This window comes from Poeciliopsis prolifica, unplaced genomic scaffold (assembly GCF_027474105.1).
Source record: "Poeciliopsis prolifica strain line A6 unplaced genomic scaffold, Auburn_PproV2 SCAFFOLD015, whole genome shotgun sequence".
NCBI lineage: Eukaryota > Metazoa > Chordata > Actinopteri > Cyprinodontiformes > Poeciliidae > Poeciliopsis > Poeciliopsis prolifica.
Genome location: NW_026562390.1, coordinates 2,326,814 through 2,561,146, shown reverse-complemented (window position 1 = coordinate 2,561,146; position 234,333 = coordinate 2,326,814). Strand labels below are relative to the sequence as shown.

Below are 234,333 nucleotides of genomic sequence, written 5' to 3'. Positions count from 1 at the left end.
CATAGAAATCAGAAGTGGCTTAACAAGAGGTCAAGTTCTCACAAACCTCAGGTCTCTGGCCAATTCCAACAGATCCAACCATGTCTTACTGTACCAGCACTGTGCGGCGTTAGGGAAGGATGTCTTAGCAGTCCACAAATCAACCCTCAAGTTCTCAGAATGACTTGGGAAATCCTGTTTAGTACAATCTCTGCAAATCTCTGTGCCCATAAACTGATGTAAATTAGCTTTATAAGACTTGAGCGTCATTGAATGCTCCAGGAGGCCTCCAGCAGGTGCAGGGACGACACGTCAACTTCTTGCAGACTTTTTTTTTTGGGGGTTGTTTTTTTTTTTTTCCTCAACACACAGTCCCACACAAGAGGAAATGTCATCGTTCTGTCAGACTCTGAGCTCCTCACAGTCCCCTCTCTGCCTCACATTTCATGCTAATTTCTGCCAGGCTGACACACCCCCACGCTCAGAAATCCCTCTGCTCGTTGCATCGCTTATTTCTTTCCAACACCTCGTATCTACCTGTACTGAAACAACAGTATTGACCTTATTTTCAGTAATGCACAAATACCTCTGTTTCCATTCACTCATGTAGGATTTAGAGTATACGGGAAGAGCGCTTGTTTGTTGTGGCAGAGCCATCGTTTGTTTGTTTGTTTGTTTGTTTGTTACTTGGCACTTAACCTCATGACAGTGTAATTGGGTTTCTAGATGGAGAGTGGATGTTGATGTGATCGACCTCTGCGGTGGAGTTTGACACTCTCCCGCTCAAGAACGCCTCAGTACTTTTCCTCCTGAAAAGAACACACACTCATTCACTCTGTGCACTTCTCTGGACAACCAAGTGACATTTAAGTTGAACTGAAATGTTAAAGGTCTTTATGTGTAAGCGTGTTTTGTGTCCGCGTTCTTTCGTTGTTTTTCGCCCTTTCTTGCTTTTCTCTAAATGCTGCAGCTGCTGCGAAACTATGCATAGTGTTCATTTCCAAAGACTGTCTACAGAGCGGCTTAACGAGAGTAAACGTGTGGGAGGTGGGGGTCTCTATTATTCAGAAATTGATACTCACTTTAATCTGTTTTAATCACCTTCAGATAAACTAAGTTGGTAGCGGAAACCATTAGCTGAAAAGATGAGCTTTAGCCATTAGCGGCTCAGCATCTTAGTGGAAATCATCAGATAGCGGTGCGTTCCGTTTGTGCTTGGAAGTCAAATTTTCCAAGTTCCAAGTTGGAAGAAATTAGCTAAACATTTTTATTTTTCACTTTAAAAAGTTTTTTTGTGTCAATAATATTGAATCACTTGTAACAACGTACAATGTTTGGCTTCACTGCTTGAATGCATGACACAGAGAGGAATTATTTTGGGGTTTTATTGGAGCTCGATTGGTCCTGTAGAGGGCAAAATCCCTACTACAGCGATTAAATTAGAAATTATATCACAATTATTTGTATCTAATAAGTTGTGGATTTTATGGAGCAAAGCAGAAATTGACTGGCTAAACTAGGAATTACAAAAACTTTGGCTTTTATATTTTATTTCTATTTGAAATGTGAAATTTCTGAGTTTTTTATAGAAAAAACTCAAGAAACTTACTAATCCCAACCCAAAAATTCAATACGGTTGTCGTCAAATCATCTGAAATGTTAGGTGATGTGTTAGCTAAAAGCCTGTCCTGTTTTTACTCTGAATTCAGTTTCCAAGTTAGAAGTTGAAAAGCTTTAAGTTGGGTAAATAGGCCTGATTTAATTCTTTCATCCAGGAAAATTTCACCTTTCAAGGTAAATGGAACGCACCATAAATCCACCAGAAATTACAAACTAAAAAGCACCAAACAAATTCACACGACTCCTGACTGTGTGAAAATGGTAAATCAGAACAAACCTAAACAATGACTGTTTTTTTTATCAACTGTTGGGCTGAGATTTCAAAAGCAACAAGAGCAAACAAGTCCTGGATTCTTGACAGCAATCGCTTTTCACCTCATGGATGCTATTTATAGCATTTTGCAACGCACAAAATAATAGAAATCGTCATTTCGTAGCAGAATAAAATTTTAACTAAATCTATTTCAAAACTTTCAAACAGTTCTAACGATAGTATGTTAACTAAATGATGTTTTCATGAAAACTAAATTCAATTCTAGTTTGTTAAAAATCAAATAGCTTCTCAGTTTGGACCTTCCCCACTGCATAAGGGCCCCATATACATTTTTTGCGTCGCTTCTGCTCGTATCAAGTGGACTTTGGTTTTGGGGACTATAGCTGGGCACCATATGTGGCTCACAGCTGGCGCTGACATGAATTCTTTGAAAATCGGTCTGAATTGATTATCACATCTTGTCCCTACACCAAGCCTATGCAGGCATTTGACATGGGGTTGTTATGTAACCCAGTGACAATCCTATTCGGGGCCCATTTTCCAGCTCATTACTTACTCACGTGGGCCCCATATGTAGAAGCTGGCTGGAACAGCTCACCAATATTCCCTGTTCTCTCTTTCCTACCCAGAACTTATAATGTGAAAAGTAAAATATAGAAGAAATGAGTGCAAAAGGAAAAAAAAAAACAGAACTCTATGAGCTGAACACTGTCGGATATTGACCGCTTTCTCTTATGTTTTACTAGTTTTCCTTCTCATATAATTACATATTTAAGCACTATGAAATTTTCATACTTTTCCAGTAGCCCCATAGAGGCTCCACAGAGAATTGATACATAAATCACCAACGGTAGAATGTGCTTAAATCAGTTTTTTTTTTTGTTTTGTTTTTTTTTTCCTCACTATTTCGGGTTGGATGTTGTTCCATCTTGTGAAATGGTTTCCAGTTATTCCTTCTGTTGAAAAGCCAGCTCGGAAATGTCAGATGTGATGGAAATGAAATGTGCTGGATGGATTTACCTCGAGCTGAGGTGAAGAAGTGTGGTGATTTTTGTGTGCCGTGAGAGCTCCCTCTGGTGCAAGAGAAGCAGCGCTGCAACATTACTTGAAAATTGTTCTCTAGAAGTATTTAAATGGACAAACAGAAGGCACTTTGTCACAACTTTCTAATTGTCACAGATGCTCTGCGCCAGAGCAGACAAGTAGCAATGAGAAAGTAGCAATAACTTCAGTTTAACCCATCAGCGTGATGTTTATTGCTAAAATGAACTTAAGCACGGTGGTTTGTGTTTTTTGCAACCTATCCAGGTGACAGTATTACCTGCCAGCTTGGGCTCAGTTTACAGTATTTATATTCTGGGAAAACATGTTTGTTTTCCTGATGCAGAATATGCTCTGTGTTTTGTAGACTTTTCTGATTTGAATCAAGAAAAGCTCATTTCAAACAGTCAAAGATTTGTTTCCCAAATATTCAAAAAAAAAGTATATATATATATATATATATATATATATATATATATATATATATGAACATCCTCTTCATTTATGGCTGGCTTGTCGAAGATTGGAAACAGTCGTGTAAAAGCCATATAAAGTGTGTGTGACATGCAAAAGTTCACGCCCCCTGCAGGAAATTGATAGATGTGGGAAAAGATGAGGAAATAATTGTCCACATAGAATGAAAACCTAAACGGATGCTTTATAACATAAAGCTATATTTTGTTAATATGTATATTTGTATATATTTATAAATATATATCAGCAGATCTGCTCATTGAATATTCCAAAAGTGAAAATGGAAAAAAAAAAAAAAAGAAAAAAAAATCTGAATTTTCCTAAGCTGTGGGAGTTTAAAGGTGTTTTTATGATCACAAATACAGGTGGGGAGGGTTGGATTGTAACTTTTATTAAAAATGAAATAAAATAAAAACACAATAATCCACCAGCAGAAGCGCAGCAGCTCTGAACTCAAAAGAAACCAGCTAGAGCCGTTTTCTGTGACCTCGAAAAATCAGGAGAGGCAAAAATTAAAAAAAAAACTTTAAAAAAATTAAACTCTCCTAAATGTATATGTTGCTTAGCAAATGTATGTTGAAAACGTGTAATCAGGAAAAGCTGAGCTTGTGACACAATCACTGCTTTGTTTGTTGCATAAACGGTTAAATGTTCTAGTTTATAAAAAAAAGAAGAAAAAACTCACTTGGGAAAAAGATCTATTTTTGTACAAAGGTAATTTTATCCCCTGCTTATTTACTCTGTTCTTTTCCTTCTCTGTGGCTGTTTTGTGGAAAAGCTTCCTCAGCTTCAGATTGAAAGTGTAATTTTTTTGTGGGTAGTGGGAGGGAAGGATTGTCCGCTTTGGCACTTTGGTAACTGTGTCGCCTTTTATTTTGCCATGTTCAACCTGTCACTGCAAGATGGGAACATCTCTGATGATTATATTTTTATTTTTCTGTTTTTAAGAAGACAAAATGTTTTTTTTTTTTTTTTTGTCATCTGTTTGTGGATTGTTCTGATGTTCTCTCATGGAAAGAAACATAAAGTTATTAAAAAAACAAACTTTAAACTGATGAAAGTGGATTGTCCGTCCATCTGTTCTTATATGAGATGAAATGACAGCTGTAACGGGTTCTGGAAGAAAATCCAGACATCTTTCATTCATAAATATATAGATATTTAGTTATTTAATAAATTTGGCTATTTTGACTGATGGCAAAGTAATGTTTTCATTATTTTGTGGCCTACACAGTTTTAATTTTGACCACAAATGGTAATTGTTGATAGAAAATATTTACTTTCAGAGTAATGAAAAATTGAGTGGAAAGAAAAATTTGATCCAGCTTTAGGTCCAATGTGAAGTTTGAGTGGGTCTTTTTTGGCCCGGGTCACAATCAATGAGTTTGCTACTTTTGTCATTTTGATTCAAAATAATGTTTTACTTCCTACTGTGTTTTATTTCACACAATTATTTCATGCAGTTGTCATTTTGAAATGATTTCATCCATAATGATGAAATGTCAATAATAGACAATGTCAACATCCATTATGTGTGTGGGTATGGGGGGGATGTGAAAGAGCACGTCCAAGCAAGCTAACATTACTGTCTGTATTTTATTATGCTGTATGTGTCACGTATGTGTGTGCATTTATTTATTCATCCATCCATCCATCTATCCAGGGTCAGGTTGTTGGGGTAGCAGTCTAAGTAGGGAGGCGCAGATTCCCTCTCCGTAGCCACTTGTTCCGGGTGAATCCCAAGGCGTTCCGGGTGAATCCCAAGACGTTCCGGGTGAATCCCAAGGCGTTCCGGGTGAATCCCAAGACGTTCCGGGTGAATCCCAAGCCGTTCCGGGTGAATCCCAAGACGTTCCGGGTGAATCCCAAGGCGTTCCGGGTGAATCCCAAGACGTTCCGGGTGAATCCCAAGACGTAGCGGGGGAATCCCAAGACGTTCCGGGTGAATCCCAAGGCGTTCCGGGTGAATCCCAAGGCATTCCGGGTGAATCCCAAGGCATTCCGGGTGAATCCCAAGGCGTTCCGGAGGAATCCCGAGGCGTTCCGGGGGAATCCCGAGACGTTCCGGGGGAATCCCAAGACGTTCCGGGGGAATCCCAAGGCGTTCCGGGTGAATCCCGAGACGTTCCGGGGGAATCCCAAGACGTTCCAGGGGAATCCCAAGGCGTTCCGGAGGAATCCCAAGGCGTTCCGGAGAAATCCCAAGGCATTCCCAGGCCAGCTGAGAAACATAGTTGACCCACTCAAAGAATGGGGTAGTGATATTAGGCAGCATATTTCTTAAAATGAGTAAAAGGTTACTAAAAAATTTGAATTGCACGATAGGAGTGACATTGTTTGAGGAATACCTGAAATATGAAGCTATGAAAACTTTTCATTACAAAAAGTTGACCTCACCGGGTCAAAAACGACCCACTTACACATCAGAGGGTTAAGATCCATACAAATACACACAGAAAACTTTACAAAGTTAACTAATGCACATTTAGGTACCACAACAACTTACACATCATGAAACATACAAAACTTTTATTGGGCTGCAGATTATATCTGAGAGCTGCAAACAAGTATTCCACTGAAATCCAGATTAACTACAGAACTTGGATGTTGCTTGTTGTTTTCACACAGGTGTGTACAAGTAGAGCATAAGCAACCAAGAAGAAAAAAAATACAAAAAATCAGTACATATGTACAAATAGAACACAAGAACTGTGACTGGCTGCTGGTACAATTATGCTAAAAAATAAAATATTAAAACAAGTTTTAAAATTAACTTTCCACACCAAGTCAAACTCAGTTTCTGAGGCATTTTTGGACAAAAACAAAAAAACAAACAAAAGTGGCACAAAGCTCTGACGTTTAGGGAAAGTAAGAACGCAATATTGATACGGCTTTTTTTTTTTTTCCTTTCATTTCATCAAGACTGAAGGTTAATGTAAATAAGCCCGCTTCATTTAAATGGTACTTTACAGTCGCACAGGAACTCGAGGAACAACAAGCCTGGAAACAATTACGTTTATTGTACAGTAGCTGTTAGAAAGCAGAGAGGCAGAGTGAAAAATACTGAAACCCCTGAAGGTTCAACACGATTTACTTGTTTTCTTTAAGGAGACGAATAAACGTGACGCACGTCAGATGTGAGGAAGATCTGCACTGCGAAGCTGATGTGTGGTTGATGGGTTTGCTACTCCTTACTGAACTTCATGTACAGTTCTCTGCATCCATCCGGCGCTCCATAAAAAAAAAAAAAAAAAAAGGTCCTCTTGTCTTGCAACACAATGTAGAAAAAAAACAACGTATATTTATATAGAAAGGTGAATAGGCCAAAAATATCCCAAAAACAAAAACTGAATTAGCAGTCGCTTTTCCATAGCTTGATGGTTTTGTCGTTTTCTAAAGCAGCAGATGCGATGATGTTCTCTGTCGGGTGGCAGGCGGTCGAAATGACGACGTCTGAGCAGAGCAAGGAAAAAAATAATTTTTTTAAAGGCATGAGGTGCAAGTAATCTAGCGATACGGAGGTGGAAGCATCATGCTTTGGGCATATTTTTCCACTTGGGATTAAAATGTTTTCCTGACTGATCAAAAACATTCATTTTAATGTTAAGTCACGTTTTTCCATTTACAAAGATTTTTCGAAAGACTTCGATCTCAGCAGGGAATCAAATAGACAACTGGTGTGCTGTACCTGTGTGGCCCTGCAGTTTCTGCACAATCTCCTTCGTCTGCAGGTTCCAGATGTAAACCATGTTGTCCTCGGAGCCGGACACGATCCACTGCAGGACAGCGGCCAGAGAGTCACGTTTGGCCGCATGCGGCACCGTTCAAACTGAGACGAAACGAGACGGGGACTTACCTTCCCTCCGGTGACGGAGAAATTAGCAAAAATGCAGTACTTCTCGTTCTTATGGCCTGTGTACGTCTTCAAGCACTGGAATTGTACGAAACATTCAGAAGACGATTAGAACTGCAACAACAGGCGGCTTCACTTGTTTCAAATGGTTGAAAAAGGAAGAGCTGATTCTATTAAGCAGACTGGGTGGAAACACTTGAAAGACTCAGGAAAAAAAACAATCATTTTTTAAAAAAAGATGTTTTCTCACCTTTCCTTTGCTGTAGTCCCACAGCTTCAGCGTGCTGCAAAGACAAACCACGAACACAAACTGTAAAACAAACGCCACAGTCCAGCTACACGTGGCGTTGTGCTGCCCTCTGCAGGTGAGCATCACACACAACCCGCGCGTGATCAGCGTCTCTGAACAACTTCGCTCTGTAAATGTGCAGCACTCACTTATCCAGAGTAGCAGCCAGGATGTACTTCCCATTGGGAGAAAACTTCACAAATGACACAGGAGGGTTGTCATCGTCTGTTAGAAGCAGGAGCAACGTTGGCAAACAAATCTGAACCTGTTAGGATTTCTGTCTGTATTTTTGATTCTCATTTCATCTCTGTGATGTTTATGGTTCTCATTAGGGAGCAGCTGCAGGTGGATGTGTCTGTTATTATAATACTGACGATACCAGAAAGGATTTTAAGGTCTACTGTTGAATAATTCACATAACAGAATAACATTTTATATTTTGGCGCATCAAGAAATCATTGAAAAATTTATTTATTTCAGTAACCAAATGTATAATTTGCAGAAAATTATACATTTGTTTACATGTGACTCTTCACCAAAACTCTTGAAAGAGTTTGGCTTCACACTACATTTGTTGCTTGTGTACCTTTGCCTTCCCTCACTTTTTCCTTCCACCAAACTTTCTAAAGTCAAAACTCATCACCAAGTACAAGAATCACTTTTGGAATCCAGTCATCAAATGAATTCTTAGCGATGTAAAGTTCTATTGGTTTGCATCTTTAGTTTTTAGTGACTGATCTTACCAATGAGAGTTTTTAAACACTGCCCCGACGCCGTGTCCCAGATTCGGCTGAAATGTAAACAAAACTGTTAGTTAACAAGATGAACACAAATAAAATAAAATAAAAACAGAATCTCAGAGTGGAGCGTTTTACCAGAGTCCGTCGTAGCTACTGGACACGATCAGAGAGCCGTCTCTGTTGAAGTGAACCTGCAGATTTAAGCAGATTTCACGTCTTCCTGTTTCAGTCCAACGGGATGAATAAGAAGAAACAGAATCCAACTCACAGCAGAGACGGGATCGGAGTGAGCTGGCAGTGTTTTCAAACACTTCCCGGTCTTCACGTCCCATATCCTCACACTCTCGTCGAACTAGACGGCAAAAAGGAAAGAAAAACAAAAACACACACACACACCAGATGAGTGTTTCAGTCACAGTCACTAAAGCTTTGCTGCTAGTGGGAGAGAGCTCTGGCTGCAGTCCAACATCTGCTCCGTGTTTCTGATGGAGTGTTGTTGCCAGGAGCTGCGAGCGCACTCACCGATCCCGACACGATGAGGTTGGACTGCGGGTTGAAGTTGCAGCAGAACACGTAGTTGCTGTGGCCCTTCAGGGTTTTTAAGCACTTTCCCTGGATTCAGAAGAAAATGTTCAGTCTCACATCTGCTAATCGCAGCGCCGAGGGTTCGACGCTTCCTCTCGACCGACTGAGCAACCTTACCGAGTTGACGTCCCAGATTTTCAGGGTTTTGTCGTCGGACGCCGACACCAGCAGGTTGGAGTCCGAGGACCACGCCACGTCAGAGATGCCCTGCGGGTTCAGAACCAAAAGTCACAAACGAGTTTTAAAGACAAACCTGCTCAGACAGAAAGTCCGGTTCCACTCACCAGCTTGTGTCCGGATATGGTTTTCTCAAACTTTCCATCGTACGCGCCCCAGATTTTTATGAGTTTATCAGCAGCTGCAGCAGACACAGAGACTCAGTCAGGACTTTTTGGAAAACAACCTTAAAACTAATGCTGGCGAATCTGCTGAGAGTAGCAAGATAAGTCTGCAAATCACAGATGGCTATTTTTATAACAGAGGACTGAAAATCTTTTGTCGGCAACGTTGACCTAAAAGGAACTTATTTCAATGTGTTTCATGTAATAAATTTGTGCTGCAGGTCATGAAAAAAATATAATCAACTGACTTGTACTGAATCCGTTTTCTCGGACTGCTTGTCTAGTTATTCAATATCATCGCTACAATAGCGGAAAAAAGAAACTGATATCATGACAAGATCTGAAGCTCAAAAAACTTTGCAAATTATTGAAGTTTTCCTGTTAAGATCACAAAGTTGACGTCTGAATTATGCTCCTACGCTGCTATGGAGTGTGTTCAGTCTCACATCTGCTAATCGCAGTTTTATACAAATTAACATTTCAATACTTTACTGGCATCAGTATCACATTAGGATCAGGCTCAGACTAGAATCACGATGATGTGTAATGGACTCACATGAGCTGGCGAGCCATTCTCCGCTCGGGCTGAACTTGACGGACGACACGGCCTTAGTGTGTCCTGCTAATGTGAATTTCAGGCTGTAGTTTGGCTTCGCAGGCGCAGACTGTGAACAGGAGCAGCAGAAAAGATTAGCGCGGCCGCAGTGGTCGGGCAGTCTGCTGGGACGAGACAAACAGGAAGCGGGATTGATGGTTTTTGATTCGTCGGACCTTGCTTTGGCTGGCAGACGCTGATGGAACCACTGGGGGCTTAGTGTCAGTCTCTGGTTTCTTGTCTTCTGTTGCCATGGTGAGGACACTAACATTGATTGCACGCTAACCTGAAGTAGAGAACAAACAGGTAAGTGATTTGCTATCATTAATAAGTCTTTGAAAAGGAAATGATAATCTTTGATTTTCAGTATTTATATTCCTGATTGGACTAAAAGGCTTTTTACCTCAGAAATTTAACAAACTTTCATTGCACTCTAATGTCCTGAACAGTAAATATGCTTAGACAATGTAATGTTCTTTAAAAATACTTCATAAAACTCAGAAGATTAAGAAGAAGTCAATAAAGTATCAAAACACGCAGTCCTCCGGATCCCATCATTTAGGTTCCTCTCATCCCTCTGGCTGGTCCAGATGGATGTTGGTTCCGGTTCTGCTTGGAGTTTTTTTTTTTTTTTTTTTTTTTACTGTTATCAGGAGGTAATTTCTCCCCACTGTCGCGTGACGCTTGCTCAAGATGGGACGGCCAAGATTTGATGCCATCAGTTGGACCACTTCTTGTTGAGCAGACAAATTCAATCATCTTAAGTTGAATTCTTCACACATGTGCGACAACTGTCTGCAGATGTATTCAAATTAGACATTCTTGCTTGATGAAAAGTGATTTGCTCCAGGTACTGTGAGCTGGAACTATATGACATAATATTCTGATGTTGAATATTGTTATGCTGCGATAGACTGGGGACCTGTCCAGGGTGTACCCCGCCTCTTTCCCCAAAACGTTCGCTGGAGGGAGGCACCAGCACCCCTCCCAACCACACTACGGACAAGGGTGTACAGAAAATGGACGGATGGAATATTGTGATGATAGCTCACATTTAACTCTCCCTGGCCTTTCTGAAATCACTCAAATCTGTAGTAAATCATGGTCATAAAGGACAGTGAAAGTCCATTTTAATGCCCAAATATATCATTGAAAAGCAGAGTTCCAACAGATGTATTCTCATGCAATAACAATGTAGTATTCTACTTGAACTTGACAGAGGCGTTTTTCCTCAGAGTAGTGTGAAACTCATTTAGATGGAAAAGAAAAAGAGCAGAAGAAAAATTTGGACTTAAATTCCACTTATATCGTAAGTACAACAGTCCACTATAATACCCTAAATGCACGGTTTCTTAAACATTAATTTGAGACCTGAAACTCTTTTCACTTTTTATGTATTAGACTGATCTCTTTAGAGAGTATGATATTGTACTATAATTAATTAGACTTTTAGGTTTAATAAAGGACTTTTAAAGTCCTTAGTTAAAGCTACATAGTTTTCTATGTAAATTGGGGAGCATATTAACTGATTTTCTTGTCTTCACTCAGGTGTTTACATTTATTCTGCATTCAAAACACCGCGACTGTTTAATATCTAGACAACAACCGTGACTGTTTATGTTTAAATTAACTTTCAAATTACATCATTTGTTCGAACATAGAGATTTCATCTGAAATAGTCGACATTCCTAAAGAAAGGGAATTAAACTACCGGCCTTCTGACAACGAACATGCAGACTACTGATTTTAAAAGATGCGCTCACTAAACGGCTTGCTAGCACAACGATTAGCTACTTTTACGCACAGCTTCAAAGTTTTACCAGCGTCGCTACATCTCTAACCTTTAAACGTCTTTGCCGTATTCAGTATTTGTCATAACGAAATTTAATTGGGAAGTAATGTGGCTGTTTACTGTTGCCAACTGCTTAATAAATGCCTGTAATAGCTCAACCGTTACGCTACACAGTTAGCTACCGCAGCTAGCTTCAGTCAACTAACGTTAAAATGTTCATATTTTGAGAAAGGAATAGGTATAAACACCTTTAACAATCATCTTGTTGAATTTAAGGCTACTATTAAACACGAGGTGATTTATGCATGTTCGCTGGAATAAAGTAAAATGTGGAAAAGTAACATTAAACAAAGAGCAAGACGGGATCTCTTCGTTGCGTTTCGGTGGCACTCAACGCTGAAAACAGATAGTATTCCAAAGGCGGCTACATATAATGTGAACCGGGTTACTAAAACAAGTTAACCGACGAAAAAACACAATTTTTTTACAAAAAGCGAGTAGTGGCCTTATCGTGCTGCGCTGTTGACAAGCAGCAGCCAAGAAGGGGGGCCATCTTCCATTCAAACAATGAGATTTTGCTTATATGCTAATACTCACGAGGATTGATGCTGCTGCACAGTCAGGTATTATTTCATCGGAAAGTAGGAAAAAGGGGAGGAAAAGCCGTACAGTGAAGGAAAAGGCCCTGCTGATCGGCTAAGCCAAGCAGCTCCTTCTTAATGTTTGCGTTGAGCTGGGAAGACCTGCGAGGAGAAGGAGAAGCGGGGAATGTGGTCTGCTAAGATTCTGCGCAAGCGCGTTACGAGGGTTAAGGTACGGGACCTCACAAGGATCAAAAGTCTGCCTGAGCGCAGTTATTTAACGCTGTATTAGTAAACTTGTGTTATTCTCCGTTATTTGGTTTCAGGATAGAAATGTATTTTGAAACTATTACATAAGTGGGTTTTGGTTCAGTAATTGTGTAACAAAAGAAAATAAAAAAAGGTCTGTAATACTTTTATTGTTACAGATTTATACTTAGAACTTCTTTGTTGCAGGCAGAAAAAAAACAAGTTCCAATATTGTTAGTTAGAAGTCCCAAGTTCAATTTCATAATTTAATATTATAAATTTATTCATTAACTTCTGTACAAATTGTTAAAGCAAAAATATGTTCGTCTCGTCTTTTTTAATGTCTTATTTTGATGTTTAAATACTTAATAATATGGGTGTTTCACACTTTGTTACAGTTTTGTGTCCATCTACAATATTTGAATCTAACCAGAGACAATGTTCTGTTTATGTTGCGCCTGATCAACAAAACAAAAATTCTTCATTATGCATATGACAATAACGCAAAAAAGGTTTTAGAAGAACGTGGAGACAGATGGTCTCAGATTGTGCACAGTCTCTCTGTTGCAGCACCAGCACAAGATTCCAACCCCCACTGCCAAACACATCCAAGATACAGAAGAAAAGCAAAAACTGAGAGAAAACAGGATTAATTTATTGATCCAATTGACACCCACACCTCGTAACATCTCACATAGTCTGTAGATTCACCTCCTCGACACATCACACCCTCTGCCATCTTGGCTAAATGGATATCACAAAGGATGAAGTCCTGACAAGATGGCGCTCTGGGAAGGTAAGTGTTGTCAACACCTTGCAGTGACACAACACATGTCCTGATTCACAATAGCAAATAGAGTCCACAGGCACTCTAAGTCTTTGCCACAAAACAACATAAAATTGGTAGTTTGCGTTTCTTTCTCCCATTCCAAAAATGGTCGGAAATTATAATTGAAGAGTCAAGTGGGATAAAGGATTATTTGTGCAAGATGGTTCTATTGGAATATGTGCAATTTTAAAATGTGAATAGCCTGCATGTGCAGCATGACAAATGGATACTCAAGTAGTCACTGTGCACAAATGGTTTATGTATTACCCACAATGTTTATGTTTGTTTTGTATACTTTTTTTTTTTCTTGTAGACCAACATCAACAGGAAGTAATCTCTCAGGCGAGCCTAGGATTCATGTACTTGGATTTCTGGAGCTATCTATCTTCAGATGGCTCGCTCTCCATTCGGTGTTTCGACGACCCGCAATGGGAAGCCGACCCCGCGCTTGAGAACCGCTGCTCTGGAACCTCCGGTTCAACAGGTGGCGGTGTGAAGAGAAACGCCCCTCCCTACCTCCATTCCTGCTCCAGCCATGTCAGCTGCTGATCAGTTAGTTTTCAGTTGGGACCCCACTTCTGCGCTCTGAAGTCAGTCTAACTCGGCTCTGATTTCATTTCCCCTCAGTTACAACTTTCTTGAGTCAGAAAAAAAAAGTATTCAGAAGATCACTTCAGCTCCCTCTAAAGAGAAAAAAGAGTTCATAAACCCTTCAGCTTTTGTTCAACCGTTATTTTTCTGGTCAGTTGTTGTGAAGGATACTTTTGCTTCGTTAAATGACAACACGAAGGTTCAGCGTGAGGACTTCCTAAACTAGAAGTCGGCCACGACAAAACCAAGAAAGGCTACTCCAGGTTGGCTTCATGTATGTGAAACGGATTTATACCGATAAATATTGAGCTTTTGGGGGGGGGGGTTGTCGCTTAAATCCGCTAGTTAGTAGCACTTTATGAAACCAGCTAGCCAAGTTGAGCTAGCGAGTGTTGCTGTAACGTCACTATGTTACCACTATTGTGTTTTCTTTATGGGGGGGGAAAAACGCTTAAAAATGCCCAACAGTTACCAGTATTCAGTAAAAGATACTTTGTATTATTTCGACAACATCCAGTGCTGTTCGTTGCTGTGAACGAGTTTACCGTTTCAGTGACTGTTGGTTGAACTCTTCTTTGAACTTGCTCGATAAAACCAAAGTACTTGGACTGAGATTTATTTCAAAAATCCCAGTGACAGTCATTCAAAATGTGTTTCTTTTTGTGACGTCCAGCATTTTCGGTGTTTTTTATGCTATTGTTGAAACGACACATTCCTTCACAAAATAGCATCCCATAAAAATGAACATTTTAAAACGGATTTTCCCATGATGGCCCAAATTGTCAGGTTTAGAGCACTTTCTGGGTTCAAAATAATTTGCTTCAATAAAAAAAAGAGAATAATATATTCCTAAAGGGTTTTTTTCCTGCTTAATGAGACCTGGTGTTTTAATGATAGCACAAATCTGTTCTATTAAAACACTAAAATTTAATTTCCCAATTTGTTCCTTGTTTTTGTATGATTATGTCAGCCAATTTATTGAGCTAATTCCATTAAATGAAAGTTAGTCTTAGAATATACAGATTTGTTAGACAGACTGAAGTATTTATTTCAGTTAATTTAGGTTATGATGGCATAAAGCTATTGTACAAACACATATAAGGTGAACAAAAAGGGCAGAGGCAAGCTTAACAAAACCTCTACAATTTCCTAGCAGACAATTGTGATGTCTCAATAAACCACAGCATTGTTAGAAGTGCACCGTTTCAACTGTTTGCTCTTTGATAAACAGGTAGTGTGGCATGAAAACTATGCATGAAGCAGGCTGGCGTTCCCTTGGACTCTCAACTGAGCTGAAAGGCACACGCTATCCGGCTAAAACGAGATAACGGCGAACCCCGTTTCACCCGCATCATGTCCTCCGACGCTGAGCCTGATCCCAAAATGCTTGAGAATCCTCCTCCTCCAGAGGTGACCAATCCCAACAAGGCTGGCCGACGGACCAACCAGCTGCAGTACATGGAGAAAGTGGTGGTGAAAGCTCTGTGGCGGCACCAGTTCGCTTGGCCGTTCTACCAGCCTGTTGATGCAGTCAGTCTCGGCCTACCAGTGAGTAATCTGTTTTGGGTTTTTTTTTTTTTAGCTCACATTGTTGCCAGATAAAAACTGCCCTGCATTGTCAGTCATGCCTGGACAGGCTGTCTCTTGCATCCAAACTCGCCTCTATTTTAACAGGACTATCATAAGATCATAACATCTCCCATGGACTTGGGCACCATCAAGAAACGCCTGGAGAACAACTACTACTGGAGTTCAAGCGAATGCCTGCAAGACTTCAACACCATGTTTACCAACTGTTACATATATAACAAGGTTAGGAGCTTCTTGGTTTAAAGAAGGTAAAGTCCTGGATATGTAAGTCCTAACAGATTTTTCTCAATCCTCCTGTGCAGCCTACCGATGACATCGTGCTGATGGCTCTTGCCTTGGAGAAGATTTTCTTGCAAAAGGTTTCCCAGATGCCTCAGAAAGAGGAGGAGATTGTTTCTCATACGGGCAAAGGGAGGGGCAAAAGAAGCATCCCTTCAGGTAATGTCGTCGCTTCTGCAAACGGCTGAGGCGAGGTGAGGCATATTGCGCATTGCAAAACAATTTGTACTCAAATTCTGTCACATTATAATCATAAATCATTGTCTACTTGCACTGCATATGTGTTGGTCTGTATTGTGGTTTGACACAATCGAAAAATTTCAACAGATGTGATTACCCTCTGCTGCTCCTTTCAGAAAAAAGGATGAGGCCTGAAAGCGTGCGCCGAGCCACCACTCCTACCAAGAGCAACTATGAAGCAAGGGACGTTCCAAACCCAAACACAGAACATGGAGGACTGAGGGAACAGCTGAAGTACTGCAGCAACATCCTGAAGGAGATGCTGTCGAAAAAGCATTCCGCCTACGCCTGGCCGTTCTACATGCCTGTAGACGCTAAAGCTCTGGGGATTCACGATTACCACAACATCATCAAATGCCCAATGGATCTCAGCACTGTGAAAGTAGAGCTACTTTTTTTTTTTCTTTATCTTTTTGTGGATTGAAGTGTAATCTTGGCATCACTTAAAAGATTTCTGTTCACCTGCAGAAAAAGATGGATGGAGGAGAGTACCAGGACGCTCAGCAGTTTGCTGCAGATATCCGCTTAATTTTTTCCAACTGCTACAAGTACAACCCCTCCCATCACACTGTGGTCGGCATGGCCAGAAAGCTTCAGGTGTGTTGCGAATTATAATACTGTATTATTTTTTTTAGTAATTCTTTCCATTTCATGCTTGCTTATGGATGCTTGAAGGGAGTGTTCGAACAGAGGTTTGCTAAGATGCCAGATGAGCAAGTGGGGGTCACTGCTCCCAGCTGCACCATCGGTAGTTTGGACAGATCTGAGTCGACAGTGGGGGACTCCGCCCGGTTTGCTGAGGCACAAAAACAGGTGGGTTTCATCTGAAAGAAAAAAGTGATTATTTTTCATAAAATCAAAGATGTCGCAATAGATGCTCACCTGACAAATCTATGAGATTTACAGTAGATCTGAGAGATGACGCGGTTTTATTGTCCGATAAGCCGATTCTGCGTTGTTTTGTGGCTGCATTTTGTATTGTTTTATTTACAATGTGAAGGAATTTAGAATGCCAAAACGTTTGAAACAGAAAGTTGCCCAGAGTGCCCTCCACTCAACATATTCATGAAAACCCACCTTGACAATGGACTTTGCGGAGTCATCTATGTATTTATTTATTTATTATTGACATAAAATGTGTTCTTTTCCATTTTGCAGAGTAGTTTAAAGAAATAGGCCCATAAACAAGGGTGATTACTAATTCTACTTGTTTAAAAGACATTTTATCAGTATGTTTTCTAGTGTGTTACTAAAATACACTTAAATCAATGGTTAGATGTTTTGTTACAATTTTATTTCATTGCAATAAAATATATATTTCTTAAGGCACATGTTCTCCGGGGGTGCTAATGAACGGAAGCTGCTATTTGTAACATAAATATTGAGTTGTGAACTGTGTTGCCTTTCCTTGCAGATGTGCCCAGAGCCATTTTCACACATGCACTTAAATGTTCTAGAGATGTTCCTGATTGGTGAAAAGTGTGTCAACGAATTTCCACAACGTCCGGTTTGGACGCCTGGAAGACACTTTTCGTTTGAGTTAAATGTCTGGAATATCAGCGGGTGAGATGGCAGATGTCGCAGAGTGTTTTTACTGCAAGTTAACCATCGTGCTTGCAGATCAAAATGGCTGCTTCAGTCTCCTTTCTGCTCTCCTGATTTGTTGATCTCTGCTTGGATTTTGCCAGGAAGGAGATGTAGTGAAAACATCTGTAACCTAATGTGTAGTGAGAGATTTCCCCAGTGTATTTTTGCGTTGTGTTCTGCCATTCCACCACATTTCTGGAGTCTTCCTAACAGAAAATGTCTAAATCAAAACCTGCTAGAACATTCTCTAGAACCCTGGTGTTCATGTGTGAAACGGCTGCATTTCTTTGTTCACTATCCAGTTTTCAACTTCTTTGGCTTCTTGGTGCTTTTAATTGTTTTGGAGCTTTATTAGAAAGGCTTCACCACATATACATAATGTTCTGGTGTTTTTTCTGCCTAGCAAAAGACAGTTGACGAACAGCATGCAGCCGTTTCTCAAACCCCAAAACTGCGGAAGGAGAATGACCAAAAAGAACATGGCGGGGATCTAGCTAAAAGTGCTTCAAACCGTATAGTTAGGTATGATTATTGGCTTACTCCTGTGTCTATACATTAAATACAAGTTTACTCATACTTTCTCTAATTTCAGGAATCCATTGAAAGACAACAATGATTGGGATTTGAGAGGGAAAACTTTGCTGGCTACGCAAGAGGAAAGACGGGATTCAGACGATAAAGCCTTGCCGATGACGTATGAGGAAAAACATCAGCTGAGTCTCGACATCAATCGCCTTCCTGGGATGAAGCTGGCCCGAGTGGTCGAAATCCTTCAAGCGTCGGAGCCTACCATGTGCACCACGAACCTGGATGAGATTGAGATCGACTTTGAGTTACTAAAGCCGTCCACTCTGCGGGAACTCGAGCGATATGTCAGATCCTGCCTGTTCAAGAAATTCAAAAAATATCAAAGTAAGTAAAGCATATCGGCACAAAGCTATTCTTGAATAATTAGATAGTAAGATTTTGATAGTGCTTTGCTTCCTTTACGTTCTACAGGGAAGGCCAGCAAAAGTGCCTCTCAGTCTGTCAGCACAAGCAGCAGTTTGTCAGATTCTGCCTCCACAAACTCCAGTTCAGAAGACACTGACTCATAATCTTTCTTGTTCTCTATTTATATCTCGCTCTGAGGACCAAAAGTTGTTACATGTTAAATGTTTTTATTTTTTTGATCTGTTTCTGTATATATTTTAATAGTTGAAAATAAACCTTTCTACCTTTTTTATTCAGTGTTTTTTATACTGTATAACGTCTTAAAAGTTTTCAAGAATCGTTTTATGGTGTTCTTTTTAACATTTATTCAATAAACTTTGCCATTGCACTATTAGGTTTTTTTGACAGCTTTTCACTTAGGATCATAAAATATTGGTATAATTTAAGCCTGTTGCTGAAATTAAAGATGCATTTGTCCTGATTTCTAACATTGCATAGGCAGGAGTTTTTCTGTTCACCTATGGAGTTACTCAGGGCTCTATATTCTTTCCCTTGTTTGATGTGATGTACAGGTGCAAAAGCAGCACAGATAATGTTTAGAGTGGCCATAACAAATTCCTTGTACTTATTTTTTGTAATATGTGTTTTTAGTAAATTATTATTGCTGTCCCAAAGGTCAGAGAGCCAAGGAAAAGTCACCATGTCTACCAGAACTGAAACACTTGACCCACTGTACAGTTGTATCCTGACACCAACACTGCTCTGAACCCGATGAACAAAGGTGCCATCTTATTTTGTGAAATAGTTTTAAATGAACTGAAGCCTCAAAAAATGAAAAGCAGAAGAAAACTTTCACATAATTTCTTTAAAAACGATGAATGAGGATTTTTGTTGTTGTCGATGGTTCCACGATTTCTTTTTTGAAGTAGCCAGGGACAGCAGCTGTGGTTAGAGTAATATTCATCAGGCAGAGAAAGACAGAGACATCTGTTGGACCAAAGGAGGACTTCAGTCAGAGATAAGAAAATTCACATTAATCATTTTAAAAAGGGTATTGAGCTAGAGTAGTGTTCGGTTTCTTTTTTGACCATTTTCTATAGTTTTTCAAAGTATTTTTATGAATAGATTGATTAAAAAGTTTGGAAAACTGATTAGTTATACAGTACATGGGTTTGTTCCATAATCATTAAAATAAAGGACTGAATGGATGAGAAACAGTTGTAACAAAAACAAGAAACCCTAACATTTATTTCCTTTCATACCTTATTACTAAGATATATTACCTTAGTAAATGTGTCAGGTGCACATTATTTTTAAAAAACGTGGTATTTTGAAGCTAGATTTGTCTATTTAAACCCTAAACAACATGATGCCCCAGTGGATTATATCGTAGGCTGCCCCAGTCATTGTTGACTCATGGTTGCTAAAAACTTTACAAGACCGACTAATTTTAGTGACAGCGGGTGTAAAATATTGAATAAAGTGTCGTGCTACATCACTGACTTTATTTTCACTCTTACATTTATTTACCTTTATTCCACGCAAAATTACAAGTGGATCGTCCATATTGTCTCCAAGTGCAACCTAAGTTTTACAATGATCCGATCGCTCTCCGCGGTTCTGAACTGGTTTGAATTTGCGTTCGGGCAAGTCCAATCTCCAGGTGTTAGATGTCTATGTTGCTGGGACATCCTGCACAATGAGGATGACCCAAAACACAAGAGTCTGAGACCCAAACACAAGAGTAAATCTGAGAATTGAGAGTCTGGGAGAGTCCAACCCAGACATTGATCTCTTTGAGTAAATTCAATTCAGTAGGTTGTTTCCCAGAGTATGAAAACAGGCTTGACTTCAAAATGTGTGTCTTAATACAGGAGTTTCCCTTTTTGAATTGGAATACTGAAATAAATGACATTTTCAGTGATTTGCTAAGTTCCATTTATTCGATCTGTGCTGCATGAACATAACAACAGGCAGCTGATGCCTGCAGAATCTAATAACACCATCTTTTTCCACCGTCTGTGAATGGTTAGACTGTGACAAAAAGCTGCACTGAATTACACATTAGCCGTGCTTCCAACAGGCCTGCCAACTGCTCTGCACAAACTGGCACAGTCCAGTCCTAACAGCTGGTCCTGCCACCAGCTTCTGCTCCACTGGATCGCAGCATGTGGGTACTCTGAAGCACTCCATATCTGCAGTTGGGGGAGTTTTAGAGAAGAAATATGGCATTGGGGCGCTGGCTGAGAAAAGACTAAGCAGTTCAGGAGTCTGCCAGGAGGGGGCTATCATGGATCAGCTTAGAGGTCTCTTCACTTTGTGAGATTTTAAATAAGCAGGAGTTTGGTTGCGACTACGTATCCAATGCTTTTCTTACATTTTTGTTTGCATAAAATATTAAATCTAGCTTTAATTCAAACTTTAGTTTTATGGGGAAAAGCCTGCTGTCCTTCTGAGCGCATGCTGCAGGATGATTCACTCTCTGTGACCCTCATTCCCATCATGCCATGTGGAAAATGCCATCCTGCAGCGCACAACAGCCTCAGGTCATGATCGATCGGTTCCACACCTCTAATGACAACAGGTCATTTCTCCCATTGCTGGCCCCGCTGCCACGCGTCCAACTCCCCGTATGATGCACAAGATTGACCGCTTTGATTAGCTGGTGTCTGCTTTTCTTTTGACACCCCCATTAAAACCAGCAGGAAGCAAATGAAAACACAGTTACTGTCAATGTTGCTCTGGAGCGAGATCCACTGAGTGAAATCCAGATGAACACACTTCAGTTTGGTGCTCAGTTCATACTAATGTGGCATCTTAATTGAAAATTAGCTGATACTGTTCTCTGAGAAGCCAGAGCCTCTTCTGCTTAATATGCTCAATTTGTATGAGGCTTTATGGTGCTTATTAATCTGTTCTAAAGCCATTACTTATGGTTGGAGAAGTTCTGCTGAACTGGTTGATTTTTAAAGACTTGTGTCTCATGCACAGAGCATGCTCAGTTCAGAAAGCTGCAAAGGAAGCAAAGAAGCAAACAATGACATTGACCCTGCAGCTCTGGACTGAATCTGGAACACTGTTTATCATACCTTATCTCTGCCAGGCATGAGTACATTCATTCATTCCATCTTTTTTTATTTTGTAATAAAATTTATTTATTTGTTGTAGATCATTCCATCTTCATTTCTTACTTATTTTATATTTATACTTGTAATGTACCGCTACTTGTTTGTTGGCTTGTTTATGCTATGCGTTATTTGTTTTATGCTTTCATTCATTCGTTTAATTAAGTGTTTTTCCACCCCCCCTTCATTCTTTGATTCTTTGGATCTGTTCTTCGGTTCTTTCTACTTATGACTCCTTTAGTCCTTCACTGCATGCCACTTGTTAGGGTCCATCACTCACTCCGGACCACTTCCTCCAGTGTCAGGGTAATAAAACCCCTAATCATGCAGCCCTGGAGAAAGGATGAAACCAAACAAGCCTTAAATGGCTACCCTCCTTGTATTTTCCTGAAATAATTTGGCCTCGGTGCGTCTGTCTTGAGAAGATTCAGATTGTTTACTTTTAATAGAAACTGTTGAGAGCAGCATATTGCCATAATTGCTTTAGAACCACAGTCTGGTGGTGCTGAAAGCCACAAGATTCCTTGGGAATAGCTGCAAGTTGATTCTCTGTCTCTTCCACTGACACTGATTCCCTGTCAGCATAGCAACACAGTGAACAAGCCGCCTGCATGGAAACTTAAAAGCCATGTTTTAGGCTCACAGGACGAGAAAAAGCCCTTAAAGGTTAAGTGATCTCATGACTCCGTGGCCACACTCAAAGAGTATTTATATATCACAGATTTCACTGTGCAAAGGCCATCCTTTTATGCAACTCCCTCGTCTTCGTGAGAATAGCACTGCATATTGAAGCTCTCAGAGTTAAATGTCTTGCTGTGATATAATGAGGTGCATTAAAACACAGCCTCGGCTCTCATTAGCAGTCATTCTCTGTTCTGATATCAGGGCCTCTTAAATGTCAGGGCGGTTGGAAGTTCAGGGAAGCCTTCGCTAAGAGGTTGTAACATCAGGGGAACCACAAAGACGAAAATTTTCCGAAGCTTTCATTTCACATTTAGCTCCTAGCAAGTTTTCCTGCCTCCTCGACTTCACAGTTTGTCAGGCTAGACGAATGTATCTTCATAAAATTTTATCTGCCAGACCAACACAAAGAAGAGCTTAATTAGGAAGTGGAAGAAAAAAATGATTAAATTTAATTCAACTTCAAAAGTACTTTATTCGTCCCAAATAGAAATGACATGTAGCTCATATTAACTCGAAATTCTTCAAAAAGTTATTGTGGATGGTGATGGCTGTGGACAGGAAGGATCTGCTTTTTACTTCCATTTCCCAAAGTTTGTGTCACTCAATCACATAAACTATCAAATAGATAAATATTTGTGGTTGACCAAATGTGGAAAAAAATAAAATAAAATAAATTTATAAAAAATGAGGGGACATGAATCATCTAAAACAGATATGCTTGGTCATATATGTGGAGGAAAGCCAGCTTTGTTTTGAGCCGGAAGATAAATTAGCTGAAAATGTTCCATCCCAGTGGGAATCCTGGAGCTGGGGAGGCGCAGTGATGAGTGAGCAGAGAGCATAATGAGACATGACAAAAGCCATTTAACCATGAACAGGTGGCATACTGATGTTAGTGGCAATTAAGTGTTTAATTGACCATTTGTGATTGTTTGATTTACAAAAATGACATTTCGGCAGAAATGGAAAAAAAACCCGACCTGAACGATCCGAGGACGAGTGAGATATTTGGAAAGAACAGCAATAGTACAAAGCTGTTGACTCTGCTGAATCGCAGCAGGCGTTTGGCCGTGTCCGTAATAGATTTTAGAGAGAATAAAGAAGAGGGCATGGATTTTTCTCTCTTTTTTTCCCCCTGTAAAGTATGGCAGACACAAACAACATATTGACCTGCTTGCTGAAAACCAAAGTGGGGAAACTTAAGCTTGCATGAGTTGATATTTGGAACACTTTAGAGGCAGCAGGTGTAAGTTTTAAATACCAGCAGCACTGGCATTCAATCGCCTCCTCAACTAAAACCCAATAAGTCTTCTTGTTTTGGCTGCATCATCACTGCAGAGGTAAAAAAGTCTAGCTCTTTAAACATTTCGTGCTGCACTCTGTGCTGTAATATCTTTGTGTTTAAAAACAGCAATGATGGAAACCTGGGTGGATTTTTCTCAGATTTAGCCCAAGGTAGAAATTGGCTTTCATCAGCTTGAAATATCTGAGTGATCAGTTGTCTGCTATCAAATACTCAGTTCAGATTAAGAATTTCACAAAGCACTTTATAAATAAATTATATAAACTGGACAGTTTGGCAAATTTACTGAAAGGACAACATGGCGATGGCCAGGCAGGCTAACATGAGGCTGACCGCAAAACTAGACCAACAAGGACTAGTTTTGTTCTACATGTGACAACAGTCTCCTCTACTTTCCATGTGTCTAGGATTGTGAAATAAGTACCTGCTAGAAACCTGGAGATGAAGAGGGATTTTATTTTTCAGAATGATAGCGAGTCCAAACGTGCTCCTCACATCCGAAGTCATTGTAGAAAGATGACACAAGTGAAGAACAAATAAAGTTTTGCCATGGCTGAGCCAGAGTCCAGAAATAAATTCAATTGAAAATCTGTTCGGGTTACATGACAGGGAAATATTACCAAGAAGAGATGGAGCGTTACTAGACTGCAACCGAAGGAGAATGAATGCTAAGATTGAATCAAAAGGTGCTTTAGGAAAGTAGTGGTTGAAAGGTGGCATGATTCTGTAAGGTTATTGCTTTTTATTTATTTTTTCTTCAAACTGATTTTCGGCTGTCATGGACACAGACCCCATAACGCCGCTTTTTACTGCAAGGAGATTTTTAACATAAAATGGAAATAACTTGACATGCATGTAAAGAATACCACCTGTCGGAACGAATTGATAGTTAAATATAAAATACTTTTATTTGAAAGAAAACATTCACGCTGGGTTAAAATGTCAAAGAACCGTGTGGGAGGAAGTACTATGAAGGTGGAACATGAGGGTGGGGACTTCTCTTTTTATGAAACTGAAGTTTTGTGGTATATGGATGAAAATAAAAACACTTCCAAAACCTTCACATGTTTGTTAGAAAGGTGGAAATAAAGATACATTTTTCCAGCATCTGAGTCCAAGCATACACCCAAATCAATAAAAATTGGCTTCATGAAAGGAAAATTGCAGTTTTGGAATAACATAACTGAGTGCAGTGATAACTAACTAACTAACAGTACAGGAAGGATGACCTCCCAATATAATTGAGTAAAAGTCTTTAAAGACAAGGTGCCCATGCGGTTAGACTCCTACCCAAGCAATAAAAGCTGAAGTTAAACCAAAAGCTTTACAAATAAGGAGTTGTACATGCATACTTTGCAGCTGGACCATTGCTTTTATTTCTCCATTTTGCAAACGTTTGTTTTTTTTCTGTTAAATAAATGTTTTGTAAATAATTAATTGAGTCTGCACTTACATAATGTTTCACTCCCATTTATTTATAATCAGTGTAGGAGGAAGACAAAACAAAATCTTAATTGAACGCCTGCAGTTTGCACATTATCCATCAGGGGGCGATAGACAACTCTCACTTTCCGAGTTCCAAAACACTGAAACTCCCTTGTCTCTCTCTCTGGTTTTCTTTTTTTTTTTTGTATGGAGTATGGATCCACTTTGGGAAAGTCGGGACACGCTGTCCGTGTTGTAAGTTTGCAGGAGACACCACCGGGAAGCCGTGAGCTCGTTTTTTATCTCCCGAGTCCGGAACGAATCTGAAACGGGAGGGCAGCGGGTCAAACGTGAGCAGTGGGTTGTAGTTGGGACCGCAGAAACATCTCGGTGCCAAAAGAAACCAGTGAGGGAGAGAAGCGCGGAAGAGAATAGCGGCTGTAAATCTTCACCGCGGTGTTTTGGGCGCGTGCGCTTTTGGATTCGGCACAAAGTATCAGAAACGTGACGTTTAACGGAGGTTGAATGTAAACACGAGCTCCTCTGTTTTCTTTTTTTTTGTTCCCGCTGGACATGTTTCCGCTCCCTGTGAGCGACGTGTAGGCTGTGGACTGAGCTCCTGTTCTCCGCCTGCTCTCTGTCTTCACTTCTCTGCGTAATTTGATTTTTGTGCTAAAAAAAAAAATAATAATAATAAGTTTGCGTTTCAGCACGCCTAGTTGTGACGAAACGTAAAAATGCAAATGCGGTAAGTGACACCGGGCTTTGTTTAGTGTTAAACGAGACTTCAGTTTGGATCATCTGACGAACCGCTGCATCCAGCTGTTCGCTTTTTGTTTGGGAACTGGATTTTCTGAAATAAACTTTTTTTTTTTTCTGGGCTTTGAGAATGAAGAGAAGAAAATTCTCCTGAATTTTTTTTTTTTTTTTTTTTTTGTCTCTTTAAGCCTTCATGCCGGGACCACAGGAGAGCTGACATGCAGTGATACAAGCTCAGCGTCTTGCTGCCTGTTAACCTAAACTTGTGACATCACGTCGTTACAGAAGTAACAGTGAATGATCAAGAGACCCAGAGCGCAAAGGAAGCCGACCAGAGTGCCTGCTCGTGCGCCGAGAAACGCGGCTCTTCGCCGGCTGTGAAGCGGTTCCAGGGCTCGGTCAGTTTTAGCCAGGAGAGTCTCCGGAGCAGAGATGGAGGAGTGGAGACAATGCGGGCGGTGGTTGATAGACTGCAAGGTCCTGCCCCCGAACCACCGGGTCGTGTGGCCCTCGGCGGTCGTGTTCGACTTGGCACAGGCGCTGCGGGACGGGGTGCTCCTGTGCCAGATGTTGCATAACCTCTCCCCCGGATCGGTTGATCTGAAGGAGATCAATTTCAGGCCCCAGATGTCACAGGTAAGTCTGTGCACAACAAACTTCAAAGAGATGATGAAGGGATTTGGTTTACGCCCCAGACTCTGTTCTTGATTGCGCACACATTTTGCACTGCTCTATATAGGAGTAAATCTACGTAAATTAGAATATCGCCTGAAACTTAATAAAAGTGAAAGTAATTTCTCATGCACATAGTGATAAGTTTCAATTAATTTTTGTTACATTTGCTGATTAATGCAGATAATATAGCAATAAACCTAACACAAATGTTAGATCATGGCCATGTCCTGGTATTCATAATTATTTGATTGAATGCTGAGTTGGCAGTCGCCCAGCAGGCTGTCAGAGACACCATTCATGAAAGGCCGTTAATAAGGAAGCTTGCTATTGAGAGTGCAGTATCAATCTCCATGTCATAAAGTTTAGTGGAAGGAAAAAGGATGCACAAGCGACAATGATAAATGGAGCTTTATTGGAGCTTTTTCGCTCAGTTGTTCCTTCTACTAAGCTGTTCATCAGTGTTTTTGGACACAGCACTGTGCAAACACCGAGCTTCTTTAGCCATAGTCTTTTAAGGGTTTGACACACTTCTCTGGGTTTGTGTATGCAAGCCACTTGGAGTTTGTGATGCATGCCCATAGCATAATAACAATATGTATGTATGGGTGTGTATGTGTGTGTGTTTAATTGTTCTTCCATAATATTGGTTTATTTTCATTAGTTTAAGCAGCTTTAATTATCAAGCTGAAAAGCAATAAGTGCTTAAAGTAAATAAGCTTTTTGCTGATATCCCATTAGATAATTTTGATTCTCACCTGGCCAGATATCCTTCGAGGTGTTCTGTAATTTGCTTTGTATGCCTTCAACACGATTCCTCCAGAGCTTCCTGCCAGAGCAAGCCCACATCTCGGTTGTTGCAGAACTGTGTTCTGTGATAATGCAATGTGCATGCAGCAATACGGAATTTGCACGATTAAGTTCAGTTTTGTTCTGGATGAAAGAAACAATTAATCACCTCTGCAGGTGTGGGGCATGCTTTGTGTTTGCAGCAGCAGTTTTATCACAAACGCAATCATGTACATGCAAACCTCCAGCAAGGCCTGAGCGTTTCATTGCCATTCACCTGTCTGCCAGAAATGATGCCTCGTCAGCGAAATGATCATGCAGTTTTGCTGCGACTTCAGCATCTTCTCATCTGCTTCGAAGGATGTTAACTCAACTTTATCAACCAAGCCAGTTGTGCAAGTTGGAAAAGATATGTTGCATGAAAAAAGAGGAAGTTGCAGATTTTATTTGTTTAATCATTTACACTGAGATATGGAAGTTGTTGCAGCTTTGGCACCCTATCTAGGCTGTTATGAGGAATAGAGACAGAATACATTATTTTGCAAGCATTTTAAGGACATTTAGAATTTATATAAAGAAAATGAATATAACAGCTCCTATTCTGTTATATATATTCTGTCTAATATATGCTATATATATTAGTATACCAATGCAGAATTGTTTTTTGATTTTGACTTAATTTCCATTTTGTTTGTAATAAAGCTGAGAAACTGTAGCATAGTTTTACTGATTTTTTTTTTTTCTGAATAAGATGTCAAAATGTTGCTTCATAATTTGCCTACTTCAGCAGTAAATGTTAACAGTTAGGAATATAAGTATCTTTTTTTTTTTTTTGTCTAACTGTGGGAACATTCAGGTGACCAACAGAAAGTTGCAAGTAAACAGAAAAAAAATAACAGTAAGAAATTATTTTTATATGAGCAAACTTACAACAAAGAAGAAACAATACTGCTTACTTCAAAATCGCAATGTTACAATATCTGTGCATTTAAAGCAGCATCAGATTACCAGAAATCTTAAAAAAAAAAAAAGAAGATTGCACTGCTAGCAGCAAAGATGTAAACACTTATTGAGTTTGAGTTTATTGGGAGATGTGAGGGTTATAAAGTGTATATGCTCATGGGAGGAACGATATGCTATAATGCTACTTTCTCCACCTCGATCTGTCACTGAAAAACCTCTCAGGTTTAGCAGCAACTTTATGGATGGGAAGGCAGACATTTTTCAAGACAGTATGTTCTTAATCTCTATTTCTGCACAGGACAATTCTTTTTAACTCTAATTCGTTTTAATTCTTTTCAATTGGGTGAAAATCAGAAAATTCTGCAAATTAAAGCTTTTTCATACCATATATGTGCCACATGCATGAAAGATATTTGGATGAAGATGTAAAGCTTTTCATGGATGACTGTGTACCCATGGAGTGACCTTTCCACAATAGGCAAACATGTTCCTGCAAAGAAGAAATTGGGAAGAATAGCCACCCTGATGTATAATTAGACCAACGTGGTTTTATGATTACATTGACGTACCTCCGTTTGTCTAGAGCTTCCCATTCACTTAATCTTGTTTATGCCTCCAACATCAATATGAGGAAGCATTTGGTTCCTCAGGAAGTTAACACGACCGCAGCAGCAGAGTGAAAACTGCTCTGTGGAAAATGTTTCATTCGGCTTTCATTCACTCCCCAACCTGATGTGAATGCCAGTAGGTCTCTGTTGCTGAATGTTGAGTCATCTTTGTGAGGGTTGGCTGGAATTCTGAATAAAAGTTGCCAGTTTGGAGAAAATAGTTTGGATTACTCCCGTTCTTATGCCGTTTCGACTGCAGAGGGAATCGAAACGGCCATCATTCGAGAGCAGCATGTATTTGACGGCGTGCTTGTCAAATATTCTCAGCACACCTTCGCTGACCTGCTTCTGTCACAGTAATGTGTGAATATGTGTCACTTGTCTGTCTGCTTTGCACCAGGGTTCACCGCTCTCCCCTTTGCATAATAAAAAGAAAATCAAAATTTGTATTTCTGGTCATTAAGGTTTAGTATAATGAATGTTCAAGAACTTTTAACAGTTTGATACTTTGATTTATACAATTGAAACTTCAAGAATCCAAAAAACAAATTGAATGTCTCGTATCTTTTGTGACTTCAAACGAGAATACACTCTGAATCTCGGGCTATAAGATGGAAAAGCGGCAATTTTCTGCTTGTGCTATGAGGCACCTGTGCTTCTGCCTGTGCTTTGAGGCAAACTGTAGCCCTCACTTATCAGGGCTACAGCTATGGACGTCCGTGATTACAAGGCGAAGGAGAGGTCTGGATGGCATCCGTTGATCCACCCACTAATTGCCCTCCTGGTCCTTCTGAGAAAATCTGCAGCGAGGGTGGAAGAGGTGTCCTTAGTGACAAATTGGGTTAAACAAAACCCTGGCAGGAGAACGGTAGTTTGTGATTTATGATCAGGAAAAGGTCAAAGAGTGTGTGTGTTCTGATACTTGGAAACACACAACCTGAGTGGCTTAACCAAATGAGAAGGATGTGAAGCAGAGGAGACATTTATCTTGCTTATAGCTTCTTCTGTGAAAGTTTTGTCAGGCTTGTAGCTTCCCATAGTTGATTTAACTTTGGGGAATATGCAAACAAGTGTTTAAAGGAAAAAGATGAACTAAGTGGCAATTTTTAACATGAAGACAGGGACGATGTTGGCAAACCGCCTCCCAGTTAAGAGATTTAAAAGCACAGTCTACCTGTAATTCTTCAAAGGCTTCTTCTCTACGGATGGATTCAGTTTTATGGCTCTTATGGACATGCTGGTTTAATATTAGGCACAGAAATTAAACATTAACAAACTGAAATGATTTCCTTTAACTTTTCCTACTTCTTGTTAGTCATTGACATTAATAATGCTGACAGGTGCCTGTAGTTGGCAGGAATGCTTAATTTTGTCATGAATTTTAGAAGACATTTGTAAAAGACCCACTTTCTATCTGTGGTTTGTTAAAAATGACAGAGCAGGTATACAAACACAATCTGGCTCCCAGTGCAAATCTAGCATCTGTAGAAGCACAACAACAAGCATTACCAGCCATCTAATTAATTCTATTAAAATCTATATTCTGAGGAACTGCAGAGTTACTTATCAAAGTGTGTGTAGGGAGTAGGAGGAGATTAAGATATTTTTATGTTTTTATCTGTGCAGACAGGAGTTTAGCTGACCCTCATTTATATAGCCCAATAAATCCTTCATTGTGTTCTCATCGTTTATTCATCTTCACCTCAAGGTTGTAAACAGAAACCTAATGAGCACTGGTGTTTGCAGACTCTCAGCAGCTCAAATTGTATGAGCTGATAGTGCAGCGCTCGCCTCAAGCTGTGTCTGGGAGACGAGAGAGGGCTTTGCTCTCTGTAGCCTTTTTTGTGTTTTGCTGTATTTTCTTTCCACCTCTCATTCTTTGATATTTTTTTCCCTTCCCCGACCCTGTCAGTGAGGTTACTGTGAATGCCTTTGGGATGACTAAAGCAGATATGCATGTAGTACCATGCTTTTGTTTCCAGTGTGCTTGTTATGTTTGAAATTGCATGTGTGAGTGAGAAACGCTTCAGTACCTGTGTTGTGGCTGTATGCCAAGCCAATCGAGCTCTCTTGAATCCTCCCAGATCTCCGCGGGGCTCCAGATCCCACACAGCGCCTGCTGCTTCCAATCACTGCAATCGAGGTTCTTTCTTTTTTTTGTCCTGCTCCCACCTGACAGATTAGCTGATGACAGCAAGTAGCAAGAACTGATTTGAAATCGACCATTACACACTTGCCTGGCAAACCAGGCTCTTCAAAAGAAATTCTTATCATTATAGCAAATAAGATTACATTTTTTTTTAGGCAGAAAATCAAATTTTAGATTGTTAAAAAAATAACCCAGAGCTCTTTTATAAAACCTCAGCCTTTTCAGACCACGTTCTCCACCTTGTCAGTCAGTCATGTTGCATGACGTCCTTTACAGTTATGGCTCTGCATCAGAAGAGGAAAATCTTTAGCTTTTGATTCAGTTCTGAAATACAATTTTGAAACAAGATATAATATTTCCATTGTGCGTCTGCTAAATAAACAATCTGCTGCAAGTTTGCTACCAAAGCAGATTGTCTGGCTTAGTAAGCAGTTAGCATTTTTTGTTGGCTGCCAATGGCAGGAAATACGTAAGGCTATAGATATTAGCAGTACTGCTATGACAGTTTCTACTTTTTGCATGAATCCATGTTAAAGTATATTTTGTGTTCAAACTATTAAAATGGATGTAGGTTATTTGTTGTTTGGTTGATGAAGAATAAAAATAATGGCTGCCTTCCTCGGCTAACAAAACAAAGAAAACTCACTGCTGTTTGACCCTCACAAAGTTGTGAAAGTGGTTGTTTTTCGTCTCACCTGCCATAATATTGGACAGTTTTTTTTGTAGATAATTAAAGCTGCTCTCTTTATCCTTGTTTTTCTTTTGATAAGACTCATTTATTGTCTTGTCTGGATTCTGTTTGAGGTTACGAGCGGATGCACACCACACTGTGGCTTTTAATGGCCGTCACTCAGTGAGATGAGCTCAAAATCCCAGAGAGCGACACTAAAATCTTAGACTAAGTCCATTTCATCCTCTCCTAATCAGTCCTTTGATCGCAGCGTACTCTGAATATTCTCTCTAGGTTGAATTTATAACCCTAAAAACCCCATTTGATCTCCGGGCTAGAAGTGAGATCAGAAAGAAGTATATCAAGAGAATAAATCCAGCTTGTTCTCACATTTCAGTTTGCGACTAGAGAAAGTCAGAGGATGGCAGTGGCTAAATTGCCCAGCCACCCCCCAGCCTCCCCTAGGGGTAATTTAATCTCAGCGTTGGGTCTACTGTTGACCCGTGACCCCAGTGCTCACCGGAAGCAGGTAATACTGTTAATGGAGCTCATTAGAGATCCGCACTGGTTTGAACAGCTGGGATAGTGCAGCTGAAAGCTAATGGGATTGACAATAAGGGAATGAGTCCCAGCACAGGGTCGTCTAACCTTTTTATGAAGTGATTCCGCTCTTAAGGTCACAAGATTCTTTTAAAGAGAGTTTTTGCTGCTGTTTTCTGTGGCTTCAGTGACTCTTTCCATCCTTAGCTAGCCATTTATTCAGGAGAAACGGAAAAAAATGTAAGTTTCGCATTTAAAAAAAACCATGCAATCAAGCTTTTAATTTCTTAATGTCAGAGTTTGTGATTCAGATTGTAAGACGAGCCTCAGTTTGACACCAACAGAAGCTACAGGAATTTATTATTCAGCCATAAATCATTGACGTATGTGGCTTTAGGGCTTTCACCACATGTTTGAGCACTGTGCTGCAACTTTCTTTGAACCTCTCTTAACTTTTTCCCTTTTGCAAAGGAAAATCCAACTGATGAAACAGTAAAATTACAAAACAAAGAGCACAAATGCTACATTTTCTGCATGCCTGTGACTGTTTCTGATATGCTTTATAATATCATGGAATAAATTGTCTTTAATTGCTTCTGTATTTAACCAGGAATTCTGGCCAAAGAAGACATGATAATAGTTTCTGAATAACAAGGGAATGTAGTGATGCTTGCAGCACCTGATAGGCAGTTTGAAGCTTGTCAACAACCTGCCTTGAGAGAGCCAACTGAGTGAAGGAGGATGTCATGTGCATAAAGGCACCTTCCTTTTAAATTGGTCAGATAATGAGACCTACATTTTATTATGTCTATAATGTCACTATTTTAATGCTCTGCTACAAGTTGCCTTTATATGGTGATAGGATGTAATGCCAGGAACATAAATCAGATGTAGAACAGTGGTTGTAAAATTGCTGATTATTTCTGCAACCATTAAGCATAGCGTGTCATTATTGAGTCTAGGAAGGACCACATCAACCATTGACTTGCTGCAGAAGTTAGTGTTCAGTTTCACTTATTTAGGGCGAACGACTATCATCAGGATGTGGCTTTGATATATATGAACTTGTGTCCACATGACCTAAAAAAAATACACACTAGTGTAGAAACAAGAGGAAACCACTAAACAGAGGAGGGCTTTAGATGCCTGCATCCAACTGCTTCTTTTTAAGTTAGTGCAATTTTATTTAATCTAGATGAGACTCATCCTCTTAAAGTTAATCTGCGTGTCAGGCGTACAAATCAGAGATTTGAATAGTGTTAATATAGCTAAAGGAATGCCTGGAGGGACATGCTGAAAAGTGTACATCTGTATTTGTGACACGACGCTGCGACTACTGTTCAAACTATAAACTGCTGGTAATTTTGTGTACAAGACCCCTTTTGTTGTTGCAACAATGACCATGGATGTGGTATAGCATGGAGTTTAAGCCTGGATCCTCAGATGGTTATGGAAGAGGATCAGCTTTGTGTCAGGATTTATTTAAAACGTCTTAGTAGTTTAAAGATTTCATAATGTCATACAGTCAATCATTTGAAGCCTGGCTCATCTGAAGAAAAAAAAAAAACAGACCAAAACACCACACACCCTCTACCGTGTTTAATAATTAGCATGACATAATTGGCATTTGTGTATTTTATAAGGTAAAGTATAAGCTTTTGTTTTACTGGTATAGATATTGATTTATTATTATTTTATATAAATTGCCATTGAAAGATGGACACAAATTAAAGGTAAAAGTTCTCAAAACATTTGTGGCGTGAGATTTTGCAACAATACAAGACAACTCTGCTTAACATGGTGCTAACACATGAACAGCTCTCCATAATAATATGCTTTTATTAGATGTACAAACAAAATTACCCCTTGCTTCTCATTATCCGTCTGTGTAATATTTTTTTTATGTGCCATGCGATGCACTCCTTGTGATCTCTGAGCTGTGAGAGAAAAATATTTCTTTTTAGATTAAGATGTTTGTGGAGCAGGGAGTGTTGCGTCTCTTTTCTTTATCACTTTCATTATTAAGATAGCATCTGGTGGTATACCATAGTCTCTGATAAGAATAAATCAATACGACGCTGTAAAAGTTCCCATTCTGCAGGAAGAATGCAGAACAGCATTAGCTGGGACTCAAATGGCAAAACGGTTAAGTAGCTGTTGTCAGTATACATGAAGTGCAAATGGATTCTCACACTTACAGTTTTGCAGCTTTGTGAAAGATGAAACTGGAAGTAAATTTTGAATTATTGGATCAAAATATTTCAATGTTCAATTTCAATTAAAATTTAACAATGTTCAATTAAAATTTTAATTTTAAAATTCTTTTAGCTGACAAAATTGGACAATATTTTAGTTATAAAACTCAGTTTCTGTCGGATGACAACTAATACACCAGAAAACGAAATCATTTTGTAAAAGGACAAATGGGAGAGCTGGTAAATGGGTTCCATGTTATCATTAATTTTCTGCCTTTGCAGAAGACCGAAAACCTATCCATGAAAGTGAATTGAGCACTGGTTTTATCCTGGAAATGTGGTGTTTAATTTTTCTAAAAATTGCAAATTAGGTCTAATATGTTACCTTGCAAAAGTTTTCTTTTTGTCAAACCTCAATGTGTTGAACAAAACTGAACAGAGTTATCATTACTATAATTATTATTATGAAGTCCAGCTTCCTGCTGGACTTGAACTCTGTGTGTTGGAACAATTTACCACTTTCTAGTAACTATTTTAAGTTGTTTTGTAAAATCAAAAGGATTTTCAGTTGAGTGTGCATGTATATTTTTCATCTCTAATAAAAAATAAGGATCTCTTTATCTGCCCAGCAGTTTAAATAATCCTGTCAGACTTTGAGATTATACTCGGTTGTCCAGACACCAATGAAATAATGGCTGAAAGTCCCCACGGAGTAGAAAGAATTAAGAGTGTAGAAACTTTGACGATGGTATCTGGGAACATAAAGCAGTTTTTTTTCTGCTAACTAGGTTCAAACATTGCAGACTGTGCATGAGTCAGCCAGTCTGTTCTGAAAACCAGAACCACATATTTGATCAATCACATTTAAAAACTGCTCCACTTTGTGCTTGTGGTACATTAATGTCCATCTTTCTTCTGTTTGCATTCCTCAGGGACGGCTTATTGTCTTAGATGTGAGTGCTTATGTGTTTTACATGGGGAACTCCAAGCTGACTTAATCCTTTGATTGAGAGGGATAATTCAAGTGATGTCATGTTGAGGCAGATTAAAGCTAAAACTCAAACTTCAGTGTCTTTTATTGGAATGACCAACAGTGGGTCTCTGGTGTTGGTGTGGGTTAGGGACCACAACCATCTGAGTATAGCTGAAACCTGCCAATATTTAGACTAAAAATTCATATAACTGCCTTTTTTTAATACCTTAAAATGCTTTAATATGCATTTTAAGCTAATATCTACAATCTTCCTTATCTCTGCTTTTTGAGGTACAGCCAATCAACACCAAGAAAAATAAATGGCGGTGCTTTGGGAACGCTAGTCAACAGTATGTGAACAGTATGTGAAGTAGCATTGCACCTTCCAAAGCTGCATGTTCTTTCAAATGCTTCTAGTTTTCATCAACTAGATGAATCAATGAATACTGAAGCTTGGTGGGGGTTTACTGTAAACACAACGTGAATAAAATCTAAAATGGCAATATATGAAATACCTTGGGACAAATAAGACTTCAGGCTTTTATTTTTCTTGCTTTTCTTCCATAAAAGTCAGCTTTGTGTAATTTGTGGACTACCTCTGACTTCTCTGTTGTGGTTCTTGAACTTTGTGATGATTTTTAGACTTCACTGATTTTCTTTATCAAACCTCAAAGACATTCAAAGAACATCTGTATTTGTATAGAGATTAACCTCCACACAGGTAGACTCTTCTCTACCTATTAGATGTCTTTTGAAGGCAACTAGTTGCATAATAGTTTATTTATGGGTATCCTTTTAACATGATGCCGATAAATAAACTATTATTTATGTTTCATACAGACACAAAACTTTTCAGATTTGGTATCATTTCTTGTTTTCCAATACTCTTCAGTTATTTAGCTCATCAAATCAAAATTATTTTCTTAAATGTATTCCGTTACCTTATGAAACTGTGGGGAACTTGCCAGTTAGAGGGGAAACTGACCCTCCGTGGCAACATGCAGCCAGCTTCGAGGATCACTGAGCCTTATGGACACCGTCTGATTTATAAAGTGGTTCCATCTGCATAGTGGTTGTTGAGGGGGTTCATTTGCATGGCCATGCAGCGGAATGGCGCCTGAATGTTTCCGGTGCCAGCCACGCTTCGCTGGGCACCGTCACTCCGTGGAGAAATGGGAGAGAAGAGGCCACAGTGCTTCCCCCTGTCAGAGCGAGACAGATGGCTGAATCTTTCTCCTGTAGTTCTTCTCAATCATAGGAAATCAAAACGGTTTGAAGTGTGTCGTGTGATTTTTACAGCAGTCCATTTCTGCCTGGCCTTGGCTGCCTTTCTGCTTTTATTGACCGCCGTCTTGAACAGCATTTACCCTGTGATATGGGGACTTTGCTCGTCTGGTTTGTGGCGCTGTTGTTGTTGTGGCAGACTGCTTGTGGATGTTTCCTGCTGACCGAGAGCAGATAACGATCTGGGCTGGGGGAGAGTCACAGCATCCAAATCATAACCCCCTTTTCTTCTTCTCCATACTCAGAAACACGGAGAAAGATAAACAGTTTCATATTTTTTTCTATCGCTTCTCCAAACGGAAGCAGATAACACGCTCATCATTGCCTGGTGCCTCCTAAGAATAGCTGTGTTTATTAAGGACTGCGGCACTAGATGTTTTTTTTTTCCCCAAGGCTTTTGCCACTGAACTGCCACAAGAAGCACCAATATCCCATTACTGACATGTATTGATCATATCACATAATTAGCTGTGGGATTGGAAGGGCACAAGGGTAGGGTTGCAATGTTACACTCAGTCCAGTAAAGGGCTGGTGCTTATTGATCTCCCTTGTTAATCATGCAAACAAAGTGGAACAGCGTTGTGGGTTAGAGGGAGCGGAAGAGCTTATTTCCTCACGCTCCATCTGTGGGACGCTGCTTTGTGACTTTTAATTTAAACTTCTCCCAGTTGCCGTTTTGATGCTTTCTGTTTAGTCCTCTAAGCATTGTTCTTTGAAAAAAGTACAATTAACCCTAAAATGTATCAGCATTTTGTTGTACACAAGCAAATTCATCATTTTTGCACGTCCTGAATTATCTGTCACTTTTATGACTTCAGTTTGTGCTAAAAATTTTCACCATACTGTTCTGACAGTTTATTGAGCTTCCCTCAGATCTATGTGGATGTATGTTAGGTTAAGGTTTGTCGACTATTCACAAAATAGATAAACGTGGCTGTTTAGGAACAACAGACATTCGCCCATTCACACTTCATTAATAGCAGCTTTTTTTGTGGAATGTAAAATATAGAGCAAATGTAAAATATTTGAAAGGTCTTTGCAAAGTAGCTAATCCATGAGGACCATTCATTTCCCTTGGCACTGATTGACCGAACGCTTAAATGCGGAAATAAGGATGACTTTTGCTGCAGTAGCCTTAACCGGTGATGAGATATTAAATCAGATAACAAAATCTAGATTATTTTTTTGGTGGGGGGGTTCGTTTTGAACTGATCTGAACTAAAGCTTGTCTCACCATCTGAATCCCATTCTGGCCTAACATGAGCATATGTTACCAATTCAGATATAATGCTATAATTTCATTTTTTTTCTCACCTTTACTTTGCTGTTAATTTAGGAAAACACGTAAAATTCATGTTTTGTTTTTTTTCCTTTGACTAATCAGACTCTTTCAACACTAATAAACTGCTCAGCATGAATATCTGGCTGGGAGTTTTGTTATTAGATTTAATCCATTTTCCCAGATAGTAAATTAGTTTGAGTGATTATAGGCTTAAAGAAGCAAACCCCATAATGCAATGCAGGGATAAAACGCCTCTCCACCACCTCCAACTTCTGAATCATCCTCAAGGACTCGCACAACACAGGGAAGCTAGTGTGGGCTTTAGAAACGTGATTTTAAAAAAAAAGAAAATCCTATGATGGACAACTGCTGGAACCTGTCGAGAATAAACCCACCTCATCAGACAGCAAGATACTTTTTTGTAATTAATGTATCATTTTTGCATACTAATGAGCTAATTGTCAGTAATGGAAGCCAGGGAAAAATTTAATAGAGATGACTCAGATCTGATTTCGATAATGCGACAAAAATAACAAAGCAAACCCCTTCACAATGACACCATCTGCAAAATGTCACACTATATCTTCAGTTCAAATCATTTTAGAAATGATAAACTTCAGAATAATCATTTAAAGACGCAGAGCCTCTAAACCTGTGTCCATACTGCTGAAACTACGGATAACTCTGATTTGAGAAAAGCTCCTGCTGTTAAATGTTTTTTTTTTATGTTCTATAAGTACATGTCGGAAAAAAATAATTAAAAAAACAGCAAAAAAAAGTGACAATCTTCCCATAATAAGCTTTACTGCTCTGAAAAGTCATTAATAATTCATGAACGAAGGCATAACCATCTGTGTGCTGAGAGACTGAGAGGAGTTGCACTAAACAGCTCAATAAAATAACAGTTTCCTTTTTTAGCCAATTGAAACCGAGAACATCTTACGGCATTTTAAAGCTGTTTTAAACTATTTTTATTAGCCATTAGCACATCTCTAACTGCAACACCTACCATCTAAATTTTTAGTTGGATAAATATCACATCTTATCTTTTTGAGACATAGCTTTTGCAGAACAAATGCAACATTTGTGAAGTCGCAGTCCCTCCAAAATAAATGAGCTGATTGACTGGAGGACCAAAGAATTGTGAATTATTCTTGGGTACAATACAGGAAAGAAGATGTGAAATCCACATCTTAAACATAGAGACTATTTATTATTTCAGATAAAGATATTTCTTGGTGTTGTTAGATGCCAGAAAAGTCTAAATTCCCACTGAAAATTGGTAAAATGGCTTGAACCATGTGAAATATGCAGAAACTGTGTGGTTTAGGATTTTCTTTGGACTTCAAGATCCTCAAACCTTAATAAGCACTGAAAGCTGTGCTGCTTTAACCACTTATCATCACATTCCTCAGTTTAGTCATTTGATTTAGTGCATGAGGCAGAGGAAAGGGAGGCTTTTTTTTTCCTCTCCCCAGATGATATTGACGATTGCTTCGGTTTTCTTTGACGTTGGCACGCTGTCCAGTCCTCTCCTGATTGATGACTTTTCTAAAAACCAATCTCTCATAAGTGGCAGTTGAAAGAAAGGCAGGTGAGCGTCCTCAATCCCATCTGAAGACGTGAAGAAAAAGTGGGGTGGAGGGGAAAGAAGCCAGCTTGGTGTTAGCATAATGAAAGCAACAGAGTGTGAAGGCAGGAAAGCTAAACAATTTAGAATTAATGGCAAAGGCTCGGGGGGGAGAAACAAACTGAGAGAGAAAACAGAAAGAGAATTTGATTGAGGAGACGCTTTTAGTGGCGTTCTCTTGTGAAATTGAGCATGTCCCTCGTAGTGACGCACACAGCTCATCTGGTTCTCAGCAACTTATCCTCCATTACCAGACAAAGATGTGCCAAGACCGGGACGACAAGCTGCATTTACAGACACCATGTCGGCCCTGGGATCCACTTATCCACTGCCTTAATGTTTATTTGTTTCAGCTTTGGACCCATTAGGTAACAGAAGCCTTTACGTGGGAATTTTAAAAAAATGCACTGTTGATATATTTTGTAGTTACTATGTGATGCACCTGTTCCGGGGCTTGCCACTGATTTTGCCCAATGAACTTTGTGGATTGATTTCATGTTTTTTCGAGTTAAAGGAAAATTTTTGCTCTGGAAACTTTCCAACATACCAGCATTGAACTCAGTGGAGAAAATAGCTAAGCAATACGGAGCGTTCTGGGGTAATTTTAACATCATTATTTGGAATTTATTGGAATAAATCAAAATTCTTGAAAGAAATTCAAAATTCTTGAAAGAAATTCATCACAATAAATGCTAAACAACATGGTAAATGCCTACTATTACTGGAAACAGGTGGACAGGTTTATTTCCTGGAAGCAGAGCAAGAACACAGCTTGAGCTGGAGTCAAATTGTTTAGATCAAAACCAACAGTTGTGCTTGAATGGCCCAGTCAAAGTCCAGCCCACTATTTTACAGAGACTCTGTGTCAAGACTTTCTTCACTGATTATGCAACAGTGTAGAAGAATTGGCAGGATAGAAAATGTCCAAAGCAGCAACTGCATTTGCAGTCAAAAGTGGTTCCATAAGATATTTACACAGGGGCTAACTGCAAATGCATGCCACACTTTTCAGATTTATATTATTAAAGCGTGCTTCTTTGTGAGCATGTCCCTCGCAAGAGTGGTTGAGAATTACTCCACAATAAGCTGAGAGAGACTGTCAGAAATCATACAAAAAGCAATTATTTCAATTAATTGCTGCTAAAGATAGTTCTAGCAATTATTGTGATATAATTAAGGGATATGATTATTTCTCCTGACGGCTGTACTGGTTGTTCTTTTTACTCCTCATCAGAATTATCCTCTGCCCAACTTAAAAAATGTGAACTGTCTCTTTAGGTGATGTTAATCTTATCATGAAGCTGGAATGAGATTAGATAAAACTCTTCTTTGTTCATGTCCTGGTAGTTGTTTGTACAGTAATCAGTTCACGGAAATGTAATCACTGACTTGAGCTCAGACAGGAAAGAGAATTTCGGTGTGAATAATGGCAGCATTCAGTGTTTAAGCCTCACAAGTACATTTTAAGATCCTAAAATAATCCTTAGTAATAATAGGGAAAACGATGGATTAAGAAATAGGGGATAGTGTCAATTAAAAAAAAAACCTCTTTTGTGAACACGAGCCTAATCTAACCTGAAGTATAAACCCAAACTCATCATCCATAACAATCGTGGATTACATGTTGCAAATTTCAGGTGTCATCAGGACGTTTTGGGACAAATGTGAGATGCCGTGGTGTGACTTGACAGCAAAAGTGAAAATAATCAATAGGAGTTGCTCAAGCTGCTCTGACAGAGTGGTTGAGATGCCTCAGCAGACGAAGGTAGCTGGTGATTTAAATTCTTACCCTGAGGGCAAAAATAGCACAAGCACTGAGATTTTTTTCCCCCCTACCAAACAATAGCGACTCTGCTTGTGAAATGCAGTTTGGCTTACACTCACTTTGACTGTTTATCCAAGTTTTCCCTCACCATTTCTAAGGCCATGCACCGCTTCCCACTTCCTGCTCAGCTTAAAGCCCTCCACGGATTAAACAGACAGAGAGAGGGAGGTAGAGTAAGTGGAGGAGTTGTGTAATTCCTTTCCTTTCTCCCCCCCCCACTTAGCCAGACAACAAGAAACATCTGGCCAGAGAACAGAAGGCGCAGAGCGCACCCCTCCCCTCTTTAGATGAGTCCAACAATGCTTGGCTCTAGGACTGAACACTTGGAGCCGGGACGCCCCACTGTTCTCCTACCAAACCCTCTCAGAGCGCCGCATTCTTATCGTTTCTCGGCTGATTTCAGAGAAGAATGCCGAGGGGCGGGTTTCTATTGTGAAATGCTCACTGTGATGTTCAAAGTGTGTAATTTTCTCGCTCTGAAATAAAGAGGTGTTATTTTCCTTTCCAATTTTTCATTACGACACCTTGTTGCTTCCTTTCCAGAAGTTTAACTTTGTGTATCTTCAAGGCTTTCACTCTGCAACGGTGTTTTATGACCAATTTTCACCTCATAAGTGCTGCTTCACATCTATTTTTGAACATGGATCACATTTTCTTTCCATTTCTGGTAAATTGTGCTTCTGATAAGTTCAGAGTCAATGTAAACTACTTTCTCACATTCTCCTATTTTACAAAGAGACTTATGTCACACAGACGTGTTTTTCTTTTCTTTCTTTTTTTCTTCCTTGCTGATCACACGTGAGCAAGCAGCGCCAGGTGCTGCAGCCAAAATTAGAGTTGCAAGATGAACCAGGCTGACTTCTGCTTTTACACAACTTTTATATTTGCCTTTTTATTCAACTGTGTCTGTTTCGGTTTTCTCTCATCTTTGGTCCTGTATTCTCAGCTCAGGCCGGCCCATCTGTCACATAAACACAACGTGGTTGGTTGCACAGGACGCATTTCCCCAAATTCATGCAAATTTCTCACCAGAGCTGCAGTTTTAGGGGCACATGGTGGTAAATTGGTCCTTACTGTGGTTGTTGAGGGTGAAACTAACATTAAACAAATGTTTTTTTTTCACTTATTGTAATTTCACCACAATTTTATCACAATTTCCTTAATTCATTCTGGGCAAACAACATTCCCAGTCCGACTATAATGTGAATTGTGCTGTTTTGTTAACTTTTGTATTGGAATTAGATTAAATATAAAGTTTGAGACTTAAACCTCTTCTCAGCGAGATCATTTTATGCACGGCCAAAAAACCTTGTGTTCTACTTTTGTATTAACAATCAGATACATTTTATAGTTACATGCAGTCCTAACACATATTTTACAATGCAATAAACTAGTTTATCATCTCTTCTAAGTGAAGAAGGAACTGAGTTACGAGAAAAGAGTTAGATGACCTTGGAGTAAAGTCCATGTTATATATCTATCACTTCCTGATTAGTTTATGTAATTCTTGTCCATAGTGCAATAAGACAAGGAAGCCAGTTGCTAACTATAAAGTGAGGAGTTAGGTCATCATCTCTGCTTGCTTTAATGTTTAAAAGCTTTCTTTAGTTTAGAATCCATCACTTTTAAACCACCAAGAGTCTGGTTTGTGACATACGAAAATCTGTTTTGAATGAACTAAAAAAGATAAGTCACTTTGGCAAAGTATTGAGTAAAATCCAGTATATCCACACTCGCTGGCACAACGTACTCAATTATTAACAAATTTAATTCAGTGCAGTCACACAAATATTCTCTGTGGATAATATTCTCTTCTGTGGGAAGGATCCCAAAGTGAAATCGGATCCTTCACGTGTTTCAGTACATATTGATCAGCTCAATGACTGTGTCTTCTGGTACGTGAGGGTTTTTTTTTCCTCCACTCTCCTGGCTAACCGTTAGCTGAGGGCTAAACGCAGGTTGAGTTTGTCCTGCTGCCTCTCCGCTTGCGGCGGTGCTCCTTCATGCCTCTGCATCCCTCATTCCTCCAACTGTCTGACCTTGACAGTTGAATATAGGTGGGGAGTTGGGGATGACATTTTGCCTGACCGCAGCCCTGGGATAGGTTTCTGAGATGATGAACTGCTCTGCTTGGTGACATTCATCTTTCCCATGTGTGCAGCTCCTCTCCTTCATTCACCTCCACCCACACCTCCTTTCTCTGAGTTGCCATTGTTCCAGCTGGGTGGGGGAGAAATGAAAACACTAGTTAAGGTTATTTTGAAATCTTAAGTTTATTTTTTTCCCCATACTGATATGAAAGTTTCTAAAAAAATAAATAAATAAATAAATAAAAACTATTCTAATATGCATTTTCATTGAGAAAGGTAAGTCAACTATTGCTGTTTTTGTAGGATTAAAAAGAGAAAATTTAGCAGACAACCTTTTACTTTGGTAGTAGTTGTGGATTTTGTTGTGGAATGTAACTCCAAATATTTCAAGAAAAATTAGCACATTTGTACAATGGAGTATTACGGCCACACTAAGAAAATCCAAAATATTTTAATTACAATATGTCATATTACTAGAATAAAGTTGTACGAGAGCAAGTCAAAATAACATGAGAATTAAGTTGCAGTATTACGAGTCTAAAGTCATAATAATAGAACTTTATATTGGTAGTAATATGACTCTATTCTTGACATATTATGACTTTATTCTCAAAAAGTTATTTTTCTTAGCGTGGCCCTAATACTCCGTTGTATATTTGTGGATTATCTTTTAGGGTATATATGAGTTATTCAAAAGAAAATTTAGTTTGGGAAGCTCAAGTCCACACAACAAGTTGCCGTTTGCATAGCAGCCAATCCAAGAGCAGAATTTATTTTCCTTGGTGCCGATTGGCTGGGCCCCCCAAGATGGAAATAAGGAAGACCGTAGATGTTAGTTTTTGCAGAAATGCTCCACTTTATTAAGGTATACGGCAGCTTTCAGTGTCTTTCAGAGTTAGTCTCAAATATTTGCAGATTTTAGCAATTTGCAGATAGCTTCTGCAAATTCTGAGGATCCACTGTGCCCCAAAAACCTTAATGAGTCAATGCGATGTGGGCCAAAACTCCTCAAAATTTATAAGAGATTACAAAAACCTCACCAAAAATCTGTTTAAAGGTTTGATTCTACGACCCTCAGAATTATGGGATATACTTAGTTTTTCTAATGTCTTTATATCTTCTAACCTATAAAGTAAACTGGAAGTGCTGTGGTGTGTTCGGTCCAGATTAATGTGAGCCATTAGAAGGACCCAGTTTGTTTGAGCACGCTGCTGTTCGCAGGCAGTAAACAGACATATTGCTCGTCTAAGGTTTTTAATTGTGTTTAAATGCCAGGAGGAGTGATGGTACTATTGGGACACCATTACAGGGCTCGCTGGAGTAAATGAACTTACATTTAACTAGGCAGCTGAAAGGTACTGGTGACTGGCAGAACTGATGGGAATACAGTTTTGGTATCATCAAGCAAACCTCTCAATACAACTTGATTGATAGCTGCTAAGGGCTTTGGTTTGTCAGCAACAGTCTCGTTGGGTTGACGATGTTGAAAAAGCTTAACTGCTGTCCTGAGGTATGCCGTTTTCTGCGGTTGATGTCGGCGGAGCTCGCCGTGCGTGTAGCTCCTAATAATAATAAGGCTCATTAGATGATTGTCATTTAATTATAGCACTTAGTACATCAGACCATATCAGTGCTGTGGAGCGTATGAAGCTAATTTACACAAAGGTCTGTTAGTTTACATTTCTGAGACGTTTCAGTCATGTAAATAATGATATTATCAACTGGAAATCCTGTGTGTTTATGGGTTATATAACCATGCTTTGTCGCTTCCTGCAGTCTTAATGTCGTTAAAGGCGGCAAAGTCTTTGGTTTGTTAGGACTTTGGTTCTTTGTTGTTGTCCATGCATGTGGTTTACTTGATGGATACCGCTGTTGTGTCTCATATTCCCTCAGCTGGTCTAACTGTTTAGTCTGAAATCGAATGTGTCAACAAAAAAGATGAAATATCATGACAACTTTCATGTTTTTCCTTTTATTTTAGCTTCAAGTTTCTTTTTCTTGCATCAAGCATCTCAAAGACCTCAGACATTTCCTGAATAAACTGGAATAAAAAGTGATACGAGGTTGTTTTGACTTAAATATCTATGACTGAAATTACTGGGAGTTGTGTTTGACAGTGAACTTTCTCCATAAAACTAGACAGCAGTGTGCAAGGCCTGCTTTTCGCTTCCATTAATTAGAATATGGCTTGCCTCCCATCTGCAGTCAGTTGAAAAGAGACAGGATGCTGAAATATTTAGCTTGAGTACTTGTACATTACCCCTAGTTAAGGACATGTGAGAGAATATTTTACATTTCCAAGTCTCCCCTGTTTTTGAATTAGGACATTCATAAGTTAGCAAATGGATGGAGAGGAAAATAGATGAATCCACAGCAAAGATATTAAGATGACCATCAAAATTTTGTTAAATCTGTCCTTTGGTTTGTTCTGCCACAGCTGCTTTCAAACCTTGAAAATATGTTTTTATTTAATGACAGAAGGCGAGTTGTGTTCAGTGCCGAAAAAAAAAAATCACTTCAGCACTTTTTTGTTACTGACGCACATGAATCAAATATAAAAAAATCGTGATTTATTCTCTGCTCCACCTTGAGCAGAAACAAGCATTGAAACATGAAAACATGATGTAACCTTAAGGCACTTACTTCTAATTAAAATCCCACTCTGAGGCTCAGTTACAAAACAAGATTCTGCTCAGACGTTTGTCCTCAGAAGCTCCATCAAACCAGAATGAAACGAGAGATTTCCATTTTCTGCTTTTAATGATGAGTTGGTTGCGCCTCAGGACAAACAGGATCCTGTTAATGAGAAAAGAACAATGGGATGTCTTTGTAAACTACATAATGTGATGAGAAAACAGGATTCCCCACCATTTGTTTTACTTTTAACGATGCATTTGATTAATTGGCTATTTAGTGGTAATGCAGTTGTAGGAGCACGTTTTATTGCAGAGCTCCAGGGCAAAGGAGATTAAAAGTTTTACAAACTAAAGGAATTATCACAACACTTTGTTTCAAATAAAGGTGAATCTCAACACAGTGTTATTTCATTTCATAAAGTAAAACCTGTGTTACATAAAATGATTGCACACAAATCGATCGAGTTCAAGTGTTTATTTTGGTAATTTTGGTTATTATGACTTCAAAGTAATAAAAATCCCCAAACTTGTTTCTCATATAATCATCACAATATGTAAGAAATGTGAAAAATAGAATATTTAATGCAGAATTGTTATGATTACTGCTCATTGGTGAGGGTAAACCACAAAGCTGACAGTTCAGCATGCTATATATATCAAAGCATATTAATGTACATTTGAGTGGAAGTAATAAAATACTCCTACCACAACAAATTAGGGTAAATATTGCATGGTCCATGACTTCACTTTTCTCTAATCCACTATTCTGTTTTGCTTCATTTATTCATTTATTGTTCTGATCTTGTAATGTCATAGTTTTAGGACTAACTGATTTGAAGTTTTGGATTTTCATCAGCTGAAAGCCATAATCATCAAAATGAGCAAAAACTTATGATGGAAAGTTAAGTGGAAGGAAAAAGCATATATGCAGCAGTGATGGCCATAGCTCTGAGAAAACTGAGGAGCAAAGAGCCTTCAAGCTGATGAGCTTTATGGTGATATCGATTTCCTTTCCCAGCAGAAATTAGCTTTTGCTCACAGTCGGCACATGGTATCTACATCTGGTTTAATGAGCATGACGTCAACGTGCCTGATTAGTCGAGTGATTTTTTTATACAGTGGTTTATGGGAACAGAGCTCAAACCAAGCGTCGAGGTCATGTGCTATAAAGAACTTGGCACTGAGTGGACAACCAGCTTTTGAGCAGTGACCAGTTTTGCCTTGCCAGTGTAGGCAACAAATTGCCATGACAATTTGTTTTTTGTGTTCAAAAATGTTTTTATTGGTTCTTTGTAACATTCCTATGAGCTGATTTTTGGATTCAATTTGTTGTAACCCACAGTTGTCACAAATGAAGTTATGAAATCACTAAAATAAGTTAGTTTTCATCAGAAATTGTCTAAAATATGAGATGCATCTGTATGTGTGCCTGAACAGTTGATTTGGGTGGAATGTGCTAGAGCGCTGTCACCTACGTGACTTAACTCCTTAGTGCAGCATCTGCTCTTTAAATTATTCACTAGTTTGAGATCATTAGGTCTGTTTCTAGGTCTAGTTTCCACAGCAGCAAAATAAACTGTCCTCACAACTGTTACTGAGGTGTAATGAGTTATTAAAACTCATTACACCTCTGGTTTCTGATTAAGCCATTAAACGATTTCTATTGGCAGAGAAAAAGGGCGACTTATACTTTTATTGTAAGTAAAGGATAAAAGGTGTGTTTTAAACCATGGCATGTAAAGTACTTATATCTAAAAGTGGGTCACTAGTGTTTCCACTCTGTCACATATCTTCTGCTGCTTAACCTCAGAGGGTAAGGATAAGCACAGAACATGTGCCCCAACCCAACCAATCACTGATTACCAGAATGTACTGTTAGCCAATGGGATGCGGGGACAGATTACCCTTTGACTTCCCAATGGAAAAAAAATGGGTTTGGTTCTTAACAGTGAGGGATTTTGATGTGGGGATAGTGACATGAAAGAGCGAGTACAGTCATGGGAAACGGAAAGGATACAGTTTCAGTTCAGTTTTATGGTTTCCACATCAGGTTATAATAAAACAGTGTTCTTAAATTATTTTTAATATGCCCCAATGTAAACAAGAACACAATGCTGACTCCAAAATAGTTGTCTATAAAAAAAAAAAAAACAAGGAGGAAATGTATCAGCCTGGTACAGATAATCAAATAATCATCAGCAATTGTGATCACTGATTCGGAGAATAGAGGTGTGTTCACACAGCACCAGGTTGAAAAGACACCCACAATGACCTTAAAGAAGCAATTGTTACAGCCCATAAATCTGTAAGGGTTATAAAGCCAAACATCGTGAAGTGAGGCTACAGTTATTCCCCATCCCTTCAATCACAAGTGGAATATTCTGAAGAAGTGCACAGTATTCCTAGAAGTGAATATCCCAGGCAATTCACCGGAAAATCAAGAGTTGCGTCAAGAAAATTAGATCTCCATCTCAGACTCTGACGGCTCAGTTAGCATGTTAAAGTTAAGGACAGGGTTTCCAAGAGGAGCCTCTCCTCTCTCAGAAGAAACATGACTGCATGACTTAGATTTGCAAAATTAAATCTGAATGAACCACAAGAGCAGAACAGAACTCTTCCTCAGCCATATTGGAGCAAAAAACTGCCTACCAGTTGCCACACTTGGTGGTGGAGGGAGAATAATGATAAGGGCTTGTTTTACAGCCAAAAGTCCTAGACATGTGAGTCCACAACTTTTCTGTATACCTAAGTATTCTAGATACCAATATTAAGACCAAACATGAACAAAAACAGAAGTAAATCAACAGCAGAATGTGTGAAAAAGAAAAAGAATCAAGATCTTGCATTTGTCTAATTAAAGTCCACACTTCAAATGGCTGTGGTAGGAGAGCTTTCCAAATTAATAGCAGTCTGGTTTCTTTTTGCCTCGTTATCTCACTTTAAACCTCAGTGTTGAACTAAGAATCTGTCTGTAATAGAAAAAAAATTGATAGTGAAACTGTGAACAGAAGGTTTGAGGAGGAGGGGAATTTTCTTCCAAGTTGAACATAAGATTCCTTCATGTTGCACACTTTCTGTGGAAAAGTAAAGACTGGACGGGGGGTGCCCACTACTTCCTTGTTCTCCTTCGCTGTAGTTTGTTGGCCGTTTGGCGTTTTGCATTTCTATATGATCTTCTTCCTGGGTGGAGCGCTTCTGTGAAAGATCCGACTGTTAATTTGCTCCATATTAAAGCCATCTGTTGGCGTGCGCTTCCTCCTCGGGACATCCCTCTAACGTGCCTCCCGCTCGCCGGGCGTTGTAACTACAATTACATTAGACTGACACATGAAGAGGGGAGGACGAGGTTTAACAGATCAGAGAGTGGGACTGGGGGGGGAGAAGCTGTGCTTGTGTCTGCTCAGCCATGCATGTGGAGAACGCCACGCACATGCAAATCCATTTACATGTGCCATCTGGAAAACTTGACTCAAGTTAACAAGTTCAGTCAGTCTTCATTATCCATTTCTAAAATCTCTTTGACTTACTCCAAACGTTCTTTAATATAGATGTATAAAGATTATGCTGAGTTATGCTTTCAGGCTACACTTTGGGTGCGCTACCAGACTTTGATGGATAGTTACCAGGCTTATGGCGGCCGTGGTGATTGGTTGTTTCTGGTGAGAAGCAGAAAACCTGATCACGTCATTGTTGAACAGGGAATTGATCAGGAGGCCCGTGTAGGCGGATCCGGCTGCAGGTTTAATGAATAATTTACATGTGGATGATGAGTCAGCACTCGTTGCTGCGTTTGGCCTTTTGGAAATAACTGCGCTGTAACATCTAATGGGGGGTCGGGCTTTTGTTTGACGGGTGGACCACAGAAAGGGAGCGTTTGCCGATTTCCATACTGCGTGCGAGAGTTTTAATGGCAGGTGTGCTTTCCTGCTTTCTTAGAAACTTCTGCATTGTTTATTTTCCAAACGTCAGGAAATGAAGTGAAAAAGTTTCTAACACAAAGCAGCTTCATGTGCAAAAAATAAATCACCAGTTTACAGCAGCAACAAGAACATGAGAGTCTGTCCTGTTTAAAATGCTCACAGCTGGAAATCAATATCAACTTCACTATTGCGCCTCATGAAATAAATAATTATTTTTCATAGATCCTTAAAAACATTTCAATTTTTTTCCAATTACAGATGCAGTTCCTTGCAAAAATATTAATACCAGATGAACCTTTTCACATTGTTTTTGGATGACAAAACTATGTCATCTTATTAAAATAAAATTTAAAATGACACATCAACACTAAGTAGTTCATCCTGATTAACTTTAGAATGGCTATAGCAGCGAGAAATGCATTCTAAAAAGAAAAGCAAAAATCCCACAAAGGTATTCAAAAGTGAAAGCTTCTGATTTCTTTTAAATATATTCTCCAAAAAAAGATGTTTAGGAATATGGATCCTACTTTCCTCAACCGCCAACGAGAAAACGAGAGAGACATCCTGTTTGAGATCCTAAAGCTTTGGAAGCATCTCTCTTAAGAGAGATGGTCTCTCCTCTCAAAGGAGGAGAGACCAAACAATTAAATCAATAGAAAACATAAAGACTAGCATATTTAGATTCACCTTTAACAACTTTAGTTCAATCTAAACCCTTTGTCTTGGTCTGTCATTAACAAAATGTCAATAAAATACATGATATTGTGTGATTCTAAGATTCCTTTTCCATGCAGAGGGGAATGTTGACAGGAAACGACTCCTCTTTTGTATGAAGAAGCTCTGTGAATGACATAGTTTTGCGCAGCATGTTCCCGTCAGCAGCAGAGTGATCTGATTTAATGCTGAGGGGGCTGTTAGTCCCTCCTTGTCAGCTCTGGTCTCCGTGCTACAAGCCGGAGCCTCTAATGGATATGTAGGGAAATGAGGGTAATGTAATGCAGAGATGAAGAGCGGTGGGACGGGGGGTGAAGGGCCATTTCCCGTTTTTGTGAGAGTGCAGAGGTTGACGTGCCGGACCGCAGGCCTGCAATCTGGGAGGAAACTTCTGACCCCACAGAAAGCGGAAGCAGTGATGTAATTGTTACACTAAGATGAGATAAAAGCTGCTGTTGAACATGAACTTGATGTTTCATTTGGTTAATTACAGCTGGTGCTACAAAATAGTTAAGTTACATACATTTTTTTTTTACGATTTGTACTCATATTCACAATATAAATGTTTCTTCCCACCCTAATTTTGCACACCAGCTAAAATGAAGATAAAAAAAACAAGAGGCAAATGGTCATGTTATTTTTTTCGATGTTCTTTTCCCATTTCTTACTTTATACCAACCACTTGACCATCATACCTGCTAAGTGTAAGATGCAATTTAAAGTTACTCAATAAATAATATGCAATTACATTAATTTGCAGCAATCAAATTTGTTGCACTTCTGCCGTCAGTTGGTTTATGAGAATTTATCATTTTTGAAATGACTCGCCTGCTTTATATAATGCTAGTTTGAAATTATTTGAACTGGTGAAGGGTTGGTCTTTTTTTCATGGTTGATGTTCTTTGTTCTTCTGTTTCACTTGTCTAATGTTTCCTGTAGACATAATCACAACATTAACTTAATCTGTTTACATTATTTGATTTTCTGATTGGACAATAGCTTATAAATCCATAAAGAATAATAGATGCCTTGTTTCAAGCTATTTTTTTAAATGCTTGAACAGATGTATTTTGATTTCAGCAAATCTAATATAAATGAATAATAATCATAAGCTCCAGCTGTGATTATGTTGTGTTTTAATATTTATCTCCATCTTGTCAGCTAATATTTAAGGGAGAAGACTTCCCCCTTGTGCTATGTTTGTCCTTTGACCTCATATTTCAGTATTATTGTACTTGCTTGCTCCAGGAGTGTTCACATCTGTTTTATGAGAGTTGATTGTTGCAGCAGTACAGCTTAGTTTTTTTTTTTTTTTTGACCCTCCTTTTCCAGAGAGTTGCATAAGATTATTGGTTGGCTGTTGCATGTTTGAGCGCTGCAGGCGGACCGTTCTAATGCTCCCGCTGCCCGGGCGCGGAGGAAGTCGGGACGGAGCGCCGTTTATTTATAGGACAGGGAGGTCTTTCCCTTCTCTGCGCAACTCTCAGTCAACCACAAAGCCAGCAGAAGCGTCCAGAATGATTTCATGTCTGTGCCTGTGACTCATTTTTACAGATTTATATAGCAGAGTTTTGCCTGTAAAAAAGCTTGCCTGGCGTTCTTGTTGTGGGAAATCCCTGAAATCCCGCAAGGAATGCTATTTGTGTTTTCTGATTCTATTACCAGCTGCTTCCACTGGATTTAGGTGGTTATTCAGTGTATAATACTTACCTGAGTTCTAGCATTTTAACCTTTGATGCAATTTATGCTTAAGAGAATTTCTATTATTGAGATTTTTTTGGGTTGACTTTGATGTCATGAAGTTCATGGCTCTTTTATATATGAAAGTTCCTGAACTATTTTCTTGCTTAAAGGAACTTAGAGTAACACAGCAAACACCTCACCTGTTGATGCACCCTGCTGGTCAGTTGGTTGAAAGAAAACGTCTAAGACCAATTCAGCGTTGCTCCCCTGGCATCACTTAGGTACGTATCCAAATTGCATCTATAAAAGCATGCACACCCTGAAAAATGCAAGATTATGATGCAATCATTTCAAAAATTTTCACTCTGACAGGTTTATTTTTCATCACAAAAACTCTCCCAAAATCCTGTAAACTTTCTTAATATCCTTTTGCAGTTGTGATTCACATATAAATATATCAACATTATCCAAGGTTATCCCACTGTGAGAATCTCATACTGTCCCATTCCTATTTAAATGAATGCTGTCTCACATGCAGCAACATTTTCTGATTTTATTGTCTTTAACCATTATTGCAGGTCTTTGTCCTCTGGTCCTCTGAACTAAATCAAGTGGAAACAGTTTGACCCACATGGTCCTGCATGAAAATTTACTGTGCCCTAGTGCTTTGCGTTACTGCCCCACTTAATTGCATATAGGCACACATACACACACACACACAACACACACACTGTTTAATGCACAGACGCACTGGTCCAGATGCTCTGTTTGCTCTGTTGCCAAAGGGCAAATAACTGATGTTATTTACATTGCAATTAGCATAAGAAAATGGCACCGATAGAAAGATGGATTCTTGTAGATTTTACAGGGATTAATCAAAAAGCCACAGAACGAGTTGAAAGCTAAGAAACGTCTCTCTTTTTATGTCCAGTTATCTCAGTTTCTCAATCTTCCCTGTGCTTTGCTTTTGTGTGTTCTTCCTGGGCGGGGCATTTGCAGCTGAGTCACGCCTCGGCTCTCTGGCCCTCCTCCAGCAGATTGAGAAGCTCCTTTATCACAAATCTCCACTGCTCCTCTGAGACCCCATCATCCTTATATCTGCTGCCTCAGATGGCTTCTTGCGGTACACACGACTTAAAGCTCCAAACAGCCTGGCAGCTGTAAATGCGTGAGGTTATCACTCTTAAGTCTTACTGGTCATTTGCATTATGTGTGTGGAGGGGGTGCGGATGAAGTGATTGCTGGTAGTGAGATGTTAGTTTGGTTGTTCTGCATGAATAGGTCCAAGGAAAAGGGATGAAGAGGAAGAGGAGGGGAACAGGGAGAGGCCAAACCGTTGTCATGGATCAAAGATTGTCAGTGTGATGATCAGGAAGAGGTTAAAGGAAATGGGAACATGAAAATTCCCAGAGCAGCCTTTGCCTTGCCTGAGGCTTAAGGCAATTTGTATATAACTGTTTGCATATGTGTGATGAATACAGTTTCTTCAAACTGTTCTTATATACGTTGCTATAAATGGCTTATTTTAAAACCACATTAGTTTACAATGCTTTGGACACCATCCTCATTTTTTGTTTTGCTATGGTAAACAACCTCATTTTTTCTCACGATTATATTTTTTGTAGAACACTGACTGAAAACTATTTTTTGTAGAACACTGACTGAAAACTGATGTGTGATGTTGATCCTCCACCCTGTTGAGATCCTCACTGATTCTGGTTACATTGATCAGAGTTGAACAAGACATCTATTTTTTGCCAAAAGGGCTAACAACTCTCTGAAGAAATTAAGACCTATCAGAATAACTTGTATAAAGTGATTTACCCGTCTCTGAGAATAGTCTGGGAATGATTGCACTGGTCAATGTTATCATTGCTAGCATAATTCAATTTCCTAAGCTAACTATCCCTTGTATATGGATCTATTCTAAGAATATCTGAAATCCACAAATAATCGAGACTCCTCCTAAAAACACTTACTTTCTAATTGACTATTTTAATAGTTTGAACACCAACTGTACCTTTAAAATGCAGTTTTAAAGGTACAGTCATAGAAATCATTTTAGCTGTACTCTAGATTCAAACATTCACAGTCTTCCTTCTCTCTTCTCTTGGAGTACAGTCAAACAGCGCAAAGAAAAATGGATGGGCGGGTTTGCAGACTCCAGCCAATAGCCTGTCAAGTAGCATTATGTCCAGGTATCTGTTTCCCAAGCTGCATTTTCTTTCAAATATTGCAAATGTGCCCTGAGAAAGAAAAAAAATGGAGTTTTAGGTGTAACTTTTTACAGCATGCATAAAGTTAGAACGAAAACTTTCCAAACTGCATCAAAAGTCTGGAATTGTTGACACTTTCTAACATTAAAATTTATCGCACTATTAACTTCAAACCTTTTAATGGCTAACATGTATGTACTTTAACATGTATCATTACAGCAGAGACTGAAAGGATTTGCAACAGTAAGAGAACTTGATAAATCCCAGAAACAACAGTTTAAAATGATAGTTAAATACATATGATTCATGCTCTGTAAGAAAGGTCTCCTTTCTGCATTTCTCAACCTTTGCTGTCATGTGCATACACATTCCCTTTTTGCAGACACTGTTGGGACTGCCTTGCTGTCATTCTCACAAGAAGCTCCAAGGAACACTTGTTACCAGAGTCTGAGTTCCTTGTCAAAGGAGCATACATCGCGTCCCTCCTTCATGTTACCTTTCCCTGCAAGTGACGCATTTCACAGCAGCAGAGGACGAAGTGTTGTGCTAATCTTGCCTGAGGCGCTGAATATTTTTTTTTATGTGATTGCTATTTTCAAATTCCTAACCCTCTCAGTTCCCTTGTAACAAAAGAAGAAGTGGCTTTTGTGTTTGACCAGAACAGTCCATAACGATGCATGAAGCTCCAGTTAGAATTTCTTGCAAAAGTTCACTCTAACCCAAGACATTTTGATAAATATCTTTGAATGGAGAGCTGTTGGTCACAGGGTTGCTTTGTGTTTTTGTGAACCACATGCCAAGATGTTTCAGAATACCAACCTCTGCTTTTAGTTTACTCTAACTATTTAAAAGCAAGAGACTATATCCCCACTTACATAAATCCCTCATCTCTAGACCTGTTCACATATTTCAACCACAAGTAAAACCACTTCACAAATGTACGGCTGATCTGCCGCAATCACCTTGTGAATATGTTATCCTGCTTCCCAGGAGGGAGATGTCACAAAACAGCTGTGTGGATGTGTGCAGTAATGAACCTTACAGTTTTATTCTGTAATTTATCGTTTTTCTTTTAAATATATTTTTAAAAAGTATATTGGATTTAAGAGATTAAAATGTGTTTATATTTTCAATGTTTCATGTTTATTGCTTGGCCAAGTCCTTTAATGGTTCCTTATTGATTCATAATATAGTATATATTTATAAGGTTTATAAATGTTGCCACTAAAAAATGGTCAATAATTCCCATTTAAAGAGTCGTTTGGATACTGGTTGGTTTTCTTTGCATCTTCTTGTTTCTTTTTCAGAAAATTTTCATGGGATCATTCTTAAATATCTTATCCATGTTAAATTAACACATTGTCCTGCATTACTTGTTTCCTGCTAACATCTGTTTATGCTAAACTTTGACACTTTTCTCACTTTGAATCTATTGTTGCTTCAATATTTGCAAGCTGCTCTGTCCTCAGAGACAAGAAACATTTTTACTGTTCTACCATAATTAATGGCTCTACTTAGTTCTACTTAGATTTTATCTGTCTTTGAAGCAGCAGCTCTAGAGTCTTGTGTCTGAAAAACATCCGTCTCTTCTGAGTTAGAGCATCTTTAAATAATCCCTGGTTGAGTATTTATGAGACATTGGTCATGATGTTGGGGACAGACTTTTAACTTGCCCGACTTGTTCTACGTACTTTTCTGTGATGAGCATAGAAACATTTTTTAAATAGATTTTGCTTCATTTAAATGATCTCTGTTTGAATGAGTTTTACAAATGCAAGCAATCTGCTGAAAATGTGAAATTCTTTTTTTCATGATGCACACATGCTAACATGAGAACCATACAAGAGGCATATAAAATATAAACACTATGTTGTAGATATCAAGGTTATGATCTCTGGAACTGTCTGAAATTTGGTCTTTTCCACATCTGCATAAGAAAAAGAAAATAGAGGATGATCATTTATCTGTTTACTTACATTTATTTGTCTTTACTAGTTGTAAAAGTCTATCTGTCCACCCATCAGTCAAGCATGATAAATAAAAGAATCAACTTCAACCTTGAATGGGATGTACAAGATTTCTACATGTTTCTATTATTTTTATTCCAACATGTGGCTGAAGCGGTCCAAGCTGGTGCCAGTGAGAGATGCAGAGACACACAGAAAGAAGGAAGTCATGGCAGTGCACACAGCAATTTAAATTTTAATTGCCTAGATTTATCTTCCCCATACAGTGTGACGGGGTGATAAGTGAGGCTGATAGCACAGAGAGCCTGTTTGTTAAAGCCTGGCAACACATCCAGATATCTGGGCAGGAGTCACAACAAGAGCCGAATGGATTTAGTGCAGCATTTCTTTGGCCTTCGACAAACACTCATATACACTATACAACTCACACGGCTCAGCTGAGGCTTAAGTGCTGGGTCACTCCCAAAGCTGAGCAAATTGCTCGATCTCAGCCTGTCTGTGGCACTTCATCACCTGTACTCAGGAACACTGTAGATTGCTTTAACAGTCAGCTCTTACAGCAAACAGCAGAGTGCCAAGGTAAGCTTTTCCTCCGGTTACTCAGTCAAAGGTTAAACAAAGTTTTTGTGATTGGCAGCAAATAAAGCTACTCTACGTCAATGCAGGTTAAGTGTTTAAAATCCTTATGAAAGTACTTATCAAGATCCCAAAGTATGCCAACTATCCTTGCCCATGTAAAGCTCCTATTCTGGTATCCTTCCATTCTTTGCAGCCTTATTTACATAAAGTGTATATCGTTGCCAAGCTCTTCAATTGGCACTGACTTTATCTTGTTCTGAATATCTTTGTGTCATGCTTTATGACAGGATGTTTGTGCAATCAGAGATTGTAGCTCTGTGCTCAGTTTGAGATTTGCAAATCCAACTTGTTCCATTACAAGCAAAACTTAAAAGCTCACAGGAATAAAAGCCAGGAAATGTCACTCCACTTGGCCATCTTGCTTTCTTAAAGTATTGGCTGTGTACTGATCTGCAAACTCATTGGTTTGTTCAGGTGTCAACCGATCAAAACCAAAGATTGTATTTGCAGAAAATGTTAAGCATGGGTTACAAACTGATGGGGAATCTGTATTACATAAATGTTTTTCTACTAATATTTCAGCTACATAGCTGTAACATTTCTCAGTTCTGATACTTTCTGTTCAAGATACACTGGAAGAACCACCTAAAGCGTGAACGTAATTACTTCAACATCACAACTTGGTTTTGCTTAGCCCAGCGGCTGCATATAATTTTGATATATATGTCTAAACATAAAGGCTTTTTAATCCTGTGAGATTCAAATTCGCTCTAACTGTTCAGTAATGTGGCTGAACGTGTTTATGCCCTTTTCCACTAGAACTTCGAAAGAGTGCCTCATTTTCTAGTAGTTTAAAAGCTGCATTGCTAACTCAATGTGTTCTTTCACTCCAGACTGATGGAGTTGGACATGTTGGATTTTTTCAAGGTTACAAAGTGTAATTGTGTTTGAAAGTAGGCTTCTTCCATTTATCCTGAAATATAAACTGTTGTCTGTTGTGACTCAGATGTCCTGAGAAGTCCTGCCCTTTGCCCCCTTTTTTACGCTCCGTAGAAACTAGTAAGGCATGAAGAAGCAGAGTAGAGACAGGTAGGTGAAGACAATGTTATTAGAGATGACAAAGGCAAAAGGAAATTCCCAGAATGGGACACTGCTGTCATCTCAATGGGAACACTGTTTGTGCTGTGTCTGAATCAACTTTATTGGCCAAGGAGTTTTGTAAAAAAGAGAAATATTCTATTTATTCAGTTTGTTCTGAAATTTGACATAACATTGTTAATTAGCAGTATCAAAGAGTCCCAAAACTCAGGAAGGTAATGTCAAATCACTGTTGACCTGTTTACTTTCACTTGGAAAAATAAGAAAGAGGTCTAAATTTTTGTTTCTGCACAACCCTCTTCAGCATCTGAGTGAGGTTAAGCTCAGGACTTTGACTGAGCTTTGATTTGTTGTTGTGGGCTCAACTTTCACTCTAGAATGCTTTGACATGCAGAGGAGTTGACTGTCGATTCAGTAACTGCAAAGTGTTCAAACCCTGACACTAGAAAACAAGCGGCCTCGCATTTGATTATGAAAGACTTCATCATAGAGAGGAGATCTTGATCAAAGAGCAAAGTTCTGAGGTTTTGTTTCTTCACAACAAACCCACGTCATCATCCCTCCTCCACTATGCTTTACAGTTAATTTGTTGCTAATGAGCTGATGTGCATTATTAGCGAACAACTTTACTTGGCAATTGTTTGTACAACGTATATTGTTCCAGACGTCTTGGTCTTCATGCAGGAAAACTTGATGAGGTGTTCTCCATCAGCCCTTTCAAAGATATAGACATAGATATAGATATTCAGCCTTTTTCAAATGATTCTGCTGGAAACTTAAACATTTATTATGTAAACTGAGGCCTTTAGAGTCTCAGATGGAGTTTGGTTATTTTTGTTTGTTTCAAGGGGGTCTGATGTTGATGAACGTGGTGCTTCCTTAAATGTTTCCCACTTGAATATATTAGGTCTTAATAAAATCAACAATGAACAAGAGCAATCGTTTCTGCTGATGTCTTTCTAACTCATATTTGGATGCCCCATAACCCCAAACTGTCAGCACACCAGCTTCTTATTATCAAAACATTCAAACCTGGTTATTAGTTCAAGTGCATTTGATTAGCAAAACTATGGAAGCAGATTTATCTGAAAGAGCTCCTGACTCCTTCATCGCTAACTTGAGTTTTGCTCTCCATATTCCTCAGACTGGAACTGATTTATTCAGCATCAATATTAACATCCCCCAAAATTTTTAAAGTTTTGCAAGTGCATATTAGCTCACCCGGCTTACTTAGCAACAGCTAATAATTCAGTGATTCTTCCCCAAATCCCTCAAGGATGGTTAATATTCTCATGCCAAAAAAAGTAGAGCATCTTTCCATGAAGTATTGAGAACAAGAGGTCCCTGGCATGTCACACAGTGCAAATATGATCAGTTAGATCCTGTCTTTCTCCCCTGCCTCTTTCAATCTGCTCATCTTTCATTGCACCCGTCCTACATGCATCACTTAATTTTCCATGCCTTTCAGTCAGCTTCAAAATAAAGACGCTCAACCTCCATCTGTGGATTTTTTTTAAATTTTTTTTTACGCCCTCTGCTTTCCCTCCTTCTGTTAGCGCGCTATTCCCAGCTGCCACTGAGACTTGTTTTTTAGCCACACTTGCATCAACAAATGCAATGAAAGCGTAATTGAATAATTTTCTTAAGGGATGCGAAGGCATAATGTGTAATTTCGCTGTGCCACCATGCTGTTTTATAATATGCTCTCACTCGGTCGCCCCGGAGTTTCATCTCCAGCTTCTCCGTGTGAGACAGCCCAAGTGGGCGATGGTGAGGGATGTGAACGATTGCATATTCTATTTTTCTTCATATCCCTACACTAATTTTCATCCCCTCCTGCCTTCTACCCAACAATTAAAACCTTGCAAATGTACTTAATTAACTGCAATAAAACACACTTAAGATCTGTTACTGGAAGTGTAATGAACCCCGTCGACGCTCAAAAAAAACTTGAGTTTAATAAAAAAGCTTTACTCCTCCGTTTGCCCCGGGGGAATCTGCAAAAAAGGTTCGCCCGAGGTGGAAACAGACAAAGTGAGAATGGTTAGGTTTTATTTAGACGATAGCAGCATGAGCTTGTCTTTTGATTGAGGGCTCATCAAGTAGTTAATGTTGTGACTCCCGGTGACTGATGGCCTTCGAAAGATAGTGGAACACTGAGTGGAATAATGACTCGCTGCTGCTGCAGAGAAACCCTATTATCAGACTGTCATTAGATGTATAGGGCTCATCTATAATTAGCATCATGACAAGAATTCAAAGATCTAGCTCCAAACGCTGGTCTATGCATGCTTGTTGCTTACTTGCTTTATTTTTTATCTTGATTTGCAATGACTAAGAGATTAGCAAGAGTTACACAGTAGTTAAAAACAGGTGCATTTGTATAAAGTGAAAGAAATAGTATGTCAGAAGGTTAGTACTATGAAAATAATGATTTTTTTAAATAGAATTGTTCTTCAGCCTCCATATTCTTGGAAAAAACTACTCACTTCACAGTCATGTGGTCATTATTATACCTTTTCAGAGGTGCATAAGATTAGTTTCACAGCTAATTATCAGCCAACGTTAAGGAAATCAGACCGGCTGATCGATCAGTGCATCACCAGTTCAAAATGCTGCATGTCACTGCAGAGTTTACTGGAAGGAGAAAGTGTGATTGAAATGAGACTCTTGCTCCTTTAATGCAGTATTATGGGGCCTTTTTGCTGCCTCCATGCGTTTCGCAGGGGTTTGAAGTCCGCTTGCATCTGTAGCACCTTTGATTTGCAAAGTATGTTAGTCTCAGTCCAGTCTTATCTGACTTATAGGCTTGCAGGTCGAGCGACCAATGTAATGCCAAATGTCACAAACAGCTTGAGTTAAAAGCAGAAACAACACTCAGTGACTTGAGACTACAAGAAAGAGGAGAAATACTACTTTGTTCGCTCAACAACAAGATTGCTCCGTCTTCTTTGCCCGTCATTGTTGTTTTGAAAAGAACGACATGGAGAGTCTCCCAGTGCAGCTTTATCGGTAGTCCTGACATCAGTGCAGGACGCCTGTCACCCCTCACTGCTATCTTTCTTTAAGAAATTCCCAGCTGTGTGGAATATCGTGGCTCTGGACTTGTTGTATGAATGACCAGACGGAGTTTATATGTTCAGGTTTCTCAAGAATAATAGAAGAAATCTAAATATCAATAGCATAAATATATTTAAAAGCTGTATATTTTTTTCATTTATCCAGTTAAATAGATTAATGTTTCAATGCTTATAGACAAATTAGCAAGGGAAAGATGACACAATGCATCATATGTGTTAACCTGATTATTTGTTTGATGTTTTTTTTTTTGTTGTTGTTCAGCAGCATCGGCTTTCCAGGATGCCTGTTTGTGTGTAATCACCAAATCTGTTGCCTTGACTTAATCCTACTACTTTTCTTCCCAAACAACACATTACAACAGCTTAAATCACTCCAAGAGTTGGTGCTTACGCGTGTCTTAAGACAATAGGATGCTCTCATACAGTAGTTTATTATTTGGCTTCCTGCAGTGTGATGGATACACGGACAGTAGTTTGTCTCTAATTATCATTAGCCTCCCGGAGAGGAAAAACCTGTTTTAATTGCAACTCTTATTTCTGCAGCGCCTTGATCAGCAAATGACTCTCCTCCTGCTGTTATGCTGAATGGTTGTCTTTTATAGAAGTCCAAAAACGATTCCGGCAGTGATACTATGAGATTCTCCATGTGTGCTTTGTATCATTTGAACAACTTTGGAACAGGAAATCTGCAGCTTTATCATGTTGTGTCGTTAAAAGTTGAGTTTAAATCAAAGGTGCCTGACGAAAAATGCTGAAATTTAAGTGGATCATTGGAATTATGTACTTTTTTATATGTATTTAACCAGCAAATTGTAATAAAACAAGACTTATATTCTTATTTTATTAGCAGGAAGCTGGGGCTTCCTGCCTGCTGTGATTCACCGTAGCATCTTTGGTTAAACTGTCACTGTGAATGTGGGTGTTGCTCCTGCTGCCGCTGAGATTGCTATTACAGCATAAAAAACATTTGTTGATGTTGTTTTTCTCTATATAGGACGCTAAAATTGAGAGTCTGACCAGACACAATGTTGTGGTCGTAAATCACCGTTGTGCTGGATTAGCTTAACGTGTTTTGATGTTTAAAGTCATCAGGTGTTTGAGTGTATTTTTATAGACCATATTAATTTTTGTGCCTTTCTCTGAAGCGCAGAAATGCAGTCATGTGGTCATTGAACGCTTCCTTCCATAAGTCGTCATACTAACACAAAATTACATGAAAATGACAGCTCTCTCAACATGTGACGTGACGTAGTGTTGTCATGTTGGCAGACTTCTGGAAAAAGTGAAGAGGAAGGACTAGAAGAGATTGAAAGTATAATTTTCTTCTTGTAATATATAATTTGTCAGGAAATGTAGATGCAAGAAGTGTAAACAGCAGCAAGGAAAGAAAAGATGACAAAAAAGCACAAACTAAAAGTCATGAGTATCATAAATTAATTGTCCCTTATTTGTATGCGTCTTATTTTTAAACATAGTAACAATTATGACTAAAAGCTGACATATTACATATGTGAGATTGATTGTGTAGTTTTGCAAAGCCACTTCCTTATCAAGAGTGGAACAAAGGTGGAGCTGGTTTTAATATTTAATATTGTGACATTTCCAGGCAAACAATGTAATGTTGATGGAGGGATTCCACAGCTCAAACCTGGGGGTCATTATTATTCTATATTTTGTCAAAAATGATTGCCATTGATCTGTTTAATTTTTCTTTTGCATCAAATAAACAGCCAAAGCCTTTATTAAGGGTTTGCAGATGCAAACACTGGTGGGGAAAAAAAACATGCCTTCTCATGGAATATTCTTTTTAAATCGTCTTCTTTTGGTATCTGTGGTCTTTTTATGGAGGCATGTCGGCTACATCTGATTAATGGTTGGTTTGTGCTGCCTTACTCTAAAGAGAATCAAAGAGATTTAAGAGAAAAGATTCGCTTTGGATTCACCTGCTGCTCTTTTGGGGCGCTGTTTTTAAATCTTCTATTGCATGAATTCCCGGCAGGACTGTGGTGTTTTGTGTTGCATAGTAAATCTTCTGACCTGTACTCTTTGTTTGGTACTCAGTGTGCACACATGCCTGGCCTCTGAACACAGCAATGTTTGTCTGTAGAGAAGAGGGGGGTCTTTTTGCTGCATTCTACCTCTGGTTTTGCTCCATTTATTTTAACTGAGAGCTATAAACCCAAGCTATGTATTCACCACAGCAGGCAAGTTCACCTGAGTATACAAGTGGGTGGCTGTTATATCGACCGATCTATTGAGTCATTAAATGGTGAAGCTGGCTTCGGGGCCTTGTCTGAGCTGGGTGTGTATTTGGAGGGAATAAAAAGTTAGTAATTGTAGCATTTAGACTGAGATGTTATCTGGGGTTTATTTGACTAGGTGTAATTTCTCTTAGTCAGTGTGATAACGTCTCTGATAAGACGCAATGGATCGTTTGTCTTCTCCGTTATCGAGGTAACATCTGACCATGCGCACATGCTAAGCTAACATACAATGCCGTGTTCGTGCACACAAACGCACGCATGCTGCCGAACAGACAATGCAAAACGTGCATGAACATTTCCATGCATACAAAATAGAGGTGGAGATGCACAGTAATAACTAGCTAGATAATTGATGATAATTGTTCAGACATTTGACTAGTATAATGATTTAATAGGGAAATAATGGTGCAATTATGGCCACATCTGTTTTATTTTATATGCTAGTTTTAATAGTTTTGTTTTTTGCCTTGCTGTAACTTTCCAAAATAAACCCTAGTTTTCAGTTGTTGCCTTGTACAAGTAACATACCATGTTGTTCTGCAATAAATTTTCATCAAGGCAGTAAAATAGTATTTTCCTCTTTACCCTATAAAAATCTCAACTGCCAGTTTTAACAGATCAAACATACAATAATATGCATCAATATGTGCATTAGAAACTGTTTTGATGTAACCGTTTACGGTCTCTAATATCTCCCCTCTCGGGGGTTCAGCCAAGGAAAATGAATGCCGCTCCTGGATTGGCTGCGTTGCAGAGGGCAGCCAATGGTGTGTGCCTCATAGAAAAATCTACAAATCAAAAAAAAAGAACAAAAAATAAATAGTGTGTCTTCATAACACACTGGTATCTCATCTCATTAACGTGAACCATTAATCGTTAATAGTCTTGTGAGTTTGATTTAACCATACATCCTTACACACCAATATTTGGGATCCTCACCTAACTGTCCTGGAATGAAGTGCCCTGTTTGCCCTGGAAGTGAATCTGTCCTGCAGAAAAAAGCAATTATTTATTTAATCATGCTACTCTCTCAGACGAATGTTCGCTCAAGATTGATGCCAAATATCAGTTGACTTCTCCAGCATGCGGATATTAGCCGCACGGTATTGGTGGTGATGTGTCTTATGCATTCTGATCAAATATTCCATTACTCTGTCAGCTCTGCTGTACGTAATAGAGTTGGCCAGATCCATGTTCAAACAGCATTAAGCTCTCAACTCTCCCACTCCAGCTACTCTATCCAAATAATGACCTCGCTGTCGGTGTGCTTACCACACCTCTGCTGTTTGGCTGACACCTTGTGTGTACTCTGGCCTGATGGGAATGATTGTTGCATCCAGGCTTATTGGCACTCCTGCACCATCTATCTACTGTTTTTTGTTGTTGTTTTTTGTACGTATATATTTGTTGCTGGACTGTTGAGGAGATATTGTGGGATTTGGAAGGAGAATGCTGTTTCTTGCTGAGATTTTGCTGTGGAAGTGGAGACTAATGCTTGTAGCGATGATTTATTGATTTCTGTGAATTCTGCAGGCAGTCCCTACTTGAAGGGTGAGAGGTGAAAGTCATTTCTAGCATGATTTTGTTTGTCTTTTGTTTGTCCAGGATGGAGCTCAGGATCATCTTCAGTTTTACAGTTTCAGTGAAAATGTATTGAAATGTGGGATATGAATAGTAACAACAGTTGGGTTCATAAAAATATTGCTGTTTTTGCATTACATCTTTAAATTTTAAGCATTATAATTCATCCATTCTCTTTGAAACTGTGGTCACATTGCCTTAGGTTTAGCAGACACTGAAAGTTGATGGTTGTCTGACCAACAGTTGACATAATCAACAAAATATTAAAACTGGTAACTTATCAAAAGCAACTAACTGGAAACCAATACAGCCCATCACTAATCTGTCTAATCTGCTGTGGGTATAGATGCACGTTTATTCAGGTACCATCTGTTTATTGCTTCCCAACCACACAGTCAGACAGAGATTTAATAGAGGAGAGGTCACAGCAAGTGAAGTGGATTAGCGCTTGCTTACCAACATCTCATGGCGTCAACCAGGACATGTAAACAAACAACAGTTTTTGTTTCTAACCCAGATAATGAGCCTTTTGCATGTCATTTGGCTGCTACAGTATCTTCAGTCAGAGGCTTCTTCAGATTAAATGCAAGACTGACTGCTGCTGGAGATGCTTCTACCCACAGCATCTCCTTCCACGACTCTTGGTATGATACGAGTTACGATAACATTGAATGTCCCTTTGGGAATTCAAACATTTAGTTGAATTGTATAGGCTATAATGGAACATTTCTGTACAGAAATTATGTAGAGTAATCAAGTCATAATCAGCAAATGGTAGACAAATAAAGAAATGACCATATGTATGGAATTTGGAGTTAACATGTTCTCATTTACTCCCCGGTTTTCTTCTTTCTAATGATGATAGCTGAAGTACTGGCATGGAGCGAGTGGTGAAATCAACATGTTCAGATTTAATCGTTGGTTTCACGAGGGGAGTCGACCCGTCTTGGTTTTTCCAGGACAGAGACGCAATGATTCCACATCATCCCCTCCACCCTGCTCCTCTGCCCTTGGGTCCTGTTGCATGCGTTTGTGTCCTCCTGGTACAGGCATGTCGTCTCTTAGCCAAGTCTAAGTGTAAAAAACAACAGCTAAAACCAACCAACTTGTCAAAAAAAACACACCTCAAGGACTTTTGTCATGATGGCTGATCACATGATTAATGATTGTCCTTGAAGAGCGCCTGTTTGTGCTATGATTTACCAAACTCACTGCGCATCTGCCTAACCCACCATGGGCATGCATGTTAATTAATTTCGGGTATCTTTGATTGCAATTGAGATGATTGCTTCACCTTGCTCCCCTTACAGGAACAGCTTCATCAACTCAGTGTGGAACCGTTTACTGCTGGGAATATAGGGGTTTTAAATCAGATGTACTCTTGCTTAGATTCATTTCTTGAGCTTTAGTAAATATTTTGGATCGATTGACACACCTCTCGTCCCTTAAGTCCCTTGCTATACAGAGTGTCAGTTGGTGTCATTTTTGTTTGCTCCGTATTGTCAACCTGAGATGAAAACACACATCCAATAACCGCAAACTCTGAAAAATCATGTCAGAAATGTTAAGGGTCAAATCCACTTTGAAATAACTACTCTCGAGTCACCGTTCGCTCGTCTTCCTCGTCCATGAAACGCTCTCCACTCTGTAATGTAGCAGCTTAGGAAATATGTCTCCCCTCCCCTTCCCAACTCTCCCTTTTTTGCCATCTGCTTTGAAATGAAGGCACATGTTGGAAAGTAGGCTAAATCCAGAGTGACAGCTTTTTCTCCCTCCTATGTGAAAGCAGTTGCTGTAGGCGGTGTCCAATAACTTGGGAAATGAGTGAAAGGAGTGAGCCGGTTTATCAAGACACTACAGCCTCGCGGTTTCTTAAACCTGTACCTTTAGTACTCACTCACAGCATTGCATTCTGGTTTCCAATCTACAGTTTCATACAGATTCACTTTATTGTCATTTCACTCGTTGGCTACTCTATTAGGAGCATCGTGCAAGGACAACATGAACCCCTTACTTTTGTGTGGCAACAAGATTACATTGTCACTGTAGGTTTCTTTATTATCCTGCTGAAAGTATCTGCTGGGTCATAGTAGTGATAAAAAGAAGGACATGGTCAGCAAGAATATTGAGGCTGCTACAAAAGTCAGTAGTAAGGGACTCTGGGTTTATAAAGAAAACACCCCCATCCACAACATCAGCATCAGCATCAGCCTGAATAGTTGGTACAAGTCAGAATGGATACATTTCATGTTGTTTATGCTGGATATTAAAGCTGAGCATCTCAGTGTCTTCTGCTTTAGTCCAAAGACTTCAGCGCTCCACTCTGCTTTCAGAGTTGGTATGACCCACATCTCTTGGCTGACCCTGTTGCCAGAGTCATCCAAAATCCAGTCTCTTCTGACCTATGACCTGAACAACACTTCTTCTGACCTATGACCTGAACAACACTTTGATCCATACAACTGCTACCAGCTGGATAGTTACTTTTTTCTGATTCTTCCATATGAACCACATTTTGATGTGCTCTTACTGATGCTTTTTGGTGCTACCAAACATGCTGACTCAAACATGCTATTGGTCTGTGATTATGTGAACTTGCCCTGGGTATTGTTGAGTTAATAACAATGGTTAGAATAAAAATTAGATGTGCAAATTGTTTTTATTCTTCTGTGCTGTACCTAGAAAAATCTACAAACTCAATCTGTGTTGATGACATGACTTGTTAGTTTTGATCCTGCAATTCAGACTTATAGATAAACCCCTTAGTCTCAGCTTGTGCCTTGAAGATAGGAAACATTTCCTTGAACTTTACCAATGCTGAGCTGAGGTTTGTTTTCTTTCTATACTTCTTTTCTTCTAGATAGATAAATGTTAGCATGCAACTAATACATCATATTAACATTTATCTAAAACATAGGAAACATTGTTGGTTTTATACAGGATTTCAGTCACTTCATGTTTTAAGGCAATTCCTGAAAATTCCCCCATTTAAAAATTAAGGATACTGTTGCAAGAAAAACTTTATTGTGCTAAAATTGTGACCTAATGTCACTAAAGGCATTAAGAGTAATGCACATTTCTCTAAATGTTAACCTGAATTTGTTGATTTTTACATATTTTTAGCATCTATTAAATGTTTGATTGTCTTTTGTATAAAAGAGTCTCTGTTGATGTCGATATTAAATGCATGCATGGAATAAACTTGTTTTTCCGCTCATCTGTTTGGCATGAAAATGAAGCAAACTCTTATTCTTTTGTGAGTTCACTTACACAGCTGCCATTTTGTGGCTTTTAGACATTGTAGGTTGTCTTAAACCTCCAATTATGGACCAGCCACAATGTACATCTGAGAGGCGTAAGCAGTTACATATGGGCACTCGCTCTCTCTTTCTCAGACACACTTGCACACAAAATACACACGTGGTGTTTCCACGCTGCAGGCTCAGGGCTGTGATCTTTCCAAAGGTTTTCCTCCCGCGGCCCGTGTGCCAGACTGTCTGGAGAGCCACGGAGGGGTTGGCGTCTCCTTGCCTGCCGAATGAAAAAGCCAGCAACGTTTGCTTTCCGTGGCACAGCAGACAGCTTTCCCTCATGGCCCCCACTCCCAGCTCCCGCCTCCCATTCCTCTTGAAGAGGATTATCGGCAGAAACTGGACGTTTGATCCCGACCGGCTCTCTACCATGGCTATATCCTGACAAGGCTCTTTGAATCTCTTTCTTTCCCAAACTTCTCACTTGCAGCTGCTTTTAAAAAAGATAACAGCTAAGCCTTTTTTCCCCTCCCTCCTGTCTACTGTTTTATGTCTCAGATGTAGCTCTCGTCTACCTGGAAGCTGGCAGTACAGCTGGGTCACTGATATGCTTGGATTTAATTGAATTTCAACCAGGATGGTGCAGAAACGATCATAGAGACAGGTGTGGGTAATTTATGACTATTTCCTCTGATAATGCAGAAGGAGTAGATAATTAGCTGTCTTGAAGATGAGAGGGGCTCTTGCATAAAAACATCCCGATTGCATGCTTGCCTGTGTGAAGGTTTCTTGTTTTTTTTTTTAATTATTCTGCTCACTTTCCGGTCTGATGATGTGTTTTTGTTTTAACAGTGATTAATTGCGAGGGACAGTGCCAAAGAGCCTTCTAAAGTAATTTGCACTGCAAGTATAAACAGGAAGTGTGTTTCCAAATGCAAAATGCTGTTGACTGTTGCAGCGGTTTGCAAGGGGAGCCAAGATAAAACTGCTCTGGTGATGCAATGTGACAGAGGACAGCACTGAATGACCTTAAGCTGTCTAAGCTAAAGTGTAAACAAAGGTGCTTCATTTAAGCCAAAAATCTGATGTGCTCTTTTCTAACGCAAAGCAATGCATAATTTTTAAAGTAAAAAGCCTGCACATGTACTTAGTAGTCACATAATAAGCAAATAGACTCTCGCTCTGTGTAATTTAATCGGTGTATGAAATCAGCTGTGCTACAAGGGCCTCAGGAGTCGCTTTGAGAGCAGTAGTGACAAAGGACGGATCACAGCAGACAGGTCGGGGAACGTTGTGGAGAGGTTTGAAGCAGAAAGAGTACAGTACAAATTCAGACCGACCTAGACGTCTAAACCGACAAGTCTGACAAGGAAACCTTTCATTCGAGAAGAGGGAAAGTGGTAACTGTGGAGGGGATGCAGAGATTATGGATTGGGCATTAAACTTGAACACACAATCCTCATACTTTAAGGATGCTGTTTAAGGATGCCAACACAAACACTACATGACATAAAAACCAAATAACAGACATTGAGCTTTGTGGTTGTAATGTGACATAATTTGGGAAAGTTTGAGGTCTTGGAGCAATTTAGCAGGGAATCGTAAATGCACCGTGAAAGCTGCATGACAGGAGACTTACTTTCTCCTGCCTGGACAGAACTGCTTCACAGCTTGCTCCCATGCACACGTCCTAACCCACATGAACCCCACCACACCCCATGTCGCGGAACATTGTCTGAGGGCCCATGTTACAGACTCAGACATACAGCCTTCAGATGTGCAGCAAGCAGACATTGAGTGCGGGCATTACTCTGACCGCCAGCTGTGAGATAATCAGTCAACCCATCTAAGAAAAGGCTTCCCTAAAGCTCTACAGCCGCTTTGGCCAAGTGTGGTCTCAAGAACTGATCTCTGTTTAAAACCCCCAGCAATAAGACGATGGATTCACACAATGGGGCGTATTTAATAGACTCCTCTGACAAAAGGAAATTTAAAAGACTATTTGTGAAATAGTTTATGCATAGTTCTTTTTAAATCACTGGTACTCCAGATAAGCAATTGTAAAAAGTCTCAAAATAAACCCACTGACACAGTGGCTCTTGCCTTTCCACAGTTCACTGTTTGCAGATTTTTCTGTAGAGTGTAGCTCTAAATTTGCCTATTCCCAGATTTTTTAGAGCATGTCCAAAATATTCAAAAGAAAATGCATCTTGGGAATCTGAACTAGCTTTGCTCCTTGAAATGCTGTTTACAAACCACTCAGTCCAAGAGGATTGTTTATTTTCCCTTGTACTGATGAGCAGAGATAAGGAAGACTATGAATGTTTGTTTGTTTTTATGGCATTGCTAAGTTTTCACTGTATCTATGAATTCATATTAAGGTCCATTTCCTGTTTTTCAACTGTTATATGTGTGTTTAGATAAAATCAGGCGGCTGTGGTCCTTAACGCCAATGAATACAGAGGCTTTTCACTTATCATTTTTACATATTATAAAAAAAAAAAATCAAAAATAAATTGTATATATTTTTTAAGAGTTTCTGGCAGTAGTGGCTTTTTGTTGCCAAATGTCTTGAAGATTTCAGTCGACCCCGAACATCCTTGGCCGCTTCCTCCTCTGCAAGCAGCACCACACATTTCCTCAGTTTGAATGTTTAACTGTATGTTTTTCCCATTGAATAAAAGCATTTAAATGGAAGTTTAAATCACTTTTCAGCATAATTTAATGTTGCTGCAATAAGAGATGTTATGTTTCTATTTTATGTGACTATTGGGAGTACCTATATGTGTGCAAGGTGCTGTCCTTGATATTTAAAAAAAAATAAAGATGACAATGTTTTTATGTTGTCATTCATAAAAACAGAAGAACTGCTGTCTTCTTATGTAAGAAGAACTGTGTAAATATCTCTGAAAGGTTGAAAGTCTGATTGGAATCATAAATCATCTCATTATAGATCATTTTCCAACTATTCACTCCTCTTGAACACGGTTATGTATGCAATGAAAAATAGAAGGACACATTATTTTGCCTCTTTACCTTCCACTAATGTGCCTTTGCATGACATGAGAGATAATTAACACACAATATATTGTTAAGTAAGCAATCTGTCAGTGTCAGAGAAAGGTGCAGCATTGGCCCAAACTCAGTATAATAGCAGCAGTAAGCTGAAACACACCCCACCCTCTTTGCTTCATTCTAGGTTTATTGAGTACTTATACCAGACGTACAAAAAGGTACATAATACAACACTTGTACTACATAACTACTTGTACTTGGTTATTTCACAAAATACCAAGTATATATATATACCCGGTTTTTCACGTTTTGACAGATCAAAAAGAAGAATAATTTTATTCTGTTGCAATTTTGTGTGCTAGACAAACGCAGAGCTTGTGAAATAAAATGGAGTAATTCATACAAAATTGTGACGTGCATTTGCATTAACTCTCTGGAAGGTGATAGGATGAGGTGAGAACATGGCCGTTGTTGGAAGAAAGCCATCAAAAGCCCAATTTATTGTCCTGGAGGGAAAACCAGCAAACATGCAACGACTAGAACAGACATTATTGGCAGTAAACAATCATCCTGAAAACACTCACCCCAAACGACAGGTCGTGGTGGGTTTATTTCGTTTTTGCATACGACAAGGATGTCACTATATCCTTGTTTACTTAAAGAAAAACTGCACTTAACTCATTAATCTAAATTCACATGGTTCATTCATTTGAAGTTGTTGTTGCGTATCTTCAGCGTCTTTTTCTCAGGCAGGAATCAATCCGTCCACTCTATCTACGAGTCAATTGCTTTAGCTTCACATGGTATTTCCTCTGGTCGAGTGGAAAAGCTCACTTCTCAGTGAAACCAACAGGAATGCAAACCTGTCCGATCACTGAATCTGTGAAGCGACTGATTGGTGGACTGTGTTGTGCTGCAGAGCTGCGAGTGGATTGAGCCCGTGTTTATCCGAGCCGTGTGATGATTAAAGCGGGCTGAGCTCAGCCTGGAGTCAGATGGGTAATTAAGAGGCTGGTCTCCGGTGTTAACAGCATTAGTCACCTTGGAGATAATCGACAGCACAAAGCTGCATCCCGCCATGTAGCCGATAGCCTCCTCAAATAATCCTGCACAAACAGGATGTTAGGCATTTCTTTGTACGTTAACTCATTACGATTCCTATATAAATTAGAACAGCAGCAGCAACAAAAATGTAATTCAAAAAGAGAATATAGAATCATCAAACACAGTGACATATTGTTGACATGTTTTACTTTCATAGTATTCATGAATATGGCTTGGAGCCAATGTGAAAACAAAATTTGTATTCCATAAATGGCAGCTGAGTGAAAAGCTTATCCATGTATGGTACAGCATGTGCACTTTGGAATGGTGTTTGCTGCTTGTAGAAATATATTTCTTCCTTCCACTAAACTTTTAATATGTTTCCCTATGTATAGGCCTCCTTCAGCAACTACTTTTTATGACTTTCTTATCTTATAATGGGTATCTTTTAATGGATTGGACAGGCCATCATGTTGTTATTAACATCTTTGTTATACTTTTGTTGGTAAATTATTCTAGTAATTATTGGATTGTCATTAATTGTGGGCCATAATCCCTAAAATCAAAAGAATGAAGTGCTTGAAATAAATCCCTCTGCATATAAATAAATCTATAACGTTCACTTTCTGGAACAAATTCCTGAAATCAATCAACTTCTAGCGATTTATTGGAAGCCTCCTAATGCGATGACGAAACGGCCTCTGCTCTGTGGAGATAAGACGTTTTGCACAATATTAATGCTCCCATTACTTTGCACCTGTTGACAGAAACTCATAACCAGCGTGCAATAAAAATGTGTCTTGCTTTGATCTCGTGTCTTAGCTCAGTATAATGTTATTAGAAGCTTTGCAAGAAATCCAGCGTTTTCAGACGCGGATCGGCTGAGTTGAACGTTATTTAGAGCTGAAGAGTTGCAGCGGTGCTCTGCACAGTTGGGGATCTCTTCATCTAAATAAAATTTAAGTTATACCTATAGTGGTGAACGTATAGTTGGTGAGGTAAAAGTGATTGTTTACGCGTCCTCCGGGGGTCTAAATCACGGCTTTGAGTTGTGAGGGAAACTCGCCAGAGAAAAAGATGGATGCCGACTTTCTTCTCGCCCATCCCGTTCATAAATTACCAGGCCATTGATCCATGGTTGTCTGGGATTCTCGGCGGACCTCCTCCTCGCATTCATCACACCCCGCGTCTGCAGCTAAGCCTGAGTGGAAATGTCTCCAACACATCCTCCCCTTCCTGAGAAAGCGGCAGCATGGCCTGTTGCTTAGATACAGCAGTATTTTTTTTATTTATTTTTATTTTTATGAAGAGTAGATAAAACCTAAAGGACTGCATTATGCGGCAAGATGTTTCAGCATCTTGTTGTCATTGTTTCTGCTGTTGGCAGTCTGAGTTTCGTTTTTTAACAGCAGCTGTGCGGAGCGTTTTCCCTGTTTGCAGGCTGCTTTTGAGACAATGCAGGGAAATAAATCATTGTCGGGTAAGCAGGATATCCAGGCTGTTGATAATATTTGTTATGAACTACTGTGAAATCCAGCTGCAGACGGAAATCAAGCTGGTCATGCAAAGGTGAATCCCAAAACATGTTGCACGCAGTTTTAATAAATTTTTGAAGCCTTGCTGAAAAAACTGACATTCAATTACTTGAATAGAGTACAAAGAACATGAAAGCATGCATTACAGGTCAGAAAAAAAATAAAATTTGAATAATGAAGTCTTATTTTCCTGTACATACACCATGTCCCCTTTTATTTTATCTTAAAGATGAATGAAATAAAACCTGTCTGACAACATGAAGTGGGCCCAAAAATGTAAAATGTTTGCACCACTGAAGGAGGTCTGTGCTTGGAGTTGTTCATCATGCACTGAAAAGAAATCAGAAAAATAACTTTTTTTGTTCATTAGGTGAAAATAACATCATGTGATGATGGGTTATCATCACTCTGTTTCTTATAAGCAGTATTTAACAGAATCTGGGCTGTTTGTGATAAAACTACAACACAAAGTAGCATCTAGAACTCATGTTTATCAGAGCTGTCCTACAAATTTAAGTACAAATTTTTCCGAAGTGGGAAAGGTGACCCACCTGTGCCATGGAGCTGAAAACAGATGAAACGGGTTGTTAATGGGTGTGTGCCAAAATAGCAGTCAGTCAGTCATTTTCTGTTTGAGCTCCAAACAGAAAATGATCAGCTCTGCTAATGTTTCTGTATCAAAACAGATTCATTCAGTTACTCCAACCTTGGGATGGGTCATTTTTGCATCTTTTATCCTTATTTTGGGAATCTTGTCTACAATTCTGACATATCCTCTTTCTTATTGCGTGTCTGTTTTGCTATGGTGTGCAAAAGCTCTGCTGTGAAGGGCTTCACATGTCCTGTGTGCGTTCAAATGTCGAGCTTGCTACTGATGGCAGCAAATGCAAACAGTGCCTGCTCCTGCTGGGCTCCTCTGATCTCAGCGCTGCTCCACATCAGCGCTCCTGGTTTTACGACTAGCCACTGTATAAAAGGTAAAGGTGGCCTGGGTTTAATTACGCAGCTGTTCTCTACAGTCACGCTGGATTTTTCCTGACAGAGTCAGAATTATCCTCTTTTGTAATGGAGATTAACCCGACTAACAGCCTCACTTAGCCTGTTTAGCTTCCATATTTTAACACCAGGCCGTCTCTAACGAAGCGGCTCTGCCTCGACAGCTGGGGGTTCTCCCAGATACAAAACTGTGGTCAATCCTTTCCTACTTACTGGCTTCTGGGGGTAACAAGATGAGATTAACGCATTTGAATGAAATTTTAATGTAATGCATAATTCATGCAGTGTCCGATCTCTAATTTGAAGGCACACGCCCCTTTTCCTCAGCATTCCAAGTATCAGAGCTTCCCAGATGAGAGCTAGAAGCCTATCAGGGTCCTCCGGGTGTCTCCTGGCAAATCCTGTCCAAACATTTGCAACGCTGGGCCCGCTTTCATTTCTTAAGTGTAATTGTTTTAGTTAATGCAGGACGCAATGTTCTGTCCTGTTGGTTACGAAACCTTTATTTTTAGTGACACAGTGACCGTCAGTTGAACTGCAGTCAACATGGAGTTGCAGATGCTCAAGCATTGATTTGCTCTCCAGGTCACAAAATAGTAATAATTTTTGAAAAGTAACACACAATTTCCCGGCAACAGCGCTCATACCGCTTACGTTTTCTCACCTTTTGAATCATTGTTGCCAGCAGTTGCTGTGCAAAGCAAAAGACAAAGTCTACAAAGTTATTCCTTAGTCTCTTCACACAGATGAAAAGCAACAGATTACACAGATTCTCCTCCGTCAAGCCTCATAAACTGCAGCAGGGCAAACCCAGAGGAGACATTGGCTGGTTTAAAATATTTATCAGGGCTCACATTGATTTTAAATAAGGGGAATTTAGAGATCACAGGTGGGGGAAGTAGACTCTCGTGAAGATCATCCTCTTCGATTTATTTGACATATTTCAAACTGATCGGAAGCAGCGCAGCAAATGGGTGGAGATTAGATCTGAGTCCACTGATTCTGTCAGTGGTTGAACCTGTTTATTGGAGGATAAAGATGTAAGAAAAATACTTAACATCTCAGATTATTATACCGTTTATTTATCAGTTTATTTATGTCCGGCTCTTCTTGTAGGACGGATATGTAGTACACAGAAAAATCTGGTGTTTTTTCAAATAAGGAGATTTGAGTCATTTAAAATGGCAAAGTGAATATCTTATAAAAATCTTGAAGTTTTGACTGGTTTGTGTCCTAATGGTCATATGTTGAACTTTATTTGGTCTAAACCTGACTGTTATTGCGTGAGAAAATACTAAATGTTTGTATTTTAATTAATTAGCCGGTCACTTTATACAAAATAAAAGCTGGTAAAGAACTGAATAACTTCAGCGACACTGAACACTTATACAGAGCAAATTAGCGTATGTGAAAGTGGAACCTGACAGGAAGAACATAGAATAATTTAAAAATTACACTGTGATTATATTGGTATAAAGTTTGGTTGATCAGTTCCCATTTTACTTTAGCTTTAGAGAAGGTGTAAAGATTTTTAAAGCAGCTTTAAGTGTAAAAATCTGTTCATTTTGAGAATGAAGAATGATCTTGTCTCCTGGTTTGCATTGATCTGGTGTGGAGTGCTTTGGGATTGTTCCTGTTGTGGAAGCAATAAAAACACCTGTTACCATTATATCTATATTAATAACACAGTGTCAAGCACATGCACATATTTTAATAGGCTTTATAAGCATAACTATTTCTACTAGGAGAATGTGAATAATATGGAAAAAAAATCCTTAGTTGTAGCATAATTTATTGATTACCTTTTCACAGACTAACTATTGTGATTGAGGCAATTCTTTTACTGAGGTTAAAACTAGAAAAAATAGAAATAGTTTCACTATCTAAAGGTCATATGAGTTTATCTTGTGTTTTTTCGCTCTGGAAAAACAAATGTGCAAGATTTCAAAATTCAATGTTGCCAGACCAGCTGTAAAAAAATCACTCTTTTCCTTTCACTCGATGTTGATTCAGTGGCTAATTATTGGTCGCTTGGTAAATGAAGTTGGCCAAAAAGATGCTGTCATTGTCGCTGGTAACATCATGTCTGGTTACAGATAGTAATATAGTGTTAGCTTACCGCGTTGAGATTAGAGGACTTTAGACATTTCAACAATAAAGCAGACCGCTGTCATTCCTTTAGCTCTTGTTTTGATGTTCTCCAAAGACAAAGAGTCTGAAGTTTATGAAATCCGTTGTCACCTCCACCTGGCACCAGAAGGTTTCTTGCTGGATTGCGAATCCCCTGCAGCTTTTTAAAGTGAGTGTGTGCACTTACAGTCATAAATAAGTTTTCCAGGCTCCTCCTGTGGTCATCTAGGTACATTTTTTGAGTGCTCCATCACCTGCTGAGAGCTTTGGAGCTGATAAACGGGGCGTACGATGATTCACTGCCCCTATTACTTTGTCTGCTGAGGGGATTTTGTTGTGAATCAAATTTAGTCTTCCTCACAGTTCTCAGACAAACATCAGTCTCTTTCATTGACTTTAATTCTCTGACAGGCTGTCTGGGTATCTGATCCTCTCTCTGACTCACCTCAGTTTAACCCGAGTTCTTTCTTTTTTTCTTCCTCCTCTTTTTGTTCTTTCTGTGTCTGCTAGAGGAACGAGTCAGATATGGGCAACAACAGTGTTCTTTTCTTGCAGTGATGTGATAAAACATGTTATTAGATTACCACTAATTGCTCATCTCCCAAAGGTGATGAAAATAGGAATATGAGGGGAGCCTGAACAGATTGCATGATTTTGTTTTTGCAGCCTTATCTGTGATTTTCTGCTTACAGTTTTTTGCTTCTTTTTTTTGGCTTCCACCCCCATTATCCCAAACGGAGCAGCTTTGGTGGAACAAGCTTGTTCCCTTAGACTTTTCACACGTCTCATTTCTGTAATTTGCTGTTGTGCGACATTTTGGTGGAAATTGTAATTTGTAGTTCCTCATGAATGAGCATGTAGGAGTGTGTGCAGATGAAGGGCCACCCCCTCAGAGAAATAATGCATTGTTCTATGTGCGATGTAGCGTGATGATACGGTAGAAGGGCATGTCAGGGTATTTTTTTTATGAGTCTTTGTTGCCTGACTGTTTGCTCTTTGCTGTTCCTCTCCCACCTGCTCTCCTCCGCCTGTATGTCTCTGACAAGTCTGCCGTTTTCAGGAGCTGTTTACTCTTCAGTGAGAAGTCAAACTGTTTCTTTGCTGTCGCACACAAGCTTTTAAAAGCGTGGTGACAAACTGGAGTGAGGCTCTCATGGCTCTCCTTTTAAGTTTCTTTTTCTGGTTAAACTTCCTTTCCTTCCAAGCATCCGATTTTCTATTTTCTGATCTTTGAATGCCCAATTCCTTTAATGTTGACTTTGTGCTCTTGGTACTTAGCACGGCTTTCTGTCGATGGCTTCACCAGGGATGTTCTCCTCATTGCTTACCCTTAACTTAGTGCCTCAGACAAATGACTTTAAAATTTCTTTCTAGAAAATTCTACTGAAGAATTTGTGGACAACTCAAAGACTACATGGTGGGCTCGTCGTGTGGCTGAAAACAAGCCCAAATTACTACCCCTCCACCACCATGCTTGACAGTGGCATGTGTTTGTGGTGTTTTGCAGTAATTACAACATTCTCGCTCATCTGGCCAAAGTACATTGATCCTGTAGTCCTGTGGTTTGTTGTTTGCAACTTTACAAACCTAAACCATGTTGCAATTTTTGTTGAGAAATGAGGCGTCCTCCTCCACACTAGAAATATATTTTTTTTTTTTCTCTGTAGAGTTTTGAATCATTTTTCTGAACATTGCATGCCTGACCTTGCTTGATTTTATTGGGGAAGATTCTCCTCTGTGGTAAATGTTTTCCACTTGTCAGTGATCTTTCTGGGTTTATAAATGCCCTTATAACCCTTTCCAGATTGATGCGTGGTGATAATTGCTTCTTTAGTGTCAGTGACTGGTTTGTTTTAAACATTTGATTCTGGAATATTTTTTGATGCAAAGAAGTTGCTGATCTTGTCAGTGAATCCCAAATTTGTGCATCTTGTGTAAGATACTGGTGAAAATACCATTTTGATCTTAATTTCCCCAAGCTTCCCAATTTTCTTCTCGTTGCCATTTAACAAACTTTAATATTTGACATGCTGGCTGAGGCTTGACGATTCTGACATGGAGCTACTGCATTTTTTTTACAATTTCTCTCGACATTGTACAGTCTGGGGTTAGAGGGAATTTGCAGGTAGGCTCATTCCTAGGAAAATTAACAACTCAATTAACTTAAAATGGTTTGCAATTGGCTTAAAAACCCCTCCCAGGTTGATGTGGAGCAGCAACTGTTTTTTTTATAAGGTTATTGATGTTGTCTTTCCTTATAGACCGATTGGCTTTCACGTAAGTGTGTTGATGGAGACGGTTATTGGGTTAAATAACAAACCTGTTGAGTCAGTGGGATAAGAAAGTCTTATTTTGAGGCTGAGTTACATTTGTTTCTTCTTAGGCAGGAAAAACTTATTTCAGGGCATTTTACAACCTAAAAGTACCTCAAAGCACCAGTAAACATAATGTTATTTGCTGTTTTTCCAAAAGTAATTTTCCATCTAAAACAGGGAAAATTAAATGTCTGTCATAAAACTGACAGGCAGAAAAACTAACTCTGAAAAATAGACCTGCTCTTTTCTAAACTAGGAATAAAATAAAAGCAATTCATCATCTGAAATCTGCCATATTTGAAACAAAACCTTCCTTTGTTAAATGCTCATATTAATTGCAGTCTTATGAAATATGATGTTGTACCAGATTGATTATGCTGAAGGCAGCCTCAGCCTGAGGAGATGATCATATATAGTTCACTCCCAGGTGTGAACTATATATGCCCTTGGCGCACTACATAAAAATGCCTCTCTTTTTTTAAATATTATTTATTTGCTGCTTGAATCGTAGTATATTCATTCTAACTCCACCTGTGCTTTGGAATTGCCAAACATACATTAGAATGTCAGACACATCTTTCCTGTCCTGCTCCGTATCTGAACCTTTCTCTCTCTTCGTCGCTCGCCTGCAGACCACTCCAGCAAATGTTACCTTTTCATATCAAGGCTGGAAAAATAAGCTCTTTTTTTTTTTCCTCCTCCCACCGCAGCACAAGTGGATCTGCAGGCATGATAACCTCTGCCGCTGAACTGCAAATGTCACTTTGGCGAGGCGACCAATCGCAGTTCTTTTTCCTAGTCTGTGTGGCTCTCTTATGGGGTTCGCACCCGTGACACTGAGACTGAGCCGGCGTGCTCGTATGAATGAGAATGAATCGGCGAACCTCTCAGGTGTGGCCTAGAGAGGCTAACGGAAATATCATGAAATACCAGGCAAACCAGGAATAACTATAGCAGCAATGGGATGGATGTTGCTTTTTGAAAGCTAATTAGAACATCGGTCTGAAGTGGATATTACCTCACAAAGTCAGCTGCAGGAAAAGAAACACTTTGTCTCCTCAGATGTCTTCAGAGTTCGGTGGAGAGAAGTTTTTACAAGGAGTGGTTTGAGATTCTGATGTTCTGATAACCTTGAGCTAAAAGTAGATAGTAGTGAATATCACATCTGATTTATTGCATGTAGAAAAACAAACCTAAATCGCTAAAACCTTTACTACATTCCACCTCAAAAAGTCACATTGCAGGTCTTTGCTGCAGGCAGGATGCTTGTCATATAATTTAACGGCGATTCTGATTTTGATGCAGGAGTTAGTCGAAAGAAATGAGAGTTTAAAAGTCATTAGTATGACTTCTGGTTGCTAATAGCGTAGTAGGTGGGGTTTTCTCTGGACTCCAGGCTCTTTGATGATCAAATATAACAACTTAACGCAACAAGAACTTTACACTTAAAGAATTACAAAAAAAAATACAGGATTTTTTTTTTTTTTTATCAGTAGAAATTACCAGATTGAAAGAATACTTTAGTAATTCCAGAGGGAAACTAAATATTATTATAACTCATATTATCCAAAGATTTTCTGTACATGCAAAGGAAGGACCTCCTGTAGCAGTCTTTATTGCAGCGTACCTGAGGAAGCCTCTGATAGAAGACGCTCTGTTGTTTCATACCCCTCTTATGAAGGAGATGATCAGGGTTGCGACCAATATAAGGTTTTTATTAGGTTTTTACTTGGTTCTTATAATATAAATCGGCTCCAGTTACTCACTGGGAGATTTACTATAAGAAAAAGAAGAGGACTCGACTTGTCCTTTTCCATCCTTGAAGATGTGTGGGTTTTTTTTGTGAGTACATTTTTTTCTGAATTGCTGTTAAACAAGCTTTTATGAAAGACATAAAACAACAATATAAATAGTTAGAATTTAGCATCTTATCTGCAATTAGCATAATTGGTACGTCAAGCATTAAACAAAAGTGTGTGTTCCAGAGATGGCGGACTTTTAACTTTAAGTTTTAAAGGTCACCATATGTAGCCGGTGAGGGAAAGATTTGCAGTCTAAAACTGTACCTCCATCCTCTGGTGCCATCGTTGCTGCCCTGATTGCTGTCTAACATCAGCCCTGCTTCAGATGGGCTGATGTTGGAGGGCGGCTGGTCTTACGCAACAGCCATTACAAAGAAATATGTGGTCAAGGCCTTCAGCAGATACGAGGCAATCAGGCATTTCGCTCCATATAGACTCTTTGCCTCGAATCTTGTGTGAGTGGCCGTCTGCTCCCTGCTCTTCAGCTCATATCGCACACCACACACAGAACTGAAAGAGCAAATCAGGGCAGTGTGTGAATTTACATGCTAGGTAATGCATTCTTCACATACAGAAAGATCAGAGAGCAGGTTTGATTATAAATTATGCTACAACGCCGCCGTAATCGGTCTGTGCTCTTGCCTTCACGGTTAGGCTGACTGATGGAATATTTTAAGCAGCGAGAGCATCGATATTTAGACCAGAGAAGCGTCAATTCCTGCAACCCCTACAAAGATTGTCTGCCTCGACACATGCTTCACACGTGCTTTGGTTTTGTTGCCAGCGATGAAAAGGAATATTTTGTGCTACACTGAATTCATTCTGTCTGTTAAATTGACCAGGTCAGCTCATCAGTTTGCCAAACATTATCATTTTCTCCCTCTGTCTGTGTAGTTTCAGGTGTTTGTATTGCCTCAGCAGAATTAGTCCTGCAAACCTGAAAACTGATGTGAGGCACCCTCTAAAAATGTGTCAAAAACTTTTAGATAAATAATATTATTGCAGCTTCATAATCTTAAATATGTCAACATTCATTTAATTAGTTAAAAAACACAGAACTACTTGTATTTAATAAACTGCCTAGAATAATTTTTGACATGCATCTTTGGCCAATGTTTATCTTGGATCTGTGATTGATTATTCTGTCATTTTCTGGTTTTAAACACCAATAAGAACTTTGATTTCAGTCTCTTGCAACCTAATATGAAAACAGGTAGAAATGTCTCATTATTTCCCAGTAAGCCAAAAATAAGGTAGATTTTTCTTACTTACTCTACTCTCAGTGTGCTTTATTCTTTTCTCTTCCTTAATACCTAACGATGTTTTAATGATTGATAAGACTCCCCTTCAGTGGAGCTGGAGGTTGTTTCTGCTGTTGATTGACAGGTTGTTCCTTAGCTTTTAGTTAGAGGTCTCATTCCATCTAAAGGACATATATCTCAGGACGTTTTGTCTGTTGATAAGACATCAGACGACATGATCCTCTGTCACTGTGAGGATTAGGTACAGTTTTAAAGTTCCTAAGCCCCTGAGAGGAGCAGGTCAACTACAAAGCCACTTCATTTGAAAAACTAAACCCAACAGCCTGTGGCATTCTTGGCCAATCCTGGCTGGATTGGCCAATAATATTTAGAGCATGTTGCTAAATATTCTTCAAGATGAATCATGCTGGTGCAGCGCAGGCATGAAATATTTAATCTTTTCATTGTACCGTTAATTATCTGATGGAGATGCTTTAACGCCGACACTTACGTCATTTTTTTCTTTTTTCTTTCTGTAGTTCCTGTGCCTGAAGAATATCCGGACATTCCTAAAAGTGTGCCACGACAAGTTCGGCTTGAGGAACAGTGAACTTTTTGACCCGTTTGATCTTTTTGATGTCAGAGACTTCGGCAAGGTAAGTTTAAAAAAAAAAAAAAGAAGATGGAAAGAAAAACTCTTCCTGGTTGATGTTTTCCAGAAAGTCATGTGATACAAGCTGGCTGCTTGTAACCTTAAGAGCAATTTATGACAATGAGATTTCCAGTTAAAAAAATCTATTTCGATAAGTAATAGAAGCTTACGGTTCTTGTTGCATTTTGGACTTATGTGTCGGACATATGTGTGCATAGAAAGGTGCAGGGATTTGTGAGTTCATCTAAAGTGCAGATCAGCATCCCTTTGTGCTTTGCATGAGTTTAAAGGTAAATCCGTCTGTTACATTAACCCCCGGTGTGGCGCTGAGAGCTTGGATGAGCATTTAATGTAACACCTAAAGGTCAGCAATCTTATTCCATGTCACTGGATGGCTGTTGCTGAGACCTATACTCATAAAAATGAGGGGAAAAAATGAGACTATGCAAAGTCATTTCAAGGCTTTTTAAGTTATGTAATCCTGAAGTTTCAAATAAAAAGCAAACAAAAGATGCATTAAAAATATCTTGTTTATACTTCACCTCCTATTGATTATAGTGAAAACAATTTTTCTCAAATAAAGTTAAGTTGTTCTACTTTTTTTTGTCTTACATTATTAATTTGTGTCTTTTAAATTAAAACATAAGATGGAGAAAGATCAGAACGACCCTGACCCCTAACTCCTAACCCTAATCCTACAAAATCCATTGACAGACTTACAATTGAGCTTAAAACCCTGGCAGATTTAGACGAAAATGTGTTTTTATTCAGTCAAGAAGGTGGTTTCTGAAAGAAAAGAAGACGGAGAAAGTGGGGAAAAAACATCTAAAAATAAGAAACATTTCTCAATGTAGGTAATTAAATATGCTTTACCAAAGTATTAGTTGTTTTACATCATAAAGTTGAATTATAGAGGATATATGTCACATTAAAGATGGAAAGAGTTTTGTTTACACTTGGCTTTGCAGTTTTGTTCCCAGCTGCATTCATGCAAACATATTACTGAGTAATCCTGATGGTTGGTGGGTGCTTAATTATCATTGACCTGCATGCTGCTTGGAAAATGTGCACATTTACCTCTCAGCAGGGGAGAAGTAGGGCTCTGTCTTCCTTAAACTATTAGCATTCAGAGATTTTTGTTCTGAAACACAATGTGATTACTGCGCTAGTTATACATTACCATGTAAGGAAAATGAGACGAGCACCGTGACTTTCTACAGTGATCCAGAATATTCCAGGGACAGATTCAAATAAAGGATTGTTTTACATCTTATCAACTTTATTGGGAGTTTTTATGGGACAATAAAATTGACTTTTGCACTTAATTAAATGTGTGATCATGTTGCAACTGCCATATCAGTGATGGCTGATATGAACTCTTCTGATGGTCAAATAGCTTCTCAATACTCTGCTGCAAATAAATTCATTAATGTTTTTGAATGAATGAATGGATTGCTTGATGTAAGGGCTTCAGCTAAAGACAGAGTGTTTCTAATCCCTTTCCAAGTTGTGTGTAGCTCCACACAGAAGTCTGGTTTAAGAGGTGAGAGCCTCTCTCTGAGCTTGTAAGCTGTTAGCAACGGCATGATGTCATTAAATTCATGATGACAGCTGATGCAGCTGGGAACGTTAATAATGCGCCGCTTCCTCTGAATGAGCATGTGTTTCTGTTAAAACAAGGAGGGTAAAGTATGAATACACTGTTAGCTTCTGTTATTTGTGGAAAGGCTTCTGCTCATTTATCAAACATATCTGTTGTAATCCAAACTTATCAACTCTCTGGAGCGTGCACTGAGACGAATAAGGAGCAGAAAAACGATGAGGGAGAAGAAAAAGGAGACGAGGACTCACTTGGCAGTTTGTAGATAAACCACAAGACAACGTCTGACAGTCAATGAGCTCGCAGTGAATGGTATTAAAATCCAACAGCAGTCAGAATCAATCACGCAGGCCCTCCATATGTCAATTTAGAAATTGCTTTAGTATGGTCTAAGCAGTGGCGGGCTTGTCTCACCATTGATTTTCCATTAAGGGCAGACATCACATTATAATATATTGAACAGAGCAGATCCCTGTGATGTAGCATACATTTAAATGATCAGAATTTCTCAGAAACAGATAATAAAGTTAGGTCTTTCTTTCTTGCACATTCTCAGGTTTCAGCATGTTTTTTTCCCTCTGTGGATAAAAACATGAACAAGAAATAAAGAATACACTGTACATAGTCATCAATAGGTGAAGAAACAGTCAGAAAACCTAATGAAAAATTTTCTTCTTGTGTCAATTTAAATTTAATCATAACAGGTCCGTTGAGATTTTATATTTCGTTTTAGGCAGCTATCGATTAAGCTTTTATCAGATTGTCATTGACAACAGTGATAGTTAATCCAATCCTTCTGAGAATCTTCCTTGTGTGTTTCTCCCTGTGTTGTTGTAAATGGAGCAGATGTGAGATTCCCACAACCTTTAACAGCGTCATGGCATTCTTAACAAAACTTTATAAAGTCTGTGTAGCACGCCCTATTAATTCTCTGTCACTGTTCTGGTTTCAATTAAAAAAATTAGCACTTGCACAATATTTATGCTATAAACAGATTTGTGGTTTAGCATAGTCCTACAAAGACTGGTCTTATGCATTGGTTAAAGTAAAGTGTGCTTGAGACGTAGCAAAATAAAGCAGCCGTGAGGGTAAAAGTAACCAAAGAAGTGGCTGATAAGGCGACTTTTTTCTTTACTCGTTCTATAAACATTAATCGGCTCTGTATTCACCTTTCACTCCTTTACACCGACGCAGAAGTCAGCCCTCCTGGCCTCCAGTTTCTCTAATGATGCCTTTTCCCAGGTCACCAGGAAAGGGAGACCAAACCTGTCAAGGCGTGGTGCTGATAAAAAGTAATTGCGCCTTCAAGCCCTCCCTTTTGCCTTCCCATTGGGCTAGTACTAAACCAGATGGAGCACGTAACCTGCTCAATGTCCTCTACTAATTTTTATTTTCATTACTTTGCATTAGCATGAACTCAAGCTCCCTTGTTAGCACTCTTTGCAGATGTAGAATGTACAGTTTCGTGCCTGTTTCACCACTCGTCTCTTCTCTCACCTTAACCCATCCCCCATCATTAGAAATTCATTATGACATCATTAAACCAATGAAATATAGCTTATTACTGAGGCCCCAGAGAAGGCTTTTATTTAAACACCTCCTCTCTCTCTCCTCCAAACCCAGCCGCCTCGTTTCCTGTCTTCCAACCTATTTTAATTACCCACCAAAGGAACATTGCTGTCATTTAAATGAACATGGCAATCAGTTTATTTGGCTGTTGCCATGATTAGCATAATTAGCCTGCACCTGTTAACCATCTATCAACAGTTTGGTAATTTTCCGTCTGTGAGTGGCGAAGGAAGGAAGCTCTCTGACAGATTTGCAGTCTTCATTAAAGAAAGTTGCATCGTTTGTTTGAAACGAATGTCTCACCAGAACACCCTCAGCGAAGCGACTGAGTCGTGAAGTGTCCGAGCCGTCAAGGTGATGCTCACTGACTCCGTGGTGCAGCGTCAAGGTGAATTGATTTTACTTGTGCGCTGCGATGGAATGGAAATCAGTCCTTCAACATGAAAACTGACGCTCTGTGGCTGATTCTATTACTAAGGATTTAGCTTCATACAAAGCACGAAGAGGAAAAATATATTGTTTATATCTGTCTATCTCCACCCTTCTTAAATCTGATACCTCTGCACAAAATCTAATGCAACAAATTGCCTTTAAAAGTCACCAAATTAGTAAACATGTAAAATACCCAGTATGGTTTAAGACTAATCCAACCATGTCCCCATAGTAAAACTGAGTCGCGGTACCTCCATGACCATCCACTTAAACCAACAGTCTGGGCAAGTAGAGCATCAAGAGCAGCATTGGATAGAATAGAAATAGCCTTTATTGTCCCTCAGTGGGAAATTCAGGTGTACCAGCTGCAAAACGACTGGCGAGCTGAGGCACGCAGGTTCACACCAAGGTGACAGTCTAGAAACAGAAAGAGACAGTACGATCTTGGCAGATTTACAGTTTAAGAAAAAAAAGTTTTTCTCAGATAAAGCAATGTGCCACAGAGAGGAATATTTCAACAAACTTCAGGTTTGTGGTTGTAATGACAAAAAAAAGAATGCTCGGCCAGAACACAGGAGTTTCAGTTCAGGATTTGCACAAATAAAGACGGATTTTCTACAAAATGTTGGATTAATCGTCTCCCGATACGTTGTAAATTGAAAGTATTTGCATAAAATTCCCAAAGAGGAACTATTTGTACTGTTCCACTAATTTGACATCATTCTGTGGTCCAATACTCAAAACACGCCACCAAACAGCCAGTGTGTTATAACACAAAGCTCCGTTGAAACAACAATACCAACCCCCAGATTTAATTTGTACCAAGCGCTCCCATTTCTGCTGCTTTTCTCTTTCTCTCCATTTCCCCATCCATCTCCTCCCGTTCCTCACTGTCCTCCACTTCCCGCTCATTCATCTCGCGCCTCTCTCACCGCGAGAGAGTGTTGTGATAAGACGGAGCTAGCGGGCAGGCGAGCCACTATTGTGTCGAGGCGACGTGATTGCCATTGGACGTCGGTGTTTGATTACCCTCTCTGGCTGCCCCAAAACCCGTGCACGCTGAACTCTGCTCCTTTTCATTTCCTTTTCTGCACTCTGTGGCTGAAAATAGCCGACTCTTTAGTCTCCACGCCCAGTGCTCAAACATCTGGAGCGTGCCTGCATGTTTTAGCCTCTGTTGCTCCCCCTCGGCATGGCCTTGTGGTTCTTTTTTTATTATTATTATTATTATTTCACTGTTAAGCACTTCAAATTTCAGAGCATTGAACTTGTTTCATCTTCAAGAATTGTTGCATGCCACAGAAAGGCCATAGCAGACAAGTTCTTAGAACAAGATTATTTTTCTATAAATATTAAAAATATTGTCCTTTTATTTATCCCAAAAGATAAGACATGTTTGGTGTCTGGTTTTAGCCTGACTTTCATTTTGATAAATATTTGTGTGTTTTGTTTGTCAGGCCAACAGAATCACTTCTGAAGCATTTGAGAACCTACACATAAAATAATGTATCAAAAATCTAGGCTTTTATTTGTAAAAACATCTTAAGTTTCATTTAGGAAGATCGTAATCAATTTCCTCACCCATCTTATTAAAATATTTCTGTTTGCTATAATCTGTCAATTTTATTTTCAAAGCCCAAGTTAATCTCTTGTTCATTCTGGTTTAATTTTTTTTTAAATTTGTACTAGAGTTCCTTTACATACACATTGTTTTTGCCTTTTATAAGGTAAAATGATGCATTTGTAATTCCTGCTTTTATACCATTAGCTTTGTGAAACATAAATTAGCAATAATCTTGTGTATGGAACATAAAGGCTTTTGTTTTGAAAGGTATCTTTAGGTTTTATTTTGAAATGTGAACTGTTGTCTTCTCATTTAGTTTTAGTTCACTTATTGATGCAGAAACTGCTTCTGCAACAATAACTATGATCATGCTATTTTAGAACAAGTTTTATTTTGAAAGGTCAACTTCACTATTTTAGTTCCATTAGTTATGCACAACCTGCTTTTATATTGAAGGGTATCTTCAAGCTTTAAGCAAAGATTAATTCATCTGGATATTTGCTTTCGCAGTTTTCTGCTTCATGAAATATTGACTTTTATTTGAAGTAATATCTGTGAGCTGCGATATACAGACGTCTCTCTTAAAACATGGACGTGTATGTGGAGCCTGCAGGTGCTGCTGTAAATTCCCCGTAGCGATCCATGGCCGCCAGACTCGAGCCGGAGTTTGCTGTAAGTGATGGAGGGGGAAAGTTCAGAGGTCAATCAGCTGGAGTCAGCGTTTCAGATGAATCCGTCCCCTTCCATTAGCGACCGCGTCTTGAGCAGCAGTTCTTTACTGTCAGTACCTGAGTGGGTTTTTAAGTGGGTGGTCACATGGCCTTGGCCATGTGTGGGGGGGTTTAAGTGTTTTGAGATTTATCGTGAGACGTGTTTACATTTATCTGAGGCAGGTAGATGTGTTTACATATATATATGTCTGCAAATACTGTGTCAATATGTGCTTTTGTACACTTTTAACTTACTCTCCCTACTGTTAGCTCTCATTTGACCTTTTTCTGACACTAGAAGAAATATTGCAATAAAATATTCTACTTTCCCCAACAGGTTCTTCACCCCCTAAAGGGAAAATTTAACTCCTCGACTCCGGACACTCACTCCCTGCTCTCCCAAGTAGCTCTGTGGCTGTCATTTCTATCCCCTCGCCCCTGTACTTTACTTAATCGTCCGTCAGGACCGCCCCCATCTGCAGGTTTTTACATAAAGCTTCCAAGACACAATCAATAATTCATTCCAAAACGGCACAGCGCTGATGATATTTCTCTTGACATGAATTATAAATGGGATCGCTCCTGTCTTTTTAGACCCCCTCCGATCGGCCCATGCAACGCTTCCAACTCCAGCAGCTCGTTACCCTGATAGCTGTGGAAACGGGTGACTGCGGGGACGGGGCGGGCTGCCGTCTGGGGAAAAGGTTCAGGAGTCCAAAAGTATGAAGTGTTCACACTTCAAGCTTGAGTTTGGGGTTTTGGTAACCAGAATAGTAATTTGTGGTGAAGCGATGGCTGGTCTTGGCTAGTAGAATAACTCTTATCACTAAAATATGGTTGTAACAGCGTCATGCGGAGAGGATGGATGGACATAAATTAAAGAACTGAATTCTCATAAAAATTTGAACGTATTGGCCTTTTATTAATTTCTTGGGAAATAGAACCAAAAAACAACCAGAAACTTTCATTCTAAAGCTTTTTCTGAGAAAATTGAATTGAATTAATATTGTTATTCACGGTAGATTTTACTTTTGTTGAAATCACAATAAAAAGTCACTTCCACAAGAGCCTTTTTTCTTCGTTCCCGGGTCATTGTGACCTGATTAGTCATGACCTCGTTAACAGCAGGTGACCAGCAGGTGACATTTTGTCTTTATTTAATTCTCATCTCCTCTTTTTGTTGAGCTGCTGTTTTCTCTTGGCGAGCATTGAGCAGCAGAATCGTTTAAATCCACCAGCAGGAAATAAAGGAAAAAGAGAAATAATGACATTCATAACAAACGGTTTACTGGCCTTTTTAATTCTGAATCTATCCTTCATTTTTTTTCATCCTCTCTCATTCTTTGTTGAATGAGAGATTCAACAAAGAATGTTGCTAGAGAAACAGAAAGAGCGAGACAAGCGGATTTGGCCTCAGTTTGGCTCTTTGAAGCGTCGCCTCTCTGCTGCGTGGTGCTGATGGCCCAAAAAGGCTGCGGAGGCGCGATCACCAAAGGAGCCTTTGGTTTGGGAGCCGTCGGTCACAGGAGGGAGTTCCCCGTTCGTCTGGGTGGCGTACTCGGAGCGGAGCGCGACTAATGTCAGGGGATAAATGGGAACACCCCCTGCTGAGCCAAGAGTCTGTGAATTCCTTGGAAGCAGCTCATTATTTCCCCTCCCCCGTTTTCTGATCCTGAAGTCGTCCTGTGGTTGGGGCGGTGATAGGCAGGTACAATCTCCCAGGAATCATTGTGGTGTGAAAAGAATAAACGATAAGAATCTAGTCTCATTTTTTTACTGTTCACTTTATAAGCAGTTCTCACAGGGAATGCTGAAACGTGAGCATGCTACGGTCATAAATTGTGCTCAAATAAGCGGAAATGTTGTGTTATGTAATGCAAACATGTCTGCTCTCAGTTTGATGTTAATATTTCCCATTGCTTTTCATAATGTTGTCATTTCTGTCTGAAAAACAAGACAATCAAACAAGCCGATGGCAGGAGAATGCAGGTCCCGTTTTTTTCTTTTTTTAATTTCCATTAGTTTTTAGCAACAACATATACAACTTTGGAAAAAATTAACAGACCATATGTATATGTTTGAGTAAAATAAAAAAATGTCTTTTATTCTATGAACAAATGACAACACGTCTTCAAAATCCCAAGCAAAAATTTGGTGTATATTTGAAGAAAATGAGAAATAGTCAAAATAACAAAAAGTTTGGGAATCCGGGGAGCAGGACTTGCACTGTGAACAGGACTTGCAGTGTGAGCAGGACTTCCAGTGTGAGCAGGACTTGCACTGTGAACAGGACTTGCAGTGTGAACAAGACTTGCACTGTGAGCAGGACTTGCAGTGTGAGCAGGACTTGCAGTGTGAGCAGGACTTGCAGTGTGAGCAGGACTTGCAGTGTGAGCAGGTCTTGCAGTGTGAGCAGGACTTGCAGTGTGAGCAGGACTTGCAGTGTGAGCAGGACTTGCAGTGTGAGCAGGACTTGCACTGTGAACAGGACTTGCAGTGTGAGCAGGACTTCCAGTGTGAGCAGGACTTGCAGTGTGAGCAGGACTTCCAGTGTGAGCAGGACTTGCACTGTGAACAGGACTTGCAGTGTGAACAAGACTTGCACTGTGAGCAGGACTTCCAGTGTGAGCAGGACTTGCAGTGTGAGCAGGACTTGCAGTGTGAGCAGGACTTGCAGTGTGAGCAGGACTTGCAGTGTGAGCAGGTCTTGCAGTGTGAGCAGGACGTGCAGTGTGAGCAGGACTTGCAGTGTGAGCAGGACTTGCAGTGTGAGCAGGACTTGCAGTGTGAGCAGGTCTTGCAGTGTGAGCAGGACTTGCAGTGTGAGCAGGTGCAGACAGGGTGAAGATCTCTGGCAGCCAGTCGATCCCTGCTGTGTAAATGAAGCGTGTGTTCACTGTCAGATCTGCAGCCAGTCATTAAGGATTGGCTGCAAGTCTGAGAGGCCTGAGCTGGAGCTCTCTGCTTTACTCGCATCAAGTCCAGCACACATGACACTAGAATTATATAAATCATATTTGCTGGGGACACTTCTTGCCTTGTGGTCAGAAAAGCTAGATTCAGGGACACTTTCCCACTTAGTAGGAGCAAAAACAGCAATCCTCTCAGTACTGGGAATGAACCCACCTCGATAGTCAAAGGATTTGAGCATCCCCTCTCTCTGTCTGTGAACAAGAACTTGATTACGACTAAAAAAATTCAAGAAGAAATGTTTACTTTTTTTGAGACTTCAGATGCCAACTTTGCAGAAGTTTTGGCAGATTCACTTTCTGAAAACTGTGCTCACCTGTAATCAAAATAAATATCCCCCAGCTGGAGTTGCTTGTTTTTAAATTAATTCCCACAACAGGTTTTGAATTGTCCATCGGTGAGATAAAAGCACAAAATCAACCACACGTCATTTGCATTATTAGAGTCACTCAAGAGCATCTTTCCATATCAGTACAAAAGGTTCAGTCAAGCACATAAATGCTGTATTATCACTTGCTCTGACTAGAAAATTACTGTGTCAGATATGCATATGCGTGGAAGGGGAAATAACCACTTCACTCAATCGGAACATTGACAGCACTGTCTGTGGGGGCCATTAAATTTGTCATTGCTTTTTGTACGGTTCAGTTCATCAATGTGAGCACATCACTGTGACACACACACACACTGAGGCCATAAAGTCTCGGCTGGAGCCGGTCCTCTCCGATTCCTCTTATCAAATGGCTGTAAAATGGAAATTAGTCTGAATAGACGACACGGTCTCTCATCACTCACCGCATGTGTTAAAGGAAAGTTGTTGGGACTAATGTCGGCAACAGACTGATAATGGTGAGATGTTTTAGTTTACTCATTTTTATGGCCTCCATTAATCCACATCCCTCCCTCTGTTTGCCTCTCCTGCTGAATTTCATCACTTGGTCGAGACGGCCTCCACCCTCGGCTCATTTTCTCTTCACCAGGTTCGGGTTGATTCTCACTTTTCTTTTGGCCCCATTTCCCGTTTCTAGTCTTTCTAAGAATGTTTTTTCTTTACAATTTTTTTCATAGTTGTGGTGTAGCACGCTGTAATTTGATATGGGTAATAAAAAACTGCCAGACAGGGTTCTTATTGTGTGGGATTGGGCAGCTTGCCGGGTGTTATGAGCGTCCCCTGCAGTGGCCACTAAACTGATTCCCTCCTCAGTGCTTTTGTTCATTTATTTCACTGCAGGTGCATTGGAACAGGTAGCAGCGATGAAAAGCTGTTCATGTTGTAAATCTTGCATGTCGGCTAGGGGAAAAGTTTCCTCCACGTTTTTGGAATACCAACAATATTTCGACTCTTGCTAAAAGGGAGCGTGAAAGTTGTTATAAAAAAAAGCGTGTATTTATTGCTCAATCTTTTAACAGCTCTGGAAAAAATTCGGAACCCACTGCACTGAAAACCTCCTGGTTATTCTACCAAATACTGATTTATGAACTCTTCCTGATTTAAAACATCAGTGTTGTTGTTTCTAAATGAATATGAACTTGTTTTGTTTACATTATTTGAGGTCTGAAAACCTCTTTGTTGTTATTTCAACTTTGTTGTTATTTCAACCATTTCAAATACTAGATTTTTGCTTGGAATTTCAGAGACATGTTGTCTGTGGTTCATGGAGTAAAAGAACAATATTCATTTTACTATATGTGAAAAAAGTAAACTCACAGGAGTTGATTATTTTACTGCATATTAAGATGGTTTTCAGTTTATTTTTGTATTTAGTGTTGTTTTCATCAACATGTGCTACTATAAAATCACAGTGTGTGCAGAATAACGTTATAAAAAGTATTATTTCTACTGCTGATGAAATAATAAGATATGTTCGTTTGCAGTTATGATAATAATCCCAAGTAACACTGCTCCCTAAGTGCGTATTGTATAGATTATTAGACATTTGTGTTCTGCTCTCAGCTGATTAACAATGATAATTCCCATATTAACCATGTGTTTAATAACTCCAAATATTCCCCAACAGCTAAAGGTCTAGTTATTTGGCTGTTAGGGAACAAGTGAGGGAGGGGAAGCACAGTGTTATTCTGTGCTAAACAAGAATTGAAGTCACTTTCTCTCCCATCTAATTAAAAGGTTTAAGAATCACTAGAATAAAGCAAAGTGTTGGTCTTGAAACCAAAGTGTAGCAGAGGTATGTTATGTTACAGCTAAAAAGATCAAGGGTTTAGTTAAAGACTAAAAGGCACAGATGAGTGTTTTTAAAGCATCATGATACTCTGATAGTCTTCTGATTTGACTTACCTCAAGCAAGTTTCAATATACTTTTAAACTTTATTTAATTTAAACAATCCAAATTTACTTCAAACATTTCAACAACAGCAGCACAAATGTTCACCAGTTGAATTCAACCTCCACTAAAGGCCACTGGGTTTTCTGGACATAACATGAAGCTGCTTGTGTATGAGAATCTCCCTGCCTGTGCCTGGTCACCGCCATGCTGCGCTCCATCTGCCGAGGCTTCAATTACCAGCAGCAAAACTGTCTGCACCTGCTCAACGTAACAAAGTCAGGCAGGACCCCGGCCTGGCAGTAAACAAATATGGCCGCCCCCCGCCAGAGAATGCATTACGGAGAGAAAGGTGAAGGATGGACAAAGAGTAGACTAAAGGCTCATTGAAAAACCACAGGAGAGGATGAAAAGAAACTTAAAAGTCTCTTGCAGTTTAGATGTTTTTTCACTGTCACAGCGTAAACTCTTTTACTTTTGCGTTTTGTTTTTCTGATGGTTCTATGTTTGTGTGAAAAGATTACACATGAATCAAAACAGTTTTTGCAAGCATTGGTTCAACAAAACATGACCGACTGTCTCCACCGCTCTCAGTTTTAGGCTCATAGCTTCTCTGAGGCGCAACAAGGAATCTGAGTGAGTTTGAAACCGGACAGACAGCGTGATGAAGCGAGAGGACATGCAAGGAACAGGGACTCACAGACTAAAAAAACACCGCCAGACAGAGGTGAAGTTGTTTGATAGGTGAGATAACGCTACAAAAGGTGGACATTTAAAGAAAATCTGACCTGAATTCGGGAGAACTTACAAAAACGAGAACGCTGAATGAAGAGTGACATTCCTATCATTTCCTTTGAGGCTGAAGTGTGTTCACTCTTCTGAACACTTTGATGCCCTTTGTGATGGAGGAGTGTGGTCTCGGTGCCGACAATGGCTGGCAGGACAGCAAGCTAATAGCTGGACTGGGCTTGTGAATGGCAGAAATCAATAATCCCCTCAGTTACAGACTCAGACGGTTCCAGACCGAGCTGCAACCATGCCCACCATTTTATTAGCATTTTCTTCATGATCTTTTCTTATGTTTCTTTCCTTTGGTCAGTTTTAATATTCTTTATTAGATACACCTGTTGAATCACGTCCATATACACCAGGTGTAGGTGAACATGGAGACGGGTAGGAACTGCAGTGGTCATATCACAGCTGGTGTGATATTTGTAACATTTTAGCCTTTTGAATTCACAGAAAGTTAAAAAAATATTTTTTGTGTCAAAAGTTTTGACTTCAGACAGTGAGAAATGAAAGTGTATATGTTAACTGTAATCTATATTTGTTGTACCAAATGCAGCTAAATGCTAGAGAAAAATAAACGCAAACAAAGAAATTAACAAAAACATCAACCGTGCAATTTGTTTAGATTCTGTAGGGACATAAACCTATTTATTTATTTATTTATTTATTCATCAGTATGAACTCTTGAATCTATAAATGAAGAATTGGAACAAAAGTGGTCATGAAACAGTGCTTTGAGGCATGCCTTATGTTGTTGTTGTTTAGATTAATTATTGTAAAATAACAACTAGTAGTCCTGATCTGTCAAGCAAGTTCCTCACCAAGTTAGCACAACCTGTGTCAGCACGCTCGGGTCACCAACGCAACACTGAAATTAAATTATGTCAACACAGGCAATTTATATTTATTGCTAAAACATTTATGAATGCAGCTCTTAGCCTTTCAGTTCATATTCTCTCATTTTCGTGGGAAACAGAACCATTTTGGGTTGAGGTTTAAACACAGCATGATTCGCTTTTCGCAGCAAAAGGTGCCAAGCTGTGCACAACTTTAAAGGCCAACATACAGTACAATTATTTACTGCCCACACTTCTGTAAAGTTGTTAGAAGGCCAACTCACTTAGACCCACACGCTAAACACACACTGTAGACTTTGTTATCTGGCTGGCAGAGTCAGACTTCCCGCTACAGCAGTTTTCCATCCTGAGCAGAACAGTGTGCTCGTTGTGTGTGTGTAGCTTTGCATGTAGCTACACTGGACTGCATTCATTGAGGAATGTTGCAGATGATCACTAAAAGTCATAAAACTGAGGCACTCTGACAGTAACAGTCTAGTTTGAATACAAGATTTGCTGTATTTGATTATTGAGTGAAAACTATTTGTTTATTTTACGGGTCTGAGTGATAGAAATGATCTATATTTATTAGAGGTGATTTCACAAGTTCACCCTGAAATGCTTGCCTTTGAACCTCAAAACTTTTTGAGATGACAGAGGAAAGTCTCTGCCACAGGCTTTGCTCTAATATACTTTGATTCCCTTGTCACAGCGTTTGTGAGCTTGTTCTGTGTCCTGCTCGGGGATGTTCAAGTGCGATTGAAATATTTTCTTCGCTTCTGCTTTTTTTCCTTTCAGCTTGTTCTGGGGCTCGCTCCCAGAAATGGAAAATTGCTCTCGTGCAAGAAAGTCTTGCGTGCCATAAGCACTTGTTTATGTTTTTACTCACGGTGGAAGTCCTGGCAGCGCGCGCTCGCTCGCTCTCTGGGTGTTCACGCTGCAAAAGCAGGAGGCAAGGGGGGATCATTCTCACTTTTCAAGCCTCACAAAGTTAGCACAGACATGCTGGACACATATTAGGTTGCATGATATAATGATTTAATGCAGCAGCGATACTGTATGTTCACTTATGCACACATTTAGATATTAATGGGAATTCATCCTTTCATTCTGTGACTTATCTTTCTTGACATAATTTCACTCAAGTGAGTCAGCTGGAGAGAACATCATGTGTGCCAGTGTGTGAATGACCTGGATAGAGCTTTTTATGCTGTGTAACCCAGCCAGTGTTGCTGTATAGTGAGCTTATGGATGCAGTAACTGAGCGTCGTGCCATTTACAGTGTCCCATTGGACACAATGTGCTGGTTTCTGTAACGTCAACATCGAAGAAAAGAGAAATAAACGAAACACGGTTACTGCTGAAATCTCTACATTGAAGCATTATTATGATTCTATTAGTTTAAAATGCCGATGTATAGATGATCCGTTAGTTATTGCATTTTTTATAATATTCTGTCACATCCATTAAAATTTGAAAAGGCGGAGAACAGAATGTTGTCATTAGCTGCATTAGCAATACGTTGAGTTCGACTGCTTGAGTTTCCATGCTGACATGTAGGCATCAAGTAACATCACTCTGATTGCTTATTCAACAAACACTTTCAGTGTATAGCATATCGATTCTGAATTTTTTAGGAAATTTAGCAAACATGATTTGATGCTTTAACTTTTATGCTCATCCCACCAGGACAGGAGTCCTGAGATGTCAAATTTAATAAAGTCATAATAACAGAGGCAAACACAATAGAAGTGTTAGATTTGCACATTATATGTTTATGTATATGGACAGAGCCATAAACGCCCAGCAGATTGTGTATACTTTACTGGCAGCTGCCTGCTTATATTTGTAGCTACAAGCTTTTATTTTCTAACTTTGAAAATATTTGACACATAAAAAAAGGGAATTGTACATTTTTTTCTTGACTGGAGGATAAATGTGGCAAAATTTGCAAGCAAATATTGACAAACAAACTTTTTGTTTCTTACTCTTTATTGTTTAATGCGACAGCAGCTTGAAAAAATGAGCTTTTTCTGTGCATACTCCTGTGCCCTTTGGAAATTCAGTAGCTCGTATCAAACTGATGTTCTGCTCAGCTGAACATTTTCATTTGTATCAAACAGCTTCACATATCTAAGCAATTTAATATCAAAATGCAGAAAGGTTTTGTTACTGCACAAAGACTGGTGAAGAAAATGTAATTAAAAAAGGAATCAAGAGTTTTTGAGTTCGGATGGTTTTGTGTGGATTCATTTAATATTGCTTGTTGCACAGGATGATTTGTATTTTTAATCTGAGGAGATGGCAAAGTCAGAACTCTGCAGGCCAAAGGAGACAGACTTTCGTCAGCTCTATCAAGATTATCTCGCATGTTGAGAACAGAGACTGTTCCAGAGGTTAGGACCCCTTAATGCTCCATGCATGAGGGGATCTGTGCATCAGACGCTTGGTGTTTCTAAGCTCTAATGTGACCTTGACACACTTTCTGACTTACAAGAAGTGCACACTGCTACGGGGAAGATGCTCCTGATTCTGATGCAGGCTGAATTGCAACTTGCTTTCATTCATTCATTGCTGAACTCTGCACATTTCAAAAAATGCTACTTTGTTAAAAGTATTTGCAATTATGAGATTAAATTCTGAAAGTGTCATTCTTACATTATTATGTTATAGTTTTGACTTTATTACCATTAGATGACATTTGGGCTTGCCATATGATCCACTTCTCTCTATAAAGATGAGCTGAGCATCTGCTCATTGCCGGTGGAAAGAACAAGCTGGTGGGTCTTCAGCTTCCTTCTCATCAATATTGGCCATTCTTGTATTAGTTTGGTGTGGAGCACTTTAGATCTAATTTGATCTGCTGTTTTCTGCCACGGCCTCGAAACAATTTAAACATTCCTGAATGAGAATTGTAATTATTAATGACTGAATTATTCTTTGTCTGGATGCAGTCAAGATTGACATTTTAGTATAAACAAGTGCACGATTACTTACCTCAACCTGAAATGAGCTGGAACACAAACTCTTGGCTTTGAGTGACAGCGAGCTGCAAAATCCAAGCACTAACAGTTTTGCGGCTCCTTTTGGTAGCATAAGGAACTGTAGCTTTGTAACTAAAGTTGATCTTTAGTTCACATTAAGCGACATCATTAAATTTAAAAAGCCTGTCAGTCAGAGTCTTCTCTTATCATATCAGTGTTCCAGTGGGTGCAGTGGTGTTGGAGGCGATCAGCTGATGAAGAACGACTGCTGGGATTATTTCTGTCATGCTGTGTGTTGCTGAAGTCAGTGACACAGTCCTTGGTGAAAGTGATGGAAAGATGAAGAGACAGTTTGTATTCCAGCTAGCTGCAGATTTACTTTGCCGTTTCCCTCCTCTTCCCTGCCTTTTCACCTCCTCATCTCTGCTCTTACCCCAGGCTCCTGACCTTAAATAGCAGCCTCTTTATGTATGACTGGCAGATAAATTTTCCAATAACTAAAGCATCCCGCTTCTGGGAAAAGCCACCTCACAGAAACACAAATGTTCCGGCAAACAAAAATTGTGCGCGGTCTCTTGCACGGCTTTTTTTAGCCTTGTGCCATCTAATATGAAAGTGTTGCACACGAGGACGAGCTCTGCTGGAAGCGGGGCCACTTCGGAGCAACTTATTTCCAATTCTTTGGAGTAAAACTCCCAGAAGGAGCTGAACGAAATGCTTCTCTTTTTTGTGCTCACACTTCCTGCACAAGAAGAAAAGGTTCCTATTTATATAACCTCTGGCTTCTCCTCTGACTTTTACCCTCTCTTGGTCAAGAGAATAGTTAACCTTAAAGAGCCATTCCACTGTTTCTCTTGTAAAAGGGCAATCATTTATCACAGCATGTCAGATCCTATAGCATGATCTGGAGTTTGATAGAGTTCCCCGTACTCCCTAAGCTGCAGTTGGATAATGAGTGTCCACTCCTTATTTCCCCATCCTCCAGGGGCTGGGTGTTAATCCGGCTGCAGGATGCTGGCTTGATTTTTGCCACATCGTGTTAAACCAGCTTAAAAACTGACAGAACACATTACAAAGTACACAAGGATGTATTTAAAGAGTTCCATCTATCAGCTGGTGATGGGAATTGGGCTTTTCAGTTTGACGAGTAGTAATGTAAGCAACAGGTCAGCAAAGGTCACTTGGATGAACTATCACTCTCTAATGCCCACATCTGACGTAGTTTTTAGTGACAAGGATACAAAAGGTGAGGGAGACTGGTGAATGGAGGAAGCCAAGAATATGAATGTTAATTGCCATCAATATCATCACAGAAATATTCATCATTTGAAAAATACCATAATATACCCTTTTGTTTGAAAATCTCTGAGTTAAAGATTGTATTTCTACACACTGAGGTTTCTGCTTACGCATAATTTTAATGCTAAAGTTCAGGTACTATTATTTTAGACAAAATTTGTTTTGGGAAATTTTCTAATTCCAAATGTACAAGCCTCGTTTAGAAACAACATGAGCTCTTTTTCAATTTCTCAGCTGATTATGTGTGTATTCTTTAGCTGGCTCGTCACCAACGTCATTCCGCTTTTTTTTTGTTTTTTTTTTTTAACATCCCGTTTTGTTTCTAACCCTAACCCCGTTAGCCAAAGAGTGAGTTTTGATGGATGATTCCTTTAAAACCAATCACAACATATAACTAAAAGTAATAAATCATCTGCAAGTGTAGACCTTCCTCTTTATAAAGATTTTAAAATGTAATTTTAGGAAACCATTACCTTTGTGCTTGATGTCCTCACTGTGCAGCATTATGCCAGTTTGGAGTCAGAAATTTCTCCCCACTCCTCCAAAAAAGGAAAAACTGAAAAAAACAAGGAGAAGAAACCTCATTCTCTGTTGCGTACCTGTTTTTTTTTTTTTTTACCTCAGACTTTCACCACAGCCTCGCTCCTGCAGATAAGGCCTCTGGTGGGTTGTTCTTGACACAAATGAATTCAAAATCAACAAAAGCTTCAGGCTGTTTTGTGAGGTTTGTTCGTTGTGGAGGTGGCAGACTTACTTTTGTCTTCCGCCGCCTGACAACATCTTTGCTTTTGTAAGCGTGAGCTGGCAGAAACTAACAGATTGTCAAGAAAAACACCTTTGTCTGATAGCAGGAAAAAAAATGTCAATACATGTAAAAAAAGAAAAAGAAAAAGAAAAATTATTGCTTGACTCATTACAACAAAGTAAACCTTAGGTTCATATAAACAGACTTCCTATAAGGGCAACACTTTCTTTATGGATTGCTGACAATGCAGCATTGGAAATGGCTAAATCTATTGTACGCTGCAACAGTAGAAACAATAAAGGAAATGCCAAGGTGGGGTGCGCATTGCTTTGTGAGCTGCTGGAAGATCAGACGGGTGTGAACTGAAGCGGAAACCAATCATCAGGCGCAAAAATAAAACCTGACCTGCTTAATTTTCAACTAATCTGCCCTGAATTGGGCAGGTACACTTGGGAATTGCTGTGCTTAGCCTGCAAGCTGTTCCATAAATTGCATGACTAATGACTGGACTGAGCAGCTTTCAGTCCCTGATAAAGGCAGATTTTATGGAGATATGCGATATGGAAGCATTTATCAGTGGCTGACAGACAGCCTTCCCCTCTAAACAAGCGTCCTTACCTTGATTGGCTTGGGGCACATCTTCTCTCTTAATTCTTCCACATTATCTGACCAGCACAGATTAACATAACTTGATTTGTTCAAATTAAACCCAACAGGGGCAACAAAACGTGCCTAATTTACATCATCTGTGGCACTACTGAGCAGTTATTGTGATTATGCATGAGGAATGACTCTGGAAAACACACAAAGCCTCTGCCTACTATCTTTTACTAGGTTAATGTCAGACACTTTCTTCAGAGGTCATTGGCATAATGCCATGCATTTGCCTCATAGTTATTTGCTTCCCATCGATGAGGAAAGGTGTAAATAATCTGGAAGGTGTGGTGTTTAAATGATGGTCTGTTGGTCCCAATTTACCCAAAAGTGCCAAGATAATAACCTACCTCCTAAATTTGGCAGCTGAAACAGAGACTCATCAGATTTTCCAATGTGTTTACGATGCCTTATTGTCCAATTTGTCTACTTTTGCTGAATCTGTGAAAATTATAACCTCAGGTTCCCATTACCAGCTGAGCAGCGCGCGGTGTGATCTTGTGCTCCTGTCGTCCATCTGCTTCAAATTTTTACCTGCTGCCAAAGATGGTACGCCATCTCTCTTGGTTGCAAAAAGTGACTGTTAGCATGAGCAAGGCATTTCTGACCACCCAATAGTCTCTCATGGGATATTTTTTCTTCTTGAACCATTTTCTGTAAATTTAAGCGATTGTAATGTGTGAAAATCTCAGCCGTTTCTGAAGCACTCAGACCAGCTTGTGTGACGCCAACAACCATGCAATGCTCAAAGTCAATAAAATTGTGTTGTTCTTGCCCATTTCTGATGCTTTTAACTACAGTTGAGTCGCTGTTGTGCTACTTTCTTTGTGTTAACAAGCAATTATACAGTTTATATCTTGTAAAATAGGCTGTCAAGGCTATTTTTTCTTCCAACAAATTTGCAGATATTTTTCTCTGATTTTGGTTTTCAACGTTATCCTGTCATTGTACCAAAATTAAACTTCAAGATAATATTAAACAGAGAGATAAAGGGGCAAAATGGGTTAAAGGAAGAGAGAATAAAGTGCAACATATAAATGCTGAGATCCCCAAGGCAATTATCACAAGACAAAAGAAATGAAACAAAAGAAAAATAAAGTATAGCCTGAATATATAACAGGATCTATGAACAATGTGCAAGAAAATATCAAAAGCCTTAGGGTGGAAATCAAATCATACAAAGTGACCCTTTAACACACAGGTTCTGAAGCTTCAGGATATAAATGGAAAAAAGTGTTAAATCACAGTCAGTTTTGAAGCCATATTTGAAGAAAAAAAAAATCAGCCCACGCCTGAGGATGTCTTTGTTGTCCTCACTGTGACCTCACCTGACCAGAGCTGCCATGTCCCCTTTTGTTGCTCCCTTGTCTGTTAGCGCTTCTCTCAGGGGGATTGACTGCTCTGTGCCTCTCTCCCCCATCCTTTTGTTCACCTCCTACTACTACATCTATTTCTGGATCTGGCAATTTAATGAAGACCACACTCGCAGTGAATGACTCCTCATCATCAGCTTTCACTGCTTTTGAATTTGTGTGCTTTCATTTGACATTTGTGTTGTTATGCTGAGGTAAAGTTGCTCTTGGGGGTTTTCCTATAACAATGAAGGCAACATATGGCATAATAAATTATCTTCTTAGCAGAAAAGGTCATTTATTCAATATGAGGACTCCTCTGACTGAATAGCACACATGGTAAAGATATGTAAAAAAATAATTAATATTTTACTGCAGTAGCATACACTTTCCTCCGGTAGAGAGATATGGTGTCCCTCAGGGTTAAGCTATAGCTTCAGTTCTATTTTCTCTGTAATGCTTCTGGGTAATAATCAAATTTGCTTTAATCACTATGCTGATGATATGCAGCTCGTTGTACCTTCAAAGTGGCACAAATCACCTGCCTTAAAAATGTAAATTGTATCTCTTCATCTCCTAAAAACTATGAGGAACCGTGTGACCGTTCTTAACAAGAACATTTGCTTTTTTTCACACATTTACCAAATAATTAAAACAGCCTACTTTTATAACTTTTATACTTTTATAACTTTTATCAATCTAATATTTCAAGATTTGATTATTGTGAAGGTATTCCAGGAGACATTAAAACGTCATACGGATTACTTTTACAGCTCTCCACCTTAAATAAAACAGCTCATTATTCCATATAAAAGCCCTTTGGTTGTAGTTCACAGGTCAACTGTGTTATTACATGAATACTCAGATCCAGGTTTGGGTGGGAGATGCTTTAAGTTTAGCTAAACTTTACCGGTTGGAAAGGGGATTCATGTAATTCACAAGTGTCAAACTCCAGTCCTCAACTTGTGTCCTGCAGTTTTTAGATGTCCCAGAGGTACAAAACGGTGGAATAAAATGGCTTAATTACCTCCTCCTTGTGTAGATCAGTTATTCAGAGCTTTGCTGATGACCTAATTATTCTGTTCAGGTGTGATGCAGCAGAGGCACGTCTGCACCTGGTTTAATTTGACCAACTTTAAAGTTTGGTAAAATTCTTTTTCTGTCCCATCACAATAAATGAAAATATATTGCTAAATTTGCTGGGGATTTAACTGGAAACATGAACTTTGGTCCAGTAAGGCTGATGGATATTTTTTGCCAATAATGAATGAATATGGAATAGCACTTCCCAAATTAATGGGATTTTTCCTTTCCAAAGACCTTGAGAACTTTGTCGATGAGCATGGCACCATAAAATTATTAAAATAAAAATCAGATCAGGTAGCTTCTCCCAAAAAGCTGAAAAACTTGGATTATTTTTTAGCAGGATTCAGTCAAATCAGACACAAAATGAACCTTTTTCCGTCGCTACCTGAGTCTTCACACTTACAGCCTGTAAATTTCAAGAAGTAATACAGTTTGCAACTAATTCTTGCTTCGGTTAAAGACGGTTTGCACTTTAACTGCACACTCAACACATGTGACACGTACACAGCTCTGTGTGTGGACAGGGTGGTGGTTTTAACACCGGCTGGGATGCAGCTTCCCCTCGTCAACGTAATGCTCTGTAATTGGCTTTCTAATTTTGTGGGATAATGAGACATGGAGAGGATGGCAAAAGGCTACACTGCAGTATTTACCTACAACACCAGACAATTAGTACATGTAATCTTAATCACAGCCTGGGAGGTGGACCTTTTAATGAGGCTGAAAAGGGAATTGTTCCCACTTTCCACTTAGCTGCTGTTAATAAGGTTGGAAAAATGGGTTAATTGGACGTTTTATCAAACTATTTGTAATTTATCAGCAGCAAATTACATGTTTATTGTTACTAATCATTAATAATGTTGAAATGATTATGAGGCAGTAATATTACGGATTGAATGGCGTGTTTTACAAAATGCAATTAAACCAACCAAGCAGAAATAATTGCAGTTGTTTGGCACGTTTTCGACTTAAGTGTTGATTACAGTTCCAAGTCATTGTTGTTGCGGTGATTCCAAGTGCCGAAACAGAAAAGTGGTCAAATTTGTGGCTTCGTGGATATTTTGAAAGTAGAACGGGTTGGTCTTGGCTTGGCTTTTAAAGTTTCCATTTTAGACCATATTTCCAAGCAATGTTTTGGGAGATTTGTTTAATATTCCACCCGACGGAAAAACCGTCCAACATCCATGCAAATCCTGGCATTAGCTAAAGATTACAGGCAAGCAAAAGTCTAATTTTAGGTTGAACAGACTCCCTCTCATCGAATGCAGGTGTTGAGTAATGAAGACGACTCCAGACAGTTTCAAAAGATTGACCACTACTCTTATTCCACATTGTCCTATCAATGACAGGTAAACCATGTTGCTCCTCTGCTTCAGTTTTACTACCAGACCAACGCAGTTAATAAATCTTTGAACCAGTTGGGACAGGTGTGAGCTTGTTGTGCAGTGTGTGAAGCTCTAAGCCAGAAAACACTTTTACATTTCAATCATTAGGCCATTAACCTCTGAGCTTTGTTGTATGTCCTTCTCATAATATAATGGGCCCTTTGTAAACAATACCCAAAACAAAGAATATTTCTACTTTTCATGTTTGAGTTCTTTCTCTTTTTTCCCTACTGATCGTTGTGTTTGTGCAAAACTTTTCAAACTTAAAATGCGCAGAAAATGTTTCTATCTCTTCTGTTAAATGTTTCTTTTATCTATTAACTAATCTGAGAGTTTTGAATGCTGAAGATGAGGGCTACACTTTTAAAAGCTAATGGATAAATGATGTAAAATTTCTATCAAAGATATTCTCCTTTCTGATTGGTCTTTCCACTTCCCATCAGGTTGCTGCTTTAATTCCCAGTCTGTCGAAAACTGACAAAACGCCACCTTTCCTTCCCTGCATATGCATGTAGAAAGAAAACAACGCATATAAGGAGCCTTTAATCTGTGAGTGTAAGTGTGTGTAAAAACGGGAAATGCAAGCATGTCGTAAAATCTTGAAAGGAATGTAAAAAGCCCAAAATATTCCCATTTACAAGTTAGCAGCTGCCTTAAGCATGTTGGTTCATGAATGCTGCAGAGCTACAAACCATGAAACCACAACATTTGGATGAGTGTGGGCCGGTTGCCAGTTTGTGACGTACAGCGGATCCCACCTGTTTGTGGTACAGTATTCGGGAATTCACCTATTTGTGGATTTTGATGTGGAACAAAACTCCAAATTATTCATGGAATTATTCTAACCACAAAGCTCAGAAAAGCTACTTATTTGCATGTGCTTTTCGCAACGATCAAGTTTTGCTGCGTGCTTATACTCCGTTTTTGCCTGCCCTTTAAAGTTCATCCACAAAGCAAATCATTTCTACGAAAGATTAAAACTTTATAGTTGAAACATGTTTTTTTCCACTTTGCCAATTCAGCTGCTCAATGCTGTGGCAGAAGCACAGAGGGTGTGACGCTGCTTTGCTTTTAATATTGTGAATCTTAGCACTCAGTGGTGATGAATAATGGGATCTTCTGTTGCCACAAGCTTAGTTAAATCTCAATTATGTCAACTTGTGGTTTGAGGTGATTTCAAAACTATCAGTAAGAATTACTGCTCATTTGGAAGCACTTGTTGCCCAAGTTCTGCAGTCTTTGATTTTCAATGCTCATATTTCTGAAGATGCCCAAAATAAATGCTCCACAAAGGCTCTGTCAGAGCTTCTTCAGCTAACCATAGCCGATAAACCTTTAGGGATCTTCTGAGGGGGGGTCCTGATTAAAGGAGGGCCCTCTCGGGTTGACAGCGAACTGTCGGATATGTCAGCTTAGACCGGCTCCTATAAATTTCCAGTTACAGATCCTAATTTAGCTGTCTTTAACATTCCCAACAATTCATCAGCCAGGGTCCCTTTGGGCTCCCGGGCTCGGAGGAAGGTTACAACAGGGTGACGGGGTTTGGAAGCGGTCAGACTGAAGCCTGGAGCTGAGAGACAAGAAGTCTTTCAGGAGCACAAAACAATAGTTGCAACTTGTGCGTCTGGCACGCTCGTTCTCACAGACCAGACGAGAAGACAGAATGGAGTGGCAGGCGTCTCGGTGGCTTTCTGCCCCCAGGACAACATATGCTCCGTCTAATGAGACGATACAATAAGCGTGTCGACATGCTTGCACAGTGAAGTCCTGTTGCATGGAGTTGCACATTGGAGAGAAATGCATCCTGGTGAAGTCACACAGAAAATGCATTTAAACACTATGTGTAAATTAATAGAGCAGCTCTTCTCCCCTCTTTAGATCTGTTTCTTTTACTCAGTGGTTGTTGTGCAGCTGGGTCTCATGATGCCGCAGACAATTGCAATTTTTACAACTTTTTCTTCCCCTTTTTATTAATGCAAATTGGAGCAATCAACCTCATCACTCTGCATTCACTGCCAGTTATTACTATGGACTACTTGAATTCGCAGAGGTTAGGACACATAGCTGCCTGCGAATACCTGAGATTCTTTCTTACACCTGCCAATTTCAACAGCTCAGAGATGAAATATAGCTTTTTATGTATTCACATGCACAATGGAAACTGTTTTAGTACAAAAGCAGAAGATCCACAGTCATCTATATTTTCACTCTTTGGGTTACAGCCAGTCGGTGACAAAGAAATTGAATGGTGTTCATAGATTGGCTTTTTTTGCTAATTAAAGCCAGAAGTGGGTAAAGTAGCATTGTGCTTTGGTGTTTCAGCTTCCCAAGCTGCATTTTCTTTGGAATATTTAAATAACAATCTTTAAATAGGCTGATGTTGACATAAAAAGTTGGAAATTTGATTTGCTCACCTGTGAACAATAAATCAATTAATCGCACGATAAATTAAAACTATCAACCTCATTTCGATTGTCGGCTTTATCGTTTCTTCCAGCTTTTTTTCTCTTTCTGTTGATGACACTGAATGAAAAAAGGCTCAACTCCGATGATGTCCACTGACCCTCCCATCCTTATTTCCTTACTGTAATGCCAGGCTCACGCTAGACGACTCCTCCCCTTGTTATTTATATTTTCTTCGCAGGAAATGTTGAATAAACATTCATTGGACATCATTTCTGTTGTCCACTGGACTTCGGGTTGCCCCGTGTCAGCTGTTTGGGATTCCTCTCCGTAATTTCCCCTCAGAAAGCTGGGATTCTTCTCCGCGCTCTCTGATTGGCTACCTGTCACATTCAACAGGCTGCGCTAACAGTCAGGAAAAACCCCTGATTTAGATCGGAGCGCCATGACGATCTACCGTAATACACCACATAAACGTCCAACATTCTAAGTTTGTCATACGGGGCAGAAAATGGTGTAGTGTGAACTATTGCATCAGGCAGTCGGATGTGACCGTCTTCTCCATTTAAATCTAATGATTACTGAAGGGAAATGTAGTATACAGACTTTATAATCTGCTCTTGTTTTGTTGAATGCAGTATTTATTTCCACTTTAGCTTTATGTTGTTTAGTTTTTATTCAAGTACTTTTTTTTAATGGAGACAGAATCCATTTTATTTTAGTTGTTGGTTCTTTTGTTTATTTTGTTTATCAGTTCCAATAAAGTGCATCTATCTTTGCCATAAAATCGCATGTATTATTACGTAATTTCCATTAAATCAGTGTATAAAGGTCTTCAAACAATATTATTGTTTATCGCAATGATTTTTGAGACAATTAATCGGTCAGCTAAATCTGTTATCGTGCTGCAACAACCCATTTTTTCCACAGAACTAAAATACTATAAACTTTAATTTATGTGGTTTCAAAGTCCTTTGTATTGCTCAGAACCATTAGCTCTTGCATTCATTAGTACCATGTTTAAATCCATTGTGTACATACTGATGAAGCAGCATACGCTGAGATGTCAGAGTAGGAAACAAGTCTTCAGCCTGTGTGCGTGCTGCTGAATGAATTTTTGCTGGCTCTTTATGAGTCTGCATGGGTGGGACTGTGATTTGTGAGACTCCTCCTGGGCTTGAATAAATAGAAATACCACCTTCTGAAGTGATAACCTCCAGGCTTAAAGACAACACAGTGGCAGCATTTTTTTTGGTTTACTTTATTTATATATTTTCCCTGTCCATGAGAAAACAAGCCATTGTCTCCCTGGGATCATAAAGTGGAGATCAAAGACGGGGTTTGATTCGCTGCCCAAAGAAAAAGCTGATAGATTCATCTTCTTTGTTGTCTTGAATAACAGCTTAATATCTGTTGTTCTTTCATTTGTTGTGACTAAGGGAGTTGTAAAACGAATCTTTAAAATTGATTTTAACATTTTAAAGCTTTTTAGAAGTTGGATTTCTTTCTTTTCTCCCAACACAACCACATCTACAGCTTTTGCCGATGTCCAAATTCTTTCAGTGGCCATAGGCCTAAGGTATCACAGGTATAAAGGTAAGCCAGTGTGTCAAGCAATTAAAGTTGTCAAAGCTACATTATGCCATTCAGATGAGTTAAAATCATTTTAGGAGGGATTAAAAGGAGACAGTCAGGCTTTTTTTCTGCAAGAACCTTTTTTTTCTAAACACAAAAACTTCTTTAATAGAGGTATCATCAACAACATGAATGAAACGCAGGAATAGTCACCTTTATGCATTCAAACTTTTGGTTATTATTCTGGAGAAGTGCTTCCAAATTCATACAAACTGCATCAGCAACGCCAGTTTGATCAGCCGTGCAGAGCTAACTACTAAATCCAACTTAAACAAGAAAGAAAGAAAAAAAGAAAGAAAGAAAGGAAGGAAGAAAATACTGCTTCTACAGGCAGTACAATGATAGAACATTGTACTCTGAGAAAGTGAGAGGGCAGTGAGGGTATGATGGATCCCAAGGCCCAGAGCGTGCCAGCCTGTTTCCCAGGAGACAACAGGGTGGGAGCAGCTGAACTCTGCCCTTGTTTCCTGACAAGGACATCCCCCAAATGGGGTCATGGCCTTCTGTGTGCACCTGTGCTGCAACTGCCACTTTTCCCCGACAGAACTAGGACGTAAAGTGTGTTTTTTTACTGTCACACTAACATCCAGAGAAGATGAGAAGATTGCAATCAGCCAAAGTGTTTTCACAGTATGACAAAATACCACTGTATTATGGCATTATCGTGTTAACCAGAATGAACAATTATTTCTGCTCTTTAATACAAATAGCTGGTTTGATCCATACACTCACTGATGTTCTGGACGCGCTTAAGTTATCTCATGTAACAGGCCTGTGGCCATGTGGCAAAATATAAAACTCTGTGTCATCAGCATACATATGGTAAGATCTTTTGTAATTCTCTATAATCTGAGCAAAGAGAATAACATAAATATTAAATGTTGTCTGAGAATACAGCCTTGAGGAACCCCACATCTAATCATAATGTAACTGTTTGACTAATTGGGTCTATATATGTATACATATATTATTTTTTGTTGTTGATTATGGAAAATTGAAATAAACCATAAAGCACAACTTTTTAGCACAGTATTTAAAAAAAACAACTAGCAGTTAATCAGCTCTTTCTATCCCTACTTGGTAAAAGTTGGCTAGATATTGCATGCATGCATGCGTCTCTTGTATAGCTAATATCTGCAGCTCATCACATTCATTCCTGCGGCTTCTGAAAAAGACTGGAATCACTCCACGCTGCTTCCTGTCTGCCTGCTGACGGTTTGTTTGCTCTCACATCGATTCAGCATTAACACATAAATGACCATCTAAATGAGCCGTAATAACGCAATAATCTCTGTGACCTATTAGAGTAATGCAGCAATAAAACAAACAGACACACACTTTCAGACAGTGCTGCGTGCGGCACACTTTAATTGATTTGCCAGGGTTATTTGCTCCGTTGCATGCTTATTTAAAAGGAGACAGTGTTTTATGTGTTCATGCAGTGGTCATGATGGACCGCTGCGTGGCCTCGAGCTTTATGGGACATTTTGGCACAGAAAGTTTGAATGTCCAGCAGAGGTGGGATGGGATTAAACCACAAATTGACAGAGTGTCACAGTAGATTATGCTAAACACATTCTTAATGCAATAAATAAGAAATGGTAAAGAAAAATAATAATCTAAACGTTATTTTGCAAAAAGTTGAGCAGAAAGGGGATAGATGAAATAAAAATTAAGACTGAGTTTGACAAGTAAACAGAAGCTCTGAATGGCTCGATAACCTCCTGTTGTGAGAGGTGAACATTGAGTGTTTCTTAAAATGATATTTATAATCACAGCGTTTCATCGAGATAAATTACCAATTTTAGCTCAGGAATCAGAAGAATGAACATAACTGTGTTTGTTCAGAGTATCTTTTAAAGGAGCTCTGATTGGGGTTTCACTTCAAAACCAGAATACGTATCACTATTTTCATACTCATTGACATAACGAAGGAGATTTTATGAGACAGTTTGCAGGACTTTACATCGTCACACTGGTTATGAGGATTTATTCAGCCTGTAATGCATTTTGTTATTATTTTCTTCAATCTCTACAAATATACTTCTCCTTCTGAGAAATCCATTTCATTTGTCGCTGGAAAAGTATTTATTTATCCTATTAAATTGCCTTGCTGTCATTTTGCTGAGCCTGATCCTGATTCAAGAACGAGTCTTCTTTTATGCTGGTAACAAAAATCAATACCGGGAGCGGAAAGTGTCAAGTGAGGGCCAATTTGTTTCTGGCTCAACATTATGATCGCTTGGGGTCTCAGATTTCCCTGTTTATTTTATGACCTGAGACATGATACGCTGTCAAAAATAGCTTCATATTTCCTGTGGCTGATGCTTAGACCGGTCCAGGAAGCGATCTTTCGCTCAGAAAGCCTTGGGTGTACACACTGTCCAAAAAAAAAAGAGCTGTAGGCCCTTTCTTCAGCTCTTCAGTTGATCTTAAACGTGTACATGTTGTAATTCAACAACAACAAATCTGTTTGGGTAACCTAAACAAATTGCCACCACCTGGTTGCAAAAGCGTTGAACACCCAAAGCATTAATAGGAGAAGTACACAACTTGGCAAAAATCATCCCACTGCATCATTCAAAAGCTCTAAAAATCTCTCATCTAACTATCTCTTCACTTATTTCCTATCAGATTTAATTTTGTGACTTTAATTTTCCTTTGGGGAAGAAATCCTTTTGTTGATTCGGAGTCAGGCTGTTATGCTTAAAAGTGAAATCAGGAGATTTGACTGGTAATAATAGGCATGTTAGCTGTGCACCAAATGAAACAGCTGCAGTTTGATGCATTTTAGCATTTTAAAAGGTGTGTGTATTCTTTGGAGGTCCTGTGACTCTGAATGAAATGTTTAAAGTAACAGACTCACTGACATAATTTCAGACTCATTAATTACAACGCTCGTCAAGTACAAAGTCACGATCATGTTCATCTGATGTTGATGGTTTCAGTGACTTGGAATGATCACACACCACAAATTCACAGCTGAGAGCACCATCTTCCAAAAATAATGACTCCATTAATTACCAAGCAGCGTTACCGCACGGCGGCTCTTTCTCTTCGGCGCGTTAATTGAATGAACCAGTAATGAATTCACCGCTAATGTTCTCCGAGCTGTCTGCTCCTGGCCCGTCGTGTTCACCTAAATCTAGTCAAAGTGAGCGTCAGATGTCGTTATTTTGGTCTGTGAGAAAAGATGGATGTGGGATGAAGTCAAACTCATAATGAAGCATAAAAACAGGCCATCAATGTTTGATGAATGTGAGGCGAGAGACGCAAAAGGGAGACGAGAATCCGGGAGTCTGAGCACCGCTGCCACACAGAGAGAATGGGCTGAACAGGCAGATGAGAATGATGGCAAACAGGGGAAAAGCTTGGAAAGCTTAGATACCTAGCTACAGCACAGCAGCCAGTCCTAGCGAGCCATTCATTTTTCTTGGTACTGATTGGCTGTACCTCCAAGAGGAACGATAAAGAAGACTGCGCGTTTCAGCCTCTACACGACTGCCAAGATGGTTTCCGCATATTAAGGTACATTTGGTGTCAGAACTATCAAAATAGTCGGGTATAAGCATTTTTAGTGTCAGTCCCAAGTATTAGTTGGTAGGTAACCTAAATGCCAGGCCCAAAGACACATTGACACATGAACGGACAGGGCTGAAATCGGATTGCACGATTACCGTTCCTACCACCGAGCCTCAGTCCGTGTGACTGATGACCCTCGTCTCTACTGGAGGAATTTATCCAAAATGTAAACGTCTACAGATTTGTTGTGGTAAACTTAGATGTTTTCTGCATCTCCCCACACCTTCCTTTCACTTTGAAATAATCATCCTCAGCTTTCTGATATTCCTCAGTGTGATTATTTCACCACTCGTTCAGCAGCAGCACATTCTGCCGGGTGCGAGGGAGCGCTGGATGGCATTGTCACAGTCATTAGTGCTCCAGTGCAGGTGCTAATAGAACTGTTAGTTGGCTTCTTTTCTGCAGGTTAACATGTCTATATTTACTCTGTTTCTCCCACCTCTCCTTTCCTCCTCCTGTTGCTGACTTGTCGTCTTCTCTATCACCCTCGCAGCCGATGAGAACCACAGCCTCCACCCTTGCTGTCTTTTTGTCTCCTGCCAGCTCTGGTCCAGATTGATTGTGGAGGCTGTGTGAGATGTAGTGTGAGCTTTCTGCCGTCTCCATTCACTTGCACAAGAATGAATGCTAATCAATAGGACGTGGCTTGGAAATTTGTCAAAAGATACTCTGTCCTCCCTGTGAGAGCAGTGTGTCACATTTTACTCAATACCCAAACATGCAGATTTTGTTGTTGTGGAAAGACGCTGCGTTTCACTGCCGACAAAGATGGATACATAGATAAATAGATGGACAGACAGACCAAGCTGTGGTTAAAGGATAAATGAGTAAATAGATCCATGAATAGATGGATATGTTGCCTTTAAGTTTTGAGATAAATGGTTGGATCTTTTCCACCAAAAAGTGTGAACAGAGCTTTTTAATTTGCTTCTTAGAAAATGCAGAAAATATTTAAATTTATTTCATTTCAGACTATTTTCTTGTGACTTTTCATCATAACTTGCAATTCTTCTTCTGAAATGTAGCTTCACTTCCAGCCTAGTCATCGACTCGCACAAGTTGTTTGAATTATAAATAATTTTATCTGTTGTCCTTTGTGTCGATGTTATTTATTGACAGCATTTTATGAAAAGTCATCATCCGAGGTTTAGTAGCTTTTATAGCTGATTTCGACATGTTATAAACACTGATGGAATTAGAGACAAAGTTTCCTTATGATTTTGTCCGACCATCATAACTAAATGTTTACTGCCACAGACTCTGAAATTTTCTGAGTTTTATTATTGTTTCTTTTTTTAATGAGATATTAAACAGCAGCAACAGTAGCAGCCTTGGCTTCAGGTTAGCAGCATAGACTTTTATAGAATGTCTTCAAGCAAGAATTTGCAATTTGTACTTTATTGCTCGAAACATGCAAAACCGCTTTTATAGTCCTTTAAAAATCGGAGCCACCGACGGCTCTTCACCATACAATGTTCCCTTGTTCTTTTTTATGTTTTATGAATTCCTTGCCCTCTGTTTCTGTTTTTTTAATGCCTGCTGTTCTCTGGCTCATTCACTGCTTCTTTTTAAGTCACATCTGTCTGTTCCCCTCCTTCATCAGTTGGATCCTTTATAGATCAATGGTAGAGACACGATTCCCCATTCCCAATACGGATCCATGTCTCACCTGCTCTGCTTCACAGCGTGAGGAAGATCAATCTCCATAAGTCAGTGAAAAAAGCCCTCCAGGGTGCATTTCCTCTGAACTGTTCCACCAGACGCCATCAGACATTTCAATCCATCGCCTCTGTAAGGTCTTCCACCTCCACGTTTGTCTGAGTTCTGCTCGCAAGCTAAGATGATACTTTCACCCTGTGTGAATTTATTGAAGAGGCTCATTTTTGATTTGATCTGTAATCAAAGCCGAGACGAAGATGACATGAATGTCATCGCACACACCGCTCAAAACGGAGACGGGCAATTGCCGCTGTATTCCCTGGATCATTAACGGATGCTGATAAAATGTAAAAGCAGAGAGTAGAAAGGGAAAATAGAAGGAAACGAGTTGGTGCGCGTTTGATGCCAGAACCTTTCTGTGTCATTAACCGGTGCTGTAACAAGTCATCATCTGGTGAATTGGTGCTTGTGTCTGCAGCTCGTCCTTAATATCACACAGTAAATGTTTTACACACTTTACAAGTACTCCAGGAATATGGATTTACCCTTTCATGCTCCCCATTGTCATTGAAACTTCCTGGATGATGAAGCTGCATAATATATATTCAAATCTTATTTTTCCTTTTGTTAGTTTCTTTACTTTAAATAAAAATCACTTTACACATATTGATCTCTTTGTTGGAATGTTCTTTCACAACCTCTAGTCACAACTTGGTCACGTCTCACTGCGCCTACATTTGTCTGTTCATAAGGTTTGTTTCCAGAGAAGCTTGCAACATAAAAAGACATTAATGATCGTTGTGCATGTGTCACAGGTATGCAGGCTGTCATGTGTGCCACTGAATTCACATTATAATATCAGAGACAATACAACAATAAGGCTTAATGGGCCACCGCAGAGTTAGACGTAATGCAGCGTAGAGGACAGCACCAGCGGGCAGACTATTCAGATGAGAAACAACTGTGAAATGAAATAAGACATGGACAGTAAAGCCAATCCGACTGGCGAGAAGAACATAAACCTGAAAAATCGCTGAAATTTTTATTGCTAGGTTGGGTGAAAAACAAACATCAGCATAGGGTAAAGTTTCAACCTGATGATAAAGATTTTAGACAATTATATTGTAAGAAATATGTGATCAATATGGATTATTTACATCAGGGGAAGAGCTGACTGCATCATCTGCAACTCTTTGAAGACAAATAGAGTATTTTGGAATGAAATTAGAATATTTGTCCGTCAGCAAGGCAAGGTTAGCATCACTAGCAATGGAATCTGAATTCAATTGGTGTAGCATGGCAGATGGCTGCTAAATATGGAAAACAAATCAATCGACTCCCGTTGTGATTATTCTCTTACTTTTCTTTGTCTCAAGCATCCTCCTCTGCCAGAGTTGCACTGTTGCATCTGTTCTGAGCTTGTGTCAAACAACAACATTGTTTTTAATGACGGTCTCGCACAGCAGTGGATTATGGCGGAGGAAATTCTGGAGACAGAAAACGCATGAATATTTTTTAATTACGGATTTTAACTCGCAGAAGCATTCAGTTCTAATAAAGATGCACATTTTTAGCTCTGGCTTTCACCTCTGGACTTCAGAGAACACAACCATGACCTGACAGAATAGCACACAGTGTCATATAAAGGCTCCTGTCATCTTAAAAGTCTCAATGTTCATCTGTTTTCCCCCTGGGATCAGCTGTGGCTCTCCAGAGTGTCAAGAATCCAGCAACATTGACTTTCATCTCTGACGTTCCGTTGAAATGCATCGTATCCTCCATATTAAAATATATTAAAATGAGATTTTTAAAAGTTTTGAATCTCTTTGGAGCTGCAACCCTGCTGCTCACAGTATGGATACATGAACTGGGTTCCTCCCAGAACGTAGCACGATGAGCTGAGCATTTGTTATTGCAATCAACACCTTGTGCATCTTCTCTTGTCACTCGCATCGGTACCAGATTTGCATGTTGAGGTGTTGGGAATACTCTGTATGCAATGTAGGGAAGTGGAGTATGTTCTTGTTGATTACTCAGATTCTTATTTAGAAATATAAAAACTGTTTGTTTGAGCATAATAATCAAAAAGACAATAAAATCAAAGTAGGTCAGTGTCTCTGACTTTCCAGATGCATTGTATAAGTCAGTCCAGACGTATTTGCATCTGAGCCCGACAGCAGAAACTGCTGACATTCAATGTCTGCAGCAGAAACATCATGTCTATCAACACTCACTATCTAACGCTTGTGGCTAAATGAAGATGGCGTTGTTAATTATGACTATCTTGCTGTTCTTAACAGGACCTGAGTCTAGTTGGCAGGGCTATTGCTGGTACAAGCCAGAATGCAGATTTCTTTAGATTTGAGAATCAGGTTTCCCAGAACGACAAAGGAAGAGTGGGGATCTCTTGAGGATAAAAGAACCAATTGCATGATTGCAGGAAGAGAACTACATCAAATATCTAAATATTCCAGGGGCCCAACATATCTTGGAATGGGAAAAAGAATCTATGCCAGCTTCAAGTTTGAGAATTTTTGAATCTAGAAATGCTAAAGCATATTACTGGAGCAATTCAAATTCAAAAACTATTCACATCTCACCTCGGGTACAAAACCACACAACTATGAAAGCAATGAGTAAAGAGTGACACAAATCCCTTTATTCAATAGCTTCTGAATACCATTTAGCAGCAGTAACTAGAAGAACCTTTAAGTTATTTTTCTTTATAAACTTACTAAAGTTTGTTGTGGAGTTTAGACATTTGCTTCTGCAAAACTTTTAAGGTCTCATGTGACGTTCCACTCTGGCCAAGGTCTATCTACACTTTAACTGAGACGCTGCAACATAAGCACAATTATCTTTCTTTTCTTTTTCAGCCTTTCATCTCCAAATTTGCAGCTGTGCTCAGATTTAGAGCCTAAATTCAGCTGTCGGACAGACTGCCTCATATTTAACTCTCGAATGCTTTAATACCAACAGAAGTTCAGTGTCGACTCAATGGGTCTAAGGCGAACTCCAGTCCTCCAGGGCCGCTGTCCTGCAGTTTTTCAATGTGCCACAGGTACAAAACACTGGAAAAAAGTGGCATAATTACCTCCTCGCTGACATGGGTTTGCAGGAGGATGTATTCAGTGTCCTGAACATGAAGCCTTGAGGAACGCCACGTGATATTTGTTCACTTGGATTCAGAATTGTCAAGTGACACAAAGTAGTCCTGGTCCTCCAAATAAGAACTGAACCAGAGTATTGCAGTGCCACTTTGCCAGTTACATTTAAATGGGTGCAATTTTTGGGTTGATTTTTGTTTAAATAGAAACTAACAGTGTGGATGTAGTGTGTGGTTGGACATTTGAGTTTAGAGTTCAATAATTGCCTCCCCAGATCATTGAAGTTTTGAAAACTAACGAACCATGAAACATTTATACTTTATAAATGTTTTAAATTTCATTTTACAATTTTAAGGAGAAAACCTAGAGTAAGCCGTAAGTAATCTTTTTGTGAACCTGGAAGAAAGGCAATATGTGAATCAGAAAGAGGACATTCCTAGACAACAGAGACGGATAAAGCTGCTGTCAGAATGACTTATTTCCCTGATGAAATCCTTCCTGTTGCACCTCCTTGAATAGACTGGTGGATTATCATCAAACACTCACTATAGATAGCTCTCCAATCCCTTATAGACCTCTGTAGCCCAGATTCAGCTCATCAGAAGATGTCATAAGAGAACTCTGTCTATCCTCCAGGGGTTCAACCTTTAACCTGATTGTTTGTATCTCCTTAGGAGTAGCTAGACATTGTGATGGATTGAAAGATGATGGGTCTGAATGACTCTCAATGAAGCGATGGTATTATTCTGCCCCATTGGAATACAAATCTGCATTATATATTAGCTTAGTGAAACTGAAAAAGAAATCCACCGTAGCAGCAGGATTTATCGGTCAGTGCTCTCTACTGTAAATCCTGACCTCCCCTCATAATCTGCCTGTTAATACCCATCAGCTGCCCTTGAATGCAGAACGGCACTTGTGTGGTTAACAAGGCCTGTTTGTACCAGATTACTGGATCCCGGTGGGACGGTATTCGGAGCGCTCCCCCACCAGGGTCAGAGTAGCTCTGCTTGCGTGTAGCCCCCCACTTTATCAATCGATTCCTCCTGGTAGACGGACGTGCCGCTCTTGCTTTCCACTCCAGCGTCCTCCCGAAAGACCATCCGCCTGAGTGAAATGGAAAGGAGGGGTGGAAACAAAGGGGAGACGCTGAAACAAAGAGATGTTGATGTAAACAAAGGAAGTGGAGGAAAATTGGAACATGAGAAGTTGATAATTGATAGATTTCTGCTACTTCCAAATCTAAAACTTGCTCGTGTCCATCATGGCACTTAGAAGCCGGATGGCACAAGCACCTGATGTTCCTCACGGCCGCTTACGAACACACCTGCCCTATGACACACACATCCTTCCAGCCTGTTCTCCTCCACCCTAATGAGGAAGCTCATTACGAGCAAACAAGCCGCCGCTTCTCTGAATAAACAACTAGGACATGCCCTGCAGCTCAGTGAGGTGTGGAGCTGGAGGCTGAATATTTTATTGATTCTTCAAGTCCAGCTGTTGATCTGTCTTGTGTACCCGTGTCATTAATGTAGTGTCTACAGAACAAAGCCATGCTTCCTCGGAGTTCATCAGGTTGCAGTGATTGCTAAGTGGTCGCCAGGTTGCAATCTTCCAGCTGCTCCAAAGACGCGTTCAGTTGGGAGGCTTTGCTTTTGGAGGATGTGATTCTCTTTTCTACAGTTTTAATGTGGCTTGAGGGTGAAGGCGACGTGATATCTTACAAATTACAAATCCTGGAAACTACTTTCAGAGTTAGTTAAATCTCTCTTTTTTTGTCTATTTTTCCTGAGAAATAAAAACTAATTAGTTTTTATTCACACTTTGTACCACAAGGTTTTGATTTCTGTTTCCATGAAGCATTACAATTTATGCAGATTTTAGTTGGACAATATTCATAAAAACGATAATATTGTCAAAGTGCTCCCTTGCCTAATAACTGCTCACACTGTGTAACTCCCTATAATTAAAACACTTTTTAAATAGAAATGTTGCTCCGTCATAAATTTGCTCAGTAACACATAATGTTGATTTCAAAAGCCAGATTTCATGCTTATGTAAAGCTCATTTATTCTCTGAGTGACTGAAAGCTTGGCTAACATGTCTTGAAGTTCCAGCAGCTCCATAAAAATGCTGCTTTTCATCGTGTTGATCCAGTTCCAGCTTATGCATGACTTACTGTGACTCCGGATTGAACTGGACCACTAAGTGAGATTCTCTTCTCCAGTGTGCAGCTTGTTGTGAGTCATTTGGTGCATTTTGGTGCAACTGCAGCTGACTTGATGTTAAACATGAACTCCCAGTGACTTCAAAAGGGGGTGGGAGTGTAGAAAGATTGCAGCCATCTCTGACAAATCTCAACAGTATGAATAATCTGAAATTTGGAAATAGGCTTGACATAGATTCCCTCTAAAGCGTGGGCTTTTTTTAGCGTTTCTGTCTGTTTTGTTGAGAGCTTTAAACTCCATATTATAAAATTGTTTTGCTGGGTGAGATGCATGTAAACAACTGTGAAGGCGATTGAAATATCACAAATTAAAAGTGTTTGCCCTTTTGTTTATATATATATATATATATATATATATATATATATATATATATATATATATATATATATATATATATATATATATATATTCAGTTAAGTGAAATAAAAAAAAGACAAAGGATTGATGGAAAACTACATTTACTAATAATGAAAATGCGATTTAAAGAGTCTACAAACATGAACATTTTTGTACTTACCAAGATTCCTAATAAGTGTAATTGGTTTTGATTTGATTTCAGGATCATCCTGGTCTTCATCAGCGAATACAAAGACAGTTTTAAGGGTCGTGACCTCTATGGGAATATTAACATCTAAAAACTTAAAAATTTAAACCCAGAAAAACTGAGAAAAGATATCTCCAAAATTACTGAAATATGATAATGTTTCAGAATAAATAAAACAATTATATTTTTTTTCCTTTTTGCAATGGCTGCCAAGACATATTTTCACGTGTCCAAGCTGGGGTTGGTTGGTCAGGCCAAGGTGCATTAAAGGTGAGGTTCAGCCATGTAGTGAAGGTTTTCCCTCCTGTGTAATTAATTACAGCGTTTAGCTGATTGGAAAAAATGATGCTGCTGATGGATTACGTTAGGATGCAACACCTCGGCCCCGGACGGCTGATTGGGAAATGGATCATGATTATCTGGGTTAGAACAACAGAAACATGCTGAGGCCCATCAGGTCTATGAGCAGAGAGGTCGTAAACTCCAACCTGCCATTAAGTAAATTCTGCATTTGTTATTTAAATTCTGAGGAGTTGGATAGGAGTTCAGTAACTGTATCCAAATTACATTTAAGTGGAATGCAACCAATATCCAGATAACTTATTTTATTTCATGCAAAATAAGATGGAACCAAATTGAACTGCAGATATTTAAGAAGATGTCAAAGAATAAGTGAAAGAAAAAAGTGGTAGTGGAAGCTAAAAGTTCACTCAAAAATGAAGAAGCATCAATGAACACCACACACAAAGAAATTTGAATCTAAAGTTTTCCCTGACAAAGGTTTATAATATTGTTTTTATCCAATGTTATGATTTATAAGTGCTCCTACTTTATTCTATGTTAATTTAGTTAAAGTAGAATAACTTTTCCGTTTCATTTTACTTGTATGATCTTAATTGAATTTATGATCCTTAGATTTTCATGTTCCAATGGAAATCCAATACCACCATTAAGTTTGACACCACAGTGATCATCAGAAACAACGATGAGACCGCCTGCAGGCAGCAGGTAGATGGTCCGACTCGATGATGTGACACCATTACGACAATAAAATCCAATCTTTGTTTTCAATGCCTGTAACAACTTTGCTATGTGATTTTAAAAAAAAATAAAGCCAAGATATTTGTAATTACTGAGAAACTGAGTTAGTGTACCTTGAGCAGAAGTTGCAGTGACGTGTCCTTAAATGAATGAATGAGTTGTTGAGAATAGAGGGATTCATTTGAGCCAATCCAGGCTTTGTTGGTGTGACCTTCTGCTGCTGACGCACTTCTTCTCTGCAGCAACCAGCCACCACAGCGTCTGAAGCGCAGCGTTTGGAAGTTTAATTCTTCTGACTGCTTTTGGCTTTGCAAGCAACGGCAGCTTTCTCAGAGAGCCCATCTGTGAAAACGCAATAACGTTTCCTTTTTTTTATTATTTTATTTTTCCTACCTCCCTCAGGGACGGGGGTGGGGTGTGTTAGGCATGGGCATCTTTATCTCTCACCGGCCGGCACTCTCCATATTCCGGCTCTAAATTACTTCCTCTGCCTCTGTGATGGAGAACTAAAAGAAAACGATAAGTCCGAAGGCGTGAATATGGAATTTATATGCTGTATAAATGCCGGTTTCGTGTGGGAAACTATTCAGAGCGAATCCTCTGACAGATTGGCGAAATGACTCTTCAGAGCTTCGTGAGAGCTGATAGGGAGAGAAGGATCTGCATTGGAAGGGGAATGAAGGACTGGAGAGCAAACGTCAACAATTTTTTCCTCATCTATCATGGTGTCATAAAGCAGTCTACTATGTAACCAGTGTGTTCTGGTTCAGTAAATATAGATAGAAAAGGTGGGAGTTTAAAGGAATGATAAACAAAGCAGTGTTGTAGCATTTCATCTAACCTCAGCACTGGTCAGGGGCGAAAAAGTTTCAATTCATGGATGAATAAAAACCATATTTGTCAGCAGGTTATGAGCGCATTTCATCATTCGGCTAATTTTTATTTTATTTTTTTTTTTTTCAAACCAGGAATTTTGATTAATATGTTCAGCTGAGATAATCAAAGTCGGCTTGCTGCTGTTCAATTGGAAAGTAAGAATGAATGAATGAATATCTTGGATATTTACCTGAAAGTAACTATTGTTATATTTGTTTTTATTTATTTGTTAAATTGTTAATAAGTAAATAAATAAATGAATGTAATTAAAAGTAAATGAATGAATGAAGAATGTTGGCTGTTAAGACTAAAAAAATATGTAAGCAATTTTTTTCCATTTGTTTATATTAAGGGTTTTAATTTCAATGAAATAGTTGAATAGACATTAATGCGTTAAAAATTTTAATGCAATAAATCACATTTGTTCCCAAGCCGGAACATTTGCTGCGTGTTTCTGGTACGCCCATAAATCTGACGCACAAGTTTTCTCTACAAACAAAGCGATGGATGACAAAAAATGATCCCACCACGAGTTTATATTTTTATTTTTTGACATTTACTGAATATTTACACATGTCAACAAAGTATTTTTAAAGCTAAGTAGTCAAAGTAATGATAAAATTGGAAAAAAATAAAATTAAGACATTGTTTATTTATGTACTGAGAGTTCAGTTCTTTTGTGTTTCCATGTCTTACAGAATGAAATTAAAAATGAGCAAATTACACAAAACCACAAATCGAAGCCTTTCATTTGTTAAAGCAGCTCTATGTCATGTTTGCACATCGAGTTTATTTCTCTATTATAGTTAATTAACTGACCAGTGAACATTTACTGTAACAGTCTACTATGTAACCAGTGTGTTCTGGTTCAGTAACACACTGGTTGTAGGTTGTTGTAAATAAAACGAAATCTGTGAACAACATGAAATGTTGCATGATCAGCTTGTTGTCTGACCGATGAAAGAGGACATTTTACACACCTAGTTATTTTCCACAGACTGTTTCTCACATTTAAACCTTCCGTGAGTACAAGGTAGCCCAGCTTGACCCTCACTGGGGGTGGTGACGAGTAACAGCTGCCTCCTTGTGATCTGTCCGTTCTGCCAAGCCGGCTCCAACCGGTCGTCACTTTCCAGCACATGTGTACACGGGGGCGTTAGGTGTGACGTGCTGTGGGCTCTGGCCCACAAGCTCTCACTTAAATATCAGCCGATGCAGCCTGACAGTCCAGCGGACGCTCCAGGGCGGAGAGGGGTCATCAGGAAGAATAACTTAAACATCACTCGGGTTGGGTTGTGTCAGGTTCGTCTTCGGCGAACTCTGACCTGCAAATTTGAAATGTGGAGCAACACTGAGTGAGCTGTTTTGACATTGATGGTGATTAAGGCTGCTTTTTGTGTGACTGTGCCGTTTTATATCTTACTAATACCTGCTAAACAAAAGAGGCAATAGAGCTTTACTAAAATGGTAAAATATTAAAATTTGGTGCCATTAACGAACTGTACTGTGGATTCCTGGTATTTGCAGGAATCCACCAAGTATTTTCCCTGACCTTAGCTAGAGCAGCTGAAATCTGTGAGTACTTGAAAAATGTCAACAGTTCAATCACCAAATATTCCTTAACATGTGTTAATACAGTGTAGCTGCTGAATGTTTTTTCTAATCGTTCTTTGAATCTGTGAATCATGAAATCGGTTTGCTTTGCACAACTGTAAGTAATAAGCTTGGAGAATCTGAGGATAGTAGGCGACATACGCTACGCTGAGTTTGACTGGACCAGAAAAGACACGTTGTGTCACACCTCAGACTCTGCAGGCCGTGTCATTGGCTCTTGAAGGTCAGCGCTTGGGGATATTAGCTCTTTTTCATGCTCAGCGCTGCTCTGGTCAGCCAAGGACCTGTCCTCCATTCGTCCTCGTCATTTGCTTCACCAGCGTCGTCCTTCTGTTTCCGCTAATGTGAGACTCAGAAGGTGGTTATCTGCCCATTTTTCCTGCAGAAGCTTCACTCTGTTTCTTCATTGGAGCATTTTAACTGCTCCAATAACTTTCTTTTCGTCTTACAGATGGCTTTGTGTTTGCCTGTTTGGGGCCACATGTTGACTTTTGAGCAGCTGAGGGAATACTGATGCCACCTCCTTCCCTGACTGTGAATATATCAGCAAACACATTGTTAAAATACAAATCTCCATTCATTTTCCTTCACTTAAAGCAGATTACCTCTCACAGAAACCCACTTCAGGAAACGTGTGTACATTTCTATGCAGCTCCTCTGCCACGAGAGTCAATCTGGGATGATGTTTGATAATGCCCCAATTAATATTGCATGGTTCGTCTCACTTGGCTTTTAATGTATTCCTGCTCGCTCGTGTGTTATCTCCGCGGCCCATCTCTCAGGCATCCCGGCTTGTTATGGCGGTCCCTCGTGGGTTTGTGTGTGTGTGCCGAACCCGCACGCACACAGCAGATAAGAACTTATCCTGAGGCCCACGGTGAGTAGCAAAGATGAGACATTCGAGGAACAGAGTGGCACAATGGGACGTTACTTTGTTTTGTATCAGAAAACAGAGAAGAAGCAGCGGGATAGGAAGGGAGTTTGTTGGCATCAGCAATATTAGTTTTTAGCCAAAACATATAGTTCTAATCCACAGTTTTTTGTGGTTGCACATGCAGGAGTGAGGCTCTATACTGTCTAGTAGACAAAATTTAGATTTATCTAACACTCAAATAAACTCACTGAAAATTTAAGAGTATAACTCTAGATTTCTGTGAGTTGGGAATGTCTTTCAGGACCATTTCTAAACACTTATAGATTCGAAGATTATCGATTCAATAATTTATACATAAGGGGGGGAAAAAATCCTTTGGCATTTCAGGAAGAAGACCCAAACTATAATCCTTTGAATAACAATGGGACCTGGAACCACTAAGGCTCGAGGTCAAAACCATCTGCATTGAAAAGAGGAGAGACCAAACAGGAACACACCCCTTTGCTCCAAAACTGATTCCACCATGACTGAAATGTGCAATTTCTCATATGATTAGTCCAAATACCTTCCAAACAAAAGTCTCTGGTTGAGTTGCAGGGGACACAAATAACTAACAGGGATGATGTATTCAAATACATCAATAATTTATCAATAAATCCAAATTTCTAACTATTTACGGCTGTACCTGCTCTTCAAACATTTTAGGACGGAGTTGTTTTAAAGTCTCCCAAATCCCAAAATGTGAGCCAGAAATTGATATTACAAGAATATTTACAAGTTTCGTCTTACAATTACAATCTTACTAAAACAAATAACAGTAAAAGCTGGGTACAGTTCATGGCTCAATTTTTGCTGCCTTTGCTGGAAGTGATGGGAGCAGCTCAGCCTCATCCTCAGCTAATGCAGATCCAGCAGTCTGCACGAAAGCACATCTGTCCCTGGGGGAAACATCCTGTCCTGACGCCCCCCGTGGAGCAGCCGGGGATGAGCCAAAGAGGAACCGAATTCTGCCAAAGAAAGAGACAAAAACAGAGATAGACACAACCCAGACAGCCCTTAAGATAGCTTCTGCTTCCAGGCGATAACCCAGATGTGTAATTTGTAGTCCACATGTGCAATAACTCTGCACTTTTCTTGTCTTTTTTGATATTTCATCTCATTGAAGGAAAGATGCAATGAAATCCCAGTGCTTAAGATAAAATAAAGTGAATTGAATTAGATTTGTAGATTTGTAGGTTCTCTATATTCTTGTGATTGATTGTTAACCTTCAGCTAAGCACAGGTATGAGATCTCAAGTTTTCTCATTGAAAGAAATATTTGCTTTGGAAAACATCAAAAACTTTATAAACCCTTCATCTTTGCTTTAAATGAAACCCAATGTTTTCACAATGAATTCAATATTTCCCACTCTCTGGACTGAAATCAACTTTCTTTTTCCCCCACGGTAATAAATTATATTTTGTTTGAGTTCCAGCTGCTCCAGAGGCTCTAAAGTTAGATTATAGTGTGGCTGATGGTCCGTCTGGTCTTGGATGTACTATTTCTGGAATGACTTATTTTCCCTGCTGTATAAACCTCAAAGCTAATCGGGTCGTATGGGGTCATCAGATTGTGTCTGTCCCTTTGGTAGACATCACCATCAGTGAGTTTCTTCTTGGTGGCAGGAACTAAGAATAAGAGTTTTTGAACTTGTTGACACTGAAACCTTGTATGTTTCACATCATCTTGTGCCTGTATTGCTAAAGGAACTGGTTTTCAGTCATCGAGGTAACATGATTGGCCAGTAGAAGATGCCATTTAATGTAAATGCATGGAATATTAAATCATTTTTGGTGATGATTGGCTTTTCTGTAGAAAAGAAAGTGCGAGCTATTCAAAGAGTTTGTTCAGAGAAGAAAAGCGAAGAACATCTTACTTCCTGCATATGCAAATTTCCTCAAGCTTGGTGACAGAAAGTCTTTATCTTCCTGCAGCAGAAGCAGAAGTTTCCCACTCAGGAGAGCAGATTCTGCCATCTTCCTCTCTCGTCTCCACAAACTGTTTGATCAATTTGATTTGTTCAAACATCGCATGTCTGTCCGTGTTTTTTCAAGCAGACTTTCCAGCCCACAGGTGGCCTGTCTGGGTGTACTTTTCATTTATTTTTAACGTCAGGGCATCGGATTAATGAGCCCTTCCCTCCTTCACGCCCCGGTTTGTTGCAGACCTTCCCTGACCGCCGTCTCTGGGGGATTTCTTAAGGGTAAATGGCTGGAGGGTGAGGTCATACCTCTGTTGCAGGCAGACGGGAATCATTGAAAGGTAGTTCCAGAGGGAACCTGGCTCTGCACTAATTGTCACTGTTGTGCAATGTGGCAGAACAGAAATATATTTTTCAAGATATACCTTTTAATATGCCTCAGTATTTTTATTATCCATTACTTTAGGGCTATCCCTTGAAGTTCATAGACAAGAATCTCAAGGTGTGAAGGAAGGTACCTGGTTTGGTGAGTTAAGAGTCATATATTTTTTTATGTTGGTGATCTGGTTTTGACGGTGTCATAAAGTTATTACCTTTGGTGCAGACATGAATCAGTTTTTAGCTGAATGTGAGAGTCGGCTCCTCTAACTCCAGGGTGATTGTTGTCGACTGGAACAAAATCTGAAAGGACGCTCACGGTTGGGGGTCAGTCTCTGCCGCAAGCAGAAAAGTTAAAGTATTTTGATGTCTTCTTCACAACTGATGCTAGAAAAGAGGAGGAACATTTCGGATTGCGTTGGCGCCTCATCTGCAGTGATGTGGGTACGAGTTGGTTTGTCAAAGAAAACCAAAAATGTCACCAAGCAAAGCCCTTTATTTATCCATCCATCAACATTGTGAAGCATAAATACTAACCTGCATCAGATCTGCTTCTGGTTGTGTCTCCTTCATGTTGGCTAGATTTCAATCGTAAGACATTCCTTAAAGGTTTTGGAAAGGAAATAACTCATTAATGCTTATAATGAATGAACAAAACACCAAACACCAACTGTGCTGATTATCTCAGTTAGCCCACTGACACAGAGCTCTATTTGTACCAACACAGTGAAGCCCCAGAGTTAGAAGTAGAGGACACAACGTTGGCTCTGTTTCTGCCTAGAGGCTGATTGCAGACAGATTCGTTAGTGTCAGAAATGTCCCTCATGTATAATATTACGCTCTTAAAAAGTTTGTAATCTAGTCAGTTCTATAAATGACTTTTGAGCCATTTAGCTGGCAAACAATGTTTTATATATGAATGTAGGTGTGCTTGCTGAGCTTGCAGTAAAATGCTCTGAAAGCTCCTTGCTGCTAGAAGTGATATAATTTTCTCAGCAGTGCACCTCTGTCCACATCATACCCTTCTGTTTGCTTTTAAAGCACCCTTTTCCCAGGAATAGGTCAGCCTGTGTGAGAACAACGATTTCTCACACCTTCCAATTACTGCAGACCTCTCCCAACCCTGAAGCTCGCCGGTGCTGCTATCAGCAGGTTTCTCAAGTATTCCTAAACTCATCAGACATGCAGTTCCCTCCGACAGAAACCAGCCGGAAAAGCGAAGATTTTATTGTAGGTGTGAGTTGAATGCAACAAGATGTCAGAAGGTGCCTGTAAAATTAATTATTATTAATTTTTAACAGAACCGTTTCCTCTTCAACTCTCTGCAGTGTTGCTGTAAAAAAAAAAAAAAACTGGTCTGAACTGGTCTGTAACCTCCCACAAAAAAAAACTTATCAGGCAGTTTGACGTTAGGAAAAAGAAATGATGCACTTCATTAAAAACTGACTATTTAAACATAAATACATGCACAGCTCTATTGTTTTAATCTCATTCTTTTCTGCAATTTTCCGTTTAATTCCTAGTGAATGCAGTTGTTCTAATGGACAACTAAATAAAAATATATCTTGCTTTATTGACGTTTACACTCCTATGAATCCACACACCAGTTTATGTAAACAAACCTTTGATTGAGGCCGGATTGTTATGCAACTGTTAATAATAAAGAGCCCTTGAATGACGCAGATTCCCAGACTGAAAGGAAATAAAACTCTAAATGTTCATATAATTTGATTTGGTCTTGCTTTACAGAAGCATTTAAAAGCAGTTCCCTGAAACAGCATTATAAATGGGAAGGTTTAGGTTTTGACAACAAAAGCAACCTTTGATTTATCTGTTGGTATTTAAAAGAGAAGTGTTTCTCAACCCTACTGTTGGTTTTGTTGTTAAGAAAACCCCCAACAAATGACAAATACCCTGTTCAATTTGGAAAAGATGAAGAGTCCCAACTACTCAAATGTAGCAATTAACTCCAAACAAAAGCTCTAATGGATTTATATGGATTAGAGTCAAGTTTTTATGGTCAGATCACTTCCTTTTTAATAATTTAGAAATCACCAGAAGCTACAGTTCGGGCCACTTTTAATAAGCAGAGTCACATTTCAGAGCAGCCCTAAAACCTTTAATTGTCGCCTTTGTACTCAAAGTTATTCATATAAGCTTTTAATAGGAGCTCAGGGGTGCATTATCTGAACAAAAACCCCAGCTTCACTCTCTCAACAAAGTGGCTTATTGCTTTGAGAAAATGAACACTAAGGAGAACAGCCTCATGAATGAATTAGTTGTCTGCAACAGATTACTACTGCAGCGAAGTGGCGCATTTCTCACGCTGACCTTTCAGAAACGTGGAAAAGCCTGTTGTCACCTTCAGCTTCTCCGTTGGATTAATTATTACACCCGTTTTGTATTTATCATTATTATTTTATAGTTTTTCCATTGCTTAGAAGAGAACTTGGCTCTGTTTTTAAAGCTAACATTATTTTTGCATTATCATATTCTTATTGCCTGACGTGTTAAAAAAAGGTGCTGGTTATTTTGAACTTTCATCTTTTTTAAGGGGTAGTTTTTATGCCATAATTTGGGGAGCGTACATTTTCATTCTGAAAGCATGTTTTTATGTCTTTTGTTCTCAAAACTTGTAATGCTTGTACTCAAAACTTCTGCTCTCTTTCAAATATTAACTCTGCTTTCTCAAACCTTTCTCCTCACGCTCAAAACTTGTCTCTGCTTGGATCAAATCTCCACTTGCAAACCTCCCTGCTTACTTTCAAATCATTTCTGCTTGCGCTTGGAACAAAAAAAGTACCATCGCTTGGCAACCTCTCGGCCAATAGAAAGACAGAGTTATACTGGGTGCGTTTGTTTCTTTTTAGTGGGTGTTCCTGTTTGACTGCTACTGTTGTTTTGAGAAGAAATACATGAAATCCTGCTTTCAGACTGAAAATGTATGCTCTCGAAAATTCCCCCATACGGCAACTTTTTTGTAGTTCACAGTTCTTATTTCCCCAAAAAGGGAATCATAAACTAGGACTATTTATCTCCATAATAATTAAGTTACTTAAACACAGAAGACATTGGTGTTGATTGGCACTTTTATTGTCTTCATATTTTGTTCTTTAGGAAAACCATCAATATATTTTTAAAAAAGTAGAAAGAGAAGTATTTACTTATTGGCATAACCCAATTCCCATTTTCATTAAACCCGATTCAGTTATAGGTGCAGCCAAAACTAAAACATCATATTCAGATACCGTGGTGAAAATAATCAATTGTTTGTCTTGTATAAAAGCACACAATTCTAAGCCAACCTTTCTCGGTTCACCACTGAATGTTTCTTGAAGCAACATAAATGTCATAAAGGGAAAAAAAACTCACATTTCTACCTTTGCTCTTTCTCTCTATCCTTCCGTGCCGTTGTCAGCGGCCCAGGATGCAATGAATAAACAATCGAGGAAGTATTACTTGAACAGCCCAGAGTCAAAACGTGAAGGGTGGTCTGCTTTCATATTCCTCCCTCCGTCATGTTCCAATTTGACAAATCCAGTTTTCTATTTTCTAGAAACTACCTGATCAAAAAACAAACAAAACCAACCAAATCCTTTCACATTTTGCTGGTAGGAAGAAGAAAAGCATACATGACAGAGAATGGGATGATGTTGAAAATAAGATGGGTGGATTTGGGGGAAAGTGATTGCAGTCCCTTGTAGCCCAGTGATCTGGAAAAGAGTTTGCACAGCTTTCATTTCTCCCTGCTGTTTTCATTCAGCTCTTGAACCAAGCACACCTCTAATATTCCTTCCTCAATGCAAAGCCTGCATTTGGGTAATGTACCGGTTCATGAAATGAAATCTTCTGGAGAATAAAATGCATTGTCGCCGTCTCCACACAGGAGCCCTTGAATGGAGAAACAGTACAAACACCCACATCTGACATAAGACTGGTAGATAACCAGATTAAATCAATTTTATGACAACCTTTTTTCTGTCTATGGGTACCCTCTTGGGACAATAACAATAAGAAGCACATTAATGTAATAGCTCTTTGCCTTTCTGTTCTGTAAATGGCCGTACCATTAGGAAATTATCTCTGGATTTACTATTCTAAAGCAAGCAGCCAGTGGTGCTGAATCAGACTGCATACAATTTGAATCTATTATAGCAGTCGGAAGCCACGGATGAAGGAGCAGTGTGGCAATATGAAGTTACTGTAAAATATTTGAATGTTTGCCCATCATTTCCTGATCATTCTGGAGAAAATGTAATATCATTTTGGAACAGTTAAATCCACGTCTTTTCTTTATTCTGGTACGATTTAAATTAAGATGCATCTGTGTGTGATGGCTACCGGAAGCACCATCGACCTTGTAAAGGGAATTTAGAGGAACTTCTTAAAATTTTCAAGACTTGTTGTGTTACAACTTTCTCTACCAAATTTTGTCCTTCCACTGAACTTTTTATTTGTATAACAGGGTACAGTTATACCAACTGGTACTTTTCTATACTTGTATGTAATCTCTGTAGTACATCTACATGTTTAACTTCATCATTTTAAAAAGAAAAAGTGCTTTTCAATAAAATTCCACCTTCCTGACAAGAAGAAAAGCAACACAATTTATACTGGCAACCTCCATTGTAGATGACATCATTCTAAGTGCTGTTCAAGGTAACCCTTCTTGGTAGTTCAGGATCCACATTAAACCAGAAACAAGACAACACCCCTCTTGCACCATGTGAGAAAATGCATGGTGAGCTTTGAGCACACACAGAGATGGAAAAAAACCATTAGACTAGAAACCCACTGATGTAACACTACATTAGAAGTCTGTTGGCGTTTGTTGTGACGCTGTGGCTTTTCTTTAGAGGCTGAGCAAATGGCCAGAAAGCCTTTATAAAGACAACAAACCCTCTCCGTCAGATTCCTCCACCTTCCCCAGATCGTGGGTTATTGAGTGCGTCATTGTCTCATTGTGTTTGCGCCGTTGCTGGTGGACACGTGTGAGCGGCGTTCTTCTCTTTCTGTGTGTCACGGTGTCGCCTTTGCAAGAAGCCGTTTGTGGCTGTGCTGTTCACTGCAGGTTGTTTTGACTCGGGTTGCTGTCGAAGCGACAGACGGGTCACACCTGTCCTCTGAAGAATGAACTGCAGCATCAATAATAAAACCAAACTGTCAAACTCAATTATTCCACTTGTGGGAGGCATTCCTCACACCAGTAACGTTATTATGGTGGCAGAGCAGGAGATCGGCTCGATTTTGCTCGGTCTGTGTTTTTTATTTGAGATATTGGGGGAGATTTTGATTTGTTTGTCAATAACAAAGGCTGATCACAAACTGATCGGTTGTGATCAGCTTTTATTTACTATGCATTTTTTATCCAATCAAATGTAAAGCAAAGTCGATCAGTGAAAGAAGCAGATCAGTAAAAGGACACAAAAGGACGGCAAACTATATTCATTAAAAATGAATTTGACGACCAGAATGAAATGTCTTTTCCATGTAAACATAGAAACATAATCGTAAAAAGGAAAACACCAGAGAAGTAATTTTTCTAGGCATTTCTGGGTCAATCAGAACAAAATTCAAAGGTTTTGCTGAACTACACACAGACAGGTTAATCTGACTTATATGTAGACTTTCAATCAGATCTTATATTTTCTAGTTTACCTCTGAAATTACGCACTGTAAAACTCAAGGGAGTTGAGATGACGTGAAAAAAAATTGCAATGGCATCAAGTTGCAGAACTGCGTCCCAACTTCAGATCGTCTGAGTATTTGTGTCACTTTGATTTTCTTAAATGATTCCAGCAATTGGGAGTCGGTTGTGTCCCACAGTAATGGCACTGATTTCATGGGTAAAAAATTATGGATTAGCAATTAAATTAGACACGTAAGATAGCACTTTGCAACAGCACTGACACTTTAATGGATTTCCATGGTTTGAAAGCCCTTTTAAAATCCCGCCAGTGTCGTTGCAGGATGAAAAACACCAGGTCTTGGACTGTGAATCAGCTTTCTGAGTGCTATCGTGCTGTGGCACATTTTTTTCCTCATGAAACACTTTTTCATGAGGAAAAAACACCATTGTGTTACTCAGGGAAGATTTCCAGACATTACGACCCAAAGGGGAACAAAAATAAGCCGAAGGAGGACAGAGAGTGTTGCGGGAGACATTTAGTCCTCTGAGGTTTCACAAGAAAAAACCTCTTTGAACTGATATTATTTGTAAAGAAAATACCTTTTGTGAATAACTAAAAACTCTTGTTTATACAACCGTCCTAGAAAACTCTTACAAATGTAAGAATTCATGTAAAATAATATTAGAAAAGACATTCTGAAGACCTTGCAGCTTATGTTTTGTCTTTTACTGCTGAGTGGATTTTAGGTTAATTTGCTTTCATATCAAAACTATTTGCTCCAGTTGGACCAGCTCTGCTCAAGGACAGTTTGCATAGAGCTAAAATGGGTTTTCATTGCCAAGCAGATGACCCAATCACTCAATCTCTGTTATTGGAACACACATTTTAGTCCTCTTCAATAAAACGTTGGACCACACCCAGAGTTATCTGACAATGACAAGCTGTCCAAGATTTAAAAATATTTGCCTTTTCAACATAAAACCCCTCCTGTTCAGATGGCATCTCAGCCAAAACTTTAGGAGAACACACATTGAACCCATAAAGAGAATACAAATATGAGTTTGGGAGTCAAAAATAAAGGAAATGTCTCTGTTTTTTTTTTTTTTTTGCCACTTACAGAGAGAGAGGAAACCTGTCTCGTTAAAAAATCTTTTTGTCCTTTTAAAGCATCAATATAATTACAAAAGCTTTCTCTTATTTCTGGAATCAAGACTTTTAAACCTTTATGTTCTTCCAAATCCATGAAAGAATGAAACCTTGATGGTGGATCCCATCCCTTCCCCCAGCCTCCTCCGAGCCTCCCTGGTGAGACGTGCCGAGCGGAGACCCCATAATGAGCCTCTGTCTGTTCCACACAGTGAGCTGTCTCAGGCTGTGATGTGTCACTTGTGCTGGGCTTCTCCCTTCAGATGTCTGCGTGCACAAAAAGGGATTCCTTCACAAAAGTGTTTCCAGTTAGAGGGGATGGGTGGCCTACAGTCGAAACACACCCTATCGCACACAACCGTCTCTGTGGAGAGGACAGTTTCCATTGCTGAGCTCTGACTTTCTTTTGTGTTCAAAGTAAGGGGGGGAATCCCATTTAACAATTTTTGGGGCTTTTGTCCTCTTTGTTTCAATCACTGTGAAGGATTAAGTTTGTCTGCCTTAAATTATCCAATTCATGCTCCACAACACACAGTCCCGTTTAGTGTGAGTTTGTTTTTTATTCGGGTGAAGGAGGCAGGCGTGGAAAGCACGTGTCTGGCACCAAGCAGCAGGAATGGCAGCCTGACAGCCGCTGCCTGCAAGCGAAACGTCTGCCGCTACATCTGATAGACCTGGCTGTTTCTGTCGGAGGACATAAAGTGTTTTCACACAGGACTGAGGAGGTTTTTATTGGAAGCAGCACTGCGAGATGTGTTAAAACTAAGGCAAAGCTCATGTCTGAAATGTAGAGCCTTAGTTTTCTCTGTAAGCAATGATGAGAGAAGCTTCCTAATATCTAAACTATCTAACATTTTTAATTGAAGATCAGTCTTTGGACACTTGGGTTGCCGGATTTGTGATGACGGAGATACATCAGAGCATGTTTTCCTAGATGAGAAAAATGTGCTCATGAACAGACTTGCGGTACTATTTCTTAACAATCGGCATATAATTGTCAAGTTTTATCACTTCACTCATTTGATTTATAATGTAGAGTGTACATGGCTTTTCATGTTGGGGAGAGCAGCATGTCATTTATGTGTAACTATTTTTCCAACAAATAATTAATAACAGAGTAAATCCTATCTGAAAGAAAAGGTCATAATTGTTTATTTTATGGGTAGATTCTCATTTTTGAGAATGTTTATAGGTGTTTATATATCTTTTTTTGTACTTATATTTATACTTTTTTTCAAAGTACATTTTTCATTTTTAAATATTATCTATATATTATTTTATTTATATTAAGGAACTTATATGTTTACTGTTTTTTTTTTTTTTGTACATTTATAAAACGATTTTTGGAGATAATTTCCTTCTCATAGCAGCACTGGAATCCTCTTGGGCTCTTGGGCTCCCCCTGCTGGTGTGGAATGTATTACATGTGTGGCTTATATCTGTTCCTCAGCAGAAACTGATAAAACAAGTGCAGATATTTTTTGTCATTATCCTTTTCTGCCAGCTGACTTGCATGTTACTGGAAAATGACTATTAGAGAAATCAAACAGCATAGGGATGCTGTTTTACTGTAAGAATATTTCCGTTTTTTCTGCAGAGCCATGTTTAAAAACAAACACTGCACCTCGGTGAAACACGTCCTCACGTTAACTACCCTTAAAATTGGTCGCCTTTTACAGAGATGCCCTGCTTCCGGCAGTCCTGCCACACTCGCGATGCTCTCTGACCATGTTACACATTTGCATCTCACGCTCAATCTCCTCCACTTTGTCAAGGTGACAAGCTGCCAACTGGAATTTCAGTTTTAAGGAAGGGGAAGAGAATGGCGCCTCTTTCTTCCCTGCAAAACCTCTGGCACGTTCATGCAAATGTTGTTCTCAAAAACATGACAGTGATTCTTTAGATGGTGGAGCAAAGTAAGCAGATCTCAAAAAGATTGTATAAAACACAAATTCAGGCTGGAAACATTATCTTTGGAGATAATTTTATTATCTCCAAATATTGTGAAAATTCATCATGATTGACAGACAAGTTAAAATGCGCGCCGTCAATATGGCGTCTGATCACCCTTCAACAGCTAAAACACAACATCTTGAAACTGACACATGCAGACAGGAGCAGCCTTCTGGCAGGGCGAGAAAACAGCTCTGCAGTAAATAAGACCCGCTAAAACATAATTAAAAGTTGTCAGGGTCATAACAGGAAAACATGTCACCTTCATTTTAGTTTCATTTTTGGAAATCAAAAGTGTGAACAAGTCACACATTTGGCTTTTTAATTGCACGGCTGAGGAACTGAATCATCTGGTGGCCTGTTTAGTTTCCTTTCCTTTCAGATTTGTGAAGATTTGCGTTTTTGGTGGTGGAGGCGTTTCTTTGTCCTGTTTAAAATCTCTGCGTAGATTGAATCTCAAACAAATAAAGCTGTCATATATTTTCTGAATGCATGAGATCAACATGTAGGAATACCTTTGCTTCCATGAATTTGAATATTTCTGAAAACGTTCTAATACTGTAATTTATGGAGTTTATGTTAAAACTCCCAAATGAGTTGGGTTAGGGTTTTGGTAAGTAACCACAATAATAAACTGAATTTTTGCTAATAATTGTTTGCCTTTGTATGGGAAGATCAACGTCTGAGTTCAAAAGTGGCATCAACAAAATGCCACGGCGTTCCCGAGTGGCACGCCGCCACCAGTGGAGACATTAGCCTTGCCTCATGTGAGGGAATTATTCACCGCCGCCGCGGCCACCGAACTTTAGAAGCGGCTCGCCCTCATCATCATGCATTATTCTATCTTTTTGTGTCTCTTCACGTTGGCTGACGAGCATCGCCCGCAGCTTCGTTCACATCACACATACAGGCTGTTAGCTGCGTTTTCATAGGCGGGGAATGTGAAAATATTCAGTGAGAGGCAGAAAGAGAGGGGGTGATGGGGAGGGATGGGACGGGGACTTGGAAGAGCCACGCCCTTCGAAGACTTGCCAGTGTTGGCGAAGGCTTCTGGCCATCCTCAAAGGTTAACTGGCACCAGCTCTTCCCCTCCGTCCGTCCGTGCCACGGCGGCGTCGTCGCCCCGGTTTGATGTGACGCGCTTTCATGCCGACAAGCCGTCCACTTTCCGCGGCTTTGGACATCACGCTTGGTGGCATCACAAAGAGAACCCAATTAATTGTTTTCTGGATTTCTGCCCCACATTTTGATCCATCACCAACAGACACATGGGGACAGTGACTGATGTCGCTCGCACAGTGTTGAGTGCACAGATAATGTCTTTGGTCACCTCTTCGTGCCATCGTGTCCCTTCAGAGAGGATATTAATAAGACATGAGTCCTTTTGAAGCCGTGCTGCTGGCGGCTAGATTCAAAGTGACATAATCTTGCCTCAGAATAACTTCCTCCCACCTTGGAACGGACCCTCCTACACATTCAGCTTCTCTCTGTGCGGATGCAGCGCTGGAAAAAACGTCTGCCTGCTACTGTTGCTCCTTAAAATCCAAAAGGCCTTCATCCAGTTCCTGAAAACAACACACCCCCACACATTTGCTTCCCGTCTAACTACATGCATGTTGGCAGTAATAAAGGCTAGTAACACTTGGCTTTTTTTTTTCTCACATTCCCCTCACCCACGACTTCATTATTTTTGAACTGATTGATGACTGTACGTGTGAACATTGAAGGGATTTTCACTTCTTTATTATTATACTAGTAGGGATTCATTTCTTTTGAAAGAAAGCTAAATAACCATCTATCCATTTTTTAATTCTGCTTTTTTTTCACAGTTAAATGTTTCACCCAACACAACCCAAAGACCATAACGTCCGTCACTGCGGAGGAATTTTGATTTACTCCTGTCTTAAAGGGCCTTTAATTGGCCCTGATCATGACACTACCACCACCGTTTAGTTTTGATATTCCTTTTCTGAAATGCTGTCCTTACAAAACGGTTCAGCTTTTAACCCATTAGATGGTTTTCCGTAACTCTGCAGTTGTTTTTATTAACTTGTGAAAAAGTCATTTGTCTTCCTTTGTATTATTCTAGTAAATGTGAAGTAGGTGCCATTTCTGGCCGCTCATATTGAGTCATAACTATTGATCTTAGTGAGGCCTGGGCTGCTTTAGATGTTGCTCTGGGTTCTTTTGTGGCGTCCTACTTGAGTCACTCGCCATGCTTGAAGTATAATTTTGGTCAGTTGGTCACTCCTGGGAAAGTTTAACGCTGTTCCATGTCTTTTTTCCATTTCTGGATGATATTTCTTGATACCGCCACCCAGAGTCACAAAACCTTCAAAATCATTTTAATCCTTTCCAGTCTGTTGGATGTCAGGTAGTTTGTGTCTCATCTATTCTTGTGTTCCTTTAAATTGGGTCATTACTCGTTGCTTTTTGGGATGTTTTTGTCTACTTTATTTTCTTTTGTTGTACAGGTCTGGTTGTTATCGGGCCAAAGTATGTCTAAAAGAAAAAAAAAATAATGTCTGATTCTCATGATTTGTGTTTGGAAAAATGTTCCATGTGAGAATCTGAAACGGGGCAATTTTTGTGTTTTCATATTTTTCTTTGTGGGTTTCTAGTACTTTTTTTTTTTCAGAAATTTCCTTTGGCTTATTTATATTTATCCAAACTACATAACTCTGTTTCCTCGATTCTTCGTGCAGTAAAACTGTTTAGATTTATTTCCCTGTTTACTTTGGTGTGGGATTTTGTTTGCTTTATGCTTTTTACAGAACTATGCAAAAAGTTTCCTCCAAATGAAGTTTGATTCTTTAAAAACAAAAAGTGCCTTCCTCTGTTTCTCATTTCGCTGCCTTTGCTCACATGAAAGAAGCCTTTTCACCATCCAGCCTGTAAATGCAGCGTTGCTGGAGTGGCGGAGCTCAGTCTGAGTCCAGTACTGTAGCTGCGGTGATGCAGAGCACCCAGTGACCTCTTCATCACCCAAATCAACCTCATTTCCAATCTTCATGCCACGGCGATGATATGGCTCTCGGTTCCACACCTTGAAATCCCTCTGGTGATTCTCCTCACACCTCTTATTTCCCCCTCTGCAGTGTGATGAGTGGGTGGGAGTGTTTTGTCAGGTCACAAATTGTTGTTGCCAAGCTGCATCTCATATGCATCCAATAAATTGAATACATTAAGCCATCAGATGCATATTTATTTGACTATATGTTAAAGGACTCATTAAGGATGTTGCTGCTGAGGATTTTCTTCTAACAGTTGTTGAAGTCCTCTAATCAGAAAGTTTTTTTTGTTTTTAAAGCTCTGCTTCTACCTATCCAAAATTAGTTACATTTATATTTTATATTAAATATTAATATATGGAAAATAGTTCCTTAAATCAGGGCTTAATGCCCACCTGTTCAGAGTTGACAAAATGTAAAGTTTATTGTTGCTTCATAATTGTTGACTATATTGTGTCTTATACTTGGTTTAGAAGATGTGGGGTAAAGTGGGTAATATTCTCTGCCATAATGATTTAAAAGTTATGATTTCATGATAAATAATGGTGTACATGACATAATATGATTTGTAATAATATTGTAGATGTTAGAATAATTGTTTTCTGCTTTAAATTAAACTATTTTTTTTGCAGCATAATGATTGCTGGTAATATTTTCTCAAATTTATCATACAGTAAGACCCTCTAAAATAATTATTAGTGACTTTCTGTCACAGCAGGAAAACCCTAGACGTTTGGCAAACGCAAGCTTGCTGTTAGAAGGCCAGAAGGGAATTGTCCTGTAGACATGCATACTGTGTCCATAGTATGTCACACAACTCCATCAATCTAATAGATGAAGGCAGACTGGGTGTCTCACCCCTCTTCTCTCATACCTCTGGCTCATTTCACACTTTCCAGCTTCCTCACTTCTCTGCCAGCCATCGGTCATACTGGACAGAAAGAAGCATCTTTCACCTCAGTGGAGCTCTGTCGTTATTTCCTACACGTGGCGTTGAACGCTGTGCCAGCCTGCGAATTTTCATTTACCCTTCTGTGCATGAAATACGGACAGTAAAGTGTTGCGCTTGTATTTTGGAGGCTCGCTAAAGTTGCAAATCAATCTGTATTTATGCCTCCGACAGTCATGTGGAAGCACACTTCGTCAAACCATGTGAACGTTCCCATCTTTAGGCGCAGACTGCTCCTACCGCCCACCCACGTTCACAAAAACCTGAAGATCAGAGTTCGTTTATTCAAATCCCTTTTATTCAAAGAGACAAACCGTAGAACCGAGGAACACTGTGGAGACAATGTGGCATTCAAAACCTTTCCTGACGATACTTCAACTTGTGAACAATTGAAGTGAAGGGCCGACCTTTCAGCTAAAATAATGTCCTGCCATGTTATCTAACACTGGATAGGTGCTGCCATCTTTGCCCTGCCATTGTTCCATATGGATGGACTCTCTAGTACATTCATTCGTCTCTTGCTGTGCAGTTTTTGTTCTGGTGGAACATCTCTCAGCCTGTTTGGACATGTTCTGCTCTTAAGGACTTCCTTTCCTTCCACAGGCTCAGACAGGAACATTAAGAGTCCTGTTGCTGCTTCAGGCTGTGATTGACACGTTTGGTCACGCGTTTAGACACTTTACATTGATCCTGTTCTATTCATTATGTAGAGGCTTTTTCAGCAGTGTGAAGGATACGTATGACCTCATAAACAATGAAGGTGCATGTGACCTGTGCTGTCAGTGCCTGCAGACTGCATTCTTGGTTAAACTTGAGTAAATCCCATGGTTTCATTGCTGTGGTTAGTTTTTAGCAGAAAATTTTTATTCTCATTGATTTTTGCAAACTCGTCTTTACAGTGTTGATTGAGTTTATTGAGGTTTTCTGACATTTTGACATCTTTTATTTATATTTTTTACGTACTCTGCTCCTTATTTGTCCAAGTTCTTGAGCTGCAAACATTTCTGCATATTGATTATTATTGATTAGTTTTTTTGTTTTAAATATCTGAAATACTGCCAAACAGTGGCATGATGTTTTCTCCTTTATCCTCAGTTTTCATTTCACTGCATTGCTTTTTATTTGTAATCATTTATAAGGCAAAACCTGAAATTGCTGCTGTGCAGGTTACTCAAGAAGTTGTAGGAAGTCGGATGCCACCCACCGTGCTTAGCTGGCCGTGAGTGGTCGAGTTGCTAATGTCTTTCTGCCTACATTCCCCAGAATGCTGTGCATTGTTTTGTGGCTTCATAACCCATCCAAGATGGCTGTCGCTTCTGAAATGTCATTGAGGAGCTTATGCTACATCGTCACATCGTGTCTGACAATTCGGACGAGATATTTTAGCTCTGGGCCATGCATTTCTTTTCTTGTGTAATCTGCCCTAAAGACACTGTTCCAGATTCAGTGGCTTCGTTCAGAAGCCTGCGACAATGAGTCATGCTACTATGTTCTTTCGGATAGAAGCGTTTCTCCAATCAACAGCTGGAAGAAAACACCAGATTCAGTGTGAACGAGCTCACCGAGGCAATTTAAGGCTTAAAAAGTTGGAATCCATCGCTTTTATGCAGGATCGTTGCAGAATTTGATTTTACTACAAAAGGAGTTTGGTTTGGCAGTTGTCCAGCTGATGACAAGTCTGCAACAAAAGGTCATCAGAATGAAATTGCAGAGAGCTTATTAACATTGTAGGAACATTTAATGCCCGTTTCACTCTGCTAATTACCATTTACTGCCCCCTACTGTTAGCTTCCACAGTATTAGATCCAGATTCAAATGACTCTCAAATAGTAAATATTCTCAGGCTGTTCGATTCCTCAACTCTCATAAACCCTCATTATCTTCTGTGCTTGTTCCACTTTTTAATGCCAGCTTCTTTCTCTCTTTCCTTCTTTCTTTTTTTCTTTCTCCCTCAAATCTTAACCTGCACTTTTCTGGAGCTCACTGTTTTATATAATGTTCTACATTGCTTATTCTGTTTTATTTTGTTTGTTGGTTTTTCTCCATTGTTAGATTTTACTATATGAGTGAAAGTAAATAAAATGATGCTTCATTAAGAGAAAAAGCCACCGGTTAGCTGGTTGGGTGTCCTTGCTTTACTCGTTCAATCTAAGATGAAATTTGCATTGCATGGCCTGAGTTTGATGTGAATGAAAATGGCATTAAAACTCTTCCCAGATCAATGGACAGCAACAACTGCTTCTCTAAGGTCATTGCTGATGCTTTTCCATCTGATTAGCAACACCTGACTACTACTTCACTGATTAAATCCTGTGGAAGCAGGAATCGTCTGCTTAGTTTTTTTTCCCTATGACTCTTTTCTACTTTACATGCAAAGGAAGGCTGTGTAACCGTGCGGCAGACATATTGTGCTGTCAGTGTCCTATGATCTCATGAATAATGTAAAAGTGAGATTATGTGAATATTAGAAGCTGTTTATGCTGCTATAATCTTTATAAGAATATTTATTATTTATTTATTTTTGTCTGCTGTTATAGAAAGGCCCTTAGGAAAAGTCAACTGAACACAGTTTGTAGTCAGTATTGTGAGGCATATTGGTAAAGCAGCAGTTTTGTTTCACTCCACATTCTTGCAACCTGTTTTTCTCTTCCCGCTGCCTTAATTGTGCTTTCTTCTGACTAAATTGATCAAGAAATGCTTACGCTGTGTTAGATTTTTTTTCTCTCCCTGATTTCATAAATTCTCCAGGATTAAAGTGTTGAATGTCTTCAGGTGGTGTGAAGAAACAGAAGCCTTGATATTCCAATGTTTTGACATTGTGCTGCGCTGCAGCTGCGTATGGAATCGGCCTCTCCGGTTTGAAGCGCTCCCCGTCGCCTCCTGCTCCTCTCCATCTGTCAGGAGCATTAGGTGTCCCACAGACAGGGTCTTAATAGCTGTGGAGCGAAGGGGACAGGACCTCTAATGGAAGCCTTTTGTTCAGTTGTCACTGCCGCTGCTCCCATGGAAACACCCTGCTGGCCAATCAGACGAGCTGATTGGCCAGACGAGGCCGCATCGATCACACCAAACTATCTTCACTCTCTTTTTCTTTCCTCGTCTCTCAACTCGTTTAGCCACCTACTAATCGTTTTTGCTGCGCAATAAAGTGAAGTTAGGATTTTTTAAATAAGCTTTATTAATAATGGTGTAATTTAATATCATTGTGTAAAATTGACATGCTCTGCTTAATGTAGAGTCTACCGCTTATCCTTTCATGCCTGGAGGGGATTAGGGTCTATTTCCAGTGTTCATTGCATCACAAACAGGACACAGTCTATCGCACACAAGCCAGAGTACCTGGAGAGAACCCACACATGCACTGGGAGAACATTTAATCCTTACTCAAAAAAACTGCAGGCAAGGATTTTAAAACCCAGGATCTTCTTGCTCCAATGCCTCTAACTCTCCCAAACATGTTTGTACATGTTTGACCAAATTTCAATACCAAAGTTAACCACAAGTATATAAAAAAAAAAACCTTTAGGATTTGCTTTTGTCCAGAAAGACTGGCTGTCCAGTGTGTGTTTTTTCCCTTGTGTGTTTTTTCCCTTGTGTTTTTTCCCTTCATTTACAATCTACCTGTGATTCACCACAAGTTTGTGGTTCAATTTCACTTTCTAAATTTTTGCCTGGTCTGTATAATCAGAATGTTATTCAACTCGAACAACATTCAGAAGGCTAAAATATCTCAAAAATTAACACATCATGCCTCAGGCTAAAGGAATCTTTGACATCTGTCATTCTGGAAAGGGTTACAAAACTATTTCTGAGGCTTTTGAAGCATTATTACTAGATGTTGACCTGGAACAAAATATTTAGTGGACTGGGAGGCAAAAAGGGACATTTTGGGAAGGTGTAAATACCAGCAGATAAACACAGCAGTGGTAGCGCGATGGTTTGGGACTTTTCTGACCTGAATGACCAGCTGTAACATACTGACAAGACTTTGAAGGGTGGAAAAAAGAATATTCCAAAAGTCCAAAAAGGACATTTTGTATTGAGCTGAAGAAAAGCACTTTCCATGGGTGAAAGGTCGCATTTGGGATTTGTGAGCTACTGTTGCTTGGTGAAAATTTCCCTTGTGATATTGAGAGGGGAAATCTTTGTTCCTTCATATGTTAGAAGCCAGAGTTCACAGCTTATCCTTTCCCTCAAGTGTGCAAGAATGCCTCCTCCTTGACTTTGTATGAGCTGGTTGTGAATTGGCTTCGGTTACATGCGTCTCTCCTGCTAAGTCAACACTGTGCAGAGTGATAAGAGTTTTTGAGAGAATGGAGGAGATGAGGGGAGAGACGACAAAGGGATCATCTGTGACTATGAAGCACCACGAGGGAATCTGTAGGATTTATCTTGTGTACATATGAGCGACACATGAATAAACGACGAGGGCTCTGATTGTTAGAAATATGGTCCAGATTGTATTCAGATAATTTGTGAAATATGGATGCTTAAAATAAAAAAACCTCATTGTTTATTTAACCATTTACATCCTGCTGCATGAAAGTAATACTCAGAAAGTCTGATGTTAAATTAAGTGCTTGGGAATTAGCGTTTATTAAGATTGTTACATCAAACTTAATGGTGACACAAAAACTAACTCTGTGGACGGTTTTAGTGGCGTTTCAGCTTTTTCCAACGTGTGTGTTGATAATTGAGTAGTTTCTGAACATCATCTGATGGTTGTAGTTGGGTAACCTGTTTTGAAACTAGAACATAGTTTAGTGTCTCAACATGACAATAATCCATAACATGTTTCCACTCTGGGTTAGGAATAGCTCAATAAACCTGACTTTTAGCTTCCAGATGCTAAAATGACACCATGTCAGTCTGACGACGCCTTGCTTTTGAGAACTGCAGTTTCTCTGGTTTCAAACACTTTCATGACCTCAATCAGAGAGCAAGAACCCAGAACATTCAGATTTATTGTTTCTGAATAAAGGACATCCTCCCTCCCCCTCTGCTCCCCTTCTGTCTTATCTCCCGCAGCAGAGGGGTGTGTGCAGACCCTCCTCCCAAAGGCCGGCTGGATTATGCATGTTGGTCTAATCCCTCTCACTCTCTCTGCGCTGCGTGTCAAACTGACATGTCCTGGCCTCTCCTGTGCACGCAAACAGACTAACGCACGCACACAAACGCAGGCTTCGGTGGCCGCTCCTGATAAGACCACGAGGAAGCTTTAGCCTCATGAGCCCAGCCTCGGCCGAACATTGGGAAATCCCGCTTCCTCCAATGATCCTCACTTCGCTCTTATCAACACAACCTGCTCCAAAGCCCTAAACCCTTGTGTCAGCGCACGCCCTCAGAGGCTTTGTGTCTCGGATCCTCTGTGATGTGCACCATGTGGCAGATTGGTTTCAAAATGCTGCTTGTGTGACCAAAACTTCAGCGTTTTGGTTTCATGCAGATTTTATAGAGTTGTTCAAATTTAAGAATCTTCTTGACTTCACATTGCACTTGGTTTTCTGCTATTCTAGAGTCATGCCTTTTTGAAGGACTTTTCTAAGGATGACTTTTCTATAACTTCATACTTTATTACAAAAGTCAGTGTTGATGTGTATTTGAAATCATTCTGCGTTGGAATAACCAACTGTGTCCCAGTTTCAATAATCTTGTTGAAATACAGAAGAATAATTTGCAGTTGCAAATGGACCTGAGCATCTTTGTGGTTTGGTATTTGCAGATTTTTTTTTTTTCATATTTTAAATATTTTAAAGAAAATGCAGCATTCAACACTCTTGACTTGCAAACTGGCCAATCCAGGAATGGCATGAATGTTTCCTTGACATGTAGTGCCAAGATGGTTTCCACTGCGTGTCTATTAAAATAGACATTTAGAAGTGTTTTTAGGTTATGTATATGAATATGCAATACTGGTGGTGAAACAAGGCCTCAGCATTATGCTTCCAGCACCATGCTTCACATTTGGACGCTGTGATCAAGTAATTCAGTTTTTGACTTTCCAATATTCAGTTCTTGGATCACATGTGCAACTTTTAGTGACGTTAGGGTTATATATTCTTGGTTTACAATTCCTGATCATTAAAGTTGTTACATGCTACTTTCAATAGTTGTTCTTTATCTAGTAATCCTGGTTTTTCCTCAAAGTATTTCTGCACTAAACCCAAGTTCTACATTTTTTTCTAATTCTGACACAATTTGCTGCACGGAGCTAAAACTGCCTCTTATCATTTGTCCCAGCGCTGTTGTTATTTTCTGGCTCTAACTTTGTCACAGAAAGCAACAGAGTCCCAGCTGGTTGGACGGTTCATAGCCACGGCATGCTGATGAAGGATTCTCATAAATCAAATCTCCTTAAGAGGATCACAGTGTTACAAGACAGCAGTGACCTGCTGCTTTTTTGCATCACAAACGCCTCCCAAGCACGAGGCCGCCCTGTGAAAACGTTTCAACGTGAAAAAATACTGTTAAGGATTACTATCATCTCCTGTTTTCTTTTTGTTCACTCATCGTGCTATAAAAGTGCAAAATGGGCTTATTGTTCTGATCCTGATGATGGGAGATGTTTACCTCCAGATTAAGGGCACAGATTAAATGTAAGTGGGCATTTTTGCTTGAGATGTTTTGGCTTTAAAAAAAAAAAAAAGCAGACTTCCTTTGAGTAAAATTTTTCTAATTATGTAAGTTTTCAATAATTAACCTTCATCTGAACTCCCTCGTCGGGACTCTTTAGTTCTGTTTTGACAACCAGAAAGAGAAAAAAAAAAGTTGCCCACACTTAATTCTCACTTTCATAGATTTCTTTCAGGTCAACATGTGGCTTTCTGTTTGCTTCGGTGCCGCAGCCTGGCAGGGCCGTGTTTCTCTGCTGTAAATAATAGGTCCAGCTCTGCAGTCTGCGCCGCAGGCTTTGCTGTTGACACCATATTCACTCAGGGCTTGTTGTGTCAGAAAGTGTTCACACCTGGCAGGTTTAGTTGGATTTGAAAACAAAATCTGGCATAAAGGTGCTGTTTGTGTAAATTATTGGAACAATAGAGGAATCCCATTCATCCATCCTTTTGTTAATTTGTCTCTCCTTCCTCCACCCATCCATCCATTTCTCAATCTCTCCATTTTCTCTCTCCATTCATCCACCTGTTCACTAACATCTTCCTGCTGATCCTTTCTTTTGTTTCATGTTTTCTTTCTCACTTTGTTTTAGCAGCTTCCATATTCAGAATCTGACATTTAAGAAAGTATTTCTCATGAACTTTTCCTGCATGAAAAAAGCCTAAAGCCCTCACAGAGAAATATGAAGCTTCGATTCTGGAACAGTGTGGAACTTCTGTTTTCAAACCGTGATAGAACGACGGTGTGTGTGTGCGTGTGTGTGTGTGTGTTCATGCGTGTCTCCCTTGTGTCACACATGTAGACACGCCTCCTGACACGCAGGCGTCGCCGTGCATAAGCGAGCGTGCACATGTCGGGTGAAATGGCGTGAAATGGGACCTGGCTGCGGCGCATCGGCAGGTGTTGGCGAGGCTGCAGCGATCCATGCAGCACTATTTGCCACCGCTGCCCTTTTTCACCGAGGCTCAGAGCAAATCGATGCTGTAGGTCCTGAAGTTAAATAAGCTCCTGAATTGATCGGACGGTACATATTCTCATCAATACTCTATTGACGGCTGTAAGGAAAGGCATCACAGAAAGGCTTGAAACACTTAACACGCGTTACTTATGTTTGCCGTAAGCAGGAACGCTGTAGATCCCGCGTGCGAGCTTCTAGCTGTTCGATTTGGCTCTGATGAAGCTCATGATGCGTCTTTAGATCAGAGGCAGCCCTCCTCCGGCTCTGCAGGCCGGCCTGCGGGCTTTTCTTGCCCACACATATGCAGTGAAATCCCCTGTAATCAAGCAGCTGCCGGGTCTGCTTTGAAGAGATTTGGAGCGCGATGTGGCAGGTGCCAATCTGAGTGGAATCAGGATTTATTAAGGCCCAACTCCTGATGGCTTTCACCAATTTGCCGGGAGAGTGAGCGCCGTCATTCATGAGGCTCTGCATCCCGTCCTCATGGTCCAGAGCTGCACTGCTGTGTGTGTGTGTGTGTGTGTGTGTGTGTGTGTGTGTGTGTGTGTGTGTGTGTGTGTGTGTGTGTGTGTGTGTGTGTGTGTGTGTGTGTGTGTGTGTGGAAGTTTCTTTTTGGGGGCGATTTGCAGCGACCAACTGACCTGACCTGCATGTTTAGGAGATGTGGGGGGAACCGGAGCGCCCGGGGGAAACCCACGCAAACACGGGGAGACCATGCAAACTCCACACAGAGGGTCTCTGTGAAGACGCAGCGCTAACCGCTGCGCCACCGTGCTGCCCACGTTTTTTTCATTGGATGGGGAAGGCTTGTTATGCTTGTGAGGGTGTGTGTGTGTTAAGTAATCTGTTAATTTTGTGGGAGAGAGAGAAAGAAAGTTGATTTTTTTGGGTCCATTTGTGATAAAGTCAATGTTTCAATTTTTTAGCTCTAATTAAGTTTTTTAGGCTCTTGTGGCCGTTATTTGGAAATTGGGAGAAGAGAGAAGGGAAAGACATGCAGCAGATTCCCCAGGACTGGGAATCAAACGCAGGTTGACAAACAAAACCTTTCAGTCACGTCCTAAACAAATGTTTATTGTTGTCATAGCAACCGCCTATCAAGATGGCTGCCAGTTCAAACAAAGAATGCTGTACTCTATATTTCCAGTGTGTTTTCTAGTTTGGTCACATGATCTGCAGACTGACAGACTTTTAAGAAAACTTTCAATGGCGGCTAAAGCAGCAGGTCAATAGTGGTGGAACCAAAACCAGCTCTGTCTCAACTGTTTGCTGAAAGAACATGGAAGATGGTGAGGAATGTTTTAATAGAGAGCCTCCATCCTCATGTTTCATCAGTTTGAACCTCTGGGCTGATTAAGGCCTTATTGTTCCTCTGGTCACTAAGAACATCGATTAGGCCTCATTTATTGACAGTACAATTATTATTCTTAACCAGATTAAAAGCATTTATCTGTGGAATGCTAAGTGTATGTATTGCTTGGTGCACATATTGTTGATATAGTTCAGGGATTCAAGGGTTTTTATTGTCATACCACCACCGGCCACCAGGGGCTCCCCAGCGTGCCCCAGCCCCAGGCCAGGGTGGCTCCAGGGTGGGACCTCATGTACGGAGAGAACAACCCCTGTTTCCAACGGTCGTATCATCATAAGGGATCTTTGGGCTGCACTTGGTCTGGTCCCTCACCTAGAACCGTCTGCACTGGGCAGCAGAACTCCTAGGATCACTGGGACACGCAAACCCCCCCACCACGATAAGGTGGCAGCCATGGAGGGTGTGTGTGTGTGTGTGTGTGTATGTGTGCGTGTGCGTGTGTGTGTGTGGGGTGGGGGGGTGTGTGCACTCAAGCTATTTGAATCAGAGCATTAAACTATGTCTGTACCGTCAGCCTTTATCTGGAATGACAGAAATAAATAATTTCTTCCACATGAAACTATCAGAAATTTTCAAGATGTTGATTCTGTACTAGTTGCATTTACTAAGATATATTTCTTTGTAAAATATTTTGGAGGAAAAAAAACCTTCTAGACATTGTACAAGTTGTTTTAATGTTAATTTCTAAGACTAACATATTAATTTATTGTCTTTCTTAATCATTTCTAATTAACAATCTTTATTGAATTTATCCTGCAATGAAAGACTGCACTTTTTTGTGATCAGTGTTTATACGTTGAGTTATACTGAAACGTACAGATTTGAAAAAAAAATAAGAGGCGACTTAAAATGAAGTTTCTCTGATTTTACTCTTTATAGGTGTAAGTTTGAGCAAAATTGTTTTTTTATTCTATAAACTACTGACATGTCTCCAAAATTCCAAGCAAAAAATGATTTATTTGCAGAAAATGAGGAATGGTCAAAATAGTGCTTTCAAACAATGCAAAGAAAACAAGTTCATATTCATTTAGAAACAATAACACTAATGTTTTAACTCAAAAAAGGTTCAGAAATCAATATTTGGTGGAATAACCATGACGTTTCCAGTGGGGTTCAGTGCAGTGGACTCTTTGTTTTCCAGAGCTGAATATTCCTTAGACAGACAATTAAGAATTGGACCAAAATCAGACGTTTTACTGGAAATCGGTGCAAATTGTTGATTGTTCCTGAAGCCTGAAACATGAAAAATAGAAGGAAAATAAACCCCTACAATAAGAACAGAACTTTTACATTGCCCACTTAAAATACTTGGCATTTTATGTGTAAATTATTTTTCACAGGAATATTCTCTCTGCATTCCATGAATGCTTGGTGTGAACTATCTACTCACACCCACAGAAGAGTCAAAAAGGACAGAATCAGAGACATGAAATGGCAGAGTGGGTTTGTAAATGCTGAGGGCAGAGGGATTCAGCCGTTCCTCCTCTGTCTGTCTATTATTGATGTACATGGAGGGTTTCCTCTCTGCCATCTGCTCCCAGCGCTCCCACTCAATGCCCCATTGCTTCATGGATCCCATTTTATCAGGCTGGCAGAACCAGAGCAATGCTGCCTTATCAGCATGTTGATATTTCATAAATATGAAAGAGAACGAGGGAGTAGTGAGGATGCAGAAATTGAAAAGTTGCGAGACAAACAGTTTCATCTTTTGTTATCATTTTGTTCAATTGCTTCCTCTGAATCCATTGATTTCTGTTTGAGACAGAAATCATGTAATCACTGTATCAGGTTTTATTTATTCTGTATTATTTTTTTCATGTTTCCGTTCCTAATCAGATCCCAGCCACACCTTGGCACCCAGCTGCAGCTTCGTTGTCATCTGAGCCGTAATTTGTGACGATGCATATTCAGTCAGTCCCTGGTTGCCACGGTGAAATGTTGCTGCAGGTCGCTTTATTGGCTGCAGGGTGGTCACATGTGGCGTGGGCCTGGTGCCCAGCGGAGACGGCAGTCCGCATGACCAGACATAAAAAATGTTAAAAAAAAAGCCTGTGTGTTTTTCCATTTGGCTTCACTTTGCTGTAAAATCTCTTCCTAGGCATAAAGTGTCGCATGAAAATTGGTTTTGGGTTCAAAACTCATTGGTGAAGACGCAGGCCTGGATACCAGATGTGTGTGGGCTTTGGAATAAAGTAGTATGACGGTTTGGGGCGATAGCAACTTAAGTTATCCCGCTATTGTGTGACTTGTCTTTTCCATATTCCTAATGAGGTTAGAGATGCTTCTGTTTTCTCTGGCGAGCCCGGAGTTAAGAGTCCCAGGGGAGAAAGAGATAAGAAGGAAACTAATAAAGTGCAGAGATCCGAAGGCTCGGACCGCATCAAAGGATCAGATTAGGGAGAGGGGAGGGAGCTGGAGGCTGAAAGGGAAACGGAGAACACAGACCTTAAGAAGAAAGAGCAATCAAACAGATAGACCACCTGAGAGGAAAGACTGGAAGGAGGTACGATAAAACACAACTGAGACAGCAGAGGTTATACCGACTTCCTGTTCTGGATGAGAACGGGAAAAGAAAATATAGGAAGTAAATAAATCCATCCATCAGTTTGTTCATTCGTCCTTCCATTCATTTGTTTATGTATTTATTAGTCTGTCCATCCAACTCGTCATGCATTTGTCCAATAATTAGTTTACTTTCTCAACCAACAAATCATTAGTTTATATTTTCTTTTCATTCATTTGTCCATCCATCTATTCGTCCATTAATTCATCCATTCATCCAACTGTCTATTAAATTATCTGCTATTCTGCTTACCAATCTACTCATCCATTTGTATGTCCTTCAAATCCTCTCTTCTCTCTGATCAAACTCAAAACATGATTCCTACATTCATTCGTTAATCTATGCATTCATCCATTCAACTGTCCATTAATCTGTTTGTTTATCCATCTACTCGTTCACTAGTTTATCCAATACTCCGTCCGCTTATTTATCAGTCCACTCGTTCACTTGTACATTTTTTCTTCCATCTCTTTTTCGAGGTTTGAAACGCTGGCCTGTTGCACATTTTAAAGTACGCTTCACTCTTGGTTTTTCCAGACCTTCTGCCAGGTCACATAATCAAATTAAGAAAACTGAGTGCATGGCGTATTTGAGGCTTCAAGCTCTCATGCACTGCCAACACCTCAAGTCTAGCAATGTGTCCAAATTCCCCTTTTTATCCGTCTCCAGGTCACGTGGCAACCATCTGAGCAGCCTCCGTCGCTACAGACACTGATTGTAAAACGGTTTTCAAGCGCAAACCCCTGATGTTGAGGAAAGTTAACCTGAGCTTGGCTTCCCCCTGTAATGTGTGAACGTTACGCTAACGTGCAGCGCTGGCACGCTGCAGGCTGGTCTTGGCAGGCTGCGCTCCTCCTGTGACCTATCTGGGAGGAAGCCAGTGGCTTGGCTATCCTTTGAAATGGGACCAACCTGAGCTGAAGGCAGCTGTGTTTAGAAAGATCCACCCCAGCTGATTCACACCAGGCCACATTTAATTATTAATAGCTCTTAAATACTAGCGTTAGCTGCCATCTGATGGCTTCTTTGAAATTGTATATGTTGTTGGTCTTGCTGCCTTTTGGTTGATGTTTTCTACGTTTTGTTTCATTCAGAAAATGGAAACTATTTCAGACTTTTTGAGATAATAAAGTCAGTGACACCATATGTGATCTCTTTATGCAGCAGGGCAGGGTGGGCAGAGAGCCGCACGACGGATCCATCCGCTGTGATATCTTAGACAACCTGATCATCTTTTCTCCCTGTGTGTGACATACAGGTTCTGTACAACTCTGCCCAAGTAAATAAATGTTCTGTGACATTTTATTTGAAGGAGACTGACATGAACATGAACATGAACATTCATAAATGTTTATAACCATTGTCATAAAGTGTCATTTGGTAAATAATGATTTTTTTAATGCAAATAACGTCTTACCAAAATGTGAAACATTGTGGTTGCAGGGTGGATTATGCACTTTCAATTTAAATGATCTCATTGCATATTTTTTTTCAGTAAAAGTGTCATTCTTCACTGACCATTTTAATGCAACTTTTAGTTGCAACTTTGCGTTGAACGAAGTTGAACTAAAAGTTGCATTAGACATTTTTTTATATGTATCCTACAAGATATCTTATATTAAAAGAGGAAATATTGAGATTACCTATCATTCCCTGATATAAAAAGGGGAATTTTACACAGCTATGTACATTGTGTGCTTTCAATCTAAATGATCTCATTGTGTATTTGCTTTGCATTGGACCCACTATATCAGCAATTTCTATTACACAAGAAAAAAAAATCCCTTATTAGTCTTTTGAGCAAATATCCTCTGTGATGCACCACTTAAATGAAAATGACGATGATGAGCATACGCTCAATGTAATCCCCGGTCTGGCTGATTACATGAGAGTTTAAGGTTTTGGTCAACAGCACTTCTATAGAAGTGGCTCACGGTCCTAAAGTACCAGCCTTCTATTCAGGAGAGTCATTAGCACAGGCTCAACTGGAATAATGACTACTGCGGGTGCCATGTTGTCACTTCGTGTGCTCAGAGAAGAGGTTGTGGATGACACACCTGCCTCCAAAGAGGGGTTGAGATAACAACTTCATCCTTCCTGTCAGGGAGACATCTGGCTTTGCCATGGTGTTGCAACCTGAAATACACCCCGGAGTGGGTAATGAGGCATAGGAGACGAGGTTTGTGTTGTGGTTGTTGCATTTGTGTGTGCGATTTCTTGCATTAGTCTGCAAGCGTGCCATCTGCGGTACTCAACCACAAACCCGGCTCTGTGTGACGCATAAGCGATGTTAAACCTTTGCAGGAATACAATTGACCTTTTTATGCTAAAACTGACCATAGCTTTTTATGTGGCCCTCTAGATTTTAAAATAAAGGCTAAATGTTATCAGTCAAATAAACTTATCTGTTTACTGCCAAATTATATTAATCAGGATGTCATAATTAAGCTCAAATATTGCAAATTAGTACCACAAATATTTTGATTTTTATTGCAAAAAAAAAAAATATCACAAAATATTTAATTTTAAGAATTTATTGATAGACATTCTAGCACAACTGGCCCTTTAAGAGGTTTCATTATTATGATTTGGCCCAAAACAAAAATGAGTTGACACCCTGCTTTGGAGAGAGGTATTCAGATCTTCATCTCAATTTAATTCACTCTTTATTAAATGCCTCATTTGCAGCGTCTAGTTAATAAGTGATGCAAGTTCAGAAAACAAATGAGCGTCAAAATCAACGATGGCCAGGTATGGCAAAAAACAAAAATGGTGTAGTTAATTTATGGGTCTCTAAAAATGTTTATATCTTCCTATTTTAATAGTTCACACACCGAATATGACTTACTATACATTAACAGCCACAGTGGAAACCATCTTAGTCCTGCTACAGAAGCTAATATTAATCAGATTAATTGTGATGATTCAGTTATTGTAATTATTGTATAATTTAGTCGACTGACTCAAAAAAGACAATTTGCTGAAGAAACAACATATTCATAGCAGTAAATAAGCCAATACTTAAACAGCAGCTTTCATTTCCTGAACATATTTCATGCTTTGTGCTTCTTACCGTAGTCATAAAAATAGATAAATGAATATTTTGTTCAAAATTTCTCTGCTTTTTGTGTGTTTCAGGTAATCTCTGCCTTGTCGAGGATCTCCCACCACAGCATTGCACAAATCAAAGGCATCAGGTATGCGTGCGACACACAAATGACTCTTATTGCTTCAGCCACTCCAAGAATATCAATGTCAAGAAAAGAAAACGGCTTTTCCCCATTTCATTTAAAGGCAGTGTATTGACATGGATGATGCTATTAGCGTCTGCTGCTCATTTAAAAGTCCATTTACATTTTAGGCAATTAGCAGCAGCTTTTTGCCAGCGTTATCTTTCTGTCACTCATATCTGCGTCATTCTGAGTCAGATCCTTCATTAAATGAAGGGTAGTCATTTTTCTCCAAGGCTCAGGGAGTCTCTCCATCTTTTTTTCCTGCCGCTTCTCTGGCCTTCTGATCTCTTCATTCGCTCAGCCTGCGTGGAGCTCGGTGGCTCACAGGCGCCATGTAAAAAGCCATTTCATCTGGCTCAGTGATAAGTTGATGGTGTACACCCATTAGGAGCTGCGCCAGGAAATGAAGAGAGGGGAGAAAGAAGTGGGCGGTGGGCAAAAGAGGAGGTATGTCCCCTGCTATTAATAAAAGACAAACAAAGCAGGCTGGCTGTGTTTTTAGCAATGCAGCGGAGTCGAAATCAATATCGGCTTGTGAACAGTGAGAAGTTAAGTCTAAGCTTTTAACCAGAACAGCACAAACAATAAGCATAATTGATTTTGTGTTATATTCAATGAGTAACAACAAAACAGTGAAGGTGATAGAAATGATAACCATGGCATGCAACATAGATCACCAGGCTAAACTTGACAAAAAAATCCTACACTTCCTGTTTCTAATGCAACACAATGTAAAATGTCCCTAAATCAGAGAAAAATCTCTTTAAATAATTTAAACTTCCCATCTGACACGGAGCTATGAGCTTTCAGCAGGGTTGATGAAAAGATCATCTTAATCACATATCACATTGTCATCAATAAGGCAGCTCAAAGTGCTTTACATGAATTCGAAGGCATGTGAATGTTGATATTTTTGTAGTCAATTTAAGATTAATGTCAACTGTGGGAGTCCAAATGAACAGAGAGTTAATAAAGTTGATTTATAATATTAATATGCAAAGGCAACAATGGATCAAAAAAGGTTTTATTTACTGAGATTCATGTCTGTAACAAGCCCTGAACAACAACGCAAAGCAAAAGTCTATTATTTGGTTCGTTGAGACAAATCCTGGGGGAAGATCTGTTTGCATAACACAGTTTTCTTGGCCAAAATGAATGTGCCAAACGCTGCTAGCCGTGTGGTCTGCTTTGTACTTGGAGTATACAAATCACGTCGCCCCCTCCCACACTTATAGGCGCCCCCGGGAGCGCTGTGGGAAAAAAAGCACTTCAGAATAAATTACTTTTTATTGCAGCAGTGTAATCTCACACAGAAACATCTATAACCTTTTCCTCAGTGCTTTTATTTAGCTTGGGAAAAAAAAAAAATCTCACACTTATTTGCACGTATAAACATTCTTCAAAAACACCGCAACCAAAGTTTTTTTCTATTCATGCTGACCACAGAGCTGAAGTCACAGTAATATATACAAATTTGGGAGCAACTGAACCTACACCGAAATGCAACTGAGCTTGAGCTTTTCAGCAGATAAACATTGCAGTTTAAAATAAAGGAAAAATATACATAAAAACACATAATGACTACTCTTATGTACAGTGGAGAGTCTGTGATGCTGTGGGCCAGTTTCTCCACCAAAATGCACAGAAACCTGGTTGAAGTCAATGACATATTGATCTCTTTTGAAAGGAATATCTGTGCAAATCAACAGAGCTGTTCTAAACTCACCTCAAATAGGGAGGTTGGATTTTCTTTAGGGGTGTCATATTACTGGAATATGAACACAAATGTGTGACACTCAAGAAAATAATAATCATGTTTACCTTGCCTTCAACAATTACTCTTAGGCTTTGTGTTTCTTTTCTTGGTTCTTTATATTCGATTCAGTTTGGTTTGTCATTCTCAAGATGCTAAATAATGTAAAGTAAGCAGAACATTTTAACAAGTCATTCTTTTCTCCAAAGTCATTTAAAAGATCTTCTCCGTCTCTCCAGGGCTCAGGTCAAACATCGACCCAAACCTCTTGAATCTTTACGTTCAGAGCAGACAGCAAGTAAAAATTGGTGGATGAAATCACTTCAGGCGTGACGATTGCTGCCGAGCCTTGTTAACACGCTGCAGCTCATCTCTGTGACGTTGGCCTCAAATTGCTTTAGTATTTGCTAAATTTTAAATGGGTTTGGCTTCACAACATCCTGAAAACCGCTCTGCTAATTCAGTGCAGATGAATCCGAAGAGCCACATGGGATTGTTAGGATTTTTTGTTTTAATCCTCGCAGACGACAGAAAAGCTTCACATCTGTTTAAAAGTCTGAATCATAACTTGTGGGGCTTTGGGTTGATGTAACAATCTCGTAAAAAGATACAGTCATCACCCTTTTAAACAGTAACATTTCACCATGTTTGGCAAATTGATTATTTCGATTATTTCAAAGGTTTTTCCTGTAGCTACTTGTTCGCTTAACATCCCAATAACCTTGGTTTTCCCACCTCAGGCTCTCTGGTTGTGCTTTGAGTTGACCTCCTGTTTACCCATCTCACCCACAGTATAAGCCTACATCACTTATTATTCATCCTCTTTCCTGCTGATTATCTTTTCTGTCCTCAGCAAACCCCACTGTAACCCTGCCCTCTGTGTTCGCTGATCCCTGCTGCTTCCTCGTGTGTTCGGGGCTCTGACCTCAGCTTTAGCATCATGCTACGGGACACCCGAGGGTTTTGCAGTGTTCAAGGTGTCACAAGCACAAAGTTCAAATGTCGACAAATGTGACTTGGATTGCTGATGGCACAACCTTGCTCGTCTGGAGAAAAGCAAGACACTTTTGCAACGATGTGACTTGTGGTGAATCCAAGGAAAAGAAACATTCTGATGAAAATTTGCAAACAGTCGAGCAATTCAGAATTAATGAAGCGATGAACAACGTTGTTGGTGCTCTGTGGCAATTAAAACAAGATGAAAAGTAGAAATATATATGAAGATGAAGATGAAGTCCAGAAGATGAAGATGAAGTCCAAGATTAAGATCAGCTGTTGAGGATTTTCCTGGTTATTAATTAATAACATAACATTAATGTACTGATCCACAGCTTGAAGGTTTAATAATCTGTAGACAGAACTGATTAGTTCATTCATCTTTAGTGTTGAAAGCAATGCTGAAGCAAAACAACCACTTTTTACCACATAAAGGTGCAGAAATGGACGTCTGAGAGACATTTTTCTATCAGAACCCATTCACCTCCAGGCTTTTTGAAAACAATTCAATCGTTATCAACCTTGAAAACAAATGTAAGCAACAGCTAAAGGGGAGAAAAAATTATAAAGCTCAAAAGTATAAAAAAAGTTAGTCTGTATAGATGGATTTATTAAAGAAAACATGCAAAGGCACCTGCCAGGTTTCCTTCTTCAGTTGGACAAAGAGCTAAAATCCTTCAAAACTAAAATAAAACTGTTTGCCTCTAAGCGATCGGTAAATTGCAAAATTGACCAGAAAGTTGTTTTAGCCATATTGTTCGAAGTGTTGTTTTGAAAACCATATATTTTCATCCACAATTCTTATAAAAAGGTTTCATTGGCTCTAGTGGCCTTTATTTGACAGGTAATGAGAGAAGCGGACGACATGCGCCGAAGGTCGTCAGGCCGGGAATCGAACCTGCGCCACCACAGCACGCCTTTCGCCCACAAATTTAACTAAAACGCATAAGAAATCCATCGTTATAAAGCGTGTGCTCAAGTTACACAAGAGGCAGTTATTACGGAAAATATAAAATTACATAAACGTTTTTTTTTTTGTTTGTTTTGTTTTTACGTTTGCCGCATCACTTTCTCCCGTGGCGATAAAGACATGAACAACATGCATCCGAAAAAGCCCACAGAGCAGCAATAAATTGCCGAGTGTCGGCTCATCAGAGGTAGCTTGATGAAATTAGGAACAGAGTTCAATTACACCTGGTTGCACTATTTAGGGGAAATTAAAACTGCAGCAATGGACGTTGCTCGGCTCCACGGAGGAGCACAGGGATGATGAATGCGTGCGCGGAGCTCCACAAACTACTGTGTAATTAGATTTTGCCCTGCGGGACTCCATTAATAACTTAAAATATAATGCACACTTCATTGGAGGGTGCCATCAAATGTGGGTGTGTTACTGCACTCTGGAGGAGGCACCCTGTGCGCTTCATAACAGCGAGCGAGAGCTCGACATAAATCAGAAGAGGCAAATTTTGTGGAAGTAAAACTTGTAATTAGCTTTCGAAATTACACGTTTTAATCAAGTTACCAGCTGTAAAACACGAGGAAATTGTTCCAAGAGAAGGATTTCTGAAAAACAGAGGAGATTTCAGGACGTGTTTGTTTGCGTGAGGTCGCTGACCTTTGATTATCTCGCCCGGCGTTCATTAGCTCGACGACTGACACGGGCTTTCCGTGTGATTGTTGCTTTAATTAAGCAGAGGCTGATTACTGATGTCACAATCACACACAAAGCATAAAATGCGCAGCGAGAGTCCAGTTTACTCACTTACATTGAAGCATAAAGTGCAGCAATTAGCCGCTAACCGCTGCCTCTTTAGAGAGACGCACAGCACTGGGAAGTGTGTGAGTCATTTGATCATATCTTGGGATTAAATACAGCAAAAAGGATTTGAAAGCAGAGAGCTAACAGAGAGCAGAGTGCTTTCATGAGAGCTTTGAAGGTCTTCTCTGTGACACTAAACTGTCGCCATTGGCTCCAGGCTGACTTGTCTGTCTAGACAGCAACATGACATGCACAAATTATTTTTTTTTATTTCTCTTTGGTCTCTTTTTGTCAGCATAAAAGTTGAATGTTTCCACATTTCTCGCATTAAAACCACAAAACTTGATGTATTTTACTGGGATTGTTTGTGATAGACCAACATAAACTATAATATTGATAAATTCTTATTAATGATCCTCAAAAACTTAAACTTTGCTGGAATCACCCGTTCCTACCTTGTGGCATAATACCAAAGATTTGATTGAGTCCCTGCAGCAGTGCAGGTTATCAGGCCTTAATGTGCAGCATTCGTATGCAGCTCTGAGGGACAAATGGCGTCATTAACCCTTTGAAATCTAATCCTACACTTCCAACTAAAAGCTTCCAGAAATCTGACATCATTAAAAACAGTTTGGATAAATGCATCCAGATAAACAAGGTAAGCAGCTATCTTGGAGAGTTAGGATTCGAAACAGACGATCCTCACCAACCATGAATCTCAACACAACTTTGTATTTATTTGTTGGGTTTTATGTGCAGCTTGTCTCACACCAGGACAGTTTGTTTTCTGCAAGCGCTGAAGGTCACACCCTGCAGAAAAACAAAAAAATATACATCTCCAAACTTTCTGTTTTTTATTTTGCTTGTGTTGTCCCTGAAGATTGTTGAATGATGGTTGAAATCCTGATAGGATTTCTCCCGACTCCTGCCTATCAATCTGGAAGGAGGAGAAAAGAAAAAAAAAAGAGCCAGCTTCCCTCCCTTGAATTCCTAGCAGTAAAGTTGGTTCTCGGAGGACGGCGGGCTCCTTATCTGTCAGCAGCAGCGTTTTGATGTGTTTTGACAACGTTGTTTGTGACTGATGGGGTCCCTCGGTTGAATAGTTCCTGCTGTTCAGCTGCTGAAGTGATGGAGCGAGGAGCGACAAGCTGACAGATGGAGCACCGAGTTTCCGACTGGTTATTTTTTCTACCTGAGACAGAGCGGCGCGTTTATGTGGCCGTGTGTCGATAAAGTGTTTTGTAACCATCTCTGGCTGTGTGTGCTCTGTTTGTGCATCAGGCCCTTCCCGTCCGAGGACACGGCTCTGAATGAGGATGATGTGTACCGGAGCCTGGAGGAGTTGGCAGAGTAAGTGTGCATTTTACCAAAAACACCCAAACTGACTTTCTTAGTCACCCAGCTGGACGTTCCAGTAATTCCCTGGAAGCTTCCAGTAATCTTAATGTTTTTCAAACATTTTTGTGACTTTAATCAAGAAAATCTAAACCCCAAGGGGAAATGGATGTACGTTGTTTTCTTTCCAGGAAAATACAGCAGTATTTTTTCCTCTCACATAATTTTCTATTTCAGGAATGTATAAAAAGATATCACCGTGTACATACAAAAACTTTTTCCCTCGGTTTCTGACTTGTACTCAGAAAAAACTGTTGCTGTTTAGGGCCAAAACGGTTGGATCTCTTTGGGTGTCATTTGACATTTTCTGAAATTTCAGACGATTCTTCCAGACAGAACCGCTGCAGCTGAGTCAAGTTTGATCAAAAACACTTTCTTTAGCTTTTTCTGGGACTGAAATCAAACATTTTATATCTTAATCTTAGTATGTTAGCATACAGAGATGATTAAGATTCTTTTTTTTAATATTTGTTTGGCGTTCAGTAAATAATTCAGCTTTAATTAAATATTAACATTGGTTCACACCTACTGTAAAGGCAAACCTTGAAATAATTAAATCTTAAATTACAGTAAAATTTAGATGCTTTTAAACAATAACAACAAAAATTCTGCCTTTATTTTAGATACATTTATGGCTTCCATATTATTGGCACCATTAATTAATTCCCATGAAAAAATAACTCTAATGTGTGCTATTTTTAAAAAAGTTGATAAGATCTTCTGAAACATGTTGATGCATTATTATCCAGTTCATTTCTAACATAAAAATCCACAAGAAGCATGAGAAAATGTCTTTTAGGTAGCTGTCCACTGTAGTGACCAATATGCATGAACGGATTCAGACAAACCTCATCTGCATTTGAAAATGAAAACTCCTTAGATTATTCTAATTGTTTGCATATTGTTTCAGCTTTACTTCTCGCTGACTACGTTCTCTTCCGTCTCTTGGAGAGCATCTTATTCATGGTCTTGTTGTCTCCAAAATACCGTCATCTTTCATTGCTTTGATGCAGAAACCATTTTTCAGATGTAGGGATTTCTGTGCATACATTTCACATAACCAGCGATGCTTGAAGTCAACTTGTGATTGTCACTTTTCGCCATACGTGCTAATTGCCTAAGCACATAAGCAAAGAGCGCCCTTCCACGTCTTCTGTTGCGATGGCGACACCAGCTCTGCTCTGCTGAGTATTTTTCTATTTTTTTAGGCTTGGCTGCCTTTCTGAAAGCGTCTGTGGCCGGATGCTTGGATTCGCTGCACAGTGGTTTGGTTTTCCTGTGCATGAGAGGGATTTGTAGGCTCTGAGGCTGCTGACAGCAGCTGCTTGACTCAGATTAATGGAGATTAATTAGCTAACCGCTCTGAGATGGGTGTCGTTCATCATGGAACGATGGGGAGGAAGCAGATCATGCAAACTATAGATATAGATATATCCCTCCTGAATGCATGATTGGGATGAACTGTGTAGGATGATGCAGGCTGAGGAGGATATGAGATGCTGCCAAGCAGGGTAATGCTGGATTAGGGTGCAAATACTGTATGCAGGGTGACTGCATGAAATAAGACTCAAATTAGTCTCATATTTTACGTGATGATTGCCTGATTATCTGTTTTATATTTAAATGATACTGGTTTTATTTATTGATGTACAATGCATTTATGAAGGGCAATAATAATAAAAATGTGCCTGAATGAATATGCATATGCATATATATATTTATATATATATATATATATATATATATATATATATATATATATATATATATATATATATATATATATATATTTGCACTTAATAAATACTTCATTTTCTGTAAATATATTTTACTCAGAAATTCTCAAGTGGAAGTTTTAGCTTCATCTGGTTAAAATACTACAGAAACCAAATTCTTCTTCTAATCACCTTTTCTATAAATAGTCGTGTACACTAAAATACAATAAAATGTTCTTTTTTTATGATGAAATTTTATTATTTGTTTGCATTTCTAATATTGCATTAAAAAAAGGTTTAAATGGTTAAAAAAAATCTTTAGTGTGCAGTTTTTTTTATCCGATAATTAATTATCAGAGTAATCTATATAATAATCAATTACAAAAATAATCATTGGTTGCAACCCTCGTTTAGATTAAAATATTTCCAGGGGTTAAAACAGCCCAGTCAAAGTCCAGATCCCCAATGTCTTGAAACTTGAGTAGAATAAGAATAGGAATCACTTCAGCCTCTAGATGTGTTGACTCTCACTTGTATGCAGGTGTAATTATTGACTATATTGCTTATTTATTTATAATTGTAAACGATTTGAAGCGACCGTGTCATTTAGTTGCAGGTTTTGTTTCCCAGAATCATGAGTACTGGTTAATTTGCCCACCTGACTGGTCATTAGTTGAGAGTTTGTGCAAACTCTTTCAGAAGTCAGTGTATAAACATGGGAACCGAGCAGGTGATGGACTTGCCATCCTATAGGAAAAGGTTATATCAGTGATTAACATCTAAACTCTGTTCTGCACATTGATTGAAATTAACCTTGGTACCCAAAGCAGCAGCTTCACTGAGTTCTTTGTTTTCTTAAATGGTCAGGGATGCTACCAAGCTAAGGTCTGTGTGTGACCTTTACTGTAGGAGCAGAGGGCAGGTCTTATTAAATTAATCATTCCCTTCCACCATATGGCTGCACTTGACCTTTTACGAGGAACATTTCGTCTCACCAATGGACAGGAGGATAATTGATTCATCAGCAGGTCCGCCGCTTAATGCAGCAGGACACGCTTAGCACATGGGTCATGCTAGCAATAACCCCGCTCTCAAAGACGTATTAATTAGCCTGAAATATTGATGCATGTGTGATTTATGATGGCTCCATGACTGAACTGCGAAAAATGGATGATGGGGACAATAATCATCTTAACACAGTAACAGCAGTCATGTTTTATCGATGTAAAGCCAATCTGTTTCCCGTAGGAGGAAACCAGTGGAGAACATGTGGAGCCGTAAAAGAAACAAGAGTGTGAAAGATATAAAACAGCAATATTGCCACCACAAATTTTGATTGTAAATAATAAAAGCCAGCGAGAAAGTGCAATAATAATTTTACGGCAAAGCTAAGAAACTCCTGAAACTGGAGAGTAACATGGGGGTAAAAAATAAATAAATAAAAGAAACTGCTGAATGACGTTAATGAATCGTTGGACATTTTCAGCAACAAGGCAGTTCAAAGTACTTTGAATGATTTCGAACACGTGTCAAACTCGAGGCCCGTGGGCCAAATCCGGGCCGCCGCAGTGTTTTATGTGGCCCTCTAGGGTGTAGACTAATCTCTAAGTGTGCTTAAATATTATATTAGTAATCAAATCAATGCAGTTTTTATGTGTTTACTGTCAAATTGTATCAATCGGTCCCTCTGGCTTCTTGAGAATTACTGTAGAAATTCACACAAAATCAACAAATCCCTGCACTTTTTTGTGCTAACAATTGGGAGTTTATTGCAGACTTTTCTCAAAATTTGTCAAAAACTTTCTTACTTGTACTAAACAGCCTTAATGGATGTCAGATTATAGTCCATGATCTGTACAATATTGTAAATAATTCAAACTTCAAAACTTGGCACAAAAAAAAAAAACACATTCACAAAAGAATCTTAAAATTCTGGACCGACTGAAAAGATATTCAATAATATTATTTAATTTTAAGGATTTACTGATATTTTAACAGTTTGTGAATAGATTCTATCAGTACATTCGGCAGAACCGGCCCTTTAAGAGCATTCAAGATCTTGATTGCCCAAAACAAAAATACGTTTGACGCCGTTGATTTAGAAGGAAATACAAACTAAACAACAAAACAAACGGAAGACAAGAAGGTAACAAAATATTACACAAATTAAGCTGAATTGCTAATTCAGTTTGTCCTGAATTAGCAATAAGAATAAGAACTCCATAATTTATAAACCAGCAGGAGTTTGTGTGCATGTCTGAGTCTTATTCTTGGTTACTATCTGAAAGTATAAAACTAAATATTGGTTCCTCGTGTTTAATAGAAATAAGAATAATTACTCTACAGTTTCTAAACTAATAGAGAAATTAATAATGAAGGTATAAACCTAAATGGTTTCCAGGGGCCTCCAGCATTCGCAGGCTTTAGGGATCACACCATGATTGTTAACAAGGTGGTCACAATGTTATGCCTTGTAAAAAGAATCCCTCATATGTTACTCAAGTCAGTCTTGATGGATTCATGTTGTGAACCTGAAAAGCAGCTGCATGTGTTCATATTCAATAAAACTCCAGTAATCACAGTTAATGGAAGCTTCATTGACTTTTTGCAGAGCCACATTGATTATGAGTGATGAAGACTGTCTGGCTTTTCACCGTGCGTTTCACCTTCTACAAAACTTACCTAAAGAGCAGAGGAGAAAAATGACTGATGGTCTTACAGTTTCAAACTTATGATCATTTCAACCCAATATTCAAGTCTTGAAACTTTTTTCCGTGTCTGAGACAGATCTGTTGGTGTTCGTCTCCCAGTCAGATCAATAGATTATTAAATATTGAAGGTTTAAACATCAGAAACCCCATTTAAGATGCACCTAGTATAAACCCTGAAGAGATAAGTGTGTATTCTGCCCTTCATTAGATTTTAAAGATTTTATTTGTGGAATTTTTCATTATTTTTCAAATTTATTCAAAACCACTGCACTGAAAGCTTCCTGGTTATTCCACCAAATGTTGATTCCTGAACTCTTCCTGAGTCAAAAACATTTGTCTTTTTGCTTGCAAACAAATATGAACTTACTTCTCCTAATTTTTTTCCACAGCTGTATATCAGGAAAACAGACAAACTTTGATCCTCCCCAGAACAGAAATTATTTCTCATATTGCTATGATTTTAAACTTTGATCCAATGCGGTGCTTGGACTCCTGATGTGGACTTGCTCGACGATCTGTGAAGTCTTCTTGTTAAGAATTGCTCCTGTCTGAGTAATCTACATCCAGCAGCTTATCCTGAAGCTATAAACACAAGAGATTGTGTTTTGCTTGACTGAGTATCATTTAAAGGTTAAGTACAAGTCACTTCAGTTGTTAGAGTATTTCCATATTGCGCACGCTGCGTCAGTTTAACTCATGTCGAGTGAGGTTGATTGAGGCCCGCAGCCATCATTAGGAGCTCACCTGAAAGCAACAGATGTAAAGATGTTCCATAGTGCTGGGATGTAAATGTTTGCGTCCTGCTGCCCGGTGTCTGTTTCCTCGTCTAATTGAGGTCCTGGAGGTTAATGCGGCGACCCTGGTCCTTGCCTCTTCCCTCTGGCGTCCAGATGATCACCTCGCTTCAGTCCCCGGTCCTCCCCGTCTGGAATGACTCCATCCTGAGGTTGACAAAGCATGAAATGGGGAGGATCTGGCACAGTTGCCAAGGGAGTTATTTCCTTTGCGAAAGGCACACATAGATTTCCATTCCCAAGCATGGACTGTCACAAGCTCTTTGTGTCATCTTTAGCAGTTTATTTTCCCCTGGGCAAGCAAAAAAAAAAGTCAATAGCTTGGAAAATAGGAAAGTTACACAATTTGCGATTTATTTTAGCCATGTATAAATATTAATATTTCTTTTTTTGGTGATGATTGTTTATATTTTTTATGACTTTTTGTTTGTTTTTTGGTTTGAATGCATTATTCCTGGCTTCCTCTATTTGATAGTTTTCCTTTTCATTTATAAAACTAGCAGTAATTTTGGTGTTAATAGCAGCTTTAACTGATAGTAACATCCTTGTATTATTAGATTCAGACATAAGGGGGATCCTGCAAAAGTGGACAGTAGAAAGAATTTTCTCTATGGAAGCATTAAGTCATCTTAAAGTAACGCAGCTGATTAAAAATAGCATTATTTGCTGACATATTGTCATCCATTTTGCTTAAATGCGGTCAACATGCAACAACTTTTGTTCTATAAGCATCTTATGATGAATGAATGAATGAATTGAATTCCAAACATGAAATATATCAGTAGCAGCTGCTTTATTTCATCATGGGAGCATAAGCAATGAAAAAGAGCATGTTACAAAAATAAGTCATTTAAATATAAATACCATCTATATTTTAAAATTCAATCTTTTCAAACATTTTCGTTTCATTTAGCGGCATGAGCTGCTTTACTCGTACTCTTTGTATTCTCTCCTTTTACACGTCTTAGGCCACATTTTTACCAAAACCTACCTTTTTAACTTAAAAAACCTAAATATTATATAATTTTTTTGATTTGTGTCAAACATATGCACTGTAGCTCTCATACAGTGAATCATTGTCCATTCCTCCTCCTCACTGATGCAGCTCTATGTCATCATAAGCCTGGAGCACTGACTAAACCGATTCCATGCAAACGCACTGGACACCCTCTGGCTCGTCATTGTTTTATCAGACAGAAAATTAGACCCTAATTCCTGAGCCCTACGGTCCTTTTCTTCCCACTCTGTGTCCCACCGATGCATTCTCATGCTAAGACATGCAAAAACACACACCTACACACGCAAACATGCCCACATTCAGGCATGTGAATTATTTATAAATGCTCACAACAGAAGAACAGATTTGGAAATTCGTCCTATACAATGTTCCACTTGCACAGATAAATCTTTGTTTTTTTTCTCTTTGTCACATCTTCACATATTTACACACATTATACAGTATGTAGGACATCTCTATTCGTATTTACTACATTCACAGAGCTCTTATTGTTTCGTAATTTTTTCTGGAACTGTGATTACCCACTTGCTTTGCAGCGGTTTTCACAAAACTCGAAAGTTAAAACAAAAAACCTCAACAGGTTGTAATGAACCAGAGCAGAATAGTGCAACTCTAACAAATGTTGTACAACTGGAAATCTTAAAAACTGTGGTAAATTGTATTTAGCGTACTTTACTAACAACTTGGAAGTCAAGTGATTACCAAATTTCATTTACGTGAAATTTGTGCGTGGTGAAAAACTGACATTATACATCACCATAAACACATTGTCACTGAATAATACAACCAGATCTACAATGAAAGAGTTTGAGTAATATGAGTGATATTGTTTTTCTTGAACTTCAGAAGTTGTGGAGACCTTTGCAAGATGTTCTGCATCAAATATAGAACCCTGTAAAAGTTCAGATTTTAAATTAAAGAGTTAATACAGTCTAAATTCAGGTGGATTAGGAACAACCAATTGACATTCATATATTAAGATCATCTCCAAGCCGAATAACCCAGACTATGCATCGCTGGTGATCTTGATTACCTTTAACTGGCTGATTGAAAATGAACTGATGATGAAAAGATGAGGAAAGTCATGACAAATCGATAAAGATACTGCAGATGCATAACTACCAGTGCACATAAAGACAGATTCAAGAGTAAAGCTAAGAATAAGAAGCAAGTCTATACTGACTGTCTAAACTTTACGTATTTTTATTTTGTTGAGCTATATCCTACTGTATAAAAAAAATCACTTAGTCTTAGATTTCTCCTCCATGTTCTCCCAGGAGAAGTTTCCTCTCTTAGATCTACCAATAGGTCAAAAATACGTCCATAACCCCCCGCGGATAATAGAGCAAATTCAAGTTGAGAGTGTGCCTCACCGTAACCTCTCTGCCATCCAGCATCTGTGCGAGTCGTCCTGTAGTCCCACCGCTGGGAGGGGACATGCTGATAGGACAGCATGAGCTGGATGCTGTCCTCCCACGCAGCCTCGTCAGTATTCAACTTGAGCCGTTTTGACTTAATGAAAAAAGAAGCGGCGCATTACTGAGAGTGAACTGAGACACCCCAATTAAAACTTCAAACCAGCGTCACTTGAGCATTATTGCAAAGCTGAGTTTTTGATTGAGGGCAGTTGCGTCTACTCTTCTTCTCCTCGTCCTCATGTTTATACAGACAGTGAGAGGAGGATTGTTGTAGCTCTGAAAGCAGATGAAGGTCGTCACCTGGAACCAACTCATACCCACATCTTACAGATCGCCTTAGTGACCCAGTGCTACCGTTCTCCACATGACGCCTTCAAAGTTTACCGCGTTTCCTGTCACTGCAGTCACTCTTCCTAATGAGACATTGCTTTGAAGCGGCAGTTAGCATGCCACGATTAGCGTGACTGTTGAATAGCAGACTCTACATCAGAAGATAACCACAAGAATTACCAGCCTATTTTAGCTTGTAACATCTTCTAATTATCAAAATAGAAAATGAATTTGAACTGTATTTATCAATGTGATAATATTTTGGCAGAATTAGAAATGCAGTGGTCTGCAAATAGCTAAAATCTGAAAATTAGTCTCTAAGAATGCTTAGAATGATCTATTCTAATAGTTCAAACACCAAATATATCTCAGTGTGTCTCAATAGAGACAGTGGAAATTGTGTTAGCACCACCATCTTCCTCATCTGCGCTCTTAGAGGTGCAGCCAACTAGCGCCAAGGAAACTGAGGGACTCTTCTGCATCTGCTCCTTTGCAAATGGAGCTGAGGCTAAACTTGTGACTCAAGTTAGAAAACTTAAAAATCACCAAAGAATATTGAATTTATGAGAAATTAAACTAGGTGATTGAATTTACACACTTAAAAAAAACAACATTTGTGGCATAAAAACATAAAAACCATCATTCATTCCTTTCAAAAAAATTTTTTTGGGGGGAGAAGACTTTGAAAGAGATCTGCATCTTCTCTTAAAGTCCCTTTCCGGAGCAGTAATTACACCTGCAGCGCAAGGCGAGGCACAGTGTAATCTCCGACAGCATGAGGAGCAGCAGCCGTTCCTCTCCACAGCAACTGTCTTTGCTCTGCTGGCTTCTGGCCTAATTAAAGGTCAGTTAGCTAGCTGGGCGCCAAAACAATATAAACAGATTCGAGGGAAATGCCACATGGGAGCACAACACTTCTGAGGGGTTTGCAAATGCTGGGTGCTGCGTCCTCTTCCTCGGAAACAAAATCGTTAAAGAAATTAAAATCACGTCGCCCCTCTGGCCCTCGTGTGTAAAAGATAATGAAATGGCTCTGATTTGACGGCCCAGGGTGTGTTGGCTATCTTAAAGTTTTACTTTTTTATCAGTTGGATGGGGATTTTTGTCTGACCTTGTGGCACGTTTTTTCCTCTCCTCAGTGAACATGACCTGGGCGAGGACGACATCTACGACTGCGTGCCGTGCGAGGACGACGGCGACGACATTTATGAGGACATCATTAAGGTGGAAGTACGACAACCCATGGTGAGATCTTTGCGTGAAAGGCCCTGTTTTCAGTCGCTGATTACCTGATGCACATTTTCACACGAGATGTCCAGCACCGTCAACATGCACACTAGACAAAAAACAATCTTTGAAAGAAAGAAACAAGGACAATTAACTATAACGTGTAACACATGCTGACCAGTTGGCATCTCTTTGCCATAAAAACTGAAAATCATCATGGGGTTAATCAGCGACAAAACCACAGAGGGCAAGATGAGTTAATAGATCTAGACTTTTCCTTTGCAAAACCAATTAGCCCTGGCAAAGATGTTTTATTTAAAGCTTAAAATGAATGAAGTGCCGCACTAATTCTGGAAACTGAGGAGAAAAAACTAAAGTACAACTTAATCAGCGAGGAGAAGAAATTATTATTTTGATAATATTTGGGGAATTTTATAAAGAAGTCTGAATTTTTCATGATTTTTAAAAAGAATTGCATTATAGTATAACACCAAGGCAAAATGCATTGTGAGGGTGGACTGCTGGGTTGGACTTGGAACCCGTTCATAACTGCTAATCACTGATTCTCCTAAGAATCCCAGGCAGAAGATTCTCAAAACTCTTTAGGAGTTGGTGTTTCTTTTCTCTACACAAAAACACGCCATGCAACGTTTGCTAAACTTTACAAGAACTTTAACTGGAACTTTCTGCTTTCAGGCTACGATTATTGGTTTTTGGTTACTAGCACTCCAGGTGAATGTGGCATGTATGTGGAAAAGCATCTCAAGCCAGTGGTGATGCTGTGGGCCTGTTTCCCTTTCAAACCAGCAGGGAGATTTTGAAATCTTTTCCTAGAAACAGGAGACTGGAAAAAAAAATAGTTTGAACAGAAACTATTTGTTCAAACATATAGTTCGAACAAAGGAGAGGAGAATAAGAGAATTTTCTTATTCTCAGGAGGAGAATAAAAACAACAGAGAAATCTTTCTTTGTTTTGTTGAAAGCTTTTAGTCTAACATGAAAATTTTTTACCCTCAATCTTCTGCTGGTTTGGATTTTCATCAAATATTCTGTGTGAACTTATGCTGCTGCAATGAAAGTTTATTTTAAGACTTTTGACACATTTCCAGCATAGTTGACTGTAAAAGTAAACAGCTCTGTGTAATTTTAGCCGCAGTATCTTTAAACTGTGAACTGCAAGATTTCTTTCCTTCTTGTGAATTTATCGTTTTCAACCTGCTGCTGATGACATTAATGGGAAGAAAGCATAAACGAACAACCAAAGTGAGATGACAGCAATTTCTTTACGTTCTGTCACATTATAACCACAAACCTTAATGTCAGATGCACAGTTTGTTGGATTTTTCTTAAGTGGAGAGAAAGTTGTAGGTTCATCGACGTTTTTCACAAATTAAATAGGGTGAGCTTTTCTACTTACCCTCCTTTAACTAGGACCCTCAAATTAAACCAGGGTAAGCCTCAGGAAGTCACATCTTTACTAGACAAAGTCCATCTGTGTGTGATTTAGACTCGTTATTATTACAACAGTTTCATGAAGGCGTCAGGTTTATTAGAGAACATTTGTAAACAAACATCATCACCATGAAGGCCAAGGAACACAGCAAGACACGTCAACTTTCAGAGAAAGTGACTCATATCCTGCAGTTGTTGTTGTGTCGAAAAACACATTTGCATTTCTTTTTCAAAGTGTAAATGTGAAAATCCCTTCTGTTTTGGATCTGTGCTAATTTGCACAACCCTTATCTGCAAGATTCTGCTTGTTTCATCATTCCATGTTTGCTCTTTTTAAGCAAGAACAAAGTTCACCTAAAACGGCTGATTTTTAGATGATAGCAAAGTCATTTACTGGAGCTAAATATAGGGGAGATCCACAAGATCCTGCAAAAGACTTGAGACCAGGCAGAGTTTGCAGGGGAATTGTGTAGATTACAGATTATTCCTGAGTTGAAATTCAAAATTCAGACCTATATCCACCTGAGGATATGTGACAAGTAGTTCTCTATCCAATATGACTGAACTGGAACTATCTTGCAAAGAGGAATGTGAGAATATGTCAGTCTGCAGATGCACATAGCAGACAAACAGCTGTAACTGTGCCAAAGGTGCTTCTTTAAGAATCAATGCAGGGAGACCGAAAATGATTTTGTGTCTCTTCAAGAAATAAGTTGAGGTTTGTGGTTGTAGTGTATGGAATCTTCTGCAACATTATATTAGCTTATATTATCATAAGCTCGGTGCTTGAGGATGCAGCTGTTCTTTGCAGAGTTTATCAGACTCATTGTGATGATCTAAATGCTCCATCATGATGGAGCCGACAGACACTGCAAAGACCAGATGATGATGCGGCTTTCCATTTATTGCCTATTCCACACTTGGTGATATAAACTTGTCACTTGCTTTGCCCTTCTCATGCTGCAGATCAGATACATGCAGGTGAGTGCTGCTGTGTTTGTGACTCAACTCCCCCTCCTCTCTCCTCCAACCTCCTTCTCCCCATCAGCTAACTTCCCCTCATCACTTCATTTCAAACACACAGCATCCCACGAGAATGATGACCCGCCGATTAGGGTTAGTGACCCATGCACGGTGGCGGGGGAGACCCCATCTGGTTGAACGTCTGACTCAGGGCCTGTGCCTTCAGCTCAGTGACTGCAGAGTTAAGTGATGTCAGCGAACACCACCCGCTGCCTCAACAAAGACGGACGCAAACTTTGTTGTGCTGGCTTCGTGCCCTGCCTCGCTTTTTCTTTTTCTAATTACAGGCTGGACCGAAGCCTGGACTGGACGTTCTTTTTCTTCTTCTTTAAGCATTGTTAGCTCCAGGTTTTTTATTGGTAACGGCCAAATCTGGTCCAGATGGCTCCCCTGCTTCTTCTTTATCTTCCTCTTAAGTTTAGCTGCTTCAAGTGCGCACCAGATAAAAATGTGTTCAAATTAAATCTGTATGTTTTTGTTCCAATGCTCTGTGGATTTCACAGAGCTGTTAGCTAAGTTGTGTGTGGAAATCAGTCAATTTCCTTCATTTATTCAGATTTTCTTTGTTTTCTTTTAGTGCAGTTGTTATTTTTTTTATTTATTTTTACTAGTTGATTGATCAGTGAACTTTGCAATCGCTCAGTGATTTCACAAAGCAGTCACCCTCTGTATGTGAGGGCATCGTCTGCGTAACAACAATAATCAATTTTACGCTTCCTTGGAATATTAGTGAAGCCCATGAAATACAAAAAAAGTTGCAGAGGCACAGATACCATGCTTTGTGTGACACCGTGTGACACAATCCTGAAATCATTTAAAACAACACAGTCTGTTCTCTCAGGCTGGTACGAACTGAACCACTCCACAAAAGCCTACAGAACGATTTCATACTATGATCCACCATGTCAAAGGCAAGGATTACATACTTCTTTGAATCTGTAGCCAAACGGATCTCATTAAAGAACCAGAAACTGCTTTAGATGCTTCAGCAGTGTTATTATAACTTGAACTTGGTTCAGCCCTTCTAACCCAACCCAGTCCAAAGTTTTGGTGGCCTGCCAAGCTGAGCAGAGAAAAATGGAGCCTTAATCATAACTAGAGTGCCAACAGCAGCTATGATTTAAATCTTTGATCAAGTGTGGTCTGTAGTGCTTTTATTAATCGATGCAGCGCTCAGGGCTGTTTGCTCAAGTTGCTAAACAGAAGTCATCCTCCAAAAAGGTAATGTGGCAAAGAGCCCAAAATAAAGTATAGAAACCTGGATGGACTCTACCTTTGGGGAAAAGAAATTCTCGAATCATATAAAACGAAATTAATTCCTGGCTTGTCAGAACCGTTCCTTACGGCTAAAGTGGGAGAAACTTGCTGTCGGTACATTTCTCCTGCAAGTTAGAAAACAAGTTGGTATAGAAAGAACAAAGAAGTAGGATCTGAGGTTATAACAAGGCTCATCTTGAGTTTAAACCAACTTTAAGAAGTCTAATATAACATTTTTTTCTTGTCTCAACAATAAATATGAATGACTCTTTACCTTAAGGTAGACTGTCATGATAATCTGTTAGATAATCCAGTTTACCTGACACAAAGCGAAACAGCGTTTTACGGCAGAAATCTAGTATGAAACCACTGGCATGTGGGTTTTATGCCGCTTTCATCAACGTTTCATCCCATATAATCCGTTCAGCGTTTTGACACATGGCAAGATTATATTATTTTAATTAGTTCACTGTGTATTTAAACAAATATAAGCAGCAAATATAATTAGGTTTTTTCTTTGTATTTTCTAGAAAATGGGTATGACAGAAGATGACAAGAGGAACTGCTGCTTAGTCGAGATCCAAGAGACTGAAGCCAAGTACTACAAGACTTTAGAGGACATTGAGAAGGTGAGTTCTTATGTTACAATTTGGTTCAGAAGTTCTCATTCACTCATTAACAGGCATGCAAGAGGAATCTGGTGCACAAAGTAAAATATAATTGATGAAAATATACCTAAAAATAAAACATTTTCTAGCCTTTGCATAAACATTAGTCCTTTTATCCTGGGATTATTCATCAGGTGATAGAAGGCTGACTTTGTAACTGTCTTTGTATGTCTCTAAAGGTTCAGATTTTGAGCCTGGCCACTAGTTTCTAGAGACCAACAGCAATAAATAGGTAAAAGGAATCAATATTAGAAAGAAATAATATTCTAATAATATTTCTGCAGGTATTTTTCTTCAGAAAAAAGGTTCAACTATTACTATTCTGCAGGACTGTCAATGATGCAGGTAGTTAGTGTTTTCCTACCTGCTCTGGGTTCCTGTTGATACCTCCTTGTTGTCGACGCCTGATGCCCCTCGGCTGTGTGTCAGCATGGAAATGTCACATATCGGCCGATTCATTTGGGAGCACAAATGCCACGGGAACTGATCGATATGGTTATTATTGGCTGAGCCCACAGGGGAGACGATTTATCCCCGGTCCTTTAAGTGCGCGTTACAGGTACCGAGAGGAATAGCTCGATTTATATTAAATCTCATTATAATGCTAAATTAAGTCTAATAATACATCAATTCAATTTATGAGGATATAAAATACTGTGTACTTTTCAATTCAAGGACCTGGGTAAATAATTTTTAATGTTTTTATACAAATAAAACAGAAAAATGTGTTTTCATCATTGATGAGTCGATACTTTGCAGAATTGACTTCAGGTACAGTTCAGCTGAACTTGGGGTTTTCTCTGCCAGCTATAGAAATACATTCATGCTTGTTCTTCTGCAGCTCAACCTCGGGCACACTGGATGAATATGTGAACATACTTTGATCTAAGACATTTCATTGCAGCTCTGGCTGTATGTTTCGAGTGACTGTCGTGTTGGAAGATGAACCCTAACCGTGTTTTTTGTAGCCTCCAGGAGGTTTTTCTCCAAGTTTGACCTCTGTTTTATATTTGTTTTCTTTCATAAAACTCTCCTTTCCTGGCCTGTCAGTTTAGGTGAACATACATCTTTCAGTAGATTTGCAGTCTAGCCATAAACCTTTTATTTTAAAATACTGGATTGAACAGAGCTCTATGAAACATTCAAAAATATTCCAGTTATTTCACACACCTTTCCTGCCATTCTTTTCGCAAAACAGACTGGTAAAGTCGAGCAACCTTCTTGCGAAACAGACACAAACACTCCAGCTCTCTCAGCATAACGATAAACCTTTGTTGAGATCGGCGCTGCTAACGCATCACTTTCGTCGTTGGCAGATTTCTTCTGAGTGCCACAAATCATCCGCTCTGCTAATTTCATTAAAGTGAATGTGCATCCTGTGTTTTTCCCCACATTAGACCAACGTGAGAGTGAATGAGAACAAACGTGCCTCTCGTCATCAGAGGACTCGTAAAGCTTAATTGAGTTGGGGTTCATAAAGGCTGTCGTTTTTTATGTTGCTTCTTAGTTGATCTATTTGTTATCATTATGATGATGAAATGTGGCGGCCATAAAGCAGAGCTATGGAAAATAACAGGCAGGTTTTTCCTGTCGTCTGCAGCAGCGCTGCGTCTCCATGTAGCGCTAGCTCACTAAATGTTATTTCCATTTAGTAAATGGCCTGATACATGTTCCCCGTCTTTTTACCATGTTGTGTAATTATTGATTTATGCTAAAAGCTTGAATTGATCTCTTTCAAAGAAAGAAATGCAAACTCTGACGTTAAGACTGTTGAGAAAATGAGGCTTTTCGTGTGGAGCATGTTCTGATTCGTTCCTCTCTCCCCTTGAAGAATTACATGATCCCGCTGAAGCACGTCTTGAGTTTGCAAGAAATGGAGGCTATTTTTGTCAACCTGGAGGTGAGTACGCGGTCAGGCAAAGAAACATCTGTCTTTACAACATGTCTGCATGCCTCTGACAGGTGAATAATGGAGAGTGCATATGGATAGCTGATTGACTGACATGGCATGTTATTGTTTCTCCGCTCTACCCTGATACATAATTTATAGTTTCATATATAGAGCAAATATTTGTCTTAAAAACAGCACCAAAGGAAAACACAAGATATTTTTTTCATACATCGTCGTCAGTGATGGATGTATGAGCTGGACTGAACGATGGAAAAATGTGTTTTAGCGGTGACTCAAAATGCCAAGCAAAAGATTCTTAAAAGCAAAATTGTTGGACAAGTTTTTCTGCATTTTTTTATGGAACCTGAATCAGCTTTTCTTTCTAGATTGTAGGTTTAGAAAACAGGTCATTACTCATTGCTCCAAAGCACCTCCAACATGTTTGACTTTCTTCACATCTGGTAAAATTGTGCTTTTCATGCCAATTGTTAAATAGTCGTAAATCATCATTATTACAAATTGAGCTCGTGGTAGTTATACTCATTTCCACAGAAAATGTATATATTAAAAAAAGCATCTGTGGTAACATTATGTCTGGAACACCAAACTTGGACATCAGGGTGGAAAAACAATATAAAATTAGTGATAGCGAAGTCTCCAGCAAGAAGGAGGCATTCAGAAAAACTCTTGTTTGGCTGAAATATATCTTGGAAATGTAACAAACCGGCATCCTACTCAGAGATGTAAAAGTTCTCAGCCATGAACCCAACGTAGGTGTAAAACATTACAGTTGTGAGTGTCAGATGGGGGTAAAACTCAGGTTTTGCTCAGGTTCTGACCAGCATTTTTACTCTAATGTGTTTACATTAGCAAACCAGGTAGTGATTGCATTGGATCTGATCTTCAGTTGGAAAGCTTAGCCTGTTATCTGAGACATGTTGAGTTATCATACATGTATTGCTTAGATCACTTTATATGTTGCAATTTTACTAAAAAGGCAACATTGAATCTAGAAAAGGTTAAAAATGGAGGAGCACCATTCATTTTCCTTGTCTTTGCTGAACCTCCAAGAACAGAGGTAAGAAAAACGTCTGATATTTCCTTCTGCTTCTTTGTGATAATTAAAGTATATTTGCTGTTTGAACTATTAAAATAGGCAGTTCCAAGCAGTTTTAGAGGGAGTTTCAGTTTTTTGTTGTTGTTTTTTTTCTTTCCTAAACCCTCAAACATCAAATATTTATGTTTGTCTGCTTTTACATGTAACACAGACATGTCAGCGTGTTCTGTTGTTTATTGTGTTGTTCTCCTAGGATATAATCCGGGTCCACTTTGCCCTTCTGCGAGCCATCGATTTGAACATGGTCAGCGGAGGAAGCGGTCTCGGAAAGATCTTTCTCGACTTCAAAGAAAGGTTGGTGTCCTGTAATCCGCGCCAAGTGTTTGACCTCATGTCGCGGTCTTTTGTGCTCATGACCCAGAGCGACGAAATCCAGTTACAACACAAAGATGGAGGACTTTTTCTATCCTTTCAACTCTGTGAGACTGCATTAGGATGAGTATCCACAGATCAAACCGCCCATTGATGGGATTAGTACATCAAGAATAAGTCACTTAAAAATAAATAAATCAAGCTGTGTGCAAAAAAAAGCTGAAAGAGCATGAAGCCAATTGTTTCTCTTTTCAGGCAAAGTTGACAAAGCAGCAGCACTTAGCCTGTCATTCATGTACATTTCTTCTCTCTCTTATTGTCGCAATTTATTATTCTTTGCATCAATATTGTGCTGCTGTAACTAAACACACAAGTGGAAGAAATGGCTGGATTTCTCTTTTACCAAAAAAGAGAAATCCTACAAACACTAAAACCTCAATTTTTCTTTACATTTTGCGTAGAAGTAAGTTGTGCTCATACAGTATCTCCTTCTGACGTTTCTTGTCGTTTCCTTCAGTAGTTTTTGCTGTAGCGCCACCACAGGTGAGGCAGCAAACAGCTTTTTCTAAAGGGTTTTGATAGTTTGACGCAGTGCAATGTCAATATGAACTGCATCAACTAAAAATGGAACAAGTGTAGCATTTTTGGTCACTAGTGAATCTTGTCTACTTAACATTTCACGTCACTTTCTCTATCATGGAACCAAAATAAACAAAATTAATTTAAAAACTTGCTCTGCCTCATTTACATATTTACCGGAAACACTGAGAATTTTTATTTCAGGGACAATTGCAAACATTCAGACTGCGTCATGTGCTTGAAACAGCAATGATGTCTCAATTATTTGATTTCTCTGTGGATGTGGGAGAACACAGAGTAAGTCTGAAGGAAAGTTTGTTCCAAACTGGGGATTTCTCTTTGATCTCCTCCTTTCCCAGCTGAAGAGCAGCATGTAGATAAATTGCACCCCTGACGGGAGCGATGATTTGCCCCCCTGCTGCTCTGAGTGCTTCGTTGGTAATGGTAATGATGGTGATGATGGGTTCTGGCTTCGGTCATGATTCTATACGCATCCACGGAAAACGGGAGCCTCCTCGAATAATACGGCCATTACCGCAGGAATGAGTCACCCACTGCTCTGCGTGTGTGTGTGTGTGTGTGTGTGTGTGTGTGTGTGTGTGTGTGTGTGTGTTTTTACCTGTTCTTACATACATAAGTACTAACATACTTCTGTGAGCAGTGATTCCAGCCTATAACTCATCATTTCTGAGCTGTTTTCCCATCTTTAGCAGCTGTTCTCTCTCCACTCATTCACTCCAGCTTGAAACCAAACAGCCATAAAGTTTCAACCAAATATCTATATTAGGGCTGCAACTAACTATTATTTTAGCAATTGATTTTTCTGTCGATAAATCGATTCATTGGGGGGGAATGGTCCGATTCAGTTAATTTTTCATTTAGCCACTTAACCCTTTTTATAGAATATTGGCGTTACATTAAAAGATGCAAATCAACACATCAGAAAGTCAATATTTCAACGCCTAAAATTAATTTCCTTAGAGAACATGTGGTAATTTATAGCAAATGATGCATCTGCGCCTGAAAAGCCTTTTTGTATCGTCAACATGTAAAAACTTCAGACTTTTCTGCTTGATTTAGCATCAGCACAGTGCAGCACTAATTATTCTCTAATTATTATTTTTTAAATAACTAGAGAACAACTAGATTTCAAAGTGGACTTAATAGTTTGTTTTATTTTTTTAACAGTTTGAACTAGGTAAAGTAATTTTGTTTTCCTAAAACACAATTTTTTTGGAGAAATGTATTTTTTTCCTTTTTTTTAATGCAAAGTGTAAATACATTTGTACAGTTTTGAGTGTGATGTTTCTTTAACAAATGGCTATTTTTGAGTTTGTTAATTATTAGTTGATTACCAAATTAGTTGATGATTATCTCAGTAATTGGTTCATCCTGATTAATCTGATTAATAACATCTGATCCATTCATATATATGTCATCTATGGACATTATTAATTAATGTGACAAATTAAGATTATAAGAAGTAGGGCTTGTTTCAAAAGCCCACCTGACTACCAACTGCAATGAATATTGAGTGTTTTGTTCAAAGTGTCACACTCAGTTTTTGCTGAAATCAAGAGTTTGGAGCAACCGACCATTTCCTCTCCTTTCATATACAAATGTGCTGATGACACGCCGGCCATTGTTCCCGTTTACCTTTCAGTGACATTCTCTGAAATGCGACACAGGGTTATTTTCAGAAAACGACTCATTTGATGTGCAGATGCTCTCCATCCTGGTCTTTCACCACCTACAGGTGATTGACATACGTACCTTCCTCATTTTAAGCCACCGGTGCATCTTGCATCTCCGTGGTGATAAACAGTCGTAACCGACTGGGATTTGGACCGGCAAAGCTCTCCTCCGGCACCTCGGCGGATTTCCTGAGGACGGGGTCTGGCATAATTAATTTGGTTATCTGTGCTTGTAAGTCTCTGTGACCTTTACGACAATGTGCTTGTATCCTTTTTCCTGGTGTTGGAGCTAAAGATGAAAAGGCCTTTTTGTGTGCTTGTCATTGAACCGGCAGCCATGCTGAAAATGTCACCGGTTTATCTTCCCAGCTTTTAAACAGCCAGACTGAGGCGGAATGGAAAAGTGCACTCAGAGGAAGCTCCATAAACTAAATGGGCATCTAAATAGCCTCTTGTTGATATACTCATTTGCAACATTCCAGAACTCATTTCCGGAGTAATCTGGCTCACAGATATGCAGGCGGGGGCCTAATCATAGTGGCACTGTGAGCCTCTTTAAAGAGGGCCTTTGCTCTATGTTCTCCACCATTTGCTGTTTGCTGGGAAGGCTGAGTGGAGGTGAGGGGGTCCCAGTGCCATGTGTCTCTGAATATTAGCTGCTTCCACAGCTTGTCACTTCTGGTTTGCTCACAGAACTCCTCCGTCGCCTGACTCAGCTTGCTGCTGTGCTAGGGTGAGGGCGGACGCCCAGGGCACAGTTACCCCGAAATTGTGTTTGTGCTGGAATAACGTGCGCAGCAGCTTTCTCGTCATGGAAGAGACGCACACAGCGGGAGGAAGAGGAGAAGTTTTAACTGCTTCTGCAAAGCCCAAAGGAAAACTCAACATTTCTGCTTTTCGCAGACTGATATTGCCAGCTGGACAGCTATAGGACGTCTAACGGCACTTGTGAACATTTGGCAGCTGAACTTATGATAAAAACTTTGGCTTTATTTTCTTCCCTAAACATATAAATCCTCTCATTATCTTTTAATCCTTTTCTATAATTCCTGCCTGGTTTCTGGCTACTTTAAGTTCAGAGAAGAAGATGATAAACATTTGCTCAAATATATAAGAAAAGCACATAAAAGCTGCAGCATCACACTCTATATTTTCTTGTAACCTTTTAAAGTCACCGTGATCGATAGTGACTTTCTGAATCTCTTTAAACTTGTGTTTGTTCACCTCAGCAGCTTTTTCTGTAGAAAGCGCTTAACAAAAATGAGAAAGAAAAACTACGACTTCAGCAGATGAACAGTGTTTTTTTTTAGATCTGTAAGAGCCGGGATGAATCTGATAACCATTAACCCTGTAAGACCTATCTTCAAATCTCTGCCTGGATTTTTTTTTTTTTTTTTGCTTGTTTTAATTTTACGCAGTTCTTTAAATGTTTTGAGAGTAAATATATTTGCCCTTTTATCCATAACAACTGGAACTTTCAATATCTAAAAAGTTATTTTTGCAATTTACTGTGTGCCATATTTAAAGTTCTTCTTAGAAAGCAAAGTTTTTCTCTTTGGCCATAATCACTTTATTACAATACAAACGTTTCCTTCTTTTTGAGACAACATCATAAGATTCATGGAGGGTTTATGCTTGTGGTCTAGTTAAAGTCCATGTCTTCTAATCTGCTAAAATGCATGGAAGATATGAGCTAATCTGGTATATTTCCAATATCTGGGTCTGAATCTCAATAACTTGTTTGCTAAATTATGTGTTGGCACAATGCTGGTTTCTTCCTTGATTTTCATGTCTAATCAGCCACAGATCAGAGTCAAATCTCAGCACTTTACTGCTCTATCGCCTCTTAATATTTTGAATTATATAAAAGTGATTTTTTAAACTTATTTCTAATTCAGGATTTTCTCTTAATTTTGTTTTTATTTTCTTTCCAAAACACAGAGCAGATGATAAGCTGTGAGCTGCAGTAATCACAGCTCTGACTGGCTGGGGGGAATGATGCAAGCTGCCCTTTCCACTCACCATTAAAGCTTTTGTTAAACTGGCTGGGAAAAAAAAAAAAAGAAGAGGACAAAGCGTGAGACGACAGGCTGTGTTCTTCTCTGAATTCCCTGTATAATTATTTTCTATTTAAGCAGGTATTGAACTCAAACTCTTAGAAATCCAGGAAGAAAAAAAAATCATAGAATAAGTTTCTTGTGGCTTGTAAGCAGCTGCAAAAACAATAAATCGATTAAAATGAGCCGCAAATCAAAAACTGTGATGATAGGCTCTTTTGAAGAGAGCTGAACGAGAACAAGAATTAAACTCACATTTTGAGCGCGATGCTGTTCCCAACTTCACTGCCTCACCTCCAATGAAGGTTTTTGTTGTCGTACTTTTGATGCAACCTGCTGTGGAAATCTATTCACCGCTTCTAGATTTACTTCCTTTGACAAAGTAAAAGGTTTCAGATCAAGATTTTTCAAGTTGCAAAATTCTAAATGCATTTTTTATTAAGAGAAACAAATTGTGTCAGCTTTGTCTGAAATTAAAATTGATGACCTGAAACATTTAGGTGTGACGTAAAAAACGAAATTTGAAGAAATATGGTAGAGGGCTGACTTCAAACGTCTTAAAAATAAGACCTTCATGTCCCATTATGTCCTGATCATTCATTCTATAATTTCTATCTTTGGTCTGTGCAACATTTCATGCTCCATCTGCCGCCTTATAGCCGGTCAAAGCCGCCCATTAATCTCAATTACTGTTCCAGGAGAGCCGGAGCCGAGGGAGCGTAGATCCAGTCCTGATCGAGATCTTATTGGATCCGCTTGATCATATTTTAATAAACTTTTCAGGGAAAAGTTTGGATTCGTTGTGGGGAATCTCGTAGTTCAGGACTCCACCTCTGGCAGCCTGGTCCCATTTTGCAGCCTGAATATTTTAGGAAGATTTCCAGCGTGAAATTATTCATGTGGACATGCTTTCACATCAATAATGGAGATTCGTGAGTTTGCACTTTTGTGCTTTGGGGAGCAGCCATGAAATCACATTGCAGTCTAATTTTAACCACAAACATTTTGAAATAAATCTGACTGCATGTTTATTGTAAATTATTAAAGCACATCTTAAAAACAAATTGGGTCATGACATCATAACAGGGAATGATTAATACTGATTAATACTGTGTGTCATAGAGAGATAATTCACTGATCTTATCTTGCATATAAAACATGTGGGCAAAGGAAATGCAAAAGCTAACAAAAAAAACCCAAAGCAAACAAACATCCTGAGTTCAGTACTAAGTACAAATGTGAAGTTTGCTAACATTAGCTCGTTAGCCAAATCAACAGAAATGGTTCATCAAACCCGAAATAAACCTTACATAGATGGATTCTGAAGAGTTTTTACATGATAATTTGGTCGACTCGGTTCGATTCTACCCTTACATTTTCATCTGCTGCAGTTTGCTTTCCCACCTCACTGTGTTAAACAAGCTGTTCCCCTCCTCGCCTGTGGCGGCGCTGCATCGCAAACTACTGAAAGAAATTATATCTCTGGAAAACATGAACGCTTCTTTCTACTTCTCAAAATGTAAGCAAAAATTCAAGTGGCATCAGATTTTACCGCTTGACACTTCAAGCCATTTCTCTCTTGTACTATGTTTGGTTTGGCTGTATTTACCCAAAATGCCTTGCGCTATAACCCATTTGAGCTCGCATCCACATATTCATTCGAACAGCACGCTTTTAACCAAAATGAGACCCAGATTTTTAGGTGGAGTTTGCTTTTAGTTTGGATTGCACATTCACTTCTCCACAAACGTATCGGACTTCCCAGGCAAACGAGCTGGAGTTCGATTAAAGCGGATTAAACACGACTGGTGTGAATGCGTCCCGTGACAGAGACACAGAGAGAGAGAGAGAGAGAGAGACCAGCGATTCCTGTGGGCACCAGCCTTGTGAAACTATTAAGCTGCACATTTCTCAACAGTTTCAACAAATTTGCCCACATCTGTAAGATAAAAACAGTAAAACTGAAGCACATTTTGCAGCTACGCGTCCAGTTTGCAGATATCTTGCTCTCAGGTATCTGCGAAGAGCTCGATCAGACTCCAGATTGCCGGTGCTCATCTCCATCTCACCCTTCTCAAGATTCAGTTTGAGAGCCTTGCCAGCTCTGTTGAAGGGGCAAGGGGTGGCGTGCGCGCCAGCCGTGCCAACGTCCTATTTCCAATGTGGGCCACGTGTAGCAGCTTCCTCCAGGCAAGATGACTTTGAACTCGCTCCCAGCTGAACCATCCCAGATCTGTGTCAGTGTCCCATTGTAGCATCTAATGAAGCACCGCTTGGAACGACTGGATATTTTTCCTCTCACACTGATAACAGGAAATATGCCTTTCATTAGAGCTCTGTGATTACCATTTGTTGGCAGTAAGATGCCACCCTGACGAACACTGCCTCGAGTTCAGCCTGCTTCACTTTTCTAATCAGAACAAATTTATTCACACAATCATTTATCTGCCCTCCCCCTGTGGTGGTAAACGTCTCTTAAACTGACCTCTGGAACTGTGTTATTAATCTTAAAACGAATGTGCGGCACACAGCCTGGAGGCCGGGAATCACAGAGCAGTTCAGAGCTAATTATGGACTCAGACAGTGATCTCTCTTTTATCTCTGATATTGTATCTTAAACATTTCAGACATTCCGAAGAGCCACATTAGTTCTTATTAAGCCTGATATTGCAGCTCAAGCATGCAGATTCAGTCTCAGAGGACGGCTGCAGATATCTCAGTCACAATCTCAAGTGATGTTTCAATTTGCGCCACAGTGAGATGGATATTGCATTAGGTTATTTATAGAATAGATTTTTCAGTTTAATTAAAAAAGTTGAAGGTGAGGACAGAACAGAAAAAACCCAACCTGGAGTGCTTGCCTGGACAAGAGGCTTTAAAGCTACGTACATTTGTTTTGTGCTTATAGATGTTGAAATATGTGTTACTACTCCTGCTAAAGATATTCAGAAAGTCTTAAAATATAATTAGCTTTTATCACAGCAGCATTATCTCCCTCTGGAAAATATCCAATCTGGAATTATGAACAATTATATATAAAAGTAAAGATTCTGGGTTTTTCTGTAATTAATAACCAGATTATGACTTCAAGTATTTGGAATGTAATTTAGTTAATTTAGCACATAATTGTGATCATAAGATGGCAGCAAAAAGTCTCTAAATGTGCACCTTGGTATGTGCTGAATATTCATCAACAGGCATTAAGAGTATAAATCCATCATCTATGTAATTGTTTTTGGTAAATTTTGTCAACAAGCAAGTTAATAAAATCACCTGTTCTGCAATTATTGGTATTTAAGTACATAGTAAATATGCAGCACCCCTTTTTTATCTGGTGACCATCGTCTGGTGACCATCGTCTGTGTTTGTTTTGTCACAGTTCTAGTTCAGGTCCTAGAGATGTTTGCATGGCTCCTTTTCTACAGTCCTCTTAACATAATGTTTTAGTTTTCTGTCCTTCTTTTCCAACTCGTTTTATGTATAGGACCAGAATAAAATGCATCTGTCACTGAGGGACAAAGGAAAACTCCAATCAATTTTTAGGGTACAAAATTAGAATTCTCAACAAATTAGAGGTTGTGATTATTTTACTGCAATAAAGGTATAATAATTTTGTGGGTTTTTATACATTTTTGACACATTTTGTCTGTTCATACTGAGTGATAACATCCTAATAGATTAAACTGTAATAATGTGAACCTCCACTCGCATTTTTGCGTTTAATTAAAATTAAATTGTAAAAAAGATAGAAGCACTACATCATATTCTGTGATCAAATTAAATGACTGATCCCTTTTTATGTACTAGGAAGGAGAATTCATTTGTGCAACTTCCTGAAAAAAATTTGCAAAAACTATTAGGAATCAAATTATTTCCTTTTTCCTGGTGTTTGCACAGAGGCTGCTTATCAAAGGAAGCATCTTTGTGAGGAATTACCAAACCCAGGCTGTGATAAAACTCAGCCGTTATATTAGCTTCCTTTTTTTTTGGATGTGGTTGTGCGATATTGCTCTTTTGTGGGTCCCGCAGGAAGAAATGGGTGCCTCAAAGGTAAAGGAATTATGAGTATTCACATGAATTAATTTCCCCCACTTTACTGTCCGTCCCACTTTAAGATTCATGCGTATTGTGTGTGTCGGTGTGAGTTCTGTGTCCACTTCATGTGAGCAGAACTGACAGAAAGGTCAAAGAGACGTGCACCTTGCTTCCTTTAACGTGTCCTTTCCCCACTGACTCCTGAAAGGATGATGAGGCTTGACAGTTTGGATTTGTCCCCGCCTCAGGTTGCTGATCTACGGTCAGTACTGCAGCCACATGGAGAACGCCCAGAAGACACTGGATGAGCTGATAGCAACACGGGAGGATGTGAAAATTAAAGTGGAGGTAAGCTGCTTTTAGCGCTCTCTGCTAAACCGTGATATTAGGAGTTCAATAGTCACTATGCACACTTTTGTTTAAAGAAATGACAATGAATTTGCAGGTGAGATTCAGTTTATTTGACTGATCGATATCTAATGCATAATGTTGCTCTAAAGCTTCATCCAACATGCTGCAGCTTAAAAACACGAGTGGATATTTGACGCTATTTCTGCATTCATTCATCTGTCCAATGTATCATTTTCAAGCACAAAGTTAAGTTATGAGCTGATTTTATTTGAAAAATAGAGATTTATTTTACATCAGAGTACAAGATTACGCTCAAGAAAAAAACACAAAACAAACAGAAAATATTGTGTTTCATAAAATGAATATTAACTGTGTATAAGCAATAATGGGGGGAAAAGAAAAGGTATGCAGTGATTTTATATGCATCGTCTGTTGAATACAGAAAGCAAAGATTGCTGCATACAGCTTCAACGTTAATGTCAAATTATTACTTTTTTATGGCCAATATATATATTTTTAGACGAAAGATATTCACTTTTCACTCCTTCGCAAACTGAACATTTACAAACTTCACTGCTTTTATTTTTATTGTTCCAATCTACTTTGCGTGTGGCTGCTATAAAGAGTGTTCAGATGAAATGCAATTGGCTGCAAAGTTAATAAAGTTAATGAAAATGAACTAAATCACAAAAACCTCATTTGCACTTGGCTCGCCGTAAAATGACCCGCTAGCATTGTTGCAGTGATGCTGGTGACTGAAGTAGATGAGCAGAGTGGCTGCTTTAAAATAGAGACCGCTGTTACCTTTAAGAAAGCTTGCTATTATGATTAATTTGGTGTTCACAGGCCAAAATGTTACTGCTAGTGGAATTTCACCCTAATTAACCATTTATCCAAACATCGAGAGCTTCATCTGTGAGGAATTGGCTTAATGTCTCCGAAGAGCTTCTAGTTGTTAACATGAGGCTTTTGGACCCTCAAAGAAAGTGAAAAATGAGACACTTGTCATTTAAGAACAACAACAACAACAAAGACTGTGGTCCTCCTGAAGGGATCTGAACTGGGCTGCAGAGGGTTGAGGTTATGTCCTCAGATGACGGCGCTCCCTTTGGACTGTCCTGGACAGGAAAAGAAAAAAGAAAACTTTCCAGAGAACCAGAAATAACACTGCAAAAACACAAATGTAACCAAGTAAATTCAGTCTAGTTTCCAGTGCAAGTATCTTAGGACACTTGAAATAGGACAAACTAACTTCAAAAAGTTGCTTGAGGCTTGTCAAGCTATAGAGTCAATAATTCCTTCATGTTGATGAGAAAGTACTTGTTCTGTTGGCAAATAAATTAACTTATAACACAAGAAAAATGTCTTTAAATAACCTGCCAATGGAATTAGAACTTTTTCTTAAGTTTTAAGGAATTATTGACTTACGAAGCCTCTAGAGCTTGCTAAAACGTTACTTGTAAGTTAGTTTATCTCATTTCAAGTTTGCTAAGATATTTGCATAAGAAACCAGGCCAAATTTACTTGGTAAGATTTTGTGTTTTTGCAGCCATGAATTTTGTGTCATGTGACAGTGGAGAATCTTGGGAACTTTTATGTGAAGATGTGGAGAATTTTATTGTGATCAAAATATCCTCCAAGAGCAACTTTACCCAACAATACAGGAGCAAACCAGTGTTGAGGAAACTGTTTTCCAGCTCAGTTTTGGGCCCCAAATCCTAACTACTCGAAACCTTTTGACTCTTTGTATAAACCTCATTTATTCCCTAATAGAATCCTGTTAAACTTGTAAAGTCTGCATTACTTATTTTGGATCTGCTAAAGTGAGACGTAACAAAAAGATCTGAGAACTCTGACTCGTTAAAGCTTGAGAAAAACGGCTTTTGTCTCCAACTCAGAGTGTTGGCACGAACTGCAGAATGTGAATGAGTGTCATTTCTTGTGCAGAGCTGTTGTGTAATAGTTGCATCAGCAGTCTGTGAGCGGCGAAGGGGCTCTGGGTGCCATTGGCGGCGTAATGGGGTGATCACAGTCTGAGAGCGTCTCAGATTGGGCCAGCTTTGTAGCGCCCTAAATCAGCTTCTGAAGGTCTCTTTAAAAACCTTGTTGGCGGGGAGCGTTAAGCTGTTAGGTGGAAATAAGCTTCCGCACAAACCGCTGTGAGGGAACAACAGCCACTCTATCCGCTGATGATGCAGAGTTAATCGGAAAGTTTTCATTATTTGGAGGAATTTCTTTGTCAGCATGCATTGGGCTCAATTTCTTCCATTGTGAGAACAGAATAACAGAATAACACCTCACTGTTGTTACTGGAATGCAGCAGCAAATTATTTAACAATGGTTGTGGAAAATGAACAATTCTCTGTTATGCAACATGTGATGATGAAGACTGCCTTGCTGCTCATGTTCCTGCAGGAATGCACCATGAAGGTGCAGGAGGGGAAGTTCAAGCTGCAGGATCTCTTGGTGGTTCCCATGCAGAGGGTGCTGAAGTATCACCTACTACTGAAGGTAAGGAGCTGCGTCCTGACCAGCAGCATCCTCCGTTTTACACAATTTAATCCCATTTTGGGCATTTGAAGAGTGAGTTGACAGATCGCCTTTAAATGCACGACAGGTCTGTCGTTTTCTCTTTGAAGACAGAGACAGAATAGCACCCACTGTTGACGTCGTAAAATATATGTATATATTTTTAACAAATAAAGGGCATTAAATTGTGGCTTACGTTGGTTTTAGCCCACTGACTCAAAGGACTTGCAGCACTCTGCAAAAGGGGTTTCTGTATTTTCTTTCTTTTTGCTACTTTTCAACAATTAAAGAATTTGTGGAATACACAATTCAGACTCAAATCATTTGCAGCTCCTCCAGATTTACTATCGATCGTTTTCTCTTCGTTTTTTCCTTTTTAAATGCTTTTCTTTGCCACCCTGCTGACTCCCCATTGGTTACTGAGGCCATGGGTAATCAAAAGGATAAAATATTTACATTTCAAATTAAAAGCATGCACATAAAACACAGGAAAAAGTACACAGGTTCATCCTCTGACACAATGCTTAATGCTTAATGAAATCCCAATTGATTGCTTTTTCGCTGTTGCTATTAAATATCTGGTGTTTATTTATTAAACAAGTGGATCACTGCAATATTCCCCATGATTAATTCACTCTCATCTTCCAAAACACTCAGAAAATAAGTTACTTGACGACAAGTTGACTGTGGACGCTGCGACTTTTCTGTTTGTTGGTATCGAACCGCTGCAGGAGCCACAGCGAGCCTCCCGGGTCAAATCAGCCGAGCGCTAATCAGATTAAACACACCTCATTTCACCGCCTCCCGCAACTTTGCAGGAGAGCAATGGTGCCTTGCGCTGGGCCCCGAGGGCGTGTCACACCGACAGGTCCTGTTTTTGTGTGGAGGGGCGCTTATGCAGGTCTAATCACGCCTCAGGGCATCACTTCACTTAATGTTGCATAGATATCATCTCAGCAGAGTTCACCGTTTGTTGGTGGTGTGAATAGATCCTTTACGCACTCTGAATAAAGAGAAATCAGCATCTTTTGATTTTTTTTCTTTTGTTGTTGTTGATTTTAATCCCAACTTTGGACTGAAAGAAGGTTATGATTCAAGCTTCCTCTAAAGAAATAATCAACTCTTTAAAAACCTTTGCAAGAAAAGCATCAGTGTTCTGAAAAACATCGATAGCTGGTTTGATTTTGTGGTTTCTTTTCTTCATAATGTATTATAATTAGGGAATTGATTTAGTGCCACCCTCATAAAACATGAAGTTTTTTGCTGCTTTTGCATTCACCTGTTCATCGTCCAGGTTTTATTCTTGCACATTTTACCCAAGAGAGATAAAATGCTGTGCTAACCATGTTACTGTAAGCAAGTGGCTTATTATTTTTAGATGTTTAGCATCAGAAGCCTTAGCTGTCATCCTCTGTGAAGCTTATGCATGTAGGCTGCAGCACAGGGGAATCCCTGAACAGCCCCATTTACCATGTGTCACTTCAAAACTTCATTTTTTCTCATGTGAAATCAGACATTGAGGGGAAAAAAGTGAGTGAACATGTGTTGCGTCTTAGCCTGTAAACTAGCAGAATCTGGCAACCTCACTATATTGCTCGGAGGGACTGAGTTAGTCACTTTTAGTGTTTTATTTACAAGCATTTCTCTGCGTGATAACAAAGAAATGTCTCTATTTATTAAAGCAAGCATTTAAAGTACCATTTTCCAGCCGGACAGATGAGACGGCTGGCATTTTTCACATCAAATTTCTGCGTTAACAAAAAAAATAAAACTTTTTGTGCTGTTGTTTTAGTGCACAGGAGAATTTCAGTCAGTTACAACATCAACAAAAAGTAATTCAATCCATAAAGTGAAACGTACCGACACATTTCACACAGTGACATTTTTCAAACATTTCTCTTTCATCATTTTTGGTTGTTACAGCTGATAAAAACCTAGTTTTCTTTATACAATTTGAATATCATACATTGCGTCATATATTATATAGTGCTATGCTATGACATTTAGCAACATGAAGGAATGCCTCAGAAAGGAGGATACGTTACAAAAGGTAATTGGTAAATAAAGAAGCGCTTCTATTATTGTAAAGTTGAGTGGAAGGAAAAAATGCGGTGGAGTTATCACATAACGATGTTTGATATTATTACCATGAAGCAAGTTGACATCTTGCTGAAATATCCACCGAACCACAAAGAACAGCAGTAATGATCGCGGTGCTCAGTGTCCTGTTTTCTCACATCAGTGTTTTATTCCTCAGATGGGCTGCAGGTTTGTTCAGTTGCATCTAGGCACATTATGTTGTTCTATTGTTTATAATGACATGATAAAAAAAAATAAAAATGAACCGTGGGGATTATGGATTTGCCCCGAATTCATAAATTGCTTGTTCATTGGCGTTTTACACCTGATTGGTTCTGATAAGATCAAATTCGTTGCTGTGAAACTCAGAGAAATGTGCCACCATAAAAAATGAAGTTCTTGTTTTCATGAAATCATAAGCAGTGTTTTCTCAGAGTGGCTCTTCAACACTGTTCAAGTTCACTATTGATTTTGTGATGCATTTTGTGGCGAATGCATCTGGAGAGATCTGGTTCACTTTAACAAAGGAAGCATGTAGAAACTGATTTGTATTTATAATATTGTTAACCTTCCTTGATAAACCTTCCTTGATAAAAACCTGCCCTGCTACCTAGACACAGTGTGTTAGCACCTTCAACCCATCAGTGGCAGTATGGGTTAGCCATGACTCGGTTGCAGAAAGTGTCAAATCTTCCTACTACATTAGCATAAGCTTAAAAAAAATGCCAGAGAACTGAAAAAACAGCTTTTTGTGTAAATTTGTGTAGCAATCTCATCTCATTTGTAACTGAATAAAGCTAGTTAATTAGATAGCCAAACTGGAAACATTGAATGGCTGAAGTGGGCATAGTTTACCCTGCATGTAGCCAACTTAGCGACTTTATTGTGACTGATGTTGTTGCTGTGCATAGAGTTATTTACTAGCCTTCGCATTAATGCTAAGGCTAAATGCTAATGAATCGCTTTTCTTTGCAGGAGCTGTTGAGTCACTCGACTGACCGACCTGAGAGGCAACAACTGAAAGAGGCGCTGGCTGCTATGGAGGTTGTCTAAAAATATCTTGTTGTTTTTTTAGTTTTTTTTCATCAATAATAACTGGAGCGTTGATTAATTCCAACGTTTGGACCTTTATTGTGTTATATGGTTATTATGTAAATCACTTTCAACTGCATTGTTGCTGAAATGTGCTGCACAAATAAACTCGACTGTCTTACATGCACACTTGTTTATATGCAGCCGTTTGAATAGTGTGCTCGAGTTTTTATTTAACTTTTGCTTTCTGTCTCTAATCATCCCCTTTTAGGACTTGGCCATGTATATCAACGAAGTCAAGAGAGACAACGAGACGCTGAAGAAAATCAGCGAATTCCAAAGTTCAATAGAAAATCTTGTAAGTGTCTCCACTGCCACTTCCTTTTCGCTGTAGAAAAAGATCTGCTCATGATTATTTCTCGTCTAAATACCTGGAAAATGTACATATTTAATTATCTTCTCCTATATAAGATGGGCTTGTGGAGCTTCTTTCACTTATTTGGAATATGAATGCAGTGAAAAACAGAAATAAAATGTTGCTCAGTAGATCTCCAGGCGGAACTAAAGTCCAATGGAGCCTTAAACGCGTACCCATAATTGCCAGCTGTGCCGTGCCCCGTTTCTGAGTGATAAAGCCTCAGATTGCCACCCTGTGTGTCTTTATGATCGAAGCAGCAGGTGAAACTGGAGGAGTACGGCAGGCCAAAGATAGACGGCGAGCTGAAGGTGTCCTCCATCGTCAACAGAACGAAACAAGACCGGTGAGCTTGAGTTTGGTCCCAAGGAGTCAGCAGGACTGAACTGATGCACCACTGCAGCTCAGTACTAACATTATAGAAAATGTGTAACAGCTGGGTAGTAAAAAAAATCACAATTTATGAACTTCAATTAAATTTAGTAAGCTTGCAATAAGATGCTGGCAATAGAGTCATTGTTTAGTAGTAAATATGTGATAAAGTTGCATTGTGTAATAAGATAATAACAACAACAGAGTAACTGCCTTAATATTATTAGATGTTATGAAATGATATGCAAAACAGTGACATGTTATCAATTTAACATACGATAAAAGCCTAATTGCATTTCAATTTTGGCAATTAAACTGCTCTTACAATCAAATATTTACAGAACATTTACCAGTTAGTTTCATTTTCATCCCATTCATCCGTGTCTTATTTACTGAGGTGCCACACTTTTCTGTTTGCAGCTACATTTTCCTTTTTGACAAAGTGGTGATTGTTTGCAAGAGAAAAGGCTACAGCTACGAGCTGAAAGAGATTATTGAACTCCAGTTGTACAAAATGTCAGACGACCCCATGAACAACAGAGACATGAAAAAGGTAAGAAACCAATTTAGTTTTTGTTTTGCTCTGAAATCGGAGCGAGCAGAGCTATTTGCGCCGCAGTTTGATATCCGCGGCGAAGGCGCCGCTCGCGCACATGATCAAAGAGCCTGTATAATCATTACCAATGGCGTCCTTGAGCCGAAGCAGCTTGTTGATGATCATTTCAGATACGTATGAGTAATGCATTGAAGTGCCGATGGTGCGTCGTGCTCGTCCATGCTTGAACAATCATGTAAATGCAATGAAGGTCATTTAGGATTCATGGAGACACAGTGCATTGTGATCTAACATTGCTTTCTTTTGGTTTGGATCTGCATGTCTCTGTCCATGTTTGCATGTGTAACTGGATCTTTCTCTGGTGTCTTTCTTTTTTGCATGCCTACCAGTCAAGTGGAAAAATGGTAAGCCCAAGCGACCCCCTTTTTATTTAACGCATCTTCTCATGCAGGCCTATTTTTAGAAGTGTTGTTCTTTGGGTGTCATGCTGTGATTGCACATGTAGCTCTCTGCTCTGTGACTGGCTCTCCAGCTTTTCTTTTTGCTCAGATGCGAAAGCATGCAAGGGATTTTTTTTCTCCCCTCCCCATGTCCGAACCGACTGTGATCACGCACAAAGCACATAAAGTTTACAAAAATTTGCTCTGTCTGCCACTGCCATCCACATATCCCTCTCCCATCTCCCATACGCTCACTTTCTCTCTCTAGTGGTCTTATGGTTTCTACCTGATCCACCTGCAAGGGAAGCAGGGCTTCCAGTTCTTTTGTAAAACGGAAGAAAACAAGAGGAAGTGGATGGAGCAGTTTGAGATGGCCATGTAAGTATGATTACACAGAGGAAATAATGGGATTTGAATTGCAGCGCGTTGCTTTTCTGGAAATTCAGTTGAGTAAATTGTTTTTACGTTAAATAGACATTTCTACTTTTAGCAGCACACAACGTAGCATAAAACCTTTTAGCCATCAGAATCAGATTTCTCTTTTAAGAAGCAACGTGCTGTTTAGAAGAAAAACCAGTTTTCTCTCCACGCCATTGTTTTTTATTTTTAATAGGAATAAGGCACGGTGGCTAAAACTTAAAACTGCTGCTGCGCAAGTTGCTCAACAGGTTGTTGCTAGGTAACCGTGAGCCACAAAAGTCTTTCCTCTACCTACATCCCCCAGAATGCTGTGCGGTTCTGGATCTGAGTTCAGTAAATACTCTACGTATTGAATATTCTGTCAGTTGTATTTGATATTGATCCTGATTATGTGTATGTTGTGATACGTGTTGTCATTAATCTGTTGTCCATCCCATCCTGACGGCGATTGCATTCTTGGCTGATCGGTTTATTTTACAAGAAACCTTTTATTGTTCAGGTCCAACATCAAGCCTGAGAGAGCAACTGCCAACCAGCACAACTTCCAAATGCACACCTTTGATAAGAACACCAACTGCAGAGTCTGCAAGATGCTCCTAAGGTATGGCTTTTATTTCAGGGCGTTTGCAGTGGGGGGTTAGTGGCCAGAAATCCCTCTTTAATCCTTAGACTCCATCTTAAGACACCCTTACCTACTGTTTTAATAGTTCAAACACCAACTTTACCACAAAACGTGTAACTGTTGGAGCCATCTTACCAACTAGCTAACAGCAGGCAACACTGTGTCTATATCTGGATATTTCCAACTTCTCAATCTGCATTTTCTTTCAGAAATTCTTGATATATCCACTTTTTTTTTTTTTTGTGTGGGGAGTTTTGTAAATAATTCCCACAGACAAATCTACTAATGCTGAACCCGTTTGTTTTACTGCAATTTTATCCTTTGGACAAGTGCAAAATTGTGACGTGGAATGAACATTTTAAATAGTTTCCAACATTTCTTTTCACTAAAAGAAGTGTCTTGTATCTTAGCATTCATTGCCCTTTAGTCTGCTACCTTTAGATCCATGGCAACCAACTGTAGACAAAGGTCGCCTGAATAATAGGAAGTGTAATTAAATCTCAACCTAAACCCAGCTGTTCTGTGAAGACCTCAGTGGTTTGTCATGCCTAGTTTTCACAGGTTGGGTTGGTGCTTTACGCTATTTATGACTCGGCAGATTTAATCAGATTCTCACTGTTATAGTGGCTTTATAGTAGTGCGATGACAAAACGTGTCGTTTTCCTTCAGTTTCATACTTTACCTATCAAATCCTGATAGACGTTTTGGGATGTAGTATGACAAATTTGGAAATTTGATAGTTTTATGGAGCGCAGCACATGTATTGACAAATGAAGTCACAAAGAAAGAAAACTGAAGTAAAGTACCTACTTTAGTCTTAAAGCCATTTATTATTTGCTTTAAGACTAAAGCAAATAAACTAAATTGAATAAATTGGTGAGTGGATGAAAATACTAAAATACTCCAACGTTAGAGCGAGAACACTCTTTGCAAATGGATATTTTTAAACATCCCAACAGTAAGCGCAAATCCGAGCTTCCTCGACTGCAGCGGGTTACGACCCGCCGCTGTTGTGGATCACCACTCTCACCTCCATCCCAGTAAGCCGGATCAGCGCCGCTCTGTGTATTGACCCGCACATTTTCCCGGCCTTCGCTGACCTGAATTCGCAGAGCCTTCGGAGGCAGGAACCAGCCATCTAGATGCTAATTAGTGCTGCGTCTCCCGGTGGATCCTGTCGTGATTTATGGGAGTCGGTATTCGCCGCGGCAGCATCGCTATGCATGCAAGTGTTTACGGTGGACGTTACAGGAACACCTCTTTGCACTACCTGGGTCAAATCAAAACCGCTGGGCTTTATGATTCTAAAGAATAACACAGCAGGAAACGATGAGAAAGCAGCCATATTTCTGGAAGAACAAGCAGTTGGACTCTAATGCTGGAGGTTAATGTTTGTCTGAGACACTTCCTGTTTGCATTACAGCTCTGAAAGTTTGCGTGTGTGCGTGTGTGTGTGTGTGTGTGTGTGTGTGTGTGTGTGTGGTGTGTGTGTGTGTGTGTGCGTGCGTGCACGTGTGTGTGTGGGGTGTGTGTGTGTGTGTGTTGTGTGTGTGTGTGTGTGTGTGTGTGTGTGTGTGTGTGTGTGTGTGGGGGTGGTGTGTGTGTGTGTGTGTGTGTGTGTGTGTGTGTGTGTGTGTGTGTGTGTGTGTGTGTGTGTGTGTGTGTGTGTGTGTGTGTGTGTGTTTCCTCCAGGGGTATCTTCTACCAGGGCTACTACTGCTCTCGCTGTGGAACAGGAGCTCACAAAGAGTGTCTGGAAGTGATCACCATCTGTAAAATCAGTAGGTGTTTTCTTTCTCGGAGCGTCTGTTACTCACTTTAGGTTTATGGAGTTAAGAGGCGCTCTTTGGGAGCATTCTGACAAAAAGTGTGTGGCGAGTGGTAACGTTAATGGTCTGTACGATGACAGCCAACGGTCTAAATCACAGCTCCTTTCCCAATGGTTTTCACCCCTGGGAATATGTGAAAAAAGCCTGAATGTATCTTTTATTGCAGTGGCATCATCTTAGGACAGCACTTATAACATTTTACGGGGTCGGAGTACACAAGCACATGGATCTATAACCATCACTCTTTGTACAACTTTTACAAGTCCTGCTGGGTTTTAGATCTGGGGACAAATATGACCATCAGTCAGTGTTAGCTTTGTGTCTGGTGAAGCTTTTCTAAATGATCAAAGGATGATTCCATAATTTAAAAAATGTCAGGATGTTATGCTTTACAACAAGACTTCTGGGATAAAAACACAGGCCCACAGCACCACAGCTCCTCCACCATGCTTACCAGTCGACATGAGAAGCTTTTCCATCCTTTCTTTTATGAGAGTTTGATGCTGAAAGTTTCAGTCCTTATTTTATAAGACCAAAACAGATGATTCCAGTAAAAGTCCAAGTGGAGATTAGCAAAATTCAATTGTTTATGTTTGTGATGGTGGACCAGAAAATCCTGTATTTTCTTTAAATCATAGTAGCATCACTCTTGATACCATGCTAAAGTTCCCGGGGCTTTTGGAAGATCAGACAGCCCCCACAGCATCACAGATCCTCCTCTTTACTTAAAAGTGGGAATTTGAGGTGTTTTCTTTCACAGCCGATCCATGTAGGGTATGTTTTCTTTTTATGAAAAGCTTAGTTTCACCATGACTCTCCTTCATTTTGTGTTCGATTTAAGGGGCAAATGTTCAGAATCAATAGATAACAAACACAAAACATTGTAGCCTGAGGTAATTAGCATCGTCAGTCCACAGATGGGTTTCTAAATAAAACCAGACAAATGATATATATACATTTTTGTTAGTACGAGATTGTGCTGTTGTGTTGAGGTTTTTTTCCACATCTTTACAAGAAATGGCAGAAAGGTAAACAAGGCATCCAGGAAACAGCAGGAGAAATCGGGAGGAAGGTGGGATTAATTCATTGTGTCGTTGAGTTTTGGTACCAAAGAGGAAAACAGCAACTTGGAGTCAGGATGAATCATGGGAAAGCCGTTTCAGACCCACAGGGGGGTTTCATACTTGGTTTTGCAAGAATTATTTCCTCCAGTGAGATCCAGGGTTTTTGGCATTGCTGCTCTTTAAAATTAATTTCGACAGATTTTCTATCTGTATTGTTTGATCCTAAAGCACCAAATATTAATTTATTCATTTTTTCTTTTTAAGCATAAGCTTAAAAAATGTAATTTGTGTGTTTGCATCACATTTGCACATTATCATCCCGTTTCCAGCTGGATTATTCGGAGCTATCCCTTCAGGGGGGATTCACAAGCCCAAATGTGTCCCACAGATTTCTTCAACTTTAGCTCAGATGAGCATTGGGCTCTTTGAATGATTATGTTATATTAAAGTTCATGTCAGTTTAGCAGAGGAAACATGATGTAAGCATGGCAGAGCTGTTAGGACAAAAATAAATATTGTTACCCACCTCCATGCTTCCTAATCTAATGTCACATATTTGTGAATCTGCATCCTTGTTTATTATGTAACTAGAAAACATTCTATCGCTTATAAAAATATAAAATAACATTCATTTGTCTTGTTTCAGATCCCCACGATATGGTGAGTTTACCTGTTTTACTAAACAGCAACATTAGAGTTGAACATAAATAAGTTTCTGATTTTGCATTTGTGTTTGTTTTGCAGGAGCCTGGAATGTCACCAGGTCAGTTTTCTCCTCTCTTTGACCTGAAGCTTGATTTTTCTGAAAACTGTATTGCTTGTTGTCGCTGCACAGCTCTCTGCCGCCATCTTCTGGATATTCCAGGTTAAACCTCATGAGCTCTTCAGCATTGATTGAACCAAATATTATGAGTTTAATCAGATCTGGTCCAAAATGTTAGAAGGGCTTAAAGAGAATTTAATTTGAGAGACCTTTGGTAATTCAAAAAATATTTTTTACACACAGAGTTAGTAAAAACTAAGTTGTGGTTCAAAAAGGACTATAAATGTTCTACGTATATTTTCTTTCTTCATTTAACCTGGATAAAAATACTCTAGTGAGTGTCATATCAAAAAGTAAAACATTTACATTTTTCTACAAAAACAAAATAGTTGAGTGGAAGGAAAAAGTGTGGTTTCATGCATGAGGTAAAGCAAATGTTCTTATTTCAGTATGTCATTTAATTTTATCAATGTTAGTTTTGTAACCAAGTATTATTGAAATTGTGATTATAGTGTGTGTGCATTAGACAATTCCCTTCCTCTGTCGTTAATGGAGCTGTTATGTTCTGTTTTCCTAGGTCCAAAGATGGTGGCTGTGAGGAACTACCACGGCACACCGACACCTCCAGGGAAGACGCCTCTCTGTTTCCAAACGGGAGACTTCATCGAGCTGCTAAAGGGGGATCCAGATACCCCGTGGTGGGAGGTACAGCCGTCCAAAAACAAGAATATTTACTGAACAAAAACAAAATTAGGTTACCACTTTGAGAGGTTGAAGGAAGATTAACACTTAATAAATTGTTAATCAATATAAATACCGTATTTTCCAGACTATAGATACTATAAGCTGCACCTGCTGCTTGCATGTGCTTGTTCTAAATTAAAATGAAATTACAATTTTGACTTCCAATGATTCACTTCCTGCTATAGAGCCCCCTGGTGGTTGCAGAAAAAAAACCCACAGAAAAGCCGCATGGTTCAAAACGTGGGAAAAGAGCAGCGGCTTAAAGTCCGAAAAATACGGTACATGTCGAGACTAACAGTTTTCTAATCTGGAGCAAATCTGTAGGAGAGAAAAATCTGCAGATTGATTCAAATAAAAACATTAAATCTTCAAAAAGGTTTTTATCTGTTCTGGTAAAAAAATCCAGAAGTCAAATCAGAAAAAAATTTGAGGTTGAAAATAAAACATTAAAGGCTGTTTTGACACAAAACTGTCACTTTATAATAATAATTATTATTATTATTTAGACAACCATATTTGTTTTTTTATCTCATGTTTCTAAGACATCTGGGATCAGTAAACCAATTTATTTCCGATCTTATCCAAGCGGACACCGCTCCATCACATGCACGCTTCAACTTTTGGTTTTCCACTGGTACTTTCTGCTTTGAATGCGCTGCAGCAGATCGCAGATAGTTTACACTCGGCTCAAGCCCAGTTATTGCAGATAAGCTGTCATTGTATGATTTAGTCGCCAGAGGCACAGACTGGCATCTCTTACTACTTAAGATGTTAATTAATGACACTAATTAACACTTTTAATTTATCTTCTTTCACATGAAGGCATGTTTTAACACAAAGACGTCGGTAATGATGTCATTAACCTCTTAGGGGGTATAAGGCATTTCAAAACAAACATCAATGCGGGTTTGTTTTGCATAAACAAACTGATTATGAACCGTCTGGAATCTAAAGCTTGGCCAGAACCGGGTCATCAACAGGACGACGGACACAAACACAGCAGCAAGTTTATGTGTGAAAGGCTGGAAAACAAGAATCAAAGTCCAGATTTCGATTTGATCATCATATCCTGATGGGACGTGAAGCAAGTGAATGGCAGAAGACACCAAAAGTTATTGACGTAAAAGCCGTTCTACCAGCTTTTGAGTCTTTTTTTCCTGCCTTTCACAAAAAGAACACAGTTGAAAAACAGACAGAGCTTCACTGCCGAAGCTGATTAACACATTTAATTAATTGCGAGGCCTTGATATTTCTGTGAAGAGTCAGCTGAGACTTGTGGAAGTCATTAATTTCAGGATGGCTGGGAAGCCTTTTAGAAGCTGTTATTTTTACACTTCAGTCGATAATACAAGAAACATTAACACATAAACTTGCAATTTACTTTATGTTAGCCTACTTCTTTTTTGTCTGAGTTTTGCTTTTTTAAACAGAAGGAGCAGCTCCACTATTAAAACCTGCACACCTGCAGGGGATGTCTTTTTTATAAATAATTCTTTTACATGATAGGTGATGTCCCTGCAAGGTCTCTCATTGTCTCAGCGGCGTAATCGAATTTTATCCACTAATGTCGGGCCGGGCTTTTCAAAGAGCGACTCGGGGCGACTTTGTGATGCCGTGAATTTATCTCGGCTATTAAAGTTGGTTATCCCTCGACAGAACGCCGGTTTTAATCTCTCTGCGCGAAGTCGGAGGGCTGCCGCGGCTCCAGATCGATGGCTGCAGGCAGGAAACGGTGGAGGCACTCTAGCTTCTGTCTGACGCTGATGAGCAATCTTGATGGATTCGTTGCTTTTTTAGCGAGTGCCTCATCTCCCATCAGAATCCAATCTGATGTAGTGGATGTAGCATCTCTCAAACTGGTTTATTGGCTTAGTTTTAGGTTATTGTATAAGGAAAACACTCAGGGTGAAAGCTTTTGCTTTATTTAAACCTGTTGCCAGCATTAACTTATGATGTTGCCACTAGGGGGCAGCAAAGATTCACATCCTTTGGACATACAGTTGTATGAAAGATTTATAAACCCATTATATAATTCAGATATTTAACCTCTTGTTCTTGAAACTGGTTGGCTTTCTTCCATAAAATCTTTTTTTTTTTTTTATTTTATTATATTATCATATTTTTTTTAAACATTTTATTTTTGTCTTGCAGGGGAAGCTGATACAAACTCAGAAGAGTGGTTTCTTTCCCAGTTCATGTGTAAAACCTTACTTAGACCCAAAGGTAGGTTATTACTCTGGAGCGACCGTTTTACAGCCTGTCCAACATGAATTGGAAGCGTATTCAGCAGAAATTCAAGATCATTTTTTCAAGCGAAATGTCCAGAAAATGCAGAAAAAAAAAAGTTTTTGTTCAAAATAATCCATTTTATTATCTCACAACCACCAACTTAAAGGTATTTTATGACATATCAAACTTATTAACACAAAGTTAAGGCATCATTTTTAAGTGGAAAGAAAATGTTTAACAAAAGAAACATTGCATTTGTACTTCAATCTGACAACCCCAAATACAATCGTCTGCATAGAATTGCCTTTTTATATGACATTTATTCTCAACACACCATCTCTCTGTTGATGCTTGGTGGTGGCAGCATTATGTTTTGGAAATGCTTTTCTTCAACAACTATAGGGATATGGCTAAATACTGGAAAATCCTGGGAAAAGAAAACTTTAAAGCACCATAAAAAACTTGAAATTCGCCCTAAACATAAACCCAAAGCGAGTAGAGAGGTTTAATTTGAAATGAAAGTTTGTTCCAAACATTAATGAAACTTTTTATTCATTTACTAAAGTCTGTGTAATGCGTTCAAACAACAGTTTCTCTGAATTATAAAAATGTCTTTAAACTCGTGAATGTTAAGATATTAACTTCCTGTTCAGGTCGGGTTCTTAGCCGTTGCTTCCTGCTGTAGGGTGGGATCTGGCCGAATATTCCTACGAGATGCGAATCCTCCATTTAATCTTGACTCGAGAGCGAAAGCTTCCCATGTGCTGAGCTGTCCTGATGTGGGCCGGTTCTGCACAGAGGGCTTCCACTAATGAATCATAACAAATCTGCAGGAAAGTGCAGGAGAGAACGGAGAAAAACGGAGAAACATTTAGCAGTTTGTTTCTGCCCAGCATACGATTAAATCTAACTGAAACGTCGGTGCAGACATTGTCTGGTTGGTTCTCTGCATAACGTGTTCCCTCCGTCGTTTGTGACAGCCTTTCCAGTCATTATCCAGCCGGCAGTCGTCAAGAGAAGCAGACTACTATGGATATCCTTGGTATGTAACTCTTGACATCTCAGCGTTTTAGATTTAAAGGGCCGGTACCCTAATTTTTATCATGCAGAGCTGCCATTACCCACTCTGACTCTCTATCAAACCGTCAGTCTGTTGATTTGTCCTCTGGTTTTTCAGGTTCTGTTGTTAGATCCTGACTTCTGTAAAATGATGTACAGTGAAATTTAATGTTCATAGAAAGAGAGAGAGAATTCTGGGAATTTGATGCTGTCAAAACAAATAAATGATAATTAGAGCATGTCATGAATTCCCTTCTTCTTCTTCTTTTCCTTCAGGTTTGCGGGGAACATGGAGCGCCAGCAGGCGGACAACCTCCTGAAGTCCCACTGCAGCGGGACGTACCTGATCAGGGAGCGGACGGCCGAGGCAGAGCGCTTCGCCATCAGCATCAAGTGAGCAAAGAGCTGGAGGAGAAGCTGCTCGGGTTCTTATTTATATCCCAGGGAAGTCAGGAACCGTCTCAGGAAACCCCGGCCAGCTTGTGCAGAGTCTGTTTCTGGCTCCAACTAATTTCCATAATTGCTTTTTTGGTTTATTTTCTCTCTCCTTGGAGACGGTGCTCCACACAGATATTGTTGTTTGAGCTCTTGCTGGAGCTGTCACATTGTGATGAATTAGGCTTGTATTTGCAAATTTGCTTCCAAGCCTTTAAAACAGGTGCAAAAGGCCTGCAGGGATGAACCTCTCATGTATTTGCATAAGTGAACAAATCTTTACCTTTTAGAAAACGACTTCAATTGTGCTGTGCTCATAAAAGTATTACGCCGGAATAAAACTTTGACATTATGAATCAGGTTTTCAGATTAATTACATCAACATCTCCTCCTCCGGGTTCCTCTGTGCAGATTCAACGATGAAGTAAAACACATCAAGGTTATTGAAAAAGACAACTGGATCCACATCACGGAAGCAAAGAAGTTTGAGAGTCTTCTGGTAAGAAAGGAACTGCTTTTCATGCAGGAACAACATGTTTCTGTCTCACAAAGACACATTTTGTCATTTAAAAACCATAAATTTCAGTTTCTGGATACTTTAGGAACACCAGACCAAACTGCCACGACTCCAATTCCTGCCCTGAACTTTTAAGTTAAGTTTCCTAAAGGAGTGTGAACACTTTGGCTCATGATGTGTGTGTGTGTGTGTGTGTGTGTGTGTGTGTGTGTGTGTGTGTGTGTGTGTGTGTGTGTGTGTGTGTGTGTGTGTGTGTGTGTGTGTGTGTGTGTGTTACCGTGCAACAGGAGCTGGTGGAGTACTATCAGTCGCATTCACTGAAGGAAAGCTTCAAGCTGCTAGACACCACGCTGAGGTATCCCTACAAATCCAGAGAACGCTCGCTAACTCGGGCTAGCACACGCTCACCAGGTAAAGTTTCCCTCAGCGACGCTTTGAAACTTCCTGCTAGCAAACATGCGGTCGATTCCAACACAACCCGAATTCTGGTTCGCCTCCTGATGTTGTGCTGGATTAGAGAGTTGTGACTACTCTCTAACAAATAATAATTGAGCATTATTATTTCTTATTAAAGATGTGTTTCGCTCTCAACATGAGGTTGCAGTTTAAGCAAATGTTTCGCTTGTTGGTCACAAACATCACCAGGAAGTGGAGGCAGACCTTCCCCTTTAGAAAAATGAAGAGTTCACGCTTCTTCATTTTAATTTGTGACTTTTAAACCGTTTTAGTCAGGTCCAGATCAGTTCATTCAAATCCACAGCACAGCGTTCTCTCAAGACTTACTGGTACCGATGGTAAACACGCTTTTGTGCAATGATGCAGTGAAAATCTGTGGTAGACCTCCATTAAAAGCACGTATAGTTACATATTTTATAGTTCAAACAGAAAATACACCTTAATATGCATTAACAAACATCTCAGCTCCCAAAGAGGTTTTTTCTTTAGAATATTTAAATGAAAGATCTGTGAATCGGAGTCATGCCCTACAGAACAATGTGAACTTTTCTGTGGTGAGAGATTGATGTTTCCTCTTCCACCACTAGGACAGCACCTGATTTCTCCCTGTAACGTTTCACAAGGTTGAAACAAACAAAGCAGCGTTTCCCTTTTGCATATCTCTGCATTGTTCAGAGTCCTGGTTCCTTGCTTTATGCCTTCTTCTCCAAAGAAGGACGAATGGGCTTCCATTGCTGGCGAACTGCCACCGTGATGTGAAGCTGGAGAAATTAAGGTCACTGTTTCTCCGCCCAGAGATGAACTGCTTTTCCCTGCATGGCCGCCTGGCTTTATGACTGATTATGGCTGTGGTAATGAGCCTTAGGGGAGCGAAATACGCAGCGGATGCCGTGTATTTGTGGCGACTTTGGGTGAAACAACAGACTCACTCCCACTCACTTTGGCTTTCCTGGTGTTCTGCTCCTGCCAATTTCAAAGCTTCTCTTGACTCATACAAAGAGTAATTGAGGCAGGCCGGTGGGGAACGGAGAAGAATAGGAAGATGACACGGTTAAATGCTGGAGCGAGGGATAGAAAATGGAAAGTGAGCGAACCCAGAGGTTTGTGGAGCCACAGAACTGGCTGCCATCTCTGTGCATCAGACTGTATGAATACTGGCTTCTGTCCTGCACTGCTCTGCCTTTGTTCTCTCTCCTCACCAGAGCAACAGCGCTTCCCTTCTGCTTCTGCTGCATTTGGACGCTCTGCAAAATGTGCTGATTTTTAAGATGCAGCTGTGTCCTCTCACCATTTATGACTGTGAGACTAAGAAGGAAACTAGTAATAAGAGACGTTATTTTAGCCTTTTCATCCAATTCCATTATGCCAGGGAACAACTGCAGGAAGCTCATGTGAGGATGACGTGACTTCGACAGCAAATTCCAGATGGCTGTAGGCAAAAACTCAACAGGAATTACCAACCATAATTACTTAAATAATTAGTTTCATGGTCAAACATGTTTACCTCCACTGTGAGACAAAAAAAAAACAAGCTGCATCCTATTTACCTACCTATGAATAAGCCACAGATTAGCTCTATAAATACGTAAATTTACTCGTAGAATTGTGAAATTCCTTTTTCAACCCGGCGTCTCCTGCTTTAGCTCAGCATGCCAGCATGACAAAACATCTTCCAGCTTCATTTCTTCTCTTGTTTTCTCTTTCTCTGTGTTTCCTCCTATCAGCAGCAACCTGCGCCTCCTACAATTTCTCCTTCCTCAGTCCACAAGGCCTGAACTTCTCCTCCTCTCAGAGCTCTGCTCCCTTCTGGTCAGGTACTCCTTTGTGCTCCCACTGACTTCTCACACTTGTTAACCTCAAATTACCTACTCAGCGCATCAGCTCTCATGCTCATTACTTCTTCTCAGAGACATTCTTTCTACTGGCAAAACTGCAATGTTTCCAAGCATTACATTTTAACATTTCAACGACCTTGGACCACCGTTTCAAAGGTTGCTGTTAGTAACACCCGACACCATCATGGATTAGCGTCCCGCGGCACATAGCGCTTGCTAACGACTGATTTGCCATAGGAGGCGTTGGAGAAAGGCATGTGGTTGGATGAGACTGAAAGCTTTTCAAGGTGTTTGGGAGAAGAAAGATGGATGCGGTGCCAGGGATACCGTCGTATCGATCCAGCTGTGAAGTGGAAACGGTTTTGCTTTGGGGGCCCATGACGGCACCGTTTTGTAGAGGGCGGACGGAGCCACGTGTTGAGAGACGTTAGGCAACAATCGCCTTTCACTAATCAGAGTTTCAATGGTCTATTGACAATTGTCCTGGTCTGAGTCTGTCTATACAAGAGAGGACTTTAATGCTGGACTAGAGGATGTCAAAACCTGAAATTTGTGTGGAATAGGATGACATTTTGCCAAATGAGATGATGTGTTGGAACCCTGTTTATGCACGTTATCAATACCCCCGCTGTTTCCGTTCCCCAGTGTTTACTCCTCGGGTGGTGAGCACGGCAGTAGCCAGATATAACTTTGCAGCGCGAGACATGAGGGAGCTGTCCTTGCGGGAAGGAGACATCGTCAAAATATACAGCAAGATCGGCGGAGACCAGGGCTGGTGGAAAGGAGAGGCCAACGGACGGGTAAGAGCTGCGATAAAAGTCTGAAAACAGCCTAGATTGAATTTAATGATTAAACTACCTAAAGCAGGTGGCTGCCAGAACCTCTCTGTGAAACGTGGATAGGATGTCAGCACTCTATTTCAGAAATTTGTCCCCATTAAGCTGCACATTTGACCGTCCTAATGCGCTCCTGCAGTGACAGAAGGAGGCCATGCTCTAAGCTCCTGCAGTCACAAAGCCATAATTTTCTGTCTCAACTTCTTGAAATGGTCTCATTTAGATTTTTTCTCCATGCTGTGCTACCACTTCTGCTCCCAACTTCATTTGGAACTTTAACAGAAGAAAAAAAAACTCCATATTATTTAATGAACAGCTGCAGTTGCTTCTAAACTGATTATCTTTCTCAAACGTCTGAGCTGTAAGATCAACCTTCACATCCCTCACGTCTCTTTGTACGAGTTTAGTCTGCATCGCCAAAATCAGAACCAAACACGGAGGCGACTTCTAATTTGACCTTAGATATCAAACGGACAAAAGATGTTCCCCTGTGTGGAGGAAAGGGGATTGTCTTGTCCTTCAAGTCTTTGGGGACACGCGTCTCTGCGGATCGCAGTCAGTCTGTCTGTCAAGCTGCTCAAAGCTTCCTCTCCCTGCACCACTGAAAGCCTTTGTGCAAACAGTATCACAGCGTAGCTTTAGACTCTAAAAGGAAAATCCTCAGGAGAGCCATGAATACATCCTGAGAAAATCATCGCTCTCTTATCCCAGACTAGATGACATTTTCAGAATACGCCACAAGCAGCAGACTGAGAGCTGAAACTTGTCATCAGCTCCTCTGCCATCTGGCAGGTGCTGCAGGGTCTTCACAGCCCACACCTCAGAGCTGAAAAACTGCTTCGTTTTTCAGGTTTTTTTTCCCCCTGACACTGAACTCAACTTATAATCACATCCCACTTCTTCTGTCACCACCTTCATCATCATCATGCTCTCGGTATCGGGCTGTTAACGGCCTATTTTTACACCTGCGCTACCTGTGGAACGTTTAATTTCTCTTATATGTGCTGCAAGGGCGAATGTGCAGGACATTTTATCTGTACAAAAGAAATTATGCCCTCTAGTTTATTTTTTTATCATTTTTTATTGCTGTGTTTTGTTTTGTTTTTTAACAATAACTCTCTTGGTTCTTTGAGCTCAAGGTCTGGTTTCTCTTCTAGAAAACTTAAAATAGATAGTAGTTCTGTTTTAAGCAGGATACTGATTCAAAAATGTGTGTTCACACAGCAGGCAAATGCGGCCCAAATTCAGGGGAATGAATGAACTCGGTTAACACGGCTGCTCTGTGTCCCGTTTCCAGATCGGATGGTTTCCCTCCACCTACGTGGATGAAGAGGGAGTGCAGTGAACGCTCCACTCGCCAGTTTCCCTTTGAATCGGGAACCAAGTTCTATCTGCTGTCCTCAGAGGAAATGACTCACTCTCTCCAGGAAATAAAAAAAAAAGAGCAACATGCCTTTTGCTGGAAACGACTTTTTCTGCAAGAATTTTGACTCGGTTCCTTCATTTCCCCGCCCTCTATTATGCATCAGCTTTTTTTTTTGTTTTGCAAGGTGTTTAAGTTCTATACATGGAAGGAGAAAAAAAAAGAACTGCGACGCCGTGTGTCCGCCTCCGTGTGCTCAGCAGAGAATTTACTATAAGGAGGACGCAGCAGCAACTTATTGTCCATAGCTTTATTTTGCAAAAAGAAAAACGCTCCTCTTTGTTGCCAGGTCTGTGCCAGGTGACTTAATTGTACAGTATAGATAATTTATTGAATAGAGATTATTATCAGTACTAGTGATTATTGTAGGGACGGCTGGTTTGAGCAGGGAGTCGGATCAGATGAACTAAAATAAGGAGAGGGGGGAAAAAAAGCGAAGCGGTGTTTTTATGTCGAGAGATTTTTTTTGCCTTAGTTGTCATGGTGATGCCTTGTGGGCTGACACCATTGGATGGAATCGACTTCTCCGTGTATGCATGTGCCCACACACACACACCCACACACACACACTCATGTACATGGACATTAAATACAAATGTACAGTACGGTGCCTTGAGAAAAAAAAAACGGTTCGTCCACAAGCACAGGACTTTACTGAAGGAGCTGCAACTTTAAACGTCAACTCCACACCAGATGGACTCACACAAGCAGCTTGTTTGGTGGGGATTTTAGCCAACGACATGCACAGTTCACATCTGTGGCGGCGTCACAGTCCTGTGGGACGCAAAAAAGGGAAGAAAGACGCTCAAACCCAACGTCACGCTTTTTAAACCTGTACGCGTCGCTCCGTCGTTTCCTGCACAGAATCACAAGTTGTTATTGAATCCAGAGGCGAAGCAGCAGCTAAATCCAGCCATGCTTTGAGTTTTCTATCTTGCCTTAATTGTTTTTTTTTTTGTTTGTTTTAAGTGGTTCATTAACTTCACTCCGACCAACATGTTCATGTGACGAATTCATTTTCTCTCCAGTTCGCCTAAAAGGAAAAACTGGGACAGTTGATGTGCTTCGTGTTTTATTTTGGTCCCAGTCGATCCCGGTGCTAAAATCACCTCACAATCAGTTAGTGTTGCTTTTCTCTGTATTTCTCTTCAAACTACAGATTTTTTTTTTTATTATTGCACCTTTATTTGAATCAATTCTTTAGAGTTTCCACAATTATTTTTTGCCGACCTCTACAGTGAGAGCCACAGTTTTTGCAGCAAAAGGTCTATAGAAACGTCTCAGTTCCTGCGATTTCTGAGGGTTGGAATGCAAACAGGAAGCCCGCCAGCTCCAACCGGATCAAGACTCTGGAAACGTCTGAGTGCAAAAATACAAACAGAGCTGCTGTGTTTGGAGAAAACCAGGAAGAGTTGGTGGAGGCGGCTGGTGGTCAGGGCTGTGGTCGGGGTTTTATTTGTTGTTTTTTTTTTTGGTTTCGTTTTTTATAAGGTGGACAAAAACCCATTGCATGTGACTGTTGATATGTTGACTCCTGTCAGTTCATCCCAGAAAAATGAAACACCTGATTGTGTAAATGTTTTTGAATGGTTGAGTATTTCCAAATGAGGTCTATTATGAAATAAATATCTCTTTTGATTTAATGTGTGAATTCATTTGTTTTCCTCTCACAAAAATAACATTTACTTCAATAATTTCATTAAGACATTTATGTTCATTTCTTTTATATGGATGCATTGCACACATACTTATATATTGCTTATTTCTATTTAAAAATTTGGATGTCCATGTGCTACACCGTCCTCAGAAGGCTACATTTTCTCTTGTTGCTAATATAGTATTTTCCAACTATTTTCCTCCTTCCACTAAACTTTCCTTTCATATATTTTGATGCTTATCAGCTTGTAAACTGTGTGGTTTCATAATTTCAAGTGGGAACTCCTCATATGATGCTGCAGGCCTCAATGTTCCTGTACTTTTAAAAATTATATCTTATATTCAAATTTTCTAAGAAACTGAATTTGGGTTTTTCTATTATCTGTAAGTCATTGTCGTCAAAATTACCAGAAATAAATGCTTGAAGGAACCTCTGCATATATATACTTTAGACTTTTTTTTTAAGTATCAAAATTGTGTTTATTGCTACTTTTGAAAATCTTGACCTGCATGTGCTTTTAACTTCTCTATGTATTTGTTTCCTGTCCAAACTGCCCTGCAGTGTCCAGGTTAAAGTCCTCCCGCGTCGTATCGGTGCTTGCCGTCGTCTCCAGCCGCTGCATGTTGCGCCGCTGTTCGTCCTTGCCTGTAGCTGGAGGGGTTGTGTGTGAGATAGCCGACACGGTTCTGATCCGCCCAGCTGTAAGCGGTCTGCGGGGTCAGACCGGTGTGCCGGCTCACCGGGCGGCTGTCAGGTGGCCCCACGTCCTCCCTGTCAAACATCACAAAAGGAGAAGAAGAAGAAGAAGAAAGAAGTGACACTGAAGTATTTTGAGGAGACAGAAACAAAAGAAAGCAGCTGCTTCCAACTGAACGTCAAATAAAAGATCTTTAAGTCTCAGAACACTGAAGCACCAAACCCACTGGTTTGAGAATCATTTCATGCGTTTTCCTTTAGAGATGCTGAGATCATCATCCATTTCCCTTTCCTGCTCGTTCTTTAAGGTCCAGCTTTTTCTCATAAAGATGACTGACACAAACGTGAAGCTTTAAGGATAAAAACATTCAGGACAAAACTTTAAATCCAATGGTTCTGTGCTTTTCTGTGTTTCTTTGAACCCACCGATGGAGCCGCTGCCATTTATTTTGTGCCCTAATTCAGTTACTGTCTATGTATTTCAATTTGGTTTCTGTCAAGAGAAAGCAGTTCTGACCCAATAACTCCTGGGACAAAGTTATTGTTGGAACCGTTGTTTCCTTTTTCTTTTTTTTCCCCCAAATTTTATCACCTGATAAACTCAATTTAACTATGTTGTATGGCAATAACGATTGTGATTGTGATATGTTGGAATAAAATAGATTGAGCAGAACTAAATTTGCTCCAAATCGGATTCTAGTTAAGAATTGGAGCTTTTTGCCCGTTTCATTCCCTTAGTTTCTAAGATTTCTCCTCTGCTCAAGCGTAATATTAACTCTGGTTACTTTTAGCAGATATTTTCCAATTGCATACAGTTATGGTGCAAGTAGTGACTTGGATTTATTTTGTACCTTTCAGTCAAAAACAACACCACCAACGACTGATTTTTGTCCTATTTTCTCTTGTAATCCAGTTCTTGGGAGTAAAACCTTTTTTGATGAATTGAGATGGAAAATTCTTCCCCCAGGTGGTTTTTTTTTTTCTGGAAGTGCTATTTGGGGTTCTTTGTGTATCAAGAAATAATTCAGAGCCTGCAAACAAAATTCACAAAATTAAATCTTATGGTTCACGCCGCAGTATTTCCATTTTTATTCGTTCTGCTGGTGAAGTTATTTTAGTCGATGTGTTCTGTTCACTAAGCATGCAGGCAACATTAACAAAAAACATTTTTATTTTGGCTCCTTATTTGCAGAAAGTAGATTTGATATATTTTGTTTTGCATTTCAAATAATAATACATCTAAAAATCAACCAACAAGTCATTTAAATCCACTAAACAGAGTCACAGAAGCTAATTGGCTGCAGTTTTAATTTTCCACATCAGGTTTTGAATTCATAAAGCTGAATAAAGTGTCTTTCAGCTCATTGTTTTGCCTCTCCAGCCCCGGTGTTTGCTCAGTTAACCTTCTCTTATCTTTGTCGCAGTGGAAAACATCATTTTGTTCTGCTCAGTTTAAAAATATAAAACCAATCTCTTCCTGACTTCATCAAAAAAAAAAAAAAAACTATGACTTTATATGTACTTTCAATAAATAATAAAAAAAAAAAATTAGGCCTTTGAAATAAAAATAACAGAAAATATTGAACACAAACATCAAACACTGGTTGAAATGCATCGACTCTGAAAATGAATGTGAAATTCATGACAATGAGCTTTTGTGATTCTGTGATCACACTTCAACTCGAACACGTCTATCGTCTTGTTGCGGCTGCGACGTGTAGCTGATAGCTGCCCTCGTCTGCATGGTTACAACACTGGCTTTTAATAGGTGTAAGCTCAAGCCTCGCTCGTATGAACTTGAAAGAAAGAAAGAAAGTTTAATTTTTTTTATTTTTTTTTTGCTGCTGCTGCTGCTTTTGACGACTAACTGCTGGAATTAGTGCTGTGAAAGTTTCACGTGTCGCTGACTCGTCTCACTTTCATGAAACTTTCCTGTAACCCCAGGCTTTTCTCTGCGATGCTCTTTTATTGTGAGGAGAACTGAACTTCTTCTACATGGGCAAGTCCACACTAGCACTGCCAAGGACAGCATCTTCCTGTGTGCAACGCTGTCCTCCCACACCGACGGGCCTCACATTTCAGTGTCTACTTTGAAAGCCTGTGGGGTTTTTGTTGTTGTTGTTGTTGTTGTGTGCAGTGCAGCAGGTTTTAGGAGACGGTGTTTATTTACAAAAGGAGAAACCCTTCCAGAGATGTCAAACGTAGGGTCAGTTATAGATGGTCCCCTCTGAGCAGCCGTGCTTTTCATTGTCGTGCATTTCTATTTTTGTGGCGTTTCAGAGCAGCAGGGAACCCCTCGGGAAAGAAAACGCCGATATTTGAACGCAATCTTCTCTTGAAAACTGTCTGTAACTAAATTAATCATCTTATTTAATGCCTCGCTCTGGTGGAAATCCGTAAAGACATGCTGAAAACGGCGGCAGTCTTCACTCGAGCAATGTTAATTACAAATTGATTCGAACTTAAATAACTAATTTCACCTCAGTTTGGCTCTTATTTACCATGTGACATTTATTTGTGCTCTTCTGTGCAAACAAACCTAATGGACCAAAGAAAAACTCAGTTTTGAGGACAAGCATGCAAAAACTCAGAGTAATAAGTTCAAAATGGCAGCAAATTGCATTTTATTAAAAGTTAAATGGGATATTTGGGTTAATAACACAAAGGTCTTTCCAGAATAAAATCTATTACAGGATAGGGCTGTGAAATAGGCCAAGTAAAACCAGAGTTGTGCTAAAATAAGTAAACCATATTTTTCCGAATGTCAGAGAAATGTAACGTAAAAAATGCAAAATTAGATTCCTTTGTTTTTGGAAATCTCAAATCTTCAATAAGTAACAATGGGCTGTATTTTGTTGCTAAGAACCAAAGTAAAGATGTGCAAGTCACCGGTAAAGAGAAGCAGAACTTTGAGTTCTATGTCAAATCCACATAAATTCAATGACAGAAACTCATTTTCTCACTGCATGTTTGATTCATTTTATCCTGGCAGTTTTGTTTTTGGACTGTGGGAGGAATCCAGATTATCCAGAAAGAATCCACAAGTAGAAAGTAGAAGAAACGATTTGAATCCAGGTTCTAAGATCACCTTCCACCTCTGACAATTAATATAAAACAACTAGAATGGAAGCATTTTTAATTTTGTCACTTTTTTTTAAGTTAAAAGCTGATGACAAATCAATATAATGCCTTGAAATTGGGCCTCTGTCTCTTTAAGAATCTCTTATTCTTTCCAAGGCTTTCAGCATGACATCACAACAACGTTCCTCTAGAATGTTTTCTAGTTTTTCCACTGAAATGTAGTTTGAATGACAAACTCAGTGATTGTTTGCTAATAGCTGCTGCCACTAGTCTGGAGGAGCAATGTGGAAAAGTTGCAGAGGAGAGTTGATGGAACTTCAGCTTGGAAACAGCATTTCTAAAGAGAAGTTTCCTGGAAAAACCTGCAACTCCAGGTATGTTGCTGATAAAGAAATAACATTATAGCATCTTGTAAAGCTCATAAAAGTGGATTTTATGTTCTCCCACTTTAAATTAATAAAAAATTACATTGTTTTAAATTATAGTTTACAATAAAAATTCCAGGAAGTGTAACTTAGCAACCGCAAACTTTTTTTTCCCTTGTGGGAAAAAGATAAATAAATAAACTGGAAAACGAAGCACAGCGTTTCAAGGAAGACAGATCTGTGTTGAACTGAATGCTCACCAACTGTCGGCCATAATCCACCGCAAGAAAAACTGTGACAAACAAGTCTGGAAGATTTATTTGACTGCTGCTTTTCACATCTCTTCCAGGAACGTCGACAATATTTGAGGATGCAATAAGTCGGGTTTTATCGAGGGGGATTACCCGAAGGAATTATGTTTACCGAAAACTGAATGAACGCTCACTCAGACTATTGTGCAAATAAAACCGACGATAAGAATTTAATGGAAGCAAACTTGCATGATTATGCCATTTCAAGGCTTCCACCAGCACACTATGTTTGCTTTAGTAGATCAATAATGTATGTTTTGAGGGGGGTGGGGGGAATAAATCTGATAACTTCTGTTGGCAAGGCTGAAAGTCGCTTTAAGCTCTTTATAATGAACAAAACGGTCAACATTGGCTGGATGTTGCTGTTTAAAACACTCTTGAGTTTTTCTACCTTCGAGCTGCTGGAACAAAACTCTCCACAGAGAAACTGGCTTTACATTTCAGGAGGTGCAGATGAACATTTAGCCGTTTGACCACAAGGAGAAGAAACGCGATAAGGATTGTTGTGGATGCGTCATGCTGTGGGCCAGAGAAAGCAAGCTTGTGGAAAAACCTTGAATCGCTTGAACATTTGAGAAATGTGCTCAAAAACTAAGTCAAGGCCATGAAACACTACCAGTTAGACTTCTCAAAAATGTCATGCCAGGATGTTGTTGTCAATAAAAGCAACAATGTGGTAAATGTCTAGCTGAGATTAGAAATCAAATAAATAATCTAGAGTTGCAAAGGACTCAACCGCAGCCAAAGGTTCATCCACAAATGTACAGCGAGTCTCAAACCCAGTCGTAATGCAGGAAGTAACAGAGTCTAATAAAGAGTTTTGAGTCAGAGAGAACATTTCAAACACTCGATCAGACATTTTTAGTGTCTGAAACACAGACAGCTGTGGAGGCGTACCCGGAGGAAGAGGAGCAGTCGGGGCGTTTGTACAAATCTGCTGCTAAGCTCCCAATTAGTAATCAGCACCTGGGAACGTCCTCTTATTGCTCTCTGGGGGAATTTGGATGTCTCTCTCAACTCTTGTTCCAAAGTTTAAAAGAACAGTACGCCGCAAGTGTCAGGCAGAAACTCGCGGGGGGAATGTGACGGCGCCAAAGCATCCGACCGCTTTCCCACTCAGACAGAAAATCTGCATTTAGGCAACACAATTAACTGAGACGCTGAAATGGAATTACATTATCTGCAGACCAGTGAAACTTTAGCAGATACAGTGTTGACAAAAGGTTTCCCACCTTTTGTCATGTTGCAGCAATAATCTTTAACGTGATTTAATGCGATAGACTAACTTAATGTAGTGCAGATTTATAGGATATTGGCCGTCTCAAGTTTTCTGGAGCTTCTAAAGTGTCAATTCTGTGTTTAGTCAGCTAATGTCAGATGGTGTTATTTTGTGAGTATGTCAAAAATCTCTGGGTACATTTGGTATATATAGACCAGGAGATTATTTACAGAGGAATAGCTCGCTATATGTGACTTGCCTTCTGGTTTAGTTTGGTTGGTTCACTTGGTTTTAGTGAGATCTGGATAACCAATAATCAGACATGTGTGCAATTTATTTTTATACACCAATTCATGATCTGATGCCTAATTACATCAACCTGTTTTTTTTGGCGTTTTTTGCATCAGCTTCCATTTTGCCGTCGTTCCAGTTACTACGGCCTCATCACAAACTGAATATTGTGGTTTAGATGGTGTTGGCGTAAAGCCAATCGAATCTCGTGTGTACTTGGTGTGATCCGGCTTGCACCATGACTGTTGGTTTAAAAAAATGGGGAAAGAGCAGCGCAGGATCTGCAAATGGAGACGAATCTGATGGCAGCCGACCAGGAAACAACCAGTTAAAGCCAAACCTGTAACATTTCCTGCTCTGTATCAACTTTGATCGATCTTTAAATCCACTCTGACCAACTTCCTTATTCTTTGCATAGATAAGGATCTCAATAGCACCAGGGAAATGGTTGGTTTAGGGTGGTGTGTTGTGCTACCAGAACTCATTATTGAGCTTTATTCACTGTTGATCATTTGCCTGAATTGAGGAAGGGTTGGTTTTTCTGTGCTTTAAGATTCTGTCTACTGAACTACGTTAGCGCTTTGGTCACACAAAGGCTGAAGTTTTTGCAAAATTGTTTTCAGAAAAACTGTGAAAGAGTGTGCAGACAGTGAATAGAACTAAACTTCTTGTTTTCGTCGAGGAAACTGCTTGTTTACGATTTACTCATCCCTCCTGCATGACGAATTGCCCGTTAATTTCTTTCAGAGCTGCTTTATTTCTGAGTGTTTCAGTTTTTTCTGATGTTTTTATTCAACATTTTTTTGGTTCTGATTTGAAATTTTACTTAACCTCGACTTCACAAAGCTTCTTCAGTTTTAAATGGAAAGGAGGACGAGGGAGGGTACGTGGAGTTCTTGCAGACGTTTTAGTTATCGACTCTCTCAACTCCTCGAGCGCAAGCTGCCAGGATTTACCTGATCTCATTGGAGAACTCCTTATCATGGCGGCGTCTGTCTCTTAGCTTCCAGTACAGGACCCCAGCAAACACCAGAAAGATGTAGATGAGGAGAAGCGAGCCCACAACGTTCCCCCCGATCACTGCAGATCTGTTGGGATCTGCAAAACCAGCAGGGGAAACAGATTTATTTTATTAGTCTGCTTTTACGCTGCATTTGTTGCTGATGTTGCAGGCTGTGAAATTCATTTCTAGGCAATAGAAGCTCTCTTCCCCCGATCTTTTTCTCTCTCTCTCGTCTAATCAAAGCAGCATTTCGACGGCGATGAAACGGATGTTTGAGGTGATTTTGTGGTGCAACTGTTTGGAATGAGCTACGTTCTGGAATCTTGCACCTTTATCTCCACCTCGGTCATTCTTGCTTCCTAAGAAATCTCGGGCCCACAGCCAAATTGGGTCTGCTGATGTTTGTTGCTTCTCTTCGCAGCTGCACAGCTGGAGGTCCGCTGCAGCAGCTGAACCTCGGCAAAGTAAATGTAACACAGAAACTACACAGCTCTGGGTGAGATGCATAAAATACATATTCACCTTTCTAGCTTTTAATGATTTATCTAAACATTTCTTTGAATCTAAGGATATAGTTTGCGTATTTAAAAGGCTGGACTTCATCTAAAACCTGAAGTAGCCTGATAACAGTAGGTCAAATCTTTTTTTTTTTTTCACAAAATGGGGAAAAACATGTTTTTCACCATTTGAATTTAATTTCTCTCATGAGATTAAGAAAGTAATAAATTAATCAGAATATCACATGACAGAGCAATTCAATAAACGAGTATAATTTTGAAAAGTCTTTCAGCATCTTTATCTCTAATGAAACTTATACACAGATGAACGATGAAAACCTTCATTTTTGTTTATTGTTATAATTTTCCACTTACAGTGAAAGAAAACATGACACTGAAAATTAGAATATCACAGCAGACCGAAAGAAAACTGTTTCAAAAAGCAAAAATTTGGGGTTATTGAAGAGTATGTTACCTGCTTGAAGCTTAATTTCAAAACGTCGACCAATGAGCCACATCAGGATGTATATTATTATTGTTTACTGAATACAACGGCATATTTATTTCGTAAGATTTGCTAACAAATGATGACAATTTAAACCTCTGGTGTTGATTCTATTCCTATCTTTTAAAACAGCGTTATATCTATTTTAATCTGGACTGTACAGATATGTATGGACTTATTGAAAACAGCAGTTTATTTATTTCAAAGGTGAAGGTTGTTCTATTTGACCTATCGAGAGGAAATGCGGCTTTTGTCCACACATCATTTCAGAACTGTTTATTAAAAACAACACCCTGATTCACAAAGTGTGAAACTGAAAAGAAAAATGTCTCTTTAAACGATCTGTCCGTGTTTAGCAGATATTTAAAGAAAAAAAAATACTTTTAGACTCCAGCGGCCTTTTTTGAACAGGGAGTAAACAGGAAATGGTGCAGAGAAAAGGGAAGACATGCAGCTTCGCTGCAGCCGCTGCAGCCACTCAGTGCTGCATCTTCAGTGATTATATGTTAATCGTTTTCTCCCCTCAGATCTGCACAACAAAATATAATCAATAATTCAGACACTTTGGAAAATTGATAACTACCCAAAACTCAGGATGGCAGAGTTTTCCTGTTTGCAAACTCTGCCATCCTGAAAGTAAAAGTCTAAACTGTTAGTGTCCAGCATGTGTGGGGTCTGCAAATATGTTAGCTGCCCTTTTCCTATCTACACAGACTTAAATGTTCATTACAGTCTTGTGCTGCTCTGTTTTGTGGATGAGTGTACTGGTTCAGAGGAACAGAAAGTGATTCACAGCAGCCACGGTGTTCGTATGGATGAGTGTCCCCTGGAAGTCCGCCATCATCTCCACTGTCTTGACCAGTTTAGCTGATGTGCTTCCATGAATACAGCTCACAAAAAAACATCTTCACCCCAGTTTGTGTGAGATGTTCCCATAGCGTGAAGAGAAACGACGATCAGAAGAGAGACAGAGGGGGAAAAAAAAGAGAAACGTTATGCGGCAAACTCATTCTATAATGTCCTGGTGATTATCCTGAAACCCCTTGGCGGCGTTCCTGAGCCGCAGGGCCGGAACCTCTGGTCTGGAACTGAAGCCTGCGCTTGAATTGAAAATGAATTATTCACCGCCTGGAGCCAAAAATCTGAGCGCCGAGTCAAGGAGCCAAGGACTCGACAAGATGTCAGTGTCATAAGCTCGCTCCACGATTCAGGAGGCAGGAGACTGAGATTCCAAAACAATGTGGGTTTTTTCACTGGAGTGTAAATATAAAAGATGATTTTTCTTTGAAATATCAGGCTGAATCACTGAGCGTACCTACTTGAGCTCTCAGCCCCTGCATTCATCCCCAAAGAGACACAGCCATGCTTTGTATCTCAGTCAGAGCTCTTTCTGTGTATTAATAGACTTATTGAACTCCCTCATATACAGTCTTGTTATTTGCTGTAGTTTAAATTGAGGCTTTCCTTTTTTTTTCTGCTGCTACCTTTCCCTGCAGAAGATGGCAGATAAACAACAGGAAGCAGGCTCATTTCTGCTTTACGCTTCAGCGACTTTGTGACTCAGCAGCAAAAAGACACTGACATGAGAACATTACATAAATACAGTTATTTCTAGAAATTAAAAGCAACCTCTTCCTGCCGTCATTAAGAGTGACGCACTCGTGTCCCCCGAGCGGAAACGCTACAAAACAGGAGCCTTAAATCAAAAAGAGGCCCCGCATGATTTTATGTGGGGCTCATCCACCTCTGTGTGTGTGTGTGTGAGAGAGTGTGTGTGTGTTTTCCTCTTACGCTTGTTGGCTCTCAGGCTGATCCTGCAGCGTTCGGTTCCAACAGCATTGTTCACCTCACAAAGGTAGATCCCTGCAAAGCTCTGTGTGTGGTTGCTGATTCTCAGCTCCCCGTCTGCAACGCACATCGAAAACATCAACACTTCCCTGTAAGCTGCTCAGATTGGTACCAATTGAAATTTTCTGCACCCTCCACCTGATGAAAAATCTTTTTTATGTGGCATGAGCGCTCAGACAAACACTGAGCCCTTTATATTGAGCCCTTTGTTGTAATTCCTTAATCTGGATTATTTCATTGAATCTCTAGCTGCATGTTTCGTCCAGTCTCTTATAGCCACCTAAAGGTTTTCTCTTCCAATTCAAAAGTGTCATCTAAGGATTTTTCTTAGACGTTAAAGTTACATCCATCAGAATATCGGTATTTCATTTGTGACAAAAAGTGCAGAAAATTCAGGCTTCTTACAAAATTCTTACAAATTTTGTACAAAATAGCATTCTTCAATATAGGCTCTTCTTATATTGAAGAGCCGTTAGGCTCTTCAATATAAGGCAAATCTGTGAAGTCAATAATGGGATTTATTCACAAGTAACAGAGTAAAGGGGGGCAAATACTGCCACACCTTTCAGGTAATTTAATTTCTACAGTGGCTCCTTCGGGTATTTGGAATTCATAGATTTGTTTATTGGGAAACATAACTCTGAATCATTTATAAGAAATTCATCAATTTGTGAATTTATTTAATAAAACATAAAATATTATCAAGGACAAAAAAAACAGGTTTTGAAGCTAACATGGCTATACGCTAAAATGCTAGCACTGTTGGCTGGCGTTTGTAAAGCAGCCAATCCAGGAAATGTGACGTATTTTCCTGGAAGCTGATTGGCTGTGCCCTCCCTCCTCCCCCAGCTAACAAAAATAAACCGTCAAAGTGAGCTTATGAGGTGGCGCTAACACAGTTTGTGCATTGCTATGTCTCGACCTATCACAAAAAAAAAACTCAACAAAATACACATTCTATGATCCTGGCGACAAATATTAGGAAAAGACTCGAGGGGGGTGAATACTTTTGCAAGCCGCTGTCTGTAGTTTGTGGTAAACAAGGTGAAGAACAATTCGCTAAACCTGTGATGAGGAGAAAATGCCAATGAAAAATGCAGCCAATGCACCAAAGACCACAAAAAAAACATTGCACGCTCATCTCAGGAGTGCAAATCATTACTTCTTCATTTTTCTCCTGGATGAGTCATCATGTCAATAATGTGTAAAAACCACAGTAAATCCCTTTTAGAGAGTTAATAGGCAGCTATTGTGGAGTCAGGAAGACAATGGGTTCATCGATTTTGTGCACAGAGGATCCAATAACACAGTGCTTCCTTTTCCAAACAGACACGCACACACACACATGCACACACGCACACCCCTACACACACATACACGCACACACATCCCCTCCATGGCTGCCACCTTATCGTGGTGGGGGGGTTTTGCGTGTCCCAGTGATCCTAGGAGTTCTGCTGCCCATGCAGACGGTTCTAGGTGAGGGACCAGACCAAGTGCAGCCCAAAGATCCCTTATGATGATACGACCGTTGGAAACAGGGGTTGTTCTCTCCGTACATGAGGTCCCACCCTGGAGCCACACTGGCCTGGGGCTGGGGCACGCTGGGGAGCCCCTGGTGGCCGGTGGTGGTATGACAATAAAAACCCTTGAATCCCTGAACTATATCAACAATATGTGCACCAATACATACACTTAGCATTCCACAGATAAATGCTTTTAATCTGGTTAAGAATAATAATTGTACTGTCAATAAATGAGGCCTAATCGATGTTCTTAGTGACCAGAGGAACAATAAGGCCTTAATCAGCCCAGAGGTTCAAACTGATGAAACATGAGGATGGAGGCTCTCTATTAAAACATTCCTCACCATCTTCCATGTTCTTTCAGCAAACAGTTGAGACAGAGCTGGTTTTGGTTCCACCACTATTGACCTGCTGCTTTAGCCGCCATTGAAAGTTTTCTTAAAAGTCTGTCAGTCTGCAGATCATGTGACCAAACTAGAAAAAACACTGGAAATATAGATTACAGCATTCTTTGTTTTAACTGGCAGCCATCTTGGTAGGCGGTTGCTATGACAACAATAAACAAGCCACAACAATACCAGAACATTACAAACTTTGTTTACGTCTATTTATGATACGTTTTCTTTCCCACTCTCGTTTTCTATCTGGCCCCAAATGGAAATGAGTCGAATGTTCCTGATATACGGGATAAAAACAATGAATCAGGAATTATTCTTGTTTTCAAGGTAAAGAATAAACAGGAGGATAATTGGTGGTGGAATGATGTCACTCCACCAGCAAAGGGAGATTCTGTGATGTCACAGCTGATGCCATCAGTGATGTCATCAAGTGGAGAATTGTATGTGACACAATTCTGCAAACTGGTCATTGCTTGCAATACCCCTGACTTGTTCAGACGCTCGCAAAGCTCTTTAAGGAAGTTTTCCAAACGACGATTTTAGCGAAAGCATTAGGAGAAAAAATGTCTCATCGTTCACCGAGATTCAACTTTGAACTGATTGGACCCCACGGGAGAAGGGGAGCCCAGCAGAACCACCAAGGCGGGTTCCCTCCTGTGCAGCCCAATGCCTCCCACGGGGAGATCGGAAGGCTGAGCTCCCCCCAGGAGATGGAGAGTGCTGGAAGGTACGAAGACCACCAGCGACTGCCCACCTGGAGGCAGAGCTGGAGCGAGAGAGAGAAAAGAGTAAGGGCCTCCAGGAAGAAATGGAGGCACTTCAGACTTCGTACGAGGAGCTGAGCTCCAAGTACGAAGCTGAAGTTGCTCTGGTGAGGCTGGAGGCCCAAACACAGAAGGATTATGAAGAGGGAATCAAAAACCTGAAAGCAGAGAAGGATGAGATCATCGAAAACCTGTCAAGAAACATCAACATCATGCAAAAGAGGGAGAAACAGATCCTAAATGAACTTGATCAGGTTTTCTATTCATTTGAGGAGCTGAAACGCAGATATGAGACGGACATCATCTATTTTCAGCAACAGATTGAGTCGTACTCGCAGAGGAAAGAGCAAAAGGAAACCACTCTTTCTAACAGAGAGAAGAAAGGAAAACTTCTGCAGGAAAAAAACTTTTCTGCCCTGCAACAGCAAGTTGCAAAACTGCAGCAGCAAATCACAGAGGAGAGGAAAAGTCATCAAGAGAAGTCAGAGGAGGACCTGGCCATTCTCCATAACATCAGAGCCGAGAACGCCGTCCTCCTGGAAGAGACCAGACAAGAGATGAACATCCTGCAGGAGAAGGTCAGCAGCTCCCAGGATGACTTGCAGAAGGCTGACGGGTTGTACAAAGAGCTCCTCTGCCGGTACGAGACGGACATCATCCATCTGCAGCAGCAGAATGAGTCGTACCGGCAGAGGATAAAGCAACAGACAATAGCCCTTGGTAACAGAGAGCAGCTTCTCCAGGAACGAACGTTTTGTGCCCTAAAACAGCAAGTTAGAAAACTGCAGCAGCAGATCAGACAGGACAGAGAAAGTCATCAACAGAAATCCGAGGAGGACGAGGCGACGCTCGACACCATCAGAGCCGAGAACGCCGTCCTCCTCGAAAAGAGCAGACAAGAGGTTAAGATCCTGCAGGAGAAGGTCAGCAGCTCCCAGGATGACTTGCAGAAGGCTGACGGTAGGTACAAAGATCTCAGCTGCAGATACGAGACGGACATCACTGCTTTGATAGAACTAACGGAGCAGTACCAACAGCAGGTGACTTGTCTGCAAAATGACTTGGAGAGAGCCAGCCTGGATCTGTCTGGCTCTTTCCAAGTCATTTCTGACCTGCTGAGGCAAGACAAAGATCGTTCCCAAGAGAAGGAGGTAAGTTCTCTAATCCATCTCGACCTGGTCCAAGTTTTCAGCCAAGAGGATTCTTCAGAGGAGGCGCTTTCTGGAGGACCTTGTTCCACGGACCAAGAATCCACGGAGGAGATCCCTGGCGAAACTGGCATGGAAGAGTTGGATCATCCACACATTGACACCATGCAGGAGGGTGAGAAGAAAAAGTCAAAATTTTCAATTTGGAAAAAATTTCGTAACACTCTGAGACTGAAGAAGTGAAAGAAAACAAAAGAGTGAAAACATTTAGAGAAGGAACAAGACATGCAAGAGAGACTGAGGACTGGAATCAGACGCAGGAAGGTTGTAGCGTCTGCGTTCGGGGCGCCATGCGACGCTCCGACAGCAGGACGTTTACAGCAGCTACGTTTTTCCCCCAAATTCGATCCCTTCCCCACCCAATTGAAAAAACGTGGGCAGCACGGTGGCGCAGCGGTTAGCGCTGCGTCTTCACAGTTACCCTCTGTGTGGAGTTTGCATGGTCTCCCCGTGTTTGCGTGGGTTTTCCCGGGCGCTCCGGTTCCCCCCACATCTCCTAAAACATGCAGGTCAGGTCAGTTGGTCGCTGCAAATCGCCCCCAAAAGAAATTCCCAACACATTTTACTGTGTTTTATTGCTAAACTTGTCAAAATTAGGTTTTATTTAGGACGTGACTGAAAGGTTTGTTTGTCAACCTGCGTTTGATTCCCAGTCCTGGGGAATCTGCTGCATGTCTTTCCCTTCTCTCTTCTCCCAATTTCCAAATAATTGGGAGGAGCCTAAAAAACTTAATTAGAGCCTAAAAACTTAATTAGACCCTAAAAAACTGAAACATTGACTTTATCCACAAATGGACTCAAAAAAAATCAACTTTCTTTCTCTCTCTCCCACAAAATTAACAGATTACTTAACGCACACACACCCTCACAAGCATAACCAAGCCTTCCCCAACCAAATTGAAAAAACGTGGGCAGCACGGTGGCGCAGCGGTTAGCGCTGCGTCTTCACAGAGACCCTCTGTGTGGAGTTTGCATGGTCTCCCCGTGTTTGCGTGGGTTTTCCCCGGGCGCTCCGGTTCCCCCCATCTCCTAAAACATGCAGGTCAGGTCAGTTGGTCGCTGCAAATCGCCCCCAAAAAGAAACTTCCTTAACACACACACACACACACCCCCACACACCCACACACACACACATCCCCTCCATGGCTGCCACCTTATCGTGGTGGGGGGGTTTGCGTGTCCCAGTGATCCTAGGAGTTCTGCTGCCCAGTGCAGACGGTTCTAGGTGAGGGACCAGACCAAGTGCAGCCCAAAGATCCCTTATGATGATACGACCGTTGGAAACAGGGGTTGTTCTCTCCGTACATGAGGTCCCACCCTGGAGCCACACTGGCCTGGGGCTGGGGCACGCTGGGGAGCCCCTGGTGGCCGGTGGTGGTATGACAATAAAAACCCTTGAATCCCTGAACTATATCAACAATATGTGCACCAAGCAATACATACACTTAGCATTCCATAGATAAATGCTTTTAATCTGGTTAAGAATAATAATTGTACTGTCAATAAATGAGGCCTAATCGATGTTCTTAGTGACCAGAGGAACAATAAGGCCTTAATCAGCCCAGAGGTTCAAACTGATGAAACATGAGGATGGAGGCTCTCTATTAAAACATTCCTCACCATCTTCCATGTTCTTTCAGCAAACAGTTGAGACAGAGCTGGTTTTGGTTCCACCACTATTGACCTGCTGCTTTAGTCGCCAATGAAAGTTTTCTTAAAAGTCTGTCAGTCTGCAGATCATGTGACCAAACCAGAAAAAACACTGGAAATATAGAGTACAGCGTTCTTTGTTTGAACTGGCAGCCATCTTGATAGGCGGTTGCTATGACAACAATAAACATTTGTTTAGGACGTGACTGAAAGGTTTTGTTTGTCAACCTGCGTTTGATTCCCAGTCCTGGGGAATCTGCTGCATGTCTTTCCCTTCTCTCTTCTCCCAATTTCCAAATAACGGCCACAAGAGCCTAAAAAACTTAATTAGAGCCTAAAAAACTGAAACATTGACTTTATCCACAAATGGACCCAAAAAAATCAACTTTCTTTCTCTCTCTCCCACAAAATTAACAGATTACTTAACACACACACACACCCTCACAAGCATAACGAAGCCTTCCCCACCAAAATGAAAAAAACGTGGGCAGCACGGTGGCGCAGCGGTTAGCGCTGCGTCTTCACAGAGACCCTCTGTGTGGAGTTTGCATGGTCTCCCCGTGTTTGCGTGGGTTTTCCCCGGGCGCTCCGGTTCCCCCCACATCTCCTAAAACATGCAGGTCAGGTCAGTTGGTCGCTGCAAATCGCCCCCAAAAAGAAACTTACTTAACACACACACACACACACACACACACACCCACACACCCACGCACACCCACACACACACACACACACACACACACACACACACAGGCATGTTGTAATGTGCAGTAACAAGATGACCTCAACAGAGGTCAGACTTACCCTGTGTGGCAGCAGCAGGCATGAGGTCTTTGCTTTCTCTCCGCCACTTGTATGTTAGGGGAGTGGATCCTTCAGAGGACTCGCAGTGCAGAGAAACGGCTTCACCGACAAGCTCCCCTCCTTCCAGCCAGCAGCGAGGTACAGATGGTTTTACTGCAATCACAAAACCATCGGGGTATTTCCTGCATCGCCATTTCTGTCACGTTTATTTTATTTACAGCAGGGTGAGCTGAAGTGTTGGATAAGAAGGGGAAAGACTGAGAAAGAGAGTAAATAAGCAAAACCCTTTGAAATATTCTCAATGAACTAAATAGTGCCTTCTAACAAAGAAAAGAGAAACACATCCAAAAAATTAAAAAGACTAATTTCAGTTTGATTAAATTAAAATCAGATGAACGAGTCCTAATTTTAGAAAATAATGCCAAGCAGCTTAAAATAATTAAATTCTAATAAAATCTAGCATCAGTTTCTAAAAAAAACAATCTAAATTGGTAGAAAAGTGAAGCGAGTCGTTCCCTCGCAGCTTTCCTTTCATCGCCGTCTCTTTGAAACTGCTAGCTGCTTATGCAAGTTATCAACAAAGAGCTTTCTTCAGATTGTAAACCTTTCATTACAAGTTGGATTTTAAAGGTCAGAATGAGCGAAGGCGATGACTGCAATGTTAGTACAACTATAGAAAACATTTCCTGACAATAGCTGCTCTCATCCAAGGTCACTTCAAAGCCGCTTCATCCCATAATGATTGTGTCCCTGAGTCTTAAAATATAAATATTTTTATGATTTTTTCTGTGTCTTACTGTCATAATTTGTCAAAACAGTGCTGAAAAGATTTTAAACCTATGAAATGCCCATTTGTCACATTTTGTGTGGATGGAAAAAGGCAATGTCAATATAAAATTGTTTTGCACACTTACTCTGATGACGTTTGCGATTAATTTTTAGTTACTATTAAAGTTTCACAATTAAATTAACATAACCTTATTAGGTATCGCTTTATTTAGGTTATTTTAACGATACAAAATGTTGAGACAAAACACCCAAAGAGGAAATACTAGCAAATTAAGTTTGGATGATTTTTAAAAAGATTTTTTCATCGTCATGCATGCAGAAGGAACTACAGCTGTGAACTGCAAAGTAAGTTAACATTAGTGGTGATTTGTCAGCTTGTTACCAGCTTATCAGATTCATTGCAACATTAAATGGAATGATCTGCTAAGACTTGGTAAGATTTCAGCCTGCAAAAATTGGCAATTAATATAAAAATATATTCATGCAGCAAATACTGGGACCAAAAAAGAACTTTCCTAACTTTATCATGCAGTGTGACATAAAGGAATATTATTAACTTATAGTAAGATCACTTACAGCAGAATGAGAGCGAAGAACAATAAAAATCTGATTTTCAGAATAATGATGAGCTCCTGCTCATCCTGCATGTTAACCTGCCTGTTCACTGTGTATCACTTTCACTTCATTAGGCAGATGAACTTCTGTTGGTCCATCACATAAACTCCCAGAAAAACACGCTCAAGTCTGTGTCTGTGAGGCGACTGTTGTGAAAACGTTGAAAGCCCTTGAACATACAAGGCTTTGTATTTTTAGCCTGGCTGCCAGTCGAGGTTCTTCTGGTTCTGGTCTGCTTTGCATCCCCAGAACCAGAACCAAACGAGGAGAAGCAGCATTCTGCGTCTATGCACCACAAATTTGGAACAAACTTCCAGAAAACTGTAAAACAGCTGAAACACTGACTTCCTTTAAATCTCGAATAAAAACGCACCTGTTTAGAGTTGGATTTGACATGAAATCTATTACAAATTTAATGATTATTGACTGAAATGGCTGCAATGGTACCTACATATTAAAAATGTTTTATTTGCATTGTTATGGCACTTGACTTAATGTAGTTTTTGATTATTGATTCTATGTTGCATAACTTTGTGTTTATTATGTAAAGCGCTTTGAAATGCCTTGCCGCTGAAATGTGCTATACAAATAAAATTTAATTGATTGATCGATTGATTGATTGGTGTGACATTTTAACGTCTCAAGCTCTTTTGTTAAGTGACTCCCATAAATAATGCAGCCAGGTGACAGATCAATGTCCAGTCTTACCCTTAACCACCAGTGACACCTTGCGGGTATCGACTCCAGGTGGCTTTTTCACTTTGCACCGGTAGGTAGAACTGTGGTTGCGTGACAGCTGAGCGATGGAAAGAGAAGCGTCGCCCTTGGAGGGATCGCTTGCAGCAAAGCTGAAGCCTTCAGTAACTCTCGGACCTCCATGGTGGTACTTGGTGCCGCTGGTGTATGACAAAAGCTGGAAAACAACATGAGAAAAACATTAAATCAAGTTAACTATCTTTAAAAACAACTGTTGATCAGAGATGTGAATCTCAGCAGAAACTAGCCAAAATTATAACTTTCTCTTTTCCAAAGCTCTCTGGGTTCATTGTTCAAGTTTCACTGCAAGCTCAGTGTGGAGTCCAGCTTCTGCACTCATGCTGGCACACGTCCAACCAGACAGCAGGGAGCAGTTTTCTCACAAAGCAGCAGCGAAACACTCAGTGTTCGCCCTGTGCCAGTCAAACAAGCTGGAGAAAAATTCAGCTAGATAAAAATACATTTTTGCTTAATTAGCTTTGAAATCGCAACACTCGTGGAAATCTGTGGGTCAGAACGCACGTCCCAAAAGGAATGCTAATGACTTTCTGTGAATTGCTGTGTTCCTTCTAATCTTTTTTAGATGTGTAAAAGGGCCCCTGTTGACTCGTGTTTTAGAAAAGCATTGCAAACTATTATTTCTCAGAAATCTGCGTTGTTGAGGTTTTTCAAAGTCACAACTAAACAAATGCTTGGAAGAAAATCTACTTGCATATTTATATGAGTCTTCTGAATAGTTGTACCCAATCAACTCATTTTATACTGAGTTTTAGAGTTCTGATCAATATTCTTTTCATATTAAACCACAACAAGCTGAATGAATTCATACATATTTTTGAATCACTGAATGACTTTTGGCCCACTCCCATTTGCAGAATTGCTTTATTGAGACTCATGAAAGGTCCATTTAAGTCATCCCAATTGAATTTAAGAAAAGACTTTGATGAAGTCACTTTGAAACCTCCTATTTTTGTCACTTAAGAGCTGGATTTAAGATGTATTTTTGATCAATCTCCTGCTGCGTGAAGAGAATGCACTTCAGCTGCAGGTCAGGAACTAGTTGATTTTCTGGCAGACAGGATAATTTATGGTTAAATCAATTACTGGAGTTGTCCAAAATGCAAAAACAGAAGGAATCGGTTCTTTTTCACAGAACTTCATTTTCAGAAGAGGGATGTTTTGGTTATTTACAGTTGGCTAAAAGCATATTTTGCTTTCAAATTTTAGAAACGTGCACAATGCAGAAAAATAAACTGACTTTACAATTCTAGTAAGCTTCAGATTTTTTTTATGCAAACTTCTAACTTAACAATGTGAAAATATTTTATTTGGGGAAATTAACATTTTTCTAGCAAAGTTATAACTATATCCGTGTTTTGTTCCCACCACCCCCCCCCCACCATAAATAATTTTTTTCTTAATTTGTCTGGAAAATTGATCGAAAATTGATCGCATTTTAAATATAACCATAGTCTGACTGCTTTTGGGTATTAAAATGAAAGTACAGCCTCCTCACATCAGGATAATCTTTTTAAAAGCAGAAACATGGCTAAATTACAAGTTTTAGGATTTGCACTCAACATTTTTTTCAAGCTGCTTGTGTTCTGATTCTCAATAGGGAGAAATCCTTTGATTTTCTAGCCAAATTTTTAAAAAAAACAAAAAAAACCTTGGATTTAGAGATACTTCCCAGAGAGAGGAAGGCAGTTTAAAAGAAAGATTATGATGGAAATACTTCTGCATGAACAAACGCATGAGGCTCATATCCAACATGTACTGACATCAAAGTGAGGAGAAGCACTTAAGGTTTTAGTGAGTTCACATTCTTTCTCAACAGAACGTAAAACCAAAGATGAATAAGAAGAAAAGACTCGTTTTCCTGAGTGTTTTGTTGCTTTCAGGACGTTTCTTTACGTTATCTTGGATCTTACCATCTGATCCTTCTTGGTAGAGTCTGGACTGATCACAGACCATTCAATGTCAATTTCTCCGGTGTCCAGCAAGCTCGTTATGTAAGTGCAACCCAAAGTCACGCTGTCGCCCTCGGCCCTCTGGATGGTCTGCGGACCTGTCGATGTCACCTTCAGCGCCTGTGTGCATCTCAGCTCTGCAAATTCAGACCATTCTTGAGATTAGCCACAATCAAACTAACATTTTAATTTACTCTTTCTACTACCAAGGGTAAATGCTGTCCTCTTTCTGATTCACTGCTTGTTTCTATGCTGCATTCAGGCTCCATTCGGTTCCCGGAAACATGGAAAACAAAAACCCCTCGGATTCAAAAGCGGCCAAACAGGATGTGCAGATGTGGTTATGAGTTTTTTCAGGGGTTGCAAATTGAAAATGTCGTCATCAAGAACATTTCAATAATAGGTTGAGTGTTCATGGAGCTTTTTGCAAAAACCCATTCTATTCATTGCATTGTATCTACCATGAGACCCTCTACAACGTTGTAATCCTCACAAACCCTTCAAGGCTTCAACTATTTCAAACCTTTCATAACAGAAAAAAAATGTTTAAAGGTTCAACACCAGAGCTGAAAAAATAAAAAACCTCTGTCTGAACCCACTCAGATGATGCAGAGGCTTAAAATCCTGAACCATTCATCTTATCAAAACAAATCTAAGTACAGATAATAGGAGAAGCTTGAATTGGGCTCCAATTTGCCCTTTGGGAGAACAGAAAATGAGACTATAATTTAGCTTTTCAGGGATTTCAAGTGTACTGTTTAGTATTTTTGTAAAATCACCCCATAATGCTTTTATTCCACTCCATACAAGTACGCTTCTGTCCTAACATGCATAAAATGGAGCAGCATTTTAAATAAAATACCAATGTTTATGTGTAGCTCGGGGGATACCAGTGAGATTAAACGTGCTGCTAAGAGCCACACTCTGAACAAAGCGAGCGCAGACTTAATTTTAGGAACAATAGGGAGTTGGAAAATCATTTCGGAAGAGAACATCGGACCTTGCTGGAGAAGCTGTGGCTGCTGTGGTGATGTTGGGCAAACTCAGATCCCCTGAGGCCCCACTTTCAGCAGAGAACAGATATGAAGGTCATCGTGATTGCTTCTTTCAGACTCAGGTGAAAATTGTTTAACTTTCTGAATTCAATTCCAATCTAACAGAGGATTACAGAAATATTCACACACTGAGTTTTGTTTTTAAACTGCAACCAATGACTTTGATATATTTTATTGGGACTTTATGTGATAGACTGAGAAAAGGTGGCACATAAATGTGAAGGGACATATGGTTTTTGCATGACTTTTTGTGACATACTCATGCAGTACTTTGATATCCAAAATTACTGCAAATTTCAGTTCGAACAATGGGAATTAAAGGACACATAATTGGAAAAGTCCAGGTCTGTGTAATGCAGCCCATATGGCTGCCAAGCAAAAATGAAATTCGTTGAAGTCACAGAGAATGACTTTGAGGAAATTCTGGCCACCATCTGTTATCACAAGAGAAGGAAGAAGTACACCGCCATGATGGTGAAGAAATAGTGCTGACTTCAACTTGGGACATTGAGTCACAAGGCAGAACATTTCCTTCAGTGAGGAAGTGGAATCTGATAACTTCAGGGCCCGTCTGTCCACCCATCCATTGTCTTACCCTCAATCCGGGAGACAAGAGTTAGCAAAAAGTCCAGATTTCCTGCTGCCCGGTGACTTGGACCAGCTCCTTTGGGAGAATCCCAAGGCTTTCCCAGGCCAGCCGAGAGACACATGGTCCCTCCAACGTATCCTTGTCTTCCACTGGCTGCTTGCATCAGCAATCTTGTTTGTTTGGTCACTACCTAAACTTTGTGACCACCAGTGAGGGTAGGAAAATGAGTTGGTAAGATTTACCTTTTAGGTCAGCCCTCACTTCATCAAAACAGGCCAGCAAAGTTACTGCATCACTCACCAAGTGCGCGCTTCACTTTTCCAGGTGAAGACAATAATCTTGGCTTTGGGGGAGCTAATATTTCATCCCGGCTGCTTCACCCTTGGCTTCTTGATGGCATGGCCCCAGGGATTGAAAGAGTCATCTGGAGGTAGCAAGCTGCAAGTGACACTATCCAGCATGCAGGAAATTGCTCCGTAAATGGTTCACTCCCTCTCTTTGGACTTACATAATAGCCCACTGCTGAAGGATGGGTTAGGGTTAAGCAAACTGGGACCCATGTTTCAAGGTGGAATTAAATCTTTCTGCTTTGGTCTCAACCAGAATTTAGATTAGCTTTAAAATCCGCCCCAACAACGTTTATTGGAAGAAACATTTAGAGGTACATTTGATGTGAATAAGCCAAACAGAACATTCATGAACAAGTAGCACCATGAAGAACAAAGATCACAGCAAAGAGAGAGAGAGTTAGGTTACTAAACAACGTCCTGAACAAAGCTCTGCTCAATCAACCCAGCACAGCAGCAAACGTACAAAGATGTGGCTGTCAACCTGAACCACTGGTGTCCACACACAGTCATCAAGGGCCGGTGATGGTTCATTAGCAGGACTCTGGAGTCTTGAGGAGGAAGTTTGACAATTTGAATCAGCTGTTGGAGCAAACGCTCATCTCCAGCTGGCAGGACACCAACCTTTGAGGACTGGAGCTGGACACCCAAGTCTTAAAGACTACAGAAGCCCCGTGAAGCAAAGATTCACATTCCAGTGCGAGGATGACCATAAACATTCAGTTTGAGCAACAATAGAAATTAGATGCTAAAATGGTCCAGTCATACAGACCTAAATCCAATCGAGAATTTGAGCAAGACTTTAAAAACAATGGTCAATGTCAACAGTAGTAATGAAGAATGGGTGATGTGTGGTCTCTGTTGTAGCATGTAAAACACGGAAAGGTTCAGGTTGTGTCAGAATTGCTGCAAGGCACTGTTAGTTTGTGTGCAAAAACATGAATTCCCATTGTCTTGCCTGTGGCGATACCTGTGCTCATGAGCACTGCAGAGCACAACAATAACCACGGCAGACAGCAAAGGTTGAAAGGTGTCCTCGGGTGAGAGCGGCTCTGTCTGCACGTAATCATCCTGTTTCAAATAGAGCAAGAAGAGCATCTCCACTTACAAATCACAACTGAAACCCATAACAAGTACAACGTGATTAAAAATAAATTATATCATAGCAACATTACCTCAAAAAAGGCCACTGCATCCGAAACGCTGTCCAAGGAGAGCAGAGGAACAAATGAAAGTGTAGTGTTACTCCAAGAAACACCTCTTTTTCTTCGTGTTCAGTAACAAAACGCCTTCTGATTGGTCCAATCATTTTAGTTTTCACCTTAGCTCAGCCAAACCTGCTATAAAATCTTGCATTTTAACCCAAATTGCATCAACATACAGTAAAACCAATAAGAAAGCATGGATCCATGTGCTTAAATGTCAGTCATTGTTCTGACAAACATGTCAGACATAAAATGCAAACAATAGTTAAAAAAATACCTCTAATATGCTGAAAATATACCTGCAAAATTCAGCTTATATCTGCCAATTCCCCACATTTGTTTACTTTTTTATGTTGAGCTCTCTTCAGACACTAATCCTGTCTTTATTTTCTCTGTTCATTTTATCAACATGGCCAGACTACTGATTTAAAAAAAACAACCTTCCCTTGGAAAGAAGAAAGAATTTGCAATCCTGTTTTTGTCTTGGATACACAATATTCCACATCGCAGTGACAAACCTGTTATTAAGTGGACGCTTTTACATAGTAAAAAGGAAAACAAAGACAAGGTCTTGGGTTGCAAAAGAAAACACAACAGATTTTTCAGGCAAAAATACAAAGCATATACAAAACAAGAGTTTCTGAAAGAGTAGATATATTAATAATAGACTGCTGGGCTTATCTCTGTGGCGCATCTACAGAAAACTCGCCTCTATAAATCTGATACTGTTGGGGATCTTTCAGAAGACACGCACAGAAAATGGATAAGAAATAGAGGATAAGGAGCTTTATCTGAACTCTGAGCTGCATGTAAAATATTGGACACTCTCTCCAGTTGTCAGCTCGTGTTTTTCACAAGCTTCTGCCGGTTTCGGAAAAACACTTATGTTTATTGCCACCTCTTTATACAGTGGGAACGTAAGCAAAATCTAAAAATGTACCGAAACCCTCGCTGACCTCACACTCCCATTCATTTTAAACATTTTTAAATAAAATGACAAAAGTCGTGGATTGGTTTGGTTGAAAGAAAGTATGTCGAAATTCCCAAAACACAAATTCTTCTCTTTAAAAGTAACAGTTTGGGCAAATTTCTTAAAAATGGGTTGTTCTATATTTTCCAGGCAAGTTGTGCCATTTTACTGAATACTCACATAACCGTGTAAGCTTCAGTTGTATGAAAATACAGAATTTATTCATAAAAACAACTTAAAATTAATTTCACTTTGCATCATTGCTTCCAAA

The 234,333-nt window shown here is 39.6% G+C and overlaps 4 protein-coding genes across 16 annotated transcripts; 2 read left to right on the top strand and 2 right to left on the bottom strand.

Moving 5' to 3' along the window:
- Positions 1-5,902: 5,902 nt before the first annotated feature.
- Positions 5,903-12,386, bottom strand: LOC129366682 (WD repeat-containing protein 5). Its single transcript, XM_055040657.1, has 14 exons — positions 12,181-12,386; positions 9,968-10,077; positions 9,753-9,861; positions 9,140-9,213; positions 8,973-9,062; positions 8,793-8,882; positions 8,539-8,622; positions 8,406-8,461; positions 8,274-8,320; positions 7,680-7,755; positions 7,492-7,525; positions 7,245-7,319; positions 7,077-7,164; positions 5,903-6,841 (listed from the first exon to the last, which is right to left on the bottom strand). The coding sequence occupies exons 2-14, from the start codon at positions 10,043-10,045 to the stop codon at positions 6,741-6,743; spliced, it is 1,002 nt and encodes a 333-aa protein (XP_054896632.1). The 5' UTR covers positions 10,046-10,077; positions 12,181-12,386; the 3' UTR covers positions 5,903-6,740.
- Positions 12,387-12,959: 573 nt separating this feature from the next.
- On the top strand, positions 12,960-18,754 carry LOC129366681 (bromodomain-containing protein 3-like). 2 transcript variants are annotated; one of them, XM_055040655.1, is made up of 11 exons: positions 12,960-13,209; positions 13,556-14,096; positions 15,065-15,381; positions 15,508-15,645; positions 15,726-15,861; positions 16,059-16,324; positions 16,411-16,539; positions 16,618-16,755; positions 17,933-18,051; positions 18,122-18,441; positions 18,529-18,754. In XM_055040655.1, the coding sequence occupies exons 3-11, from the start codon at positions 15,187-15,189 to the stop codon at positions 18,624-18,626; spliced, it is 1,539 nt and encodes a 512-aa protein (XP_054896630.1). In that variant the 5' UTR covers positions 12,960-13,209; positions 13,556-14,096; positions 15,065-15,186; the 3' UTR covers positions 18,627-18,754. The 2 variants fall into 2 exon arrangements, with proteins under 2 accessions (XP_054896630.1, XP_054896629.1); XM_055040654.1 differs by having other exon boundaries at positions 13,556-14,107.
- A 6,456-nt stretch (positions 18,755-25,210) lies between these two features.
- Positions 25,211-209,586, top strand: vav2 (vav 2 guanine nucleotide exchange factor). Of its 12 annotated transcripts, none has more exons than XM_055040552.1 (31): positions 25,211-25,254; positions 25,947-26,394; positions 83,035-83,151; positions 154,639-154,697; positions 160,526-160,594; positions 169,765-169,870; positions 172,271-172,285; positions 174,115-174,213; positions 176,084-176,152; positions 177,454-177,554; positions 186,186-186,285; positions 188,704-188,799; positions 191,872-191,940; positions 192,200-192,286; positions 192,601-192,689; positions 193,136-193,268; positions 193,661-193,675; positions 193,980-194,089; positions 194,631-194,732; positions 196,446-196,534; positions 198,293-198,306; positions 198,391-198,409; positions 198,987-199,114; positions 201,305-201,376; positions 202,363-202,424; positions 202,718-202,834; positions 203,288-203,375; positions 203,681-203,804; positions 205,574-205,663; positions 206,330-206,484; positions 207,818-209,586. In XM_055040552.1, exons 2-31 carry the CDS (start codon positions 26,191-26,193, stop codon positions 207,863-207,865), a joined length of 2,646 nt encoding a protein of 881 aa, XP_054896527.1. In that variant the 5' UTR covers positions 25,211-25,254; positions 25,947-26,190; the 3' UTR covers positions 207,866-209,586. The 12 variants fall into 12 exon arrangements, with proteins under 12 accessions (XP_054896527.1, XP_054896535.1, XP_054896528.1 ...); XM_055040560.1 differs by having other exon boundaries at positions 25,219-25,747; positions 192,604-192,689; positions 205,577-205,663; XM_055040553.1 differs by having other exon boundaries at positions 25,219-25,747; positions 192,604-192,689.
- A 497-nt stretch (positions 209,587-210,083) lies between these two features.
- On the bottom strand, positions 210,084-231,661 carry LOC129366665 (coxsackievirus and adenovirus receptor homolog). The gene is made up of 7 exons (XM_055040636.1): positions 231,547-231,661; positions 229,858-230,033; positions 227,879-228,083; positions 225,767-225,919; positions 219,360-219,473; positions 216,520-216,661; positions 210,084-210,371 (listed from the first exon to the last, which is right to left on the bottom strand). Exons 1-7 carry the CDS (start codon positions 231,659-231,661, stop codon positions 210,170-210,172), a joined length of 1,107 nt encoding a protein of 368 aa, XP_054896611.1. The 3' UTR covers positions 210,084-210,169.
- Between the last annotated feature and the right edge of the window lie 2,672 nt (positions 231,662-234,333).

Excerpts from the sequence above, each read along its gene's own strand:
- LOC129366665 (XM_055040636.1), bottom strand. The coding sequence starts at position 231,661 with ATGTGTCTCTCGGCTGGCCTGGGAAAGCCTTGGGATTCTCCCAAAGGA. Across the intron at positions 228,084-229,857 it reads CTACCAAGAAGGATCAGATG|CTTTTGTCATACACCAGCGG; the intron begins GTAAGATCCAAG and ends GTTGTTTTCCAG. Across the intron at positions 219,474-225,766 it reads GCCTGCTGCTGCCACACAGG|ACGGGGAGCTGAGAATCAGC; the intron begins GTAAGTCTGACC and ends TGTGCGTTGCAG.
- vav2 (XM_055040552.1), top strand. The coding sequence starts at position 26,191 with ATGGAGGAGTGGAGACAATGCGGGCGGTGGTTGATAGACTGCAAGGTC. Across the intron at positions 83,152-154,638 it reads ATGTCAGAGACTTCGGCAAG|GTAATCTCTGCCTTGTCGAG; the intron begins GTAAGTTTAAAA and ends TGTGTGTTTCAG. Across the intron at positions 160,595-169,764 it reads AGCCTGGAGGAGTTGGCAGA|TGAACATGACCTGGGCGAGG; the intron begins GTAAGTGTGCAT and ends TCCTCTCCTCAG.
- LOC129366682 (XM_055040657.1), bottom strand. The coding sequence starts at position 10,045 with ATGGCAACAGAAGACAAGAAACCAGAGACTGACACTAAGCCCCCAGTG. Across the intron at positions 8,883-8,972 it reads AAATCTGGGACGTCAACTCG|GGAAAGTGCTTAAAAACCCT; the intron begins GTAAGGTTGCTC and ends TTCTGAATCCAG. Across the intron at positions 7,320-7,491 it reads GGGACTACAGCAAAGGAAAG|TGCTTGAAGACGTACACAGG; the intron begins GTGAGAAAACAT and ends GTACAATTCCAG.
- LOC129366681 (XM_055040655.1), top strand. The coding sequence starts at position 15,187 with ATGTCCTCCGACGCTGAGCCTGATCCCAAAATGCTTGAGAATCCTCCT. Across the intron at positions 16,756-17,932 it reads TTGCTGAGGCACAAAAACAG|CAAAAGACAGTTGACGAACA; the intron begins GTGGGTTTCATC and ends TTTTCTGCCTAG. Across the intron at positions 18,442-18,528 it reads GAAATTCAAAAAATATCAAA|GGAAGGCCAGCAAAAGTGCC; the intron begins GTAAGTAAAGCA and ends TACGTTCTACAG.